The 288,358-nt window shown below is 45.3% G+C and overlaps 3 protein-coding genes across 4 annotated transcripts; 2 read left to right on the top strand and 1 right to left on the bottom strand.

Annotated features, from left to right (window-relative positions):
* The first annotated feature begins 47,265 nt into the window (after nt 1-47,265).
* LOC122920989 lies at nt 47,266-50,688 on the top strand. The gene is made up of 2 exons (XM_044270853.1): nt 47,266-48,263; nt 49,246-50,688. The coding sequence occupies exons 1-2, from the start codon at nt 48,176-48,178 to the stop codon at nt 49,830-49,832; spliced, it is 675 nt and encodes a 224-aa protein (XP_044126788.1). The 5' UTR covers nt 47,266-48,175; the 3' UTR covers nt 49,833-50,688.
* Nucleotides 50,689-76,923: 26,235 nt separating this feature from the next.
* Nucleotides 76,924-143,246, top strand: LOC122920318 (inositol-trisphosphate 3-kinase B-like). Of its 2 annotated transcripts, none has more exons than XM_044269731.1 (8): nt 76,924-76,998; nt 85,805-86,286; nt 119,765-119,849; nt 122,987-123,200; nt 123,595-123,799; nt 127,541-127,642; nt 130,222-130,293; nt 142,316-143,246. In XM_044269731.1, the coding sequence occupies exons 2-8, from the start codon at nt 85,954-85,956 to the stop codon at nt 142,646-142,648; spliced, it is 1,344 nt and encodes a 447-aa protein (XP_044125666.1). In that variant the 5' UTR covers nt 76,924-76,998; nt 85,805-85,953; the 3' UTR covers nt 142,649-143,246. The 2 variants fall into 2 exon arrangements, with proteins under 2 accessions (XP_044125666.1, XP_044125667.1); XM_044269732.1 differs by lacking the exon at nt 76,924-76,998 and adding an exon at nt 84,205-84,233.
* On the bottom strand, nt 143,102-275,617 carry ATG2A (autophagy related 2A). Its single transcript, XM_044269730.1, has 42 exons — nt 275,024-275,617; nt 263,243-263,405; nt 261,204-261,356; nt 260,988-261,090; nt 260,096-260,264; nt 259,146-259,316; nt 257,549-257,645; nt 257,287-257,448; nt 257,021-257,163; nt 253,061-253,145; nt 248,403-248,655; nt 242,694-242,853; nt 239,509-239,592; nt 232,021-232,185; nt 231,444-231,687; nt 231,064-231,166; nt 230,783-230,945; nt 224,453-224,595; nt 224,227-224,369; nt 217,223-217,368; nt 214,361-214,511; nt 213,990-214,183; nt 212,576-212,656; nt 210,084-210,190; nt 206,804-206,896; nt 203,620-203,690; nt 199,960-200,036; nt 196,083-196,253; nt 172,237-172,360; nt 166,551-166,768; nt 166,211-166,440; nt 164,894-165,029; nt 164,440-164,649; nt 163,496-163,597; nt 154,713-154,797; nt 154,501-154,630; nt 153,193-153,265; nt 149,348-149,430; nt 145,585-145,706; nt 144,818-144,972; nt 144,194-144,346; nt 143,102-144,118 (listed from the first exon to the last, which is right to left on the bottom strand). The coding sequence occupies exons 1-42, from the start codon at nt 275,192-275,194 to the stop codon at nt 143,882-143,884; spliced, it is 6,024 nt and encodes a 2,007-aa protein (XP_044125665.1). The 5' UTR covers nt 275,195-275,617; the 3' UTR covers nt 143,102-143,881.
* Between the last annotated feature and the right edge of the window lie 12,741 nt (nt 275,618-288,358).

The raw sequence follows: 288,358 nt of genomic DNA, 5'->3' as shown, positions 1-288,358 counted from the left end.
CGGATCCGGCATTTTTTCCCATAGGAATGTATTAGCGCCGGATCCGGCATTCAGAATACCGGAATGCCGGATCCGTCGTTCCGGCATGCGCATGCGCAGATCGGTAAAAATGCGCGAGACGGATCCGTCGGTCCACATGACAAGCGGAGAGACGGATCCGTCCTTGCAATGCATTTGTGAGATGGATCCGCATCCGGATCCGTCTCACAAATGCTTTCAGGCAGCAGCAGATCGGCGGATCCGGCGGTTAGTTCCGACGACGGAACTGCCCGCCGGATCACACTGCCGCAAGTGTGAAAGTAGCCTTACCATTGCCCACATATGTACGTCTCTCTGTGTGGTCCAGGTGGTGAGTGCTCAGCCTTTATAGCTACTTTTAGGCTACTTTCACACTAGCGTTTTTCTTTTCCGGCGCTGAGTTCCGTCCTAGGGGCTCAAATCCAGAAAAGAACTGATCAGTTTTATCCTAATGCATTGTGAATGGAGAGTCCGTCCTTCAGGATGCATCAGGATGTCTTCAGTTCAGTCTTTTTGACTGATCAGGCTTTTCAGAAAACCGTAGCATGCAGTATTTTTACCTCCGGCCAAAAATCCTGAACACTTTGACTGAACGCCGGATCCGGCCTTTTTCCCATTGACTTGCATTAACGCCGGATCCGGCGCCGTGTGTTCCGTCAAAACGGATCTGGCTTTTGCATGTTAAACCCAAAAAATAGGAAAAAAAGTCCATAAATGGCGGATCCGTTTTTTCCAATGCATTTTTCCATTGTGATCGAAATCCTGATCAGGATTCAAATGTAATCCGTTTTCACACGTTTTTACGGATCCGGCGGGTGGTTCCTGTTTCGGAATTGAACGCCGGATTCAAACAACACTAGTGTGAAAGTAGCCTTACTCTTTTTCCAGGGCCACTTTAAGTTCTCAGTCTACCCCTAATACTGAGGTCTGGGAATCATTCACATTTGGGGATCAGATCTGAGATCTGAATGAGGAGGGGGTTTATTCGTAATGGGGCTATTATCTGAGGTCTGGGGGTCATTCACATTGGGGGTCTGATTTGAGGTCTGGGGGTCATTCACATTGGAATCTGAGCTTAGGTCTTATTTGAGGTGCTATTGGGGTCTTATTAACACTGATTGGGGATCTGAGGTCTAATGAAAAATATATATTTTTCTTATTCTCCTCCTCTAAAAACTAGGTGCATCTTATGGGCAGGTGTGTCTTATAGGACAAAAAATATGGTGGATTATATGCTTTCCTGGCATGTGCAGCTAATCGCAGATCCGCACAACATGAATCCCAGCAGTGTGCATGCGGCCATTTTCTTTTTCACTTCAATAGAAATGTCCTATCCTTGTCCGCAAAATGGACAAGAATAGAACATGTTCTATCTTTTTTGCGGGGCCACTTTTGCAGCCCCATTGAAATGAATAGGTTTGCGTCAGATCCACAAAAAATGCGGATCAGATGCGGAAAAATATATGGTCATGTGCAAAAGCCCTTATTGTATGGGTTATTTAAAAAATACAATCACTTCTTGCTTTTTCTGGGGTTTTTTTTCTGTTTATTGTTTATGCATTATAGCCTGTGAATATATAATATACAGGCATCTAACAGGCATAAGGTGTCCACAGGAGCAAAATCAGCCATATGGCGGTTCACCCGTGTAAATCACCCCTGATGATGATGTTGGGGGGAAAGAAGGCTCAAGCTTGTACCCATGTTTTCAAGGGAGATAAGCCTCCCCCACAGGAGTCCCTGCTCCTCGTTGAGAACACATGCGCGCTCTGCTGCGTCGTGTGTGCATGCGTATGGCGGGTTGGGAGAAATACTGTTGAGTGAACAAGTGTTTCATCAACAGTTATAGACGGCCAAACGCTTGTTCAGATGCCTGCAGAAAAGCAGCGATCTCTGCAGGTGGTAGGACTGAGCTACACAGCATGTGGGTCCACTAGCGCTGCACACATCAGGAAGAACTTTCTGAGGTGGAGTAATAAAACATGAGCGATATCTAGACACAGGAAAAAAAATTCTCAAAATACTTCTAACTGAAGAATTATCTCATGTTCATCTAACCGAGAAATGTCATCTTTAATTATGGGACAATTTGTTTAGATGAGCTTATTCCAGACAATAACTGTCGTGGGCTACTCCACCATAGCATAATACCATGTAAGGATACGGCAGTGTGCATGATTTAGCTCAGAGACGCGCATATATATCACGTTACAACTGTATATAAAGTCTATAGCGACTTCATAGAAGCGCCTTCCATTCATGTGATTTATTACAACACCCAGTGTTACCTCGCCCATTACGGTAGATTTACTTCCTGTCATTTGAGCACATTCTGTACCAGTCAGTAAAAGTATGCAGAGGCTTCCAACATGAAGGCTACACGCATCTGTATATAGACATTTGTCTTCAGACCCTTTCACTTTTTCACATTTTGTTATGTTGCGACCTTGTGCTAAAATAAAAACATTCCAAGTTTTTACCATCAGTCCGCATCAGGGCTGCAACGAGTACTCGATTAAATCGAGTAATTTGACACCAAAAAATGTATTAATGCAAAAAATTTGCATCGAGGATTCGTTTGTGTTACGTGACCACGGAGCGGGAGTTAATCGCTTACTATTACTTCCGCTCCGTGGTCTCCCGCTGGCTCGCAATGCACTCGGAATACTCACCTTTCCAGCAGGGGGCCTCCGGACACTCCCCCGCACGTCCATGGTGACCTCCTGACATACGCACGCCATGACCCGACGCGCTGTGTGACGTCAGGCGCAGAGCAGCGCGGAACAATGGAGTGTTGGTGGCTCCCCTGCTGGAAACGTAAGTTGGTGACACCGAGGTGGTGGGGCGTGACTATGGCCGGGCGCCCGGAGTGTACAGCGTTATAGCAACCAATGTGCTGTGCACTCCGGGTGTCAGGAGGAGGGGCAGGAGGGCACAAGGGGGAGCAGAGACTATGACACAAGGGGGAGAGATGATGGCACAAGGGGGGAGAGATGATGGCACAAGGGGGAGTGGAGCTGATGGCACAAGGGGGAGTGGAGCTGATGGCACAAGGGGGGTGGAGCTGATGGCACTGGGGAGGGGGAAAGCTGAAGGCACTGGGCTGGGGAAGAGCTGATGGCACTGGGGTGGGGGAGAGCTAATGGCACTGGGGTAGGGAGAGTTGATGGCACTGGGGTGGGAAGAGCTGGCTGGTGGAGTGGAGCTGATGGCACTGCGGTGGGGGAGAGATGATGCACTGGGTGAGGAGAGCTGATGGCACTGGGGGAGTGGAGCTGAAGGCACTGAGTGGGGGAGAGCTGATGGCACTGGGTGAGGAGAGCTGAAGGCACTGAGTGGGGGAGAGCTGATGGCACTGGGGGAGTGGAGCTGAAGGCACTGGGGGAGTGGAGCTGAAGGCAATGAGTGGGGGAGAGCTGATGGCACTGGGTGAGGAGAGCTGAAGGCACTGAGTGGGGGAGAGCTGATGGCACTGGGTGAGGAGAGCTGAAGGCACTGAGTGGGGGAGAGCTGATGGCACTGGGTGAGGAGAGCTGAAGGCACTGAGTGGGGGAGAGCTGATGGCACTGGGGGAGTGGAGCTGAAGGCACTGGGGGAGTGGAGCTGAAGGCAATGAGTGGGGGAGAGCTGATGGCACTGGGTGAGGAGAGCTGAAGGCACTGAGTGGGGGAGAGCTGATGGCACTGGGTGAGGAGAGCTGAAGGCACTGAGTGGGGGAGAGCTGATGGCACTGGGTGAGGAGAGCTGAAGGCACTGAGTGGGGGAGAGCTGATGGCACTGGGGGAGTGGAGCTGAAGGCACTGGGGGAGTGGAGCTGAAGGCAATGAGTGGGGGAGAGCTGATGGCACTGGGTGAGGAGAGCTGAAGGCACTGAGTGGGGGAGAGCTGATGGCACTGGGTGAGGAGAGCTGAAGGCACTGAGTGGGGGAGAGCTGATGGCACTGGGTGAGGAGAGCTGAAGGCACTGAGTGGGGGAGAGCTGATGGCACTGGGGGAGTGGAGCTGAAGGCACTGGGGTGGGGGAGAGCTGAATGCACTGGGGGAACGGAGCTGATGGCGCTACATCATATGCAATATTAAATCATGCAGTTGGAAAGTACAACTTGTCCCGCAAAAAACAAGCCCTTATACGGCTATGTGAACAGAAAAATAAAAAAGTTGTAGCTGTGGGAAGGCAGGGAGCGCATAAAAACAAAGCAAAAAAGAAGTAGAAGGGGCTAATTAATTTTTTAAAAAATAAAAGTCGTCCTTGGCTTCACACACTTTATCTGCCTTCTGTGTTGGAAGCTGGTGCTTTATACTCATTCTGAACACCATGTTTCTCAACAACAAACAACCGGTACAAATACTCTGATAAATTGCTTTGCTTCACATATTACAAAGCTGTCTGCCTGCATCTACCACTAGGGGGAGCACAGTGCATAGGAGTTTATGCAGTTTTGGAAACTAATCATCTCTTTGCACTGAGCTCCCCCTAGTGGTGGCTGCATGAAAATGCAGAACTGCACCTGAAAGGGGTTGTGCACCCAGTATATGTTGATATTATTTACAATTGGCCACTCGGACCATCAGTGTCCCTTGGTTTACATGTGTCACTAATTCTAAAAAGTAACTTTTAATATTTACTCTTAAAATATATACTTAGAACTCTATATTTCCTATAATTAAAATTCTCAGTGTAGCCTCCCTGCCTAGTAATGTACTCACAGTATGTTCATTGATTCGCGAATTTGTCCACTAGGTGGCCCTATACAACAACATAGCTTATTTCAAGCAGTCTTTATTAGGCAGACGTCTCTCTGCTTATGTGCTGTACGCTGTTATTTCCACAGCGTCTAACTACCTTGCCACCTTCTTGGACTATTCGCCTATCCTTACATCTCTCTCATATACAGATAAGGCTGGGCTACCGCTGGCTAAAATACTCAATTCACTAGTTAGTGCCATTGGTGGGAACACAATACAGATCTGAACAGAGCCTAAGTGAGTTATCTTTAAGAAAACTCAGATAATTTCAGATAATTCAGTTACTACATATTTATATAAACTGGAAAGTGCAACTTTCTCCCTACAGCTTCAAAATTAAATATGAGGTTCTTAGCGCACAATGTAATTAAATTGTGCGAGCCCATCTGCCCCGTCACGGCGACCTCAAATCAGATGGGTCCCTACCCTAAGACTTTTCTGTTTAACCGGACACCCAGAGATATTGCATATGTGATACATCAACTGATACCAGTACTGCATTAAAGCAATGCCGATTCTTTGGGGTCTGGGGTCCCATAGCAGTTACGCATAACATCCCCTCTGATAAAAGTGTTAGTGTAGGGACCCATCTGAAAAAGGATGCCATAAGGTTTGGCAGATGGGATCACACAACTTTACCTAATGTGTAATATTAGACCTTCCATTTCATTAAAAAGGAGGACCCAGGGGAACACTTCTCCGCTCATTTCTCCTTTGTTGCCAAATACTTTGGAGCAGTCACCTGAACCATCGTTCATCTGACAGCTATCACTCCCCAGTGCCCAAAATATGTCATTTCTATGGCAGTCAGACACTTCAGATGCAGGATATCTTGGGGAACGTACTAAGACCAAACAGGTGGAAACCCAACTTTTTACACCACATTTTCACTAATATAAATCTAATAATTTTATGTCACCTAGATGAAAATAGAAGCTAATTTTACCATCAAACAACAATCTTCACTTACCGGTCTCACACAATGTTTGGGTGTCGCATCCCTATGTCTATGTACCTCTGTGTACATTTCCATTTACATGGATACTGTATCTGTATCTCTGAAAGTCCATACCTTCTCGTTCATCACTTACATGTAGAGGTCTGTCTGGTGTGCCTTCTGGTAGTGTTCCTGGTTCCATGCCTGACTCTTCTCCTCCATGTATCTCCTAAGGTGGCTTGTTCCTGATTCAATGCTTCAGGCCTTCATTTTGATTCTGCTTTTGATGTTCTAATTATAAGTCCTGTCCTCCAATGATCACTATCTGAACTCACTGGCAGGCTTATTTGACCATTATCAATCCCCAGCAAGCTTACATCTCCGTCAGTTTAACCCTAGTGGGTTTGATCAACACCAATAGTTTTTTTTGTCCAGTATTCAACCTCGGTAGGCTTCTCATTCTCATTTACCAGAAAGTTCCATGTCACCTAATTGACCTTTTTAGGTTTCCAAGTCCTATTGTTGACCTAAATGGACTTCTCTCTCCTTGCAACCTGCAAAATAAGTACATGTATCCTATTTACAAGTTTCAGCCTCCTGTACTGGACAGTGGTGCTGAAGTTGTCCTCCATAGTTCTTCTCTGCCTTGTAGTAAAACAACCAGTGAGTGTCAATGTCCTATAGTCAACCCTTGCCTGTTTTTCATGTCACCCTCTCTGTCCTGTAGTTCATCTCTTCTCTGTTCTGTTCTCCACCAAAGGAAAGCACTGCCGTCTTGCAGCCGTCCTCTGCGGGGCTTTTCTGTTATTGATGGATTTCTGAATTGTATGGTCAACTCTGGCAGGCGGCTACATCCTATAGTTTTCACTCAGCAGGTTTTCCCTGTCCTGTAGTCAAACCCTTTTGGTCATGCATGTCCTGAAGTATACTCCCAGCATTCTTCCATACCTTTTAGGTGATCCAATGAGATTCAGTAGTGCAGAGAGGAGAGATGGTGGAGGAGTTTACTGAGAGGGGTCCTTAAAATGGAAGCCATAAATATGAGCTGCTGGTCAAACTTATTTAGTTGACAGTGATCTCCTCTTACTCTAACATGCATGCTTGGATCAGTGAAGCTTGCATATTTATTGCAGTAGGAGGAACAAACATACATAATCCTTCAATCCAATACATGGCTCATATCGTCAACCTGTAAACTTTGTATTTTTTATCCCAGATAGCAAAATAATAGAAATTTAAAGGGTTGCCACATCAGGACTTATGTCCATGTGCCTTATTAGAGCATACAGATGTCATAATGGGGTGTCCCCTGCTTGAGACCCCTGTCTATGAACCAGAATGGTGAGCTGCTGACAAAAAGTGTGCTGGATTCAAGCCGCCATGTATTACTTAGAAGGCTATTCGTCCAAATAGCTGCATTTAAAGGGGTTTTCCAGATTCTGCATATCAATGGCCTATTCTGACGATAGGTTAATCAATAAAAGTTCTGTGGGGGTTTGACTCTCTTCTCCTCCACGAATCGGCAGTTTGAAGCAGCCATGGTGCTCGTGCAAGCACTGCATTCTCTCTATTGTTTATATGAGGCCGCCTATCTGCCCGCCATCTTCTTAGTAGCGGCACTGCAAGACCATTGAGTATTGTCCCATTCAAGTGAACGGGGCGAAGCTGCAATTCCCTTTACACAGCTGATCCGTAAGGATGCCAAAAACCACGCAGACCTCCCCCCCCCCCCCCCTTTCCCTTCACCTATCTTTCCTGAAGGCAGGGGCGGACTGGGAACTTAAAGTGGCCCTGGGAAAATACTAAAAGTGGCCCCATTTTGTACTCAGGTCCAAATTGAAGGGAGGCAGAGCCAACACAATTAGACGGGCCTGTAGTACCATATTGTGGCACATTATACCACCCCAACAGAGCCAAATACCACCGTCCAGCACAAAACACATCCCCCATAAACTTCCACTGGCCGGCCGTGAGGAGTGCATCGGACCACCAGGAAATGTCCCTGTAAGGTCTATGGCCAATCTGCCCTTGCCTGAAGGTAGGCCATCAATATGATGAAACCAGAAAACCCCTTTAATGCTAATTTCCTATGTGCGAATAATTGTTTCCCATGAGACAACCTCTTTAATTAATAAAAAATGTATATTTAACACAAGAAAACAATCCCTACAGCCATGTCAGAGAATTAATGGCGTTCTCCCGGTTGTAAAGGAAGTGCCTGTATTGTATACAGCAGTGGTCCTCACCTCCGGTCCTCACCCCCAGTCCTCACTACCCCCCAACATGTCATGTTTTCAGGATTTCCTTAGTATTGAGCAGGTAATTAGTTATTGTCAGTGCACCAGGACTTACCACAGGTAATCATTCTGTGGGATCTTCTCAGATCATCACCAGTAGGTAGGTGGGCCCTGAAGACTGGAGTTGAGGAACACTAGTGTACAGTATATCATACTGCACATAGTATACATTATTGTACATACAGTATTTGATACATTTTAATAATATTACATAGTATGCTATAATCTTCCACTGTTATGTGCTGTGACAGGGAAGTTGACCATTGGAAAACCTCAGATCCCTCGTTCTTAGGTCCCTTTCACATGACCGTAGGGTAAGCAAATTACAGTGTGGACGCATTGCTTTGAATGGGTCTGCAATCCGCAAGATATGACAAAAAGATAGGACATGTCCTATCTTTTGCGATGACCTGGAAGCCTACGGAAACGCACAGAAGCCCTTTTATTTCTTTAGGGACACCAAATACAAGACGTGTGCCTCCAGTATGATCCTGTGTAAGGCTGTGTTCACACCTGCGTTGGAGACTCTAATCATAGCCTAACATATTCTGTAAAATTTAAAAGGAAAACGGGTGTTGCATACAGTGCGATTATTCCTGTCGAAACAACGGACTGACCTACCTTATTGTAAGGCAATGAGGACTGATAGGTGCTGGTGATCTCTGTCATGTGAGGAGCCAGCTATGCGCTGTAGTCTCTTTATTGCAAGTGTGACATGTCCCACATAATGATAATATATCAGTGGAGGAGGTTTATATAAGATCCTGTCACTTCTTCTATTATTATCTACTATTTAATATTCTAAACAATAATTTTACTTAGATAACAGTAACTTATCTATGATATGACGCAATGATCTGCTCAATGTTCTTGCTGTACCGGGCAGAGCCGGGAGACGTCCATCTTCACTGTGCACTGAGCAATAACTGACTGGACGCAACCAACTTTTTATTTTTCAAATCCAAACAGAGCAATTCTATTGGTGGATGGCTCCAGCTATTAACATACTGATGTCGAGCAAGTCTATTGGTGGATGGCTCCAGCTATTAACATACTGATGTCGAGCAATTCTATTGGTGGATGGCTCCAGCTATTAACATACTGATGTCGAGCAATTCTATTGGTGGATGGCTCCAGCTATTAACATACTGATGTCGAGCAATTCTATTGGTGGATGGCTCCAGCTATTAACATACTGATGTCGAGCAATTCTATTGGTGGATGGCTCCAGCTATTAACATACTGACGCCGAGCAATTCTATTGGTGGATGGCTCCAGCTATTAACATACTGATGTCGAGCAATTCTATTGGTGGATGGCTCCAGCTATTAACATACTGATGTCGAGCAATTCTATTGGTGGATGGCTCCAGCTATTAACATACTGATGCTGAGCAATTCTATTGGTGGATGGCTCCAGCTATTAACATACTGATGTCGAGCAATTCTATTGGTGGATGGCTCCAGCTATTAACATACTGATGCTGAGCAATTCTATTGGTGGATGGCTCCAGCTATTAACATACTGATGTCGAGCAATTCTATTGGTGGATGGCTCCAGCTATTAACATACTGATGTCAAGCAATTCTATTGGTGGATGGCTCCAGCAGTCAACCGCTCAGATGTCGCTATCAATAGTGACCACTGCATCTGAGGCATTAAACAGAGTGTGGGAGCTCCCTGAAATCTTAGGACTCCAGTTGGTTGCTATGGCAGCCTGGGACCTTGTGAAGCCACTCACACCTGCCGTAGTAAGATGCCTGTTAAGCCATGCATGTGGCACAACGTAACAGGAAGCCTGTCAATATATCATAGACTGCAATAGTATTCTACAAGTGATCAGAAAATGACATATTTAGTCCCCTAAGAGCACTAAAGATTACTGTGGAAAAAATGGTTTTAATATTATAAAAAATGCAAAAATATAAAAGATTCAAGATTCGGTTTCACTCTACAAGGAATTGTTTCCATTTTTCAGTACAAGCTAAAGTAAAATAAATGATGCCATTAAAAATACAACTTGTCCCACAAAACTAAATCTATCTATCCATCCATTCATCTATCTTCTCCGAAGCCACTCAGAAGTCCTCTGTTTGATGTAAATCTATGTAAGCCCCAGCTAGCTTTCCAACTCTGCTCTTAGAACAGCCCCTCACACTCAGGACTATTGGCAGCCATGTGTTCTCTATAGCAGGTGGTTATGGGCCTCACGTTTGATGTGTTCATATAGTCTCTTTTGTTCTTTTCATCCCACCATTCACTTTATCAATGACTGAGTGCCCACATTTGTGTAAACTGCCTTTATTTTGTAGTGTTTTTTGTACTCATTAGGACAAATATGTTTCAACGGTATTACAAAATATACAAGAACATGTAAGTGCAACAATCATAATACAAAGTATAGAAGAACATGTAAGTGCAACAATCATAATACAAAGTATACAAAAACATATAAGTGCAACAATCATAATACAAAGTATAGAAGAACATATAAGTGCAACAATCATAATACAAAGTATACAAAAACATATAAGTGCAACAATCATAATACAAAGTATAGAAGAACATGTAAGTGCAACAATCATAATACAAAGTATACAAGAACATGTAAGTGCAACAATCATAACGCCTGTCATCATGTTAGAGCTGTCATTAAGTAGTGCGCTGCCCTCATGTGGCCAAGGAAGGTGAAACTGTAATAAAATGTATTTTTCTTCAGTAAACCAGCTGTACTTTGACCGTCGATTTTTTTTTCCATGTTTTATGACCATTATTCATCTTTTCCATGAAGACTAGCAAGGTGGACGCACCTGTGGCCTACAGAATTGACAGGCAGACTCCACATTTCCTGGCTGTCAAATCATAGGTCATAGACCCGTGCACTCTCTTATTGTATTGCTCTGCCATTTTATCAGTATAGATTTGTATAGCCTCAATGATGCTCCTTTTCTTCTGTAGTAATAATAATAGTAATAATAATAATAATAATAATAATATAATGATGATGATGAGTCCCAAAGTTGGAATGAGTCACATTGTGAATAAAAGCCATAATTGCTCTGTGACTCCTCTATCAGCTGTCTATTTCAGTGGAATCTGTGTTGCATCCGTGGTATAACTGCCATGTCAACCATAAAGGGTTCACTTCGATAAATAGGAGTATATTAGGGATTTGATGATAACAGTTTCTTGGTGCACACATAAAAGTTAACCAAACCTCCTCAAGACACGTACTATATAGTTATCTCCATGTAATATATCTATGTATGTAAGTCTGACTAAATGGCTTATCTAGATGTAGAAAATGAAGGTCAACCTTTTTATTCCAAAAACAGCACGACTCTTGTCTCTGAGTTTTATCTGGTATTGGACTTCAGTCCCGTTCACTTGAATAGGGCTGATCTATAATACCGCACACAGCCCATGAATCATCAGAGCAATGCTGCTTTTGCAAAAAAATAAAATAGCAATACGTAACCTTTATTTTCTACTTCTGGATGACCCAATCATGTCCTCTAATCAGTTTCACAGGATGATGTCATCGGACAGATTAAAAATGCTAGTAAGTATAAAAGAAAACAGCTAAGAGGAAATACAGAACTAATGTGTCACCCCTTAAACATTTATAGAAACGAGGGGTGTCCATGACATGCATCCAGGTTTATTGTGCATTTGGCAAATATTTTAAGATGCAAGCTAGTGTTCAGTGAGCGTTCATAGACACAAGGTACTTGGTAAATATTTGAAGACAACGGCAAACATTTACAAACAATGTGGCACTTGATAAAGTCTTAAAGGGGTTGTCCCGTCAAGTCGTTACTAAGGTGAGATGAGACTAAGCACGACCACCAGGAGGCCAGGAAACAGCAGAGCGGGGCAGTGCACCGCTGTGTCAATAGTCCCATTGCTTAGTCCAGGCATTCTCAAACTGTGGCCCTCCAGCTGTTGCAAAACTACAACTCCCAGCATGCCCTAACAGCCTACAGGTATCAGCTTACAGCAGGGCATTGTGGGAGTTGTAGTTTTACAACAGCTGGAGGGCCGCAGTTTGAGGATGCCTGGCTTAGTCCCATCTCACCTTAGAAACAGGTAGATGGGACAACCCTTTAAAGACAGAAGGTGCACTTGGTAGGAATGTAGTGATCTACGTGAAGCATTTGACCTGAGAGTATGGGTGACATTCATCTCAGCACAATATATCACCTATTCTGTGTATAGCTACCTACATAGCTGTAACTAGGCCACCAATCACTCCAACATGGCTGATGAAGAATAAATCCAGACCAGTCCATTCCCCTGATTATTTTATCTTCTGTGACAACAATCTTTAGCCTGCCATACACATAAGAGACAATTGGTTGTTTAAACACTCATTTTCCTGATATCTACTTGTGTGTTACATTCAGGAGGCCCCAATATATTGATGGTGGTTCCTAGGTAGCCTTAAGACTTTGGATAGTCCACAGCCAAGGGCATGCATGCCATAGACGAAGACCATGTAACTGATATGTGGCACTTGGAGAGAGCTGCAACATCTCTGGTTGGTTCCATTCCCTTTGCTATTGTATGGCAAGAACTTGTGCAGGACTCCCCTCTAAAAATATCAGACCCTTTCATCCTGGGTGACAAAACCTAGCACTTGTCCCATTTTGATTTTTGATATAGGCCTACTCTCTAGTTTGTCTAGACAGTTCCTGTCAAAGAGTGGACAGATTATTGCCATTGATCTTTAATATTTGTTTAATAGAGATGTTGTTATCTACGGAGTGATTTATGAAATATTCTCAAAGGCAGATGAGTGTTAATGTATGATTATGTAATATTACGTATCTTTTTCCCCCAAAAAACTGGATGTCAAGAGTGTTTTCAAAGCTGTAGCCTGCAATGTTTGGGTGTTGTCTACTCAACTGCTTTTCAATAGGTAAAGTCGGTTTGGAAAATGTGTATGGCATTTCACGATGCTTCTTATGCTTTTCTCATTGCACATGGTCTATTTAAAATGTAGATCTTCTGAATGGATGGAAGGTCCTCCGAAGACTTAGAGATGTCCATCACGGATAACAGCATCTCCACCGGAAAACTGTTTCCACATTCCACATGGAGTTGCTGTTACAAGTCATGAGCATCAGTGCATTGTAGAGAGAGACTAGAAGAGTTATGTCGCATTGTCCTGACCTGAAAAGACAAGAACAGCCATGGTTAAAGATCATGTAAGCTTTTTTTTACAATAGATTCAACTTTTTCCACTCAAATAGACATTTTTAGACTTATTCTCGACACAGGATGTTAAACAGGATCATGTATATATGTCTATTGAAATAGGTTGTTGTAGTTAGAGCTTAATCACATATGTTTACCTCCAGAATTTTTGAATAATGTCTATCTCACTTGACTGTAGTTTTGAGTCAAATAGGAGAAGTATGGAGTGTGTGATACTTGGGTCAGAAAATATAGAAGAGTCTTCCTTTTCTTCTGGTTTGAAGTATCCAGAGATGGGTGGCTTGAGATGAGCAACTTAAAAAAAAATCATTTGCATCACTCTATTGTCTCTGCGTATATCTTGACACAAGGAGAACAGTAAGGAAGGACACATTTGTAGCTCCTGTGATGCTTGTGTAGAAGCTTGGTGCAAATAATGCTACAAAACATATTAAAGCGCATCTCCCATGAAAAAATCACAGACCTGTTAAGAAGCTCACTCCAGGGGTGGACTGGGAACTTAAATTGGCCCTGGGAAAAAAAACCTTGTTGTAGACAAGTCCAAATTGACAGACGGTAGGGCAACACAAGTAGGCAGTGCCAACACAAGCCACAAGTAGGCAGGGACCACAGAAGTAGGAGAGGCCAGTAATACTGTAGTGCAGCACAAAATACCTCCCCAGCAGAACCAAATATCACAGTGCAGCCTAAAATACTGCCCTATCTCCATACTGAGGACGGTGATACAGTTGAATTCACTTTGGCACCTGCAGCCGTTGGCCAGGTTCATAAGTACCTGATGCTCCTAGCATTAATTAATGCTGGGAGTATGAAATCATTATGTACCTGGCCAGCAGCCATAAGGACGAGCTCGTGCAGCTCCCTGGGCATCGGCGACTGGGAGATTTCCCTGTACGGCCAGCCCGCCCCTGGCACACTCTATAGATGGTTAAGTCATGGCTACCCTTTTTCTAAAAATCTGCTTCTCTTAATCCCCAATCCCTTCTTCCGTCATACATTGTTGATGTGGTATAAAACGTTGAGTATAGCTCTTTTAGTTTTATATGTCATCTTTTCAGTTATAGTATTTTCATTCTCCTTTGCATGTCCAAACTGTATATGCACAGTACAAAACTTGACTGACACAAACGTATAAATGAAAAAGACATGAAATGATCTGAAAAGTATAAAGAATGATCTGAAGCTCATAGAAGTAGTACTTCAGTCCAGAATCATATTTACATAAATTTACTTCTAGAACCTTTATTTTGTGTTTTTGCCTTTACCATCAATGAAGATGTTTAGTAGTGATGTATTTTTTATTTTTTTTTGCAAGAGGCTGTAGGTTGTGCTTCCTATGTATTATACATCTCTTGTGTTTTTTTCTTTCGGTATTGGGTAAAAATATAAAGGACCAACAGTCTAAAATGGAAATTTAGAGTCTGGCCCTCAGACCAATGTGAAGAGTATCCACTCCTATTTCTAATAGGAAGAAGCACTCACAAAGTCAAGTGCCAGAGTTGAAGACAGTTATGACTGTGCCTTGCTCTGTGACAAGGAGGTACTGTGAGATAAGCACAGTCATCCTGTTACTGAGAGAGTTCTGTGAGCCTCCGCCAAGTCAACAAGTGGCTCATCTTTATTTCTTCCTAATATAGGTTGTGTGTAATAAATTCTTACACGGTTTTCTGCTTTTCCCAATAAGTGAAGTCCTACCCTATTTGCAATCTAGGGAATGAAAGAATCTTACATATAGAATTGCCTATTAATGCTGCTATGTAAAAGCATTGTTACAGATCGGTGGTGGAGGAGCAGAAGAAACACAGCAGCTCCAGTTGCAATGAGACCATGTGGGCGGTGGGAAGGATGTATCATGATTTTACCACATTGATGTAGTTACCCATGCTGAGTACATAAATGAATTCATTTTTAGAGCATCTGTAGATTTTACACAGCATGATGACATCACATGGGGCTTGTGAAGTCATCAGCAGATTTATCAGTACAGGTTCCTCACAGGGGCTTTTCTTTTCCGAGAAGGAGTTGTCGCTGTACTAGTTGATATTACATAGATAAGTAAAGTTGGCCATATGCATTAGATTAAAAGGGTTGTCCAGTCTTGGAGCCAACAAGCCGTAGGGTCCTAACCCATGTCGCTTAACATAAAAAACTCCACTCCCATGTCTGCAGTCCTGCCGCTGCTCTGTTCCCCGCCTCTGAGGCCTGTGATTGGCGGCAGTGTTCATAGGATCGATGCCACTTCCTAGTCCTGCAGGACGAGGACCCATGTTCATAGGACCAATGCCAGGAATGGAGCAGTTGCAGGACTGCAAACAGGTAAGTGTTTTTTTTTTTAATGTTAAGGGGCACAGTTTAGGACCCTAGAACTTGTCAGCTACAAGGCCATTTAGCCCTTTTAATGTTGGCTGAATCTGCCGGTGGGATCAGCAGCCCATCTAGTGTGTATGGGGGAGGGGGTCTCCCAACTGTCCTAAGATGATAGAAGAAGGGGAGAGAAAAATTGGGCAATTGGATGTCAAAGTTACCAATCCTTTTGTTCCCGAGGGGGATAAGCAAGAGGTGTGTGGCAGCAGTCTACTCCGCTTTCCCCTTTAAGAACCGATGCATGCTTGATTGAGCTAGGCGTGCCTGTGTATGGGTGGATCGGGAGGAACATCTGACCACAGGATATGCTTGATTGACAGCTATTGAAGGTATAGACACACCTTTACCACCCTCCTTCTATTCAGAACACATGCATATGTCATGTTGAGGGAAATCTGAAGTGTATGGCCAGCTTAGGAGAACATGATATTTATTTTTGCATGTAATATAATTTGCCCTTATTTCTCATTGGTATTTTTCAGTTATTATTAACATATGACCCATTACTATTAACATATGACCCATGAAAAAAGAATTCTATTATTTTTGGATATTTTCTTATTACTACATGTTAACTGTGTACGATAATCTGCAAGTTGCCCATTATACACTTTGTCCTGTAGTCATATTGACCGCACCCTTCTGCAATATAAAAGGCTAAAGTCCAATGACGTCTCCTCGCAGTATACAGGTTGTATATTCTTTCATCACATTTAGTTGTCGTTTCTGTAAAAGCCGTGATTGTTACTGCTTGTGTAAAAGGCGTGGAAACTATTTGCACACAATGTCTATATCATTGATTTTATTTTCCCCTGTATCTATTTCCGTGTTCACACACTGCAGGTTAGTATCTGGTTCTATCTCACTGCAGTGGATTCGGGTGTTGTGGCCACAATAGGGAGGCTAAAACGTGACACGAGACAAACCTTAGAGTACATTGACCTGTGGCGGCCGGTCCTGTTTGTGCCACTGCAATGTTACACTATAGTGGATGGGATTTTATGAAATCTCATTCAAACAGCGCAATTAAAAACCTGCATAAAAAAAAGTTATGGGTGCATTATCCTATGAGTTGCAAATAAATGATTTTGCTGCCTTTTTTCTGGCGTAACGAATACGTAAACCTTGATAAATGTCCTGCTTTAACCCTTGCCGTAGATCAATGCAATGTGGATTTGGGGAAGCAGCATGGAGGTCCAGTAGATGTTAGATAATTCTAATAAATCAAATACAGTATATGTCATAAATATTCCTACCGGATTTCTGACAGTCATAAACCATAAATGCTAGAAATATTACCAGTATAGTATTCTTGAAAAATACTTAAAGCTTCACACAGTTTTTCTAATGCTTAATATTAATTTTAATATACGTTTTATATATTATTACTATATTCAAACCACAAGGTAACTATACCTTCACCTGACAGGAATACTCGATTATACTACTAAACCAACACATAATACTCTGTTCCTTTAAAATTCACTTTAATTAAACATGATTAAAAAATACTAATTACCATAATTAATGGTAGCGATCAACTAAAAAGAGGTAGTCGGCCAGACCTCACTCCAATCAGATAGACTCGGTGCTTTAAAAGATTTCTGGTACCTTTACACCATCATGTAGTTATGGCTCTGTGACGAAATAAATATGTACTATGGCGCCATATGTTTGAATCCCTACTTTAATTACGAAATGGTAATTAGTATTTTTTAATCATGTTTAATAAAAGTGAGTTTTAAAGGAACAGAGTATTACTCATATGTGTTAGTTTAGTTTTATATATTGTTTAGTAAATGGCACAAGATAGTTTTCTCTATTGTATAGTCCGATATTTAAAGGGATTCTGTCACCTCCTTTTACCGTATAGAGATGCGGACGTGCACTGCTAGATCGCCGCTAGCATGTCCGCAATATACCTGTCCTATAGCGCTGTGTGCTTTTATTGTGTTTAATAAAAAATGATTTTTAGAGATATGTAAACGAGCTTTGTAAAGTGCCCAGGGGGCTGTACTTACCCTCTTGGTGCCCAGCCACGTCCCCCTGTGAAGGAGCCCAGCACCGCCTGCCTCCTCCGAATCTCTTTCTTGCTCCCAGTTAGATTGCTGTAATCTCGCGATGCGCAGTGCCGGTATAGTGTTCCTTCCCTGTGCTGGCATCAGCCTCAGGGAAGGAACTGCGCATGCGCGAGCTCGTGCATAGTGAGATTACGGCAATCTAACTGTGAGCAAGGAGGAGATTCGGAGGACGCAGGCGGTGCTGGGCTCCTTCACAGGGGGACGTGGCTGGGCACCAGATTTACAGATCTATAAAATCTTTTTTTAAACACAATAAAAGGACACCGCTTTATGGGACAGGTATATTGCGGACATGCTAGCGGCGATCTAGCCGTGCATGTCCGCAGCTCTATAGGCTAAAACGAGGTGACAGAATCCCTTTAAAGGGGCTGAGGATCTCATTTATAGTGCATACTATGAAAATGGCTAGTGCAACATTTATCTGGCTATAATTTGATGATTCGATAGTGACCCTGTAAAATTCATGTGAGATCATCACATAGTTCCCTATGGAAAATGTTACTTCTATATGTCACAATACATATTAAAGGGGTTTTCCAATCTGGGACATTAATGGCATGATGCAGATCTACCTCTTGGACCCGGTTCTATCACTAGGTCGGGACCCCTGAAGTGAACACAGAGCAGCCACACTTGCTAGGCCACCTTTCCATCCCGCCATGGGACTTCCAGAGATAGCTGAGGGCGCTCACTCAGCTATTTTCAGAACTTCCATAGCGAGGATTGGAGAGCACGCCATGCATGCACAGTGGGCTCTCCTTCAGTTCAGGGGCTTCATTCTCTGAATAGGAGCGGAGTCCCACAGGTGGTACCCACACCTATCTGACATTGATGACATATCCTAGCAATATGCCGTCAATTTCCCAGATAGGACAATGCCTTTAAGATCAAATTACTTTCTGCTACATTACTTAAAGGGCTTTTCCAGGACCCAGCAGGTCCCACCAACCCACCTTAATTACCGTACTAATATCTGCCCTGTAGAAGTAAGTGGATTGTGGACGGAACGTCACTTCCGCATCCCAGGGGGGGGGGGGGACGACATGCTGTGGACGGGGACAGAAGTATTCATCTCCCTGCCGTATGTGCAAACTCCCAAATCCACCTAATCTGCGCATGTGCCAGGGAAACAAGTAGTTGTGGCCCCGTCCACAGCACCTGCCCCGTTCTGGGCTGCAGAAGTCCAATCCCTTCCAAATCCCAAGCCAGAAACTTGGTAAAAGACATGATATCGATGGATGGATGCAGGAATTTCAGAAGACGGTCATCACGTGACCGGATTCCCCAGTGGCCAATCCATGCAACTTCAAAATGGTAAGTATATAAGAAATGTTCTTCTGCAGGCGAGAGATAACTAATTAGGGTGCATTTGCTGGGCCTGGTGGGTCCCAGAAAACCCCTTTAATAGACATCACTGTTATCAAATTCTATAGTATATTTTCCAAATTTCTATACTGTATGTTGTGTGGTGTTACAATTCTTCATAGTGGAAAATATAACCATGAATAACTATTTGCACCTCCCAAATACAGCATGTTTCCCAAAATGTATATGTGAATTGTACATAGTAGAAGGTACAGTATAGTTATATGTAGACTCACTTGTCCTCAGAGGAAGCAACATTCACTATTAATATAGCTAACGCTGTGTCGTCTTCTCAGTGGTGTCCTGTCAGGGGCGTAGCTATAGGGGGTGCAGAGGTAGCAGTCGCTACCGGGCCCAGGCGCCTGAGGGGCCCCAAAGACCCTTGTGCCAAATAAGACACTGGCATTATAGAAAGTGCATGCTGGTCAATTTACACCTCTGGCTGGAGGGAAGGGGTTAGGTTAAGAATTTGGCATGAGGGGGTGCCCTTTCAATGTTTGCCTCAGGCAGCAGGAAGGATATGTGCCCCCCTGCCCCTTGCCAACAAGCACTGAGGGACGGGGGCCCAAGCTGAACTCTTGCACCAGGGCCCATGAGCTTTTAGCTACGCCCCTGTGTCCTGTCTACCATAATCTAGTTTAGGGAAAATTTGCCGAACTATCAGGATACAGAGGGTGCAGTCACATCCGGGTTCTTGTGTCTATGGGGGCTCAACGGCCTGTAGATTTTGCTTTAGGAGCCAGGAATTTTATGTTACGTCTCTGTGAAGGTGACTGATGAATTCATCATCCATGTTCAATCTTGAAGACGATTTGCTAGTCATCTGAATAGCTTTCCTAATTAGAATTCTAAATGCGAAACCCAGTTGGATGACTAGCGAAACGTCTTCAAGAAAAAGTTGCTCTGACTTATAACTGCTGATAATAATGATCTTTGTAAAACAGCGCCGTATCTTGTGTGTTTTATCAGTGCTCACACAGTGCTTCCTCTGCACCTCTGACTACAAAGTTCAAAAGTGAACTTTTTGCACTGTTCTCGTACATTTATAAGTTACCTTTAGGTTTGCTGAACCTTGGCCCATATCCTTTTACAATATCAGCTAGCATAGCGACCAGCAAAATACTTCTTCAGCTATGGACTCCAAAACCTGGCCTCCTGCCAAATGTCCCCATACTGATGTGTCCGCCGCATTACCTCACTGCCTCGCTGACACTGTACCCAGTACATGTCTCCTGTTACTTTTGCTCGCTTTCACTTTATTTTTATTATTTTTCTAATTTTTTTGTGATCGGCATTCCCATAGCCCTTCCCACATGCTCTGTCGATTACCCATTTCCTTATCTCAGTATTTCCTCTCCTTCTACTTGGTTTTACTTTGAACGCAAGCAAGAGTAATGTTTTAGGAAATCCAATTATTAGACACAAAACCCCTTTTTCAACGACCTTAATAGGAATAATAAGTTACATTTTGTTGGTCTCCAAGTGGATTTTTGGAAACTGCAGCAATGTGAGATCACAATTCCTAAAATTCCTAATATTTGCTTTATCTCTACCAATGCCCCTATCCTTAATTCTGCTTGCGACAAGGTACAAGTTGACTCACCAAAACGTCCATAGCTCGGTGGATTCTGCCAATGCACCATGCTGCCCGGGAGGGAAATGAGAGCCCGTGCAAGAGCCTCCTATCTTTTTGACTGCCTTAGGGAGGGGGTGTGCAGCCCAGCCCTGGAGCGAGGGGTTAACCATTAACCCCGGCTGTAAATGTTTGATAAACCTAAGAGCAGAAGTCACAAACATAGTGACAAGACTGGTGGATGCAGTAAAAGAGAAGGGTGTGGAGGTTAAAAGGTGTGTCTGGCAAGGAGTTGAGGGCTTAGGTTCTTTACACTTTGAACTGTCATACAACTGAAGTATATACTATAGTGTATAATGTCATAATAGAGATACCGAATACATTAGTTACATAGTTACTTCAAAAGTTTGTGAAATAAAGGGAAATATGAATTCCACATAATAAAATACAAGTTTAAGTGAAGCAAACGGATCCGCCCGAACGCTAGTGTGAAAGTAGCCTTAGGTATCCACACAACCATAATAACCTGAAGAATTTAGTTATCAGGTTATTTGGTTACTTCATGAGAAACATGATCCACGTAAAAAAAAAAATGCTTTTTTCTGTATTTCTGCTGCAAATATAATTATATCAATTACATAGTAATTTATATGTGCCTCGAACAACACCAAAAAATTATATATATCTCCCGCATGAAACAAGGCCTCAAACAGCCACAAAAATAAAAATATTATGTCTGCTAAAATGGAGAGAAGAAAAAAAAAAAGCTGATCATTAAGGAATTAACACGATTGTTTTAGTTGACCGATGACAAACAGTCATCGTCTGGAAAGAAGTCATATATCGTATGATACCCAGATGGAAGAGTTTTTGTTCGAAGAGTGATCGTTCTTGGACAAAAGTTCTTTTGTTGAAAGAAAGTTCCCTGAAAGATCTTTCGTCCACCGCCCGATTTCATTGAACATGTATGACCAGTTTGAACAACTGTAATGGCCAATACGGAGTAAAACGTGTATAGTTGTCTGTTGCTCAACCATCTGGTATTCTGTGTGTATGGCTGCCTTAACCTAGCAGCAAATCTGCAATTCCTCTGAAGCACCACCCCAGGTGAAAATAAGCATCGCATGATGTCCATTTAAATCAACGTAGGGAGGATTGTGTAATGGACATGTTGGATCCTCCAGAGAGAGGGATGCTCTTTCTAGCTGTTTCCACTGCAGCTAGAAAGATGATGGAACAAACAGGGCAGTCCACCTCTATACTAAATTATCAGGGACATATGGAGAAAGCAGGATATACCATGTGGAGTCTAAGGGCATGCCATCAATTTTATAGTGAGAACTTCTTAAAGGGGTTCTCCAGGAATTTTGAAAATTAAAATACTTAAATATTACTTTATTATAAATATATTCCCAAATACCTTTCATTAGTTTTAATGGCTCATTTTGTTTAGGGAGAAATTATTAGCAGAAACAAAATGGCCACCATCGTATTAGTGCACACAAAACCTGTCCTAATCACACAGCAGGACAAGTTACTTCACAACATTGAGAGGAGACTGAGACAGCTCTTTCCTACTTGTCAAGGATTATGATATTCAGCTGAATCTCTGTAGGAATGGAGTTCATGAGGAGACATGAAGTTCAGAGAGGACGGACTATAGCTCAGTTTTGTGAAGTAACTTGTCGTCCTGTGTGATTAGGACATGTTTTGTGTGTACTAATAAGATGGCAGCCATTTTATTTCCCCTGTTAATTGCTCTCTAGAAAAAACAAGCCATTATAGCTAATGAAAGGTATTTGGAAATATATTTATAATAAAGTAATATTTAAGTATTTTTATTTTCTTAATTCCTGGAGAACCCCTTTAAGATACAAATTACTCATATTTAATATCTACGTTTTCTGGGATTATGATATTGATGACCTATTGGTGGGGTTCCAGCACCCCAAACAATCATCTGGTTTGGGCGGCTATACGATAAACTATATGATGGGTGATGCTGGGAACAGAAGCCTCTCTCCAATGTGCAGTGGTTGTGTCAAGTGAATGGGAGCTGAGCTGCAGTACGGTGGCGCCAGAAACTACACAGGATTGGCAATACAATAATAAAGCACAAAATACCTCAAACCTGTTCCTCTGTGGTGGCCCTAAATAGCTGCCACATTCTGTCCACTTCCAGTTGTCCGTAATTAAGATATGGAGAAGGCGGCTTAGGAGGTGAGATGTGGGCCACAACACCAAGTTCTGGTCCAGGTTGCCATCCCCTGTGCAACACGCAGGCCTTTTCCAGCCTGCTGCCTGAAACATCTTTGTCTCTGCCCCATTAGCACACTGCCTCATATAATGGCCTGTGGCCATTGAGGTTGAACAGCAGGGCAGGAAGCCATGGGCTCCCATGCGTCATTGCAGTATACAACAGAATCACAGTCCTGATGACACTGATACAGTTGAATTCAGGAGGCACCTGCAGCGATCGGCCAGGTACATAGGTTCTTGATGCTTCCAATGTCAAAGGGGTTATCACACGATTAGTGCAAAAAGAAATCAGAGATCACATAGGACATGACAATCTCCTTCTAATAAAGCTAAGAACCAACCCTGTACACTCTCATGGATCTAGAGGTCCCCTTTTATTGCTCCAGTTTTTCTGCTAGCCTTCTTTCAAGCTGCCATCTCTGGGGAGGCAAACTCTTTCTAGGAGTCCTGTACCTGCCACAGCTTCTAACCGGAAATATGGCTGGTGGCAGTTGAAGGATGTAACTGAGCATGTGTGACCACCTCAGCAAGGTGGACAGAGAAAATAGGAAAAGAACAAACAGCAGGTGGGGCTACACAGATAAATCTTATTGAATAACTCAGTGGCTATACTAAATTTTGAATTACATGCAATTACAAAAGTGTTCAGATCCAGTTGCTGGATTAAAATATGTAATATATTTTTTCATGAGACAACCCCTTTAACGTTCAGAGCATCAAATCATTATTAACCTGACCAATGGCTGTGAGAACGGCTTGGGCGGCCTCATGCATTTTTTCATTTTGAATGCATTAATGCAACTGATTATCCAATCCAAACTGGGTCTTCACTTGTAATGTGTATGGCAATTGTGTTACTTGCATTAAACTAACACAAATATGTATCTTGTAGTTAGCGTTACAGTTAGTGCCAGCCTGTGTATCCCTGCGTGACTTTGCCCCGCGTCTTTCGTTTTATGACAGTAACCTTTGCTTTTGTGGTTATCACTGATACCATATACTTTAATTGCCTTGCTAAGCACAGTGACAGCATCCATAAGAGAACTTCAACCCCTTAGATAACACAAACAGTGTGACTGGGGAGAGGGCTCCAATGGGCGTATAGCATTAATCTTAAAGACATCCCACCCCCTGATATTCATGGTGATGTCTCAAGTACCGGGATTAATATTCTTATCATACCGTTTACAGTATTGTTGTCACGCATCTGTAGCCTTTTATGGCTGAAGAGAAACTCTGTATTTTTGCCCTGCTTATTTACAAGTTCAGTTTTCTGTTGTTACTTGTAGTATTTGCTCTTGCAATTGTACAGAAAATATGTTTTCGCCCTTGTATACCAAGCAGAATAGACATCTTCAATGTGAACTGTAGCTTGTGAAGCTTACTTCTCTGTAAAACAGAATAACCAGGGCTGAACCGGTCATGCATGTTTATGTAAATGGTGGAAGGAGAATTATCTGCAGGTAGACAACTCAGGCTGCAACATATCTCCTGCAGGAACAAAGGATTGGACATGTTAAAAAATATAACATGTCAGATCCTACTTACCCTCAACGGTTTTCCCTGTCAGGCTGGTTCAATACACATCAGATTGTTTTGTGATCCTGTTAAAGTGGTTTTCCAGGAGAACAATCTTGATTTAAAAAAGGGGTGGAATGGGTTACAAATAAAAAGTATCATTACTCACCTCACACCGATTCCCTGTAGCTGCTGTGGCCCATGCTATTCTCCATTTCCAGCTTCTGACTCTAGAACTAGAGTGGGCAGTACAAATAATGTGTATTGAGCCCTGGAGCATGAAGTGGAGATCAGTTGGAATCGGACTAATATCTTAACAGAAGCAATGAGGAATCAGTGAGGTGAGTAGTAATTTTATTTTAGCCCTTTCTGCCTCATTTTTTATAGTAAAATTATTTCCTTGGGGGTCCAACACCTGGGACCCCCATCAATCAGCTGTTTGAGAAGACACCGGTGCTCCTCTAAGTGCCGTTGCCTATTCTATGCTCACCGAGCACAGCGCTGTAGTATAGCGGCTGTGCTTGGTATCACATCTCAGCCCCTTTCACTTCTATGGGACTGAGATGTGCCTAGGCAATGTGACCAATGGACATGTCGTTACTTGGCCTAGGGAAAGAGGAGAGAAGGCCACACGCTACTGCGAGTACTGCTGCATTCTCCAACAACTGTCCGACCCCCATTGATCAGATACTGATGACCTATCTAGAGGATAGATCATGAGTATTTAAGTCTTGTAAAAACCCTCAAAGGGTTTAGCCAACATATATGGTCATCTTTAGTATTTAAACACCAAAAAACAAGGATGCTGTTAACAAAAATGAATACTTTTATTGAATTACATTACACAATGAATGTCACTTGAAGTCAAAAGTGATGGGATATGGAAAAGCGAGCCTCTAAAAAATGGGCTCAACAATGCGGAGAATCGTCAGGTGATGTCTCAAGTACCTCCTGACGTAGCCTACGTGGCGAAACACGTGTCGAGGTTGAGGCATTTGGGGATCAGTTGTCACCGCGAGCAGCAGCAATATGGGTATGTAATGTGAGACTCATTTGATGTCTGGACTGACGGAATTATTCAGTGTTTAGCAGTCACCAAGATTGTAGGTTTTTGCCCATCAGTGATATAATTACATTATGCCGCAGTCTGACATTTAATTTGAGCCTTAGATTGAGGAGGGTGTAAAGACTTTTTGGATAGTCATGCTAGATGTTTGATGTGATATATTATTGCTATTACTACCCATTATCTATTTCATTGTCACCTGACTCTTTATTATTTTGGTAATTGTGGCTGCTCAAGGTGCAATCCTCCTCCAATGCGATTCTCCGCATTGTTAAGCCCATTTTATTTTTTAGAGGCTCGCTTTTCCATATCCCATCACTTTTGACTTCAAGTGACATTCATTGTGTAATGTAATTCAATAAAAGTATTCATTTTTATTAACAGCATCCTGTTTTTTTTTTTTTTTAATGTGTTTCATGTGTTGCAATTGTGGGTTGTTGTAGGTTTAACATCTTTAGTATTTAGACTGTGAAATTTGACCGAATTGCCAAGTTACCTTGTATTCTCCATCCTGTGTGCTTAGTGGTTATTTCTTATCTGTGCTGTTGACTTGTCCTCTTTTTCTACATAATTTGGACCCTGACACATGTCAAGGCACTTAACACTATTTTTACAATTAGTCTTCTGACTATTAATTTGCCTTATTTTCACTTTAATAAAACGTAACTTTTATTGTGCTAAATGTTAAATCCCTGACATGTTTCGCCAGCTGCTCTGACGTCTTCATGGGATCGGGCAGTGATGCCCTATCCCCTGAAGACACCGGAGCAGCTGGCGAAATATGTCGGTGGGGCAGTGTTAGAGGGACTTTTAGCACAGAAGTGACGCCAGCATATTAGGCAGAAAATGATCAGCATCAAGTGGTAGAAAGAATACAAATTGAGATAAGAACCAGGAGCCAAGCGCCCTGCTACCAGATTCTTACCACATTTTTACAGCACTAAGGATCACAGTGCTGGTGTTAAAGGGGATATTAATTATTAATATTTTGATTACTATTAATAATTAATATTCATAAATAGGCGTGAGTTGTCTATTGATGACTCCGCCTATTTATACTATAAATACTCATTTCCTTGTTGCATTTACTTTGAACTAAACTACGTGCGAATTACTACTATGTCGGTGACTACTACAATAAATGACTATACGATGTACTATGAATAATAACGTATTTATTACACAATAACAAGTCTACAGTCTAATTATTGCTATAACTATATATATTTATATCAATTGACATATAAATATATATATATACTTATAGTGGCACACAGTAATATATTAACAACTCTACAATACACCTAACTACACTAAACACAATACAATATCTTACACAATTCCACCCCAAACTCTACATAAAAATTACACACTTACACACACACATGTTATTTAGCAGCCCACCCTCCTGGCTCTATACACTGTCTCTACTGGGTATAGAAAGGGTTAATTACAATACCAACAATGCAAAGTTTAAACAGGATGGCAGGGGTAAGGGGTTGATGCAGTGGAAATGGCACTGCAGGGGAGCAGTGAGGGGGTTAACTGTAATGCAGGGGTATATAGGGTAATTGGCAGGGATACAGGGGTTATATTGGGGGTTCAGGGGTTAATGAACTGTGGGCTATTGCAGGGGTACAGGGGTTAATGATATATACGGTGGTGGTAAAGGGAATAGGCAGGGACACAATGGGCTATAGGCAGAGAAATACACTGGTGGTAAAGGGTAATAAGGGTTAATGCTCGCTGGTCTAGGGGTGTAAAGGGTTACTCGGCCATCCAGGGGGTTCTTCCAGGGGTAAAGCTCTTCTCGTCCTGGGGATGCTTCTATGGGGCTGCTTGGCCTTTCCTTCTTCCTTTCTTTCTTCGCGTCTCCCGTGCTGTCCTTTGATATAACCGAAACTGGACATAATTGTCCAGGTATCGGCATCTCCCTCCTGCAGGCACACTGGGGGGGGGGGGGGGGGACATTATTGGCGGCATTAAAGTATATATAGATATGAATATAAATAACAGGGGCATATATGCATATCTATATATACTGGACTTATATACAGGGGGATATATAATCATATATATATATATACACATATATATAGAAAATTGGGGCATATATATATATATATATATATATATACACATATATAACCTGCGGGACCTGGCACTTCCCTCTACAGGGGGCCTATTATATAAGTATACATATATAGCTATATATATCACTTAGGTATACATGTATATATACACATATATACCCCCACGCATAACCTGGGGCACATATCCCATACAATTTAGCCATTCAGGGCCATTACATATATATGTACATATTATACATATATACATATACAGTATATATATTCAAATCTTCCCCTTCCCTCTTCAGCTGGAGTATATTAATATAAGACTAGAAACAATGCGGCGACACAACTGATCATTTTAAAGGAAATAGTTTAATGGTCAAGGAAGGGATTTAATATTTAGCACAATAAAAGTTACGTTTTATTAAAGTGAAAATAGGCGCATGTTAAAATAAGGCAAATTAATAGTCAGAAGACTAATTGTAAGAATAGTTGACTTGACCTGTCTCCTTTATTGTTCTTGATTAACTTTAGCAGGGGCATTGCTAGGTTAAGACATAATGTTTTGTCCCAGGCCTCGAATGTCCTGCCTGCCTTCTAGATCCTCAGGATGGCATTACAATTGAATCTAATGCACTGGAAATGCTGAATGAGATCACAGGTCATGTGACCAGTAAAACAGGCAGTGGTTGAGAAGGACCTGCGATGATGTCACCATCATGTGACCAGTGCAGGAGAGGACAGCAGTGAAGAGGAGAAGTCCTGGGGGACGAAGCTGTGGTGAGGTCTGCTACATGAGGAGAGGTAAGTGAAGGGAGAGGCAGAGCAATGCTGGGAGTTGTGGTTATTTAACTGGGACTGTATGTGAGGGCTGAAGGGTGGGATGTTATTTACATGGAACTGTGTGTTGGAGGTGGCTGGGGAGGGGGTCATGTTATTTACACGGGAGTGAATGTTGAGGGGGTGATGTTTACATGGGATTGCATGTTGGAGGCGGCTGGGGAGGAGATGATGTTATTTACATGGGACTGTATTTTGGAGAGGGCTGTAGATAGAGAGGGATATTATTTACATGGGACTGTATATTGGAGGGGGCTGGAGAGATAATGTGATGTTATTTACATGGGACTGTATGCTGGAGGGGCTGAAGGCAGGGGAGTGAAGTTATTTACATAAGACTGTATGGTGGAGGGAGGAATATAACTACAGGGGGCACTGCAAATCCAGGGGAAACTATAGGCGTTGTTATTACTACTGTGAGGGCTCTTTAGAAGGGACTTATAGATCCGCCTTATTTCTACTCAGAGCACTATGGGGGCATAATTACTACTGAGGGGGCTGTATATAGCTTTATTACTATTGGGACCTTATTTCTACTGGGGACTCTGTGAGGGTATTATTAATACTGGAGGGCTCTTCTACTAATGGGGGTACTCTTGGGGAGCGTTATCAGGGTTGCGGGCACTGTAGGGGGCAGTATTACTAATGAGGGAATTCTTGGGGAGCATTATCACTGTTGGGGGGCAGTATTACTAATGGCGGCATTCTTAGGGAGCATTATCACTGTTGGGGGCACTGTAGGGGGCATTATTATTAATGAGGGCATTCTAGAAAGGTATTACTATTGGTGGGACTATGAGGAGCACTATTACTATGGGGGGCACTCATTTTTCTTCAGGATAGTATTTGAGGGTATTGGGGAGCAGAGCGAGCAGCAGGATAACACTGTGGGGACTCCAGGCTGGGAGATGATGATAGAAATGTGAGGAAGCTAAGATGTCTGTGTGTCACACTCTGCAGAGACGAGGCATGGCTGAAAAAAGTTGTACGTAAAAAATTGTAGCTGGCCAGCTAAGACCTGTCCTAGGTTGCTAACATAGCTTATATGTTTATACGGCTAGACCTGCCAATAATAATAATAATCTTTATTTATATAACACCAACATATTCCGCAGCGCCTTACAATTCAGGGGTTCATGTACAAACAGTCATAAATAACATAGCAACAGACAAGTCGATTATAACATATAACAACAAGAGAAATGAGCAAGAGCTTACAATCTATGAGGGGATAGGGGTGACACAAAAGGTAGAAGTGTTTGTTATATACGATAGTGCAGCCATCTTGGGAGAATAGGGGAGCAGATATAAAGCCACATGAGCCGGTCAGCAGCCAATATACAAAGTCCTTCTGGGTTCAGTGGTGGCTCCGCTTCAGGGAATGATAAATGGGCTATGGTAGGTTAGATCAAGGGAGGTGATAGGCCACCCTGAAAAGATGTGTTTTTAGCGAAAGCTTAAAACTGTGCATGTTGTGATTAAGCCTGATTTCTTGGGGTAGGGCACTCCAGAGAACCGGTGCAGCTTGGGAGAAATCTTGGAGCCGGGAGAGAGAGGTTTGGATTTTTGTGGAAGTCAGTCGTAAGTTATTGGCTGAGCGAGAGCACGGGTAGGGTGGTAGACAGAGATGAGGGAAGAGATGTAGGGTGGTGCAGCACTGTGGAGAGCTTTGTGGGTGAGGACGAGCAGTTTGAATTGGATTCTATAGTGTAGGGGTAGCCAGTGCAATGACTGGCACAAGGCGGAGGCATCAGAGTAGCGGTTGGACAGATAGGTGACCCTGGGTGCTGCATTAAGAATAGATTGGAGAGGGGAGAGTCTGGTGAGGGGGAGGCCTATTAATAGTGAGTTGCAGTAATCAAGGAGGGAGTGGATCAGGGCAACAATGAGAGTTTTTGTTGTTTCCATAGTGAGAAATGGGCGGATACTTGAGATTTTTTTGAGGTGCAGGCGACATGAGTGGGAGAGATATAGGGGGTGAAAGAAAGATCAGTGTCAAAAGTCACCTCGAGACAGCGGGCGTGCTGCCTAGGAGTGATGACGGTGTTGCACACTGAGAGGCAGACATCAGGTTTAGGTAGGTTAGTAGATGGAGAGAACACAAGAAGTTCCGTTTTTGAAAGATTTAGTTTCAGATAAAGAGAGGATATAATGTTAGAGACGACAGAGAGACAGTCGCTGGTGTTCTGTAATACAGCAGGTGTGATGTCAGGGGATGAAGTGTATAGTTGTGTGTCATCAGCATAGAGATGGTACTGGAAACCAAATCTGCTGATGTTCTGTCCAATTGGTGCTGTGTACAGGGAGAAGAGGAGAGGGTCTAGGACTGAACCCCAACAGCGAGGGGGAGAGGTAAGGAAGTCAGTGAGCCAGCGAATGATACACTGAAAGAGCGATCAGAGAGATAGGAAGAACACCATGAGAGGGCAGTGTCCTTTAGGCCGATGGATTGGAGCATGGCGAGTAGGAGATAGTGGTCTAAAGTGTCAAAAGCTGCAGAGAGGACAAGGAGAATGAGCAGAGAGTAGTTACCATTGCATTTTTCTGTTAGGAGGTCATGTATCACTTTGGTGAAGGCAGTTTCTGTCGAATGCAATAACCTTAATACAGTTATGTTTGTGTGTTAAAGACAAAAGCAGAGTTATTTACAGTGACTTCATGTTTGGATGTCATATCACTGTTATATATTGTGTTCACAGAAGCAAAAAAGATAATATGCCTTTATGATTCATTATATGGATGTAAGGTAAGCTCAATGACACAGCAGAAACAACAGAAAGCATATAGTTAAACTGGTGTTCCTGGGCAGGAGTCTTGATCAATTACAGCCAACCTCACACACAGCAGGAGTTTTGACCAATCACAGACAGCATCACACACAGCATGTGTGGGAAATTCCCCTAGCAGGAGCTGCTAGAATCATTATACCAGAGGAGAGAAGCTGAACAGACATTCACTCCACTAAGAGCTGTGTTTTATGGAAGCAGAGAGGCCAAAATAGGTATTTAAAACAGTTATATAATGTTCCTACTGTTAATATAGTGATTAGAACTGTATACTGAACCAGTTATATGTGTGTTTACTTACAGTTCCACCAATTGCAAACTACAAAGTTCACAATACAAATTCAAATTCCATACTGCAATCCAAATTGCATACAACCATACCAGATCATACTCAACCAATCTGCAAATTGCAACCAAATTCAGCAAGTGAACTATTAGTTATACCTCAGAAATACCTCTCAGAGAGATCATAAAGTGCCTAAATAACTTAAAGTGAGAGTACAGATACTGAAGATAGAAATATATCCACCATTTTATGTTAAATGACAAGGTTGAACAGTTGAACCACCATCTTATGCATACCGCCATTTTGTGATACTTTATTCAACACGTGTTTTGTACATGGACTATCTGCTGCGGAGGTGGCAGTATTATATGAAGAAAAGTTGAAGTTAATAATGAAGTTATTTCAAGCACTTGGTGTGCTCTTTAAACCTACTGTTTCCATAGAACGGCGCTAGAGGAATTACAGAGTAATAGACAGTCTGGTTAGACTAAAAGTCAGAGATATCAAAATTCTTCTAATGCCACAGCGCAAAAGGCACTTCATAGTTCTGCGGCTGCCACACAAATGGAGAAAATGATGACAGGGAAGATCTACATCGGACATGTCATCTGGGAGGCACTGGATGTGACAGGTATGTCCTGCTGTATAGCAAGTACAGCAAAATGCGGTGTGTGGGGGGAGGGGAGGTCGACTTAGAGAACTGGACCATATACATTGGGGCTTTGGCCCTGGATCTTTTGAGACCCTAACAATGCCCTTGCACCTTAGTATGTACTAATACAGGATAGTACTGTATTTTATGTACTGTGAAGGTCAGGAGGCCACCATGTTGTGGGAAGATGGTCTGGTCAGTACTTACCATCAAGCTGCCAATTCCACTATCTCTGCTGCGCTCAGACTGGCTGCGGGCTCTTCCGCTCAGGTCCCGATCGTATGTGTTTTTTAATTTTCCTGTTCAACTGCATTTACTGTAAGTGGAAGAGCCTGCAGCCAGTATGAGCGTAGCAGAGACAGTGGAATTGGTGGCTGGACGGAGCAGTAAATACTACCTAGACTATCTTCCCACATCAGGTCAGAAGGCTGTATGATTTTTTTTAAAGCCCAAAGAACCCTGTAAAGATCCTTTTTTTTTTTTTTACGATTCCTATAAAGATACCCTGTAAAGATCCTTAAACATTTAAATTCGACTCCCCTATTCTGATATCCTAAGTTGACTGATATCCAGCATCCATCGTGTTCACCTTGGCAGTCCTGTTTTCTGGTTTTGATGCTTGTGTAAATATCATGTTCTGCAAACAAAATCAAGAGTTCCAGCACTCACTGAGAAACCATGAAACTCCAAACTTTAATCCAAATATTAAAAAAGAACCCCAAAAAATGTTCATGTCCCACAGCCCATGTCGTTGGTCTATATGTTTCGGAGTTGCATCCTTCCTCATCCTTTGCATCCTTTGAGTGCTTAAAGGAAATCTGTCACCAGGATAATCGCTATTGAAGTAAAGCCATGGCCTAATAGCACTTACTACCTTATTTCTAGATGTACCTTTGTTTCAGCAATAGATATTTTCTATCCTCTGAAAATCCAGTTTATTTGGTATGCAAATGAGCCTGTAAGGTGCCCAGAGGGGCATCACTCTTGCAGGAAGAAGCCCAGGCACGCCTCCTGCTAGTGCCCAAGCCCGCCCTCATGCTGGGAGCAGGGAAAAGGGGGGCAGAGTTATGGCTTGAATGTGATGTAGGAGGGGTGGGTGGAGACATTGTGACAGGAGACGTGCCTGGGCTCCTTCCTGCAAGAATAACGCCCCTCTGGGCACATTACTGGCTCATTTGCATACCATATAAACTGGATTTTCAGAGAAAAACATCTATTGCTGGAACAAAGGCACATCTGGAAATAAGGTACTAAGTGCTATTAGGTTATGGCTTTACTTCAATAGGAATTATCCTTGTGACAGATTTAATTTAACTGCCTCAAAAAAGGTTAAAACAAATAATATTTATTGTGCCACAGCCATTATTTTTGCAAATCAGACATCTGTTATTTTATGTGGTAATAACTTTGGAATGCTTTTACTTATACAATCGATTGTGAGCTTTTTTTTTTTTTTTTGACACGATAGATTTTACCTTTTATTATTTAAAAAAATCCACAATTTACAGAAAATTTTGAAAATATTTATTAATTAACATTTACCATATGTCTACTTTATGTTGGCATAATTTTGTAAATGTCATTTTCTTTTTTTAGGATGTTAGAAGGCTTGGAATTTTAGATACATTTTAGAAATTTTGAAATTTTAAGGACTAATTCAACTTTGTGAAAATGAATTTGAGGGACTTGGATAATAGACATCACCCATAAATGACTCAATTTTTGAAACTACACCCCTCAAATAATTCAAAACAGATTCCGCAGATTTTCCATTTAATAAAAATTTTTCCTGTAACACAGCAAAACAAACCTCATTATTTATTACACTGATTCTGCAGTTTACAGTTTGCATTCCATATGTAGTTATAAACTGCTGCACGGGCACTTAGAAGGGAGGAAGAGCCATATGTTTTTGGAGCGCAGATTTTGATGGAATGGTTTTTGGACATCATGTTACATTTGAACAGACCCTGTAGTACCCCTAAAGGAAAAATACCCAAAAGTGACACCCTTTTGGAAATTGCACCCCACAAGGAATTTTTCAAAGGGTGTAGTGAGCACATTGATCCTACAAGATTTTCATCGAATTTACAAAAATTCGGCTGTAAGAATGAAAAATTATATATTTTTTCAAATAAAATGTCAATTTAGCCCCAAATTTTTCATTTTCTCAAGGGGTAACAGGAAAAAATCACTCTACAATTTGTTACTCATTTTTTCCTGAATATGGAAAAATCACATATGTCATCATAAACTGTTTTATTGGCACACCGCAGGGCTCAGAAGGGAAGGAGAGCTATATGGCTTTTGGAGGGAACATATTTAGCTGCAATGGTTCTCAGGTGTCGTGTCATATTTGTAGAGCTCCTGAGGTACTGGTACAGTGTAAAACCCCAAAAAGTGACCCCATTTTGGAAACTAAACTTTTTAAGGAATTCACCTATGGGTATAGTGAATGGCTTGACCCCACATAGAATTTATGGTTCAATCTTTTTTTTATTAAACAAGTTTCGAAATACATTTGACATAGTGATATGGACATGAAAACATTGTGTCTCAATCAATAAAACTTGACATAATGCAGTATCGTAGGCATATGTAGCTGCTTAATTTGATGGAATACCAAGAGCAGGTATAATAGAGACAGTAATGTAACCTGAGTAGAAACATAAGCATAAGGCACTATTATTTGTTGTATAGTGCAAAAGGTAAGTAATATAGAAGCAATAATGCAAGTTATGTGAAGACAGACAAAAAAACATGGAGGGTATAGACATACTTACGGACTTACAAGGGTGACCGGACAAATACACAAGGTAAGGATGAGTAAGAATGTATACTTTATTAAAGATACTGACCATCTAGATGACCTGTGAAGGAACAACGCCATCGATTGGCTAATCCAAGAAAAACAAGACTTGGGGAACTGAAGCCAAGGACTCAAGCTCGCATAAAGGCAGATACTAGATCATGATCTTCTGCTCTGAGTTCCTCCATACGAATAAGAATATCGAGTGCAGATATTCAACTTAATCTCTGAAGACTCTCAGTTGATCTCCATCTGCGGGGTATTATTTGTCTCATGGCAAAAACAAAGAGTCTAAGTGCTCCTCTCTTAATCTGTTGTAACTGGCCTGGAAAAACAGATAACAAGGCTACTGTAGGTGAGGGTAAAGAGAATTATATAGGGTGAATACATCTTGCCACAAAGGAGCCACCCTCGGGCAATCCCACCAGACGTGTAGCATTGTACCACCGCCACAGAACAACGCCAACAGGTGTCAGGCACAGAAGGATACAACTGGTGGAGCTTCACCGGTGTTATATACCAACGAGTCAGTATCTTGTAGTTAAGTTCCTGCAGTCTACACGACACTGATGATTTATGAGTAGATAATAGAGATTTACTCCATTGCTCCACTGTAAGAGTGGTGCCCATTTCTTCCTCCCAAGCGGTAATGAACCATTAATTGCTCCATCCCCAATCTTCTCAGTGTTTAGTAGATTATAAATAAGTGAGATTGCGTGTCCAGGCGCCAAACCTGCAACACACAGGTTTTTTTTTTCCAATTCTATTTATTGAAGGCAAATCAATATCATAGTATTTACTTAAATAGCATGTGCCCAAGAAAGTATGCAATACAAACTCTGAGCATTTCACAGTACAGAGGACTCATCCTCATTGAAGATTCATAAATGATACAACAACAATACAATGTTTAAATGCCAATAAACATTTTGGGGGTAAGTAAATAAGAGGAAAGGAAAGACATCACATAGGGGTAGGTGAGGTTATACCTGAAGCGCACCCAAGGTGCCTCTAAGAGAGGAGGTGAGATACCAAGAGGTATATTGAAATAGCTTGACCAAATCAGATAGGTCAGCAGGGCTAAAATGAGTGTGGAGGAAAGTTTTCCATTTCCCAAAGAATTTGGAGGCAGAGCTTTCTTTATGCCTTTCTGCCTCAATCCTTTCATATCGCAGTAGTAGTTTCAGCTCTGAGATCACCACGGACATCCCTGGCATGCTACCAGAAAGCCAATTATAAAACTCTTTTGGCCACCAGTAGTATGGAGTGAAGAAAGCGAGGAACCTTTATTTGGCCAACAGATTGGTCCGTGGGCAAGCAAATATAATGGAACAGCAATGATTGGGGTTCCAAGGCAAGATCCACTGACCAATATGATTTAATATATAGTAGTACTGTCTCCCAAAATGTAGAAACCCGAGGACATGTCCATATGCCATGCCAGAAGTCCGTGGCCGGTGTTTTACATTTAGGACAATGGGTGATGCGATTCGGGAATCTGGGAGAAGCTGGGAAGTTGAAACCATAAATGGCATTGTGCATCATTTTGAAATACGTTTCCCGCCATCTTTCATTGATGACACATTGACAAATCTTGGACCAGCCCTCCAAGATTTTCTCCCCGATCTCAGCATCCATTGTGATACTTTCCCATTTCTTAAAAAGTGTAGATGTTAATATATAATCAAAAGAGCTTGAAGTTGCCTCCTTTGACGAGTCCCGCACTATACAGAACAGACCAAAACTTTGGACACACCTTCTCATTCAAAGAGTTTTATTTATAGTCCATGTACAAAACACATGTTATTTTCACACTGAAGGCATCAAAACTATGAATTAACACATGTGGAATTATATACATAACAAAAAAGTGTGAAACAACAGAAAATATGTCATATTCTAGGTTCTTCAAAGTAGCCACCTTTTGCTTTGATTACTGCTTTGCAAGAGGTAGTCACCTGAAATGGTCTTCCAACAGTCTTGAAGGAGTTCCCAGAGATGCTTAGCACCTGTTGGCCTTTTTGCCTTCACTCTGCGGTCCAGCTCACCCCAAACCACCTCGATTGGGTTCAGGTCCGGTGACTGTGGAGGCCAGGTCATCTGGCGCAGCACCCCATCACTCTCCTTCATGGTCAAATAGCCCTTACACAGCCTGGAGGTGTGTTTGGGGTCATTGTTCTGTTGAAAAATAAATGATGGTCCAACTAAACGCAAACCGGATGGAATAGCATGCCGCTGCAAGATGCTGTGGTAGCCATGCTGGTTCAGTATGCTTTCAATTTTGAAAAAAACTCCAACATTGTGTCACCAGCAAAGCACCCCCACACCATCACACCTCCTCCTCCATGCTTCACGGTGGGAACCAGGCATGTAGAGTCCATCCGTTCACCTTTTCTGCGTCGCACAAAGACACGGTGGTTGGAACCAAAGATCTCAAATTTGGACTCATCAGACCAAAGCACAGATTTCCACTGGTCTAATGTCCATTCCTTGTGTTCTTTAGCCCAAACAAGTCTCTTCTGCTTGATGCCTGTCCTTAGCAGTGGTTTCCTAGCAGATATTCTACCATGAAGGCCTGATTCACACAGTCTCCTCTTAACAGTTGTTCTAGAGATGTGTCTGCTGCTAGAACTCTGTGTGGCATTGACCTGGTCTCTAATCTGAGCTGCTGTTAACCTGCGATTTCTGTGGCTGGTGACTCGGATGAACTTATCCTCCGCAGCAGAGGTGACTCTTGGTCTTCCTTTCCTGCGGCGGTCCGCATGTGAGCCAGTTTCTTTGTAGCGCTTGATGGTTTTTGTGACTGCACTTGGGGACACTGTCAAAGTTTTCCCAATTTTTCGGACTGACTGACCTTCATTTCTTAAAGTAATGATGGCCACTCGTTTTTCTTTACTTAGCTGCTTTTTTCTTGCCATAATACAAATTCTAACAGTCTATTCAGTAGGACTATCAGCTGTGTATCCACCTGACTTCTCTACAACGCAACTGATGGTCCCAACCCCATTTATAAGGCAAGAAATCCCACTTATTAAACCTGACAGGGCACACCTGTGAAGTGAAAACCATTTCAGGTGACTACCTCTTGAAGCTCATCAAGCGAATGCCAAGAGTGTGCAAAGCAGTAATCAAAGCAAAAGGTGGCTACTTTGAAGAACCTAGAATATGACATATTTTCAGTTGTTTCACACTTTTTTGTTATGTATATAATTCCACATGTGTTAATTCATAGTTTTGATGCCTTCAGTGTGAATCTACAATTTTCATAGTCATGAAAATAAAGAAAACTCTTTGAATGAGAAGGTGTGTCCAAACTTTTGGTCTGTACTGTATATATATATATATATATATATATACACACACACAACGAGGTCCAGATATATGATGTAACCGGCTGATTTCGTGCGTTTCACACACACATAAATATATTTTTTTCGTGAATATGGCCAGGGACATCTGCATATTTATTTATCATACAGTGCAGGATGTTTTTATTTTTGTTTTTTTCTGTGATTTTTTTGTCTATTATGTAGTATATCCTTGAGGGAGTGGCACCTTCAAGTGTGAATGCGCTCCTATTTTATCTTGGGAGTAGCATTCCTGTGCCCTTCCTATCAAACAGACCGCCTTGATTAGGTGGTACATATAGTTGTGCTTGTTCCTCCTCTCATTCGTTGCTTGATGCACATAGTGGTGACTAGGAGCAGCACACCATATGTGCGGAGTCTGCACTCCTGAAGATAGAAGCCCAACGGCTTGGGTAGGTTTAGCGTAGGACCCACCTGACCTGAGACCACCTTGGTGCTGGGTAGGTGGGCACAGGTATGTTTTGATCAAAATATATTGGCTAAGTGTCTCAGATTTTATTGCATCAGAGTGAGGGCTTGGTCCATATATAATGCTTGCATCTATTTTGTTAGTGCATTATTATCTTTTTATCTTTGATTTTTTTCTACACATAGCTGAGTCAAACTCATCAGGACAGACAAAAGCAGGTAATTGGTAACGGGTAGTATAAGGCCTATGCATAGCCTGGCCAAACTCACCAGGACAGACAGCAGCAGGTAAATGTAATGGGGTAGTATAAGGCCTACACATAGCTCAGCCAAAATTATAAGGACAGATGGCAGCAGGTAAATGGTAACGGTGTAGTATAAGGCCTACACATAGATCGGCCAAACTCATCAGGACAGACAGCAGCATCAGCAGCATGTAAATGCTAAAGGGGTAGTATAAGGCCTACACATAGCTGGGCCAAACTCATCAGGACAGACAGCAGCATCAGCAGCATGTAAATGCGAACGGGGTAGTATAAGGCCTACACATAGCTGGGCCAAACTCAGCCAGAACAGACAGGAACTGGTTCTTTGTTTGTAGCAGAATTATGTTCCCAGGATTGGGCCCCCGCCATACCGGGGCAACACCAAAAATAAACCTATACACCTCTGACAGCAGCAGGGTGTTTGTCTACAGCAGTAATGTGTTTCCATGCATACAAATTGCAATATATTCCTTTGACAATTTTTATTTCAAAGTATTTTTAAGATTGTAAAGCCCACAAGAAATTAGTAAAATATATATATATATATATATATATATATATATGCCACGGCACAGCCTCCAGAAAATGTGCGTTTATTACCCCAAAAGCAAAAGTGAATGGTGCAAAGTAGAAATACAAATACAAACTCAGGTGATTATTTAATGAAAACTTAATAATTGAATTACAATTAAATGTGTTTGATTAGCATTGTGTCTAAAAATAAAAAATATAAAAAGATGTTTGCTGTGTATAGGGTTCCCACCACAGTTACAGATAATAACAGATCACAGCAGTATTTATTATATCCAGATTCATCTTTGACCATGTTATTTTGTCTGTAATTTTACCTTAATTCTTTATCAGATGCAACAGGAAATGTAACCATTCTCCAGGTCCTTTTGTTATAGTTTCACCATAATTTTTCAGTGGTCACTACCAAGATAATTTGTATTCAGCATAACACTTGTGGTAACCATTATGATACTATTAGGACAATTGTATTCAGCATTATGACACTACTAGGACAATTTGTATTCAGCATAACACTTGCGATAATTAGGAGCATAGTCTTTTTTGGTATTCACAGCCTTCTTTTGTGTTATGTCAGTCATTGTATTGTCATGTTTCTTTGTTTGTTGTATGATTGTATTTGTTTCATTGCACTTTCAGTGTCTGATGAAGGCCTGCGTGCCGAAAACGTTAACACACGTACAGCCGAATGATTCCTATGTACTCAGCATTAAAAGCATCTTTGGTTCAAGATAAACTGCTTTGATCTGTTATTATAATATACAAGTTTCCATACTGTGAAGAGATTAATAACTTCAATTAAACTAGGTGAAATCATACTATCTGCTTAATTCATCAAAATTACATTTAAAAAAATATGTCTAAAACCAATTGTGTTATTAAAATATCAGGTGTACCGATTAAAAACATAATGGAGGGGGGCAAAAACTAACCAGCATGGATACGATATAGCATCCCGTTTGGTTAGCTGCGCATGTCGGCGCATTGCTTCCGCATTACATAAAGAAACATGTGATGCAATCACATGATCGCATCGAAGGAGGAACACATGTAGTGTCCCACTAGGTAGGAGTGGGCACTACACAAGGGTCAATTGGGTAGCGTGTACTTCTACTCACAAGGGACAGTGATATTGTATTGATCTATGCATTTAATGTAAATTGCTGTGTGTCACTATGCACCACGTCACCATGCTGAGAACCGTGACGTGGTGCATGATGGGCTCCGATATCTCCATGACTGGAATATATTGGCAAAAGTCTCAGCTTTTAATACCTGCATTTATGTCTTGCCAGCATAGTCAGTGTTATATCTGTTTGGTCAGTGGCGTACACACAATCCATGGGGCCCCGGTGCGAAACTGATCTATGGGGCCCCCTCCCCGTCGCCCCCCCCCCCCAACCTGCCTCCTAGCCCCCCCCCCCACTACCTCCCCTACCAGTGGTGTAACTATAGTGTTATGGGCCACAGTGCAAACATTTTTTCAAAGAACCGGCAGATTTTTTTACTAAGGGCTCTTTCCGTGCAGCTAATCCGCGGCGTGACTGAGTGCCAAGCCCCATTCTAGACAGCAGAGACACGGAGCAGTGACATGATTGACTGTGATCTTTTTACTACAAAATCACGGTGACAACTTTAAGTCTCTGTGATTTTGTAGTAAAGAGATCACAGAGAGGCACGGAGCATAATCAGTCATGTTAATGCTCTGTGTCTCTGCTGTCCGGAACGGGGCTTGGCTCTCATTTACGCAGCGGATTCCTCGCACGGGATCCGCTTGTGTTAAAGAGCCCTAAGCCCAATGCATGGCTACACTCACCTAGTCCTAATAAAATCTGGTCCTACCTCATCCAGGGTGTCGCTGGCGTCGGCGTGATGTCCGCTGGATCCAGAACAAGGTCCCTGTGGTGAGAAAAAAAGAATAATCACATAAGGAAGGGATGGTGACTGCCCCTGTGAAATCACCAGCTGGCCTGTAAGACTGAGCCATGCCAATGTGTAGCAGGGTAATCTAGGACATTTCTCCTAAGTGCAACCACACGGTACTAATGCCCACCTTGTGGCCCCTCACAGTAGTTATGCCCACCTTTGTTCCCGTCACAGTAATTATGCCCAGATATGTGCCCCCTCATAGTAGTTATGCCAAATATGTGTCCCCTTACAGTAGTAATGCCAGATTATGTGCCCCCTCACAGTATTAATGCCAGACTATGTGCCCCTCACCTAGTAACGCCAGATTATATGCCCCTTACAGTAGTAATGCCAGATTATGTGCCCCTCACAGTATTTATGCCCAGTTATGTGCCCCCTCAAAGTAAATATGCCCACATATGTGCCCCCTCAGAGTGGTTATGCCAGATTACGTGTCCTCTCACAGTAATAATGCCAGATTATGTGCCCCTTCACAGTATTTATGCCCGGTTATGTGCCCCCTCAAAGTAAATTTGCCCAGATATGTGTCCCCTCAGAGTGGTTATGCCAGATTATGTGCCCCTCACATTAGATATGCTCACATATGTGCCCCTCACATTGGTTATGCCAGATTAGGCTCATTTCACACTAGCGTTCGTCGGTCCGCTCGTGAGCTCCGTTTGAAGGAGCTCACGAGCGGACCCGAACGCCTCCGTCCAGCCCTGATGCAGTCTGAATGGAGCGGATCCGCTCAGACTGCATCAGTCTGGCGGCGTTCAGCCTCCGCTCCGCTCGCCTCCGCACGGACAGGCGGACAGCTGAACGCTGCTTGCAGCGTTCAGCTGTCCGCCTGGCCGTGCGGAGGCGAGCGGATCCGTTCAGACTTGCAATGTAAGTCAATGGGAACGGATCCGCTTGAAGATGAGCCCATATGGCTCAATCTTCAAGCGGATCCGTCCCCCATTGACTTTACATTGAAAGTCTGAACGGATCCGCTCAGGCTGCTTTCACACTTAGAATTTTTTCTAAGTTATTAATGCAGACGGATCCGTACTGAACGGAGCCTCCATCTGCATTAATATGATCGGATCCGTTCAGAACGGATCCGATCGAACGCTAGTGTGAAAGTAGCCTTACATGCCCCGTCACAGTAGTTATGCCTTCATATGTGCCCCCTCATAGTTATGCCTTTATATGTGCCCCCTCACAGTAGTTATGCCACATTAGGTGCCCCCTCAAATTAGTTATGGCAGATTAGGTGCCCCTCAGTAGAGATGCCAACTTTTGTGCCCCCTCACTCTAGTTGTTCCCATCAATCCCCCCCCCCTCTGCCCCCTGCCCCTTTGCCCCCTGCCCCTTTGCCCCCCTGCCCCCAGTCTGCAGCATTAGAAAAAAAATTCTTACATACTTACCTTCTTCCCTGATGAGAGTAGGCAGCTTGCCGGGTTTTTAGGTCTCCTCCCACAGTGACAGGCAGCAGCGCGATCTGGGGCCAGCAGGGGGAGCTCCTGAGCTCTGAAGATTAGTGAAGCAGGGAGCAGAGAGGTTTCCCTGCTTCACTATAGAAACGGAACTGCCGGCCGTGTGTGTGTGAGTGCGTGCCCCCCCCCCCCCTCCCTCCCTTACTTGACCCTCCGGCCCCCCCCACCCCCCATATTATACATGTAATGGTGGCATGGAGCGCTCTGATGGGGCCCGAAATTGCCACTGTACTTCATGCCGGGCCCCACCAGAGCGCTCCATTACATGTGAGTACAGCGGGAGCCCTGCCAGCTGCCTGGGGGGGGTCCACAGGCGGCCGGGCCCCCTGGAGTGCCGGGCCCGGTCGCAACTGCGACCCCTGCGACCCTGGTATGTACGCCACTGTGTTTGGTGCATTCTCTCTCTGTGTTTTATATGATTAATTGCTACATTCTGTGTAGTTTGCTCTTGTGGTGCATGTGGACCACGCCGATATCCTCCATTGTATGCATATTTTGCTGGGGTTAGTCGATTACTGCGGTCCACATGCGGTCGGGCTGCTCCCCCAATAAAAGACACGCCACAGTGTCAGGGGCTGAGCAGCTCCTCCAGAATTGCCACTATATACTTTTGTTTTTTGGTTTCTGCCTTGTTAGATTTGAGTGCGTTTGCCTTTACCTGGCATTCTAACACTGCTTTGCACCTGGTAACCTCCATCACATGGTCTGGTGTGGGTGTGGCTCGCGGCCTGGCTTCATTCACATAGTACTACCGCAGTATACATGCTGGGCATTTGTGGGAAGCTTGGCTGCGAGCTGAATTATATCACCTTCAGACCGTGTTCACACCATAGGTAGCTTAGTGGTAAGACCCTTGCCATGCTGAGAACCGTGACGTGGTGCATGATGGGCTCCAATATCTCCATGACTGGAATATATTGGCAAAAGTCTCAGCTTTTAATACCTGCATTTATGTCTTGCCAGCATAGTCAGTGTTATATCTGTTTGGTGCATTCTCGCTCTGTGTTTTATACACATAACTGGGCCTAACTCAGCAGTATCAGGACAGACAACAGCAGAAGGTAAATGGTAACGCTTTAGTATAAAACAGACTACAAACTCTGCTCTGCTGGATGACAGTGTAGGTGGTCCCTGGTGCCTGTCAGCTCCTTCCTGGTGAAGTCTGGCGCGGGCTGTGTGACACTACCCCCGTGTGTAGCCAAGCCTCGCAGCTAAAGGCTTATTTAGCAGCCTGACCTGCGATCGATGATCCAGGCTGCACACTGAGAGAGCAACTGCTAAACCCCGCCAGTCCTGCTGCCCTCTGGCTTGGAGGAATCAGCACATGGGGAGGCAGGCTACGTTACCGCAGTGTTCTTCTCCAGACTCTATATGCCCGATATGGAAACTGAGAGCAGACCGGTGTGGGCGGCGTGTGGGGCGCTGTGTGGCGATTTGTATCTGAGAGGTCTATTTTCCAGTATAGTTTGTGTAGAGGGCAGTGTCAAGAGATCACACAGAGGAGTAATTCAACACAAAAAGACAATGTGGTCAAGTTCCCTTGCCATTTAATACAGACTATTCCTACTAATGTCTTTGCACTGCTGTTCTAGTGCCCGTTATTCTAACGGGTTTAATGTGTAATATATATCTATCTATATACAGGTCCTTCTAAAAAAATGAGCATATTGTGATAAAGTTCATTATTTTCTGTAATGTACTGATAAACAATAGACTTTCATATATTTTAGATTCATTATGGTGGCCACCCGACGGCTTAGGGAGGGTGGGCAGGGACTGGTGGGCCCCCCTCCCCCCTGTTCCCCCCCCCTTTAGAACGTCTTCCTCTTATGCCTGGGCATGCAGGGGTTAATGTAGGGTTCCGGTTAGGAGAGTGGGCGGTCAGCCGGGAGGGCATATATGCCACTGTCCCGCCTTCCCTCTTCCTCTTTGAGCGGAAGCGCTTTGTGGTGTAGGTGCTGCGCTCTGTCCGCATGAAGATGGCCGCCTCAGATGCCCCTCTGCGGGATGCTTTGAGGGCGAGATTAGCGGAGGGAGGTGAGGGATGGCTGCGCTCATTTTTGAGCAGCCTCGGCCCCCCTCTATCTTCCTCCTCCCCTGGCTTGGCGTGTCCCCCTGCGGTGGTGGTACCCGGCGATCCCGATACTGCGGTGGGGGGCCGGCGGTCTGCTCGGCACATCCGCCCCCCCGCTAGGTTCGGGTACAGTCCCCCCCCTTCAATTCCACTTACCCTGACTGCCCCGGCCAGCGCTGCTGTCTCTCATGCTGGCCGGCAGGTCCCCTGTGCTGCCGAGTCGGCGGTAGCTCCGCCCCTTCCGGTTTCCTCTCTTCACATGTCCCGTCTGGCTGCCGCTCGTGTAACTGCAGCTTGGAGCAGTGGAATAGTCATGGGGGGTCAGGCCAGCAGCTCCTCCTCTCAGAGTCTCCCTCTCACCCCTCCAGCTTCCCAGTCCTTGCCCCCCCATTTTCCCCAAGGGCAGCAGCAGTTAGATGGGGCTCTGCCACCAGCTGCAGTTGTGGAGGCGGCTGCCCCTCTGTCTAATAGTGGCAATGGGGTGCGGGGGGACCCCCTTTCTGCCCCTGCGGTTCCTGCCTACCCGCTGCCGCCTCCCCTTTCCCTTCCCCGGGGGTCACGCCAGCGCAGGGTGCGATCCAGCTCGTCGTCCTCCTCCCCGGAGAGCAGAAGACGCGTCCAACGAGGTTCCCGCAGGCGTCACTCCCGCCGCAGGTCTGACGGCTCGGCGCGGAGTAGGCGCTCCAGATCCTCCAGATGGCGTTCGCCGTCCTCCTCTGATGGGTCGATGGCTGCGTCGGGGGAGTCTGGTCGAGTGAGTCGTTCGCGTCGCGCTGGGCGGTCGCGTCCTCGGTCATCCAGGGTCCGTGGCCTGGCTTCTACGGCGTCTGTGCAGCCTGAGGTTCCGATGCCTGCTGCTCCGGTGGTTCCTGTCTCTTCTTCCGGTGAGTACCATTCTGTGGGTGAGTTGGGGGCGGGTGCGGGGGAAACGGGCACGGCTGAGCTATTGAAGTTGTTGTTAGATCGGTTGCAGCCGCCTGCCCAGGTTCAGGGAACCCCTCCTCCTAGCGTTAGACAGGCGCCCGTGCTGGCGGGAGTTCACAAGGATTCATGTTATTGCGGGGTTAGCCTCCTTGGTTCCCACCTGGAGGAAGCGGTTAGGGAAAAGGTGTGGGCTAACCAGTATGTGGATGTTTGGTCCCTCATATCGGTTGACCAACACACAGTGGATAAGGAAAGGCGTTTTTCGGATAGGCCTTCTGAGCGTAGACCCCGGGTGGCCAAGACCATGAACAATTGGTTGCAGGCTTTTTCCGTTTTGGGTTGTGTTATGGGGCAACGCCATCCTGAGCGATGTTCCGAGATGTTCGTTTATCAGGATATTATTTATAGTGCTTATAAATCGCACGGGGGCAGCGCCTGGTGGCGGTATGATGAGGAGTTTCGGCGGCGGTTGGCGTTACACCCGGAGATGGGGTGGGGGGTTAAGGCGACGGATGTGTGGTTGAGGTTAATGGTTGCGCAGAGGCCCCCCCCCTTTCCAGCGGCGGCCGCTGGTTCAGGGGGATCACCTTCCCATGGATCGGTGGCCGTCCGCCGCCCCGGGTCCTGCTGGCTATTTAACGAAGGAAGCTGTAGGTTCGCCGGGCTATGTAGATTCAAGCATGAGTGCTCCGCCTGCGGAGGCCCTCATCCCGCTAATAAATGTACCCGCCCCGCAGTCAGGTCAGCTAAGCAGTGTGAGCAAGGGGGTTTTAAGGACCCCGGTGAGCGTGGCAGAGATGGGCCCCTGGTTAGACAGGTACCCCAATAAACAGGCTTCGGCGCAACTCCGTTTTGGTTTTTCCTTCGGGTTTTTTATCCCTTTTGTTCTTAATCGTTCTCCGGTTTTTTCGGATAACTTGAAGTCGGCTCGGGAGCTGCCGGATGTTCTTAGGGACAAGGTCCTTAAGGAGGTTTCATTGGGTAGGATTAAGGGTCCTTTTGATGTGTTGCCATTCCCTAATTTGCGGGTCTCTCCTCTGGGCGTTGTCCCTAAGAAGGAACCGGGTAAGTTCAGGTTGATTCATCATCTTTCTCACCCGAAGGGTTCGTCAGTTAATGATGCCATTAGTCCGGAGGACGCCTCGGTGTCTTATGTCTCTTTTGACCGTGCGGTTGCGTTGGTCAGGGAGGCGGGACCTGGGGCCCTCCTGGCTAAGTCGGATATTGAATCAGCTTTCCGTCTGCTTCCGGTTCACCCTGATTGTTTTCATTTACTTGGTTGCTGTGTAGACGGTAAGTTTTACTATGACACCTGTCTCCCTATGGGTTGTTCCATTTCGTGTCATTATTTCGAGTTGTTTGGTTCCTTTCTGGAATGGGTCATCCGTTATGAGTCGGGCTCTACGTCTGTTTTGCACTATTTGGATGACTTTCTTTTTGTTTCTCCAGGGTCTGGTGATGGTTGCTTGTTATTGCTGAATCTGTTTTTGGAGAGGATGGCGCAGTTTGGGGTTCCGATTTCCGTGGAGAAAACAGAAGGCCCGGTCACGTGTTTATCGTTTCTGGGTATTGAGATTGACACGGTTGATATGGTTTTTCGATTACCGGGTGATAAGCTTCAGAAGCTTTTGGATTTAATTGATGGGTTTTTGGCAGTTAAGAAGGTTACACTCCTGCAGATGCAGTCTCTTTTGGGTCTCTTGTGCTTTGCTTGTAGGGTGATGCCCATGGGCCGTGTTTTTGCCCGCCGTTTATCTTTAGCCACTAGGGGTGTCCAGTCCCCCCGTCATCGCATCCGGATCACTGCGTCACTGAAGGAGGACTTGAGGGTCTGGAAGGCTTTTCTACGTTCTTTCAATGGTCATACCTGTTACATGTCTGTGGTTACCCCTAACTCTGAACTGTCCCTGTTTTCGGATGCTTCCGGGTCCTGCGGCTTTGGTACGATTTTGGGGGTGGAATGGTGTGCCGGTGAGTGGCCTGACGCATGGCGAGTGAATGGTTTGTGCAAGAACCTTACGTTATTGGAGTTGTTCCCGATTGTGGTGGCAGTGGAGTTGTGGAGGGACCGGTTGTCCAATACGCACGTTTCTTTTTGGACGGACAATTTGAGTGTGGTTTATGCTGTCAATACTTTGTCTTCCTCTTCCCTCCCGGTTCTGGCGTTGCTCCGGCATCTCGTACTTCGGTGCCTTGAGTGTAATATCTATTTTAGGGCTCGTCATGTTCCTGGTGTTGACAATAAAATTGCTGATGCTCTTTCCCGTTTTCGTTGGCAGGATTTCAGGTCTTTTCTTCCGGGAGCGGATTTGGAGGGCAGGGAATGCCCGTCGTACCTGTGGGACCTGGTGGACAGGAGCTGATGTCGCTGGTTCGATCGTCTGTTTCCCCGGCTACTTGGCAGGCGCATGGTAAGGCGTGGGCTGAGTGGTGGGGGATGGTGAATGACAGGGACGTGGTCTCCCGGGATGACCTGCGGTTGGAGGTCACAATTGATTGGTTATTGCGCTTGCGGGCTACGCGAGTTTCGGCAGCGGTGGCGCAGCGGCGACTGGCGGGTGTCGCCTTTCATTTCAAGTTGCGCGGGTGGGTAGATGTCACTAAGCAGTTCGTCATCCGTCAGGCCATGAGGGGCTGGAGAAAGGAGTTCGTCTCTCGGGAAAGCCGGAGACCGATCTCTTTTAACTTGCTGGGTAGGCTACTGTCTGGGCTCCCCGAAGTTTGCACGTCGCCTTTTGAGGTGGCATTGTTTTCTTGTAGTTTTAGCATAGCCTTCTTTGCGGCCCTGAGGTTGGGTGAATTAGTAGCCCCATCGGGTGGAAGGCCAGGTGGTCTTTCTTATCAGGACGTAGTGTTAGGTGGTGATTCTGTGAGGATTCGGGTCCGGCGGTCTAAGACGGACCAGTTTGGCAGGGGTGCCTGGATTCCGCTATATCCGGTGTCTGGGATTTCTTGCCCTGTTGGGTTGGTGGGCAGCTATAGTTCAGTTCGCCCGGAGTGCTGTAATTTCTTTGCGCATGCGGACGGTTCTCCCTTGACCAAATTCCAGTTTACCCGAGTTTTGAGGTCTTGTTTGGAGTTGGTTGGGGTGAATCCCAGGGAGTTCGGTACTCATTCATTCCGTATTGGGGCGGCTACGGAAGCCGCTAGGGCTGGTCTACCTGAATCGGAGGTTATGAGAATTGGCAGGTGGAAGTCTGCCTGTTTTGCTAGGTATATTAGACCGGACCTGCTGATATAAAAAAAAAAAAAAAAAAAAGTGACATGATAGGGGGGAGTGTTATATTTTGTTTCTGTGCATTTTACTTGTCTGTGTTGGTTCATTTTATGGTTATTTACAGGTCTTGTGGTTTTTGTGTGGTGTTTGCTTGGTGCTAACTCTTTTTCTTGCAGGTCCTGGGCGTCCGGCCGTTTGGATCGTGGGCCATTCATATGTTTTCTGGGCGGCGCAGAGAGCTGATTGCCGACCTGGGGGGAGGTCCCTCGGCTTCCGGGAGGTGGATGTGGCCTGGAGAGGAATCCGGGGTTTGCGATGGGCTCAGCTCCTGTCTCAAGTGGTCGAGATCGGTTCGCAGGCCAGTGGCCCGGTTGTTTTAGTTCTACATGCTGGGGGGAACGATATGGGTTCTGTTCCCCTGGTGGAATTGTTGGCCCTCATCAGGTCCGATTTGGAGCGTTTTCCATCGTTTTTTCGTGAGGTGGTCCTGGTCTGGTCTGAGGTTGTTCCTCGGGTGGTATGGCAGGGTGGGGAGGCAGTCGAGAGGTGTAGAAGGACGATTAATGCCCGTATTTCCCGCTTCGTCAGGTCCCGGGGTGGTGTGGTTGTCAGACACAGACAGCTCGAGGGCGATAACCGCTCATTAATGAGGCCCGATGGGGTTCACCTGAATGAGATAGGTTTGGATATCTTCCTTTCAGGTATCCAAGATGGGGTGGAGCAGGCCATGTTTTTGTTGGGTGGTGGTCGGAGCCCCGTTTGAGGGCGGTGCTCCTCCTTGGCGGCTAGTTATTGCAGCATAAAGGTGTTGGAGGAGAAATGGGCGAATCCGCCCGCTGGGAGACCAGCGGCTGGCGGAGAGCACGGTTCAAGGTTATAGTTGCCGTTTGAATAAAGCTGTGGCCGATTACCACCCAACAAAATAAAAGGTTAAAAGTTGAACGGTGTCAGTGTCGTTATTGAAGGGGTTAGTTGGGGTGGTATGCGGGGCTAGAGGAAGGTTTGGAGTTCCCCTTCCCATTCCTTATGGTGCCAACAGTCTGGTGGCCACCCGACGGCTTAGGGAGGGTGGGCAGGGACTGGTGGGCCCCCCTCCCCCCTGTTCCCCCCCCCTTTAGAACGTCTTCCTCTTATGCCTGGGCATGCAGGGGTTAATGTAGGGTTCCGGTTAGGAGAGTGGGCGGTCAGCCGGGAGGGCATATATGCCACTGTCCCGCCTTCCCTCTTCCTCTTTGAGCGGAAGCGCTTTGTCCCTCCCTCCCTCCCCTGTGAGTTGATGGTTTGGTTTATGGTTCGGATGGTGTGCTCAGCAGTGATTCTGGGGAACGGCTATTGAGGCGGAGTGCCTCTTTGGAATGTTTAAGTCACAGCTGGCGGCTAGTTATTGCAGCATAAAGGTGTTGGAGGAGAAATGGGCGAATCCGCCCGCTGGGAGACCAGCGGCTGGCGGAGAGCACGGTTCAAGGTTATAGTTGCCGTTTGAATAAAGCTGTGGCCGATTACCACCCAACAAAATAAAAGGTTAAAAGTTGAACGGTGTCAGTGTCGTTATTGAAGGGGTTAGTTGGGGTGGTATGCGGGGCTAGAGGAAGGTTTGGAGTTCCCCTTCCCATTCCTTATGGTGCCAACAGTCCACACCAACTGAAGTAGTTCAAGCCTTTTATTGATTTAAAGAGGACCTTTCATCAATATAATTTTATTTAAATGACCCCCCTACCTAATAGTCCGGCATCCACTGATGTTCCCCCTTTTTTTTTTTTTTCAAATCGACCCCCGAATCTTGAAATAACAGCCTTTTTCTTCTGCTGCAGCGTCTGTCAATCAGACGCTTTTTTGTAGGGGGCGTTGCTCAAGTCTTTTCTTTGCTATTCTCCTTGGCTGAGAGCGCAGCCAATCGCAGCGCTCTCTCTCAGCCAGGGAGAAGGAGCTCAAGTTCTCGCGAGAATCGCGAGAACTTGAGCTTCCTAACATCCGGTTCCAGCGCCATCTTGGATTCCCCTGACGAGGATCGCGGCGGGTGAGGAAGCAGCGCAACGAGCGGCAGGGTAAGTATTAGAATATACCCCTAGACATCGAGCAAAAGGGGTATATTCTAATACTTACCCTGCCGCTCGTTGCGCTGCTTCCTCACCCGCCGCGATCCTCGTCAGGGGAATCCAAGATGGCGCTGGAACCGGATGTTAGGAAGCTCAAGTTCTCGCGATTCTCGCGAGAACTTGAGCTCCTTCTCCCTGGCTGAGAGAGAGCGCTGCGATTGGCTGCGCTCTCACCCAAGGAGAATAGCAAAGAAAAGACTTGAGCAACGCCCCCTACAAAAAAGCGTCTGATTGACAGACGCTGCAGCAGAAGAAAAAGGCTGTTATTTCAAGATTCGGGGGTCGATTTGAAAAAAAAAAAAAAGGGGGAACATCAGTGGATGCCGGACTATTAGGTAGGGGGGTCATTTAAATAAAATTATATTGATGAAAGGTCCTCTTTAATATTGATGATTTTGGCATACAGCTCATGAAAACCCCAAATTCCTATCTAAAAAAGTAGCATATCATGAAAAGGTTCTCTAAACGAGCTATTAACCTAATCATCTGAATCAACTAATTAACTCTAAACACCTGCAAAAGATTCCTGAGGCTTTTAAAAACTCCCAGCCTGGTTCATTACTCAAAACTGCAATCATGGGTAAGACTGCCGACCTGACTGCTGTCCAGAAGGCCATCATTGACACCCTCAAGCAAGAGGGTAAGACACAGAAAGAAATTTCTGAACGAATAGGCTGTTCCCAGAGTGCTGTATCAAGGCACCTCAGTGGGAAGTCTGTGGGAAGGAAAAAGTGTGGCAGAAAATGCTGCACAACAAGAAGAGGTGACCGGACCTTGAGGAAGATTGTGGAGAAGGACCGATTCCAGACCTTGTGGGACCTGCGGAAGCAATGGACTGAGTCTGGAGTAGAAACATCCAGAGCCACCGTGTACAGGCGTGTGCAGGAAATGGGCTACAGGTGCCGCATTCCCCAGGTCAAGCCACTTTTGAACCAGAAACAGCGGCAGAAGCGCCTGACCTGGGCTACAGAGAAGCAGCACTGGACTGTTGCTCAGTGGTCCAAAGTACTTTTTTCGGATGAAAGCAAATTTTGCATTTCATTCGGAAATCAAGGTGGCAGAGTCTGGGGGAAGACTGGGGAGAGGGAAATGCCAAAATGCCTGAAGTCCAGTGTCAAGTACCCACAGTCAGTGATGGTCTGGGGTGCCATGTCAGCTGCTGGTGTTGGTCCACTGTGTTTTATCAAGGGCAGGGTCAATGCAGCTAGCTATCAGGAGATTTTGGAGCACTTCATGCTTCCATCTGCTGAAAAGCTTTATGGAGATGAAGATTTCATTTTTCAGCACGACCTGGCACCTGCTCACAGTGCCAAAACCACTGGTAAATGGTTTACTGACCATGGTATTACTGGGCTCAATTGGCCTGCCAACTCTCCTGACCTGAACCCCATAGAGAATCTGTGGGATATTGGGAAGAGAAAGTTGAGAGACGCAAGACCCAACACTCTGGATGAGCTTAAGGCCGCTATCGAAGCATCCTGGGTCTCCATAACACCTCAGCAGTGCCACAGGCTGATTGCCTCCATGCCACGCCGCATTGAAGCAGTCATTTCTGCAAAAGGATTCCCGACCAAGTATTGAGTGCATAACTGAACATAATTATTTGAAGGTTGACTTTTTTTGTATTAAAAACACTTTTATTTTATTGGTCGGATGAAATATGCTAATTTTTTTAGATAGGAAATTTGGGTTTTCATGAGCTGTATGCCAAAATTATCAATATTAAAACAATAAAAGGCTTGAACTACTTCAGTTGTGTGTAATGAATCTAAAATATATGAAAGTCTAATGTTTATCAGTACATTACAGAAAATAATGAACTTTATCACAATATGCTAATTTTTTTAGAAGGACCTGTATATATATATATATATATATATATATATATATATGGAAAAAGAGAAAATGATGGCGGCACTGGAAAAAAGCAGTATGGGTGCTAAGTCCAGGGATGTAGCTGCTTACCCCAAATAGATAAACGAAAAACGGACAGCACTCCAAGTAAAATCTTGAAAAAGGCTCTTGTATGAGCTGAAACGTTGCCTTCCACATGGGTGAATAAAACACTATTGCTTTTACTTGGAGTGCTGTCCGTTTTTCGTTTATCTCTCTCTCTCTCCCTCTCTCTCTCTCTATATATATATATATGTATATATATATATATATATATAAATTAAAGCTCCTGGGCAGCACCACCAAACCGAGGGGAAGTCAGAGTGCCAGCAGTTAAGGCTTTATTTTTTGCTCTATATAGATATACACTCACCTAAAGAATTATTAGGAACACCTGTTCTATTTCTCATTAATGCGATTATCTAGTCAACCAATCACATGGCAGTTGCTACAATGCATGTAGGGTTGTGGTCCTGGTCAAGACAATCTCCTGAACTCCAAACTGAATGTCAGAATGGGAAAAAAAGGTGATTTAAGCAATTTTGAGCGTGGCATGGTTGTTGGTGCCAGCCGGGCCGGTCTGAGTATTTCACAATCTGCTCCGTTACTGGTATTTTCACGCACAACCATTTCTAGGGTTTACAAAGAATGGTGTGAAAAGGGAAAAACATCCAGTATGCGGCAGTCCTGTGGGCGAAAATGCCTTGTTGATGCTAGAGGTCAGAGGAGAATGGGCCGACTGATTCAAGCTGATAGAAGAGCAACGTTGACTGAAATAACGACTCGTTACAACCGAGGTATGCAGCAAAGCATTTGTGAAGCCACAACACGCACAACTCTAAGGCGGATGGGCTACAACAGCAGAAGACCCCACCGGGTACCACTCATCTCCACTACAAATAGGAAAAAGAGGCTACAATTTGCACAAGCTCACCAAAATTGGACTGTTGAAGACTGGAAAAATGTTGCCTGGTCTGATGAGTCTTGATTTCTGTTGAGACATTCAAATGGTAGAGTCCGAATTTGGCATAAACAGAATGAGAACATGTATCCATCATGCCTTGTTACTACTGTGCAGGCTGGTGGTGGTGGTGTAATGGTGTGGGGGATGTTTTCTGGGCACACTTTAGGCCCCTTAGTGCCAATTGGCCATTGTTTAAATGCCACGGGCTACCTGAGCATTGTTTCTGACCATGTCCATCCCTTCATGACCACCATGTACCCATCATCTGATGGCTACTTCCAGCAGGATAATGCACCATGTCACAAAGCTCGAATCATTTCAAATTGGTTTCTTGAACATGAGAATGAGTTCACTGTACTAAAATGGCCCCCACAGTCACCAGATCTCAACCCAATAGAGCATCTTTGGGATGTGGTGGAACGGGAGCTTCGTGCCCTGGATGTGCATCCCTCAAATCTCCATCAACTGCAAGATGCTATCCTATCAATATGGGCCAACATTTCTAAAGAATGCTATCAGCACCTTGTTGAATCAATGCCACGTAGAATTAAGGCAGTTCTGAAGGCAAAAGGGGGCCCAACACCGTATTAGTATGGTGTTCCTAATAATTCTTTAGGTGAGTGTATATTATATATACAGTCAGGTCCATAAATATTGGGACATTGACACAATTCTAACATTTGTGGCTCTATACACCACCACAATGGATTTGAAATGAAACAAACAAGATGTGCTTTAACTGCAGACTGTCCGCTTTAATTTGAGGGTATTTACATCCAAATCAGGTGAACGGTGTAGCAATTACAACAGTTTGCATATGTGCCTCCCACTTGTTAAGGAACCAAAAGTAATAGGACAGAATAATAATCATAAATCAAACTTTCACTTTTTAATACTTGGTTGCAAATCCTTTGCAGTCAATTACAGCCTGAAGTCTGGAACACATAGACATCACCAGACGCTGGGTTTCATCCCTGGTGATGCTCTGCCAGGCCTCTACTGCAGCTGTCTTCAGTTCCTGCTTGTTCTTGGGGCATTTTCCCTTCAGTTTTGTCTTTAGCAAGTGAAATACATGCTCAATCGGATTTAGCTCAGGTAATTGACTTGGCCATTGCATAACATTCCACTTCTTTTCCTTAAAAAACTCTTTGGTTGCTTTTGCAGTATGCTTTGGGTCATTGTCCATCTGCATTGTGAAGTGCCGTCCAATGAGTTCTGAAGCATTTGGCTGAATATGAGCAGATAATATTGCCCGAAACACTTCAGAATTCATCCTGCTGCTTTTGTCAGCAGTCATATCATCAATAAATACAAGAGAACCAGTTCCATTGGCAGCCATACATGCCCACGCCATGACACTACCACCACCATGCTTCACTGATCAGGTGGTATGCTTGGGATCATGAGCAGTTCCTTTCCTTCTCCATACTCTTCTCTTCCCATCACTCTGGTACAAGTTGATCTTGGTCTCATCTGTCCATAGGATGTTGTTCCAGAACTGTGAAGGCTTTTGTAGATGTCGTTTGGCAAACTCTAATCTGGCCTTCCTGATTTTTAGGCTCACCAATGGTTTACATCTTGTGGTGAACCCTCTGTATTCACTCTGGTGAAGTCTTCTCTTGATTGTTGACTTTGACACACATACACTTACCTACTGGAGAGTGTTCTTGATCTGGCCAACTGTTGTGAAGGGTGTTTTCTTCACCAGGGAAAGAATTCTTCGGTCATCCACCACAGTTGTGTTCCGTGGTCTTTTGGTGTTGCTGAGCTCACCGGTGCGTTCCTTTTTTTTAAAGAATGTTCCAAACAGTTGTTTTGGCCACGCCTAATGTTTTTGCTATCTCTCTGATGGGTTTGTTGTGTTTTTCCAGCCTAATGATGGCTTGCTTCACTGATAGTGGCAACTCTTTGGATCTCATCTTGAGAGATGACAGCAATAGATTCCAAATGCAAATAGCACACTTGAAGTGCACATATGCAAACTGTTGTAATTCTTACACCGTTCACCTGATTTGGATGTAAATACCCTCAAATTAAAGCTGACAGTCTGCAATTAAATCACATCTTGTTCGTTTCATTTCACATCCATTGTGGTGGTGTATAGAGCCAAAAATGTTAGAATTGTGTCAATGTCCCAATATTTATGGACCTGACTGTATATCAATAATAAGTGAATTGAATGAATAAATAAATAAGAGGTTTAATAAATTAAAGATAATTAAACTCATCGATTGATAAAAATAAAAATAAATCATTCGCCAAATAAATACATAAAGGAATTCATCAATAGAGAAATATATAAAGTCATCAATAAATAAATGCATAAATAAATTCATTTATACAGAAATATATAAATAAAATCATCAATAAATAAATATATAAAAAAATAATCCCTAAATAAATAAATAAAATCATCCAGAAATATATACAGAAGTTAAAAAACAACGATGTTTTGGAGGTAGAGCCAAGGAGAGGGATTGACAAGGGACCCTTCAGCGCCCTGAAACGACGGCAGGGGCCAAGAATTTGCCGCCGATCCAGGACTCATTAATTTTGATAAATGTCAGTCTATCCATGGAGTCTGTGGACAGACGGTCCCCACCTGCCGCGCTGAATGTGCGCTCAGAAGGTACGCTGGAGGGGGGGGGGGCAAGACAGTACTTCCATCCGATACTGAGTGAGCTCACGGCAGGTGTCCAGCCTAGCAACCCAGTACTCCATGGGTTCATTGGTGATCATGCTGTCAGAAGCACCGACGGACCCCATGTAGTGGTGACTGCTGCTGCTGCTACTGGATCGCGCAGACTGGTAGAACAGACTCATCTCACTCATAAGATCACCTGCTCTGCTGGAAGTTCTTGGGCCAGCCACCTGCTGGGTGAGATGAGCGGGGAGAACTGGAATGTGAGGCAGAGGCTTGGCCTGCTCCCGCCGGCTAGCTGGGATCAACTTCACCAGTTTCCCCTTGCAGCGAGTGTCTAAAAGGGTGGCCAACCAAAAATCATCCCTCTCCTTAATTTTTCTGATTTGGGGGTCCTTCCAGAGGCAGCACAGCATGTGGGCAGCCATGGGGAAGAGGACAGCCCGCTGTGAATCTTCTTGGCTGCCCGGGACCAGGACGTCTTGGTCCTCCTCCTGCTGCTGCTCCCTCTGGGAGTCGCCCCACCCCTGAACTAACAGCGCCCCCAGCACCAGCTCTCCCTCCTGACCAGGCCCAGACTCCTAGATGTCAACAACCTCCTCAAAAAATTATTCCTCCTCGTCCTGGGCCTGGTCTTGGTGAAGCAGTGTTGCCTCCTCTTGCTCCACCAAGGCACTCTCCCCAGCATCGAGCAGGTGTTCTAGTGTCCTGTCCAGCAGGAACACTATGGGGAGCATGTCATTGAGGCAGACATGCTCCCTGCTGACCATCTTACATGCTCGATGGAGACCAACACGTGGCAGACCTGGTATATCTGCCCCCACTCCGCATTGGTGATGTAGGGGAGTGGGTGTGATGGCCCGGAAGTGCCTTGGTCCAGCAGGTACTCTTTTATCACCCGTCGCTGCTCCCACAACCACTCTAGCATGTGGAGGGAGCAGTTCCACCGTGTCACACTATCCACATTCAGCCTGTGAGGTGGAAGGCTGTTGTCCTGCTGCAGTTTGGACAGGGAAGCGGTGACGGTTGGGGAGCATTGGAAGTGGCAGGCAATCCTCCGTACCCTTTGCACGATGTCACTCAACATTAGGTATGTGCATAGGAACGTCTGTACCACAAGGTTGAGGATATGTGCCATGCAGGGACGTGTGTTAGACTGCTAGCATGGAAGGCGGCGAGGAGGTTTCTGCCATTGTTACAGACAACCATACATTCCTGGAGCCTTCGGTGTGTCAGCCACTTGTGGACCTGAGCCTGGAGGGTGGCCAGAACATCAGGTCCAGTGTGTCTCCGTTCCCATAAGCTCACAAGCTGGAGCACGGCCTGGCAGCAGACGTGCCCCACACTTGTGTAGCTACGGGGATGCTTGCTGGGGGTCTCAGCAGCGGTGGAGACAGTGGCTTGAGGGAGAGCAACAGCTCTCCCCTGGACACCCCGAGGCGGCACCACAAACTGAGATGCCGCCACATCTAATGATCCCTCCTCGGTGCCTCGGAGGGACACCCAATGGGCTGTGAAGCTGATAAAGCATCCCTGCCCATGTCTGCTGGTCCAGGCATCCATTGTCAGATGCAACCTGTCGCTGACAGGGATACATTCTGCACAATGTGCTGGTGTAGGGCAGGGACGCCGATCCTGGCAAAGAAATGGTGGCTGGGGAAACGCCATCTGGGTTGGGCCTTCTCCAACATCTGCCGGAATGGATTGCAGTCCACAATATTGAAGGACAGCAGATGTTGGGCGATAACCCTTGCCATGAGCCCATTGAGTGAACGCACCCGTCGGTCCCTGGGTGCGTAGGCCGTGGTGCGTTCAAATGCCTCAGCGACCGATGACAGGCGACAGAGGACGGTGCAGAGGAGGTAGAGGTCTGGCTGCCGGTACCAGTACCTCTAGGAAAAGGAGTGGGGGAGTGGGAATGCATTGTTGGAAGGGGGTGGGGTGGCTGCAAGACAGTGGCAGGAGCTGCTGTCCCCTGCGCATTGCTGCTGGCGCTGCTGCAACCACCCTGCATGTGGTCCCACTCCTGCCAGTGGAATGGGGGTTATTTTGTTGACCGGTGTTTACCAATGGGGTGTTCTGTGTCTTGTGTGTATTTCGAAAAATTTAGCTCCTTTTTGGAATGGGTGGTGAAGGACGTGTCGGGGTGCACCTCACTTATTCATTATTTGGACGATTTCCTGTGTTTGGGTCCTGCGTATTCCAGGATATGCAGGTTGTTGTTGGCGTCATTGCAGTCGGTGTATGAGTCGTTTGGGGTGCCGGTGGCGGCGGAGAAGACAGTTGGGCCTACTACGGAATTATATTTTTTTGGGCGTTTTCGTTGGCCTTTTTTAGGGAGTTTCGTTTGGGTGAATTAGTGAATAGGAGTGTGGGCGGGCAGTCCAGGGGGATTGGGGGGGAGGATGTAGATTTGCTTGGGGATAGGGTGGTGGTATGACTTTGGGTATCTAAGACTGACAGGGAAGGTAAGGGTTGTAGTGTGTCGTTGTATGCGGTGTCGGGTTGCTTGGTATGCCCGGTCAGTTGCTTGAGGGATTATAGGTCAGGGGCTAGCTGGGTTGGTGTGGGTCCTCTATAATGGCATGAGGACGGGTCATTTTTGTCACGGTTTCAGTTTGTGGCAGTTTTCAAAAAAATTTGGACAGCGTTGGGAATGGACTCTAAAGGATTTACGGGTCATTCCTTCCGGATAGGGGCGGCGACTAAGGCAGCACAATTGGGTTTGGGTGATGAGGTGATCAAGAAGATTGGGAGGTGGGAATCTGATCGTTTTAAGTCATACGTGCGTTTGGGGGGTTTGTAAGGCGGTGTTGTTTATTAATGCTGTGTTTTGTCCCCCTTTTTTTCTCATTTATATTTCAGGTGGTGCGGCTGCTTTAGTATGGATTCTGGGGCACTCATTCATTTTATGGGGGGATCTTCGGGCAGACGTAAGGCCGAATGGGTGACAGTTGGGGATCGGGAGGGATGCGGCGATCATAAGATGGATCAGGCGTAGAGGTATATTGTCGGGGAATGTGATGGGGGAGGTGCACCGTCATGCTCGTCTAGATCGTTCCCCTGACATCCTGGTGCTGCATGTCGGGGGCAATGATCTGGGAGTTCGGTCTTGTAGGGAGTTAATTAAGGACATCAAATTTGACCTTTTGCGGTTGTGGTCATTGTTCCCGGGTTTAATAACTGTGTGGTCGGATATCGTATATCGGAAGTCGTGGCGGGACGCGCGGTCAGTGGAGCATTTGAATAAGGCACGTATTAAAGTGAATAGGGTGGTTGGTAAGTTGGTGGCCAGGAATGGGGCTGTGGTGGTTCGGCATACTGATTTGAAGGCAGGTACCTGGGGTTTTTGGAGGAATGATGGCGTTCATTTGAATGCAGTTGGGATTTGTGGTCCTTGGGCCTGCAGGGAGGTATTGAGAGGGTGCTAGGTGTTTGGATGAACGCGCAGGCTTGAGGTGTGAGAGTCAAGCTATGCGTTGTTGGCGGTGGATGGTCATAGAAGCTGGTGGTATTGGATGGTATGGAAACTGGGAGGGCCTACATGGTGGGGGCTGGACTCTCATAGTTGAGGCATTTGGTTGGTTCTAAGAGGCGTCCATCAGTTGGTGTCTCCGAGCTGGAGTTTTGCGGCTAGAGGCAAGATGGAATTGCCATGTTGGGGTTTTATATATATGATTAAGAATTTGGGGCTTCTATGACCGCCCTCGTCAGGGTGTACTGTCATTTATATATACATGTTATGTATGTATTTATTTTATTAATAAAATGGCTGCTGTGGCCGATTTAATCCAACCCTGGCTGTGAGTGTTCTTTGGGTAAGGGCTGGGTTCAGGATATCTTTCTTAGTGGTGGTGAGAGGCCCTGGGGAATAACCAATAACCCTATCATGTCTTAAGGTCTTTAAAAGGTCGAACATTGGATAGCTGCCTTACATCTGGTGGCAGAGGCAGAGCTTGTTAAGATTTAATTTGCATACCCTCTTCCTAGAATGCCAGAGGAGCATTGCGCAGTCTATATGACTCCTCACACCGTTTAAGGTGCTCTCCATAAGGAGATTTAGTATCCCCCAATTCCAAAACATATACATGAAGACTGCAGGAATGTTGGAATGCTGGCTATGTCCACTGAGAGGACAACACACCTACATACACCTCCCTGTCAGTCCTGTAACAGACCTTTAAAATATTAAAATAGAAACATATAAAAGTCCGAGATCACTCTAGTTAGGCCTGCACACCTAACCTACTAGCAGGAACATCTTTGCTAGCTTCTGTCTTTGGAATGTTTGTTCAATCACAAGAACATTTGTTTAGCTGTCATTCATTGCCGATTCACCTGCAGCTGCCTACTCACATAGATGATCACTTTAGTCTCTTGGAAGAATCATTTTACTCTTGGGCCTCATGCACATGGCCATATCATGACTCCAAAATTGAGTCCATATTCAATTCTATTTTATATACATGTTGCTTTAGTTTCTGTTCCGTATATCCTTTTTTATAACCATATTGCATCCATACGTCATCCATATTTCACACCCACAAAAAAAAACTGAAGAACTAATATTTGTCACTCTGTTGTCCCACCCTCAGGAAACACCCATAGGAAGGTTACGTGATCACTCTGGCATTTTCTAATCCTTTTATAGCATATAGAGCTTTGCAGGATTCCGCAGCTTGGCTAGTTTAGTTTCTGGCAATGGTGAAAATCGCAGCATGCTCTATATTGTGCGATTTTCACATAACGCAGGCCCCATAGAAATGAATGGGGTTGCGTGAAAATCGCAAGCATCCGCAAGCAAGTGCGGATGCGGTGCGATTTTCACGCACGGTTGCTAGGAGACGATCATGATGGAGACCCGATCATTATAGTTTTCTCTTATAACATGGTTATAAGGGCAAATAATAGCATTCTGAATACAGAATGCATAGTACAATAGCGCTGGAGGGGTTAAACATTTTATTATTATTATTTAACTTACCTTAATCCACTTGTTCGCGAAGCCCGGCATCTCCTCCTGTCTCCTTTGCTGAACAGGACCTGTGATGACGTCACTCCAGTCATCACATGTTCCATCACATGATCCATCACCATGGTAAAAGATCATGTGATGGAACATGTGATGACCGGAGTGACGTCACCAAAGGTCCTTTACCTGTAATTAATGCTCACCCCAGGTCCTGTTCAGCAAAGGAGACAGAAGGAGATGCCGGGCTACGCGAATAAGTGGACTAAGGTGAGTTAAATAATTTTTTACTTTTTTGTAACCCCTCCAGTCCTATTGTACTATGCATTCTGTATTCAGAATGCTATTATTTTCCCTTATAACCATGTTATAAGGGAAAATAATACAATCTACAGAACACCGATCCCAAGGCCGAACTTCTGTGAAGAAGTTCGGGTTTGGGTACCAAACATGCATGATTTTTTTCACGCGAGCGGAAAACGCATTACAATGTTTTGCACTCGCGCAGAAAAATCGCGGGTGTTCCCGTAACGCACCCGCACATTTTTCCGCAACGCCCGTGTGAAAGAGGCCTTAGATTGCTAACATGTCCTCAAAACCTCTGGATGTTGCCCTCCTGTCGTGGCTTCTCTCTTGACCATTTGTACAGCATATGCAGATACTGGAAGAAGAACCTAGGAGGAGGGTGCAGGCATAGGATTCAGTTGCTTCTGTTCAGTTCTCTTGATCCGATTGTTAAAATTTAGGCTGGATCGGAGAACGGTGTTGCTGGCTGAATCCAGAGATGGTGCTCTGTACTGGTGTTAGTTACTGACAGCAGTACAGGGCACCATACCAGTCACAGACAACTGTATCGGTCATACAGTTGAAGACTGCGGCAAGTATGAGAGAAAATGGGTCCCGTTCTCACCGTTTACCCCCATAAGGCTTCAGGCCCAATTCAAGCCTGAAGCCTATGAGGCAGTAAAATGGCATGACGCAGGTGGCACATGATGACATGTTATCAAGCGCTGCCTGTGCCAGGATGAAGGCAAAGCAGGTGGAGGCCTGAAGAGGCTTGTGGCGGGAGTCAGGTGAGTATTTGATTTATGCTTTGTGATAGGAGCTTTACAATTCAAGTTAGTAGGCGGGAAATGGTGTGTGCACGGTGATGACAATGCCGGGGACGGGCGGAGGACAGCTGTAGGGCTCACACTGTGTCATTACTAGGTGAGATCATGGCATTGCTGAGGAGTGGGGGCCACTAAGCGCCCAGTGTAGTGGGCGGGGCGCGGGCGGTCCAACATGAGGTAGGCCGGCGGATGCGGTGGAGGGGGCCGGAACGGGGGCGTAGCGGAGGCGGAGCCAGGCTGGCACCAGCGCCGCCCGCAGACCGCAGTGCAGGAAAGGAATGAATTTCCCCGCCCCCTCCACCGCCTGAGTCCGCCTCCTACTAACTAGAGGGACTGGGTGGGAGGACTCAGGAGGCGGACTCAGGCGGTGGAGGGGGCGGGGAAATTCATTTCTTTCCTGCACTGCGGTCTGCGGGCGGCGCTGGTGCCAGCCTGGCCCCGCCTCCGCTACGCCCCCGTTCCGGCCCCCTCCACCGCATCCACCGGCCTACCTCATGTTGGACCGCCCGCGCCCCGCCCACTACACTGGGCGGGCGGTCGGCCCCCTGGCTGCCTGTGAGTGCTCCTGTGAGTGCTGTGATGTATAAAAAAAAAAAATAATGATGCGGTCCGGACGGGCGGGCCCCCAGTGGCGTAGGGCCCCATAGCCACTGCTATGGTTGCTATGGCGATCCCTACGCCACTGGGGGCATTATTACGACCGTGGTTACTGTGGAGTTCATTTGTATTAGGGACAATAAGGAGGGCGTACTACTACTCTAGGGGAGCATTGCCGCTATTAGGAGCACTATAGGGAGCCAGAGAATTATAGCTATTGGTGGGCCTTTTGGGTTTGCTATAACTGTGGGAGGACTATCTGTATGGCACTATTATTTCCACAGTATAGCATTTGGGGGGCATGGGGGAGCACAGCTGGCAGAATATTGGGGGTAGCAGCATGATAGGGACACCAGGAGGATGAGAATGATGGAAAAATGAAGAACCTAAGATGTCTGTGTGTCAAGATGTGCCTGAGAGATGTCTGTGTGACGAGATGTGCCTGAGAGAAATCATCATGGTGGTCTGGTCCGAGTGGAGAAGATGAGGAAAGAGAACATCAGAGGAGACATAACTGGATGTAAGAGGTACATTGTGCTGTATTATCCTGTATGTTTGATAGGACTGAATGTAATGTCCATCCAAACATGTCTCTAGTGCAGGGTTGTTTGGATCAAGAATTTGGCAACGTTCCTGCCTATGTTGATGTCTGGCATCCTGCCTCCATCTAGCACATTAGACAGTCTAATGTACCTGCTTCTCCTCTGCTGTTCCCTCCTGCCATGTTCACCATCTGCACAGTTCCTGTGGGGCTAAATATCTCACCCGCTACAAGGTACAAAATGTGTATAAAATGTAGTTAGTAGAATGGCATTGAGGTTACATTGTACTGTGTGGGCGCACTAAAGGGGAATAACTACTGTGTAGGGGAACCAAGTAACTATAACTACTTCATGGAAGCACTAACGGGGCATTACTACTATGTGGGGCACACGGGGCACTGGGCAGGATTGGTCATGGTAATCAGGTCTAAAGTACCCAGACCTATCCTTTGAGTACAAGACTGAGAAGTGTCATAGGCTGGAGGTATATAATGCGGTAGACAGTGTGGTAGTGGTCCTGGTGTCAATAGACACAGTATGTGCCATGAGCTGGGCACACCACTGATCAATGTCACTGCAAATAATGCTACAAGTAAGATTGCTTTAAATCGAAACATGTCAGCAAGTTTTAATGTAAACCTGCCATGCTGATGGACAATACAGCTTCACTTCACTTCTGAAGTGCTGGATTTTTCATTTCTATTAGGATTGTGACCTACTCTTGCTTTTCTGTACCCTACAGGGGCTACATTAGGGAAGGAGGGTGAGCTGTGCATCAAGGTTTACCACTGCAAATAATGTTGGGATCACTTGGGGGGGGGGGGGGGGGACTTGCATCATGGACATCATTGCACAATGGCTCCAGACATTGCTCCATGGACACCTGTATGAGAAGGCCTTGCCCTGGGACTGCACCCTGTGGTCTTGTCCTGTAGGCTGATACAGATGGGCTTATTGTATAAGTGCTTAAATGAGGTTCTCCAAGATTTTGATAATGATGGCTTTCCCTCAGGATAGGTATTCAATATCACATTGTTGGGGTACGACTCCCGGCACTCCTGCCAATCAGCAGGAGCGCCGCTGCCTTCTCAAACAGCTGATCGGCGGGGGTCCTGGGTGTCGGACCCCCGCCGATCAGAAGCTGATGATCTATTCAGAGGATAGATCATCAGTTAAATGAAAGTGCAGAACCCCTTTAAGTCTATATTTTCCCGAATCTCGGATGCCACGATAATACAAATACAGACAGAACAAATTATGCTCTGATGAGTGAAGCTTAAAAGCAAGTAACTCTTCTAGTGACAAGTTTTCCTTATTGAATGGGTTCACCTGTGGGGGTTTGTTACACTTTATGGTATTTTTTTCTTATTATAGTACTAAATGTAACATTTATTTTTACAATAAACCTCCACGTCATTAATGGTCACAGTCTCTGTTGAGCCCAATAACAGTATACAGTAAAAGCGAGGCCACCGTGGGCTTGATACTCCCTTTGAGTTTATGGTCAGTGTTACTGGCAATGGACACTTGACTCCCACATAGCCACTGTACAGGAACACACTAGAAGTAGTGCAAAATGCAATAGGCTTTTTTTTTTTCCATCCATGAAACACACTCGTTGGCAGATCCCAAATAGGTAGCTGCCTGATTCAAGGTCAAGGTCTAGGTATTCAAAGCAGCCCACACCCAGGATTCTCAAGGTCACTGCCTTATCAGCTCCTTCCCACAGACCTTCTCTGGATCTCAGGTGCAGTGTCAACTTGTGCCAGTACACCACATTATATATTCTGGCTCCATGTTTATGTGTGCTCATGTGCTGTTAACTGTCTTTTATTTGGAGGTGCTTCCTGCCAGGAGGAGGAGGAGTTCTAGCCCGGCTTGAGAGAGAAAGCACACTTTAGAGCTTCTGCTCATGGAATGATATTTGACACTCCATAGAGACCAAGGACTTTTCAGCTTCAAGAAAACACTTGGGAGAAAAGACAAAAGAGTGAACAGCAAAGTATTGCGTTACAGACACTACTGCAAGGTGAGGGACTACAGCTCAGACACCCATCACCCAAACCACCACTAGGCCAGATAAAGTTCAAGTCTGAATCTTAAAGTGGACACCTATACCCACAAGTGTCTGCAATTCCATTGCCAGTCAACCTCCTCAGTTGGTACCAAAAACTGCACTTTGAATTTGCTGCTACTGGATGTACCACAAGTTCTTTTTTGCATTAAGTAAAAACAGTCTGTTATACACTAATTCTTCAAACTACATTTCCACTGCACTGATCCCCTGGGAGGGAGTACATGTGACACATCTCATCAGGGCCACTACCACTCCCATCTTCTGCACTGGCTCTTCAGGGGCTCACTGCATATGTAGTCAGGCTGAGCAGGCTGACATCATATATCCCCAAGGAGGACTATAAGCAGATGCCGAAGCGCTTTGTGGGAAAGAATGACAGCTAGTGAGGCCTCACCCCTCTGAGCAGCTATGCAAGTCATCCTAGTCACATGCTAGGATTGGCCTTTTGCAGTAATTTTAATCATTTCTGGAGAACCCCTTCAAGAAATCTTTCAAAAATATGTTGGAAAGAGAGGAACCCAAATTTGCAGAGGTGTTAACCTGGGAGAGCCCTTCATTTGGTGATACTTATACAGCAGGTGGCAACAAATATGGGAATGGCCTTTTTGAGGGGCATGGCTTACCTCATCAGAACTTGGGACATATAAACGTTGAGTACCCCAAGTAAAAAAGGTATTGGCAATGATATATAAACAGGCTGACTCTCAGGCATGTGTCAAAAAGATGATGTTCGCTGATTAAAAAAAATACAAATAAATATAACAAATAATATGTAAATGTCACACGATTAAAACTTTATATATTGCAAATATTTCAATGCAGTATGATCCAGGGGTCATATGCGTCCTGCGGGCCCTGCAGCAATGCCAATGCTCCCCTGTGTAAATAAACCAGATCACTTATACATAATGCTCTTTGTAATAAGATTACTTTGTGCACTAATTTGCCAAAATAGGTTCAGTGAGTCCAAGAAATGTGTAACAAATGATTAAAATGTTCAAAATATGTCCAAGAACAAAAAAGATGGAGCCCGTCCTATTCTTGTCCGTTTTGAGGATAACATGGACTGCATCCATATTTTGTAGACTGCAAAACGGATACGGTCATGTGCAGGGACCTCAGATGCCAGGTGAATAGACCAGGTGATGAGTAACCAGCAGAGGGCGCCCGGGAGAGTTGGCATGTCTGCTGTCTGCTGTCATTTGTAGATCACTAAATATGTTTTAGTTATAAATGAATATATCAATAACTATAATAAATAAATAAATAAACAAAGATAAATGATTGGTGTGTTTCCCAACATATTTTATTAAGGCTTCCTTCACATTAGCGTTAGGCTTGTCCCCTGCCAGAACAGCCTGCCGGATCTGTACTGACGCTTGCACACGTGTGCTGCCGGAAGTCCGGCCCCATTCACTATTGGGGATGGTCCGGAGATGCGGTCTCAGCATGGCAAACATGCCAGACAAAAACCGCAGAACACTGCGGGACAAGCCTAACGCTAGTGTGAATGAAGCTTAAAGGGAACCTGTCACCAGGATTTTGGGTATAGAGCTGAGGACATGGGTTGCTAGATGGCCGCTAGCACATCTGCAATACCCAGTCCCCATAGCTCTGTGTGCTTTTATTGGGTAAAAAAAAATGATTTGATACATATGCAAATTAACCTGAGATGAGTCCTGTACGTGACTCATCTAAGGGACAGGACTCATCTCAGGTTAATTTGCATATGTATCAAATCGGTTTTTTTACACAATAAAAGCACACAGAGCTATGGGGACTGGGTATTGTGGATGTGCTAGCGGCCATCTAGCAACCCATGGCCTCAGCTCTATACCCAAAATCCTGGTGACAGGTTCCCTTTAAGTGATTTACAAATGACAGGTAGAACTATCCTGATGCCTCAATATCAGGCTACAAAAAAAGCATATTCTACTACCGAATCTGTCCTTTTAACCGTGACAGAGTCACACCTCAAAATAACTTTCCTTATCTTTTCTTCCAGTCAGATACTGCAAAGGGGCATTGTATACCAGCATCCAGGGAGCACCCATAGGAAGTGCTAAGTCATAGGTTAAACAAGACAAAAAGTAATCGATAACCTTTAACCCTTTTGTTGCTCAGACGTTTCTGCACATTTACAGGATTTTGAGATTTATGTTAATATATAGGTATCACACAGGAAACACTGCTGATTTTGAAATATAATAATAAATGCAGTTAACTTCCTCACAAAATAAGAATAAAATCAATAAATATAAGCCTCTAAGTGGTCAATCAAGCTCTCCTGAACAGTGCAATATACCAAGTAGGGTTTTAAAATATCAGGGTTTCAAGTCCCAACACCTGTGTTGCTCCCCTGCCCCTTTCCCCCTAAAGCGAGCAGGTAAACAGTGAGAACACAGCTCTAGTACGAGCGCTGCATTCTCTTCATACAGCCAATCAGCGGGGTGCCGGCAGTCGGGCCTCTGTTTACCGTACCTGATATTATCATCAATATAGGAAAAGTGGAGAACCCCTTTAAGGACAGATACAGCTTCTCTTTTTGAAATTATTTTCCAAAACTGCATCAGTTAACAAAAATATAGATTTTGCAGACAGAAGGTGACACTAATACCATTACAATGAATCCTAAATGTTCCCACTCTATGGCCGCATATACACTTATGCTTGATCCAGGGTAACTGCTTCCCCGCAGGTCTCAGTAATAAGAAAGTAGGCCTCTTTCACACGGGCGTCGCGTGTGAGGGACGGATAGGATGCCAGTGCGTCGCGGGAAAATGCACGATTTTTGTGCGCAAGTGCAAAGCATTTTAATGTGCTTTGCACGCGCGTGAGAAAAATCTGCATGTTTGGTACCCAGACCCGAACCCGGTCTTCTTCACAGAAGTTTGGGTTTGGGATCGGTGTTGTGTAGATTTTATTATTTTCCCTTATAACATAGTTATAAGGGAAAATAATAGCATTCTTGATACAGAATGCTTAGTAAATTAGGGATCGAGGGGGTTAAAAAAAAAAATGAAATAAATTAAACTCACCTCATCCACTTGTTTGCGCAGCCCGGCTTCTCTTCTGTCTTCTTTGATGACCTGGGAGGAAAAGTGCCTTTGGTGACATAACTGTGCTCATCACATGGTCCGTCACATGGTCCATCACCATGGTAATGGATCATGTGATGGACCATGTGATGAGCGCAGTGACGTCACCAAAGGTCCTTTTCCTCCCAGGTCATCGAAGAAGAGTCGAGCTGCGCGAACAAGTGGATGAGGTGAGTTTAATTTATTTTTTATTTTTTTAACCCCCTCGATCCCTAATTTACTTAGCATTCTGTATTAAGAATGCTAATATTTTCCATTACAACCATGTTATAAGGGAAAATAATAAAGATCGGGTCTCCATCCCGATCGTCACCTAGCAACCATGCGTTAAAATCGCACTTCATCCGCACTTGCTTGCAGATGCTTGCGATTTTCACGCAGCCCCATTCACTTCTATGGGGCCTGCGTTGCGTGATAAACGCACAATATAGAGCATGCTGCGATTTTCACGCAACGCACAATTGATGCGTGAAAATCACCGCTCATGTGCACAGCCCGATAGAAATGAATGGGTCCGGATTCAGTGCGGGTGCAATGCGTTCACCTCACGCATTGCACCCGCGCGGAAAACTCGCCCGTGTGAAAGAGGCCGTAGAGACAGTTCTGAATAAAGCCCCATGTACACAGCAGATCTCTGTATAGTAGAGTAAGGCCTCTTTCACACTTGCGTTCTCCGGATCCGGCGTGTACTCCACTTGCCGGAATTACACGCCGGATCCGGAAAAACGCAAGTGTACTGAAAGCATTTGAAGACGGATCCGTCTTCAAAATGCGTTCAGTGTTACTATGGCAGCCGGGACGCTATTAAAGTCCTGGTTGCCATAGTAGTAGTGGGGAGCGGGAGAGCGGTATACTTACAGTCCGTGCGGCTCCCGGGGCGCTCCAGAATGACGTCAGAGCGCTCCATGCGCATGGATGACGTGCCATGCGATCACGTGATCCATGCGCTTGGGGCGCCCTGACGTCACTCTGGAGCGCCCCGGGAGCCGCACGGACGGTAAGTATGCTGCTCCCCCGCTCACCACTACACTTTACCATGGCTGCCAGGACTTTAGCGTCCCGGCAGCCATGGTAACCATTGAGAAAAAGCTAAACGTCGTATCCGGCAATGCGCCGAAACGACGTTTAGCTTAAGGCCGGATCCGGATCAATGAAGACATCCTGATGCATCCTGAACGGGTTTCACTCCATTCAGAATGCATTAGGATAATCCTGATCAGGATTCTTCCGGCATAGAGCCCCGACGACGGAACTCTATGCCGGAAGACAAGAACGCAGGTGTGAAAGAGCCCTAAGGGTGTCTTCACACGTGGCAGATTTTGTGGCAGAAAATTCTGCGACTGAAATTCAGTTCCATTCCCCTTAGGGTGCATTCACACGACCGTAAGTGTTTTGCGGTCCGCAAATTGCAGATCCGCAAAACACAGATACCGGCCGCGTGCATTCCACAATTTGCGGACTGCACATGGCCAGCGCTATATAGAGAATGCCTAAGCTTGTCCGCGGCTCCGGACAAGAATAGGACATGCTCTATCTTTTTTGCGGGGCCACGGAATGGAACAACGGATGCGGACAGCACACGGTCTGCTGTCTGCATCTTTTGCTGCCCTATTGAAATGAATGGGTCCGCACCCGTTCCGCAAGTTTGCGGAACGCATGCGGATCCATTTATACGGTTGTGTGAATACACCCTTAATGGAGCTTGCAGAAATCCATGTGCTTGCTGCCCCATTCAAATGAAGGGAACTGATTTTAAGTTGTGGAATTTTCCAACACAAAATCTGCCGCGTGTCAACACACCCAAAGTGCATACCGGCTCTGCTGTATTTATCTAGCTTCCGTTCCCTCTGCACATACATCATTCAATAATGCGCAGACGCAAATGCAAAATATAAATAAATACCGGATCAGTTTTTCCGGATGACACCAGAGAGACGGATCCGGTGTTTCAATGCATTTGTTAGTTGGAAACGCATCCGGATCAGTCTACAAATGCTATCTGTTTGAACAAGGATTTCCGGATCCGGCAGGCAGTTCCGGCAACGGAACTGCCTTCCGGATCTTCACAACACAAGTGTGAAAGTAGCCTTACTACAAAGGTGGCGGATTTTTGTAAAAAATTGAATCTAGATGAATAATCCCTTTAAACTGCATTTGCGGTACCACTGGCAATGATATGCACTGACAGGCATTCATATGTATATAAACAGACCCACATTCTAGGTGAGATAAATAAATCTCGAATGATTAAATGCCGCTTGTTATCTCATCTGTAAATATGTCTCTAGCAGCACCTAGTGGTTCTATGAGGTATTTAGCAAAGGCAGTATATAAAAATACAATATAAAAGTAATAATACTATATAAAAAGGCAGTAAATACTTGATTCCCCATGGACTTATTTAGTGAATAGACCTTCAGATTGGCTAGAAAATACCAGCAATAGAAACCTCTGCTGGTGGGTGCAGTCATAAATAGCTGGATTACTTTGAAGATCTAGCAGCAGGGGACAGGAAGTCTATTGATCCATTCTCAAAATTTTTGCCCCCTCTGTGTAGTACTCAGGGGATGTTTCCTGGCCTGATCTGATACCCAGCAGTGAAGCAGTGGGTTTGCCTGTCGTTCAGAAAATCCTGGACAGTCTGAGAAATTATGGAACTTTTTTTCCAGTGTCGGTAAAAAATAATAGTTGTGTTTGTGATTTTTTTTAAGGGGCTTGTGCAAGAATGGGGGGAGGCATGTTATGGCAAAACCTCCCCATTCTGCTGGACCTGCAAAGGGAAGATGACTCCCTTCTCCTCACTTCTCCTCCAGACCTGGGGCTCCAGCGATGTTGACATGATATTGCAGCAGCCAATCATAGGCTGCAGCAGTGTCCCGCTCCCCTTGCATCATGACAAATGGTCATGTGAGGCAAGGGGAGCCGCACTTCGCCACCGCCAGTGACTACAGCGATGTCAAACCGGATGTTGATATCGAGTGAGCTCGGTGGAGCATCGCATGCCTGGAGGAGAAGAAGCTGGGGACTGGCATCGGGAAGCAGGTAAGTCTTCTTCCCTCTGCAGGTCCGGCAGAACGGGTAAATTCCTGTATTACTTATTATCCTTATCATCCATTATAGTTTTACAACTCATCCATACAAAATGTTGATTGCCCATGATTTTTGGGTAAGTTGTCCAGAATAAAGAATCCTGGTTGGCAATGCTGAAGTAATCTTTATACTAGGGATCGACCGATTATTGGTTTTACCGATATTATCGGCCAATATTCAGGATTTTCAAAGTTATCGGTATCGACATCTGTTTTGCCGATATGCTGATAACGAATAGGGAACAAGGATCGCGCTGCTGACAGCGCTCTCCGTGTTCCCTCAGCAGCACAGGGGAGAAGGAGCAGGGTCTCCCTCCCCCTGTGCCACTGCTGCCGCTGCCACCAATGAGAGGAGAGGAGGAGGGGAGGGGCTGTGGCCACTGCGCCACCAATGAAGTGAACTCACTCATTAATTCAAATTCAACAGGAGGCGGGTGCTGGCTGCAGAATCATATAGCTGCACCCGACCTCTATGATAAGTAGCTGCCATCCGCAGCAGTTAACCCCTGCCGCACCTGAGAGGTTAACTGCCGCGGATTGCAGCTACCGCTTATAGAGGCCGGGTGCGGCTATATGATTCTGCAGCCAACACCCGCCTCCTGTATATGAATTAATGGGCGAGTTATCTTCATTGGTGGCGCAGTGTGCCCCCCCAAGTCCAGTATTAAAATCATTGGTCGCGCAGCCCCCCCCAAGCCCAGTATTAAAAACATTGGTGGCACAGTGCGCCCCCCCCCCCCCCCCCCCCCAAGCCCAGTATTAAAAATATTGGTGACGCAGTGCAACGGGTCAATATAGTTTGCATAATTTTTCTTTCGACCCGATAATTTTTTTTTATATTTATATAAAGCATTTGCTTTATATACCCGACAGCCCCCCCAAGCCCAGTATTAAAAACATTGGTGGCGCAGCCCCCCCAAGCCCAGTATTAAAAACATTGGTGGCGTGGTGCACCCCCCACCCAAGCCCCCCAGTATTAATCATTGGTGGCAGTGGCCACAGGGTTCCCTCCTCCTCATTGGTGGCAGTGGCAGCTTCTGATCGGAGCCCCAGCAGTGTAATCCTGGGGCTCCGATCGGTTACCATGGCAGCCAGAACAATACTAAAGCCCTGGCTGCCATGGTAATCTCCCTGCTGCTGTGTCCACAAAGCACAGAGCAGCAGGGAGACTGTGAAGTCCTATTCACCCTAATAGAGATCTATCAGGGTGAATAGGACAAGGGTTCTAGCCCCTAAGGGGGATAAAAGTTAGTTAAAAAAAAAAAACACAAACACCTAAATATTAAGTATAAATGAAAAAGATAGATTTAAAAAAAAAGCTGCATGTTAACAATAAACATGTTCATTTTCAGCAGATTTGTGTAGGATTTTAATTTTTTTATTTTTTAATGAAAATGCACAGAATATCAGTATAAATTATCGGCTATCGGCCTGAAAGTTCACAGATTATCGGTAGCGGCTGTAAAAAAATCAATATTGGTCGATCCCTACTTTATACAATGTTCTGCTGATCTGCTGTCACAGCAGGGAGCAGTGAACCTTGAACTCCATCCGTCCCAATGTCCCTACCTACTTGCACGATCTGCCCTAGGCAGCAGCCTACAACTGGACAACCATCCCTTCCTAAATAATTGCCAAGACCTTTACGGGAAGGACTAACAAGAGAGGATAAAAATACTAGTGACAGATGAAAGAAAACAGAGGTAAGGTGGAAACAGACAAGCTGGGTCAGTCCAGGAGAGGCAATACCAAACAAGAGCAGAAGACAGATCCGAGCCTAAACTAGATTCAATTCCAGGAGAAACCGGCTGAGCCAAATCAGAAGTCAACAGCAATTGTCAAGGTCCAAATTGTCAGGCTAAAGAGTCATTGTCCAAATCCAAGGTCAGGAATCCAAGAACCAAGTAATCAGGGCTAGGGTGGCGATCCAGGAAATCAACCCGATCAAAGACAACGTTGCCCAGAAGTTGCCTGTTGAAATAGGCCGTGATTCCTGGTGACATGGCATGTCCGACATCAGGTGACCAATGACTTTACTGCGCCAGACGTACCAGCGCCCTCACCCATAGGCCGCCGCTCCTGCCTACAGAGCCCCAGCCTAATTATAATGGAAATTAGATGCCGGAGTCGCTGCCTATGGAGAAGCATGCTCGCCTGCCCCGGTAACATTGTAACATCTACTTTGCGGAAGTCTTTAGCACTGGTAAAAAAAATCTCTGCTTGGTCAAGAGACATGAACATCTAAAGTTCTAAAGTTCTGAATTCTTGTAATAAGGTTCTGCAATAAAGGGTCCATTTAGTTAAAACCTTTGGAAATTTTATTACACTATTGGAGTCTTCTGTTCATAGGATGCCGAGATTCAAAATAGGAGAAAGTCTCCATTCAGTTTTTATAACTACAGTAGTAGTAAGATTGACTTCAGATGGGTATAATGCAGACATTCATATTTGCGACCTCAAGGCCCCATGTTGTCCAACTGAACCAAGCTTAGATCTCCATAGGTGTTTATGGTGATCTTGCAGGGGCACTTAGGATTATAGTGATAAAAGTACTGCACCACCCCGTAATCATGGTCATACCCACATATCATATCCCCATAGCAAAATGGGGCAAATCTACTATTCATTTGCAGAGGAATTCCCCCGAATACCGCTGCAGTCCGGGACACAATGTATAAGTGATATTGCTTCTGAGGATTCCACTCCACAGCTTCTATTCAGCCCTGGACACAGCCTGAGTTCTGCTGGTGTCATGTTACCCTGCACGCATCACTTCCTGGGCCGGCTGGCTTAGGTCAGGTGACCTCGCTGACCAACCCTGGCTCTCCTGCAGTGGTTCAGCCCTTTTCCCAAATGCCTCAGTGTTAAGGTCCTTGTCTTTTGCTAAAGAGCCTGGCAACCACTGATGCTCCTGACTTGTACTTTGTTTCTGGACTTCGCTTATCGTCTCATCCCTGCCTGTTTGATTCGTCTCTCCTGTTGCTGACCTGGATTGCCTACCCTGTTCCTGTGCTGCCTGCCTGTTCCTGTGCTGCCTGCCCTGTTCCTGTGCTGCCTGCCCTGTTCCTGTGCCGCCTGTCCTGATCCTCTGCCTGTCTGACTTTGTCTCTGCCTTATTAACATTTCCCGTTTTTTGTACACTGTGCAGCATATTAGGAGACCTGCACAACGTGCCGAAAATCTGCACCTAAACCACACTATTTATTGGGGTTTTAATGCGTTTTTTGTGTGTGTTTTTTATGCAGTTATTGTTGGGGATTTTCTGTTTACGTTAACAACCCCATTAAAAACTATAGGTATAAAACTAAAACACTCTACAGAAGGTGCTGCCAGTGTCAGACTGGGCAGGGACATCCCCCCCCCCCCCCCCCCGCCCAACTGGTAACACTCACCTGGACCTTCATTGCAAACTGCTAGTAATTCATTCATAACTTCTAGTAGGAATAATAAAGAATGGCGCAGCATAGAGCCATAAGAATAGATGCTCCAGAATTACTATTACATGGGGGACGTGTCAGGAGAGGGGACAGAGAGGTGACCCGGCCAGATGAAGGGAATTCTAATATCCTGCGCACTCACCACCAGACTATAGGATGTTTTATGATGCTCTGTTGTCTCTGACACGTTCTCGGGATACAAGTCACCATAAAGGCCAGTCAGTATTCTGCTGCCAGATTTGTAGGTCACCGTCTTATTATAGGAATACGCTTTTTGGCAATGAGAGTAGTTTCAATAGCAACAACATTAGTAACAAAGGCATTAAGGGAGCCGCACACTTTATAACAGTATCTCCTGAAAGGCCCTGGAGTGCTTGTGGTGACACGTCTGTAAATGTCTTCATACTATACCTCAGGCTCTCTGTAGAAGGTGTCAGGATATGACGGCAATGTAGCATGCACACACAGGGACAGTGTAACCAAAAACCCCAGACCCACTATCCCTGCCTACTTGCATGGTCATAAAATAACAGCTATTAACTGCGTTGGTCCCATATTCATACCCTAAAAAAAATATGTTTTGAAATATGCAAATGAGCCTCTATGAGCAACGGAGAGCTAGAGGCTCTGCTCTCTCTGCAACTGTCACGCCCCTACACATTGATTGACAGGGCCAGGCATGATCAGATTTACACTGCCTGGTCCTGTCATAGTGCAGAGGGTGTGGCAGTTGCAGAGAGAGCTGAGCCTCTAGGTGTAATGACAACGCCCCCGTTGCACCTACAGGCTCACTTGCATACACTAAAACATCATGTTTCTCAGCAATGCGGGCACATAAGAACATGGGACCAACACAGACGCCTTCAGCTGCCAAGTGCACATGGTACAGGTCAGCCAGTGTCATAGGTACAAAACTGCTGACAGATGCCCTTTAAGCAGTGATAGAGAATTACATAAAATGTATTTCCAAAAGAACATCCAAAATAAAAAGGTATTGAAATCTCAACAAATTTCCAATGATTTTTAGGGCATTATATACCTTTATGGCAATGGTTTTCCAGACAGAATATATTTTTCGTATAAAAGACGCTTCCATGTAAAATCAGAGGTAGGATTTGCATTCTTTTTTTTTTTTTTACAATATGAATTACAGATGCTCTTCTAGTCTATGATATTTTATAGTTAAGTGCGGTAATGTTTTTGGGTGCAGGTTTCCCTTAGCTGACAGCAGGCCGCAGTTGACAGAAGCGGCCAGCAGAGGGCAGCAGCACTCCACTCCCCTGCACAGTCCTGTGCCCGCACTGTAGCGCCTCCCCCTGGCCGTTCTCCTGGTGTCTGCCCCGCCCCTCGGTCTTCACATAAAAATGTCATCTTTGCTCCCCGGGACAGGACGATGAGGAGACTGAGCTGAGCGGTAAGGAGCCCGGTCCTGGCCGGCGGAGGGGCTCGTGCTGATGAGCATTGGGACTGGTGGAAAGTAACTTATTGCTGCACGTTGTGTGTGTAGTGGATGTGTCAGAGCCAGGAGAGCAGATGTGCGCTGGATGGGCAGGACACTGGCATGCTGGCACAGTTGGCATAGCCTGGCAGGATGCTGGGGTGATGGAGGTCTGTAGGACACTTCAGGTCAGACTTGATAACCAGGACTGATCAACTCTGTGGAACTTCACAAGAGCTGAACCCTTTTCATCTCATGGATGATGCCCATGCCACTACCAGGACATACTGGGAAAAGTAATGGTGTGAGCCTATGGCTTGTCTTATGTGCTGCAAGGGTGGAACTGGAGGACATTGCTTGGCTACCTCCATCAGCAGTGCGGATGTGTGACCACTGCTAGGACGGGGGCTTGGAGCCTCTGGTCTAGTGCTTGGTGAGGTTTTGTGGATGGCTGCTTCATGTTCTTCATATATACTTTAAAGAGGCTGTCCACTCTTAATATTGTCCTTCTCAGGAGAGGCCGACATATGTGAATAGTGGGGGTCAAACACTCAGCACCTTCGCTGGTCAGCAGTTCTGGATTAGCTCTGTCCATTGTCCTATGCACCTGGATTGGTCGGACTACTGAGAGTCAGACCAACACGGATCGGATGACTACTGCGGACTCAATAACTGCAAAGTCCAAGCCTCCTGTAGCATTAACATCAGCACAAAAATGGTGCTGTGCCAGGAGTTTCATGGCATGGGCTTTCATGGTGGAGCAGCTCCGTGCAAGCCTTATTTTACCAAGCCCAATGCCAAGTGTCAGGTGGCCCACTGCCGCTGGACTCTGGAAGTGCGAATGTATTCTCTGCAGTGACCAATCAGTCTGATGAAAGAGTTTGGGTTTGGTGAATGCCAGGAGAACATCACCTGCCTGCCTAGTGGCGTTGGTTTTCAGGGGTTGGCCCAGGTCCTTTAGTTCCAGTGAAGGGAAATCTTTTTTTGTTGTAAATTCTTTATTTTCAGGTGTATAAAAGAATATACATTGTCATGCAACCCATGTGCCAGTGTCTAGGACCATGAAATGAAATCATACAAAATGAGAGGCACTGTAGAACTGTAGATACAATACATAGACATATCGACAATGGATGCGTTAGGGGGGGTTTGGAAGGAAATGGAATCAGGGAAAGGGGACCATAATCCCAACATCATTAAAGAGGTTGTCCTGGTTCAGAGCTGAACCCGGACTTAGGGTCCATTCACACGTCCGTAGAATGGGTCCGCATGCGTTCCGCAATTATCCAGAACGGGTGTGGACCCATTCATTCTCTATGGGGCCGGAAGAGATGCGGAGAGCACACCGGAGCGTGCCCCCGATCTTACGGTCCGCAGCTCCGCAAGAAAATAGAGCATGCCCTATTCTTGTCCGCAATTGCACTTAAATTAATGTGTTAATTATATTTATTGGTGGCGCAGTGGCCACAGTTCTTCCCTCTTCCACAGTACTAAACTCCCATTGGTGGCAGCAGCAGCACAGGGGGGAGGGAGGGACTGCCTCCTTCTCCACTGTGCTGCTGAGGAGAACATGGCGCGCGCTGAGAACAGTGCGTGCCATGGGCGCAGCCTAGTATCGTTCAATAGTAAGACCCGGTATCGTATCGATCCAGGTCTAAAAGTATTGATTGGGTATTGAAACTTCGATCACTCTAGAAACTCTACAAGCGACCACCTCAACGAGGTGGACAGAGAAGTAAGGAAAAGAACAGCAGGTGGTGCTATACAATTTTACAGATTAACCTGAATAACTCAATGGCTGTATTACATTTTTAATTATATTTAGTTACAAAAGTATTCAGATCCAGGTGCTGGTTTGAAAAATTTAGAATATTTCTTTAATTCGACAATTCTTGACCACAATGGCAGAATGATCTCCTATGCTCCAGTTGACCACAGCTTGAGATGTTTTTGTACCTTTACTGCTCAGGTTAGCACAGTCTGTTCCCTGTTATCAGACATTTAAGCCTGGCATGAATCTGAGGTTAGGGTTCTGCTGTCATGGTCACTGATGAGATAAATGGTCACTTATGGTCATTTATCTCATGTCTCTCCACAAGGAATATGTGTCAGCAGTGTCTTCTACAGTGTGCGCTCCCAGCGTTAGACGTTTCCTCCAGTTTATTATAACCGTAGGCCCCTTATGCCTCTGAATAGACTCTGTGCCATATAGAGGACTAGTCGCCCATACTAGTACTGTACGTAAAGAAACCTTGGCCACATAAGCCCTGAGTGGACAAAGTTATGAAAAAATCCATGAGTCAGAAAGGACATTTTCAGAAATAAAGAAAAGTGTGCGTTGTCTTCTGCAGAAATAGACCTCAAGGATAATTGGGTAATGTGATTGCAGATCTACAGAATAATGGGCATGGTCTATAAACTGGAGGGTGGTGTTCTCCTTCTGTATTCCTTACTACTGCGGTAATGTATATGTTGTGCTTGCTCTGGGGTTGTCATGGTAAGCAGACTAATTCTTCTGTACTTGTACACCTTGTCATGTGACCTTCACAAGTCACATGACAGAATACAAGTAATTAGAGAGGGCTCACCTATAAGCTCAAGAATGGAGATGGGTGCACCTACCAAAAAGGATTCACCCAATCCTCAAAAACAGTAATAAAATTAGAACAGAGAATGGTAGGGCACACCAATATTCGGTACCACACAGATGATTATACAAATGTTTTATTAGTGATATACACTGTTAAGTAAACTTGCATAAAATATAAAATATAACACTCCTAAAAATATTAGACTAAAATACATTCATTTACTAAAATACTAAAAGACCATTGAATACATTCAAACCCAATAAAATCAAGTAATATTGGATAGTTGCGTAATTTAATTGTATGGTAAAGATAGTGTCCTTCCAGATGGGTGCTTATCACCTAATCAATACCCCAAAGGTGGAATTGGGGCTACACCTGTTTCTAAAGTCCTTTTGATTGAGGGCTTTTTTAATAGTCACTGCAGCTGTAGCGACTCAGTGGTCGTTATATATATTATCGATACACTCTTGCTGCTCAATAGTACAAAAAGAGCCGAAACAGTTATACTCACAATTGTAACGTAGTATTGTCGGCTTTAGTCAATCACAGGTGGCGTCCCACGTGTGGTAAATGCTACTTGTACAAATTGCAGCAAAATAGGAGTGATGCGGTTTTGGGATCCTTGATGTTATTCATATAGCCGTACTGTGTTTGGAGATCAGTCGGTGATGTATAACTTCTATCTTTGGATGCTTTACAAAAGTGGACTCTGCCACGAGGCCGACTCTCCAGACAGACAGATATCCGGCTTGCCTTGAATTTTTCAAGTTGAGAAATCAGCGATCCCTTTTTTTTCTTTGTTTCCTTTTTCTTTTAGCGCTTTTAGGTCCTCCGGTGTAGTACTTTATTCCATGGTAACTTCCCCATGGAATAAAGTACTACACCGGAGGACCTAAAACCGCTAAAAGAAAAAGGAAACAAAGAAAAAAAAGGGATCGCTGATTTCTCAACTTGAAAAATTCAAGGCAAGCCGGATATCTGTCTGTCTGGAGAGTCGGCCTCGTGGCAGAGTCCACTTTTGTAAAGCATCCAAAGATAGAAGTTATACATCACCGACTGATCTCCAAACACAGTACGGCTATATGAATAACATCAAGGATCCCAAAACCGCATCACTCCTATTTTGCTGCAATTTGTACAAGTAGCATTTACCACACGTGGGACGCCACCTGTGATTGACTAAAGCCGACAATACTACGTTACAATTGTGAGTATAACTGTTTCGGCTCTTTTTGTACTATTGAGCAGCAAGAGTGTATCGATAATATATATAACGACCACTGAGTCGCTACAGCTGCAGTGACTATTAAAAAAGCCCTCAATCACATGACAGAATGCTCATGATTGACGCTGTTTCAGGTGCCCCGATAGAGACCCACGAGGCTGCCCTTCGGGAGGGCTTGTTGTATAAGTGCTGTGCTCCATTCTTATGTAGGCACGCCCAATCAAGCACTGTTCTAGTCAGGTTCATTACTTGAGACAAGGTCTATGTATCTTAGGATCTGGCTACTCAATGATCTTGGCCGCACAACCAAAGATTGCTGTGTAGCAGTAGAGCCATTGACCTGAATAGGGTACAGCTCCAACCCCTTTTAGTTTAATGACTGTACGGCCACACAGTGTTCTTTGGTTTCTTGACGGGTGTCACGACCAAGATCTACATCTATCCCCAGCCTTAAAAGGGGCATTCCTTTTGGACAATCCTTTTTTATTAGAAGAGTCCACCTGTATTATTCTCATCATGTAGCGTTCCCTGCTGGAACTCCCAGCCATCAGCTGTAATCACTGGTGGAACCCAGTAGTAAAGGGTAAATTAGGCTGGAGTTATATGGTGACATAGAGATCACAATGAGGAAGGTCACATCCAACAGCCACAAAAAAAAAACCTGTTAGATTTTCTGTCCCTGGTCGTAAGTGACTTTGCACTGCAATACACGTCATGGGCGACTTAGACTTCCCTGTGACTTTCCTGCGATTTGGCAAATCACAGCTCTAACCTAGTCATGCGACAGCAAGTTGCACAAATATTTTTGGTTGCAAGACTTTTCTGGGACTTGGAGTAGCCCCAGGCTAAAGCTCATTGAAATGAATGTGTGGACTTGCTTCGTCCTCCAAAATGAGAGGGTTTGTAGTTACTCCCTTCCTGGCTAAAGGGTTTACAAGTTAAATTTTTTTTTTTATATGCAGAGTCTTAAACCAAAGCCAGCAACTGATCATAAATGGAGGACACATAAAGGAAAGGCTGAGTCTTCTGAATCTATTCATGGCTATGGCTTCAAAAACTGTATCAAAAGGTATAGGCTGAGGCCACACCTAGACTTTTTGTGGCACTTTTAATTTAATATTGACCGTAAAAACGCAGCGCAATCTGCAGGCAGCATGTTATAGAGCAGGAGGAGCCGAGAAGATTTTATGGGAAAAGATTTAGTAAAATGTATAATTTATTCATTCTATGCTTAGGATTAGAGATGAGCGAAATTCCGAAAATTAGTTTCTGTCCGATTCACGCGAATCGGCCAAGAAATTTAATTCAGGTACAAATTGTTTGTACCAAAAATTAGGGGTGCACCGAAATGAAAATTCTGGTCCGAAACCGAAAATTCAGGATGCCCTTGACCGAAAACCGAAACCGAAACTGCCTTTTTGCCCAAATACTTTTAAAATACTTTTTTTTAATGATATTTATAACAGTGCCATCCACAGACCCCCCACCCCATAACAGTGCCATCCACAGACCCCACCACCTCATAACAGTGCCATCCACAGACCCCCACCCACCCCATAACAGTGCCATCCACAGACCCCCACCCCATAACAGTGCCATCCACAGACCCCCACCCACTCCATAACAGTGCCATCCACAGACCCCCCCACCCCCTAACAGTGCCATCCACAGACCCCCCACCTCATAACAGTGCCATCCACAGACCCCCCCACCTCATAACAGTGCCATCCACAGACCCCCACCCACCCCATAACAGTGCCATCCACAGACCCCCCACCCCATAACAGTGCCATCCACAGACCCCCCCACCTTATAACAGTGCCATCCACAGACCCCCACCCACCCCATAACAGTGCCATCCACAGACCCCCACCCACCCCATAACAGTGCCATCCACAGACCCCCCCCCCCCCCATTGCCGCTCCAGTGCAGACTAGTTATAAAATGTGTACAATTAATAAGGATTCTATTCATGAGGCCCCCTCTGCAGTAGAACATTCAGTATAGCCACATCCTACTCACAGGCTGTTATCTTAATGCTGGCCGGCCGGGCAGACGAGCGGCAGCGTCACGACTGACGTCACATGCCTGCGCCGCCTCCTTGATTCAGAAAGTAGGCCGGGCACATGACGTCAGTCGTGACGCTGCCGCTCGTCTGCCCGGCCGGCCAGCATTAAGATAACAGCCCTGTGAGTAGGATGTGGCTATATTGAATGTAATACTGCAGAGGGGGCCTCATGAATAGAATCCTTATTAATTGTACACATTTTATAACTACTGGAGCTGGGGGCCGGAGCACAGTGAACGCATCGGCCCCCAGCTCCTCCTCCCAGTCCCTCCCCGCTATTTTCTGCCGATATGTACCAATATCGGCCGAAATGAATTAGGCCCATTTTCGGCCAATATTTTCGGCCGCCGGAATTTCGGTGCACCCCTACCAAAAATGCTTTAAATGCTTAAAAAATCTCTCTCTCTTTTCCTCTTTTTCTTTCTCCAGAAAAATTCTACCCCAAATGAATCTGAAGAAATTCTAATTGTACCGAATCAATTTGCTCATCTCTACTTAAGAGTCATGTACGCGGTCATATCAGCGATTGGTATCTGTCTCTGCATGCTGACTTATGCAGACTCAGCTGGCAGTCACTGACTAGGTCTGTCCACATGACTCCTAAGTATAGAAAGTGCCGATGTTTAAATGAATAAATTACAAGTTTTACTGAAGTTTTCCCCACAAAACTATGTATCAGTCTGCTCTGCTCCTCCTGCTCCATAACATGTTGCCCGCAGATTGCCCTGCATTTTCATGGTGGGGGGTTCCCTTTAACTATTGAGTGACAGCTTCAGTGCACAAGTCCAGATTGCTTTGGAGCACAGTTGTTAAAATCAGTCTAAAGTGTTACAAAAAGTCGAGGTGTAGGCCCTGCCTCACTAATTAAATCACATTGTTAATAGGGTATTTGAAAATGGGTTTCATAAACCAGATATCCCATGTGAATTCGAATATTCTGCAGTAGCCCGAGATGGATATCTTCTCTTCTACCATCACTCAATGCATTTGTTATGTACTAAAAATATCTCCCTTGTGTCTGTAAATATGGAGGTGTCTAGTCTATCACCTACGGAGTCTGCATCCCTTCCTAAATTATGATGTAGACTTCAGTCTTTTTACCTGGACCCTCCCGGTTTGGCCTGCCCGGCATTATGGCTGAGGACACACACAGTGTTTCTGTGGGAACCTTCTCTTTCCCTATTCCCGCTGGCCCTAAGCCAACCCTCATTGAACAAGATATGTGAGGGGAGAGGGAGGAGGGGAGAGCAGATTGGGAGGGCAGATAGGGATGTGGTACTTACAAATATATAGACATAGCTGACACAGAATTCCATCTGGGAGCATGGTAAGTGCAGACTTGAATCAAGACATCTTGGCTATTTTCGGTATTCTACTTTGTGTTCAACTCTTATCTGTCACACCCTTTCACCTTCAATTACTTTCCTCCACCATGATTTCCATTTTCTGCAGCTCTTTACCCTCTTTGTCTAACCCTCCTGTTTTTCCATCTCTTCTTCCTCTTCGTAACCTCTGCGCTTGCATACTCCCTTCCTACTTTTGGGAGATCCTTTGTTTTCTTGTCCTTACTTTCAGTTATTTTTCTCTCCTGTTTTTGTTATCTCATGTAGATCACCTCAAACACATCCTTTTTTGGCTTTAGTCGTCCTTAGAGGGTTGGAATTTTCATTGCTGTAAGAAAAGATACAATCTTGAATTATCTGTACTTCATGGAATCATGTCATGTCTCGTCGAAGCTTTGGTGTAGAGGTATTTGCAAATCTGGCACCTTAGCAGAAGAATGATGGTGAACATAGTTCTTTAGGGATGTGTACCTGAAAATTTGTCTCATTTCATTCATATTGGTAATTAGACTTAAGTCACCTCACCAAGACATTTTATACTGTTGTGTATCCTAAGAACATGCTCCCGGCTTATTTCAGAGGAACAGCACATGGTCATTGTAGAGCCTTTTCAAAGAACCGTCACAATCTCCATATCTTGACATGGTATTCCATTATACAGTGGTCCCTCAAGTTACAATGGCCTCTCTTGTATTGCTCTCTATCCGTGCCAGGATGTGGTGTTCCTTTTGGACCCACATGTACTTCATACACATGTATTTTTGTGGTACATGTGTGTACTGTAGAGGACCCTGAAGAAGCTCCTGTCCTCAGGATAGAATGTGATTTACAGCTTTCAGCAGTTCTGTTTGACTGTTCAGTGTAAGGACTTGGTTTATCTGTATGTTATCTATTTTTCATCAGTGTTAATTTACTCTTTATTTTGGGATGACATTTGGGGACTTTGAAATGAATTTCCAACGTTCCTTAGAATTATGGTCCCAAGTTACAATGGTTTCAGCTTGTTCACAATTTTCACATGGTGCCTTCTTGTGCTAGGTCTAGTTCATTTGGGCTTTACGGCTGTTAACAAAGGTGCTCTGTGATAAAATACTACAATTTCTATTATAGTAAAGATATGAGGAATACCTTACTCTACCTTAGGCCTCTTGCACACGAACGTTGTGCATCCGTTACGTGCTTTGCGGTCCCCAATGCATGGGCAGCGTCTATGCGGCGGCCGGGACGGATCAAGACCCGTTTAACTTGAATGGGTCCTTGATTCGTCCGCACGCCAAAAAAATAGAACAAGTTCTATTTTTTTGTGGTGCGGAGGCACGGACAGGAACACCACGGAAGCACTTCGTAGTGCTTCCATGGGGTTCCGATCCGTGCTTCTGTTCCGTATCTCCGTGATTGCAGACCCATTGGGTCCGCATCCGTGATGTGGAGTGCACACGGACCGGTGCCCGTGTATTGCGGACCCGCCGTATGTGGGCCGCAATACGGCCACGGGCACACAACGTTTGTGTGCAAGAGGCCTTACTCTAACACTTGTCTTGAACTCTTTCCACAGATATCTCATGGACAAGAAGAGTGAAGGAGACTTTTCTGGTCATGCATATGGTAAAGCAATTAGCCATTTGTGGCTGATCAGTCAAGCAGAAACGGCAAGAATCAATCAATAAAAAGGCTAAGTGAAGTTTAAAGTCTAGATTTGGAGTGATGGAGAAGCAAGAACGCATACCTTTGGAGAAAGAATTACAAAAGTTATCTGTGGTGCCTCATGAGGCAGAAAAGGGCATACAGACTCTTGACAGAGACGTCTTAAGTAAACCAGAAGGCCTCAAACTTGGTGAGAACAGGGAACAAATAGAAGGGCACAGCCCTCCAGATGTGGTGCCAGAGGAAGAGCGGCAGAAGAAGTCCGTAAGGCAATCAGACCGGTCAGTGTCCAGCACATCCACCTGCTCATCAGTAGCATACTCCTCACCAGAAAGTGACCAAGTCTTCAGTGAAGAAGAAGAAATCCAGGCCAAGCGCAAGACTTTGAGAAAGGTTAGTGCTATTAGGGAATCATTGTTGTAAGGTTAAAAATTTTTGGAAAAATGTTTCCTAGTAGCGAAAGGGTTGAGATACAAACAACGTATGCAGAGGAGCTTCGTTTTCTGTGGGCGAAGATGCAAATCACACCTGTTAAGTGGATGAGAAAAGAGAAAAGTAGAGGAGAACACTGGAGGGGGAAGATACAGCCGTGAAAGGCAAATTATAGGTTGGGGACGCATACACAGGCATTGTTTTGACAATGTACTAGTAGTAATTGGGGTTAAATCTATGAAAATGCTTGCCCTGTTGTTTGCAGGAGAGGCTTGTAGTATATGCGTGAGATTGAAGAATTAAAGCTCTATGATTCGAGTTATACATTGAATAGCACGGGACATGTTTTACAGCCCCATTGTTGATCAATCAGAACACTTCAGTTGAATATACAGTATATACTATATATATTTATACTGTATTTATTTACAGGGCCTCAGGTGAACGCAAGTGTTACATGATGTATATGTTGAACAGATATCTCCGACTGATGCCATACAGTGGTATCCATCACCATAGGATTCCATTGTAAAATTATCCATTTGCTGGACTCTGCAGGATGGAAACGCGTAGTGTACTACAGTCTTGCATCCTTTTTTGTTTAGCATATATGTTACACATGGGATAAAAATGTGATGTGAACACAACCTTAGTTTAATCAGATTTACTGGCAGTTGGTTTATGGGTCCAAGTTTTGCCAAACCTTAACATCTCCTGAACATGATACTTAAATTTAGTCATCCTTAAATGGTAGCGCTATTTCCTAACAAAATGTCTTCTGTGCTGACATCATAGCCACCTAGAGAATCAAAGCCCCTCTATTTTTCCTATGCCCTGGCTATCATTACAGGGATTTTCCAGTGCAAAAAAAATGGTAGCAGTGAGCCAAGAGTGTCTTAAAAAAAACCTGGTACTCACCTCACCGATCCCATACCGCTGCCGTTCCACCACTGCCCAGGTTCCTGCTTCCATCTCAAGATACAGGAAATGCCTGCTCAACCAATCACTGGCCAAGGTGATCCATTCCTTTTATAGACATGTCCTATGTGACCAGATGGGCACAGGAAGTAGAGCACTGGGGATTTGGGCAGCATCAGAAAGGCTTTGGCGGATGGTTGGTTTAGTGATTATAGGGTCTTGCAAGTTTGTTGCCATGATTTTTATGTTGGAAAACAACTTTAGTAGTAGAACATTATTGTCTCTGTGCAGTGTCTTCCTTTCTTTCTAATATTAGAATGGCTAAGCCTAGAAAGAGATTCGGGCCTGGGGCCGTGACTTTTAATGTGGAATTTAGATGAATTGTATACCAAGTCTACAGTCTTCTGGGAAGACATTCCACTACAAGTTAGAACATGACTGTGTGGACTCATGTCCAGACGGCCCCAGGAGTCTTAGCCCAGGTCGTGCATTGGGGGGGGGGGGGGGGGGGGTCAAGAAGGACTGGCTGGCATTTGGCAGTCCTGTTCTTCTCTAAGGTGTGTGGTGGGTTGCGGTGGGGGCTTCCACTTCCATCTTAAAGGAACACTCCAGTCAAAGTTCCCTACTTTTACAACGCTCCCTGTTATTTCCTGTTACTTCATATTCTAAGTGGCTCCATGACTCCAAGGGGAGTAACGGAGTCAGCTGTATAGCAATTTCCGCTCCGTATGTACATGTCAGTGGGCGCTGCGCAAAACTATGCCCTTTCCACAGAGTCGAAAATATAAAACTGGAGTTAGAAATAATGCGTGGATTTTGACCAGGACATCTGTGCTGAAATTTCACCGGCGGCTGCATGGTTTCTGCTTTCCATGTCCCTTCTTGGTGCAGCCGCAGCTTTAATCCACCGCTCTCTGATCTTCAGCGGTGCCTCCTAAATGAAATGAATGGGAGCCCGAAACCATGCAGCAGCCAGCAAAATTTTGACACAGGTGTCTGCAGCAAAATTCTGCCAGTAAAACATGTGGGGTGAATGGACCCTTAGGCCCCATTCACATGATCGTATTTTTATTCCACATTTTTTGCGTTTAAGATGCGGACCCATTCACTGTCCGCATCCAGTGTGCTATCCGCATCCGTATGTCCGCTCTGCAGTCCTGCAAAAAAACATTCCCCCAGCATGAGGATGAGATTTGGAAAATGTCATCCAGTTTCTGCAGATTTTACCTGCTGAAGTGTTCTCCTGGCATCCCCCAACCCCGGATTAGGGGTTCAGTCTGCCAGATGATGACGTTTGATTAACCCTTCCACTTTTCACCGCTTCTTGGCATTGCACATGAAGATCTCAGGTTTGTGTGCAGCTGCTCAACCGTGGGAACCGATCCATGAAACTTTGGACTGGCTATTGATAACTTCCAGAAGCAGCTGGAGCTCCGTAGTAGTGTTGTAATCGAGAACAGATGACTTTTTACGTGCTACGTGCTTCACCGCTGAGCTGCTGTAGACATTTTCTCAACACTTAGAATTGACATGGGTAGCTTGGGTCAGGAGATGTTTGATAAACTGATAGGAACGGGCGCGCCTCATTCCCACCCATTCTATTTTGGTCTATGGAGGTTTATGCAGCTGCCGGTGCTGCTATGATAGCGGATTAGTACAGTACATCTGACTCTGCCATTTTCATACCATATGGCAGCATTACCTTTTAATCGTCTTGGTCCTTGCTCAGTAAAGGATTAGAAAAAAAGAGATTTATTGTCCACTAGAGTAGTGCACCAATTGATACCTTCTGGCGCAAAGACACAACCTCAGTAGATAGGTAAAAGGGTATTTTATTGATAGGTGACAACGCGTTTTGGAGTCAATATACTCCTTTTTCAAGTCACAAATTCAGAAGGGGGGTATTTCGGTACAGAAGAGACATAAAATGTATTCACACAGTCATTATATTAATAATAAAAATAAAATGAATTGGAATTAATTGTGAATGTAAACATAAAAAATCAGTGTACATGTACAAGTCAAAAAAGGACGAAAGGCAAAACACTAAAATACGTGGTTGGGAAAGATTAAGATTGTCCACAGTTTCAGAGATATATCACAACTTTAGAGATATACCACAAATGGGGACGGGTAAAGGATTAATAATATAATAAAAAAGTATGTGTATATGAGGGGATATATGAAAAAACACAATCATGTGGCACACGGCCGTTGTTTTGGTCCGCATCCGAGCAACAGTTTTGGCATTCACTTCAATGGGGCCGCAAAAGATGCGGACAGCACTCCGTGTGTTGTCCGCATCCCTTGCTCCGTTCCCTGGTCCGCAAAAAAAATATAACCTGTCCTATTCTTTTCCGCGTTTTGCAAGAATAGGCAGTTATATTAATGGCTGTCCGTGCCGTTCCGCAAATTGCGGAACGCACACAGACGCCATCCTTGTTTTGCGGATCCGTGATTTGCAGACCACAAAACACACAATGGCCGTGTGCATGAGGCCTTAGACTTAGGAATTTCTGGCCATTATATGTCTTGTATCTGGCATTTTAGTAGCTTTCTCCTCTGCAGGCTGAATGTCTAGTTTGCAGTTTTCCCAGATGCGGTGGGTGGACACTAGCTGCCATCCACTGCACACAGAAAGTAGAGGAGAATCTGCTTCCTAATCTTCTTTTACTTAATAAGAAGCAGCCCCATAATTGTGGAGGACATTACAGAGAAGATCTCCATGCTTGAAAACATTTTTTGTGAACCAAAATGCAGACACTTATATGGATGAGTCCTTAGGTAGGGGTATTGATTGAAAGACTTCCCCTATTGGTGCTGGTTGTACACGCTGAGGAGGCCACATGAGGTTTAAACCCTACCCAACCACAGCGGCTAACAGGTGCACGATTTTGAAGGCTATTCATCCATTTGGCGGGTGGTTGAGGAACATGAAACTGTATTCTCAGTAGGCTGCTTTGCCAATTATCAGACTTGTCCTGTATCTGAGGAAGGGGCAGCACCCCGAAATGTGTTATTTGGCCTTTTAAACCACACCTACAGCTCTGTATGTTGTTTCTCTTTTCTTTTTATTTGCTATTTATTTTTAAGAATAAAAAAATGTTTTAAGAGGAAGCGCTGGCACAAGCCATTTTCTTCAACCACTTCATTGTCAGTTATCATGTCACAAGCCCCTTAATATCTAAAGAGTCCTCCTGACTTAGGGATCATCCACTTTCTGAAAATCATGAGGGTCATACCGGTGGCTAAACATTATCGCTAATTGAGTTTATTACAGATAGTTCACATAATCATTTGTGCTGATGTTGATGCCGAAGCCGGTAATATAGGTGTTTCAAGAAAAGAGGGCACATTCAACATCAGTGCCTAGTTCCTTATTAAAGGTAACTCAGTAGGATGTAAAGTCACCTGCAAATCTGTGGGTATGTATGCCCACTGGCGTGTATAGCTTAGACACAACTCCTATGGGCAACTACAGCTCACCAGGGTTAGGAGGTTTATCAACTGATAGTCCTCCTGACTTAGTTGGAGAAATACTATGGGAATCTGTCTCGCTGGCAGTCAAAAAAGCTGGATCTTTTCCGAGGCTGTAGGAATCTCCGGTAAATCCTTAGTCTCACAGCGGAGACACTGGGAAGCCCTCAAGTACATCTTTGAAGCTATGTAGGATCAGTTTTGACGTTCTCCCTCTCCTGTCTCTCGTCTTTTTTTTTTTTTATATTGCTGCCCACTTTATTCTGAAATGTACATTTTATTAATTTTCCATCCCATCTGGATTAACATGTTCCCTCTGTATTAAATGAGTGGCTGAGGTTATACCCTTTGGGCTAGAAATATCTCGTTAGCTGAGAGCTTTACCTTTTATGGGGTTTTTAATTAAATCGGCTTAAGCCGATTTCATAAAGATAGCTCCAAACGATGGAAAATAATTGTACGTATGTCATGAGCAGGATTCCCTCTGGTCATTGTGCGCTAGATGTCTGCCAGTACTTTCCTATATATGTCCTTGTTTTCTTACTTCTGTAATGAGGACGTACAATGACAGTCTTGATAACCGGATGGGTTTGGTTGGTGTACGCTTTAGACATTTTTGGTATCAGGTATGAAATGTCACTCTTTAGCATATGGATAAAACAGCCAGCCTGGGTTAAAAAATTATTAACCCATGTCGACTTATGTAACTCATTGACTTTGGCTCTTCTGCTCTTCTACCGAAAACCGAGAGAGGAAGTTACAACCCGCGTCACACTTTATAGATTGTGGAGAGCCGTCTCTGGTCACCCAGCATACATAAAGGGATAGACAAGTGCTTCCTCTACCTTTCTCCCTTATCTCAATTTTTGATGTGTATCTAGGAGAGAAAGGAAGAGTCCTCCAGACTTAGTTGGAGAAAGACGCAGGTTTTCCGGTGCCTCTGCTAATAGTATGAGAATCTGTCTCTCTGGCAGTCAGAGAAGTTGGATCTTTCCCGAAGCCAGAGGAATCTCCGGTAAATCCTTAGTCTCACACTGGGAGGCCCTCAAGTCCATCTTTGAAGCTATGGATGATCAGGGTTGATCTGTGCAGTTGGTTAATTTCGGACAAATAGGCTCTTCCTCCGGGAACGACCCCAAACAACTTGGTACAGTTCTGGAGTTTCTTATTCTTATGACTCTATGTTGTGCTAGTCCTCTGTTATTCCATCTAGAATTTTAGGAATGAATTGCCAGAAGCCTGCCATAAAGGTCCAGGTGGGTGTTACCAGTTGAGGGTGTGTCCCTGCACAGTCTGACATTGGCCGCACTGATTGGATAGTGTCATACAGTGCAAGGACACCCCCCAACTGGTAACATCCAGGTGGTCTTTTATTGCAAACAGCTGCCAATTCATTCATAAGTTTCTGGAAGGAATAATAGAGGGATGGCACAACATAGATGCAAGCAGTTACCAAAACAGACTTTTCAGAAAAGGTGACAGGTCCTCTTTAAGTGAAATGTATCATTAGACATAGAATTGTCGGCAGCCCCCTGTAGACCTTCCTGCTATATATTCAGTCGGGATTACCTTCTTCTCTGCAGAACTGCTCTCGTTGGCTCTAGAAGACTAACAGTGCTCTGCAATTCTTCATGGTTACCGAAGGTATAATAGTGAATCAATTTTGGTATGGGGACAAGCTTAAAGGGGTTTTCCGAGATTTTGATACTGATGACCTCAGAATATGTCATCAGTATCTGATAGGTGGGGGTCCAACACCCAGGACCCCGACCAATCAGCTGTTTGAGAGAAGATAGCAGCACTCCTGCGAGCAGTGCGGCCTTCTCCCTGCTCACCAAGCACAGTGCCCTACATTGTACAGCGGCTGTTCTTGGTATTGCGCTCAGCCCCATTCAGCCATGGAGCTGACTGTAATACCAAGCACAGCCACTATACAATGTACGGCACTGTACTCACAGGAGCGCCACTGCCTTCTCAAACAGCTGATAGGTGGGGGTCCTGGGAGTCAGACCCCCACCTATCAGATACTGATGAACTTTCCAGAGAATAAGTGTCAAAATCTCAGAAAACCCTTTTAATTACAAAGGACTAATTCGAAGGGTTTGTCTCACTTCAGCAAGTGAGATTTATTGTGTAGAAAAAGTTCATACCAGGCACTTACTAATGTATTGTTATTATCCATATTGCTTCCTTTGCTGGCTGGATACATTTTTCCATCACATTATGCACGGCTCGTATCCAGGTGTTATGACCACCCTGCAGTCCAGTAGTGGTGGTCGTGCATGCACACTGTAGGAAAAAGTGCGATCCTCTCTGGTGGCTGGGACTGTGGGATCGCAGGCACGCATGTGCAGCAGCCTGGCCACCTTCAATCTGCGCTGAACTGGAAACAAGCAGTGTATAATGGGATGGAATAATGAATCCAGCCAGCAAAGGAAGCAATATGGATGATAACAATACATTAGTAAGTGCCTTGTATTTACTTTTTCTACATGATAAATGCCACTTGCTGAAGTGAGACTTCTTTAATTCTTTTCCATTCACTGACAGCAAGTAGATATACCTTTCTATAACATCTCACATGTATCAGAGTGTGTCTATATATCTAAGCTCATTGTATCTGTATAAACCATAGACCACCACTCTGGCGCTGCTCTGTCCTCTGCCGTGAGATTAGGATCTCGGTCGGCTGATAACTTACAGCACATGTTCATGTGATTCAGAGACTTTCCATTAACTTATATTTCCAGCCACTGAATCTCATTCTTTATCCATTCCTGATGGAGACGCCGCCATCTCCTGGGAATCCTGTAAGGTTTCCATGATGAGCTCATCTTGTGGGAAAAGATGGTGGTTTGCAGTATCTTTACTGCAGATGATATGTCGGTGTGATGTAGATCACACCGACAGGAAAGGAGTAACCTCGCGGTCATATTACAGGCCACATATATGGCTCATATATAGTATATAGCTCAGGTGGCCTTAAAGCTGGGGACAAACGTAGTGGCGTCCAGATACAGTGAAACTGCTTGTTCAGTGTCTGCACATTGCTTACTGAGGTGATTGTAATTTGGGACAAGTAACTTTCCCCAGCTGTCCATACACATTAGATAGCTGTCCATACACATTAGATAGCTGTCGGCCGACAGTTATCCCTGCTGTCTCCCTCATACACATGCATGCTCTGCTCGGCCGAGTGTGCATGTGTTTTCAATGCAGCTTATTTCCTACAGGAACAAACAGTGTTGGATTTCAGCCTGCACAATGTGTCTTTCTGCTGTCAAGGCAAAGTCTGGTGACCCCATTCACATTAGGCCTCATGCACACGACAGTTCCGTTTTTTGCGGTCCGCAAATTAGGGATCCGCAAAACATGGAAGCCGCCCGTGTGCCTTCCGCAATTTGCGGAACGGAACAGGCGGCCCATTGTAGAAATGCCTATTCTTGTCCGCAAAACGGACAAGAATAGGACATGTTATATTGCACGGAACGGAGCAATGGATGCGGACAGCACACGGAGTGCTGTCCGCATCTTTTGCGGCCCCTTTGAAGTCAATGGGTCCGCACCCGAGCCGCAAGAACTGCGGCTCGGATGTGGACCAGAACAACGGTCGTGTGCATGAGGCCTTGGATGGTCAGATGATGGACGCCTTTACATCATCCAGCAGAACTTCAAATACAGCTAATATGTTGTATAAGCCTACAGTATATATGCGACCAGGTTAAGTCGGCCATTTTATATAATGCGTATGTAAACAGGCCAGTCAGTGGTAGATGTTGGGGTGGGGGGGGGGGGGGTATATAATGCATTTTTGGATTTTAAAGGGCATTATTGAATGATTAATGTAAAAAATACAAAAAAATTATATTGCATAGTACATGACAGTACCTAGAACCAGTCCTGTACCAGACCTGGATCTAGAGATCTCCCCATTAATTGCTCTAGTTGCTCTGCTAGATTTATTTCAACCTGGCTGCTTAGGGGGCGTGCACTGTCTCGGGGGATGTGTCCTTTCTGCTGCACCTGGTGGCAGTTGAAGGACAGAACTGAGCATGTGCTTCCGTCTCAGTGAGCAGGACAGAGAAATTAGAAAAAAATCAAACAGCAGGTGGCGCTATACAGATGGATTTCCGTGAATAACTCACTGGCTATACTAAATGTTTAATTACATGCAATTACAAAAGTATTCAGATCCAGGTGCTGGTTTGCGAATTGTAGAATATTTTTTGTGGGACAACCCATTTAACATGCTGGCCAGGGGTGCCTTTTGCATTGAATGCTGGGGTGAGAGGAGATGGCTCTTGGGCAAATTAGCTTTTGGCTGACATCTACCTATCTGTAAGTCCAGTTTGACCTCCGGTAGTAGAAAAATGGCCAAAAGGCATGGAGATAACCAAGTGCTCCTGAGCTGCAGATGGGGAATGCTTCCCTGTGGACCATACCCACAGAGTATCTGCCTGATGGGACGCCTCTGAGACCCCCACCTATCAGTGACCCCCTGTCCAGCCATTTGTGGCTGCCCCACTTTCCATATAGGTGGGAGACTCATAGGTGTTCATGACGTATCCATGAATGGTTATGGTGGGCATACACCGCTATCACATTTTTATTATACCGTTGTTTTCTACTTACTATGAACCAGTGACTAGTTTTACGATCGGTTGATTCGCTTAGATTTCTGTTCTCTACTGACGACTTTAATAAAGAAAGAACTGGCAGCCGCCCAATATTCCAAAAGGTTTTCTATGTTTTCTTATCCATTTGTAAAACTATGATGTCATTGCAGCCAGTGGAAAATGAATGATCACGTGGAATGGGCATGTGCGGGAAGGAAATCTGCTGCATATAGTGCTTTTGCTTCACGGTCTGTTGGTTTCATATTTTTTTTCCAATGGAAGCATTTTTAGTTTCCAAAAATATTGCCAATGAGAGTCTGCAGAAAACAAGCAGCGGATTCATCTATATATTTCTATGGCTTCCAACCTTTCCATCCTCAAAAGTGTTCCTCTGCTTCAACAGGCCAACTCTTTTGTAAAAGCCAAGATGCAGTGGCAACCAACTGGTCATCATGGGTGCCGGCTCAATGGACCGTGGATGTGTGGGTCCGCCACCGTGAGAGACACTCTTTTTTAGGAGGTAGAGGTAAAGGTAGAGCTTCACCTTTATGGAAAATGGAGCCTCATGAATAATGTAATCTGTGACAGATGGGAGATACAACAGCACATTACATTTAGAGAGACGTTTTATATAAGGAGGCCCCAATACAAAAATATATGAACTGATCTGCAATGGGAAGACTGTCCCCAACGTAGTGCAGTCATGAATCTATTAACCGAGCCTTCCCCTCAGTCATGTTCCATTGTGTTCGATGAGGATGTGCTCCCCTGTGTGTAGAAGAGTCTCTTGTATTACCATGTCTCTCAGTGGAGTATTTAGGGGGGCGATAATGAAGCATGTATCCCACAGGTGCTGGGTGGTGTATAAGGGAACCATTGAGAAGCTAGCGGAGCTGGACAGTCCTTCAGGTGAAGTAAGAAGTAGTGATGAGCGGCAGGGGCAATATTCAAATTTGCAATATTTCGCAAATATTTTGTAGAATATTTGTCATATATTCGAGAATTCAAGATTATATTCTTGATTGCGAAAATCGGCAACGTATTATTCGCATAATGCGCGCGAAATACCGGCGTGGATCTCTTATGCTACATTTTTCAAGCTGGTATAAGTTTCCTGAGACTGGAGAAAATGGTTGACAAGGCAGAGCATTAGAATAGCTTTATATGCAGATAGAGTGCGAATTTTCGGCAATTAATGATACGCATATTTTTTCGCAACACGTGCAACTTGTATAGTAAGGGGAAGGCAACTTTTCTATTGGTTGCTAGGGATGTTGCTAAGCTGTGACAAAGTCTTCTCGTTGGCCCATAAGCTAGAAGAAGGGAGGGATGATCACCTGTTGTGTACTGTGTAAAAAAATTATATTCGTCATTACAAATATATAGCGCTATATTCTAAATATTTGTGAATTCTCAAAGTGCTGATATTCGCAATAAAAATTATCTTTTCGAATATTTGCTCTCAACGCTAGTAAGAACTAAATCTTTGTCTCTAAAGAAGGAACAAACTGAGAGCAGGTTCTGGGTGAGACGTCCTGCCCCATGACCACCACCAAAAGAGAAGGTCCTGGCTGAGACGTCCTGCTCGATGGCCACCACAAAAAGAGCAGGTCCTGGGTGAAATGTACTTCCCCATGACCACCACCAAAAGAGAAGGTCCTGGGTGAAATGTCCTTCCCCATGACCACCACCAAAAGAGCAGGTCCTGGGTGAATTGTCCTTCCCCATGACCACCACCAAAAGAGCAGGTGCTGGGTGAGACATCCTGTCCCATGACCACCACCAAAAGAGCAGGTGCTGGGTGAGACGTCCTGCTCAATGGCCACCACAAAAAGAGCAGGTCCTGGGTGAAATGTACTTCCCCTTGACCACCACCAAAAGAGAAGGTCCTGGCTGAGATGTCCTGCTCGATGGCCACCACAAAAAGAGCAGGTCCTGGGTGAGATTTTCTTCCCCATGACCGCCACCAAAAGAGCAGGTGCGGGGTGAGACATCCTGCCCCATGGCCACCACCAAAAGACAGGTACTTGGTAAAAAGAGACTGACTTGTGACAGTGAACATTGCTGTGCCTCAACTTCGTCAGTTCCCTATTTTTAAAATGTGGATCTTCAGGGAGAATACACACGCAGAAGATTTGTTACAGAAATGTTTGCAGCTGTCCCATTCATCTGAAGGGGCATGCAGAAATCCACGTGCTTGCCACCAGAAGGGATGAGAGTGACACCCGTGAATCTACCCTTAGGGTATGTTCACACAACACATTTTAAAAATCAGCGCAGAATCTACACTGATTTAAAACTTTTTTTTTTTTTTTAAGGTGGGTTTTTATGTGCAGTTTTGGTGCCTTTTTGATGCTTTTGTAATAGATTTTTGAAGTGTACACATCAATGCACTTCCCATTCTCTTTAATGGGAGATTTGGTGTGGATTCTGTGCCAAGATAGGGCATGCTGCTTCTTTTTTCCTAGCCTTTTTATTTCCACGTGGGAATGAACGGGAGGCGGTTTGGAGACGTTTTTGTCACTGATTCTGTGCGGAAAGTACACCAAAATCAGTGCCATAAAATTCTGTGTGAAGTGGCCCTTAGGGTACAGCCACGTTTGGTGGATACAATGTGGATTTTCTGCCGTGGAATAGTGCGTACACCACATAAAGTAGCAGCAAAGTGGATGAGATTTAAAAAATATTCCGTAACAATATTCGCACATAACTTGACCTGCAGTGAGGATTTTAAATCTGTAGCGTGTTTTCAAATTGTGTAATTGGTGGTAAAACCGTAGCATTGACACTATGAATTCTGCAATAAAATCCACATAATTTGGTGCAGAATTCTGTCAGATATTCTACAGATTTTCTATTGTGGAAAGTCCATAGCGTACCTTTCCCATGTGAAATTACCTTTAGGCCTCATTCACACGACCATGTCTGTGTTGCAGTCCGCAAACCACGGATTGTCAAAATATGGACACCATCCGCATTCACTTTGCAGTTTTCTCACTCCCATCAATAAACATTCGCACAATATGGACAAGAATAGGACATGTTCTATAATTTGCGGAATGAATGTAGCAGACCTATAGAAATCAATGGCTATGTGCAATCCGCAAAATGTATTAATGGGACACGGATCCAAAACATGGTTGTGTGCATGAACCCTTAAAACGGTTGTATCCGCAGCAGTGACCGGATCCCCGTGTGTCATGTGACCATTTGTCATGACGTATGGGAAGTCGGTCACTGCCGCGTTCAGTGATGCATTTGAAGCGTTTGATGCAATTATTTTTTTTTGGTGCCAAATCCAGAAGTGAATGCAAAATGATGGTAAAGTATGAAGGAAAGACTAGGAAGACTGTCCTTTGGATCCACTCTTGTGTTTGTAAAAAAAAAAGTACATGAAAAAATAATTGCTGTCTGAAGATGGATTTAAGAAATTATATTATTAGCAAAATCCTGATATCCTGTTATTATATGAATCCATCCTTTCAGTAGATATGGTGGCCCTCTAATGTTTGGGGAGCACAATGATCCTCTGCTGCCTGAGCAGCAGTTTCCCACCACAGGAGCTTAGGTATCTTTGTGGCTTCCTGTTGAGAAAATAAGGAGTCTCAGGACGTCACTTGATAACTACAATCAAACAGACTTCTAATCTCACCCGCTTTTATTCCATGACCTTCTTACTAAGAGAACAAGGTTTCCCCATAGAGAGAATGAATTTTTGCATCTGCGCAAGACGTGAGGAACTTGTTAATCAAATTTGTGGCATTTGGCAGCAATGAAGAGAAGTCTGCCAGTGTGAGGGATGCGGCATAGTGGTTCAGAGTAGAAGAAATTGCCATTCTTGGTCAGGGATGCCTGTTGTGATATTAACAATCATCCACAGCCGGCACAAATATGGAAAATAGGACAAGAACCGCAGAAGAAAGCAATGGAGACCACACACTGGCTCGTTAATCAGGAGAGGGAGAACACAGAAGTTCAGAATAATATACTTTTTAGTATTTGGTTTCAGCCAGAAGTTGATATTTAACCAGGAATAACCAAAAAACACCTTTTCCAGTATAAACATACAAGTGGGTGAAATAAGTATTGAACACGTCACCAATTTTCTAAGTAAATATATTTCTAAAGGTGCTATTGACATGAAATTCTCACCAGATGTCGGTAACAACCCATCCAATCCACACAGGCAAAGAAATCAAACCATAGATGTCTTAAATTAAGTTACCGTACTTTGCAGCATAGTGGCCGGCGATTTATCAGTGTCAGCCATGTAAAAATTGCACCATTTGCTGTATAAGACGCACTGCCATTCCCCCCCACACTTTTTTTTTGGGGGGGGGGGGGGGGAGTGTGTCTTATAAAGCGAAAAATACGGTATGTGTAATAATGAGAAATGACACAGGGAAACAATATTGAGCACGCTTACTGAAATTTACAGTATTTTTCACCTTATAAGACGCACCTAGGTTTTAAAGGAGAATAAGAAAAAAACATTTTCATTAGACCTCAGATCAGACCACCAATCTGACCCCAATGTTAATCAGACCTCAGCTCAGATCCAAATGTTAATAAGACCCCAATAACACCTCAGATCAGAGCCCCGATGTGAATGACCCCCCAGACCACAGATCAGAGCTGCAATATAAGAACCTCCCTCATTCAGACCTCAGATCAGACCCCCTAATGTGAATGACCCCCAGACCTCAGTACAGACCCCTTACTCAGAGCAAATAAAATAAAAAAATACACTTGCCTCTCCTGCTCCGGATGCCGCCACCACCTCCTCTCCAAGGATCCAGCCCCATCTCTTTCTATGGCGCTCATTAGTATTCACCCCATAAGACACACTGGCATTTTCCTCACAGTTCAGGGGGCGGGGAAAGTGCATCTTATGGGGTGAAAAATATAGTAATACTTCATACAAAGGCCTTTATTGGTGATGACAGCTTGAAGACTCCTCCTGTATGGAGAAACTAGTCACATGCATTGCTCAGGTGTGATTTTGGCCCATTCTTCCACACAAACATTCTTTAAATCTTGAAGGTTCTGTGGGCTCCATCTATGAATTCTGAGCTTTAGTTCCTTTTATAGATTTTCTGTTGGATTCAGGTCAGACTGGGCATAAGTGGATTTTTTTGGCATCGTCCTGGCCGGTATGTGTCGGCATACCCTGTTTTTCACTGTATAGGAAAAGGCTTAGATATTCAGAAGAGTCCATTAAAACTGTACACAACATGACCCCATGTACGGCATATAATATATCTCTGAATGTCTAAACAGTGGCAGAGGTCGGAGCTTTCTCTTAGAGCTATACATCAGGAAATACTTGCCTAACCTGTAGGAAAGCAAAGGTGAAAGTTATCATGCAGCATTTCTTTTCTGGCAACACCAACAGGAACGTCTTGAGTTGTACTCACCTGCAACTTATGTCTCTAAGGGTGGCTGTGCACTTCAGATGGCTGTTGACCAGCTATGCCTTACTAGCCTGGAGGCTGAGCATGCATGTGTCCTCAATAGGGAGCGGGAGTAAGGTGCTGCCAGACACCTCTGGCGTTTAGCTTATCTCCCTTGAGAATAAAGGATCGGGCATGTTGACCTCCATTAGACATCTGCCATCAGTGGAGTGTCGAGACACCACTATGCATATTAGATGGTTCGCTGGTCTCACCTAAATTGGTGGACTGGCCAGCATTCCTATGATGACCACCGTATGACAGTAAGGCCTCATGCACCAAGCCATATTACATATCAGTATTTTATGGATCGTTAATATTGCATCTACAGCCTGCAGTGGGGCAGACTTTACCTTCGTGTGACTCAGAGTATTCTACTGAAAGGGGTATTCCGGGAGGTAGCCGCAGGATCGGTGGGAGTCCTACTGCTGGGACCCCCACCGATCACGAGAACGGGGGACCTGATCTGGTCATTTTAGGAGAGCAGCAAGGGGTCTGCAGGGGGTACACGGCCCCCGTTCTCGTGATCGGTGGGGGACCCAGCGGTAGGACCCCCACCGATCTGATAGGTATCCCCTATCCTGTGTATAGGGGATAACCTGTACCTAAAGGAATACCCCTTTCAGAATTCATACCTTTAATGGTAACTCCCAGGAGTGATCTTTGGATCTCATGTTGATTTTCAAGTTTGTTGTCTCTGCAAACATAGGTGCACATTCTGTTCCTTCTAGACTGATGCACTTGTGAAGGATGAACTGTTTGTACAGCGTGACCAGAAACAAAATTTTGAAGATCAAAGCACAAATTTAACCACAAGGAAACTGATGTCATGCAGGGACCGACAATCAAGTTGCATTGAGGGTCTCTTGTAGCCAGCAGCATTTCATGTTTTGGAATCATTAGGGGACTTTTAAAATGTATATCCTACATTTTCCTATGTATGTACACTGAACAAAAATATAAACGCAATACTTTCGGTTTTGCTCCCATTTTGCATGAGCTGAAACATTTTCTACATGCACAAAAGCCCATTACTCTCAAATATTGTTCACAAATCTGTCTAATTCTGTGCTAGTGAGCACTTCTCCTTTGCCGAGATAATCCATCCCACCTCACAGGTGGGGCATATCAAGGTGCTGATTAGAATGAATGAATATTGCACAGGTGTGCCTTAGACTGCCCACAATAGAAGGCCACTCTGAAATGTGCACAGTTTTGCCTTACTCGGGGGTGGGTCAGAAAACCAGTCAGTATCTGGTGTGGCCGTCATTTGCCTCAAGCAGTGCAACACATCACCGTCGCAGAGAGTTGATCAGGTAGTTATTACCCCCGGTTTTCTAATACATCCGTGTTCCACGGACGTGTAAATTCAGCCTAATTTTAAGTGCGTCTTATAAAGTAAGTACTAATGAGCGCTGGGAGTGAGTGTAGCACTGCTAGAGCTGGCTAGTCTTCTGGGCACCCACTGTATTTTGTCCTGACTCCATACAGCATCAGGGTGTAGTGCATATAGATGTGCAATGTCAGGTCACAGTGCAGCGCAGTGCACCCCCGGCAGAAGACCAGGCAGCGGTGAGTGCAGGAAAAGTGTACCGTCTGAAGCAGGAGCGGTAAGTTGTGTTATTTATTTTAGTGTCTGATCTGAGTTCTGAAGAAGACTAGGGGCCTAATCTGAGGTCTTATAAAGTTTGGGGGTCTGAACTGAAGTCTGATGAAGAGTGGGGATCTGATTTGGAGGTCTGATGGGCGATATTTTTTTTTCTTATTTTCCTCCTCTAAAACCTAGGTGAGTCTTATGATCAGGTGCATCTTATAGAGCAAAAGATTTTGCGGAAAAAGATTCAGTAAAACTTGTATTTTTTACATTTATATATCTATTTCTGACTTAAGGTGTTATCAGTGATTCATGGCATTCTCTGTGTAAGTGTGCACATAAAACTGTATATCAGTCTGCTCAGCTTTTCCTGCTCTATAACATGCTGCCTGCAGATTGCCCTGCATTTCGTGATGACAGGTCCTCTTTAAGACAGCCAGACCCCATGAGTATCCCTAGCAGAACGCAGTTCCCTGTCTTTCTATGTAACGTCAGCTGGACTAGTTTTCTCTTCGAACACCCTCCCCCTATGTTTTTCTGGCGCGCGTGACTATCATTTGCTCACCACTTATATCTTTTAGCCCTTGTGTATATTTTATGTTTGTGCTTTATCTTCAGTTTGTTCCCATTAGTTTGCTTCATTTCCTGTGCATCTTCCTCTGACTTCCACGTCGTGACCCCCACACCTGTCTCCTCTTCTCTCCCCCCTTCTACCCTCTTTTCCTCCCTCTCTCTCTTTGCTGTGTAGAGGGATTTCCCTCCTGCCGGTGACGTCGTTGGTTTGTGGTTTGCAAACAAGAGAAACAGTTCTAAGAATTTGGCCATGACTGGGTGATTACCAAAAAGGGGGGGTGAGTGCGAGAGAAGGGAGGAGCGCGGCAAGAGGGAAAACTGCAGAGAAGGTGAGGAGAGCATAGAAATGGCTGCACTTATTGTGTGCACAGGCCAGAGCACCCAGTATTTCCAGTGCCATGGGGCACCTGCTGGCATCAGTCCTCATTTGTAAAACAAAAATTATTAATAAAAAATGACTTTGTAACTGAAAATGGACCTCAGATGTTCTGGTACATTATTGTTATGTAACCGTTACATACACAATGGTACACATTCTATTCATTTTCAAAATTCGTTAATTTCTCATATTTTCGGATGACACGGCGTTCACACCTTGGTAGTGACAGATGTGGTAAGGGTAGATGACCATCATTAACATGTTCAAGGGCCGGTTTTATATATACTGATTGGCCTTATTAGGCCGGGTTCACAGAGGAACCAGGGACGTGGCAAGGAGAGGGTTACTGCGGCATGTGCCAGGGGGTCACCAACGATTCTCTCTGCCTTGGTCTGGATGTGCAAATACAAGGCTGGGACAACGAACTGGATCTCTGCTCCGTGTAAAGGAAAATGTAGTTGTGAAATGCACCAGCTATGTTATTTCATAGCGAAGAAAAATTAAAAATGTTCTGTTAAAAAAAAAAACATGCAATGCCACGTGTAACTACCTGTGTCGCCATATTTGCCCCATCTAAAGCTGCCCATAGAGCTTCACTTGCAGGCTTTCAATCGCTCATTCAGGTGACAGCTATCTCCCACGACTTCACCATACACATGCCTGCTCAGCGTACTGTATGGGCTCTCAATGGGAGAAAGCTTTTCTCCTGGGAGTACAAAATGAGCGGTTGTTGAAATTCAGGACACCCGGTCCTTCATCTGTTGGAGGGGTCAGGAGCTCCCCCATACACATTAGATTGTCAGCTGGTCCCTCTGAAAACGGTGGAGCCGGCCCACAATAATACGTATGGTGGCCTTAGCACAGTGGGAGTTGGGAAACGCACCATTACAGTGCATCAAAATGGTTGTCCTACAAAAAACTTTTTCAAACCAGCACCTGGATCTGAATATTTTTGTAATTGCGTGTAATTAAAAATGTTGTATAGTCACTGAGTTATTCACTGAAATCTGTCTGTATAGCGCCACCTGCAGTTTGCTCTTTTCCTAATTTCTCTGTCCTGCTCACTGAGATGGATGCACATGCTCAGTTCTGTCCTTCAACTGTTACCTGCTGCAGCAAAAAGGACACCCCCCCTGAGCTGTCATCTTGAAATAAATGTAGCAGAGCAATTGAAGTGATGAATGGGGGATCTGTGGATCCATGTGAGGTACAGGGCTGGTTCTAGCTTTGTTAGAAAGAGGTTGTCATGTACTATATAGTTTCTGATTTTTTACATTAATTACTTTAAGATCCCTTTAAGGGGAGAACATTACTCTCACTTTTCTTTGCTATGTAAAATACAGATGCCGCACATATGGCTGGTGTGAACCCAGGCTTACCCATGCACCACTCTGGTAAACCATGTTCACATCACATGGAGGACTTTTTCTCCCATCTACAATTGCGGATATCGGATGGAACTGACAAAAACCATATGCAAAATGAGCTCAAAATATAGAATATAAAAAATAAATAAAAAATTCTCATCATCTGACGGATCAGAAGAACGGAAAACAAAACCGTGATGTGAGTGTGACCTTAAGGCCCCATGCACACGGCCGTTGTTTTGGTCCGCATCCGAGCCGCAGATTTGGCGGCTCGGATGCGGACCCATTCACTTCAGTGGGGCCGCAAAAGATGCGGACAGCACTCCGTGTTCTGTCCGCATCCGTTGCTCCGTTCCGTGGTCCGCAAAAAAAATATAACATGTCCTATTCTTGTCCGTGCTTTTGCGGACAAGAATAGGCAGTTATATTAAAGGCTGTCCGTGCCATTCCGCAAAACTTCGGACCGCACACGGACGCCATCCGTGTTTTGCGGACCGCAAAACACACAACGGTCGTGTGCATGAGGCCTTAGTGAAATAAATGAAGTTCTTAAGACTGCTGTGTGATGTTGAGTGGAACACCCCCTCCTTGTAAATGTGTAGCTATATATAAAGACAGCAGGACAGGTTAGACCGCTTCTCTCAGCTCTGTGGTCTCCTCTGTATTTTGCAGAGTTTCCTTAACTCAGTTTAGCCCTGGGTCTTTGGAAATAATTCTTATACATATACATACATATACACATCCCATCCTGTGCAGTACTGTCTACGTACATTCAGGCGTATGAAGGTGTGATGTTTGTGAGACCTTTCTTTAGGTGTCTTTTATGCCGAGGATACACTATAATGCTGAAGAGTCATTTTATTTGATTGTCCCATGGGAGTCATTAAATCACAGGTTGGCAAACTGGCGACTCTTTAGCTTTTCCCAACACCTTCGTGACTTTTACAAAAGGTGGGTGGGAGGAGGTTGGCCACGGACAGGAGCTCCATTCAACAACATTTACAACCAAAATCTCCCCCAGGCTTTAGTTAGGGAGCATGGACAGCGCATGACTAATTTCTTACGAGGTGTGCGCCTCTTAATAAATTGTTTGGTTCTCATTCCGGTGTTTTTTATTTTTTTTATTAAGACTGACACGTGAAATACTGGCCTTAGTAAATGACCCCCAATGTGTAGGTTCAGTGTCATTCAACCCACTTGAGTATATTGGGATATGGCAAGACATGCAGTTTTTATGATGTTGTTTTTGAAGCCAAAATCATAAAAGGAGAGAATATCTTAAAGGGGTTATCCGGCCTAGCAACCGACAGCTTCAATGGTCCTAACTTGTGCCCAATTAAAAAACATACCTGTCCGCAGGCCTGCTGCCCACACCACTGCTGGCAGGCGGAGTGGAAGTGGCTTGGCCCTGTGACAGTTGCAATTACGATAATCACCGGCCTCCGCGTTCACAAGTACTAGAAGAACACCACTGCTAGGCAGGTGAAGTAGGATCTATCCTTAAAGGGATTGTCTTATCTAGGAGCCAACAGACCCAGAGGTCTTAACTTGTGCCCCAAAAAAATGTCTCACCTGCCTGCAGTCCTGCCACTCCCCCTGGCTTGGCCCTGTGACTGCTGAGGCCTATGACCGCCCTCAGCAGTCGAATGTGTTAGAACAGCACGTCACTACCAGCTGTGCCGTTCTTGTACGTGTGAACACTGAGGCCAATGATTACAGTAATTGCAACGGTCACAGGGCCAAGCCACTTCCTCTCCGCCCACCAGCAGTGGTGTGAGAACGGCAGAACTTACGGACAGGTAAGTTGTTGTTTTTTTTGGCACAAGTTAAGACTTATAGGTCTGTTGGCTCCTAGATCAGACAATCCCTTTAAGGGTACGTGCTACTTCTATTTTTTTGGGGGGGTTTTGGTTTCAAAAACTGCATCAGAAAACCTGTATGTGTGGATGCACCCTAAGAAACTGTCTGAATAGCAATGACTCCATATTGTTTTATTAGGAAGCATAAGAATAATGTCGGATTTCAGAAAAGTTTGGGACAGATATACGGTACTAATCATGTCCAACAGACAGTAAATCGGAACTACATGGTACGTGCGGAGATGAATATAATGGGTCAGTGTTTACAATGCTCGTCTGAAAGAGCCTGAATTTGGTGCATCTTTATACACTTTTCTCTTTACGCCTTTTCATTCGTGTTTTTGGCCTGTAAAAGACATCATGAAATGGTGTGGGGGGGGGGGGGGGAATCTGATAACATCACTACAAAAAACAGTGGGGCACATTTTTTGAAGGACGTTACTATTTTAGTCAAAAAATAGTCATAAGTCGCAGTTTTTACACCAGTTGGGCTGGGCGAGGGCAGAGCAGGAGCCAGGGGCTGGCGTAGTTTTTTTTGCCAGGTGCAAGGACTGCCATAGATGTGCCTAATTTATGACGAGGTACATGCCTTGTCATAAATTAAACAAATCTTTGGGCAGCGCAAGGGGGGGAAACTAAAAACAGCGTAAAAAGCCGGTCATAGTAAATGTGCCTCAATGTTTTAGTGGGTTTTCAAATTTCTTCTTGGGCAGTATATAACATCTGTCAGTGGAGAGCAGCTAGAAAGAGTGGGGGAGATTTATCAAACTGGTGTAAAGTAGAACTGGCTTAGTTGCCCATAGCAACCAATCAGATTCCACCTTTCATTTTTGACAGCGCCTTTGGAAAATGAAAGATGGAATCTGATTGGTTGCTATGGGCAACTAAGCCAGTTCTACTTTACACCAGTTTGATAAATCTCCCCCAGTGCCCCTCAGTCTGGAGGACCCAACACCTTGGGTGTATAGAACAGAGTCCATTTATTCCATTGAGAGCTGTGTAGTAACGACGTTGTCCTGCAGAGGCGCTGCAGGAGAATCAAACACTTGCTGTCTGAGATATTGTGGTTGGTGCTCTGTAAGTGAAGCTGTACTTTGCCTATGTACACACAGGCAGAGCATTTCTTTTTCCCCTTTAATGGCTGATTATAAGCACCCACCTTCCAGTTTCCATTCCCTTTATCAGTAATAGTGGAGTCTATTCTGTAACCCTGTCCTGGCCGAGGCTGCACTCTGAGTGCGGGGACGTTTTCTCATCTATACTCCAGTATATCTTCATATAAATCCAGAAATTCGTTAGATGTCAGTGAGGCCAGGCGTCTGCCGTGTTGGGCAGCGCCCTTTTGTGTTAAGGTCTTTAGGGCTTAAATATATTATTCTGCTCAGAACTGTGCACTTCATATCAGCATGACTGCCTAGTATGAGGTGAAAATCCCCAAAATATGTATTATAGCAACTATGTCATGAAATACAATGCATTTGGCATGATGGGAATTGTAGTACCCCCCCAATCTTGGATGATTGATATGTACAAAGCCATGACTCCATGTTGCCTGCAGCTCTTTTTGCACGTCCATGCACATTGCCGCCGCGTGGTAAATGGTTAATGTTCGATGCAGCACAATAAAGGGAACTCCCTGAGTATCCGGGGATGTCTCTGCCCTCCCTCCTTGTGTCCTGTCTCTGACAGCTCAGATCTTATATAACAGATCCCTGCTGAAGGCCCTGCTTGGTCTCTGCTGCAGGCGCCTGGTGATGACCTGAGCCCTGTGCATAGTCATAGCAGAGATACGTTTTATTATAAAGGTATTATGGGCCAATATAGAACAGCTGTGCCACCCAAGTTTAAATTTTCCCCCCCTGTTGACATCCGCCATCCACAGTTATGTCCTCCTAGCATGATGGCATTCACCACAGATGGTGAGTCTAGGATCTGCACGTACATATTAGTGCCCACAGCTGTAATGCCATGTATGTTGTGTGTGAGGGTATGCGAGCCTGAAAGCAGAAGTCACGGCTGTACAAACAGATCCAAGGAGACAGGCAGTATGGAAACTATTCTAATTATGTAAACAGCGGAGAGGAGGGAGATCCCTGCCCCAACGGGAGAGCGCCGAGACATCCCTGCACGAGAGAGAGAACACATTTATCATGCATGGGCCTAGGGTGGCGTATAGGCAGCAGCGCTGGATTTCATCCGGTTTCTTTCAGTTTTGTCTTGTAAAGTTACATGCTACATAAAGAAATATTAGACGCCCTTGATATACGGTGCTTGAGTTCCCAGAAATTACATCTATCACGGAAATCATCAGGAATGGACGGGGAAATTGAAGTGGCCCTGGAAAAAAACTAAAAGTGGCCTCATGTCGTAGGTGGGTCCAAATTTATAGAAGGCAGAGCCAACAAAGGTAGGCAAAGCCAGCAATACACTTTTGCGGCACAAAATACCACCCCAGCAGAACCAAATACCACAGTGCATCACAATATACTGCCCCAGCAGAACCAAATACTACAGTGCATCACAATATACTGCCCCAGCAGAACCAAATACTACAGTGCAGCACAATATACTGCCCCAGCAGAACCAAATACCACAGTGCATCACAATATACTGCCCCAGCAGAACCAAATACTACAGTGCATCACAATATACTGCCCCAGCAGAACCAAATACTACAGTGCAGCACAATATACTGCCCCAGCAGAACCAAATACTACAGTGCATCACAATATACTGCCCCAGCAGAACCAAATACCACAGTGCAGCACTATATACCACCCCAGCAGAACCAAATACCACAGTGCAGCACTATATACTACCCAGCAAAACCAAATACCACAGGGCAGCACAATATACTGCCCCAGCAGAACCAAATACTACAGTGCATCACAATATACTGCCCCAGCAGAACCAAATACTACAGTGCAGCACAATATACTGCCCCAGCAGAACCAAATACTACAGTGCATCACAATATACTGCCCCAGCAGAACCAAATACCACAGTGCAGCACAATATACTGCCCCAGCAGAACCAAATACTACAGTGCATCACAATATACTGCCCCAGCAGAACCAAATACCACAGTGCATCACAATATACTGCCCCAGCAGAACCAAATACTACAGTGCATCACAATATACTGCCCCAGCAGAACCAAATACTACAGTGCAGCACAATATACTGCCCCAGCAGAACCAAATACTACAGTGCATCACAATATACTGCCCCAGCAGAACCAAATACCACAGTGCAGCACAATATACTGCCCCAGCAGAACCAAATACTACAGTGCATCACAATATACTGCCCCAGCAGAACCAAATACTACAGTGCAGCACAATATACTGCCCCAGCAGAACCAAATACTACAGTGCAGCACAATATACTGCCCCAGCTGAACCACATACCACAGTGCAGCACAATATACTGCCCCAGCAGAACCAAATACTACAGTGCATCACAATATACTGCCCCAGCAGAACCAAATACTACAGTGCAGCACAATATACTGCCCCAGCAGAACCAAATACTACAGTGCAGCACAATATACTGTCCCAGCAGAACCAAATACTACAGTGCAGCACAATATACACTACTGCCCAGCAGAACCAAGTACCACAGTGCAGCACAATATACTGCCTCAGCAGAACCAATAACCACAGTGCAGCACAATATACTGCCCCAGCAGAACCAAATACCGCAGTGAAGCACAGAATACTGCCTCAGCAGAACCAAATACTACAGTGCAGCACAATATACTGCCCCAGCAGAACCAAATACTACAGTGCAGCACAATATACTGCCCCAGCTGAACCACATACCACAGTGCAGCACAATATACTGCCCCAGCAGAACCAAATACTACAGTGCATCACAATATACTGTCCCAGCAGAACCAAATACTACAGTGCAGCACAATATACTGCCCCAGCAGAACCAAATACTACAGTGCAGCACAATATACTGTCCCAGCAGAACCAAATACTACAGTGCAGCACAATATACACTACTGCCCAGCAGAACCAAGTACCACAGTGCAGCACAATATACTGCCTCAGCAGAACCAAGTACCACAGTGCAGCACAATATACTGCCTCAGCAGAACCAATAACCACAGTGCAGCACAATATACTGCCCCAGCAGAACCAAATACCGCAGTGAAGCACAGAATACTGCCTCAGCAGAACCAAATACTACAGTGCAGCACAATATACTGTCCCAGCAGAACCAAATACCGCAGTGCAGCACAAAATAATGCCCCAGAAGGACAAAATGCTTCCCCTGCAGATACCCCACTGTGGAGGCCAGCATCATGTTCGGTCCTCCTACACCAGTTGCCTCAGGATAGCAATACCAAGAGGGCATCTGCAGCTGCCAGCCAGGTACTTGGTCTGACGCTCCTAGAGCTTGGAGCATCAAATACCTATTACTTACTTGGCTGGCAGTCATGAGGAGGGCTTAGGTGCCCCCCTGGACATCGGCCCACTGGGAAGTTTCTCTGTAGGGACTATGGCCAGTCCATCCTTGGAAATTATTCATCCTCCTGCTAGTCACGCCTGATCTGTAGCTAGTGCCTGCAGAGATACTAGCTACATATTGGCTCCAGACAATATGATCTTGATGACAGGAATGTGTTGCAGGCAGCTCAGAAATAGCGTATCTATCTATGCTTTATATCCAGAAAGCAATAGCACAACATTTGAGTAAAGTCAGATCACCTCATAACCAATAGGTAATGTGCCCCCTTCCCCCCATGTCACTGTTGATTTATACTTTTCCTTTTTGTGCCTCAGTTTTTAGATAGAGGCACACTGTGAAATTTTGAGGCGTGACAAAAAAACTGGTATGAGCCATTGGACACTAGAAGCATGGCTGTTTGGGGGAATACAGTACTTCATGGAAGCCCCAAACAGCAGCACATGGAGAACCTTTGGATCTGTAATACAGATGTGCAGAGTCCATGTGCAGGCGCTCAGGGATCGTGCTGGCGCTTTCACTGTATACTTAAGCCTTAACATTCTGAATTGTTTCACAATTTCCTGTATAGCTCAAGTGCCATATGCTGGTGTGGTGGTGTCTTCTGATTAGAAAGTAATAGAAACTCAGTATTTTGAGTAACTAATAGTGTGAACCCCTCTGTAGCCCAAATTAGAAATAGGGTCTTCTTGCACTCAGCGCCATCTCTCATGATGTAATATGCGACTTGACTCCTTTGTGCATTACCTTTTAATACATCATAATAATTAGCACAATAAATGTGGATTCGTGTGGGTCCATAAGCACGGAGCATACCGGTTCACATGTTTTTCTCATAAATTTGGCAATCTCTACATATATAAGAATAGCGGTAATATTTCCAGAACAACAAGGCATGACTTTCCATGCATTCAACCGGCATTCAATGCTGTTTCACGATACATTGTCCTCCTGTCAGAAATCAGTTCACGTAAAGGCCACCGCTGTTATGACAAGGTTCCATTATGCAGTTCTTTTTAAACAATAGCAGGAACATGGAACCAAATGTGTTAATCAGGCACAAGCCGGGTACACGCAGGGTTAGCATTTTGCAGGCTCCATTAGTGTTCGGAAGTTCCTATTGTGACTATAAAAATATTTCTGCGAGATAAAAATGACTACACCACCTTAGAAACTCAACCTTCCAAAGTCAACCCCAGTGCTCAAGAGCATTAGCCCATAATATCCCCCATAATGGTGCCTTCAAAATTGTCTCACACAGCCTAAACCACAGGGGAAATATGTCCCTTTGAATGTTTAGACACTACCTATGGGTCTTTGAATAGTCTCACTCACTGACTTTACAGATTAGGAGCTTCACTTCTATAGTGAGATTTATCAAAACTAGTGTAAAAATGGTAAAAATGGGGGCAGCCATGACAGATTAGTGACACAGCTGCTGTCCCCTCACACTGATGGTCTCCATGTTCTCCTATGTGATGCGGCTTGAGCCTGTCTTCTCTGTCAGCTCTTATATGCAGGAGACCAGTGAGAAGCTGCATCTCATAAAACAACACTGGAGAGTCAGCACACACAGATGGTACAGACAGGCAGTGTGAGTCTTATGAGTGAGGAGGCTTATATAACTGCAGCTAATCACTGTATACAGTCACCTACTATACATGTGCACTCCTTGTCCTTTACATAGGGAAGAAATTAGGGCAGATTTATCAAAACTTGTGTAACTAAAAATTGGCTTAGTTGCCCATTGCAACCAATCATATCCTACCTTTCATCTTTCAAAGGAGCTATGAAAAATGAAAGGTGGAATCTGGTTGGTTGCTAAAGGCAACAAAGCCAGTTTTCCTTTCCACCAGTTTTGATAAATCTCCACCCTAGGGTCCAAACAAACCATTTTTTTTTTCTTCTACGAGTTCTCCTTCAATTTCAGTCCAGCCTGGAACATCTTGTTGTAGAACCTAGAACAGTATAATTCCCTTGATCCCAGCTTGTATTGGATCTCAGATATATAGATGTTCTTACCTAAATAGTCAAATTTTTCTGATCTTCAAAGGCTTTGGAGGTGGACTATGAAAAGTATGAGGCTGTTGGGTTCCACATTAAACAACCTTAAAGTGCCCATACACGTAGTTTAAAAATAAACTCATTCAATCAGGATGGATGGTGGCAGACTTCTGAGGGCCAAAAATGTGATCCTCCAGGTTGGAACTTTTCTCTACACAAGCCTGGCATGATCAGCTGATCCTCTAACCCTTTGTGCAAGGCGCAGAGAATATATTTTTTTTAACTAAAATCGACTCCCAGATCAGCCAGTTTTTTCTGTTGCTTACGCGATCGTTCATATTAACAAGTCCAGGGACAACTGATCGTCTGCCTTATGGATGATCATTATCTCATGTGTACGGCTGGATTTAGTGTAGTATAAGGGTTATTACTGTATAAACCTGCAAGACGGTATACCACTGCGGTATTGAGTCAATCCACACCTTAGACGTGTATGGCTGAAAAGGTGGACTCAGACGTACTACTTGACTCAGAGCTCAGGTGGACATCATGGTTCTCATGGCCTCCTGAAAATGACCATTTTTTTTCATAAATTGATAAATACTTGTAAATTTAACCCATTAGTGAACTTAGTAGCTGTTTATTTCCACAATCCATTATTTTTATAGACTGGAGCAGTGATGCATCAAGGCTGAGATATGCTAAGCATATGGATGCATATTATGGCTGAACTAGGTACTTGTCCTCTTCACATTCTCCTTAAGTTTGTCTGTCTCTTTAAGTCTGTTGCTTTATGTTCTTTTCTGGTCTTTGTCAAACATGTGGATCCCAATGTAAATTTCCTCCATGTGAATCTATGACACTAGTGATGAAAGATGTGTGAAGGCAGCCAGGCCTGACGGCTCACACTGTGTGCTTTGTATTGTTTGCGTTACGTTTTTACGGCCTTCAATTGAATTAGGTTCAAGACCCCGATCTGCAGGAGCTGAACTTCATGAGATCAATAACTGTAATACATTGGGCTTTGAAAATATCAGCTTATTTCACTCATCCACATTCATGCCGTGCCAGTATATAATCTGTTTTCCGTATTTACTTTCTCTCACAGTGATCTCTATTACAGCATTATACTGGATTAGCAAAAGCATTGCAGTGCTTTGTGTATATCCGAATTATTCCCTGAAAGTTATAATTTGCAGATTTACAGACATTTTTAAATATCTTGCTTGTCAGCCGGACAGCAGATTCGTGTCGGACTGTAGGACTGGAAGCTGTATCAATGTATAACTAGCGTTTAAGAGTCTGTGGGACACCTCGGTGACAACCCTTATGGGAGCTGAAATGGAAGGTATATGGATTATAACAAGATTTACCTTAAAACAGACATCACATTTATGAAGCAGAGGGAAATTATAAAGGTTGTAACAGGTGACACTTCTGCTGCTCCGAATGTTTTCTTGGTGATATTTGTACAATTCAGCGTGGACCACTGATCCCTCGATTGAAGAACAATGAATGTTAGATTTCACACTTCAAAAGATCACATTGTGTGGAAGAGCTTCAGAGCTCAAAGCATTCCTTACTGGCTCAGTTTCTGCACAGTAGCCTTCTGGGATGTGTCATCTTCACACCGGATATCATACAGTAATCTGCATTCTAGGACCTTGCTACAGCTATTCGGGGTGTGTTTGACAACAAGCTTGCCAACTCTTTCCAGTAGCAACCGGCAGAATTGGGAATTCAGCTCTGGAGCTTAAGTCTATCTTCACAAAGGTGCGGGCAGACATGCAGAAATTCTGCACGCTTTCTGTGCATTTCCACAACAAATCCACATCAAGATCTGCATGTTGTACTTGTGGATTTTTGGGCGGATTTGATGCGATTTTGCAGCAGATCTCACCCTTCCATTGAAAGGGGTGAAATCTGCATCACAAATCTCACAATTGACATGTTGCATCAAAATCCGCACGGCAGGTCAGTTTCCACACGGAAGAAAAAAGCAAAGTGTACATGAGATTTGTCTAATCTAATACACTTTCCTGGTACTGTATTAAGCCTCATTCACACGTCAGTATTTTGGTAATTGATTTCCATCAGTGATTGTGAGCCAAAACCAGGATTGGAGCCTCCACAGACATAGGGTATAAGGGAAAGATCTGCGAAATGAATGGAACGTCAGGTCTAGCATGCGTAATGCCACTCCCTTCGTCTATATGAGACCTGCTGGAAATAGCCAAACTCTGTATGACGGTCCCATAGAAAATGAATGGAGCAGCGGTGCGCATATCCGATCTGACGTTCCATTCATTTCGCGGGCTCAGCAAAGTGCTGGTCTCCTGTTGTAGGAATGGGTGGTCCCAGTGTTAGAATCTATCTAAATAATCTAATAGTTACTCCCTATCATGTGGATAGGAGGTAACTCGCCCCGATGCTCCCCCTTGCCTTGTGCTGCATTGCGCAGGGCAAGGGCCTTTTCTTTACTATGGGCTTCACAGGAGTATGCTAGACGGAGACTTCCACCTAGTAGTGATCCTGGTTGCGTCACAAATGGGCAGTCTTATAGCGCTGTCCTAGGCTGTTTTAGAGCTAACCTTGGCACTCCAGCTGTGGTGAAACTACGACTCCCAGCATGCTCCATTTATTTCCATAGAGTTCTGGGAGCAGCCAAGCAAGGGGGGCATCTTGGGAGTTGTAGTTTTATCACAGCTGGAGTGCCAAGGTTAGCCATCACTGGCCTAGGGTAACCCTATTAGACTGCCCCCTTTCGTGCCGGCGACGTCACAGGGATCACTGCTAGGCGGAAGCCTCCTCCTAGAATAACGAGGAAGTAAACAAAACAGACCTTGGCCTGCGCGATGCAACGCAGGGCAAGAAGGAGTATCGGAGCAAGAAACCTGCTATTGTGATATCGTCCAAAACTGCGATAATGTCCTATATTTTATGATTATATCAAACAGTGCTCTGCATGAATATTTCTCATGTTTTTCAGTCCTTTTCAGGTAATGGTAGGTTTATCTGAAAACCCATTGCCAAGTAACACAAAAATATGACTCATTTCCACTCCCCTGATGGTCTGTTTTGATACATCCAGTGTTTAATAGGTGAATAACAAAGAAAAGAAGTGAATAACAGGGAGTAAAAAAAAGTGTAGCTTTCATTAATTTATTTTGGGGGTGAGGTGAGGTGAGGGTGGTAATGCAAAAATTAAAAACTGGCAATTCTGCTATTGTTATTTTTCTGCTGCTGACCGCGTCAAAAAATTGGATATCACATTTGTTCTATGGGTCAGTATGAATGTGGTGATGCCAAATGTGTATAGTAGTTTTAATGTTTTTATTTGCACAATAAAAACATGTTTTAGGGAGCAAAGTCCTTTTTGTGTCGTTGTCATGTATAACGGAACCGTTATGTGTCCCCGTAGACATGTATTAGGCCTCTTTCACACGGGCGTCGCGTGTGAGGGACGGATAGGATGCGGGTGTGCGTCGCAGGAAAATGCATGATTTTTCCGCATGAGTGCAAAACGTTTTAATGCATTTGCACGCGCGTGAGAAAAATCGGCATGTTTGGTACCCAGACTCAAATCCAGACTTCTTCACAGAAGTTTGGGTTTAGGTTTGGGATCGGTGTTGTGTAGATTTTAATATTTTCCCTTATAACATGGTTATAAGGGAAAATAGTAGCATTCTTAATACAGAATGCTAAGTAAATTAGGGATGGAGGGGTTAAAAAAATAAAATAAAAATTAACTCCCCTCATCCACGCTGCCCGGCTCGTCTCCTTTCTTCTTCTTTGACGACCTGGGAGGAAAAGGACCTTTGGTGACGTCACTGCGCTCATCACATGGTCCATCACCATGGTGATGGACCATGTGATGAGCGCCGTGACGTCACCAAAGGTCCTTTTCTTCCCAGGTCATCAAAGAAGAAGAAAGAAGACGAGCCGGGCAGCGCGAACAAGTGGAGGAGACAAGTAAATTTAATTTAATTTATTTTTTTAACCCTTGCTTGCGGATGCTTGCGATTTTCATGCAGCCCCATTCACTTCTATGGGGCTTGCGTTGCGTGAAAAACGCACAATACAGAGCATGCTGCGATTTTCACGCAATGCACAAGTGATGCGTGGAAATCACTGCTCATGTGCACAGCCCCATAGAAATTAATGGGTCCGGATTCAGTGCGGGTGCAATGCGTTCACCTTAACGCATTGCACCCGTGCGGCAAACTCGCCTTTGTGAAAGGGGCCTTAGGACGGAGCAAAATGAAATGCCTCTTAAAGGCTTCCGTTTTGCTTTCCGTTCTAAAATTTCATTACAGTATATTCCGTTATAACGGAATCTATAACGGAATGCCATAACTCCAATGTGAACCCGGCATAAATTGTTGACCAATTTTTAGAATCTTTTGGGGGTTAGGGATTAGGAAGAAAACAGCATATAAACCATTCTTTTTTCCATAATATTATTTTTCTATAATTTTTCATGATACAAGTTTTTTCTTTGGGTGTGGTCCTTTAATGAGTGATCGATTGAACAGAATTTTTCTCTTTAAAGGAGCCTCTTTACTATTTAAAATTTGACCCATTTAAAAGATACAATTCTGGCTGCCTTTCGCAACCACTAGGGGGGACTTTCTGCATACTGTTACAATACATAGTTAACTTAAAGCAGAACTCCAGGGCTTTGCCTATATGGAACAGGATAGGCCATTCATAAAGGATACGATAGAGGCTTGTGTGTATGCCTAGTGTATACCTGTTTTATTTCATGTGTAATTTGGGGGTTGTCTGCCATCTTGATTCCTTCTCTCCTCAGATATGGTTTTCATAATGAATGTTCCCGTCATGCCTGTCTTTGCAGAGACAGAGGGGTGGAGTCCCACCACACTGCAGAACAAGAGGGCAGCCATGACAGATTAGTGACACAGCTGCTGTCCCCTCACACTGATGGTCTCCGTGTTCTCCTATGTGATGCGGCTTGAGCCTGTCTTCTCTGTCAGCTCTTATATGCAGGAGACCAGTGAGAAGCTGCATCTCATAAAACAACACTGGAGAGTCAGCACACACAGATGGTACAGACAGGCAGTGTCAGTCAGGAGGCTTATATAACTGCAGCTAATCACTGTATACAGTTACCTACTATACATGTGCACTCCTTGTCCTTTACATAGGGAAGAAATTAGGGCAGATTTATCAAAACTGGTGTAACTAAAAATTGGCTTAGTTGCCCATAGCAACCAGATTCCACCGTTCACTTTCCAAAAGGACTCCTGAAAAATGAAAGGTGGAATCTGATTGGTTTGCTACGGGCAACTAAACCAGTTTTCCTTTACACCAGTTTTGATAAATCTGCCCCACTATATCTATGACAGAATACAGGGATATACAGAGGAGTGTGGGGAGGGGCCTGAGAGCTGCCAGGAAGGATTTGATTGGTGATGTCATCATCCTGTAGTTCACAGGAAGTCAGTCAGAGAACTAGTTCCTGTTTACATATTAGGACAAGCTCTGGGCTGCTGGTCAAACTTGAGGTCACATGACCAGGTTCCTATAATGAAAAGTAGGGATGAGCGAATCGATTTTGGATGAAACATCCGAAGTCGATTCGCATAAGACTTAGAGCTCCGTACAGTATTACAATGTATTGGCTCCGATGAGCCGAAGTTATTACTTCGCGAAGTATCGCGAGACTTCGCATAAATTCAGAAATTGATTTATACTGTAAAATAACATTTCCCGAACTCGGGTTCGGTTCCAAGGTTCTAAGGCTCGGATGCGGACCCATTCACTTCAGTGGGGCCGCAAAAGATGCGGACAGCACTCCATGTGCTGTCTCCATCCGTTGCTCCGTTCTGTGGTCCGCAAAAAAAATATAACTTGTCCTATTCTTGTCCGCGTTTTGTCGACAAAAATAGGCAGTTATATTAATGGCTGTCCATGCTGTTCCTCAAATTGCGGAACTCACACAGACGCCATCCGTGTTTTGCGGATCCGCGGTTTGCGGACCGCAAAAAAACACAACGGTCGTGTGCATGAGGCCTTATTCACACAATCAGTGTTTGATCAGTGATTTCCATCAGTGATTGTGAGCCAAAACCTGGAGCAGATTTTTCCCTTACACCCTATTTCTATACAGGCACCAATCCTGGTTTTGGTTCACAATCACTGATAAAGCATTAGGTTGTAACAAATGACCCTGCTAAAATACTGGTGGTGAGTGGTGAGAGTAAAATAAAAACCCGGAGTGCTTCTTTAATTATAAACAGTATACAGTTAACTCATAGGCTCCCTCTAGTGGTGGCTGCAGGCAGACAGGATTTTATAATTTTCAAATTAGGATTTTTTAAACCATAACATGAAATTAACTCAGTTTAGGGATGGCCCACCATAGCGTGGAAGCCATGCAAAGGGGACCTATTAACATAAATGTAAAAGGCACAAACACAGACAATAAACTGAAGAAGCGGAATCCAAAATCCGGGAAATAGGCCAGGGACAGAAATAGAGTGACATTAGGCTACAGACATGTAGGGTAATGTGCAAAGTACTTCCTTCACATGTATTTTTGAGGATCACAAAAAAGTTGTATGGTTAGATAGTATAGGGTGTTATTGGTGACATATACGCTATGTAGGTGTGGGAGACTTCTTACTCTAATGCATGTTTTGTGCCTTTTTTTTTAATACTAAATAAATCTAATTCAATAATCATTTAATTTTCTAGACTAAATCATGGAAGACTTTCTTCACTATGGTGCATTGGTCCCTCCGTCGACAGAATTCTTGGGTGCAGCTGGCAGGCCATGAAGGTACAAGATCCTAAATGCAGTCTAGTGTTACTAGGTCCTATAATATACGTTTTAGCATTTTTATGGAAATTCTCTTGGTAATGACTGTGTTGTTTGGTATTTAGTGCAGAGGGATGAGTAACTGGGCTCCTGCATATTGTACATTTTCTGTATATTCCACAAGAAGGTTCACAATGCTTGATGCTCTTTCCATAAAACCTGCAAAATGATTAACGTCCTCTTAAAGGGGTTTCTGGATAATGAATAAAATTGCCTGCTCTCTTCAGAAATTAGCTCCACACCTGTCCACAGGTTGTATGTGGTATTGCAGCTCAACCCAATTTACTTGAATGGAGCTGATCGGCACCCTGCTTGGACAGATGAGGCACTATTTTTGGGAGTAAGCTAAGTGAATGGGATAAACAGTTGTAATTCCACCGCACCGACACGTAGGTAAACATCAGGAGCAAGCGTTGCTCGCACGAGCGCCTCAGCCCCTTCAAACAGCTGATTGGTGGGGATGCTGGGAGTCGGACTCCCGCAGATCTGATATTGAAGACCTATCCTAAGGATAAGTCATCATTATTACACCACTGTGCAACACCTTTAAAGAAATACTGCAGGCAAAATGGATACACTAAGTCAGGGGTACTCTACTTTTTGGAAAGGTTCACGTACCTGGGTCTTCTGTTGGGTGAAGGCCTGAGCCGCAAACAGTAAAATGTAAGCAGGGACAACATTGCACTGCGGGAAGGTGTTTCTTTCTAAAAATAAGCCATGCCTCTAATCCCACCCAGTCCCCTTAACACTTCATAATAGTGATACCCCCTAAGTACCCACCATGCAGTACGATGCTCCTAAGTGGCCTCCTTGCTGTAAGATGTCCCCCTCACAAGAGGTTAATGCCTTAGGTGCCCCCACACATAATGAGGCCCCCTTAAATGGCATTCATATAAAGTGGTGCCCTCTAAGAGTCTGCCATGCAGTATGATGACCCTCTAAGTGGCACTCACACACAGTGATGCACACTTGTGGCCCGCCACACTGTGATGACCATTTAACGCCCCCTCACAGAGTGATGCCCCCACAAAGTATTATGCCCCTTTAAGTGTCTTCCACCCAGTATTATGCCCCTGCTTACAGAGTGATGCCCCTCTCACTGATGGCAGGGGACCAATGCCTTTCTGCTTCACCATCGTATTCAACTGTATCAGCATCCTGAGAACACAAATACAGTTGAGAGCACGGGACAAGCAGGGGTCCGGACAGCTGGTGACTGCTGGGTCCTCCTGCACAAGGTCTGAAGCCATGCATAACGCAGCTTTACCAAGAGTCTATTAGACTGTACTATTCTTTACTCACTGGAGAATTAGATACACTGCTTATGAGTAACATGAGGGATGGTTTACTTATCTTTTTCTGATCCTGAGTTACAATGTCTTCCAGACCAGATTTCTTTTTAGGTTGCATCTACTCTGTGCGTTGTACAGTAACCCCATGTAGAAGACCTATTCCAGAATCCCGCACACCATACCACCTTACATTGTAGCCCCCTATGTGCTGCCCTTCAAGGGGTGGGTCACTTTATATAGATTTTTCACTAATGTGCTGGAAACAATACAGTGAAGCTGGCAGAGATTTAGGCCGGCGGTGGATGCACCTAAGTTATGTAGAGACCGGCGCCTGTACATAACTTAGGTGCATGATGCAAGAGGTATTAAGACCGATTTCTAAAGTGCCGGTCTTAATAAATGACCCCAATAGTCTTTCTGTTGAGTCCATCTTACTTCCTCTCCTGCAGTGAGGGGGAGAGCGCGATACGTGAACACTTCTCTCTCGTCATTCTAGGGATTGGTGGGGTCTCAGCACTCTCGCTGATCAAAACTTTTGATATGTCTCTATGACACATCAAAAGTTGGTTGAATACTCAGGAACCCTTTAAAAACACATTTGTGCTCGTTTTTAGGCATTAATTGCGACATAATTCTAGTGCATTTTCAATAGTAAATCTGCCCCAATATATTAGTAAGTGGCATGTTATACAGTATTGGTTCCAGCACATCTGTCAAAGTAAAAATAAAGTGATTCACCCCTTTAACTATCATAGCATTAGCGGAGCCGAGCATGGACAGGCAGGAGCAGCGATGTGCTATGCTGAGCTCCTGCCTGTTCTCGCTCCGCCAAAGCTTGGCATAGCACACATCGTGTAGGGTACACTGATGTTCTGGGCAGAGGTTTCAGCAGAGCGCAGTGAGGACAGGAAGGAGCTCTGCATAGCACATCGCGGCTCCTGCCTAGCATATCAATGCAGGGTATCCTGCACCAATGTTCCAGGGCACAGGCAGGAGCAGCAAATCTGTACATCCTTAAAGGGTTTGTCTCACTTCAGTAAGTGATATTTATCATGTAGAGAAAGTTAATACAAGCCACTAACTAATGTATTGTGATTGTCCATATTGCTTCCTTTGCTGGCTGGATTCATTTTTTTATCACATTATACACGGCTTGTTTCCATGGTTACAGACCACCCTGCAATCCAGCATCGGTGGCCGTGCTTGTACAATATATTACAATATAGTAAAAAGGACTAGCCTATTTACGCTCTCATGGTCCCGGCCACCAGAGAGGCTGGCGCTTTTTCCTATAGTGTGCAAGCATGACCACCAGTAATGGATTACAGGGTGGTCTGTAACCATGGAAACAAGCAGTGTATAATGTGATGAAAAAATGAATCCAGCCAGCAAAGGAAGCAATATGGATAATAACAATACATTAGTTAGTGTCTTGTATTAACTTTCTCTACATGATAACCCATTTAAAGTTATTAATAAAAGTTTAAAAAATATTAAAGTATATAGAGTTAAAGTTATTAGTAAAGTGAGTAATCAAAATCCGTACATCTGTGAAGTTTCTCATCTTTGTATATAGTAAAATGTAAAATATGATTCAAAGGGCAACTTTCTAGACTGAGATTTTTGGGCTTCACATTAAAACCTTGACGTTTCCATAAATCAATATTCTTTCAAGAGGTGAGCCAAGTGTCAAGTGCACTATGACAAAAGTGGTTGTTGAGCTCACAAGAAATCTTTAGGACCAATCGGTAAACATGAACTAGGTGGAGGTTCATTCCATATTAATTGCTGTATTCACTCTCCAAGGTAACTTCAAAGCAAGCGAGAGAGGCCACATCCTTAAGAAATTTAGTCCTGTAGAAAATGCATGCCTTGTGGCCCTTATGGAAGATGTCCTCCGGCCATATGTTCCTACCTACTATGGACAAGTGGAGAGAGATGAGCAGACTTATATTAAGATGGAAGACTTGCTCATGGGCCTTGAAGGACCCAGCATCATGGACTGCAAAATTGGAATTCGGTAAAACTAATTTTATTCATTTAATTCCTTTTCTTCTTTGTATGCACAGTAGTTCCACAGACAATTAGGTCCTGGAGTAGTCACCATTTTTTTTTATTATTTTTCTTGTAGGCTATATAGTTGTACAACCATACACTACCTAAATAATGCTCCCATACAGTATCCACATAATACTGTCATCTAGAGACAAAAAATATTGGAATGTACAACCCACATAATACCACTTAAATAACACGTTTGTAGAGTGTAGACCACCGTTCAGGTACCCAATTTGTCAGCCACTGTCTGTACAAGTAAAGAACTTTTCCTAATGGTTGTATTGACTAGCATTGTTAGAATTGTTTGAAGCGTGGAGCCAGTCTAATCCTACTGTCTCTCTCTTGTCTTGCTGCAGGACATACCTAGAAGAGGAGTTGGCCAAGGCCCTCCTGAAACCAACACCACGCAAGGACATGTATACCAAAATGGTGGCGCTGGACCCTGAAGCTCCTACACCAGAAGAACACAAGCAGCAAGCGGTTACCAAACCTCGGTACATGCAGTGGAGGGAGAGTCTGAGCTCCACGGCATTGCTGGGATTCCGCATTGAGGGTGTTACGGTGAGTCACACTGAGATCACAATGTATGATCGCTTCTGGGAACCTCCACTTAAGAATATCAAGATTTAAGAGAAAAGACTAAATACCTCAATGGAATTTGACCAACCAGTCACACGGCACTACAGTACTCTCTATATTACTCAGTACCGTAGTAGCAGAAACAATCATGTCATGTCTTGCTCCGTCATTCTTACCTCCAGACACAATAGTACATTCATCAAGCCCTGCACTCCAGAATATAACAGAATGGGGCTTTTCAGCTTTTTGGACTCATTTGTACACAACATTTTGGAACAATTAGCATTATTCCACTACTCACTCTGGTTTTAAAAAAGTGGGTGAAAAAACAGCCTGTCGTGCTGATTTAAAGGTGTTCTCTGGGCTTTTCTAAAAATCCCGCAGCCTTCTGACCAGTGGAAACAAGATGGTTTCCTAAGTACTTACTCCTCCATCACGCTGCCGATTCCGCTGCACTCACGTGACCTCCTGGACTGGCCCCAGGCTCTTCCGTTTCCTCAGTTCCTGATCAGATGTGTTCCCGAGTCTTCCTGTTCAGATGTAGAAGTATGAGGTATCAGAAATGGCAGTCTGATACTGAAGAAACCACCTTGCTTCCATAGGCCAGAAGCCTGCTGCATTATGGAGTGCTTCAGTGGGGCTTCTCCACACCCCATGCACTACTCCACAGTGCATACACTACTTTTTTGTGGTGCAGACCGCCGCATGCGGATCGCGGACCCCATTCAAGTGAATGGGTCCACGATTTTGCATGCGGCAGCCCTACGGTCAGTGCCTGTGACTGCACATTGCGGTCCGCAGCACGGGACCGGCCGGCACACGTTCATGTGCATTAGCCCTAAAAAAAGAAAAAATAAGTTATAAAATGTTTGGAATCTCACTCCAATATGGGGAGGCATAGAAAGTGAAGTAACATTTTAGGGCCCCATGCACACAACCGTATCTGGTTTGCGGTTCACAAATCATGGATCCGCAAAATATGGATGCAGTCCGTTAGTCATCCGCATTTTGCATGAGTAGTCTTTTTGTAGAATGGTCACATGGATGAGGCCTCCTGAACACGACCATATGTATTTTGCAGTCTGCAAATCGCAAAATATGGATACCGTCCATGTTGCATCCGCATTTTTTGCAGACCCCTTGGCTTCAATGGGTCTGCATTTTGCAGACAAGTATAAGACATGTTCTTTTTGCGGAAAGGACATACAGTACAGACCAAAAGTTTGGACACACCTTCTCATTCAAAGTTTTCTTTATTTTCATGACTATGAAAATTGTAGATTCACACTGAAGGCATCAAAACTATGAATTAACACATGTGGAATTATATACATAACAAAAAAGTGTGAAACAACAGAAAATATGTCATATTCTGGGTTCTTCAAAGTAGCCACCTTTTGCTTTGATTACTGCTTTGCACACTCTTGGCATTCTCTTGATGAGCTTCAAGAGGTAGTCACCTGAAATGGTCTTCCAACAGTCTTGAAGGAGTTCCCAGAGATGCTTAGCACTTGTTGGCCCTTTTGCCTTCAGTCTGCGGTCCAGCTCACCCCAAATCATCTCGATTGAGTTCAGGTCCGGTGACTGTGGAGGCCAGGTCATCTGGTGGAGCACCCCATCACTCTCCTTCATGGTCAAATAGCCCTTACACAGCCTGGAGGTGTGTTTGGGGTCATTGTCCTGTTGAAAAATAAATGATGGTCCAACTAAACGCAAACCGGATGGAATAGCATGCCGATGCAAGATTCTGTGGTAGCCATGCTGGTTCAGTATGCCTTCTATTTTGAATAAATCCCCAACAGTGTCACCAGCAAAGCACCCCCACACAATCACACCTCCTCATCCATGCTTCACGGTGGGAACCAGGCATGTAGAGTCCATCCATTCACCTTTTCTGCATCGCACAAAGACACGGCGGTTGGAACCAAAGATCTCAAATTTGGACTCATCAGACCAAAGCACAGATTTCCACTGGTCTAATGTCCATTCCTTGTGTTCTTTAGCCCAAACAAGTCTCTTCTGCTTGTTGCCTGTCCTTAGCAGTGGTTTCCTAGCAGATATTCTACCATGAAGGCCTGATTCACACAGTCTCCTCTTAACAGTTGTTCTAGAGATGTGTCTGCTGCTAGAACTCTGTGTGGCATTGACCTGGTCTCTAATCTGAGCTGCTGTTAACCTGCGATTTCTGAGGCTGGTGACTCGGATGAACTTATCCTCCGCAGCAGAGGTGACTCTTGGTCTTCCTTTCCTGGGGCGGTCCGCATGTGAGCCAGTTTCTTTGTAGCGCTTGATGGTTTTTGTGACTGCACTTGGGGACACTTTCAAAGTTTTCCCAATTTTTCGGACTGTTTGACCTTTGTTTCTTAAAGTAATCATGGCCACTCGTTTTTCTTTACTTAGCTGCTTTTTTCTTGCCATAATACAAATTCTAACAGTCTATTCAGTAGGACTATCAGCTGTGTATCCACCTGACTTCTCCACAACGCAACTGATGGTCCCAACCCCATTTATAAGGCAATAAATCCTACTTATTAAACCTGACAGGGCACACCTGTGAAGTGAAAACCATTTCAGGTGACTACCTCTTGAAGCTCATCAAGAGAATGCCAAGAATGTGCAAAGCAGTAATCAAAGCAAAAGGTGGCTACTTTGAAGAACCTAGAATATTACACATTTTCAGTTGTTTCACACTTTTTTGTTATGTATATAATTCCACATGTGTTAATTCATAGTTTTGATGCCTTCAGTGTGAATCTACAATTTTCATAGTCATGAAAATAAAGAAAACTCTTTGAATGAGAAGGTGTGTCCAAACTTTTGGTCTGTACTGTACATATGCAAAAAAACACACAAACCGTAAAACGGATACAGTCGTGTACATGGGGCCTGATCCGTGTGCCTATGCAAACATATGTCCGTTCTGCAAAGAGATAGAACATGTCATGTACTTGTCCACAAAATGTGGACCACGTACCCACTGAAGTCAATGGGTCCGCAAAAAACTCAGATGCAACACGGACAGTGTCCGTATTTTGAGGATGCACAAAATACAGCACGGTGGCTCTATGGTCAGCACTGGTGCCTTCAGCGCTGGGGTCCTAGGTTCTAATCCGACCAAGGACAACATCTGCATGGAGTTTGTATGTTCTCCCAGTGTTTGCCTGGGTTTCCTCCCACACTCCAAAGACATACTGATAGGGAACTTAGATTGTGAGCCGTATTGGGGACAATTTAATGCTAATGTCTGTAAAGCGCTGTGGAATATAGTAGCGCTATATAAGTGCCTAAAAATAATAATAATACATACAATTGTGTGCAGGAGGCCATAGACAGAATTATAGGACTTAAAGATGTGCAAAATGTATCAAACATTTGATACATTTGGCAGAAATTGCAGCTACAAAGACTCCTGCAAACTGATTTTCAAAATTCCCTTCTTGATAGCTCTGCCCCATTGAACGGTATCTGTACTGCATGTAAAAACCTATTGTGAAATTATTTGCTAGTAAAAGGGTTTTAGTAGAAGAAAAAAAGGGTCTGCTTAACTGGAGAAACAGCGCCACTCATGTGCATAGGCTGTGCCTGGTACTGCAGTTCAGCCACAGTCACTTACGATAGGGCTAAGCTGCAATACCCCACACACAAGAAGAAAGCAGAGATTTTCTTCTAATCTCATACAACCTCTTAAAATGCCATGCTGAAGATGTTTTCTTTTTCTTCTAGGTTGAGGCTGGGCCTGTTAAGAAAAACTTCAAGAAAATGAAGAGCAGAGATAAGATAATGGAAACATTTGTTCTTTTCACCAAGAGTCGGAAGGACATCCTGGTATGAGACATCAGCTTTTCTACTGCTACTTGTCAGATATAGCCTGAGGGACCCCTATGGCCCTGGGTTGTTCCTGTCCTGCATACCTTGCTTGTAGGTAGATGTCTAACCAGTTGTAGATCTGTTAGTGCAGTCTCCATGAGGTTATTACTTCTTCGTAGACCTCTTGCTGCCCCTATTGTTATGTAGCCAACATTCCTGTGTCATTGTACCTGCAGCAATTCATGCTATTCCTCTACTAACCTGACACAGAGTAGGAAGAGAATGCAACCAGACTTGTCTTGTTCTTGAGAGGTGTGCATCAGAATGGAGGAATCACATCTGAAGAGCACAGCAAAAATAGTCCTCTGTTATCTACCATATGGGGTCCGACCACACGGTCAGGTTTTCCGATGCAGCTTTGGAAGCCAAAATCAGGTGTAGATAAAAAAGAGAGAGATACTATAAGGCCTCATGCACACGACCGTATGTATTTTGCGATACGCAATAAATATAGATGAGGTCCGAGTGCAATCCGTATTTTGCAGAACGGAACAGCTGGCCCCTAATAGAAAGTACTATACTTGTCCATAATGCGAACAATAATAGGACACGTTCTATTTTTTTGCGGAACGGAAATACGGTGATGGAATGCACACGGAGTACCTTCCATGTTTTTTGCAGACCCATTGAAATGAATGGTTCCGTACACGGTTCGCAAAAAATACGGAACAGACACGAAAAGCAAATACGTTCGTGTGCATAAGCCCTAAGGCCTCTTTCACACGGGCGAGATTTCCGCGCGGGTGCAATGCGTGAGGTGAACGCATTGCACCCGCACGGAATTAATTTCTATGGGGCTGTGCACATGAGCGGTGATTTTCACGCATCACTTGTGCGTTGCGTGAAAATCGCAGCATGCTCTGTATTGTGCGTTTTTCAGGCCCCATAGAAGTGAATGGGGCTGTGTGAAAAACGCATAGCATCCGCAAGCAAGTGCTGATGCGGTACTATTTTCACGCACGGTTGCTAGGAGACGATCGGGATGGGGACCCGATCTTTATTATTTTCCCTTATAACATGGTTATTAGGGAAAATAATAGCATTCTTAATACAGAATACATAGTATAATAGTGATGGAGGGGTTAAAATGTTTTATTTAACTCACCTTAATCCACTTGTTCACGCAGTCCGGCTTCTCTTCTGTCTTCATCTTTGCTGTGCAGTAGGAAAAGGACCTGTGGTGATGTCACTGCGCTCATCACATGTTCCTTCACATGATCCATCACCATAGTGATGGATCATGTGATGGACCATGTGATAAGCGCAGTGATGTCATCAAAGGTCCTTTACCCAGGTCCTGAAGAAAGAAGCGAAGCCGTGCTGCGCTAACAAGTGGATTAAGGCGAGTTAAATTAATATTATTTTTTAACCCCTCCAGCCTTATTGTACTAAGCATTCTGTATTCAGAATGCTATTATTTTCCCTTATATCCATGTTATAAAGGAAAATAATACAATCTACACAACACCTAATCCAAACCTGAACTTCTGTGAAAAAGTTCGGGTTTAGGTACCAAACATGCCGATTTTTCTCAAAACGCATTAAAATGTTTTGCGCTCGCGCGGATAAATCGCGCATTTTCCCGCGACACACCCGCATCTTATCCGGCCCAAAACCATGACGCCCATGTGAAAGAGGCCTAAAGGAGAGATAAAAGCTCTCCTCTTTTTTAGATTTACTTCTGGTTTTGGCTTCCAACACTGCATGAGGAAACCTGACCGTGTGGCCATACCCTCTAGAGAAGCCTATTCTAGCATGGCATAACGCAGGGATCACCAACCTCCAGCTGCTGTGAAACTACAACTCCCAGCATGCACATTTAGGCCTTTTGCAGACGAGCAAGTGTCTCGTGTGCGGACTCACAGCGAGGCACCCGGCCTGAACTCTCAGCACTGCCAGGGTCACATAGCATTATATTGACTTATGATGCTATGTAACCCTTAGAGGTCTGGAATGTATTGGATAACACTCGCTGGTCTGCAAGGGGCCTTACTCTGGTATTCTTGTAACTCCCATAGAAGTGAAAGGAAGATTCTGGGAGTTGTTGTTTCAGAACAGCTGGAGTGCCAGAGGCTGCTGATCCCTGGGATAACCGATAGCGGAATGTCAAACCCACTAGAGAAACTCAACTTATTCTAGCATGGTATAACACAGGGATCAGCAACCTTCGGCACTACGGCTGCTGTGGAACTACAACTCCCAGCATGCACACTTACTCTGCTATTCTTTAACTCCCTTAGAGGTGAAAGGAGGATTCTTGGAGTTGTAGTTTCCCAGCTGGAGTGTCAGAGGCTGCTGATCCCTGGTATAACAGATAGCAGAACGTACACCGCAACAGCAGTAAAGCGCTTTCAACCATTTCTATAACCAGCAGCCGGCGGAGGATCAGGTTTGGGCTGTTACAGGCAGACAACTTACGAATGTATGCACAGCGAGCATCTTCACATTAGTTGGCAGCCGGGTAGACCTGGTGTCTATGCTCATGCAGCAGTGTCACCTTGTGTTGTAAACCGGCATATTCATGATCTTTTTTTCAGGCTGCTTACCTGGAGCGGTTGGAGAACATGCAGGCTGCACTTAAAACCTCAGACTTCTTCCGCACTCATGAGGTTAGTAATGGCGGAGACCATGAAGCAGATAGACGTATATGAGAGCGAACCAGGAGGACATGGATGACGTAGGCTTCAATGCTATTAGGGCTCATGCACGGCATGTTACAGCTCTACAGCACAGAAAACAAAAATCGGGGCACGATCCCTCGAATGCTGGTTCAAGTACTACGCTGCCAAAAAGAGACATACAGGGGGAGATTTGTCATCTCCCTGCGCTAGAAAAATGCAACTTTTTACATTCCACTTTTTTTTTTTAAAGTCTCAAAGGGCAGTTTTACGCAGCCATTGCTATTGTTCAGAAAGGGGGCACGACAAGGGCGGCTAAGGACTGTTGCCAGCCGCCACAACAAATGTATCTTATCTTTGTCATAAACGTATGACCTTTTCATAAAGTATGGTATCTCATCATCGTTATGTTATCTTATTTTATCCCCGTCATAGATTAGGCGCATGCTCCGGCAGCGCAGGGGATATCTGTGCCGTCTTGATAAATCTCCCCCGCAGAGTGCCATATGCATGTGACCTTAATATAAGACACATGCTGGGGGTAAGGTTTCGAGAGCCATTATGTAATACCCGTCATATAGGCAATATACTTTGCCCACAGTTTGCTGTGGGTCTGCCACATATTTCACCGTATGCATTGCAATTAAAATCCACACCACATATCAATTTCTGAATAGATGTTTTCATGCAGCATGTGCTGCTACTGTAAAATGTGGAAAATCCCATGTGGACATACCCTTCAAGATTTTAAATGGTTCTTCAAGAATCTTGCCAAACCCGGTACACCGAAAGGTATTTTCAAGAATCATTCCAGCAAAAAAAAACAATTTAAGGCTTGTCCCATGATTCAGTGATTATACTTATACGGCATACATATTAGGACATCGTCAGACATCATCCACAACTCCATCCTCCGTCAGGCAAAACTCAATCAGCCCTCAGACATCAGACAAAACTCTGTCCTCCGTCACCCAAAACTCCATCAGACCTCAGACATCACACAAAACTCCGTCCACCATCAGGCAAAACTCCATCAGACCTCAGACATCACACAAAACTCCGTCCTCCGTCAGACAAAACTCCATCAGACCTCAGACATCAGACAAAACTCCGTCCTCCATCAGGCAAAACTCCATCAGACCTCAGACATCAGACAAAACTCCGTCCTCCATCAGGCAAAACTCCATCAGACCTCAGACATCAGACAAAACTCCGTCCTCCGTCAGGCAAAACTCCATCAGACCTCAGACATCAGACAAAACTCCGTCCTCCGTCAGGCAGAACTCCATCAGACCTCAGACATCACACAAAACTCCGTCCACCATCAGGCAAAACTCCATCAGACCTCAGACATCACACAAAACTCCGTCCTCCGTCAGACAAAACTCCATCAGACCTCAGACATCAGACAAAACTCCGTCCTCCATCAGGCAAAACTCCATCAGACCTCAGACATCAGACAAAACTCCGTCCTCCATCAGGCAAAACTCCATCAGACATCAGACATCAGCCAAAACTCCGTCCTCCATCAGGCAAAACTCCATCAGACATCAGACAAAACTCCGTCCTCCGTCAGACAAAACTCCATCAGACCTCAGACATCAGACAAAACTCCGTCCTCCGTCAGGCAAAACTCCATCAGACCTCAGACATCAGCCAAAACTCTGTCCTCCCTCAGACATCAGCCAAAACTCCGTCCTCCCTAACTCAAAATACGCCCTACTACACACACTCTTCACCTGACGGAGCTGCTAGCTGCTGGAGAGGCAAAGGACCTGTGATGACGCCATGACCATGTGACGAGTCACGTGTGTGGGAGGGGTCAGATGTGCACAGCAGCTGGTAGAGTGTACAGAACAGTAGCCATCAAATAGAGCTCTGTACTAGAGATGTGTGTGTAACCTGCATGTAGCAGAGCTGTGTACTGTGCTACAGAGATGTATGTGTAACCTGCATGTAGCAGAGCTGTGTACTGTGTTACAGAGATGTATGTGTAACCTGAATGTAGCAGTGCTGTGTACTGTGCTACAGAGATGTATGTGTAACCTGCAGGTAGCAGAGCTGTGTACTGTGTAGCAGATCTGTATGTATAACCTGCAGGTAGCAGAGCTGTGTACTGTGTAGCAGATCTGTATGTGTAACCTGCAGGTAGCAGAGTTGTGTACTGTGTAGTAGATCTGTATGTGTAACCTGCATGTAGCAGAGCTGTGTACTGTGTTACAGAGATGTATGTGTAACCTGCAGGTAGCAGATCTGTATGTGTAACCTGCAGGTAGCAGAGCTGTGTACTGTGTAGTAGATCTGTATGTGTAACCTGCATGTAGCAGAGCTGTGTACTGTGTTACAGAGATGTATGTGTAACCTGCAGGTAGCAGATCTGTATGTGTAACCTGCATGTAGCAGAGCTGTGTACTGTGCTACAGAGATGTATGTGTAACCTGCAGGTAGCAGAGCTGTGTACTGTGTAGCAGAACTGTATGTATAACCTGCAGGTAGCAGAGCTGTGTACTGTGTAGCAGATCTGTATGTGTAACCTGCAGGTAGCAGAGTTGTGTACTGTGTAGTAGATCTGTATGTGTAACCTGCATGTAGCAGAGCTGTGTACTGTGTTACAGAGATGTATGTGTAACCTGCAGGTAGCAGATCTGTATGTGTAACCTGCAGGTAGCAGAGCTGTGTACTGTGTAGTAGATCTGTATGTGTAACCTGCATGTAGCAGAGCTGTGTACTGTGTTACAGAGATGTATGTGTAACCTGCAGGTAGCAGATCTGTATGTGTAACCTGCAGGTAGCAGAGCTGTGTACTGTGTAGCAGATCTGTATGTGTAACCTGCAGGTAGCAGAGCTGTGTACTGTGTTACAGAGATGTATGTGTAACCTGCATGTAGCAGAGCTGTGTACTGTGTTACAGAGATGTATGTGTAACCTGCAGGTAGCAGAACTGTATGTGTAACCTGCAGGTAGCAGAGCTGTGTACTGTGTTGCAGATCTGTATGTGTAACCTGCAGGTAGCAGAGCTGTGTACTGTGTTACAGAGATGTATGTGTAACCTGCATGTAGCAGAGCTGTGTACTGTGTTACAGAGATGTATGTGTAACCTGCAGGTAGCAGAACTGTATGTGTAACCTGCAGGTAGCAGAGCTGTGTACTGTGTTGCAGATCTGTATGTGTAACCTGCAGGTAGCAGAGCTGTGTACTGTGTTGCAGATCTGTATGTGTAACCTGCAGGTAGCAGAGCTGTGTACTGTGTTACAGAGATGTATGTGTAACCTGCATGTAGCAGAGCTGTGTACTGTGTTACAGAGATGTATGTGTAACCTGCAGGTAGCAGAACTGTATGTGTAACCTGCAGGTAGCAGAGCTGTGTACTGTGTTGCAGATCTGTATGTGTAACCTGCAGGTAGCAGAGCTGTGTACTGTGTTACAGAGATGTATGTGTAACCTGCATGTAGCAGAGCTGTGTACTGTGTTACAGAGATGTATGTGTAACCTGCAGGTAGCAGAACTGTATGTGTAACCTGCAGGTAGCAGAGCTGTGTACTGTGTTGCAGATCTGTATGTGTAACCTGCAGGTAGCAGAGCTGTGTACTGTGTTACAGAGATGTATGTGTAACCTGCATGTAGCAGAGCTGTGTACTGTGTTACAGAGATGTATGTGTAACCTGCAGGTAGCAGAACTGTATGTGTAACCTGCAGGTAGCAGAGCTGTGTACTGTGTTGCAGATCTGTATGTGTAACCTGCAGGTAGCAGAGCTGTGTACTGTGTTACAGAGATGTATGTGTAACCTGCATGTAGCAGAGCTGTGTACTGTGTTACAGAGATGTATGTGTAACCTGCAGGTAGCAGATCTGTATGTGTAACCTGCAGGTAGCAGAGCTGTGTACTGTGTAGCAGATCTGTATGTGTAACCTGCAGGTAGCAGAGCTGTGTACTGTGTTGCAGATCTGTATGTGTAACCTGCATGTAGCAGAGCTGTGTACTTTGTTACAGAGATGTATGTGTAACCTGCAGGTAGCAGATCTGTATGTGTAACCTGCAGGTAGCAGAGCTGTGTACTGTGTAGCAGATCTGTATGTGTAACCTGCAGGTAGCAGAGCTGTGTACTGTGTAGCAGATCTGTATGTGTAACCTGCATGTAGCAGAGCTGTGTACTGTGTAGCAGTGCTGTATGTATAACCTGCATGTAGCAGAGCTGTGTACTGTGTAGCAGTGCTGTATGTGTAACCTGCATGTAGCAGTGCTGTGTACTGTGTAGCAGAGCTGTATGTGTAACCTGCATGTAGCAGTGCTGTGTACTGTGTAGCAGAGCTGTATGTGTAACCTGCATGTAGCAGAGCTGTGTACTGTGTTACAGAGATGTATGTGTAACCTGCAGGTAGCAGAGCTGTGTACTGTGTAGCAGATCTGTATGTGTAACCTGCATGTAGCAGAGCTGTGTACTGTGTAGCAGAGCTGTATGTGTAACCTGTATGTAGCAGAGCTGTGTACTGTGTCGCAGTGCTGTATGTGTAACCTGCATGTAGCAGAGCTGTGTACTGTGTAGCAGAGCTGTATGTGTAACCTGCATGTAGCAGAGCTGTGTACTGTGTAGCAGAGCTGTATGTGTAACCTGCATGTAGCAGAGCTGTGTACTGTGTAGCAGATCTGTATGTGTAACCTGCATGTAGCAGAGCTGTGTACTGTGTCGCAGAGCTGTATGTGTAACCTGCATGTAGCAGAGCTGTGTACTGTGTAGCAGTGCTGTATGTGTAACCTGCATGTAGCAGTGCTGTGTACTGTGTAGCAGAGCTGTATGTGTAACCTGCATGTAGCAGAGCTGTGTACTGTGTTACAGAGATGTATGTGTAACCTGCAGGTAGCAGAGCTGTGTAGCAGATCTGTATGTGTAACCTGCATGTAGCAGAGCTGTGTACTGTGTAGCAGAGCTGTGTGTGTAACCTGCATGTAGCAGAGCTGTGTACTGTGTAGCAGTGCTGTATGTGTAACCTGCATGTAGCAGAGCTGTGTACTGTGTAGCATAGCTGTATGTGTAACCTGCATGTAGCAGAGCTGTGTACTGTGTAGCAGAGCTGTATGTGTAACCTGCATGTAGCAGTGCTGTGTACTGTGTAGCAGTGCTGTATTTGTAACCTGAATGTAGCAGAGCTGTGTACTGTGTAGCAGAGCTGTATGTGTAATCTGCATGTATCAGAGCTGTGTGCTGTGTAGCGGAGCTGTATGTGTAACCTGCATGTAGCAGGCTGTGTACTGTGTTACAGGGATGTATGTGCAACCTGCATGTAGCAGTGCTGTGTACTGTGTTACAGAGATGTGTGTGTAACCGCATGTAGCAGAGCTTTTTACTGTGTAACAGAGATGTGTGTGTAACCTGGGAACTATAAATAAGTGTAAAATAAAACATAAAAATTCAGATCACCCCCCTTTTCCCAAAATGAAAGTAAAAGAACTAAAAAAATACACATCATGGGTGTCGCAATGTGTAAAAACACCCATTGTATAAAAATATATTCCCCATACAGCAAACGGCAAAACAGAAGAAAAAAAAAAGAGTCCAAATGTCCGATTCGCCGTTTTTGGTCGCTTCATTTGCTACAAAAATGTAAATAAAAAGTGATCAAAAAGTCTTAAACACCCCAGAATGGTATCAGTGAAAAGTTCAGATTGCCCCGCAAAAAATGAGCCCCCATCCAGCTCTGTACACATAATTCCCAAAAAGTTATAGAGCTCAAAATATGACGACAAAAAATAAATAAATCTGATTCTGTAAATCTCCTGTCACTCCGAGTTACTCAGAATTGGTAACCCTAATTAATAAATACATGCAGCATGAATGCATATATGCCGCTTCACACAGATCACAAGTGTTAGGCCTCTTGCACATGAACGTTGTTGGTCCATTCCGTGCATTGGGGACAGCAATTTGCAGTCCCCAATGCACGGGCAACGTGCGTGCAGCGGCCGGGACAGATCCAGACCCATTCAACTTGAATGGGTCCGTGAATATGTTCTACTTTTTTGCTGTGCGGAGGGATGGCCAGAAACACCACGGAAGCACTCTGTAGTGCTTCTGTGGGGATCCGATCCGTGTTTCTGTTCCGTTCAAGTGAATGGGTCGACATCACAGATGCGGGATGCACACGGCTGGTGCCCTGTGTATTGCGGAACCGCCGTATGTGGTCCACAATACGACCACAGGCACACAGCGACCATGTGCAAGAGGCCTTACAAAGATGGGATTTATGGTGCACATCCTCTTGTGCTTCCCATATTCCACAGATTTAGATCACACAGCTACTTACAGTTGTGCTGATAAGTTTACATACCCTTGCAGAATTTATGATTTCTTAAAGGGGTATTCTCATCTTCCCTTTTTCATACTTACCTTCCTTGAGCGTGATGTTCACTTCCTGTATTCTTCTCCCGGCCGGGCCGCGCTTGCGCAGAAGACTGAAGATTCTCTCCCGGCCGGGCCGCGCAATGTCCTGAACGCGCACAGCGCCGCGCATGTGCCATGGTGACTTATTCCTGGCCTGTATAGTACAGAGTCGGCGTGCGCATTCGCGGCTCTGTACTATACTGGCCAGGAAGAAGTCATCATGGCGCATGCGCAGCGGCATGCGCATTCAGGACATTGCGCGGCCCAGCCGGGAGAGAATTTTCCGTCTTCTGCGCAAGCGTGGCCCGGCGGGATTCGACAGGAGAGGTGACCGTGACCAGGGGAGACCAAAGACAACATCAGGTAAGAGGGGACTTATTTTCTAAAAAAGGATGGGAATTGGGTAATAAAATGTATTTAGAAAAATGGTCACTGTCAAATCATTAACAGATTTACCAGTGATCATTAAGATGAGAATACCCCTTTAACCATTGTTCAAAGAATATGATTGATACCACAGACACTTCTCTCTCGCTCGTGGTTAGTGGTCGGCTGAAGCCATTTATGTCAAACAACGGTGTTTACTCTTTATAAATCATAATCACAACACAAACTCCCCAAATGACCCTGGTCAGAAGTTTACACGCCCCAGTTATTAATACCATGTATTGCCCCCTTTAGCATCAATGACAGCTTGAAGTCTTTTGTGGCAGTTATGGATGAGGGTCTTTATTTTCTCAGATGGTAAAACTGCCCATTCTTCCTGTTGAAAAAAAAAAGCAATTCCACCACAGTTTTACGTGATTTTTATTTACGACATTCGATGTGCAATAAAACTGACTGGTTACTTTTATTCTACAGGTCAGATCGAATCCGGCAATACCTTATATGTATAGTTTTATTTGCGTTTTAATAGTGATAAAAAAAAAAAAAATATCCGATTTTTTTTGTCGCCATATTTTGAGCCCCATAACTTTTTTGTAATTATGTGTACAGAGCTGGATGGGGGCTCATTTTTTGCGGGGCAATCTAAACTTTTTACTGATACCATTCTGGGGTGTTTAAGACTTTTTGATCACTTTTTATTTACATTTTTGTAGCAAATGAAGTGACCAAAAACGGCGAATCGGACATTTGGACTCTTTTTTTTTTTCTGTTTTGCTGTTTGCCGTATGGGGAATATATTTTTATACAATGGGCGTTTTTACACATTGCGAAACCCATGATGTTTCCTTTTTTTTAATTTTGGGAAAAGGGGGGTGATCTGAATATTTATGGGTTTTTTTACACTTTTTTATAGTTCCCAGGTTACACACACATCTCTGTAACACAGTACACAGCTCTGCTACATGCGGTTAGACAAACTGCTCTATATACACAGTACACAGCTCTGCTACCTGCAGGTTGCACATACATCCCTGTAACACAGTACACAGCTCTGCTACATGCAGGTTACACATACAGCACCGCTACACAGCACACAGCTCTGCTACATGCAGATTACACATACAGCTCTGCTACACAGTACACAGCTCTGCTACATGCTGTTACACACACTGCTCTATATACACAGTACACAGCTCTGCTACATGCAGGTTACACATACATCTCTGTAACACAGTACACAGCACTGCTACCTTCAGGTTGCACATACATCCCTGTAACACAGTACACAGCTCTGCTACATGCAGGCTACACATACATCTGTGTAACACAGTACACAGCTCTGCTACCTGCAGGTTACACACACATCTCTAGTACAGAGCTCTATTTGATGGCTACTGTTCTGTACACTCTACCAGCTGCTGTGCACATCTGACCCCTCCCACACACGTGACTCGTCACATGGTCATGACGTCATCACAGGTCCTTTGCCTCTCCAGCAGCTAGCAGCTCCGTCAGGTGAAGAGTGTGTGTAGTAGGGCGTATTTTGAGTTAGGGAGGACGGAGTTTTGGCTGATGCCTGATGGAGGACGGAGTTTTGGCTGATGTCTGAGGTCTGATGGAGTTTTGCCTGACGGAGGACGGAGTTTTGTCTGATGTCTGAGGTCTGATGGAGTTTTGTCTGACGGAGGACGGAGTTTTGTCTGAGGTCTGATGGAGTTTTGGGTGACGGAGGACGGAGTTTTGTCTGATGTCTGATGGAGTTTTGCCTGACGGAGGACGGAGTTTTGTGTGATGTCTGAGGTCTGATGGAGTTTTGCCTGATGGAGGACGGAGTTTTGTCTGATGTCTGAGGTCTGATGGAGTTTTGTCTGATGGAGGACGGAGTTTTGTCTGATGTCTGAGGTCTGATGGAGTTTTGGGTGACGGAGGACGGAGTTTTGTCTGATGTCTGATGGAGTTTTGCCTGACGGAGGACGGAGTTTTGTCTGATGTCTGAGGTCTGATGGAGTTTTGGGTGATGGAGGACGGAGTTTTGTCTGATGTCTGATGGAGTTTTGGGTGACGGAGGACGGAGTTTTGTCTGATGTCTGATGGAGTTTTGCCTGATGGAGGACGGAGTTTTGTCTGATGTCTGAGGTCTGATGGAGTTTTGTCTGACGGAGGACGGAGTTTTGTCTGAGGTCTGATGGAGTTTTGGGTGACGGAGGACGGAGTTTTGTCTGATGTCTGATGGAGTTTTGCCTGATGGAGGACGGAGTTTTGTCTGATGTCTGAGGTCTGATGGAGTTTTGTCTGATGGAGGACGGAGTTTTGTCTGATGTCTGAGGTCTGATGGAGTTTTGGGTGACGGAGGACGGAGTTTTGTCTGATGTCTGAGGTCTGATGGAGTTTTGCCTGACGGAGGACGGAGTTTTGTCTGATGTCTGATGGAGTTTTGGGTGATGGAGGACGGAGTTTTGTCTGATGTCTGAGGGCTGATGGAGTTTTGTCTGACGGAGGACGGAGTTTTGTCTGATGTCTGATGGAGTTTTGCCTGACGGAGGACGGAGTTTTGTCTGATGTCTGATGGAGTTTTGCCTGACGGAGGATGGAGTTGTGGATGATGTCTGACGATGTCCTAATATGTATGCCGTATACTTACATTTATTTATATAGTAAAGTGCCACCTGGTGGTCACAGTGTATAGCAATGTGCATGTCCACCCAAGGAACAGAGTGCTGGCAGACACATTTACTTATATTATAGTGTGGTTCCTTAGCACTAGCATAGCAGTACAGCTGAGAAGAATTCAGCAGGGGATGTAAGAAGGCATTGTACGGTCAGCTGCTGCCAGAGGGGTAAGGAGACTGATTCTGTCCTGAGATGGTCCAGGGTGGACACATGGATCATAGATCAAGATTTCTATCTATACAGATAATACATTAGCCCCCAATATTGCCACCCTCAGGGAAGGTTTAAAGAACTAAATAATACATTTAATCTGAGCTGTTTCATAAATCTCCCAATCTCTCTCGCCAGCTGGGCCTGCTCCATACACGGAGGTGCCAGCTGTGTAAAGCCTTAGCCCTCATCCACACTTCCGTGTCAGTATAACATACGCAAATTAAACCATCCTTATATAATTTGTGAAGATGTCCGTGAAGGATCCGTGGTTGGTCCATGTGTGGACAAACATAGCCTGAACACCCCTTAGTGACCAAGCACATTTTAAAAAAATTGCATTACAAGAGCTAGAACTTTTTTGTTTTTTCATAAATGTACTTGTATGAGGTCTTATTTTTTGCAGGACAAGTTATAGTTTTTAATGCACAATTTTAAGTACATGTAATGATTGATTAAAGACAGCAGTTTAGCTTAAACCCCCTTTGTTTACGTCAGTATGGGTGGTCACTAATGGGTTAAAATAAATGGATCAGTATGCTGGCCGTAAAAAAAAAGAAAACAGCATGCGTCCGTGAAAAACAGAAATGTGGATAAAGCCTTAGGCCTCATGCACACGGCCGTTGTTTTGGTCCGCATCTGAGCCGCAGTTTTGGCGGCTCGGATGCGGACCCATTTACTTCAATAGGGCCGCAAAAGATGCGGACAGCACTCCGTGTTCTGTCCGCATCCGTTGCTCCATTCCGTGGCCCCGCTAATTTTTTTTTTAACATGTCCTATTCTTGTCCTCGCTTTGCGGACAAGAATAGGCATTTATATTAAAGACTGTCCGTGATTTGTGGACTGCAAAACATACCACGGTCGTGTGCATGAGGCCTTATTCACACGTCAGTGATTTCCATCAGTTATTGTGAACAAAAACCAGGATTGGAGGCTACACAGAAACAATGTATAAGGGAAAGCTCTGCACCTGTTCTGTGTTTAGAGCCGCACCTGGTTTTGGCTCAGATGGAAATCACTGACCGAACACTGACTGTGTGAATAAGGCATAAAACAGAAGACACCCGGCCACTGTGACCGGGACAGGAGATCCTGGTCATTTAAGCCTCTGATACTAGGGGCAATAGTAGATCTAAGCCAGGGATCATACTGCTGTCGAACACAAGGCTCTACTAGAAATTTTTACTTTATCTGCAGTGTGGAGTGGCATTCGATTGGCATCTGTTATCAACAAGCTTCCTTCCTACCCACCCACCCAGAAACGTGGCACCTCGCACATTCATCTGCGGCTGCCAACATCTTCCAACACATAAGCCTACTGACCTATAAAAAGCAGGGATTATCTCTACCAGGACAAACCTCTACTGAGCCACCTAGGGCAACAGTGGTTTAAAGGGGTCCTCTCACTTCAGCAAATAGCATTTATTATGTAGAAAAAGTTAATACAAGGCACCTACTAATGTATTGTGATTGTCCATATTGTTTCCTTCGCTGGCTGAATTAATTTTTCCATCACATTATATATACACTGCTCGTATCCATAGTTACGACCACCCTGCAATCCAGCAGCAGTGAGTGCTTGCAAACTATAGGAAAAAGCACCATCCTATGTGTGCTCCCACGGTTTCAGCCACCAGAGAGACCTGCACTTTTTCCTATAGTGTGCAAGTATGACCTCTGCTGCTTGATTGCAGGGTGGTCATAACCATGAAAAAAAGCAGTGTATAATGTTATGGAAAAATGAATCCAGCCAGCAAAGGAGGCAATATGGACAATCACAATACATTAGTAAGTGCCTTGTATTAACTTTCTCTACATGATAAATGCCACTTGCTGAAGTGAGAGGACCCCTTTTAAGGCTGTTTTAAGAAGGACAATAGCAAAGTCTGTCATGTTCCAGACAGTGAACACGGACGTGTTTTAAAACAGACCACACAAGGGTGGCGTCCGTGTACAGTCCATGTCCCACAGACCCATTCATTTGAACAAATAATTGTTGTGGGAAAAATGGACAAAGATAAAACATGCTGTGATTTCCACGTCCCTGGGTAATGGACAAATGAAGGGGTCCGTTTTTAGTCCAGGTGGTGTTGGACAACACTCGGAGGGAAGGACGGTGCCTTGCTCAAGATCCAACGCTATGAGCCAGATCAGAGAGCCGCTAGAAAGCAGGAGCTTTCACAGACCTGGGCTGCCCTTGTATTACAGCTGTTTGCCAGGGGTTCCCAGAAATTATAATGGATCAGGGCGGCTCATATTAAAAGGGTTGTGTGTGAGGAGCACTTCCTTCCACTTACAGTTCCTGGGGTGGCTCCATGCGTGGATTATTACATTCTACCATTATGATGACTATTGTTCCTTCCCCTCAGGTGATCGGCAGCTCACTACTTTTCGTACATGACAGACGTGGGTTCTCCAATGTATGGATGATAGATTTTGGTAAAACGACTCCAGCACCATCGCATATTAACCTCCGGCATGATGTCCCCTGGGAGCCGGGAACCCATGAAGACGGCTACCTGCTAGGACTAAAGAACCTTATTGCCACTCTCCGAGATACCATGCATATGGTAGAAGAGACTGCAGAAGAGACATCAGAATGTGTAGTCCAGGAGGGCGAGAAGTGCACAGTTGGTGAAACGACTTTACTGAAAAGGGAGATCGAGACAAATACTACAAATGGGGAAAACAGGGAGCTTTGAAGGAGACAGTAGGCACACACCTCTACCGCCTGGTAACTCAGACCTAGGAATTCATGAATGGATTTTCTTCGCTAAAATGACTAGAACAACAGAACTGGTCGCTGTCGTGTGGACTTGGGTTACTGCAATGAACCCATGTGAATGTTGCTCAGAATCTGAGAAGCAGGAGATGATATACTATACACTGATAGAGAATAGGGAATGAGTCGATCTTCTATGAAGATATAAGGCCACTGGAAAACCAGGCACCACATACACTGACCGGCTGCTCTTCGTGTCGACCTATAAGACAGCAAAGAACTGGGTCTCTTGACTGTTACTGTACAGAGGGATGACGGAAGGATCCAGATCGCCCCGTAGCGGGTGGGGCAGGACAATCTTAATACTATATAGTGTTCAGTTTCATTCCATTATATGGCAAAACACTGTTCTTCCATTAATAACACAACATGATTTGTAAAAGCCAGTAAATGTGTTTTATAATATTGTGCAGAGTGAAATGAGACCTGTATTCAGACTATCAACAATATCACAGTGTGAGAGAACTTTTAGTTTCATTCATTTTAAATAAAAGTGTATCCACAGACCAGCCATCATATCATACAGTACAAAAACGCCTTGACGACTGCCTCCGCTTGTGTACAATTCACTGTATTTTTACATATTTTATTTATATATATATATTATTTATACTTATTTGGCCTTGCAATCAGAAGAAAGCATTAAGGGAAGGTGGGAGACGTAAAAAGCAACATTCGGGATGATCAAGGCCGCAGAGTCCCTTCATATGTGACAAGATAGGCCTACATTGTGCGCCATTCATGTCCAGTTAAATGGGTCAGTAAAATCAAATACGATGAACGCAAGCGTCTTTCCTTAGAAGGTTAATGCACAGCTAAGGTCCAGAGAACAAGGGTCTACGTTTCAAGGCCACCATTGCAATTAAAAGTGCTTAAAAGTGTTTTGCCTAATAAAGTCATTCTATGATTTGTAGAATACGGCAAAGGAGGTTTCATGGATGTGCTGATCTAAGGATAATGCAGAAAGGGTTACAGGAAAGAACATACAAATATTCAATAGAAGGCTTATGGGCAATACTCAAGTACTGTAGGGAGTGGCATTCATAGTCCAAGTGTGGTCACTAACAGCTCGATACGCAGACCCTGCAAGCTCCAGACGTCTTCACATATTGCAGCTTTCCTTTGGCACTTCAAGGGCAGAGCGTTTTCCATTTCAGTCCTGCCCTTCATCTGCCTTCCACTTTAGAGAGTCCTCTTTGTGGGCGTCAGGTCTTATTTGATTTCTCATTCCTCCTAGAAGATTTGATGTCGCCTCAGTGGCTACTATAAATGGCTTTACTACAGTGGGTGGAATTTGCCGCAACACTCCGCCAACAGCACCAGTCAGGCCCTTTTGTTCATGCCCACGTGATGCTACTTCACATATAGTTTGCGCTGTGTCAATTACACCCTAGAAAGTAGGGGAAAGCAGTGTTACAGCAGCTCCATGTGGAAAACTTGTAACTGGTGTATGACAAGCACTCACCTCTCGTACGGTGTCGTAGGCCTTCGCCACCCCTTCCCGTAGATCTGCAGGCTGGTGCCCTCTCCTCAGTCTACGTGGCTGTCTAACATCAAGTGAGCCACGTGAAACAGGTGGTGTTGGTGAAAGAATGTCATACACAGTCTCTGCTGTGGCCTAAAATTGAGAAGAGAGGTAGCAATGCAATGCATGTCTTAAAAGTGTTTTCCAAGATTTTTGTACTGAAGACCTATTCTCAGGAAAGGTCATCAGTATCTGATCGGTGGGGGTCTCAGAAGGCATTGGTGCTCCTGTGGGTGCAGCGGCCTTCTCCGTGCTTACCAAGCACAGCGCCATACATTGTATAGTGGCTGTGCTGGTATCGCAGCACTTCACAACGGGGCTGAGCTGCGCCTAGGCCATGAGATGAACGTGACGTCATGGCCCAAAGCTGTGATAAGGCCGCAGCACTACTGTGAGCGCTGATACCTTCTCAAACAGCTGATTGGTGGGGGTCCTGAGTGTTGGACCCGAGCTGATCAGATACTTTTGATCTATCCAGAGGATAGGTCATCAGTTAAAATATCTCGGAAGACCCCTTTAATGCCCATATAACCCTGCCAGAAGTACTCTTCTATGTTTCTTTACCTGTATGGCTTGGACTAGCCGGTTACTGAGCTCTAGTGCTGCAGAAGCTGTGGAAGTGCCAAAAGAAGCTGCCCCTCTCTGTAATCCACGAATAATGCGACCATCCTTCCTGTACTGTTCAATGGGCAGCCAGAAAAGGTCTCGCACACCATGGACTAAAACAACAGGTAGACAGTAACAGTCATCAATATATCTAACAATATGACAGACATATTCAGTACACAACACATGGAATAATAATGAGCTTCATATAAAAACGTTACCTTTATTGCGCTCAGCGCCACTGGAGACAGTGACTTGTGACATCATATATGTATACGGCAATAAACTGTACGAAGTTTTGCACAATAAATCAAATAATTGCTAAATTTGCAACCAATACAGCTTAAAAAGAAATATAAGCAATTTGCCAATTATAAAATTCTCCAAGCATTTTGTGTCTATAACTCCATAGACACAGTGGTGGTAATATACTGACATCTATGGTAAAAAATAAAAATCCACATGGACATGTTCAGCATATGCTCCGGGAGCTCTTGTGTTGCAGACATCAAATGTATTCAAATAAGGAGATGTGAACAGAACCTAAGCGTTTCCCGGGTGTGACAAATCATTCCCAATATAATAGGGTTAAAAATCACAATACTATACAATATCATATAATATACAATACTAGCCATTACAAAAAAGGGCTTCCAAATTGTAAAAAATTTAGATCGATAGATAAGACAGTAAGGACTGATAATCAGCAAGCACGCAGTACTCACACAGCTGTACAACTGAATGCATTGGACCTACTCCTCCCAAAATTCCCGGCAGCTGATTTTTGCGGATGTCTGTCAGCCACTCATTGAGAGCATAAGAGAACACCTTGTCCGCCCCAAGCAACCTGTGGGTATGAGGAGGAAGAATGTATAAATAGTCTCAGGTAATAAGGAACCACAATTCTGTAATATGCTAATGAGGAAAAAATACTAATTGTTTACCCGCCGTCTCAAGTTCACACCAGATCAGTGTGTTTATAGGGGTTTTTGATATTCATGACCAATCCACAGGATAAGTCATCAATACGAGCTTGGTGGCGGACCAGCACCCCACCAATCAGTTTTTACAGGAAGTAAACAGTGCACGGAGCTGGAGTGCCACAGCGCCGTACACTGAATAGTGGCCATTCTTGGGTACTGCAGCTCAGTACCCGAGAATGGCCACTACACAGTGTACGGAGCTGTGGTATTCCGGCTCCATACACAGTTTACTTCCTAGAACAATGGCTGCAGGCAACAGCCAAATCGGTGGAGGTAATGGGTGCCGGTCCCCAATTTGATCTCCTATGGATATCTTTATCCTGGAAACCTCTTTACTTTGAGCATTGTTAATAAGCAGCGGGACAGTGTTACGGCATTTCATATTGCAGCTAGTCACTAATACAACCATTTTCATCCATTTTGCAGAGATTAATTTTACCAGTCTGAAATCTGGAAAAAAATAAAAACGGAACTACTATGAAAACGCTTAGACTTTCCTATGGTATTGTTATATAACAGGCAAGGTCCTAACTAACGTCACAATGTGTATGACCCTGCCCGAACTGCTGCATTACAACCACAGGAAAGAAAACATTTCCTGCATGTCTCCTTGAGATCTAAAAAAAATGATCAGATATGTGGGTTTCCCCCAGTCCAAGGGCAGATCTAAAAGCAGCCTGTTTATATATCCATTTACACTTCTCTGGTTTAAAGCTTTCGGCTTCCTTATACAAAGTAATAACCCTCCTACAAGTCAGCCTCACCATGGGCCGTCCACCATGGAGCCTGTACAGAGGCACACAGAATCCCTATAGTTCTGTACTATGAGACGTACGCACTCTGTAGGTCACGGTTTGATGTCTTCTTATGGAGCTGTGGAAAATAGTACTACAATACGATGTCTATACTTACCGACGCTTTAGTTGGTAAAATCAGGACATATAAGCTCTGCCCAAGTGAATGCCCACTTTTGTGTGGGGTTTATGTTAACTCTGCCCATTTTTTGCCTGGGACAGCAAAAATTTGCTGGGACAGTCTCTGAAAATCAGGGACAGTCCCAGCAATTCGGGGCAGTTGGCAAGTATGGATGGCTACATGAAGACATTGTCCCATGACAAAAGGGGACAACTACACTGCAACTTTTTTTTGTAATGATAGTTAAAGGCTATGGACACCTTCAAAGGGAATTTTTGTTTATAATTGCATTTTACTCACTTTTGGCTAAAAATAATATTTTCAATTGGCCTCCATTAAAAATATTGAGCCGTTCTGTCCCAAAGAGTTAACTATTTTTCTAGCTGTGTGATTGGTACGTCCACTTTCACGCTGTGCCAGTCATCTAATAAACCTTATCTCTAAACTACTAAGAGGTCATAAACAATTATTTAAGAATTGTTACTGAGGCTCACCAGTCGGTCAATATGGATAGAGGTGCTCAATCACCGGTACACCTAAAAACCGCGAGTGTTTATAATGTCAGAGATAAGGAGCCTGTCATCTCCCCAACTAACGGAAAAGACAGAAAATCCACAGGCTGCTACTAGAGCATCTCAGCCCTGTACAGAAAAAAGGGTGCCATAGTTTTAATAAAGACCTACTGAAAAAATTATTATTTTTTAGCTCAAAATAAGTACAATGCAATAATAATAATAAAAAAATTGCCCGCAAAAGTGTACATAGACTTTAATGGTGTTGCACTGTGCCAAACAGTCGCGCAACAAATGTCCTGTAGCCCTAGCCTAATGGAGTATGGCATACTGAAACCTCCACATGTATCTGTATGAAATAGGGGGGATAATATGATCCTGTATGTGTGCTTTACTATTGCACAGTACATCTCGGCGGTTGTACAGATTTGTAATACAGCCATGAGGCTACAGCGCTACATTTGTTGGTTTTTCAGCAGCTTTTCAGTAAGTTCATGCTAAGGGGGTACTGGTCCTCATTAGAGAAACCCAGTGGGTGCATGGCGACATTTTCAGGCAGTGCTCCGTGGTATGAAGATTGGCTCAAGTCCAGCCAAGCTCTTCGTTCCAAAAAGAAGAGCGACCCACCTGCTGCTTCTGAGTTCTAAGGCTTCCGGGGGTGTATACAGAAGTCATATGGCCCCATAGTAACATGTAGAATGCCCAACCAAAAATAAAGTCTGTTATTGGGGCCCAGTTGAACCTGGCATTGGTTTCTTGCTTGTTTTTTTGCAGGCTTTTTTTGTGCCACACCTAGAGCATGCTTCGTTTAGAGGAGAATGCTAGTAACCCCAAAAATGCACCAAAGTGAAGAAAATGCCCTGAAAACACACTGTTTGTAGTGTACTTTATATTTCCCTACTGAATTTATGCCAGCATGTGGGAGCAGCGGTTTTGGAGAAAAACAAAATGATGAAACAAAAACAACTGCAATGACCGATATTGTTTACACTCTATGCGATTTGTAAGAAAAGGTGTGTTCATCTTAAAATGTTATATTTATGTATTCATGCTATAAAACTGCCATAAATACACTGATGAATATCCCCCAGTGAGCTCCCTATCCCACTGTAAATGATAAAGTTCTGACTGCCTGCAGTCACCATTAGGGGGAGCTCAGTACATACTGTATGAATTTATACAGCTACATAGAACTCAGCAAGCGCTGTATAAAGCTATGCAGTGAACGCCCTCTAGAGGGAGCTGCAGGAAATTCAATTAACTAAGTTGGGGGAGAAGTGAAAGCAGTTCCATGGGCAGCACTTGGCTCAGTGGTCAGCCCTGGTGCCTTACAGCGCTGGGGTCTTGGGGTTGAATCCGATCAAGGACAACATCTGAATGGAGTTTGTATCTTCTCCCCGTGTTTGCGTGGGTTTCCTCCATGTACTCTGGTTTCCTCCCACACTCCAAAGACATACTGATAGGGTCCTTAGATTGTGAGTCCCATTGGGGACAGCCTGATGGTACAGCACTGCGGAATATAGTAGCGCTATATGAGTGAGTATAATAATTGCCCCCTTTCATCACGGACCCCACGGCAGTCGCATGGTCTGCCCCCTTTTACTGTACACCAGCCGATACCCTGCTCTGTACTGATTATGAACTACAACACCCAAGCAGCTGTCTACAGATTGGTGTTCCTTAGGGAAGAGGCTCTGGCTTGGCAGACAAGAGCTAATTTGCAAAGTCAGTGCAATAAATCTGGAATATGTACCAGTGCGCAATGATGGCACAATAACGGAGTTTTAGTTTTTTCCCACACCGAGTAAAAAGGAAAGTGGCAGGAAACAATCACACGGTGGGCACTTAGATTCCAGTATTTCCAGGAGTGCAATTTGCTCTGTAACATCACTGCCTGGAGATGCAGATCATTGTAACGGACACGGCATCAAGGGATAAAGTACTACACCTCAATGGGCTGCAAAAATGTATTTGCTGATATGTATATTTTTAAGACTGTATTGGTTCCACGTTTGTGTAACATGGCGGTTCGCTTTCAGGCGGCTGATCATAAGCACAGGGATATTGAAGATATTTACCCATGTCTGCAGTACAGTCTCTTCAGTTTCAATTCAGAGCAGTTTAACTGGGCCAGTCCAATTAATATTCCAGCAAAAGTACCCTGTGATGAGAGAAAGAACTGACTGAGCTAATATCGAACAGAATCGGTACATTCTCTGCAATGTTACTGTATATACAGTGGTGCTGGAAAGCTTGTGAACCCTAAAAACTATGACATAAAACTATGTTTTCACACAAGTCCTAAGAGTACATAAAGATAACCCAATCAAACAAGAGAGTCAAAAATATTAGACTTGGCGAATTATTTATTGAGGAAAATGATCCAATGTCACATGTCTGTGTTTAGCAAAAGTATGTGAACCTTTGCCTTCAGTATCCGGGGTGATCCCTTGCAATAACTGCAACTAGCTGTTTCCGGTAACTGTTGATTAGTCATGCACATCGGCTTGAAGGAATTTTAGCCCATTCCTCTGTACAAAACAGCTTCACCTCTGTTATGTTGGTGGGTTTCCGCTCATGAACTGCTCGCTTCAGGTCCTTCCACAACATTTCCATTGGATCAAGTTCAGGACTTTGGCTTGGTCATTACAACCTATGACTTCTTTAACCATACTTTGGTAGCATGTCTTGTGTGTTTAGAGTCGTTGTCTTGCTACATGACCCACGTTCTGTTGAGATTCAGTTCATGGACAGATGTCCTGTGTCTTTTAGAATTTGCTGGTATATTTCAGAATTCATTGTCCCATCAATGATGGAAAGCCGCCGTGGGCAACAAAACAGGCTCACACCATGATACTACCACCACCACGTTTCACAGATGGGATGAGGTGTTTTTTTGCTGGAATGCAGTGTTTTCATTTTTTCCCCAAACATGATGATTCTCATTTAAAAGTTCTAAATGTTGGTCCCATCTGTCCACATATCATTGTTCCAAAAGCCTTCTGGCTTGTCCAGGTGATTTTTTAGTAAACTGTAGGTGGTCAACAATTTTCTTTTTGAAGAGCAGCAGCTTTCTTCTTCAATCCAGCCGTGCACACCATTTATTCAGCGTCCTCCTGATGTGGACTAACATTAGCTAATGAGAAAGGCCTTTAGTTGTTTAGAGGTTACCTTGGGTTCCTTTGTGACCTTGCGGACTATAACAAGCCTTGCTCTTGTTGTGATCTTACTGGTCAACCACTCCTGGGGAGAGTAATAATGCTCTTGAATTTCCTCCATTTGTGCACAATCTGAGTATGGATTCCAAACATTTTAGAGTTTTGTAATCTTTTCCAGCCTGATGAGCATAAACAACTCTTCTTCTGATGTCCTCAGACATCTCCTTTGTTCTTACCATGATACACTTCCATAAAAATGTGTTGTGAAGATCAGACTTTGATAGATCTCTGTTCTTCAAACAAAAAAGGACACTCACTCACAACTGACTTTCCTCCCATAGACTGAAAACACCCGACACTAATTTCACCTTCAAATTTTCTGCTAATCCTAAAGGTTTACATAGTGTTGCCACATGCGATATTTGGTCATTTTCCTCAATAAATGAATGACCAAAGCCCCATGCACACGACCGTTGTGTGTTTTGCGGTCCGCAAAAAACACGGATAGCGTCCGTGTGCGTTCCGCAATTTGCAGAATGGCACGGACAGCCATTAATATAACTGCCTATTGTCTGCAAAACGCGAACAAGAATAGGACAGGTTATATTTGTTTTTGCGGACCACGGAACGGAACAGCGGATGTGGCCAGCACACGGAGTGCTGTCCGCATCTTTTGCAGCCCCATTGAAGTGAATGGGTCCTGCATCTAAGCCGCCAAAACTGCGGCTCGAATGCGGACCAAAACAACGGCCGTGTTCATGAGGCCCAAGTCTGATATTTTTTACTCGTTTGTTTCATTTAGTCATCTTTCTCTACTTTTAGGACTTGTGTGAAAATCTGATGTAGTTTTAGGTCACACTTATGCAGAAATATAGAAAATTCTGAAGGGTTCACAAACTTCCAAGCACCACTGTAAATACAAACTCAATATGGATGCAGAACTCCACACCAGATTCCAGTAAGGAATAAGTTAAATACATAGTACACACCACCACCACCACCTTAAAGGGAATCTGTCACCAGGATCTTGGACTAATATGTGCAGTAATACATGAGTAGTACTGCGGGTAATGAATCCAGAGTGGTACTTTATATTTCCCTACTGTCCCCTGTTCCACTCTGTCAGAATTTAAAGCTGCAATAAAATACATTGTCAGGACTGGACTATTTCAGCACAGCTTTGAGTGCTGACAGTGGGGGAGCAGTAGGAGGAAAATAAAAATAGGCAGGGGTCGAGTGGAGGGGGAACGCATGGGAACGGCGTTCCTGCACTATTTTCATGGCAGGAACGCCGTTCCCTTTCAGCCTCAAGTCAGGAGAACACGGCTGAATCAGATTCACAGGGGGAGACGGAGCGCACTGTGCAGGGCAGGCTAAGGGAGGAAGGGGCGGCTTCAGTTGAGAGGAAGCTGTCTGTGCCGCTGCCTGCGACTCCTCTCATGGCGCCCCGCCCCCTAATGACATCATCTCCTTCACTACGAGATCATTCATTTAGAATGTCTTTTAGAAAAGTTTGTCCTAGGATTCGAACTCACGACCTCTACACATCAGAGGAAGGCATTTAACCTCACAGCCATGAAAGCTGTCTAGGTAGTTGCTTAAAAAAAAAAAATATAAGACTTCTACTTATACCTAGTGTACTGATACCTAGTGTACAACCATACACATGACAGGCTGCCCACTGTGTATGGATGTAGCAGAGCTGGGTGTGTTGGGGCAGCTGTCATGTGTATGGTTGTACACTAGGTATCAGTACACTAGGCATAAGTAGAAGTCTTATTTTTTTTTTTTTAAACAGCTACCTAGATAGCTTTTATGGCTGTGAGGGTAAATGCCTTGCCTCTGATGTGTAGAGGTCATGAGTTCGAATCCCAAGACAAACTTTTCTAAAAGTGTTTTTTTTTTTATAAGACTTCTACTGATACCTAGTTTACTGATACCTAGTGTACAACCATACACATGACAGCTGCCCACTGTGTATGGATGTAGCAGAGCTGGGTGTGTTGGGGCAGCTGTCATGTGTATGGTTGTACACTAGGTATCAGTACACTAGGTATAAGTAGAAGTCTTAGTTTTTTTTTTTTTTAAGCAACTACCTCAACAGCTTTTATGGCTGTGAGGGTAAATGCCTTGCCTGTAATGTGTAGAGGTCATGAGTTCGAATCCCAGGACAAACTTTTCTAAAAGTGTTTTTTTTTTCTTTTTCTGATACTTCTACTGATACCTAGTGTACTGATACCTAGTGTACAACCATACACATGACAGCTGCCCCAACACACCCAGCTCTGCTACATCCATACACAGTGGGCAAAGTTACCTACAGTAGAAGTCTTATATTTTTTTTTTTTTAAAGTATCAAGCTAGACAGCTTTCATAGCTGTGAGGGTATATGCCTGGCTTCTCCTGTGTAGAGGTCATGAGATCGAATCCCAGGACAAACTTTTCTAAAAGTGTTATTTTTTTTATTTATTTTTTTAGTCCGCAGCGGCACAAATTACAGCATGCTAGATTTTCTGTGCTTTTTTATTTTTTGGAGGGGGGGGGGGGGGTTGCAGTGGATCTTGGGTGAGTTCCCACACTTTTTTTCCCAGGACTTGACCCCTGAAAATAGGTGATCTGGACTATTTATGTATTACTCCAGATAATAGTCCATAACTGCGGTTACAGATTCCCTTTAACCGCAAAGTGCATATAGGGTAGTCCCCGCTATGTCAAGCAGAAAGTAGAGAAGCCAGTTTATGATTTTACAGTAAGTCAGCACTTACCACCTGCTCTGTGGTTACATGTTTGCCTTGATAATCGAGCCAGATAGGCACCTCTGATGTGAAGCGAAATTCTCTGAAGTAAACAGAAATAGACATAAAGTGTTGTACTGTTAAGGCTGTCTGTCTGTGTTACCCGCAGGTTGGGGCTGCATGCTCTTGTTTCTTACAGAATTACACTGCACTCATTGGGGCCATCCTTGCAGCTGCCCTCCACCTCTATATAACCAATCAGGGGAACCAGAAAACCCTTTAATCTCGAGGTTAAAGGTAATGTTCACCTTTACAACCAATTTAAATGGTATTATCCCAATGCATCTAAATGGAAAGGGAGGCAACCCAAGCCATGATTACAAATTCCCTAGAATTTCTCCAGCTACTATGCATCATATGTGCATCTACAGCAGGGATGGCCAACCTGTGGCTCTCCAGCTGTTGTAAAACTACAACTCCCACCATGCCCTGCTGTAGGCTGATGGTTATGACAGCAGAACCAGACTGCACATAGTGTGTCCAACAAATGACTGTTGTGAGAACAATGTTAAAATATACCCAGTGTTAGAAAACATACTTCACAATGTCTCCATAGCCTGCTGTATATGTAGTGCAGCGAAAAACTTTGGGGGCCAATTATTACACTGAAATATGGCTAAATTAGGCACATTTCAGGCGCAAATGGCGCAACAGTTGCGCTGCTATCTGCGACTTCGCCCCGCTCATGCCTGGTCTATGGTAGGGGGACGGGTCAATAGGCTCATCTCATTTACCATTTTCTACGCCTGTTTTAGGAGTGGAAAATGGTCTAAATATAAGGCAGTTTGGAAGCTGTCTTACATTTAGAACTGGCGCTGGATGTGCCGAGGTTATAGAGAGGCCAGCGCCTCTTCATAACTTCATCCTCCACCAACTATACGGCTTTATTAAAACTGGAGTCTAAACCTCCGGTCTTAATAAATGTGCCCCTTTATGTCTAACTTGTGGGTGAGGCTTCCATTCCGTTGAATGGCTTCAGGAAATGTTTTACATCTTCTTTACTTCTGTAAATTTAGGCATGGTTTCCCGCTGTGATATTTGCCCTTTTATTTGGTTTAGTTTTCTTCCTGCTGCCCACATTTAACATCCCTCTGACAATTCTCCACTTCTACTTCCTCAACTGTATCACGGCATGCAGCATTTTGGAGAATGATGAGATTTCTCAACACTTGCATGGCATGAGGCAGGGAAGGTGGATCTACAGACTGCTGGAAGGTGGCATTTTCCCCTAATATGACACATGTTCACATGTACTATTAACACATGCAGTTTCCTCACCTGAAGTAAATTGGCTGATCAGATGCGGAGCTAATCGATGATGTGTCTTCCTCATTTGATTCCAAGGAATTCTCCAGTCCTGCTTCACAGTCTGAGGCACTTTGTTTTCGAAGGCTTTCCATACGAGAAGCTGGGCATGGAAGGCATCTTAGCAAAAGGGAATACAACTCGTAATTTTGTTTTGCATGAAAACTAGTGCAAAGAGTACTTACCTTCTGAACCAATCTCCATAGCAACCACAGGCTGAATACCAGAGGCCAAACTGGTGAAGAAGTCTTTCAGGAAGAAAAGAGCATCCTGCAGAAATAAAGAGTTGAAAAAGGCACTTCTGAAATGTCAGAGTGACAACCCCCAAGAATTACTGAAATGAAGGGGAAGAACTACTCTGCCCCTTTGGCTTGTTTCATGGACATCAGCAGAACTGTATACAGATCCAGAGGAAGTACATGAGCCTTAGCCCACTCTGCTCGTATCTTTAAGGAGAGCCGAAGACAATTACAGTGCATTCGGAACATCTTTTGGCGGTTTTCATTTTTTCACATTTTGGTATTTTTCTCCATCATTCTGCACTCAGTATACCACAATGACTAAGTGAAAACAGAATGTTAGAAACCTGTGTTAATAAGGAAAAACTAAAATTTTGCATTGATATAAGTGGTCAGACCCTTTTCTCAGGACTTAGTTGAAGCACCCTTGGCAGCTATTACAGCCTCCAGTCTTCTTGGGTATGGTGCCACAAGGTAGCACACCTGGATTTGGGAATTTTCAGCCAATAGGAGGCCGTGAAAATGATCGGCCTCAAGGGGGCGGAAAGTATGATCCATACAAGGGGCCCCGGGAATTGGGTGGGATATTTTAGATATCAGATAACCCCTTTAAAAATAGCTCTGTATTTTGCTCCATTTAGCTTTACCTCCAACAGCCATCCTGTCCCAGCCGCTAAAAACACCTCCACAGAATGACGCTGCCACCACCATGCTTCAATGTAGAGATGGTATTGGGCAGGCCAAAAAGTTCAATCATGGTTTCACCAGACCAGAGAATCTTGGTTCTCATATTATGATAGTCCTTTAGGTGCTTTTTGTTGGAAACTAAAGACAGGCTTTCATGTCTCTTTTACTGAGGAGAGGCTTTTTTTCTGGCCATTGTGCCATAAAGCCCAAATTAATTTAATGGTGCAGTGATGGTTGACCTTCTGGAAGTTTCTCCCATCTGGACAAAGAATCTTTGGCCAGAGTGACCATTGGGTTCTTGGTCACCTCTCTTACCAAGGCCCTTCTCCCCTGATTATGTATTTTTCGCCCCATAAGGCGCACTTCCCCCCCCCCCCCAAAAAAATGGGGGGGGAAATGCCCCTGCGTCTTATGGGGCGAATGCTGACATTTTAACATCGCTGGATGCGATGTACGAGCGAGCGGGGGCCGGGGGAGGGACTGGGGGCCGGGAATAGCGGCGGGGCGGTGCAGTCAGTGTACTATAGCCCCGCCCTGCCGGTATAGTAATATTAAATGTCTTAATCAATTAAAATTTATTACATATGCCCCCTCACTCCTAAATTCCTAATAGTACCTTACATCCTACTCCTAATAGGTTCTGTATAATGCCGGCAGGCAGGCCGGGCGGGCGGCAGCGTAACTCCCTGGTGTCACGTGCCTGCGCCGCCTACTTTATGAATGAAGCAGGCGGCGCAGGAAAGTGACGTCAGTGAGTGACGCGCCGGCCGCCCGGCATTGTACAGAACCTATTAGGAATAGGATGTAAGGTACTATTAGGAATTTAGGAGTGAGGGGGCATATGTAATAAATTTTAATTGAATAAGACATTTTATATTTGTATACTGGGGGCGGCGGCGGCGGGGGGGCTGATCCGTGGATGGCACAGTTAAGGGGGGGGGGGGTCGTCTGTGGATGGCACTGTTATGGGCTGGGGGGGTCTGTGGATGGCACTGTTATGGGGTGGGGGGTCTGTGGATGGCACATATATAACAGTGCCAGCCACAGATCCCCCGCTGTAACAGTGCCAGCCACAGATCCCCCCCTGTAACAGTGCCATCCACAGATCCCCCTGTAACAGTGCCATCCACAGATCCCCCCTGTAACAGTGCCAGCCACAGATCCCCCCTGTAACAATGTCCGTCATCCACAGATCCCCCCTGTAACAGTGTCCGTCATCCACAGATCCCCCCTGTAACAGTGTCCGTCATCCACAGATCCCCCCGTAACAGTGTCCGTCATCCACAGATCCCCCCATAACAGTGTCCGTCATCCACAGATCCCCCCATAACAGTGTCCGTCATCCACAGATCCCCCCATAACAGTGTCCGTCATCCACAGATCCCCCCATAACAGTGTCCGTCATCCACAGATCCCCCATAACAGTGTCCGTCATCCACAGATCCCCCCATAACAGTGTCCTTCACAGATCCCCAGTAATAGTGCCATCCACAGACCACCATTAGTTCCAAACCCACCAAAAGCACACCTTTTGGTTAAAAATATTTTTTTACTTATTTTCCTCCCCAAAAACCTAGGTGCGTCTTATGGGCCGGTGCGTCTTATAGCGAGAAAAATACGGTACTTAGTTTGGTGGAGTGGTCAACTCTAGGAAGAATCCTGGTTGTTCCAAAGAATTAGAGGCCACTGTGCTCGTGGGAACTTTCAGTGCAAAATAAAAAAAAATGTATACCCTTCTCCAGATCTGTGCCTCCATACAATCCTCAAGAGAAATAGGAGGCTCCGTGTCATGGCAAACGGTCTAAAAACTTATGTCCATGCAACATTTTAAGTTTTTCCTTTTAAATAATTTTGCAAAAATTTCTAAAATTCTGTTTCCACTTTCTCATTATAGGGTATTGAGTGCAAACTGATGCAGAAAAAGGAGATTTTTGTATAACTTACCAGTTAAATCTCTTTCTCGCTCTTCCTTGGGGGACACAGACCTTGGGTATAGCTCAGCTCCCTAGGAGGCGTGACACTAAGTAAAACTGTTAAGCCCCTCCTCCATCAGCTATACCCTCAGCCTGGAGATAGAGGCTACCAGTTGCGTGTCCAAGTAGTGAAAGGATAACAACCAATAACGGAAACAACCAGCCAGCAACCCAACGGGGCGCCAGACCATAACCCTGTAACCAAACACAGAAGGGTGGGTGCTGTGTCCCCCAAGGAAGAGCGAGAAAGAGATTTAACTGGTAAGTTATACAAAAATCTCCTTTTCTCGCCCATTTTCCTTGGGGGACACAGACCTTGGGACGTTCAAGAGCAGTCCAAGAAGGGAGGGACCACAAACCCAAGGCGGAACACCACCAGAGCATCAGGAAACCGCTGCCTGCAAAACCAGGCGGCCCAAAGCAGCATCCGCTGATGCATGCGTATGCACCCTATAGAACTTTGTGAAAGTGTGCAGAGAGGACCAAGTGGCTGCTTTGCACAACTGTTCAGCCGAGGCCCGATGCCTCTGCGCCCAGGAAGCTCCGACTGCTCTGGTGGAATGAGCAGTGACGCCGAAAGGCGGAGGTCTGCCCTTGGCTCGATAAGCCTCAGACACCGCCAGTTTAATGAAACGGGCAATAGCCACCTTGGAGACCGCCAACCCTTTGCGCGAACCCTCCGGAACCACAAACAGGGAGTCCGTGCGCCGAAAGGACCCGGTGACCTCCAAGTAAATCCTCAACGCCCTGACCACATCCAGACGGTGCAGTTCCCGTTCTCTGGGGTGGGAAGGAGAGGGACAGAGCGACGGAAGGACGATGTCCTCATTGATGTGAAAGGCGGAGACCACCTTTGGCAGGAAAGTCGGGACAGGCCGAAGCACAACCTTATCCTGGTGGAAGATCAGGAAAGGTTCGGAGCAAGAAAGAGCCGCTAACTCAGACACCCGTCGGAGAGACGTGACGGCCACAAGAAAGATGACCTTGCAGGACAGAAGGCGAAGGGAGACCTCCCGTAAAGGCTCGAAGGGGGCTGATTGGAGCGCCGAGAGCACCACATTCAGGTCCCAGGAAGGAACTGGAGGGCGGTACGGCGGAACAGAGTGAGCCACCCCTTGTAAAAAGGTCTTAATTGGCCCTAGAGGGGCCAGGGGACGCTGGAGAAGAATAGACAGCGCCGAAATCTGACCCTTCAGAGAACTGAGGCACAGCCCCAGGTCCAGACCCGACTGGAGGAAGGACAGGATTGTGGGAAGAGAAAACCGGAGAGGTAGGATGCTCCGGGACTCACAGAACCCCAGATAGGACCTCCAAACCCGATAGTAGATCCTAGAGGATACGGGCTTACGAGCCCGGATCATGGTGCGGACTACGTCCGCGGAGAAACCCCGTCGCGTTAAGACGGCGGTCTCAATAGCCACGCCGTCAAACGTAGCGAGCCTAAATGCTCGTGGAAGATCGGTCCCTGAGAGAGAAGGTCTTCCCTGGAGGGCAGTGGCCACGGTGCGTCTGCCAACAGCATCATTAGGTCGGCGTACCAAGACCGGCGGGGCCAATCCGGGGCGATTAGAATCGCGGGGACGCCCTCTGCCGCGATCCTCCGAAGAACCCGTGGCAGGAGGGGAAAAGGAGGAAAGACGTACAGAAGGGAGAATTCGCGCCACGGAAGGACGAGCGCGTCGGCGCCGTATGCCTTCAGGTCCCGTGCCCTGGCCAGGTATAGGGGGACCTTGTGGTTGAATTTGGAGGCCATGAGGTCCACGTCGGGGCGACCCCAGCGAAGACAAAGGGCTTCGAACACCTCTGGGTGCAGGGACCATTCTCCCGGGTCGATGGTGGACCGGCTGAGGAAATCCGCCGCCCAGTTGTCCACCCCCGGGATGTAAATCGCAGATAAGGCCGGCACGTGCGTCTCCGCCCAGAGGAGAATGAGGGTCACCTCTTGCATCGCTGCGAGTGCCTCCCTGATGGTTTATGTATGCCACAGCCGTGGCATTGTCCGATTGGATCCGAACAGGGTGGCCCCTCAGCAGATGGGTCCAGTGTCTGAGGGACAGAAGAATCGCCCTCAGTTCCAGAATATTGATTGGAAGTCTGGACTCCGATAGAGACCAAACGCCCTGGACGGACCGGGGAGGGAAAACCCCCCCCCCCACCCCCGTAAGCTGGCATCTGTGGTAATCACCAGCCAGTTCAGTGGACGGAAGGACTTCCCCCTTAGAGGGATATGCAACCACCAGCCGAGGGAAGCCCGAGCCAGGGGAGGCAGAAGAAAGGTCCTGTCCAGACTCCTCGGTGATTTGTCCCAGGCCGACAGAATTGCCCTCTGAAAGGTGCAGGATCGGAATTGTGCGAACGGCACCGCTTCGAAACAGGCAACCATCTTTCCCAACAACCGCATGCTGGATCTGAGGGAAGGGCGGTGATGACGGAGGAGACTGCGAACCGACCCGCGAAGGGCCAGACGCTTGTCCGACGGAAGGCGGACCTCCGCCAACTCTGTATCCAGGAGCATCCCCAGGAAGATCAGCCGTCTGGAGGGGGTAAGGGAAGATTTGGGGTGGTTGATAATCCAACCGAACCGCGTCAGGGTCTCCAGAGTGAGTTCCACACTGCGGGATGTCTGAGAGAAGGAGGGTGCCTTGACCAGGATGTCGTCCAAGTATGGGAGAAGAAAAACACTTCTTGAACGTAGAAGGGCCAAGACAGGGGCCAGGACCTTGGTGAACACTCGAGGAGCCGTCGCCAGACCAAAGGGAAGGGCGACGAATTGGAAGTGATCGTCCCCCACCGCGAAGCGCAGGAAGCGGTGATGACATGGAGCAACCGGAACGTGGAGGTATGCATCCTGAATGTCAATTGAGGCCATGAAATCCCCTCTTTCCAGGGAGGCCACTGCGGACCTGAGAGACTCCATCCGGAATCTCTGCAGTCGGAGAAAACGGTTCAGGCGTTTTAGGTCCAAGATCGGACGCACTGAGCCTTCCTTCTTGGGAACCACAAAGAGGTTCGAGTAGAACCCCCTGAACCTTTCCGTCGGAGGCACGGGGGCGACGACACCCTTGTCCATTAGAGAGTGAATGGCCGCGAAGAAGGCGGCCACTCGTACGGGATCTCGCGGAGGACGGGATCGGAAGAAACGGTCTGGCGGAATGGACGCAAATTCGATTTTGTATCCGCAAGATACAATCTCGAGCGCCCATGCGTCTGAGATGTGGGCCCGCCATACGTTCCTGAATAGGAGAAGGTGGGGGCGCACCTTCAGGCAGAGGGCTGCTGGCCTGTGGGAGCCCGTGCAGGCTGGGACTTGCGCCAGGTAGGTTGCGTCCGAAAAAACGGCTTCTTGCGTCTATCCTGGGCTGGGCCAGAGGAAGAAGAACTGGCCGCGGGTCTAGACCCGGTGGGCTTGCGAAAGGACCGAAAATGGGACGAACCAGCGCGACCACGGGGGGCGCCCATTGGCCTGGACTGGGGGAGGTGAGTACTCTTCCCACCCGTGGCCTCTGATATAAGTTCGTCCAGACGGGTTCCGAACAGGCGGGAACCCGTGAATGGTAGGCCGGCCAAAGAGCGTTTGGAAGCGGCGTCCGCCACCCAAACCTTCAGCCAGAGTTCCCTCCTGACAGAAACTGCCAGGGCAGAGGAACGGGCAATGAGGGCACCCGCATCAAGGGAGGCCTCACAGACGAATTTTCCGGCCTGAACAATTAGTTGGGCTAAGGAACGGAGGTCCTGAACAGGGACGTCCGACCCTAACTCCCGTTCCAGTTGCAAACCCCATTCAGAGACCGCTTTGCCAACCCAGGCGGAGGCAAAGACCGGTCTAAGGGCCGAACCAGAGGCAGTAAATATGGCCTTGGAGAGGGATTCCGTACGACGGTCCTCAACAGACTGGAGGGAAGATCCGTCCTGTACAGGAATAGTAGTGCTTTTGGACAGGCGAGCCACGGGAGGATCAACCTTAGGCGGGGATGTCCACGTGGTCACAGAATCCGCTGGAAAGGGATAACAAATGTCCAGCTTTTTGGGTGTAATAAAGCGGACGTTAGGCCGAGTCCAAGCCTTGGATACCACAGAAGAAAAATCAGCGTGTATGGGAAAAACCTTGGAGGCCTGTTTGGGGCGGAGAAAGGACACGCCGGCCTGTTCAGAGCTGGGGGGGTCATCGTGTAGCTGAAAGGTATCACGGATGCTAGTGACAAGATGCCCCACCGCGGACGCCAATTTGGACGGAAGCTCTGAGTCCATGTCCACGTCCGAATCCGCCAGTCCTCCCTCAGAAAGCGTATCCCTTTGAGAGGATAGACTTGACTGAGCTCGCACGCATGGCGGAGAGAGCGAAGCATCTGGAGAAGATGTGCGCTCAACCCTTGAACGTTTCTGAGTATGCCGGGCCCTGGAAGATTCGCTGGGAGGCAGGGAACCAGTGGGGGCGGCAGAAACGGTAGTCCCAGCGGGTGCGACAGGGATTGTGGCAGCCTGCGGGAGAGGCGGTCTATCCACGAGACGGCCCACTACGTGTGTAAGGCTTTCCACCGCCTGAGACAGAGACCTAGCCCAGTCAGGGGGTTCAGAGGCACCGGGGGGCGCAGCGGGAAGCGGGCCCTGCACCGGGGCCTGACATGCAAGGCAATGCGGCTCAGATTGCCCCCGCGGAAAAAGTTCCTTACAGGCGGTACAGGCATGGTACCAGGGTTTGGGGGCACCTGTGGGATCTGACATGCTGAAGTGTGGTTGTACTCTAATATAGAGACCACAAAGGGTTATAGCAGCTATGACCAGGAGGGTTAGGAGAGGGTTAACTGTCCTACCAGTGCCTCAGAAGAACGTCAGGAGATGGCCCAGATCAGCAGCAGCAGAGAAGCAGTGAACAGCAGTGAGCAGCAGAGAGCGCCCACAGAAGCCGAGCGATGTACACAGGAGGTTAGAGTCCCCCACCGTGTCCCAGCTTCCTGTCAGGAGTGAGGAAGCGCGGGAAACCTCAGCAGAAAGCGCGGGGAACAAGCTCCGCCCCCTCCAGCGCTTGAAATGTCTCCTGTGAAGGAGAACGTAGCTCCGCCCCCAAAATGACGCGCGCGTAAGCCCCGCCCCCTGCCGGGACCGCTAAGCCCCGCCCCCCGTTCTCGGCGGGAAGGGGGAGAGAGAGAAGAGAAAAATGGAGTCAGCCCCGAATGAGGGGGAGGGGGGGGGGGAGAAAGATAGCAGCGTGGGGGGGAACGGCGTGGGGGTGCTGAGGATGCTGCTGTGCTGCATTGTCCTGCAGATGAGCGCTCAGAATGAGCGACCACGGGTGCCCCCCTTACCCAGAGGGGTAGATGCTGCAGATAGGGACGGGGTATGGGCTGGAATAGCCATCTCACCGTCCGACGTCTTCACCCTCAGTCCTTTCCAGCAGGGTCGCCCCTTCAGCCACTGGCACCGCAGTGGCAGGAAGCTGGAAGAGGGGCTTGGCGTGCGGGCGACCCCCTAGCTGGCGGGATGTAGGGGAGCCATTGCTGCCCAGATCCTCCTATTGCTTCTGTGGGGGAGGCAGCAGTGCAGATAAGTTGGCACTGGCGCAGCTCAACCCCGGGAGAGCAGAGAGGTCAATGCGTCTCTGGTATCCCTAGGAAAAAATAAAATAACAAAATTAGAAGAAAAAGTAAAAATAACAAGGAGAAAACAGCCCTGCAGTAGCAGGGAGTGTCTTGCCTCCTTGGACACTAAGCTAAAACTGGTAGCCTCTATCTCCAGGCTGAGGGTATAGCTGATGGAGGAGGGGCTTAACAGTTTTACTTAGTGTCACGCCTCCTAGGGAGCTGAGCTATACCCAAGGTCTGTGTCCCCCAAGGAAAATGGGCGAGAAATTAATTTTTTTTTTTTTTACATTTTAGCCTAAGGCTGCAGCATAACAAAATGTGAAAGGCTCTAAAGACTTTCTGAATGCATTGTACAGCCAAGGGTGCAAATGTCCCTTTGTTTCATCAATCCAAAATACAATTATTTTTTTTGTTAGTTACCCTTTAACACAAATGAACGAGCCACTTAAACCCTGCAATCTACAAAACTAAACCTGGATATCATACCAACCTGATCAATGTTTAATCGAAGTGGCATTAAGGACATTCGAAGGCAGCATTCTGGTCCTCCTAAACCAGCATCGGGACGCACATGAAGGGCTTTAATAGTAAGCTTCAGGACAAATGACAGAATAGCAGTATTAATTATAGACTAAAGCTTTAAAGTACACTTTCTTTTTGCTAATAAAAAACATTCATTTCTAAGTAGGGCAGCATGGTTTTTGCTCTGATGTACAATGTCAGCTGTAAGACCTTATACAGACAGGCTCAGTGGTTAGCACTGGTGCCTTGTAATTTACTAATAGGCAAATTGGCTTTCTACGAATAGACATGTGCGGTGCAGGTTTAGCCACTAGCTGCAGGGCACTAAGTGATGGCCTAGACTAGAGTGGGCACTGTTTTCTCAACTACCTCTGTGCAGTAATCTGTAGCAGTGGTTATTACCTATGCTGTTAAAGGGGTTGTCCAATCCTTTACAAGTGATGGCATATCTTCAGGATAGGCCATCAAAATCTGATTGGTGGTGGTCTAACACCCCGCTAAAGAGATGATCTGTGGTAGCCTTGGTGCCAGTATTATACATCCCTGTAAGTTGTCCAGCAGACAGAGCTGGTTACTGCAGCGCTTCTCCCATTCACTTTACTGGGAGCAGCACTGCAGTAACCAGCTTGGTCCACTGCGCAACAGATGGAGCTGCACAGTTCCTGGCATGGATCCATTGCAGGACACTGATTGGTGGGGCTGTTGGACACACGTCGATCAGATAGGGATGGCCTATCCTGAGGAAAGGTCATCACATGTAAAGGGTTGGGAAACCCATTTAAGCACCTGTAGAGACCAGAGAACCTGTTATGAATCTTACAGATGAATGTTACTATTTAATTTTAATATTCCTCTGGCCAACCTTGCACATAGACTGTATAACCAGTGCTTTCTTGTTCACCCCTGTCTTACCATATTTGAGTGAGCTCTCCTTGGCATCTTTTCACTAGTATATAAGTACAAAAACTTGTTGATATGAGAAGATGTCAGGCGGTCTCTAATCTCCAGTTCTTGGACTATAAACACTTGACGAGCAAGGGGAACTTCTGCCACATCATCTACTTGGAGCTTTTCTGCCCCAGGCTCAGAAGGTGCTAGATACGACTCATGCTGGAAGCTCACCTATAAAATTATAGTTAAACGTCAGATAGCAACCATGGTTGACTTGGATGTATTTTATAGAAAAAACACTGTAAAAATAAAATGTTTGATTCATGACTGAATGGACCCAGATATCATTTTATAGAAATCATCTTGCGACGACTGCATAGTAAGATTGTCCCAGTGCAGACAGAGTAATGGAATACATTAGAAGTATTCCTTAACAAAAATTCTAAAACCCACAAAATGATAAAACAAGGCTAACTTTGGTCAACTGGATCTCCATTAAAATGTCATGGATCCTGCCGTTCCCCCCCTGGGTTCTCCAAGTGTTCTGAGGACGGTTTGTCACAGAGGATCGAGATGGAGAACCACGGGCACTTGGCATACTCGCTCTTGTTCTGTAAAACCAAGCAAATAACATAACAGTGTTACAGACCAAAAGGAACCATCATGTCCCTAGAAATTCTTACGAACTTTTCAAGCAAAGCAATGGCTGTGTACATTGTAAGAAGAAGCAGACTACAAAGCCTGCAAGACTGAACTTTAATATTTGTCATGTAGTGTGTCTAAACTGCAAACAGCACCCGAAAAAAAAATCTAAGAATTTTATGAAAGAAGAGGTCCACCCTTAGGATATGGGCACACAGGGTGGATTTTCCCATGATTCCGCTATGGATTTATTTGCCACGCATTTTTACCATGTGCATTGCAAAGGCCGAAATTCACAGCGGAAATCCATAGCATCATTTATGCTGCACATTTTTTGGCAACCTGTGGATGAGATTTCTTAAAATCGTCTGCAGTATATCTGTACCATGTCGCTATAACCTTAAACACATGTTTACCATTTCTACAGTAGTTAAATGTTATATAAGTTTTGTAATTTTACAAGCATTTTACTCTACTTATGAGTGTCTGTATTATAGCCAAATCTTGTCCAGAGCTGTATTCACACTTCTGCTGGCTTCATATTTCCCGGTATCCTGCACAGCTTAGGCTACTTTCACACTAGCGTTCGTCGGTCCGCTCGTGAGCTCCGTTTGAAGGGGCTCACGAGCGGACCCGAACGCAGCCGTCCAGCCCTGATGCAGTCTGAATGGAGCGGATCCGCTCAGACTGCATCAGTCTGGCGGCGTTCAGCCTTGCCTCCGCACGGACAGGCGGACAGCTGAACGCTGCTTGCAGCGTTCGGGTGTCCGCCTGGCCGTGCGGAGGCGTGCGGATCCGTCCAGACTTACAATGTAAGTCAATGGGGACGGATCCGTTTGAAGATGCCACAATGTGGCTCAATCTTCAAGCGGATCCGTCCCCCATTGACTTTACATTGAAAGTCTGGACGGATCCGTCCGAGGCTATTTTCACACTTAGCTTTTTTTTGCCATTTTAATGCAGACGGATCCGTTCTGAACGGAGCCTCCGTCTGCATTATTATGAGCGGATCCGTTCAGAACGGATCCGCCCGAACGCTAGTGTGAAAGTAGCCTTAGTGTATTGAGCATGAGTGATTCACATCCTGGAAACTGTAATCTAGACATAGAAGCACCAGTTGTCGACCTGCATACAATGCTATTGTCCTCACCTTGGTGATTGTGCCCTTGCAGAGTTTGGTCTGCTGCTACCAAAATCTTTTCCTCCAAACAAATGCCATACAACAGAGATCTCTCTTAGAACTATACGTGTCTCTGGCACAGGAAATTTAGCAGGAGGCTTCAGTAAGTCGGTACTACCAAGTGGGCGAGAAAAGTGTCCATCCTTCACCAATATTGGACTATCCACTAGTTTTCTCACAACAGGTTCTCCATCTTTTGGCTAAGGGAAATAGAAAAGAGATAAGCATCTGACACATGATACAGTATTTACTTATCCAACAAGCAAAAAATATAGGAATTCCAACTATGTCATTGTAGTTGGATACTCACTGGCACACCAATCCCTGGGGCATCAAGAATACAGAAATCATCTGTGTCTGTCAGTTCACTATCTCCACTGGTATCTGAGCCTCCAAGGCTCTCCTGTGATAAATGGGAATCGGGAGGTGGAGGCGAAGGGTGGACGGTCGCACTTCTATTCACAAAGGAAACTTCTTCAGGAAAAAGGTAAACAGACACGGGGGAATTCTGACGAAGAAATGGCTCTCCTGTATTTAAAGGGAGGACAGAGTAAACGAGTGTTGAAGTGTGTATGTCAGCGTTGGGCAGAAGCAACTAACTCGAAATACAAAGAGAAATCTTAACAAAGTCTAGTCAGTAGTGTTGATCGAGCACCAAAGTGCTCGGGTGCTCGAGTAGAACGCTTTGGGATGCTCAGGTGCTTGGCAATGGGAGAACCTGAGCATTAAACCAGGTACCCCCTGTTCTGAAGAGGGGAGGGTGTCTGGTTCATAGCAAAAGGTCAGAAATTGATGAAAACATGGGGAGGATGTCTGGATGCATCTTGGACTCCCAGGTCGCTGCTGGGAACTATGTTGTCCAAGTAGTACGCCACTTTTACAGACTGACAATAATATGCACCAAACCGAAGATAAAATCTATTTTAGAGGAAAAATTGTTAGGAAACATTCTTTCCTGTATATTTACTGTATATAAAGTGCAAGTGCTGCCAAAAATTACAAGGAAGAGGCACTGCGATACAACCTGTATCAGATAAAGGAGGGCCTCATTCACATTGTGGTACACCTGGTAAGGTATTGGGACTCCTACTCTCATAAAGCCTATGCACTAAGTCAGGCATGCTCAACCTGCGGCCCTCCAGCTGTTGCAAAACTACAACTCCCAGCATGCCTGAACAGCCTACAGCTATCAACCTTCAGCAGGGCATGGTGGGAGTTGTAGTTTTACAACAGCTGGAGGGCCGCAGGTTGAGCATGCCTGACTTAGTGCATAGGCTTTATGAGAGAAGTGAAAGGGCTGCCTAAAATCACAAGGAAACGGCACTCCAATACACCCTTTATTACACATAAAGTAGGGCATCATACACACCCTTGAAAAATTATGACTGATGGCCTGCTGGTGACCCTGGAAAACATTAGGGGTGAGGGTCTGCTGCTGATCTGACCATCTAAAACATTAGGGGTGAGGGTCTGCTTCTTATCTGACCTTCTAAAAAACATTAGTGGCGAGGGTCTGCTGCTGATCTGACCTTCTAAAACATTAGGGGTGAGGGTCTGCTGCTGAGCCGATCATCTAAAACTTGTCTCCCCTCCTCGGTTGCCCAAGGAACTATGTACTTTGCCGCCAGCGTTGTCAGCTGGAAATTTGTGGAGCAATTTTTCCACAAGGACCTTCTGGTATTGCACAATTTTGCTAGTCCTCTCGACCACAGGAATGAGAGATAATAAGTTCTCTTTGTAGAGGGGGTCGAGAAGGGTGAACAACCAGTAATCGGTGTTGGCCAAAATGCGTATAACGCGAGGGTCATGGGAAAGGCAGCATAAAATAAAGTCTGCCATGTGTGCGAGAGTCCCAACAGACAAGACTTTGCTTTCCTCATCAGGAGGATGACCCTCAATCTCCTCATCCTCTTCTTCGGCCCATCCTCGCTGAACAGATGGAATACCCTGCTATGGGTACTACCCTCTGTAGCGGAGGCAACCATCTCCTGCTCCTCCAATTCACGCTGAGAAGACGAACGGAGGGTGGTCTGGCTATCACCCTGTGTACTGTCTTCCACCTTCATTGTGAGCAGCAAGTGTTTCAGTAGACACAGAAGTGGGATGGGTACACTGATAATAGCGGCATCGCCACTCACCATCTGTGTTGATTCCTCAAAGTTGAGTAAAACCTCACAGAGGTCAGACATCCATGCCCGCTCGTCGCTTGTGAAGAGCGGAAGCTGACTGGAAAGGTGACAAACATGTTGCAGCTGGTATTCCACTACTGCCCTCTGCTGCTCACAAAGCCTGGCCAACATGTGAAACGTGGAGTTCCAGCGAGTGCTCTCGTCGCACAACAGTCGGTGAGCTGGCAAATGCAAGCGCTGCTGCAGTGTTGCCAGACCGGCGGCAGCTGTAGATGACTTTCGGAAATAGACACACACGCGGCGCACCTTCACCAGTAGCTCAGGCAAATTGGGGTAGGTTTTGAGAAACCGCTGAACCACTAAGTTGAGCTTGCTCAGCTCCAAAGCCGCTGCCAAGTTACAGCCATTAACAGACACAACCATTCCTGGTTGTAGGTTGAGTGGCGAGAGCCACAGTTCAGTCTGGTCCCTTATACCCTGCCACAGCTCTGCAGCGGTGTGCTGTTTGTCACCTAAGCAAATAAGTTTCAGCACGGCCTGTTGCCGCTTCCCCACTGCAGTGCTACACTGCTTCCAGCTACTGACTGATGTCTGACTGGTGCTGCAAGATGATAATTCAGAGGTGTAAGTGGAGGAGGAGGAGGAGGAGAAGGGGGAGTTGCAGCCACTAATGTAGGTGGTGGCGGAAATCCTGATGGAAGTAGGGCCCGCAATCCTTTGCGTCGGTAGCACCTGTGCCATCCCAGGGTACGACTCGCTCCCGGCCTCCACAGCGTTCACCAAGTGTGCCGTCAGGAAAATATAGCATCCCTGACCACAAGCACTTGTCCATGTGTCAGTCGTTAAGTGGACCTTCCCAAAAACTGCGTTGGTCAACGGGTGATGTTACGGGACAGATGCTGGTGTAGGGCGGGGACGGCACACCAGGAAAAATAGTGGCGGCTGGGGACTGAGTAACGAGGGACGGCCACCGCCATCAGGCTGCGGAAAGCCTCAGTGTCCACAAGCCTAAATGGCAACATTTCCAGTGCCAGCAATTTGGAAAGGTGCGCATTTAGTGCTCTGGCCTGTGGGTGGGTGGCTGGGTATTTACGCTTTGGTTCAAAGGCCTGGGGTATGGACATCTGTACGCTGCGCTGGGACACAGAAGTGGATGTGGTAGATGAAGGTGCTTGCGAAGGTCCAGGTGCAGGGAGGGAGGCATCCGGGCCTGCGTCTTGGACAGGAGATTGGCTAGCACGTAACACAGGGGAAGAGGAGGCAGTGGTGTGACCCGCAGACACTGATTGTGGACCCAGGCGTTTGGACCACCTATTAGGGTGCTTTTATGCCATGTGGCGGATCATGCTGGTGGTGGTGAGGTTGCTAGTGTTCACGCCCCCTGCTCATTTTGGTATAGCACAGGTTGCAAATGACAAATCTTTTATTGTCCGCACTTTCATAAAAAAAAGTGCCAGACTGCGGAACACCTACCCCTTGGCAAGGGAGAATGACGCAAGGGGGTGCTCCGGGGAACAGTTGCGGGCCTGTTTGGTGTGGCCCGCCCTCTCCCTTTTGCCACTGCCTCTTCCAGACTGTTGTGGTGCTGCGGATCCCTCCCCCTCTGTACTGCTGTCCTCGCTCGCTTGCCACCTTCCCAGGTTGGGTCAGTGATCTCTGTTAACCAGACTCTTGGCTACTGAGACTGGACTTTGTGAAAGATGGGGTGGTGCTTAACCGACTGGAAGCATTATCTGCTGCAATCCAACCGACCACCTGGTCGCACTGGTGTGGTGTCGACAGTGGTGTCCTGCGCCACCCTGCAAACTGGGACATGAAGCTAGGTATCGTGGATGAGTGTGCTGCTTGTGCTCTGGCAGCAGGCACAGTTTCACAGGGCCACGGCCTCTGCGTGCACCATCAGAAGCACGGGCACTTCCCGGTCCCTTACTGCTTGCCTTCAGCATATTAAATGGTATATATGCTTGCAAGTATGTCACACGTACAGTAGCGCAGGTTTTGTAAGTGTATGCGCAAATAAATTAGACTGAATGTCACTGATATTTAGGATGGACAAACGTTATACAGGAGATGTAGCACAGTAATTGTGCAATACCAGAAGGTCCTTGTGGAAAAACAATTGCGCTGAATTTCACAGATATAGCAGAGGTTGTGTCACTTGGCAGCGGCCAAACAATTGCACGTAATTTAGTCCAGGATGCGCTAATAATCTATATAGCAGCCAGATAAAACAATAGTCCTTAAAAGAACTTTTGGGTCTCTAACACCTTTCACCAGTAAAACCTGCCTAACAAACAAACAAACCAATTCCTGTCCCTACACTATCTGTCCCTTCTGCTGCAGCTCTCCCTAAGACTGAGCTGAACCACGTGTCACTGGGTGCTATATAGCACCCGATGACGCGTTCCGGCCAACCAATCAATGTAATGCCAGTAGCCAACATGGTTATGGCATTACAGTGAGTGCCAGTACCTCCGCGCACGTTTATTGGCTGATTAGCAGCCAACAAACGTGCGGGGAGGAGGCTCGAGTAAAAAAGTGTTCGGCCGAACATGCTCGCCCAACACTACTAGTTAGCGGATGCATATTGGCTAGGAAATATTTTATTCAGACATTTCTGTAACTGTCCCAAATTCTTGTGCATAATAAAGAGACAATCCCATTAAAATGCATTGAACTGATTTTCAGTTGTAGAAATGTCTACAACAAATCTGCGGCATATTAACATATCTTCACCATTCCTAGCTACATCATTAATATACATATTGAGCTCAACCAAGCATAATGTTATTTTAATGAGGATGGGGCAGGGTTAAACATCTTCCTGACTGCCAGACGCTGCATATCTCCTACTGGATCAAAGGACTGGACTGGTTCCATTCCACCCAATTGTTTCCTTGTTTTGACTATTATCAGATCTACCTACAATACACTAGCATTTTCTACTATAACTGTACAGACTTTGTACAGTGTGGGCCTAAAGGTACACATTAGTTTAAAGTTGACCAAAATGGATGCTTCCAACCAAAACAATTGTTTCTCAGGTGAAATTTAACAAATTATTATTTTAGCCGATCGATGACAGACCAGTATCTTTTGAAAAGTCGTCCAAGTCTGAAATCTTTATTTGATAGTAGGACGAAAGACCCTATTTCAACAACTGGAATGACCAATGTGGACTAAAATATGTATGGCTGTAAAATAATGGTTCAACTATTAACCAACTTCTATCTAATGTGTTTGGCCACCTCGAAAAGTGCTTTCCAACATCACACAGTTTTTTTTTATATCCTCCACCCAGCAGGATTTGTCAAGGGAAGCATACTTACCTGATCCCCGATGCACTCTTTCGGATCTGTGGGTCCACTGCCATCTTCACTGTGCTTTGGTCTCTGTATGTAAACTTCCGGCATGGACGGGGATATGTGCACTGTTGGAGCCAATGACTGGCTGGAGCGGTAACTGCTGCAGCCAGTCATTGAATGCAGTGGGGCACGTGTCCATGCAATGCGGGACTGAAGTGCAGTGGTGGACCCATGGAGCTGGAACAGAGCATCAGGGATCAGGTATGTATACTTTTCTCAACGGGTCCTACTTGATGGTGGTATTTAAAAAACTATATGAAGTTGGACAGCACTTTTAAGGCCTCACTCCGATGTAATGTGGACGCATATTAACATTTGTATTGCAGCTGTGAATCCTGGCCAGATTGCAAGTCTAATGGCCCACACTTATGGCATCATAGATTGCTATGATGCAGTTAGATTGGGTCACAGGACATGCAGTTGGGCTGGGAATGCCACAGATGTAATATGGCCGCTAAACCGCACCCAAATTATGGCTGTCTGAATGCAGCACAATACACACCTGTTTCTGAAAGGTCTTTGCTGCTCCTTCCTGTGTCTATAAGGGCATCAGTCAGGTCTCCCTGGTTAATCTGTGCAGTCTCTGCAGGAAAACATGGAGGTAGTGAAGAGGGCCCCTCTGGAGGCTGAAAGAAGAAAAAGAACATTATTAATAAAGTTTGATTGTTTATGTAATTTGACATATTTTACATTTATCTTTCTTACATTCTCAAGCTGTTCTCCTATATACACTATTAAGGAATATGGATGTCAAACCAGGCGTCTACTTAAATCTAGATGCTGCCTGCACCGAAATGCACAAGATTATGATTATTATGGTAGATATAGAAAATGAAAGGTTTGGTTGAATATATATTAGCATTTCCTTGCTCCTTTGATGTCTAGGAACACACTGCCTATCAACCCCATCAAAGGGGTATTGTGACCATATGAAGTTATCACATCTAGTAAGACTATGAATAAATGGGCTTGTCCAGGTTTAAACATTCATGGACTATCCTTAGGAAAGGGCTGTGGCACTTGTCAAGGGACTTGAATGGAATAAAGCTGCAATGTCAAGCACAGCTGCTATGCAGTACAGACCAATGTAAATAATCGAGGGGCCTGCAAAACATGCACAAGAACTGCACCCCCCTTCATACAGCTGATTGGGAAGGGCGGGGGAGGGTGCTGAAAGTTGGACCTCCACCGGAAAAAAGCTGTAAAGTCATGGCCACTGGGGGTCTCACTTCCACCTAATTTGCAGTCCACTGTCAGACAAGATCTGTCCCTGGTAACGGAGACACAGAAGATGGCAGAGAAGAGGTGAGGGAGTGTCAGAGCTTGCTGAGATCCTGAGCCTGATAAAATAACTGCTTCTTTTGAAGATTATAGGAGCGTCCTGTGCGTCTCTAAGTGTGATCTACCCCTTGTGGGGTTTAGGTCTGGTAGATAGGGTAAGTGGGCGCAGTACAGAGGACAAATACAAGTTCTTAACCCAAAACGTCCGTGTTTATTCACACTTGAGGCAATTGCACAAAACAGCACGTAACACAAGTCACCTTGCTGGTAGTTCTGCCTCCAGTAGTCCACAGCAGGCTTTAGGGGGCCTGTTTCCCCAGCATACAGCTCTCAGCCATCCAGCATGGCACAAAGCCTCAGATCCCAAAAACAGAGACATCTCTGCTGAGCCCAGCTGCCTATATAAGGACAGCCAGGTGCTGCCAAAACCCGGACCGGCACTTAAACTCCGGTCCGGTATTTGACCTCACCTGGCTGGAAACCAGCCCAGCTGCACAAGCTGGGAGAAAAATACCTGCCTTGGCAGACACAACCCCTCACTGTGTCACATCCTCCTTATCTGTTCTGTGGGCTCCAAAGCTGAAAACAAACAGTGAGAAATAAGGGAAAGGACATCACAGCAGTACAGTTCTGGCAGAGAGAAATGCATCTAGCTGTGCAGCTAAAGAGGGGAATAGTTAGGCTGAAAAACACTAAGACCAAAAAAGACCTGTTCCTTCACAGTTATGATTGTACAAAGAAGCACAGCCATTCTGTAAAAAAAAAAAAAAATGCAAAACTCAGGTATGCTTTTAAAAAAATGCAGCAATAAAACCATTTGCTTCAGATGTTTCATAGACAGGAGAAGATAATTATATATGAAGAGTAAAGTGCAGTTGTTCAGCTGGCTAACAGCAGACTACTCCACTCAGACTAGTGGAGGAATTATTACCTCTGCCAAACGGATTTAACATAACAAATTCCTTTGAAAAAGGGAGGAACTGAACATTCAGGAATGCGAAAATAAATACTAAATTCCATTTGCTTTTAGAGAAGGTTTTCTTACACATATGGATTATGCACAATGGATAGACTACATCCTAAGTGCAGCTTTACACCAGGTGCAGTTATCACAAGAACCAGCTCTAACAGGCACACACCACGACAAATACAACATACAGATGGTTTATATAGTTTAAAATTGGTGCAGATGCTAATAAAATGTGACTGGATCACTATGACTATGACAGCAATATTAGGAAAATGATTTAAGAGCATCACAGCTCCCATAGGGCTTGTTAACATGCATACTGTCAAAAAGTGCTAAAAAAACATCCACCCCCATTATCATCTGTATCACTGAAAATGTGCTGTGCTTTAAAATGTAACTTCAGCCAGCATACATAGAAAACTACACAAAGGTGTTCCCCGGACAGAAATATGATCTCCGCAAAAGGGAAAGCACAGTGTAAAGGAATGTAGGAAGCAGAAGCTGGGATTTAGGTGAAGAAATAAAAGGTCAAAGGACACCCACCCTAAGGCCTCTTGCACACCAACGTTTATTTTTTTCTGTTTACTTTCCGTTTTTTGCGTTTCGTATACGGAACCATTCATTTCAATGGACCTGCAATAAAAATGGAAGGCACTCCGTATGCTTTCCGTTTTTCCGTTCAAAGATATAACGTCCTATTATTGTCCGCATAACAGACAAGGATGGTACTGTTCTATCAGGGGGAAGCTGTTCTGTCCTGCAAAAAAAACGGAATGCACATGGACGTCATCCGTATTTTTTTGCGGATCAGTTTTTTGGGGACCACAAAATACTGAAAAAGCCATACGGCCGTGTGCAAGAGGCCTGACAGTATGCCGGGACCTGACACTTAAAAGGGTTGTCTCACCGCATGCCCAGTGACACTTTTGAAGCTGTTGCCCTCAGAAGCTATTTGATCGCACAGGCGCAGGCAGCCGGCGGTACTGCGCCTGCGCAAGATTTCCGCCGGCCGAAAGAAAGAAGCCAGGGGTGTAGCTTGAATGTGTTAGTTGACGTAGCAGAGGGAGCGGCGCCGTTCACCTCGGCTGTGGGACGATATTTTATAATGAGTAGGCGTGCTTGGGCACGAAATTAAGGCGGGCTGGGCACTGCAGGGGGGCGTTACTGGGCTCAAGAGATGAAGAATAACGCCCCTCTAGGCACCTTCGAGGTTCATTTGCATATCACAAAAAGCGCTTTTTTATCAAAATGAAACCATGCAGAGAATAAAGACGACCACTGCAGGAGAGAAGGTAGTTTATTGTACATGCCAAAGGTGACATCTGAATATGCTTAAACCAGGCGACAGATTCCCTTTAACTGCTCATTTGCACATGGATCCATAATGAAGCAATGGATCGCTAAGTGGAAGGTATCATTATATGATGCTGAGCTAGCCCTGCAAGGCATTGTGCCTGGTGTAACAGTGAACTTCCTGCTGACAGACTCCATCTTGCTATCTCTTGATTTTGGTCACAACTGTCACATGACTGGTTATGTTAAAATATCATGCTTGATAAACACACACCACAATGGGCATGATTATATCAATATTAACTTACTCCATAGACCTAGGTCTTGTCATTATACTGAACTGCATTGTTGCCTACTATCTAAGCAGCTAATTGCTCCACCGTCTAAAACCACGAATGTATAGTTGGCTTATGGTGGGCTATCCCTGCTTACTATCAGGCTATGGGGGTCACAGTCACTATTTTGTCTCAAACATGCTTTCATTTTACTGCTCTCTCATCACTTTTTTCCGGGCAAGACTTTACTGAAGAGGCATGGCCTCACGTAGCCCAACAGATTCACTAGACTGCCATAAATGATCGCTCTAATCTATGCCATGTAGTCAGTTTTATGGCAAATGAACTGCCATAAGGTGAGCCAAATTACACTACGGGAAAATGTAAGGAGCACACCTGGGAAGCTTAATGCGATTGACCTGAAGATGACAAAGTATAACCTGCTAGTGGTGCTTGGTCAATGATCACCCAAGGTTCTGCAGCAGGGGATATGTTGAGGGAGGGTGACATTATTACTCGCTGTGATACAGCGAGATCCATCGCCCCATTCAGTCCCAGACATTCTCAATAGGGGAGAGATTTGGTGATCATGGTGGTGAGGAGAGCTACTGGATCCACTTTAGAGCACTTTGTCTAGTGTGGACAGGTGTTAACGTGTTGGAACACCATGTCTCCCGAGTCAAAAAAGGAAGCATGACTGGTTCCACAATATCTAGAACATATCGAGTCAGGAACAGCCATTGTAGCTAATGGCGTCCTATGCCATGACACCAGGTGTTGGTCCTGTGTCTCTCCGCACTATGCTTGATGGTAGTAGATGCTTTCAAGCCCTCCTGCGAACTCTGACACGGACATCATTAGTACCAAGGCAGAACCTGTTTTCATCTCTAAACTCTATTGCCATTTATGGCCACATCAGGGAACAGGGGGACAAAGTCATCTGGATGGCTCCCCATGGCTTCTCCCTTCCCGACTCAAATTGATTGACAGGTCATTCACGATTTGTATATAGGGACAGACCCATCAATTTAGGCAAGCTAGACCTGTCCAGATGATGCTTATCCATGTCTCTGGCTTGCCACAGCCTTTCTTAGTAAAACACAGCTGACTGTAATGTGGGATCCTGCTGGGATTTCATGCTGCCTAAGGTTTCGGCCGCATGGATTTCCTAAAAGGTTTCCTTTAACAAAGTTGACAAATGACTATTGCTTGGAGGCTGTTTCCACCACTGTATTCAATGGAGTCTTGTTAGGCGATATTTGTGTCTATCATGTGATGGATCCAACATGGCCATTATTTTAACTTTTTTGTTCATATGACGGAACAGAAAAATGGAAATACAAACACAGATGTGAACATAGCCTAAAGCTTAATTTCACATCTACGCCACAGCGCCCGGCCCACTGTATGAAGGATACCAAAGCCTCCAGATGGACTGCCTTGACTTACAATGGTGTCTATTGAGGTTAATCCTGCTGTCTATTGTTTTGCATGCAGCACTTTTCTTCCTGACGCAAATATAAGCACAGTCTAATGTACACTACAGATAATGAATAGGAAACACAAAGTACATAAGTGTATGGCAAATTATATAAAGTACGGTACTGAAACTGGAGAATAACTTATGGATAAAGACACAGACAAATAGAATACAGACATTAACAGGATGTATACACAAGTGCCGCTTCCCATGTCTAGGATCTTATTTCATTGCTCATCCTTTTGATGTTTATTTGCATATAGATGTAGCAGAGTTAGGGCTCATGCATGCAAACGTATTTTCTTTCCATGTTCGTTCCGTTTTTTTCCCCCCGAACGTATGCGGAACCATTTCACCACTTCAATGGGTCAGTCAAAAAAACAGAAGTTACTCCGTGTGCATTCCGTTTCCGTATGTCCGCATTTCCGGTCCACAAAAGAATAGAACATGTCCTATTATTGTCCGCATTACGGGCAAGGAAAATACTGTTCTATGAAGGGCCAGCTGCTCTGTTTCGTAAAATCCGGAATGCACAGGGATGTCATCCGTATTTTTTGCGGACTGCAAAATACATACGGTCGTGTGCATTAGCCCTTATAGCTGTCCCATTGAGATAACTTATCCCCTATCCACAGGAAAGGGAATAAATATCTGATCAGCGAGGGCCCGACTGCTGGGACCCCAACCGATCTAAAGAACCTGTTAATGGAGGTGTGGCACATATGTACACTGCCACTCCATTCCGCATGTTTGTGCTGCCGTAGATAGCTGAGCACTTGTACTTCGCAATCTCCGGCAGCTCCATAGAGGTAAAGGGCGCTTTAATGAGGAAGTTTACTGGGATTTCATGCTGCCTCCGTGTCTGCAGCTCCATTCAAACGAGGAGCACAGGCCCCAGTTCTCGAGGCCCCGGGGCCCCTCCCAATCAGACACTTATCCGGTGGATACAGGTTAAAGTGTCTTAATGGGTCAGCCCCTTCAACCATTTAAATGTTCTATCATCTGTGTTTGTGATTTCAAAGAGGAGTAGCGTCTTACACGTTAGTATAAAAGATTTTTACAGATCTGTAAGGGTTCATGCAAATGACCGTTATTTGGGCAGCGCCTCACCGATGTGGACCTATTAACTTGAATGGGTCCGCAATCAGGAAGGTGTGGTGCGGAATGGAGGCATGGAACCCCATAGTAACAGAACTTTTTTCTATATTTACGGTCCCCAATGCATGGAACAGGTGGCATACGTTCGTGTGCATGAGCTCTAAGGATGGGTTTCCACATTCAGGCATTTTGATGTAGCTTTCCAAGCCAAAAGTGAATTCACAAAAGCACAGAATCCTTGTTCTTTTACATCCTTCATTTATGAGCTGTTCCTAGTGGTGGTTTATAAAACTGCATAAAAAAAACTTGAACATGAAAACCTAGTGTTAAAGACTATGCTCTACTCATTTTAGACTAAAATGTATTTTTTTTCAATTGGTTTTTAATAAAACATTTTGAAGTTGGTTCACTTGCAGTGTATCTGCAGACTGCCTTTCTCCACTCTCAGTGACATAGACAGCTGCTCTGTAGCCCTTACCTATAATTTTCTAACAGCTGATAAACACTCATTTAAAAACTTCTTAACAGTTTGATACAATGAGTGCTTATGAGCTGTCAGGATTTCAGAGATAAGGGCTACTGTTGAAAATGTTTAATAAAAACAATTAAGAAAATGAGCAGAATGCAATAATAAAAAATTGCCCCAAAGGTGTCCATAGCCTTTATTGATAGCTCTTCTCCCCCAGTGGACCATGAATTTACCATTTACTGAATCACTTGGCTGAGTTACATAACATTCACGTTTATAATGGCAAGGACGTAATGTTGGCTACTGCAAGGGGTCATGTTCCTTGTGTCAATCTAGGTGATGGGAGGAAAAGATTGCTGCTATTCATCTTTCTCAAGATTTAAAAGGGGTTCAGACAGGAAGAACAACATTTGGCAACGTAGAAGAATGTTAAACGGAGACAGGTGTTCTGAGATTTTATTAGCATGACATAAGTACTAGCCACAAGTCATTCCCAACGGAGATTGTATTCCTATGACATCACCAGCAGCTAGTAATCATTCCCACTGGGGAGTAGATTTCTTTTATCCATCACCACTTGATGTAACTCTTTGTTGAATCAGCCAGCTAATGGAAAGCGCGCCTGCCCACAATGGAGGCCGCAGCTTCATACACTGCACCATAGACATGTTGTCACTATAACTACACATGTTATGAACACAAAATAAATGCACTTTAAATGACCTAGAAAGACCTAAACATTGAAATGTTTGTCGGTCTGCAAGACGTCCTGCATGTTCCTGAAACAGTCTTGTAGCACAGGGATTAATCTCTTGCTAATCTGTTCCATTTCAGCCAGGGAACCGGCAGATTGGGCGCAGGTCAGGGGGTGGGGATTATTGTGTCCCAGATAAGGCACAAGAGGCAGCCAGTTATCTTACAGCCAGACACTGGTGAGGAGGAGGTACATGCACCATTTGAAGGTCACTGAGACAGAAAATGAAAAGTGTTTTCGAAGGACCGACATACTGTTGACCTATCCATAGGACCTCCACGGATCAGCGTCCGCCACATGGAAGTAAACAGTGTATGAATCCAGAATAGCACATCTCTGTGCACTGTGTACTGGCCATTCTTGGGTACTGGAGCTCAGCTCCCATGCACTTGAGCCGCTGGGCTAATGTGGAAGGGCGGCTGCCGCTAACACTTAGGATTAATTTACATGCACATATCTTTATAAAATCACTAGAATTTGAAAGACCAAAAATTTTATTTTAAACTGGAAATTTTAAAAAAAATTACAACCTATAAACTACAGTAATTACACTACTTGAAAAGCAAGTGCACCTCCAAAACCTATTATCCCCTCAAAACTTACATTAAAATTGGAAAAACACTCTAGAAAATGTCACTTTTTTTGTAGATTTTGAATTAGTGTCTAAGTAAATCTAGCTGGTGCACAACTCAGGGGACACAAGTGCATTTTTAACCCATTCGTGACATGACTAATTTTAGCCTTAAAGGGGTTGTCTTATATCGCCATTACTAAAGTGGGATGAGACACAGTCCCGGCCACGAAACAGCACAGCGCTCCGGCGCTCTGTTGTTTTAGTAGCTCTCATTGCCGTGCATGAGAGCTACTGAAACAGCGTAGCAAAACAAGCTATGCTGTCTCCCTAACTCAGGAACTGCATATCTTGTTGTGCTATGCTGTTTCAGTAGCCCTCATACACGGCAGTGAGAGCTACTGAAACAGCAGAGTGCCGAAGTGGCAGGACTGTGTCTCAACTCGCCTTAGTAACGGTGAGATGAGACAACCCCTTTAAAGGAACAGTACATTTCCCCTGGCCCCTCTGTATTCCAGAAGTCATGTTTTTTTTTTTCTTCCTTTACTTAGCTGTGTGAGAGCCTCAATTTTTGCGGGATGAGTTGTACTTATTTTTGGGAACCATTTGGGGGTTTATATAGTGTATTAAATAACTTTTATGATAGAATTTTTAAGATAAAAAAACAGCAATTTTAACATTTTGTGGGATTTATTTTTACGAGGTTCAGTGTGTGGTATGATACCTTTATTCTGTAGGTCAGTACGGTTATAACGTTGCCAAATGTATATATATTTTTCACTACTACCTGCAGCCTGTCAGCTCCCCTACTGCCCCCCCCCCCCCCCCCATCCTTCTCCAGACTGGTTGAGATCACAGCCTGCTGAGTGGAAGGCAGCTTTAACTCTTCATATCTCAGGCTTGGTAACAGCTAGAGATATTGAACTAGTCTTGAAAGCTCACAGTTTAGGCTTTAAAACAAGACCAGAATGGCACTGGACATGACATCTGGAGATATAGCTGTTAGAAATCGGGTCAGGAGTGAAACCAGCTATCACTCCCATTCAATTTCTAACAGCTATATCTCCCGATGTAGAGAAGCTCATGCTGATATTCTGGTATTGTTTTAAAGTCTAGGCTGTCAGTTTTCAAGACCAGTTCTCTAGCTGTGACCAAGCATGAGATATGAGGGGTTAAATACGGCATCACTCCTTCCTCTGCTCGGGCTGAACTGTTAGTGCCTTTTCTCACAATCCAAGCATAACTCGGGCAAAACTGTTGAGGGATTAATTTCTTGAAAGCAGACAACCTGATGATTGCAGTTGCCTTGACGGACTGTTGACAGCAATGTCCTTCATGTAATGTTGTATGTATGTAACCGGAATTATTTTTAAAAATGATCAAAAAATACATCGATATAAACAATCTGCACCTAAAATTCACATCTAAGCAGAGGTTTACACTCAAAACAATGTCAAAATATTGAGGTGTCCAAAGAATATACTGTATACCACAAGTGTATACATCAACAAGAGTTTGCTCTCTTAACCCCTTGTACCCCAGGTCAGTTTTCACCTTCTTGACCAGGCCATGTTTTTGCAACTGTGACGTGTCACTTTATGTGGTGGTAATTTTGGAATGCTTTTTATTATACAAACCATTCTGCAGCAGTAAATTTAAGTCTTTATTAATAAAAAAAAATCCAAAATGTACCAAAAATTTTGAAAAATTCGCAATTTTCAACATTTCTATTTCTTTGCTTTTAAGGCAGATAGTGATACCTCAAAATAGTTATTACTTTACATTTCCAGCATCCAAAATTTCAAAAGCTTGCTTCGTCTTTATTCGGGTTCATAATATAAATACATCCATTGTGCACCTCACCCAACACCGTGGCTGGTCAACATGTTTCAAACTTTTCAGTTCTTAATCATAACCTGGTGTAGTGCTTGTACCCCGGGGTATAAAAGGATCCCACCCTCAATCATGGGGGTGGGTAGGTAAATCTAAACTCCTCCCGGGGGCGAGCCTTCCACAACCAATACACCCATCACCATACGTCACAGACACTACTATTTCCAGCATATAAAACACATGGCAGTATTAAAATATTCATCCGCAAATCCTCAGGATTATTATCTGAACTATTTAAGAGCGGAGGAATAATTAAAAACAAAACCACTCCTGCAGAATTTATAACACGGTTGCTGATTTAAAGTATACAGGTGTAGCCCCACCCACCCCGTTATCACCCTCCCGATGGCTCATTTATCGCCATCAGACCGCAGGTCCAAAGCGGACCGTGTGTTTTCTACCCAGGACAAAACCTCCCAAGATCAGCTGCATATGAAAATTAAAATGCAAGAGCTGGAAAAGCTCCTAACGCAAGAATTGAGACTGTGGTGGGATTTTACTACACTCAACAAATATGTAGAGAAGTCCATGATACCAAGGGGACTTCGAATCAAAAGAATTCCCACAACTGTGTTCTCGGAATCATTTGTTTCCAAATGGAACGGTATACTATCCAAATGTTCACTCCAGCTTATGGCACTCATAATTGAACAGGAGGGGGAGAAACTCTACTCCAAACAACGGTAAATTGAGGCTTGCCGTACCTGTCTGAATAAATATGAGGACATGCAGCAATTCCAAGAAGAAGAGTACCCACAGAGGGTACAAGTGATTCTCAGGACTCCATTGAAGACGCTGATAGAAATAAGGGGGAGCTTATGTCTCTACAAAATAAGCCCTCTTACTATAAAAAAATCTAGACACAAACTAAGACATGGGGGTTCAACTCCAAAAAACGGGCAAGAAGGGCAGGTAGAAAACACAGCAAGAAAACCTCATACAATGTCGACCAGACGTCGAAATACATAGGACCCTGTTCACATTATGTACCTATACAGATGTAATCAATTTATCGCAAAGGGTATTAACGGAGGACCAGCTTGATGTTGTGTCCCTCGGTTTAAACTTTGTACCAGCAACGGACTTTGAACTTTTTTGTACAATATTAGATGTTAATAAATTTGTTCGCAATCTGACTCTGAGGAGACATTTCTCCGATAATTCTACTACATCATGTGATGACGGGGTTGATAATGAGAAACCCCGGGAGTCAGTTTGCAATGTTTTTACTGGTCTTTCCTTTGCGGAACAATGTTCACTTGTTTGCCTGGAGGTATTACAAATAGAAAATCAAATGTTTGATGCTAAAGTTGATAGTCAGGAATTTAAAACTACAAATGCTAGTTTTTATCCCGTGAAATCACGGGTTCCTAGCATGGATACCTTTCACGAAACATCCACACTCTCCAGGTTAATCAGAAACAGAGGTATGAGAATCTCACTAGACGCCAGGGGGAGGCTTTGAAACAGCTAAGGGAATGTGCAGACCTAGTAATCAAGATGGCGGACAAGGGGGGGGGGGGGGCTGGGGGTCTGTGGTAGTCATGGATAAGGATGTTTATTTTGGGCAGATGATGGCCATGCTGTCTGACTCTTCCACATACAGAAGATTAGAGGGAAACCCTACCAACAGATTCAAGAAGTCATGTTTGGCCTTGTTGGATAAAGGCAGAGATAGGGGTTTCATCACTGATAAAGAATATAATTTTCTGTGTGTTGAAACTCCAGTCATTCCCATCATACAAGCCCTTCCTAAGACACACAAAAAAGAGGTACCCCCCCCCCCCCTCCGCCCCATAGTGTCAGGTATTGGGTCGTTATTTCAAAGATTACGGGAGTGGCTAGATGCCATTCTCCAACCCTTAGTCAAGAGACTACCAGGTTTTGTCATGGACACATTGGATGTTCTAAGGGATTTCTATGACAAATCCTGTAGAGAAGAGTATATCTGGCTTACCCTCGATGTGGTCTCCCTTTATCCCTCCATCCTGCACAACTATAGCCCTTTTGGTACTGGAATATCACCTGCACAGATATAGTTGCCACTTGACAGATTTTGTGGACTATATAGTGGAGGTAACTACATTGCTCATGACTTCTAAATTACTTCAACTTTGACAGTTTAGTTTTTTTTACAGATCAGAGGTGTATTTCAATTAATATTCGCCATCCCTTGCCAATCTCACTATGGCTTACTGGAAGGAGCGTTTTATATTTTCAGAGAATAATCCTTTTGCAGTTGCCGTGGTCTGGTATGGCAGATACATCGATGATTTGCTCCTTATTTGGGGGCTGCGGTGTGTCTGCCATACCAGACTTCATGGCCTATGTGAATGATAACCCATACAATTTACAGTTCACTCACCAGTTTGATGCATCCGCAATCTGTTTTCTTGACCTGAAGCTAACTAGAGTACCTGATCTAACTATTATGACAGAGACCTTCCGCAAGGAGGTCTCGGGCAACACCATCCTTAGAGCTGATAGTCACCACCCGGCGCATACCCTCCGGTCTGTATCGGTGGGTGAGTTTATCAGAGCACGTAGGAATTGTAGCATGGAGGCTTCCTTCCAAAAAGAATGTGCGGTAATTCGGGATAGAATGAAAAGGAGGGGATACCCTAATTGGATGCCGACTAAAAAAGAAGCCAACTTTAGTGATAAACCCACACTTGTCCTCAACTTTAGTAGACAATTTGCGGCGATTAAACGGGCTATACAGAGGTGCATTCCAATCTTATACGAGGACCAATTCCTGTCTGCGGGATGGTTGCAGGATTGTTTCAAGAAGTCCTGGCAGCCTGGCCAATAAATTGTCTCCCTACTTGCTTGCTTTTTCCACTGTTAAATCTAAAATCACCTGGCTTAGACATCAGGGTTTTACCAAGTCCTGCAATTATGTACAACCTACTACAGTGTTTGAAAATTCTACACACACGGAACACTCTCCTATTAGAAGTTATATCAACTGCAACAGTGTAGGTGTTAGTTACCTGATTAAGTGCACTAGTTGCGATGTTATGTATGTGGGGAGTACCTGTAGACAATTTAAGGCCAGGCTGCGGGAGCATCTGAACTATATTGCCAACACTATGGCAACAGGTATCTTAAGTGTTGGCAGTCACTTCATCAAAGAACATAATAGAAGTGTGGCCAGTTTGAGTGCTTGTGCCATCGAGAGGGTTATTCCCTCCCCCAGAGGTGGTGACATCAGTAATAAGATCCTATTGCGGGAAGCCTTCTGGATCTTTAGATTAGATACTCGGTATCTGAAGGGCCTAAATATGCGCAGGGAACTTATGTATTGTTACCAATAGAAGGTTGAGAAGTGATATTGCAACATACTTAAGCTATATTATACTTTATTCAGGTTATCAACGGTCTGGTAGACATTGTAACAATCAGATATGTCTGAGTGACAGGAAAATTTTCCAATCTAAGCCATCACACATGCAGAGGAGTGAATTAGCCATTATGACGTTGTGGATTTGGACTGTGTTCACAATGACTATTTCTAAGTTTTTTTTCCTCTTCTCTGCAGGAGTGGTTTTGTTTTTAATTATTCCTCCGCTCTTAAATTGTACAGATAATAATCCTGATATTACAAGGATTTTCAGATTCATATTTTAATACTGCCATGTGTTTTATATGCTGGAAATAGTAAAGTCTGTGACGGATGGTGATGGGTGTATTGGTTGTGGAAGGCTTGCCCCCGGGAAGAGTTTAGATCTACCTACCCACCCCCAGGATTGAGGGAGGGGTCTTTTTATACCCCGGGGTACGAGCACTCCACCAGATTATGATTAAAGGGCTTCTGTCAGCCCACTAAACCCTTTTTTTTCCCCCCCCGTTAATATTAATCCCTACACTGCAAGCTCCCTGTACATATGCTAAATATTAATTTTCGTTCAGTAGATATTGTTAAAAATCAAGTTTTATCATATGTAAATTACCTTGCTACCAGCAAGTAGGGCGGCTACTTGCTGGTAGCAGCCGCATCCTCCTCTCATCATGACGCCCCCTCCGCCGTTTGATTGACAGGGCCAGGGAACGGGTTCGTTCTCTGCTGGCCCTGTTCGAATTCAAAATATCGCGCCTGCGCCGTACCTTTCTTTAATCGGTGCAGGCGCACTGAGAGGCGGCCTCTCTCCCGGCCGCTCCATCCTCAATGCGCCTGCGCCGGGTGTAGATGTGACGTCATCGGCGCAGGCGCATTGAGGATGGAGCGGCCGGGAGAGAGGCCGCCTCTCAGTGCGCCTGCACCGATTAAAGAAAGGTACGGCGCTGGCGCGATATTTTGAATTTCGAACAGGGCCAGCAGAGAACGAACCCGTTCCCTGGCCCTGTCAATCAAACGGCGGAGGGGGCGTCATGATGAGAGGAGGATGCGGCTGCTACCAGCAAGTAGCCGCCCTACTTGCTGGTAGCAAGGTAATTTACATATGATAAAACTTGATTTTTAACAATATCTACTGAACGAAAATTAATATTTAGCATATGTACAGGGAGCTTGCAGTGTAGGGATTAATATTAACGGGGGAAAAAAAAAAAGGGTTTAGTGGGCTGACAGAAGCCCTTTAAGAACTGAAAAGTTCAAAACATGTTGACCAGCCAAGGTGGAGGGTGAGGCGCACACTGGATGTATTCATATTATGAACCCAAATAAAGACGAAGCAACATTTTGACATTTTGGATGCTGGGACTCTTTTCTTCAATATTTATAACCCTTACTTTGCAGTTTACAGAAAACCCCATATGTGGTTGTAAACTTCTGTATGTGCACATAGCAGGATGCAGAAGGGAAGGAGCAATATATGGATTTTGGAGGGCAGATTTCACTGGGAAGATTTTAGGTTGCAATGTCGCATTTGAAGACCCCCCGATACACTCCTACAGTAGAAACTCCCAAAAAATGACCCCATTTTGGAAACTACAGGATAAGGTGACAGTTTTATTGGTACTACTTTGGGTTACATATGATTTTTGATCGCTCAATATTACTCTTTTTGTGAGGCAAGATAACCAAAAAATGGCTTTTCTAGAACATTTTTTATTTTTTGTTTTATACAGAGTTCAGCTGACAGGACAGATCATATGCTATTTTCATAGAGCAGGTTGTTACGGACGGGACAATACCAAATATGTCTAATTTAATTTTTTTGCTTCAGTTTTACATAATAAAAAAAAATCATGTTTTTGTGTCTCCACTGTTTTAAGACATTCTTTTTTTCTGTCGATCGGCTTGGATAGGGGCTTGTTTTTTGTGGGAAGAATTGATGTTTTTATTGGAAGCATTTTTTTGGTTACATATGATTTTTGATCGTTCAGTATTAGAATATTTCCATCAGTGACTGTGAGCCAAAACCAGGTGCGGCTCTAAACACAGAACAGATCTTTCCCTTATACCTTATGTCTGTGGAGACTCCAATCCTGGTTTTGGCTCGAAACAACAGATGGAAATTATGTGTGTATGAGACTTTAGACTGCCATAATTCTGGTTCAGATAAACCACAGGAGGTCCAGGTGTTGCCTCCATAATATGGTAACAAAAAACCTCCTAGCAGTACACTTGCCTGAAAAGTGGTTGAATATTGTTGTTTAAAAAAACTATGGTAACTGAAAATAATTTATTGAGACAGACAGTGAGCAGATATGTCTTTTCTAACTGATGAAAATCTTTTCCTTCTGTCAGACATATATTTGCTATATTCCTCTCTAGTGATAATTGTTATCGCTATAAGGGCAGAACGTAATGGGTATCACTAGAGAAGTGGTCCTCATATTTTACTCCATTGATTGGGTATGGCTGATTGGAAAGGACAGGGACAGTGTAAAACTTAGTAATGCTTGTATGTTTGTGGTGTATTTGGTGAGACTTACTTGACGCCATGATCCAGACGATGGTAAATATCTGGGTCATGAATTTGGTGTAGTAAAAATATCCTAATTAGTATCAGAGGTGCAATTGGATAATCAGGCACTTATCTTCGCATGTGCAAGTATGCTCTCTGATTGATGGGGGGGATTGATAACATACACAGAAGTCCATGTTACCCTCCCCCTTGGGTCATGTATAGTTAAACACGGAGAGAGAGATGAGGACCTAAATCTCTCCTCACTGCAGCCTATCAGTATATCCTCTACGCCCCACCCCATACTCCATGCTGGCTGAAGAGGGGAGGGCTGCTGTAATAGTCTATATCTCAGGCTGTGTGAGCCAAGTCTTGTCTTAAAGCCTTTAGAAATCGGGGGTAGGAGTGAGAGCTACAGATATCTGCAGCTTTCATTGGGACCGGTTTCCAATGTCTGTTTCTCAGGTTATATCATATCTAGGACTGCGATCCCAGTCTTGTTTTAAAGCTTGGATTGTGAGCTAAGATCCAGCCATCATTATCAAGGAAATATCACATACATGCTAGGCCACCCTGCGAGGATGTATGAGGTATGTCCTTAGCTGAAAAACAATTAGACTAGTATACATAATAAGCTCAGCTGCTTTCATATACCACATAGATATATCAGGACACAGCACCCAAGGTCTGAAACACAGAAAGAAAGAAGCACTTTTGCGATAGTCAATGTCCTAAACAAACAGATTTGTTTCAGATTAGTAAGGCACCATGTTGGGGATTTCTGAATAGTACAACTGGGGTATCGGCCGTCTGAAAGAGGCCTAAGGCTACATTCACACAGCAAATGTGACAGACGCTTTTTTAACGGCCATCACACTCCCGTTTTAAGAACAATAGTTGTCTTTGGGGCTATTCACATTGCCACTTTTGATGGTCAGTGAATAACGGACATAATAAATAGGACATGTTATATTCTGTCTGTTTTCACTAACCAACAGCCCCCATAAAATTTAAAGGGACTGTAGAATGACAAAAATGCTGATTTCAAGGTTTACCGTTCCTTTAAGAACATTACTGAAGAAGTAAAGTACTGAAGATATATACTTTATTTGTTATTTAGGCATGTTTTAGGTTTCACCCACTTCGCCTAACATGTAGCATTAGAGGCCTGTTAATGAAATCATGTACAAGATACAGTACAATGCAAACATTGCAGCGCTAGATCCCAATACTGTATATTGGGTAACACAGTTATACTTCCTGAGAATATAAAATGGTCCTCATTTTCAAAATGGCCTTAAATGTCAATGTGTTTACCGCACTTAGATTAATTATATTGCTCGAAAGGAAGTGTTTGGACTACTGAAGCCAGAATCCAGTAGTATGGAATTTGGGAGTGAGCATCCTCCGAATTTGGAGGTCCGTCAAAATGCTGTTTATCAACTAAGGTCACATGAGGGCATGTTATATGCCAAAATAATAGGGGGAAAACTGACTGACGGCAGGAGGTTGTAGACAGGTTATGTCTTTAATTTTTAAAAAAAGCAGGAATGTAATAGAAAGTGATACTACAGTACATCTTTATTATTTATACACTCAGAAACACATTACCTTACATAGCATGTGTTATATGCTTCTGAGCCTTCTGTACAAATAGGCAGATATCACTGCAAACAGCACATGGGGCTCTTATTCCAAATATTCTGTGTGATCATGTAGTGCAGCTCAGATACAAATAGTTTCTGCTCTTTTACCAAGGACATATGTAATAGGTCACAACTTTAAATTCTTGCAAAAACTAGAATATACTGGTTAGTAGTCATGGAAAAATATATGTAATAAATGTTAGTGGTTACCATGAATAGAAAATTTAAAAAAATGTTTAATTAAAAGGGGTTGTCCTGGCTTTTAATATTGATGACCTATGCAGAGGATAGACCAAAAAAAGAGGAGATCTAAAATAAACCAGCACCTCCATAATGCATATAGATAAGGACGCAGGTGCACACTACCTTGGCTAAAATACAGTCATACATAGAACAGACGGGATCTTACTTTGCCCAATTGTAGACCAAAAGCCCAGGAGAGGCATGTATTTGGGCCGGAAGTATCACATAGCTGGAACTTACTTTGCCCAGATAGCAGGCTAAGGCCCAAGAGAGGCATGTGTTAGAGTAGGCATCGTCTGTTTAAAGGGATTCTGTCACCTCCCCTAAGCCAAAAAACGTTTTTAAAACAGCCATGAAGCACAGCTTACCTGGATTAGGCTGTGCTCTTTTATCTTGAAATCCGTCCAGCAGTTACTGCAAAAAACGACTTTGATTGATATGTAAATGTGTCCTAAGGTGCCCAGAGGGGCGTTTTTTTCTTCTTAGAGAGCCCAGTACCGCCCCTCTTTCAGTGCCCAGCCCGCCTTCCTTGCACTGTCTAACCGCCGCCCCCAGCCTGCCACAGCCTCCCCTCCCTCTCCTCCCCCTCCCTCACGCCGAACGAAGTCTCGCACAGGCGCAGTACCCACTGAGGGCTGCGCCTGTGCGATCATCAGGAGACTGAGGGCAGCAGCTTCATCTTCGTCACTGGGCATGCGCCGAGCCCAGTGACGTCCGATGCTCGCTCTTCCCTGCTGACGGACGTCAAATTTTAACAATGGAATTATCCCACACAGTATCTTAACATCCAGTGCAGATTTTAAAGTCTGTACCATGTAAATTTACTTTGTGGATTTCACCCTTTGCAAAGCTGATGGTAAAAGCTGCCACAAACTCACATTATTTACTTACACAACAAAATCAGCAGCAATTGGTGCAGATTTTGCTGCTGCAGAATGCCGGTGATTATGGTGTGGACCCCTCTCACGTGGACATAACTTAAGACTGAAGCTTAAAAGGGTATTCCAGGATTTTGTTATTGATGTTCTATTCTTAGGATCGGCCATCAATAACAAAATTCTGGAATACCCCTTTAAGTGCAGTGATTTATTCTGATTCTTGCAAGGTATGAAGTGCAAGAAAAAGTAGTCATATCTTACATAACACTTCATGCATTATATAAAGATTCTATTTATGTTACGTTCAGCCCCCTGTCTGCAAGGCCATTGAAAACTCACCAGCAAAATAATGTAACTACTTTAAAAGTGTGTCGTTAGAAAAATAGATTTTTGTACTTAACGTAAAATCTTTTTCTCTTCTGTTATTGGGGGACAGCTGCTGCCGCTAAGAGGAAGACACTAAGTATAAAGAGTGAACTTCTCCCACCAGCTATACCCTTCCTAAGGGACTAAACTAAAATAGTTTGTACAAAAGCAGTAGGAGGAGCAAAAGCTTGAAAAATGTGCAAGAACCAAACTGAGACAGAAACAAACAAAAATAACTGGGTGTGAGCTCTGTGCCCCAAATGAACGTAAGAGAAAAAGATTTTATGATAAGTACGAAAAAAATCTACTTTTCTCTTCCGTGTCATTGGTGGACACAGAAAAGGCCATGGGAAGTTCCAAAGAAGTCCTAAAGGTGGGCAAAAGAACCAGAACATGGAAGCGTTCAACAAAACACCACCTGCAAAAGGTGTGTAGGGATGACCAAGTGGCAACCTTATACATCTGAAGAGCTGAAGCAAGGCGACATACAGCTCAGAAGGCACCTACCGCGTGGGTGGAATGGGCAGTAATCCATAAAGAGGACTCTCAGCCTTTAGCACGGTATGCTTCAACAATTGCCAAACAAATCCATCCATGGTAGCTTCTGACACTTCCAGTCCCTTCCTAGGGCCATTCGGAATAACATAGAGTCCACACGTCTGAAAGAAGACGTCAGAGAGAGGTAAATGTGAATTGTCCTAACTAGGTCAAGAGTGTGCATAGAACACTCCTGGGGGTGCAGCGGAGAGGGAAAAAAGCAAGGCAAAACAATATTTTCTTTGAAGTGAAAGGAAAACCCCACCTCTGGTCAAAAAGATGGCATTTGGTAAAGGGCCACCCTTTCTTGATGTCCCACCAGGAAAGGACTGGACAAAAAAGGGAAGCATGTTCTGAAACACTACGAATAGAAGTAATGGCCACTAAAAAGACAACATTGTAAGAGAGAAAATAAAGATAAACTTGCTGAAATGCATCCAAGGATGATTATTGGAGTGCCTCAAGCACCAAATTAAGCTCCCAAATTAAGGGCCAAGGGGTGGTGGAAAGGTGGGACACAATGGGCAACCCCCTACAGGAATGTGCGAACAAAGAACTAGATGCCAGGCTGCACTGAAATAAAATGAAGAGGGCGGAAACTTTCCCTTTAAGGGAACTCATACCAAGGCCCAATTCCAGACTGGATTGGAGAAAAGAAATGCATTGGGAAGAAAGGTCAGTCCTCACACCAACGGAAAAAGGATTTCCACGTCCTATGATAAATTATAGAGGAGGAAGTTTTCCTGGCATAGATCATTGTTTGAATAACTGATTCCAAAACCCCTGAGCTCTTAGAACGTCAGCTTCAACAGTCATGCTGTGAAACGCAGCAAAGGCCAATCTAGGTAGAAGAAAGGGCCTTGCTACAGAAGATCCTCCTGAAGCAGCAGATGCCACGGTTTGTCAGTGAGGAGGATGACTAGAGATGTGTGTCACACCTGACCTGCTCAATCCAGAGCCACAACAATCACAGGGAGGCCTCTGGCCCTGATCTTTCGCAGAAGCCGCAGAAGTGGAAAAGGTGGAAAGACATACAGGAAAGTGAACTGGTTCCATGGGATAACAAGTGCATTGACTGTCAACAACAGAGGGTCCTGTGATCGAGCGATGAAGGGGTCGAGTTTCCGACTGAAGTGGGAGGTCACGAGGTCCCACCTGTCGCAAATTGCCTGAAAAACTTGAGGATGAAGGGCCCACTTGCCCAGATCTATATGTACACTGGGAATGTGCACCGCCAAAACAGTGCCAGGATGTATTGTTTCAAGATGTTGATAGCTGAAAAACTTTCTTCAGGGAACCAAACCCCTTTAACTGACTCTCGACCACTACTCCCCAGCTGTGAAGGCTGGCATCCATCGTAATGATATTCTTTTGCAGGGGAATGAAGAAGCAGCCCAAGGTCAACATTGGAGACATCACTGAGCATCTGAAAGTCTGAGGAGTCAATGAAGGTATGAGAATCAAACAATGCAAGGAAGCCTTGGACTTGTCCCATTTGTTCAGAATGGTTCGCTGGAGGGGTCGGTTGTGGAATTGAATGTGAGGAACTGCTTAGATGGCTGAGACCATCAGACCCAGTACCCCCATGCATTGGTGAATTGCAAGCGGAACCAGTCACAAAAGGGGGAGCACATTCTGTTGAAGTGTCAAAAGCTTTTCTGTCAGGAGAAGAACCCTGGCCTGATGAGGACAGAAGTACATTGCCAGGAATGTGATCTGTTGGAACGGCACAATACATAACTACAGGAGATTGCTGATCCAGCAGAACTGCAGGCTGTACAGATTGGATGACAGAAGAACCCTAGCCTGCCCGTCGAAGTACATCCCCAGGAATGTGATCATTTTAAACAGCACAAGACATGACTTCAGGAAATTGATGATCCAGTAGAACCTGTCCAGCATGTCCTAGATGATCTACAGGTTCTCCAGATTGGATGACAATGGCGGGCCTTGATCAAGATGTCATCCAGGTAAGGGATCGCTACAATCCCCTGGGGATCAAGGAGAGCCATGAGCGAGGTAAACACCTTGGTGAAAACTCTCAGAGCAGTGGCCAGCCCGAAGGGGGAGAGCCACAAACTGGTAATGGAAGGGGCCCTCTGCAAACAGAAGAAAAAGCTGATGGCTGGTACAAATGGGGGAATGGAAGTACATGTCCTTGATATTTATCGAGGACAAAAATTCCCCCGATTCCATGGATGGGACCCTATCTGGAAAGGCTACACATGGATGAAGCGAACGACAGAGTGTAAATCATGCACCAGGCGAACTGTGCTTTCCTTTTTGGAAACTATTAAAAGATGTAAAACCTGTAAAAAAGACTTGGCAGGGGATCAGATAGTCGAAAAAAGGCAAGAGCCCTGGACGGAGTTTGGAGGGAGAGGAATGGAAAAAAAAAAAAAAAAGACGGAGGAGTGGAGGAAAACTCTAGTTTGTATTCCTCTGAAATGACCCTGCAGGCTGTCTGAGGTATGCGCCAGCCAGACCCCTTAAAACAAATGAAGATGACCTCCCACCCACCGGCAATCGGGTGGGGGCCACATGTCATTGCAAGAGGGTTTTGAGTAAGAAGACTTTGAACGGTGGGAAGGTGCTAGGATGAGCATGCTTTGAAGGGGGGTTTCCTTTTTTGGTCTTGGTAGGGTTTCCCGTCCAAGCCTTTTGGATTAGAGAAACACTAAAAGGAATAAAAAAAAAACTACTATTCCTGGTCCTGCTGGGATGAGAGGGGTTTTTCTGATACAAATGAGTGCTTTTTCCACAACAGTTGCAATTAAGCTGTGCATTATGGGGGAGAGTTCAGAGGATTTCTCCTATTCTAGGCCCAGCTCTGTGTCAGAAATTGTGCCATATGAAAGGTCATCTCTGAACAAGACTCTTTGGGAGATGGAGGAGAGGATCATGATCCGAGGGAAACAGAACACCTGGAGGAGTGAAATGTTCTGGCCCTTTTCGTGGACGCCCACCATGGGAGCCTGTTGTAATTACCTCTGAATCGGAAAGGCCCACATCTGACCTTAAGGACATCTGCCCCACCATCTCTACGATGGCCCTTTTGGTTTGAGAGATGTCCTGCACTATGGTGGCCAATGAAAGTGTCCAATCCGGTTCTGCGGACACTGGGGGAGCAGGGACAGATGAACATGGAGTGAGGTGCAAGAGAAAGAGCCCCCCTCCCCCCCCCATTGTTAGGCCTGTTTCACACTTCAGTCGTGGCTTTCCAGTTTTGAGATCCGGCAGAGGATCTCAAAACCGGAATTAAACGGAACCGCGCCATTTAAGACATCTGGATGCTTCAGTTTTGTCCAGATTCAGTTGAATTAACTCTAAACTGAACAAACCGGATCCGGTATGAAAATCATTGTAAGTCAATGGGCAAAACGGATCCGGCACCATTGACTTATATTGATTTTTTTCATGCTGAATCCGGTTTGTTCGGTTTCGCAGACCAGGCACAAAACCGCAGCTTGCAGAGGTTTTGTGTCCGGTCAAAAAAAGCAACAAAACGGAACAGAATTCATCAAATCAGTTTTGTCCCCATTGACAATGAATGGAGACAAAACCGACCCGTTTTGGCCCGGTTTTCAGATCCTCTGCCGGATCTCAAAACCGGAAAGCCACAAAGCAAGTGTGAAACAGGCTTTACCTGTCCAATGTTTTCTGTCTGCCCAAATTTCAGCTGTGTCACGTTTGTTTGCATGCTGCCTCTTGATGAGAAAAGCTACGCCGGAATTAGGATGGACTGAAAGATAATCCGATTGCTGGAGGGCGAGATCTACCGTCCCTCCTTGCCATCCAGAGGTAAGGAAAGAGCATCAGAGTTAGTGGCTCGCTGGTCTCTCTCCTCATGTGTGGGGTAACAGGTGGTAGTGACCGCCTCTAGCTCCCTACAGTAACAGGACCTAAAGTGTCAGGGATGTCCGACTCTTAGACACTAAGCTAAAACGGTATTAGCTTAGTCCCTGTAGGAAAGGGAATAGCTGGTGGCAGGAGCTCACTCTTAATGCTTAGTGTTTGTCCCATGGTCTTTCTTGTGTCCCCCAAGGACATGCATGAGAAAACTCATTTTCAAATACTCTACTAGGGCAGAGTTAAAAGATGGGATACATTTAGTACCCATTTGCCAGGGCCGAGAAGGGCTACAAAGGACCCAGAATGTCCATGGATTACACAGACAGCTTGATGATTTTAATGGGAACCGTGTCATACTTCATTTTTCCTGCCATTGTGCTGCAGAAAAACTGAACACTTGCTATTAGGTTTCCATACAGATTATATTTGGTAACTGGCGGTTCCATTGCTAGGGGGCCCTTCTACGGGTTGTATTTTGGTTGCGTCGCGGCCACAACGTGCTCTATTTATACTAATTAGGACTGCACCGTACAGCCATTAACAATGCAGACCAACTGCGCAGTACTGGACATGACTGCTCTGTGTGTTCATACCCTAAGACTATAATGATCAATAGTTGCGAAGTGTTTTGCTCTAATTGAATCCAATACATTCTTACATTATACTCCCTTTGGTGGTGCATGTTGGCCCTTAGACCTCTATTACAGAGACCAACAGTGAAGTTCAAAGGAAATAAACGCTCCAGTAAATTCTACATAATTACCACTTAAAATATTGGCATCATTAATTAACCTTTTTTAGGCGTAACCATGCAGCCCAACCTTACCCATGCATGCAACATTCAGTTAGATGACAAGTGACATATAACCCATCATTCAGAGGGCCGGTACCTGTAATTTCTGTCCTGCAATCTCAGTGGGCGGCTCAGGTTTTGGAGGGCAGTGCAGATCTCCATTGTTCATCACATACTGGGTGAGGTTGGCAAGCATGGCACAAGAGTCTGCACACGTGTGAATGTGGAGGACGTTGTTAGAACATCGCAGTTCAAAAAGAGGCTGAGTCTGGATGGAGAACAAAAACGTATTGGCAAAATGACAAACAGTAAATCATACACTGGGAACTGATAAAATAAGCACTAAAAACATTTTTGTGAAGGAGGACATCTCAAGAAGAAAATTAAAGTGATAGACCTAAGGCTGACTAGTTTTGAGCCACCCCAATCGATTTTATTACTATTTCGAGGTTGGATTCATGTGTACCGAAGGGAATAAGTGACATCTGTAGTTCTGCCACATTTATATGCTATGGGTGGGAGTCGATCATAAACTCTTTTGTAATATACTAAATTATTGCTCTACAGAAGCATGTAAGGTGAGGCCACAATGTAATTATGGAGAAAGGATATATTTAGGTAGATGTTTGGATTCATGGGTGTGCCTCTGCTATTTACATCAGGTCTCCTCTTTCTCCCTCATGCATAGTCCCCCAAAACGTCGCATGGCAGGGAAGGAGGCCAAGAAGATGTTGGGCTCAGAGTCCCTCGCCTACTGGAATTTACCCATGTAACCAGTGGTTTTGTATGTAACAAAAAGACATGAAGACATTTCATCTATGAGTGTGAGTACGAAATAATGAGGGACATTTATTAAGCCCTTTCCACCACTACTGTTGCATAAAAAAGTCGCACATTATGGCGCACCCCATATGTGCACCATAATTTGAGACTTTATAGGCTTCTCAACACTTTTCCGAAGTGGGGAGAAAAAGGGGCAGGGCTTCACGCCGCCCACCGCATTTTTACTATCACTTTCACCAGAAAGTGGCAGAAGTTATAACTGAAGTCTACGCTGGCCTGTAGCTGGCGCAGTCTTTAGTTTCTGGTCCGCAAATGGGTCCGCATCCGTTCCGCAATATCGGGAACGGGTGCGGACCCATACATTCTCAATGGGGCAGAACGGGATGCGGAGAGCACACTATGTGCTCTCCGCATCTGTATTTCCGGGCCGCGGCTCCGCCAAAAAATAGAACATGTCCTATTCTTGTCCGCAATTCCGGACAAGAATAGGCAGTTCTATGGGAGGTGCCGGCCGGGTGTATTGCGGATCCGCAATACACCACGAACGTGTGAATGGACCCTTATTTATAGGTGTGGCTGTATTCTGGATTATTGTCAGGATGGGTCATCAATATCTGACCGGTGGGGGTCCAACTCCTGGCACCTCACTAATTAGCTGTTGGAAGGGTGCATGGCAGTCAGGCGAGTGATGCAGCCTCTTCCTAGGCCTGTCATATCACATCAATCAGTGATATTGCCGTGCAACACCAAGAACAGCCAGTATACAATGGACAACCAATGCTTGCCAGAGCGCTGCAGACCCTTCAAACAGCTGATCTGTGGGAAAGCTGGAAGTTGGACCCCCTGCTGATTACATATCAATGACCCATCCTGAGAAAAGGTCATCAGTATTTTAAAGGTTTATTAGACACCCCAATCAGCCAGACGGGAAGGAACGCTTCGCCCCCTACCAATCGGCAATCACCTGCTCGCTAGCGGAGGAGACAGCTGCTATTATATTCAGCAATCTCCTCCACAACATGGGGAGGAGCGATCGCTATGCTGTACAGATCGTAATTAGACAGCCCGATCTGCCGCCGGCAAATCCTGATCTTTCAGCATGCTGAAAGATCTGGACTGCCCGATGAACGAGCATCGGGCAATCGGCAGCAGCATTATACTACATGATGATTGCTAACGAGTGTGCATACAAACGCTAGTTAGCGATCATCAGGCTGAATATCTGCCCATGTAATACACCCTTTAACCCTACAGCTAACAATGTAAATAATATATGCTTATATAACTACACTCAGGGAAAAGTACAGGGGTGGGAGGGAGGGTGACTTTCTCCCTGCAGCTCACGCTCAGACAGCACAGTGCTGCTGTCTGAGAGTGAGCTGTTCAAAAAGATATCCCTGTGTCCATCCATAGAATGTGTCGGCAGATAAGAACCATTTGGCCCATCTAGTCTGCCCAATATATCTGAATCCTATGAATAGTCCCTGGCCCTATCTTATATGAAGGATAGCCTTATGCCTATCCCATGCATGCTTAAACTCCTTCACTGTATTAGCAGCTACCACTTCTGCAGGAAGGCTATTCCATGCATCCACTACTCTCTCAGTAAAGTAATACTTCCTTATATTACTTTTAAACCTTTGCCCCTCTAATTTAAAACTGTGTCCTCTTGTGGTAGTTTTTCTTCTTTTAAATATGCTCTCCTCCTTTACCGAGTTGATTCCCTTTATGTATTTAAAAGTTTCTATCATATCCCCTCTGTCTCGTCTTTCTTCCAAGCTATACATGTTAAGGTCCTTTAATCTTTCCTGGTAAGTTTTATCCTGCAATCCATGTACTAGTTTAGTAGCTCTTCTCTGAACTCTCTAGAGTATCTATATCCTTCTGGAGATATGGCCTCCAGTACTGCGCACAATACTCCAAGTGAGGTCTCACCAGTGTTCTGTACAGCGGCATAAGCACTTCACTCTTTCTACTGCTTATACCTCTCCCTATACATCCAAGCATTCTGCTGGCATTTCGTGCTGCTCTATTACATTGTCTTCCCACCTTTAAGTCTTCTGAAATAATGACCCCTAAATCCCTTTCCTCAGATACTGAGGTCAGGACTGTGTCAAATATTCTATATTCTGCCCTTGGGTTTTTACGCCCCAGGTGCATTATCTTGCACTTATCCACATTAAATTTCAGTTGCCAGAGTTCTGACCATTCTTCTAGTTTTCCTAAATCCTTTTCCATTTGGCGTTTCCCTCCAGGAACATCAACCCTGTTACATATCTTTGTGTCATCAGCAAAAAGACAAACGTTACCATCGAGGCCTTTTGCAATATCACTTATGAAGATATTAAACAAAATTGGTCCCAGTACAGATCCCTGTGGAATCCCACTGGTAACATGACCTTGTTTTGAATGTTCTCCATTGACTACAACCCTCTGTTGTCTGTCACTCAGCCACTGCCTAATCCACTCAACAATATGGGAGTCCATGCTCAATGACTGCAGTTTATTGATAAGCCTTCTATGTGGGACAGTGTCAAAAGCCTTACTAAAATCTAGATATGCGATGTCTACTGCACCTCCACCATCTATTATTTTAGTCACCCAGTCAAAAAAATCTATGAGATTTGTTTGACATGATCTCCCTGAAGTAAACCCATGTTGTTTTTCATCTTGCAATCCATGGGATTTTAGATGTTCCACAATCCTATCCTTTAGTAGGGTTTCCATTAATTTGCCTACTATTGATGTCAGACTCACTGGTCTATAGTTGCTCGATTCCTCCCTACTACCTGCACCAGACCGAGAACAGGGAGTCTGAAAGATGGACTGTCCAGCCTAAAACCGAACCTCTAGCCACCCTAGGCTGCTGTGGAGGTCACAATTAAGGGGACGGTCCGCTATGGAGGTCAGTGTTAAGGGGCAGATTGTTGTAGCCTGCGTTTGCCCGTAGAATGAAAGAAAATATTTGCCCAATATTCTCTTCCCTTCAGCAGAAAAATCAGGAACCTTGCAAATTAATTCGCCCCATACATCCTAATGGCAGGCAGGGAACTGATTCCCTAATCAGGTGAATAGAACGCTCACTTAATGAGGCACGATTAGGAATCCCATGTTTGACTTCCATGTGATGTGGTCTTCCTGAGACTGAGCTTAGACCTCATGATCATGGATTAGATTGATCTGATTCATACCAGTTTAGACGATGAGTTTCCTTTCCAAGTGGTGATGACCAGTTCTAAGAGATCGACATCGAGGACACAGATGTAATCTATTGACAAAGAAACAGACACGTCAAGATTGTAAAGCAACCTGCTATTCCCCCACACATTCCACAAAGATGTATGGAGTGCTTTATCTAAAAAATGTACAATAATACAACCGTCTGCATCCGCCATGAACGAATCAGGTTGTATTATCTGTAACATAGCCAAGACGGATCCGTCATGAACTTCATTGAAAGTCAATGGGAGACGGATCTGTTTTCTATTGTGCCAGATTGTGTCAGAGAAAACGGATCCGTCTCTATTGACTTATATTGTGTGTCAGGACGGATCCGTTTGGCTCAGTTTCGTCAAGTGGACAGCAAAACGCTGCAGGTAGTGTTTTGGTGTCCGCCTCCAGAGTGGAATGGAGACGGAACGGAGGCAAACTGATGCATTCTGAGCGGATCCTTTTCCATTCAGAATGCATTAGGGCAAAACTGATCCGTTTTGGACCACTTGTGAGAGCCCTGAACTGATCTCACAAACGGAAAGCCAAGACACCAGTGTGAAAGTAGCCTTAATGTGGACTGAAGTTCTGTTTTAGGTCTCATGCACATAATCATATTTTTGGTCCGCATTCTTACAGATCACACATGGACCCATTCAATTCTATGGGGCTGCAAAAAAATACGGACAGCACATGGATGCCATCTGCGTACTGCCCGCATCCAAGAGGTAGTGCCGCAAATTATAGACATGTCCTATTCTTGTCTGTTTTGCGGACAAGAATATGCATTTCTACAATAGGGGCCAAGAAAACTGCGGGATGCACACAACCGGTATTCATATTTAGCGGATCTGCAGTTTGTGGACTACAAAACAGATAGGGCCATGTGCAGGAGGCCTTACATCGCATCTAAATAATTATACTTAATTACTATAGCAGCGGTCTGTTTCACCCAACCCTCTTATTCCTAGTGCTGCTGCGTGGAGTGGCTAGCTATATGCTGGTAAAAACAACTAATTTTCCCTAATAAAATATAAAAAATAAGCTGTAGCTTGTAGTTACAGTATTTTTTCTATCTTACGATATGCAGGACAGAGATAGCAGTGACAGCCAATAATGCTAAAATACTGTATGAAAAGTTATCATCACCGGGGTCTAATACAGTGGAAACGGCTTCAAGCTTCTGAACAATAAGGGAGTTACTGCCCTCTAGTGGATATATGTCTGAAGGTCGACCTGTCAGCTCTCTTGAAATTACTTTTAGCAAAAAAGTCTATTCCCTATGAAATAATAATAATGCTGGAGCACCTTTTCTTAGGAATCTGCATTGTGCCACTCTTCTGTTATTCCTCCTGGAAAATAATAAATTGATAACTGTGCGTTGCCATTCTCATTTACAATAAGCTGTGCCGTCAGCTCTTGAAGGGACACAAGCTATTGAAAGGGGAATAATAACACCCAGTTGTCATTCTTACATTTTCAGGAAGAATAATAGAGGAATGACACAATGATGAGTTCTAAAACAAAAAGGTGTCAGCATTGTTATTAGGCACAGAAGGAGAGCCCACGGGTCAGCCTTTAAGATTCCTCACTGTCCGATAATTGCCATGTATTCAGACGTCCTATTTTTGGTGTAACGGCGTGTTCACAAAGTGGATTTTTTCACATGCTGCCGTTCTGCCTACGGCTTTAGGCCTCTTGCACACGACCGTATGGCTTTTACAGTATTTTGTGGTCCGCAAAAAACGGATCCACAAAAAATACAGATGATGTCCGTGCGCATTCCGTTTTTTGCAGAACGGAACAGCTGGCCCCTAATAGAACAGTCCTATCCTTGTCCGTTATGCGGACAATAATAGGACATGTTCTATTTTTGAACGCAATGGAAAAATTGAAACAAAAGGCATACGGAGTACCTTCCGGTTTCTTTTTGCGGATCCATTGAAATGAATGGTTCCGTATACGGAACGCAAAAAACGGAACGTAAATGGAAAAAAAAACCTTCATGTGCAAGAGGCCTTAGCCTCATTCAATGGGGTTAATCTGCAGGCAGACACCAGTTACAGTTAACGGCGACTTATGTGCAGAAACCGCTCCAAGATGGAATAGGTCTGAAAATCCTTGTGGAAATAATCTGTGGCTGTATGGACGGCAGCATGGACGCCCACTGACAGCAATGGGAGGTGGTTTCCGCGAACAAAGCCGCTGTGTAAACAAACGCTAATGTTCAAACAAATCTTGCAATTTCTATTTTCTGTTCTCAGACTGCAGTTTATATTCCTTCTGAAGGACCTTTTACATGGACCGATGTGTCAGATGAACGGGAAAAACTCGTTCCCAATAATCTAAAAGTGTAAGGCTACTTCACATTTGCGTTGTTAATTCCAGTACGGAGATCCGGCAGATGATCTCTATACCGGAATTAAACGGATCAGTTTTACTTTTGCACATCAGGATGCATCCGTTCCGTTAGGATGCAGTTGTGTGAAATCAAAGCAGAAAAAAATGGATCAGTCACTAAATACACTGGCTCCTTAAAAAACGGATCTGTCACCATTGACTTACATTGTTTTCAGTGCAGGATCCGTTTTTATAACTGGACACAAAACCGCAGCTTGCAGAGGTTTTGTGTGTCTGGTCACAAAACTGAATACTGACGGAACGGAAGACATCCTGAGAACCCTGAACGGATCGCTCTCCATTCAGAATGCATGAGGACCAAACGGAAACATCTTTTTCCGGTATTGACATCCTCTGCTGGATCTCAATACCTACCGGAAAACAACAATGCAAGCGTGAAAGTAGCCTAAAAGGTAAATCATCATGATTGTGTCGTTTTGCCGGTACAGAAAAATAACCAATGATCTTTTGTGCAGGAACAAAGATTTTCTATGGAGACAAGCGACTGCTGATTCGTTCACTTGTCCCCACACAACATGTAAATGCAGCAGTCACCTCTGCAGATGATCTGACAGTGATCAGGGGCATCTGCTTCATTCCTGATCATTGGGGGTACACACTCTCTCTTCGGCGTGAGAGACTTATAGGCCATACATGCTCCTCTGGAATTCTGGGAAGAAAAGGATGCAAATCAGCTCTTTAAAAGCTCTGCCTCTAATGCTACGGCAGCTCTCCTGTAAGTCAATGTTCGACCCTTTAAATAGGCTTTGAGACATGACTCGGATATTAAATAATCCAGGATCCCATCCACAGACAGCCGTTTCAGAGTGATTGCCCCTCATTAGTGCAGAGCAGACAGTACTGGCTTAACTGGGTGGGAGTACCCCCAAATCCTGACTTCTCACCCAGTTAAGCCAGTACTCTCTGCTCTGCACTGATGAGGGGCAATCACCCAGTCTGTCTGCAGATGGGTTACTGGTTTATTTAATATCCGAATAATGTCTCAAGGCCTATTTAAAGGGTCGGACATTGACTTATAGGAGAGCTGCCTTACATCTGGTAGCATTAGAGGCAGAGCTTGCTAAGAGCTCATTTGCATCCCTAATCCCTGATCATCTGACAGATAATCAGTCCATGTAAAAGGACCTTAAAAGCATATGAAAACTGCCCCCACTTCTTGCCATATACAATATGGATACCATCCATGTAATAATTAGATTACTGGGGAAAGACTTCCATACCTTTCTTTAAATCTGTAACCTCAGCTTCACATTTATCTGACAGATAAAGAGCGGAATCATCTAAAATAAACCTACAAAAAAAAAAAAAAAAAAAAAAGAAGTGAGAACCGAATAACATTGGGACATGGAGAAAAATTAAGGAGAGCGATTTCAGCTGAAGGGGAGAGGATGCTCTGTAAAATAAATGCAAACAGCTCTGCACTGAAAATCTGTAGTGAAATGCAGTGAATGAGGTCTTACAGGTCTCCGCTGACAAACATTGTAAGGCATTCTTCCGATCTATTGACCTATATGTCGTGGATTACTCCCGATGTTTGCCATCAATTTTACCAACGGTGACGCAAAGATTGATATCCACAGAAAATCCATATGTAACACATGCAGATTTTGACAAAGATGTGCAGACATATTGGAGGTAGGAGTTTTCCTCCACGTCTGAACATACTCTTTAAAGGGGTTGTCTGGGTTCAGAGCTGAACCCGGACACAACCCAATCTGCACTCATTCACCATGAATGAGTCAATCACCATGAATGAGTGGAGCATCGGAGCTTTTCACGCTCCAATGCTCCTCCTTGCCCCGCGCTGAATCACGCAGGGCAAGGAAATTTTCTTGAGATCCGCTAACATACTGGGCTATGCATGGGTAAGCTCGGTAGAGGCTTCCGCCTGGCAGTGAGCCCGGTGACGTCACTGGCACTAATGGGCAGCGCTAAAAACCGCCCATTAGAGCCGCTGACGTCACCGGGAATACTGCTAGGTGGAAATGTCCAAATGAAAACAAATAGCCCTTGCCCTGCGCAATTCATGTCAACTGGGCAGCAAAAGATACAGACAGCAACCCGTGTGCATCCAAAAGTCCATACCACTGCTGTACCAAAAAATAGAACAGGTCCTATTCTTGCCCGTTTTACGGACAAGAATAGGAGATTTCTATAGACAGGAAAAAAAGGAGCATGGACACAGCAGGGATTCGTGTTTTGTGGACCACAAAACAATTATGGCCATGTGCCTGAGGCCTAATTGCTTTTGTCTGGTATCTCGCTGCCTCCCCAGCTGTGAAAAAGTTAGATGACTTGAATTTCTCTCCTGCTAGAACGGTAGTAAAAGAAAAAGGACATCCGGAATATAACTATTAATTTTACACTGCCTTTGGCCTCATTCACACTTCAGTGAATAACGGAAAAGTCCTGTCCGTCTTCTCCACGGACAGCATATGTACCCACTCATTTTAAGGTGTTTGTTCACACATCAGTGGTTCCCTACTGTCTGTGGGTCAGTGAAAAAATCATTAAGACTTGACTTTGGTCCGTGATGTGGACCAAACACACCCATTGACGTCTATGGGTCTGTGAAAAACCAGACACAACACGGATGGCATCTGTGTTCTCTCAGGGGTTTTCCACAGACCAAGGAATTTTCAGCTGAGCAGCGTCCGTGGAAAACAGATGGAGGGCAAAAAGACCACCACGGATTCTTCACGGACATCTTCACAGATGGATTTTCCACCGACACGGAAATGTGAACAATGCTTTGGGTTGTGTTCACACACGTCAGCTTGCCCGCCCAGTTGTTTTATGCCTCAGCTGGCTACAACTAGATATTTTTGTGCACTTTCTGCACTGGTAGAGCATTGATAGCAGAGATAACCAGACAGAAAAATGCTGCAAGTCTGGTACAGGGAGATATCCAGCCCTATAACAATAATTGGGACACCAAAAAAGGGGAAAAGGCTAGCACAAATGGAGATAGATAAAAACTTTATTACAGTCTCAACACGAGACCAAAATACAATAAAATACAAGTAAGAGACAGGACTGTGGTGGGTATGGGACACACAGGAGGAAAAACGGCACCACTAGTATATGAACATGTACAAATCAATATCAATGTAGATATCCAGACTAATAGATTCGTATAAATATAACATGGTGTATATGTAACATAGACGGAATGTCCAGAGCTAATAAAACAGGATGGAGATCCAAAAAACAGTACAGAGATATGTAAAGTGCAAAGTGCAGAAACACAAAGTACAAGGATCGCAATTACTGAAACATCCACAATAGGTCTATGACATGAACACCTGAGTGGTGAATCGGATAATCCCAACGCACGTTTCGCGTAAAGCTTCTTCAGGGGGAGGGTGTTTCTGCACTTTGCACTTTACATATCTCTGTACTGTTTTTTGGATCTCCATCCTGTTTTATTAGCTCTGGACATTCCGTCTATGTTACATATACACCATGTTATATTTATACGAATCTATTAGTCTGGATATCTACATTGATATTGATTTGTACATGTTCATATACTAGTGGTGCCGTTTTTCCTCCTGTGTGTCCCATACCCACCACAGTCCTGTCTCTTACTTGTATTTTATTGTATTTGGTCTCGTGTTGAGACTGTAATAAAGTTTATATCTATCTCCATTTGTGCTAGCCTTTTCCCCTTTTTTGGTGTCCCACTTTGCGCGCAGGCTTGGCACGGGTACTCACTTGCGCGAGTCATTTATTGGTGTTTATCTATAACAATAATTGTAACACAGATGCCAGAAACAATCCTACAGAAAACCACAGGATCTTTCCTGGCATCAGTTTTATTTTGGATTTAATAACCCCAGGAGAACAGAAGGCTGGATGTATGGGAGCCCAGCCTAAGTGGACATGCTGTCGAAAATAGAATCAACATAATAATACCTGTGCTAACAGACACAGAATAGGATAACCCATCGGGAGAAGTTATCATAGACCAGAGTTTTACACCAGTCTATGGTATCTCCTGTGCTCCCTGAAGGATGTCCTTAAATTATCATGAAGTGCAGGCCTAGTCATAAATTAGGAGCATCCTCCAGCAGTTGGTTCGCCTAAACTGGTATCTAGGAGCTGACGTAGATCTCAGTCTTCTTTTACCCAAGAAAACTTGCATAATAGTAAGTAAATATTTTGGGCACATTGGCCTCCGCCCTCTTCACGCCACCTTCTTGGGAAAGTGGTGAGGGCAGCGTAGAAACTCCACTTGCTCTGTATTTAAAAAGTCAGAAACATGAGGTTTGCCGCTTTATTACGCCAGAAAACCTGATGGGTGGGAATGATAAATTTGCCCCAAATGTTGGGCTGCTTACGTGTACACATATATAACCCTGAAAAATCCTGTATTCAGATTGAGCTTCACAAAGTTCTCACCTGAGGAGGAAAGTTGAGGTGTCCACCACTATATTGCTAGATAGGGTAAATGTCTCTGCTGTAAGGAGGACTCTGACGGGGAGGTAGAGCGGTCTGACAAGAGAAGGAAGGGGAGATTTAGAAATATTTCTTATAGTCCAGCTTTTTGTTCATCTGGTTACAATGAAGGGTATCCCACACACTTATTCAAGGCTTATTGGTTCCCCACTGTTAAAAATCAAACAAGTTCTCAAATTCCCACCATTCTGCTACAGCGAGCGTCCTCTTCTTTCTGTGCAGTGAGACAGCACATATGCAGTAGTGGTGTCCTCCCTGCACAAGGCAGACGTGATGCCCAAAACTATCACCCACTGAACCACCAACGGTGACGTTTCTCAAATCCCACACAGAATCTTGTCTGCAGCTGGGAGGAGACGGATGGTGCTTCAGGGAACTGGTTCCCAGATAGCATCAGTAGTCACCCGCTATCAACTACAGGACCACCCATCTTGCTGTCAGTGTAAATCAGATGTAAAAGGAGATAAAATGTGACAACAAACAGATGAAAAAGCGCAACACTAGTTATGAGAACAGGTTTTGGCAAAAAAGCCTGATTATGGGATAACTCCTTTAATACCTAAAGCACATGGCTGTATTACAGCGGTTTTATACAGAGCTGTAATATGGCACACACAGAAGTGCATGGGGTGCTACTGTACCTCCAAATGCCCCAGATTTTATACATGCTCCATCATATGCTTTATTGTAAAGAATATGTCCGACATACTGCCCCCAATGACTACAACGGCATATGAAGCCTCTGTCTCGCTGTAGTATAAAGAGCCCTAGGGGACTCCATGTGCCACCGTGAAGGCTCTACCATCTGCATGAGGCCTCATCCCTCCTGGTAATCATCTCATTTCCTTGACTATAGCAGCACCAATTATACACATTTTTCCAGTGTTCACTCATCTGTAAAGCCCCAAATATCCCCAATTGGTACTTGTGTATAACGTGAGCCCTTGTAGGCAGGGTCCTGTCTCCTTATGTACAAGTCTCTCAATTATTAAGCTCATATTTATTGTACTCACTGTCTCATGTTATGTATTTTAAACCATACCACACCAAAACATAAAACACAGCATATAATTGATCTAAGAAAATATTTTATTTATTGCGTATTAGAAAATGACATCATTTCCATGGTGTGGTGTAGAATATTTTCCTCAGATAAAGGATATATAAAAAAAATGAATGGATGCATTGCTATAAAACATAACAAAACGCCAAACACCCACAGGTGGTCTGATAGCTGCACTACCAAAGTCAGGTTGTGAGGTTAGTAACTCCTTTAAATGCCTAAATTCAAGATGCTGCCGTCTATAAACAGGCAATGATCGCTCACTAGTCCCGATTCCACATGTGGTTTAGACCGTGAATGGCCGATATTGGATCACTCAACCCTAAGCCAGGCGGGAACCTCGGACCTAACCTCTCTACTCTGTGGCCCTTAAACGATCCTCTCTAAGCCTCCTCTGACGCATTTCTACAAGTAAAATCAGCTCAACAGGAATCAGCATCAGTATGTCAGGAATCAGTATGTCATTTTCAGAATGGCACTGCCCAAGGAGTAGATAGGGTGTTTTCAACTAGAATATGCCCCCAGTGTCAGATATGTGTGGGTCTCGAGAACGGAGCACCCAAAACGCTTTCATCAATCTCCCTGCCTGCGCTTGGTTCCATGAATGATCTGCCGAATGTGGCTTTAGACTTGGAGAGAAGGCGCTGGCGAGTTATAACTACGGAGTGATCTTTCGCTCTGTACTTAGTCAATGTTTTTGCAATATTGAGGCACAAACGCTAACTTATGGAAGCAACTCTCTTGTCCCACATTTCACAAGAGCCTGATGTATTGTGGTCCGAGGTTCGAACTTTGAAGTATCCATTTGCATATTCGGATAATGTCTATTGCGTATTTGTAATGAATTGTATCTTGGAAGGAACATTACATTTCTGAGGATGTCAATCAGACACTGGAGGATTTTCATGGACTATTGGGACAACTATTGACTTCTAACAACTATCTCTGTCTGCCAGCAGTTTTCCCATTCTCATCTATAGCTACATTCTGCAGACTTCAGAGTTCATATATCTCAACTGCAGCTTTAACCTCTTCCCGACATCCTCTGTATATATGCGACACCCGTGGCTAATGTCTGCGATTAGATGACTCTAAAAAGGCAAAAGTCCGGAAGTCTGCTCTTCCTGGTCAGGAATGCCTCCCCCGGGCTGAGATCGGGGAAGGCGTTCCATAGTAGTAATAGACCAGGGCCTGTATCTGCCGGTTTTAACGGCTCTTCCATCTCCCTCCTCTTGCCTACACTTGTGCACCGGGCGGGATGCTTGCTTTTGATTGACAGTTTGGCTAGCAGATCGTACACGCTCCCGCTGCTGGTAGTGTAGCAGCATGTGGAAAAACAAGAATAGTGTAGCAGGCTTTGGATCGTGACAACCAGCGTTGAAAAGTGTGGCTGTCACGATCTCTCATCCGTCCCTGCAGAGACCGAGAGTGAGTAGTCTCTAAACTAAACGCTGTTATTTCTATATTTACATATACAGATAACAGTAATTTAGAGACAAACTCACTGCGCAATCTTATCTACAGCTACGTGCTCTTTGATCAGTAAAGGATGGTGCGGCAGGCAGATCTATAACTCTTTCTATGGAACAGGTTCAGGGCTTCAGCGCATGCCCTGAAGCCTTCCATAGACATCTATGCAGCTGAGTAGAGATGGCCGGGCAGAAAGCTCTGACGTGCGCGCTCCCAAGGTGACAGCTACAAGAAACTGCGCAATAGCGGCCACCACATATTTGCAGTCTGGGCAGAAATACACATTAACATACCAAACGATGTCTGAGTGCACAACAGCACCTCAGCATTAGTTATATAGGCAAAATATTGGTGGCAGACTCCCTTTAACAAGAAAGCACCGCTCATATGTCCACGGCCACTCCGCCGCTCCATTCACAGCTGCCGCCAGTCCCTGTAGGACCAGGAAGCGGCTTGGTCCCATTACCACTGCCGCCAATCATAGGCCTCAGTGCTCAGATCCTGAAAGATACATCACCGCAGTTAGGCTGATAGGGGTTGTTGGCCCAAGAAGGCCTGAACAACCTCCTCAATATCTGCATTGAGTTTCTTCTGGCGTGTTACATCCTGGGGAGTGTACAGGCTGTGTCTCTGGATCAGTACACGATGAGTATTTACAGATATATATATACATATACAATATATTATTACCTGTAATCCACAGCACAGCTAAAGAGATGGGTGTGCAGTATAGTAATAACAGCTGGGGCACTGTAGCCCAAAATGGGATCATCGACTACATCCAGAAAATCTATGATCTGAGAACAGAGAAAAAGATAATTACAAAAGAAAAAAAAAAAACATTCCGCTATCGATAGTTTTAAAAACAGTCTATCACCTATATTTAGATGGATAGGGGGCACTCGACTACCTGGAACCAATGGATATTCACTACACTTTGTTATTATATTATAGTACATTTAATCAATCAATAGTGGATACAATAAAATATACAATATATAATTCCAACCACATTAAATCACATCAAAAAGGCGCCATGTAGAATTACATATATCCTATATATATACATATAATCACATGGCGCCTTTTTAATGTGATTGATGTGATTTAATCTGGTTGGAATTATATATTGTATATTTTATTGTATCCACTATTGATTGATTAAATTTACTATAATATAATAACAAAGTGTAGTGAATATCCATTGGTTCCAGGTAGTCGAGTGCCCCCTATCCATCTACTTATTCTTTTTTCCACTGCGACCCAAGGGTAGGCCGCAAGGGTTGCGCACCGTATCCAGGTGATACAAGAGGTTTGAGCCACTGTACTATATACTTCTCCTTTATCACCTATATTTAACATATATAACTAACAATAATGTACTGTTGTGCACTATACCATTGTTGAAATCAAATCTTTATTAGGCCTCGTGCACACAACTATATCAGTTTTGCGAACCCGCAGATACTAGCCGTATGCATTCCACAATTTTCTACTAGAACTGAAATATGTCCGTGAAACATGTTTTTTGTGGACCCATAGAAAATGCAGACACCTTACACTGACCCATACTACGGTCACGTGCATGAGGCCTTACTTTCTTCGCCATTTCTGATCCCAGAAAATGAACTTTGTTGGATACACAAATGAGAAAAGCAAGTGCCCAACTGAGCATTCTTTCAAGGAGCCCCAGCCCGCCTCTTCACCTTAGCGCTCTCAAGTCTGTCGTCCCCCCTCCCTGCCTGCAAAGTTACTGATCCTCTTCCCCTTTGCCTGCGACATTAACGCGCCACTGCACCCAAAGCTCACGCACTGAAGATGTCAGTGGCCCATGAGCAGTATACACTGTGATAGAGCAATCTGCGGCTCGGTGACTTTGTAGACAGAGGAGAAGGGTATCACTGATATTGCAGGGAAATGGGAAGGACTAGGAGGCGCAAGGGGGAGGAACTGGGACTGAGAGAAATGGCGGGATTGGGCTCTTTGAAAGAATGAAAATGCCCAGCTGGGCACTTGGTTTTCCTCTCATTTGCATATCCAACGAAGTATCTTTTCCAGGAATTGGAAACCATGATAAAAGTAACAAGGGTAATGTTTTAGCAATGTTTTGGTGCACAACAGTACTTTAGTATTAGTCATGTATGCTAAGTATAGCCAATAGACTCTGTTTGTGTGGATCTGTTGCTGTCCTACGTAAAGTCAGCATATTGTAGTCACAGGTTCATATTAATAATAGCCAAAATAGCACAAATATGTGCCCCCTGAGACAGCAATTTGCCAGCTGCTATGTATATACAGCAACTTATCAGTCGCTGCCGGAAAGGTAGGGGAGCTGTGCTCATGAATACACATTTTTGTGTCATTTTGTCTTCTAGCACACACTAAAAGTTTTCATATATTGCCTTTAAATAAGGCAGGATATTAAGTTGATATATCCCCTTTTAGTAAGATCTTGGAGGTGAGACACCGGCCTACCTCTCCTGTATTGAATAGTACCATTACACCAGGTATATACATTTGGAAAATTACATACAAGAACCATTATCTTAAGGTGGAGAGACGAACAGCAGATTGCCGGGAAGGAAGCATTGCTTCCCAACAGTCGGCTGCTCGTTCAGTGGAGGTGAAGCACTGTATTTACATACAGCAATCACCTCCACAGTATGAGGATGAGTTGTCACTATTGCGATCGCTCGTCCTCATATATCTGCATTGTTTCTGGGCAGCAGATCGCTGTTTAGACAGCACCATCAGCTGCCCAGAAATGATAGTTTATGTGCCTGCACTGACGACACAATCACCCGATGAACGAGCGTTTCGGTGATTGGCTGCTTATTTAGACGAGCAGATTGTCGGGAACAAGTGTTTGCAGGAACTCCTATTCCCGACAATCTGGCCATCTAAATCCACCTTTCTGTGCGCTGGAATACCACTTTAAAAGGAAAAAGTCGCCTAACCACTATCCTCTGACAACACTAAGTGAAATTTGACATGTCATCATTATCTGTGCATCACTGCCAATCTTCACACAGCAAAGCAATGGTTCTAATCTGATAAATGTATTTGTATATATATAGCTGAATTATAAACCACAAAAACAATAAGTGATGATAAAAACCGTTACCCAGTTATCCCTGCCCCAAAAATAAGGGTGTCTCTATACAGAATCAAGAATAACTCACTTGACTGTGCCAGCTTTGATTTGGAAGTGCCATGTGGTGACGTAAAGTAGCGCCATCTAGTCGCAGAGCCACCAGGAATTCCTAGAGAAAAATATGCAGAGTTTATCACAGAACAAGGTAGATGACAAAATCCTTACCGATTGCTTTAAAATAGTTACAAAAGGTCAATTCTTAATTGTGACACAATAAATGTTGTCGTCTAAATCTTTGGTTTTGTCTTTCCTGACAACCTCAGCTGAAAATGCCGGTCTCTCCCTCACTATTGGGAGCATTGTGTACCATTAGGACAGTATTGCAGATTATCTGACAGATTTTGTGACCAATCATTGCTCAGATGGCCTATTACACGCACACTTTGTTATACACACCAACAACTCATTTTCACATTGCTGCTTCTAGAAAATCTGCACAAAAAAAGGATGAGCCCTTAGGCAGCTTTCACACGGTGAGGCCCGATGCACGCAGTCGTATCACGGACCCACAAAATATGACTGCAGTCCGTGTGCTTTTTACTGACTCATTGACTTCAGTGGATCCGTGGTCTGCATATTCTGCATATATTTTTGGGAAATGGAAATACGATTAGGGAAAGCACACATGATCAGTGTTCTTTCTGCATCTGTATGTCCATTCCACAAAGTGATAGAACATGTCATATACTTGTCTGTGGGTCCACAAAAGTGTGGGCGCAGACCAATTAAAGCCAATTGTCCTGCAGAAAATGCGGACGCAACATGGATGAGATCCATATTTTGCGGATCTGCAATTTCAGGTCCGCAAAATAGATATGGTCGTGTGCATGAGATCTTATGGAAAGATTTGCACCTCTTCCATGTTCTGAAACCATTGCCGTTTTTTCAGGTTACAAATACTGATACAAAACATTGACCTAATACTGACAGTATGAAAGTGGCCTACGGTCGGTTTCCACAGTGGTGAGCAGGTTGATAGTGTGTGTTGTGTGGCCATAAATTGCAGTGGTCCTCAGCATGTACAAGTGAGGCAGATGGTTTTTATATGTTCCCCTATACAAGGCAATTTGATGCAAACCATGCAGTTCTACTGAGTGCAACACTACTACACTAGTACTGCCCCGCACCATATGTGGAAACTCAGACTAAGGCCTCATTCACACAGTCGGTGATCGGTCACTGATTTCCTTCAGTAATTTGGAGCCAAAATTAGGTGCGGTTCTAAACACAAAACGGTTGTAGATCTATCCCTTATATCTGGAAGATGTAATCCTGGTTTTGGCTCACAATCACTAATGGAAAACACTGGTGTGTGAATAAGGCATAAATCCTTTTGATATGTCTGAAATAATAAGTCACACTTCTGAACCTTTACTTTTATATTATAAAAAAATCCTTTCTGCTTCTTTATGCTCCCCTTTATTGAACAGCAGGGGTGATACCTTCACATTCTTCACAAGGTTTAGGTCAATGCGGACAGAAAGTGAGAGCATCTTGAGGGTCTTCTCCTTTCGAGCTCCTGACAGCTGTGCAGAGACCCCCTCTTCCGAGATGTATACAGTAGGGTTCAGGTTTGAAGGTGCTACAAAAGTGGGAATTTCTAGAGTGCTTGGTGGTAAATAATCTTCTACAGTGGCTACAAAATAAAAAAATAACAATCAACACAAAAAATGTACCGAGTAATGAAGAAACAGGGTACAAAAAATACATAGGTGACATGCACACAACATAGAAAATATATCTCTAGGAGGCAAAATAGCTATGAAAACAGTAGAAGCCGCATTATGTGTTAACCACGTCATTTTGTATATACCTTTGTGATAGAGGGATACAATGTCAGACTCAATACACAGATAGCTGAGGTTAGCTTTGCCTTTGTACTTTGAGACACTGAAAATACGGCCATTTTCAACATCCAGAACGACCTCGCCGTGGTGGCTCTCCTGCCTCCTGTTTCCTTCATTCTACGGTGTAGATGTGAAAAGGCAATAAGAAAGACACATAACAAGAATATTTAGAAGTATCAAGCATAGACTGTGGTGTAAAAGGTGTAAAAACTAAAGCTGTCCAGACACATAAAAGTCAGGTGAAACGGCATATGTCCAGCCATCAAAAAGGTTATCTGTCAGGTTACAAAAGTTTGACTGTGATAAGCCAATAATTTTCCAATTTTTCCAAATGCATTGAACCACAGTTTTTACATAAGAGTTTGATCTACCAATCAAAGGGGTTGTGCAGCCCTTGCCGTCATCTCAGAAGTCTCGGCAGCACAGCGTCAATACAAGTGCTTGTTCCATTCACCTGAATTACACTGTGCCGCCGCTGCTAGAGACAATGCTCAGCGTCATTACAAGTGCTTGTTCCATTCACCCGAATTACACTGTGCTGCCGCCGCTGCTAGAGACAATGCACAGCGTCATTACAAGCGCTTGTTCCATTCACCTGAATTACACTGTGCCCCTGCTGCTAGAGACAATGCACAGCGTCATTACAAGTACTTAATCCATTCACCTGAATTACACTGTGCCGCCGCCGCTGCTAGACAATGCACAGCGTCATTACAAGCGCTTGTTCCATTCACCTGAATTACACTGTGCCGCCGCTGCTAGAGACAATGCACAGCGTCATTACAAGTGCTTGTTCCATTCACCTGAATTACACTGTGCCGCCGCCGCTGCTAGACAATGCACAGCGTCATTACAAGCGCTTGTTCCATTCACCTGAATTACACTGTGCCCCTGCTGCTAGAGACAATGCACAGCGTCATTACAAGTGCTTGTTCCATTCACCTGAATTACACTGTGCCGCCGCTGCTAGAGACAATGCACAGCGTCATTACAAGTGCTTGTTCCATTCACCTGAATTACACTGTGCCGCCGCTGCTAGAGACAATGCACAGCGTCATTACAAGCCCTTGTTCCATTCACCTGAATTACACTGTGCCGCCGCTGCTAGAGACAATGCACAGCGTCATTACAAGTACTTAATCCATTCACCTGAATTACACTGTGCCGCCGCCGCTGCTAGACAATGCACAGCGTCATTACAAGCGCTTGTTCCATTCACCTGAATTACACTGTGCCCCTGCTGCTAGAGACAATGCACAGCGTCATTACAAGTACTTAATCCATTCACCTGAATTACACTGTGCCGCCGCTGCTAGACAATGCACAGCGTCATTACAAGCGCTTGTTCCATTCACCTGAATTACACTGTGCCGCCGCTGCTAGAGACAATGCACAGCGTCATTACAAGTGCTTGTTCCATTCACCTGAATTACACTGTGCCGCCGCTGCTAGAGACAATGCACAGCGTCATTACAAGTGCTTGTTCCATTCACCTGAATTACACTGTGCCGCCGCTGCTAGAGACAATGCACAGCGTCATTACAAGCGCTTGTTCCATTCACCTGAATTACACTGTGCCGCCGCTGCTAGAGACAATGCACAGCGTCATTACAAGCGCTTGTTCCATTCACCTGAATTACACTGTGCCGCCGCTGCTGCTAGAGACAATGCACAGCGTCATTACAAGTGCTTGTTCCATTAACCTGAATTACACTGTGCCGCCGCTGCTAGAGACGATGCACAGCGTCATTACAAGCGCTTGTTCTATTCACCTGAATTACACTGTGCTGCCGCTGCTAGAGACAATGCACAGTGTCATTACAAGTGCTTGTTCTATTCACCTGAATTACACTGTGCGCCGCTGCTAGAGACAATGCACAGCGTCAGAATTACACTGTGCCGCCGCTGCTAAACAATGCACAGCGTCATTACAAGTGCTTGTTCCATTCACCTGAATTACACTGTGCCGCCGCTGCTAGAGACAATGCACAGCGTCATTACAAGTGCTTGTTCTATTCACCTGAATTACACTGTGCCGCCGCTGCTAGAGACAATGCACAGCGTCATTACAAGTGCTTGTTCCATTCACCTGAATTACACTGTGCCGCCGCTGCTAGAGACAATGCACAGCGTCATTACAAGTGCTTGTTCCATTCACCTGAATTACACTGTGCCGCCGCTGCTAGAGACAATGCACAGCGTCATTACAAGCGCTTGTTCCATTCACCTGAATTACACTGTGCCGCCGCTGCTAGAGACAATGCACAGCGTCATTACAAGTACTTGTTCCATTCACCTGAATTACACTGTGCCGCCGCTGCTAGAGACAATGCACAGCGTCAGAATTACACTGTGCCGCCGCTGCTAGAGACAATGCACAGCGTCATTACAAGTGCTTGTTCCATTCACCTGAATTACACTGTGCTGCCGCTGCTAGAGACAATGCACAGCGTCATTACAAGTGCTTGTTCCATTCACCTGAATTACACTGTGCCGCCGCTGCTAGAGACAATGCACAGTGTAATCTGGAAGAGGAAGCAGCGCCACCCACGATTAGATATTGAGGGCAGGTCATCAATATGTACTGGCTGCACAACACTTTTAAGTCTGTTTAACTGAAGCCAAAAAGCTGTAACAGATCCGCCGTCCAATGGATCATTCTAAATAGTCACCAACAGACCCCATCAAATTCAACGCTTCGGTCATTTTTCATGTCAAGAATTTCGCTATATTCTGCATTATTCTTTCTATCAAAATGTATAACAAAACCTCAACGGAAACCATCAGCAGGAACAACAAACTAGATGTAAGGCAGTGAAGAATATAACCTTGGCTTCAGTCCAAGCTGTAATGCGTCCTTTCAAAATGGTGATAGCAGCAGAAAAGAAGCTTTGACCTTCTTGAGATCCTTTTCTGAACCTGGAAGTGTCATCTACAGAGTAGAAATGGGAATCTTCATCTTCCGAATCCGAGTCTGTGAACATTGTATAATCAGACGAGACGTTGACAAGACAGAAGTATAAAGCTAATCAAATTTAGAAAAATTTGTTAAAAAGAGAAGTTGTCACCTCCCCTGACATGTCTGCTGTAGTAACTACATGTAATAATTCTGGAGCATCTATTCTTATGACTATGTTATGCCATAGACATACTGCTGGGTGTTACCATTAGCGGGTGTGTCCAATCAGTGCTGTTGTGTCAGGCTGTGCAGGGACACACCCCAATTGGTAACACCCATCTGTACCTTTATTGCAAGCTGCTGATCATTCATAACTTCTAGCAGAAATAATAGCACAACACAGAGCCATAAGAAAAGATGCTCCAGAATTATCACATGTGGAATGCAAGTAGTTACTAATACAGACATGTCAGGGGAGGGGGCAGGTACCTATGACTACAGAAAGAAACGTTTATATGCAGGAGTAGGCACAATGATCACTTCTTGGATCTTGTATTGCAGATTCTGCTTCTGCAAAGCATGGTCTGATTCAGTCCATGCTACCATATACTCATGTACAAGTAGATAGAGCACCCTGTTCTGTCTCCTAGTAGGTGAGCTAGCGCTGTAGAAGGTCATTTCATTGTACAGTGCTCGCTCCCGTACTGGGGGTGGGAACCCAGGAATAAATGGATTTTTTGTACTCACCGTAAAATCCTTTTCTCGTAGTAGGCATTGGGGGACACAGCACCATGGGTATATGCCCAGCTGCCACTAGGAGGCTGACACTAGAAACAAAAAAGTGTTGGCTCCACCCAGGTGGGCTATACCCCTCTGCTAGAGCCAGAACAACTCAGTCAGTACCAAAAGCAGTAGGAACGCCACACCTGAACCAAAAAGAAACGGAGTGCCAACAAGTCTTGAACTGGGGAACCCGACAACCACAAGCAAACGCCGGAACCACGAACAAGAACAGATGCTCCAAGGAAAGGGAGGGATCTGTGTCCCCCAATGCCTACTACGAGAAAAGGATTTTACGGTGAGTACAAAAAATCCATTTTTCTCGTGCGTGGCATTGGGGGACACAGCACCATGGGACGTCCCAAAGCAGTCCCTGAGGGAGGGAAGAAGATCGCCAGACGGCAACCTAAAGCACCGCTGCCTGCAGAACCTTACGCCCCAGGCTGGCATCAGCAGAAGCCAGGGAATGAATGTGGTAGAATTTGGCAAAAGTGTGAACTGACGCCCAGGTGGCGGCCCGGCAAAGCTGGGCAGCCGAAGCCTGATGACGCACCGCCCAGGAAGCTCCGACTGCCCTAGTCGAATGAGCGGTCAACCTGGAAGGGGGAGCGCGACCCTTCGCGGCGTAGGCCTCCTTGACAGCCGACCGAACCCAGCGAGAGATGGTGGCCTTGGAGGCAGGCAGACCTTTACGAGGACCCGCCGGAACCAGGAAAAGAGAATCCGAACGACGGAAGGGTTCCGTGAGGCGAAGGTACCAGCGGAGAGCCCGAACAACATCCAGGCAATGGAGAGACTTCTCCCGAGGGTGAGAAGGATTAGGGCAGAAGGAAGGAAGGATAATCTCCTCATTGATGTGAAACGGGGTGACAACCTTAGGGAGAAAAGAAGGAACGGGACGCAAAACGACCTTGTCCCGATGGAACACCAGAAAAGGCGACCGGCAGGAAAGCGCCGCCAGTTCGGAAACCCGACGGATAGAGGTGATAGCCACAAGGAAGGCAACCTTAAATGACACAAACGACAGAGAGATGTCTGCCAAGGGCTCAAAGGGAGAGGACTGAAGAGCATCAAGAACAAGATTCAGGTCCCACGGCTCCACCGGAGGACGAAAAGGAGGGGCTCGGCGAGCGACACCCTGCAGAAAAGTCTTAACCTGAGCCCGCGTGGCCACAGAACGTTGAAAAAGGACCGAAAGGGCAGAAATCTGCCCCCTGAGAGAAGCCAGGCGAAGCCCCTTATCAAAACCAGCCTGAAGAAAGGCCAGAATATTAGGGACCGAAAAAAGGAGAGGACGAGAACGTGCGGACTCGCACCAAGCAAAATACGCCCTCCAGGTCCGATAGTAAATACGGGCCGACTGGGGCTTCCGAGCGCGAAGCATCGTCTGAACGACAGAGTCCGAGAGACCACGGGCCTTCAGGATCGCGGTCTCAACAGCCACGCCGTCAAACGAAGCTGCGGTAAATTCGGGTGGAACAGAGGGCCCTGCGAAAGGAGATCGCGACGCAGGGGAAGACGCCATGGAACGTCGGCGAGCAGGAACACGAGATCTGCGTACCACGCCCTGCGGGGCCAATCTGGGGCCACCAGAATCGCCGGCACCCGGGCCGCCTTGAGACGCTTGAGCACTCGAGGCAGAAGAGGGATGGGCGGAAAGAGATACAGAAGGTCGAACTGGGACCAAGGCAGAACCAGGGCATCGACCGCAAGAGCTTGCGGATCCCTGGACCGCGCAACATAGCGCGGAAGTCTGTGATTCAGGCGAGACGCGAAGAGATCCACGTCCGGAACTCCCCACCGGAGACACAGTTGATGAAACACTTCCGGGTGGAGAGACCATTCGCCCGGGTCGACGAGCTGACGACTGAGAAAGTCTGCCGCCCAATTGTCGACCCCGGGAATGTGGACGGCGGAGAGAACGGGAACGTGTTCCTCCGCCCATCGCAGGATCTGAGAGGCCTCTCGCAGGGCCATCACGCTCCTGGTGCCCCCCTGATGATTCAGATAAGCCACGGCGGTGGAGTTGTCCGTTTGAATCCGGATCGGGAGGCCGCGCAGACGGGAAGTCCAGTGCGACAGTGCTAAGAAAATCGCCCTGAGTTCGAGAACGTTGATCTGCAGGGAAGATTCCTGAACAGACCACAGACCCTGAACCGTAAGGGACTCGAACACCGCTCCCCATCCCGAGAGGCTGGCATCGGTCGTGATCACGCGCCAACTGGGGGGGAGGAAGGACCGGCCCAGGGACACCGTCCGGGGAAGCAACCACCAGGAGAGATCCAGACAAACCTGAGGAGGGAGACGAACGAGGCGCTCGAGACCCTCCGGGGACTTGTCCCACCTGGACAGGATGAACATCTGCAGGTCCCGAGAGTGGAATTGGGAATAAGGAATGGCTTCGAATGAGGCCACCATCCTCCCCAGGACGCGCATACACGTCCTGATGGTCAGAGAGGACGGCCTGCGGAGAAGATGTACCCCCGCATGAAGAGAAGACACCTTCTCCGGGGGAAGGAACACCCGCCCGAGGCGAGTATCGAACAGCATTCCCAGAAAGAGCATCTTCTGGCGTGGGACAAGGGAGGACTTGGAGTGGTTGACAAGCCACCCGAACCGAGCAAGAGCCGAGAGGGTGATGCTCAGGCTGGACAGATTGTCCTCGGGAGACGGGGCCCGAATCAGAAGGTCGTCCAGGTAAGGCACCAGGGCGACCCCCCTGGCACGAAGAAGAGCCACTAGGGGAGCTAACACCTTGGTGAAAACCCTTGGTGCGGAGGCCAGACCGAAGGGAAGGGCTACAAATTGGAAATGAAGCGAACCCACCGCGAAGCGAAGGAACCTTTGATGGGAGAGGGCGATGGGAACGTGGAGATAGGCATCCTGAATGTCGACCGACGACAGGAACTCGCCCAACTCCAGGGAGGCGATCACGGACCGGAGGGACTCCATGCGGAAATGACGGACCCGGACAAACCGATTGAGCGCCTTCAGATCCAGGATAGGACGGAGTGAGCCGTCCTTTTTGGGGACGGTGAACAGGTTCGAGTAGAAGCCCCGAAAACGTTCTGACTCTGGAACCGGAACGATGACCCCCAGAGCGCGCAGGGAATGAATGGCCTGAAAAAAACTGTCTGCCCGGGCGGGAGACATGGGGGGGGACGTCAAGAAGAACCGACTGGGTGGGAGGTCGGTGAATTCGATTTTGTACCCCGAAGAGACCACCTCGAGAACCCAAGCGTCTTCTACGTTTGCCCGCCAAACATCCCGAAAGACGAGCAGGCGCCCTCCCACCATGACGGGGATCGAGTCATGCTGAAGGAGGCTTAGTGGGCTGGGGACGAGCGGGCTTGGGTTTGGCGTGCCAAGAGGGCCTGGACTTGAAGGAAGGCCTGGAAGGCTTCTTGTCAGATCGGGCAGGAGGGGCCCGAAAGGACCGAAAGGACTGCGTCCGGGAGGACGATCCGGGGAAACGACGGCGGCGAGGCTGATTCTGAGGAAGAAGAGAACTCTTACCTCCAGTGGCCTCGGAGATGAGCTCCTCTAAGCGTTTCCCAAAGAGCTTTCCACCAAGAAAGGGAAGAGAGATAAGAGCCTTCTTAGAGGCGGCGTCCGCCGCCCAGGAACGAAGCCAGATGGTGCGGCGGATAGCCACAGAGTTGGCGGCCGCGCGCCCAGAGCGGCGAGCCGATTCCATAGAGGCGTCACAAAGAAACTTGGAGGCCTGATAGATCTGGGAGGCAAGCACTGCCAAGTCCCCCTGCTCAGAGTCAGCAGGTAAAGCACGGAGAAGCTGCTTTGCCCAAACGGCGCATGCCTTGGCGACCCAAGAGGCGGCAAACGCAGGACGGATGGCGGCGCCCGCTGCGATGAAAACGGACTTGGCCAAGGAGTCGACCCGTTTATCAGCGGGATCCGACAAGGAAGCCGCATCAGCCAGGGGAAGCGTAGTAGCCTTCGCCAGACGAGCGACCTGAGGATCCACCAGGGGGGGCATCGTCCAGAGATTGACCGAATCCTCAGAGAAAGGATAAGGAACATCAGAAGCCTTGGTGAGATGAAGGCGCCGATCAGGGTGACGCCATTCCCTGGCAAGGAGAGCGTCCAGATCCTCGTGATTGGGAAAAACCACAGTGGACCGCTTAGAGCGTCGGAAGGACACTGCCTCCATGGAGGAGGACGAGGGGACATCCTGCACGTGGAGTGCGTCCCGCACGGCTCTGATGAGATCCTGCACTGCTGCCGACATCGCCGAACACCGCTCAGATTCAGAATCTGAAGCGGAGGAGTCCCCAGGAGCGGCGGAAGCGGCTGAAGAAGAAATCTCACCGGACTCAGACCTAGCCGGGGAGTGATCCGGGGAAACTGAGGAGGAGTGAGACCCAGCCGAGACCGTACGTGGTCGTTTGCGGGACCGAGAGCCGGAGCGAGGCTGGGAACTGTCGCCAGGCGTATCACCAGCGGTAGAGGCCCTGCCAGAGGCGGCCGCAATCTGGGCAGGGAGACTGTCCAGAGACTGCGCCAGGGATTGGGAGAGGCTAGCAAGGCTACCTATGGCCTGGGACAGGGTAGCAGCCCATTCCGGGAGAACCGACAAGGTGGAGGCCGCAGGAGCGGACTGGGCGGGCCCGGGGGTGAGGCACTGCACACAGAGGGACGTAGGCTGGCCGCATGGGAACTTCCTGCTACACACAGAGCAGGCGTAATGAGTGGAAATGGCGGCAGGGGGAGTGGGGGCCTGACCAGAGGAAGACATGATGGCCTCTCGGTGGTGGAACCTGAAAAGAAGAGGAAGGAGTCAGCCAGAGGCTGCCTACCACGACCAATGGTGCTGTGTCCCAGAAAAAACCGAAGCTGGAGGATCCGGAGCGCACAGAGTGAGGACGCACGCGGCCGCACAGCTCAGGCAGAAGAGAGAGAGAGAGCGTCCGGCAGAAGAACCGCCCCCCTAGCAGCCCGCGCTGGCGCAGGATTGGGCGGAAAGAAGAGAGGCCTCCGGAGGAACGCCCACAAGGGGAGAGGCAGAGAGGAAGCCCGGGAAGCCCAGGAGGCGGAGACGACGCCCGCCCACGTGACCGCGGCCTAGGCCAGGCAAAAGCCGCGGCCTCTAGTATGCCAGGGTGCCGCCGGAGGAGAAAAGCGCCGCCGCCGGCAGGCCCCCGCCCGCCAGCGCAGGAGGCGGAAGCGGCTAACAAACAGCCAGCGCCGAGGGAAGGCAGAGGAGGGGACACAGCCACCGAGGTAGGGAGAGCGAGGGCCGAAACCGGCCGTCTTAAAGGGGCCGACACCATTAAAAAAGGCTCCAGAATGGCGACCCCCCTGAGAGGAGAGCGGGGGAGACCCCAAGAAGGAGAAGTGCCCCCCCCCAAAGGCCCAGCTTACTAAGTGGAGGTGGGGGGGGGGGGGAGGGGGTTGGGGCTGAAGCACATACTCACCCTCCGATTAGTTCAGGCGCAGCATGACCACCCCCTCGGCGGACTCAACACGGAAACCGTGGGTCCGCCGGAATCCACTGCGGAAGCAGGTCACGTTGGGGACTGGGTGGCTGCAAGGTACCGAGTACGCGCCCGCAGGGGGACAACTAAGGTGGAACACGATGGAGCCGCCCCTGCTACCTGTAGAGGAAAAAATTAAAAGAAATAAAAATAAAAATAAAAGATAAAAAATTAGCAGAAAAAGGACCTGCTAGCAGGTCATGTCTGCCTCCTACGGACACTAGAACTAGACTGAGTTGTTCTGGCTCTAGCAGAGGGGTATAGCCCACCTGGGTGGAGCCAACACTTTTTTGTTTCTAGTGTCAGCCTCCTAGTGGCAGCTGGGCATATACCCATGGTGCTGTGTCCCCCAATGCCACGCACGAGAAAAAGACATTTAGAAGCAGAATCTGCAATGCAAGTTATTTAGAGAAATGAATATAGTGCACACTCCTGCATTATAACCATTTCTTTACCTAACCTGAGCGCTGTAACACACGGTCTCTCACATCTGGGAGGGACAAAGAAATGGATAGGTTTGCTCCCCTGAGATGCTGAGTGACAATTTGGATACCTTCAAATATTTTACATATGACACCTTTCTACCTAATAAAGTCGTTCAAGTCTATGGCCAGCTATAATTACGGGTGATCTACATACACCTGTAACACAAACTCACCTAGTCGGAATGCCGACTTGCACATGCGGAAAGTGTCCTGTTGGTAACTCGGCATAGATAGTGTCTCGGAAGGGAACAGAGAGTCAGTCAGGGGTGCATCAAACAAAACCATAGGCTCCCACATCAACAGATCATTACACAACCTGAGGAGCAAAAAAGGTCCATGCATAGTAAAGTATGCAGTAAAGTCATATAATAAATGGGGCAGTATGATCAAATACAATACCTGTTGTACAAGTTTTCATACATTTCCTTACTGGGAAGGAATATGTGAGCTCTGGGCAGAGTGATCTCAAGTCTATACTGAGAGGATCCAAGGGTGACCTGCTGGAAATCTGCCATTTCTTCTGGGTCAGCTGGAATAACCATCTATGAGGAAAAATTACAAAATTGTGAAAAATATTGCAGAGGACTGAAAATCATGTATAGGGACTTCCGGTTCCGGCGCTCGCATGTGAGGCAGCAGGAGAGGAGAGCTCCGTGCCAGTGAACCGACCACAGGACCGCTAGCCTTGACAAAGGGGTGTAATCCCCGTTCACCTGCTGTATACCTCCTCCGGAGTGGATGGAGAAATATCTGACCAGGAGCGGCACAAGTGTGGGAAGCCCGGCACTTCGTAAACACGCAAAGGCCGCAGCGGAGGACGACAAGATGGCGGGCGCTGCAGACCGTTTCATGCGCTCCGCCAGGTCCTCGTCCCAACCCCCTCCCGCCACCTTGATGGTCACCGAGCAAGAGTCTGATCCGGAGACACTCAACCAGGAGCCTGAGGTATTGAGAGGTTTGGGGGTTGGATGTAAAGCCCTGGCAGTCGAGGTCGCTAAACTTTTGGCCCCGGACATCAAAGCGGCGCTGGAGGCTGCGGTGGAGACCACGCTAACACAGCTTTAGGCGGATGTCTCTAAGAATTCGTCCCAGATTTTGGAGATGGCGGACAAAATTAACTCGCTAGAGACTGATTTAAGCCAGGCTCAGATAGAGCTACAGGCGGTGCTCAGATCTACGGCTGGTATGCGGGACAAACTGGAAGATTTAGAAAATCGATCTCGGCGCAGTAATGTGCGGATTATTGGACTACCAGAGTCCGTACCTGCTAGTCAGCTGGTCTCGATCTGCTCGGTGGACATTCCTAAAGCCCTAGGGATCCGCAGCCCTTGCGTAGTGGAGCGGGCGCATCGGGTGGGCCCAGTGCGGCTGGAGCAAAATGGCGACCGCAGTAACGATCAACCTGTGAGGCCCCGTCCTGTTATTGTCAAATACCTGAACTACGCAGAGAAAGCGGATATCTTGGGACATTTCAAGAAAAGAGGAAAGCCGATCGATGTTAGAGGCTATAAAGTTCTGCTGTTTGGTGATTACAGTGCGGAAGTCTCGAGAAGAAGGAGGGCTTTCTCGGTGATATGCTCAAGTCTTGTAAGAAAGAAACGAAAGTTTGCTCTAATATACCCGGCGGTATTGAAAGTTTTTAAAGAAGATGGTTCGTCTGAGACTTTTGAGACACCAGAGGAGGCCGAGAAGTGCATGGACATGTTAACTTTACAAGACAATGCAGAAAGATCCCCTGCACGGATCACATCATCAGGAAGAACCCCGTCGCCACAGAGGGACAGACCCGCCTCACAAAGGCCGCGATCACCGCGCCGGCGAGGGAATGGGAATAGAGGTCATGAGGATCGACGTGCCAGAAGGGACTAAAGTGATAACTATCGGGTCTGAGGGACTTTTTGATTCTACGCGAGATGGTAGCTATGTTCAGTAGCTGTAACATGTGCTGCGGTTGGTCTATTTGAAGTTTAACTAATGGTTTATGTCATATTGGATTTCCGTGACCCTCATGGACGCGTTTTAGTCGGCTTTGGAGTTGACTCGTCTTCGTGGGTGTCTCGGAAATACAAACGGAGTGTATACATAAGGGCTGAGTAGAAGACCTATATTATGTTTGCTCAGCAAAAGGTTCTAAAGGGGGACGGAGGAAGTTATTATATGTTCTGGTGAATAGGAATATAAGAGATAAAGAGATAGCGAAGTCTCTAAATAGGCGAGAAAAAAGTGAAGTCAGAAATTCATAAGTTCGCGGTCACCTTTGGTGATACAGTAGTTATTGGGTTTTCTGTTCAGTTGGGAAAGGAGGGGGTTGGGATCTTATAGCACTACAGATAATCTGAATATCAGTGGCAAGAGTACTAGGGAGGTATCAATATGGTCAATATAGTTACATGGAATGTTAAAGGTCTACGCTCTCCACATAAGAGAATGATGGTTCTGCGGCATCTGAAAAAATTACATGCTGATATTGCCCTGCTGCAAGAGACGCATCTGGAGGCGACAGATTTCCAGAGAATGCGGAAATTATGGGTGGGAGAAGTGGTAGGATCCCCATCGGAGGGAAAGAAGGCAGGAGTACTTATACTGCTGCATAAAAAATTGCAGTATAAAATTCTGGCACAGGAGGCAGATGGTAGTGGACGACTAGTCAACCTGACCGTTGAAACCCCTGCAGGGACACTGTCAATCTATAATGTCTATGCCCCCAATGCACACGCAGGTCCTTTTATTGGGAATTTAGAAAGACAGATCTTGCAAGACCCCAATAGCTTAGTGCTGGTAGGTGGGGACTTGAACATGGTACATTCGGTCCTGGAGGATAGAAAGCGGACAAAGGTTGGCACAAAAGATAAACAGAATGTGCTTTCCATACTGCCAAATATGATGGAAGTCACTAAATTAACGGATATCTGGAGGCACTGCAACCCCTCTGAGCGGGCATATACTCACTTCTCTCACTCTCAATGTGCGTGGTCGAGGATTGATTACTTCTTGGGCTCCAGTCTACTGACTTCCAAGGTATGTGAGGTGAAGATTGAAGAAATGGTGATTTCTGATCACTCGCCGGTATCATTGAGACTGAGAGAGGTTAGTGCAAAGGGGCAGGATATTCTGTGGAGGTTGTCGGGATATTTAGCCATGGATGAAACCTTTAAGGCCAAACTATTAGGGTGGTGGTGGGAATATAAAGACACGAATGGGCAACACCAGGACAATCCCCCCCTTTTTTGGGACACGGCTAAGGCTGTATTACGGGGAAAGATCATTTCCTACACTTTAGCCCAAAAGAGGGATTTGCGTTCTAAATTGTTAGAAGCCACAAACAATTTAAGGTCGCTATATACGGAGTTTCAACTAAATCCTACAGAGACCAATAAAACTAAATGGGTCACGGCCAAACATAATTACGACCATTATGCAGAAAAAGTGGAAAGGGTCCATGCTGACCACTCATCAGCTTATTTTTTTAAATTTGGTAATAAGTCGGGTAGATTACTGGCTAGGCTTGCACAAGGGAGAAGAACACAGATACCGCCTCCCAAATTACGAACAGAAAAGGGGGACATATCTGGTGACCCTAAGGTTACACTGGAGATTTTTAAACAATATTATGAGCAGTTATATGCCCAAGACCCTTGCAATATTCCGGAAGGGCGCGCCTTCCTAGACTCAGTCTCTCTGCCGTCTGTTGAGGAGTCGGATTTGTTGATGTTGAATGGTCTGATTACGGAACAAGAAATTAGCTTAGTGATAAAATCCCTACATAATGGGAAGGCCCCGGGACCCGATGGTTTCCCAGCGGAATTTTATAAATCTATGGGCCCGGAGATAGTCCCCAGCCTGATGAAACTATTTGACTCTATTATTCAAACTCGTACGGTGATGCCCTCAGGAAATTTGGCACATATTAAATTGATACCCAAACCAGATAAGGACCCCACTCTTCCGGGTTCCTATAGACCCATATCTTTGATAAATCAGGATTTGAAAATCCTAGCAAAACTAATGGCGAACAGACTGGCTAACATTTTGCCAAAAATAATTGGACCACATCAAGTAGGGTTTGTTAAAGGTCGGTCAGCCACAATTAACATACGAACTGTTCTGGCAGTGCAGGACGGGCTCCTCAGGAGGCGGCAGACAGGTGAGATGGGAAGAGAAGCTCTCTTGGCTTTAGATGCCGAAAAAGCCTTCGACAATGTGAATTGGCAGTGGCTGGATTTAGTATTGGACAAAATAGGAATTCAGGGGCCTTTCCGGGCCTTTGTTCAGGCGATTTATACCTCACCGCAGGCAAGAATTTGTGTTCCTGGCTGGTTGTCTGCTCAATTCCAGTTGCAGAAGGGCACGAGACAGGGATGCCCGCTTTCCCCACTTTTGTTCAACATTGCTCTGGAACCACTGGCCAGATACTTGTTGAGCTCCGGGGTGTATGCAGGAATAAAAGGTGGGGAATAAGGAGATTAAACTGACATGCTTCGCGGATGATATGCTTTTGTTTTTGCATGATCCCACTACAGACCTGCCTAAGGTCCTAGAGGCCCTTGATAGAGTGCGAACTTTTATGGGGTATAAAATCAATGTGGCTAAGTGTCAGTTGTTGCACATTGGGAGAGGAATAGGAGTGAAGTTTGATGATGGTCTGATTACTATAGCGCGAGACCATATAAAGTATCTGGGTATTAAAATAGGCAAGTCCCCAACCAAAATGTATAAGTTGAATTACGACCCCTTGATAACTAAAATTATTCAAGAATTAAAGAAATGGCAGGAACTCCCACTCACATTGTTAGGGAGAGCGAGCCTTATTAAAATGACGAGTTTTGCCAGGCTCTTATACCCGTTGCAGATGGTGCCGCTTTTATTGAAACACACGGATGTGCACAAACTGCAAGCCGCGTTTGTAACTTTCCTCTGGAAGGGAAAAAGACCCCGTATTGCGTACAGGAAACTTTGCCTTTTAAAATGGGAAGGGGGTTTGCAACTGCCTGATATATGGGGTTATAACTTGGCTGCACTATGGCGGTATGTACGGGATTGGGTGGGGGGAACCTCACATTACGCTGATAGGGCTTTGGAACAGGAGCTGGTGTCGCCACTTGACCTGCGTGCTCTACTACACACAAAACTTCCATTACTACCACAGGAAGTCAAGCAGGCTTTGATAGTGAGGGATACTATAATGGCGTGGAAGCATGTCAGAAAATTATACAAACTACCAATCTATATCTCATCCTACATGCCACTGTGGTCTCTCCCATCTTTTCCGCAGGGAAGCTCTAATAGATTATTCCAGGAATGGCGTAGGAAAAATGTGAGGACCCTGGGCGATCTTTTGACGGCCAATGGACTAAAGTTACTGTCTTGGGAGGAAGTGCGAGCCAAACATTCCATATTACCAAAGCAGTATTTACAATATTTGCAGATACAGACATTTTGCGCAGCCCAGTCGAGAACTCTTGGTACTGAAACCTCTGTTATTAGGTTTGCTAGTTTGATGAACAAAGGGGACACTATGGATAATATCTCCACGCTATATCGGAGATTGATGAATGTCAAGCTCGAAGGGGTTGCGCAGACTGTGTTCAAGGAATGGGAGAAACAGATAGTGGATGGTAAACTTACCTTTAAGATACGGGAGGGGATAGATAAGGTTAGAGGTGCTATTAGTAGCGAGCACTGGAGAGAATCCCAATTCAGGATAATCCATAGGGCTACATATGCCTATAACTTGTCTTATGAGAATGCACCAGCACACTACTTGAGAAACTGCCCCAAATGTGACCTGTACAAAGCTGACCTTCTACACGGGATTTGGGGGTGCTCTAAACTTAGAGCGTATTGGGAGCAAATCTGTGGATATGTCCATGACGTCTGGAAGGTTGAAGTCAAAGATACACCTCAACAATGTGTCTTTCAATTCATTCCCAGGGTCCAAGAGGAAGTGGATTCACCCATAGTGGGCACCAAGGGGCCTCATGTAATATTGCTTGCAGCAAAGAAGTGCATTCTGAGGAAATGGCTTCAACCCCAGGTGCCCACTTTGGAGGAAGTCATAGGCACGGTGAAAGTGCTCCTGTATATGGATAGATTGGATGCGGAGCGCAACAAGGAAGTATCCATCAAATCCTTTGTCCATAAATGGAGGCCGTTTATTGAGAAGTCGCTAACAATGTACGAAAAGAAGGAAGTTATTAAGCCATTTGTGGACACGACCTGGTACATGAAAGCGAGGTTGGCAGGTAGTTTGGGGGATCTGTTGATATGACTCAGGATAGATACCTTAGATTATCGGTAGTGCTATTCTACATTTTGGTTGGTTAATTGAGAGGAAGGGTTATAGTTGTCGAGACCACATAAGTCTGAATCTGATGGGGAAATCTATGTCAACATGTCGCTCGGGTCTCGATTGGTTTTTGTTTTCTTGGAGGGGAGGGGGGGTTGGGAGGGTTGAAAATTGAAAATGAGATCTAGGCCGATCCTTCTTTGGTATGCTGCAATCAATGTGAACCTTACATTTTGTGACATATATATTTGTCATTTCTTTTGTATGATGTACACCTTGGAAGGTATTGTGATTTTCTTCTGTACATTTCTACCAAATGCCAGATCTGAATAAAAAAAATTTATTACAAAAATCATGTATAATACATATATACATGTATATAGTATACCATCATAAGCTTGGCCATAGAATGACACAGAAGTAACTGATATATCATGGCTAACCTCTTCAGTCTCAAACATTGTCCTCTTAGATGAGAAAGGGGAAGGTTCAGGCTGTTTCAATTCACAAGGGCTTTCCACAGATGGAAGATCTGGGTCTTCAATTTTGTCCCGGCACAGGTCCCATGGAAAGGCTTTGTTTTCAGGAAGGAGGGTCACTAAAATACTAAAAATGTGAAAGGAATTTTAAAACAACTGCTCTTTTATGTTTCAGAATACTGATTTGTTTTAAAAAAAAAAAAAACATGTACGGTAATATGCCATTGCTTGCAATGTTCACTAACCTGGGGAAGATGAATTTCTTTCCCCCTGGTTTGGCGAGAGGATCTAGTCCTTTACTGACCTTCAGACATGGAACACGTAACTTGTTCCCATCAGAGAATACACCTGAAGGGATTACATGAACATCACATATGTTACTGGAAAGCTTTACACGCTCCCTGCTGTCTATTCCAAACACCACTGGGGAGATTTATCAAAACTAACCCAAAGAAAGGGAGAACAACTAATCAGATGGCAGCTCTCAGTTCTTAGGGGTCATTTAGAAATAAAAGCAGGATTAGTTGCAATGGAGGAACTCCTTCCCGTTTCTTTGCACTAGTAATGAGAAATCTCACCTTTAGCGTTTTGGAGACTTTCTAACCATCTTGACAATGTATCTCACCATGTAGGTCCCCAAATGTTATCTCTATCTTGCTGGGTTCTTCTACACCAGTTTTCCTTTGTGTACTGATCTCCAAATCTGCCACCTCCATTTCCAGAGATTCCTTCCTTACGGCCTTCTGCGCCCAAGACCGGCGCTCTGCAGGGGGCCTTAAGTCTGGTACTGGGAACTGGAGATGTATGTGTGCTTTGGAAGCCATCACATGAATCTCTATATCCTCTTCAGGGGCAGGAGTCGCATCACTCTGACACAGAGAAAATAACAATGCTGTGGTTTTGGCAAGGCTAACTTTAGCACAGAGATATACAGTCATAAGTCTAAGTCAATAGTTTGTTTGGAGGGCACGAAGAATAAATTAGACTGAAACACAGATATTCACTGTTTTCACCAGCAAAATATTAATCCAAACAAAGCTAGACATTGTTTTACAGAACAGACAGAGATTTATGCAGACTGGCAGTAAAACTACAGCTAAACAAGCACAATGTGAATTATTATATGGAAACCCAGTTTAGCTAACACTTCATCTATAAATAATCCTTCACTAGCTTTTTTTTTTTCTTAATCCTTTTTTTACCAGGTGCAAGTCAAAGGGTCCTTGAGGGCTTGCTGCTTTTGTGGCTCCATCTTGGAAGAGGGACCCCAGCCGGTCAATAAGACCCAGGTCAAACTCAGACTTAAAATCCTCCAACTCCACTCTGATTTCAGCGCTCACTTTCACCGACTGCTTCTTACGGCTACTCTGAGAGGGAGATGACAGGAAGCAAAAGGAGAGAAAAGCCAGAAGTGAGAAACCGGTCGGATATTAAAAAACAGAGCTCAAAAGAGTAAAAACACAAAAATTAAGAAACTAAAAAGGTCAAAACAGAAGCCACTAAAAACGAGATTTTTGTGAACTCACCTGTAAAATCTCTTTCTTGCTTAGTTCATTGGGGGACACAGGACCATTGGTATAGCTGCTTGCTGACACTAGCCTAAAAAGTGTTAGCTCCTCCTCTGCCGGCTATACCCACTCCAGCCTGGAGAGAGCATATCAGTTTGCACTCAAGCAGTTGGAGGAGAAAAAAAAATAAACATATAAAAAGCAATCAGAACACAAGTAATGCCAGAAGGGTCGAACCAAACTGAGGACCCCACTGGCAAACAAACCGCCAGCACCTGCGGTTATAATGAAACACAATGGGGGGGAGCTGTGTCCCCCAATGAACTAAGCGAGAAAGAGATTTTACAGGTGAGTTCACAAAAATCTTGTTTTCTCGCTCGTATCATTGGGGGACACAGAACCATGGGACGTTCCAAAGCAGTCCATGGGGCGGGAAGAACACATCCCCATGGAAACTGCCTTGAGGAAGCTCAAGACACCGCTGCCCGCAAGACCTTGCGGCCCAGCGCAGCGTCCGCCAATGCAAAAGTATGCACCTGGTAAAACTTTGTGAACGTGTGCAAGGATGACCACGTCGCTGCCTTGCACAGCTGTGAAGCTGAAGCTTGATGGAAGCGATCCTAAGACGAGCCCACTGCCATGGTCGAGTGAGCTGTAATACCAAGGGGCAGCACCTTGCCCCGGGAGTGGTATGCCTCGGTAATTGCCAACCGGATCCACCTGGCAATAGTCAACTTCGAAGCCGCCAAACCCTTCCGAGGACATTCCGGAATAATGAACAGAGAGTCCGTACAGCGCAAAGCTCTCGAGACAGACAAGTAAATCCTGAGAGCTCCAACTACGTCCAGTTGATGGAGAGCCTGCTCTCTAGAATGCGGAGGAGAGGGGCAGAATGATGGAAGAACGATGTCTTCGTTGACATGGAAGGCAGATACTACCTTCGGCTGAAAAGAAGGTTATAGGTTGGAGTACTGCCTTATCTTGGTGCAGAAAAAGGAAGGGTTCCTTACAGGAAAGCGTTGCCTGATGGAAGTAATAGGCACCAAGAATGCGACTTTCCAGGAGAGAATACAGAGGGGAACTGTGTCTAAAGGCTCAAATGGAGCCAATTGGAGAGAACCCAGAACCAGGTTTAAGTCCCAAGAAGGCAAGGGAGGACGATAAGGAGGAACGGTATGGGACACCCCTTGCAGGAAGGTCTTAACAAGAGCCTGAAGTGCCAGAGGACGCTGGAAAAAAATTTATAGCGCCGACACCTGTCCCTTCAAGGTACTAAGGGCAAGGCCCAAATCCAGACCCGACTGCAGAAATGAAAGAATGACGGGAAGAGAGAAGTGTAGCGGGGGGAGGCTACGTTCTTCACAGAAATGCAAAAAGGACTTCCAAGTTCTGTAATAAATCCTGGACGACACCTGTTTCCTGGCTTTAATCATGGTGTGGATGACCCTGTACGAGAAACCTCGCTGCTTTAGAATGGCGGTTTCAACAGCCACGCCGTCAAACGTAGCGACTCTAAACGCTGGTGGAAGACAGGACCCTGAGAGAGAAGATCTGGTCTGAATGGAAGGAGCCACGGTGTGTCTCCTAGGAAACGAACGATGTCTGTGTACCACGCGCGAAGAGGCCAATCCGAAGCGATGAGGATCGTTTGGATGTCCTCCATCTTGATTTTGCGTAAGACTCAGGGCAGGAGAGGGAGAGGTGGAAACACGTACATCAAGGAACACCAGTCCCATGGTGTCACCAGCGCGTCTACTGCGCATGCCCTGGGATCTCTTGTTCGAGAGAAGAAGACAGGGAGCTTAAGTCCGGATGCCATCAGGTCTACCTCCGGCTGCAGAGACCACTCCCCCAGGTCCACCGTCATCTGACTGAGGAAATTCGCCGTCCAGTTCTCCACTCCCGGAATGTAGACCACCGAAAGAGCCGGTATATGAGTCTCCACCCACCGTAGGATCTTGGCTGACTCCGTCATCACTGCCTGACTGCGGGTTCCTCCTTGATGGACTGACCCGTATCGGCCGGTCCTTCAGGAGAGGGGCCCAATGTAGAAGGGACAGATGAATGGCCCGGAGTTCCAGTATGTTGATGGGCAGTTTGGACTCCAACTGAGACCATACATCTTGGACCATCCGAGGCGAGAAGGCTCCGCCCCAACCTTGGAGACTGGCGTCGGTGGTGATGACCATCCATGAGATCAGGAGAAAGAACTTCCCCAACTCCAATGTTGGGGCCGAAAGCCACCATCTGAGTTCCGAACGCACCCCTTGGAGCAGGACGATGCGATGGTCCAGGGAATCCGGTGACTTGTCCCACAACGACAAGATTGTCAGTTGAAGTGAACGAGTGTGAAATTGTGCAAACGGAACAGCCTCGAAAGAAGCGACCATTGCACCCAATACCTTCATGCAAAACCGAATTAAAGGGTACTTGCGCCAGAGGAGGAGGCGGATTGACTGACGAAGAGCCAGCCGCTTGTCCAGAGGGAGGCACCAACGCCTCGTCCGTATCAAGGATCATGCCTAGAAAAGTGATCCGTCTGGTAGAAAGCAGAGAAGACTTCTGGAAATTTACCAACCACCCGAACCGTGCTAGGGGATCCAAAGTGATACGCAGGCTGTCCTCGTTCTGACTGAAGGTCGCCACTTTGACCAGAATGTCGTCCAAATAGGGAATCAGGTTGATGCCCCTGGTACAAAGAAGTGCCATGAGAGGAGCGAGAATTTTAGTAAAGACTCGCTGTGCCGTTGCCAGGCCAAAGGGAAGGGTGACGAACTGATAGTGATGGAGCCCCACTGCGAAGCGGAGGAAACGCTGATGCGCTGGGGCAATGGGGAAGTGTAACTACGTGTCCTGAATGTCTATTGACGAGAGAAATTCGCCTCGGTCCAGTGAAGCAATCACGGAGCGAAGGGATTCCATTCTGAAGTGCTGAACCCGGAGGAACCGGTTTATGAAATTGAGGTCCAGAATCGGGCAAACTGATCCTTCTTTCTTGGGGATGACAAACAGATTTGAATAAAACCCTGAGAATTGCTCCGTCCGAGGGACCGGGGATATCACCCCCATGCAGGGAGAGATTGAATTGCCTGGAAAAAAGCTACAGCTCGATCTGGATCCCTGGGTGGCTGGGAGGGAAAGAAACGTTGAGGAGGAGGGGATGCAAACTCGATCTTGTAACCCGAGGTTACGATTTCGAGTGCCCACACATCTGAGATGTGGGCCCGCCACACTTCCTGAAAAAGGAATAGGGTGGGGCGCATCTTCATGCGGAGGACTGCTTGCTGAATGCAGGACGGGCAGGCTGTGCCTTTGGGCACCAGGCTGGTTGAGGTCTGAAGAATGGCTTCCTCCGTAGAGGATCTGGAAGGGGCTGCTGTTGCTGCCGGACGCGTGCCGGAGAATGGACAAAAGGACTGGACTCGGGGACTTGTTTGCTTAGCGCGAAACATGCGCCTGGACTTTCTTTGCGGGAGATGGGTACTTTTACCGCCCATAGCCTCAGAGATGATTTCATCAAGCCGGGTCCAGAACAAACGGGAGACGGCTAACGGAAGGCTGGTAAGGGAACGCTTTGACGAAGAGTCCGCTGCCCAAACCTTAAGCCAGAGTTCGCGCCTCAAGGTTACCGCGAGAACCGATAAACGGGCAACAAGTGCACCCGTATCCAGGGATGCCTCACAGAGGTACTTTCCCACCTGTGAAATTTGCAGAGCCAAGGACTGGAGCTCGGTGAGCATAATGTCCGCCGCCAAGTCCTGGTTTAACCGGAGTGTCCACTCCGAGACCCAAGCGGAGGCGAAAATGGGCCGAAGCGCTGAGCCACTTGCAGCAAAAATGGACTTCGCTCAAGACTCCATGCGGCAATCCACTGGGTCCTGCAGGGCTATGCCATCAGCTACCGGAATGGTGGTGTTTTTGGCTAGGTGTGCTACCAGAGGGTCCACCTTGGGAGGGAAGGACCACTTAGCCACCCAGTCCGCCAAAAAGAGATACAGCAGATCAAGTCGCTTTGGCGTGTTAAAGCAACGTTCTGGATGATTCCATGCCTTAGCAATGACGACCGAAAAGTCGTCATGTAAGGTGAAGGCATTAGGAGTTTGCCTGGCTCGGAGAAAAGCACTCCCTGGTGACTAGTGGAGGGGGAGTCGTCCTGCACCTGGAAGGTGTCACGGACAGCAGAAACTAAGCTGTCCACCATGGAAGCAATCTTGGAAGATTGTTCCGGATCCATATTCGAGTCAAAGACACTAATTTCCCCATCTGGCAGAACTTCTCCTGGGAGGGAGGATGTTACCGAGCGTGACCCATGGTGAAGAGGAGATGCTGAGGCGTCAGAGGAGGAATGACGTCCTGCCCTGAGCCGATTGGAGAGCGTCTTAGGGGCAGACCTTCGCACAGAGGATGGCGCTGACTGCGCAGGTGGAGATTTATCAACCAAACGAGCCATGAGAGTAAGGGTGGATTGAGATATCTTAGAAAGGTCCTCCACTGCTCGGGACAAGGCACAAGCCCAGTCCGGTTCCATCTGGTCAGGGCGGGCATGCGGCTGCGTGGGCTGGGGGGGCAGAACCTGCGTGGGCTCACAGCATGCAGAGCAGACAGAGTCCAGCTGGCCGCGAGGAAAATTAATTTTGCATTTCACACATGCATAATAAGTGGCAGCTGTTGGAATGCGGGGGTCACCAGTGGTTTCGGACATGGCTGCCCACTGATGTACTCAAGGCTGGAGGGGGAAGGAACCGTCCTACCAGTATGCAGGGGACCCAGGCCCTGTGGTCCCTGAAGACGCGTGCTGCCGGCTGAAGTCCGAGTCCACTGGTGTGGCTGCGGTCCTCTGAATCCTCCGAGCTGCGGCGGGAAACTTAGCCCCGCCCCCTTGTGTCACAGTGGGAGGTGCCAAATGCGGCCTACCCTTCCGAGAAGCCGGGGCCAAAATTTGCGGGGCACAGGGGGGTCTCGCTGGATCCAGGTGACCCTTTGGCTGGCGGGAAGCAGGGGAGCTGGGCTGCCCTGGTCCACTTTTGCTTCTTGGGGAGGTTTAGCGGTGAGGGAATCCGACACCGGTCTAGCTCCCAGGGTAGACAGAGGGACTAGGTGCCTCTGTTTCCCCTACCTAAAAGGGAAAGGGATAAAACAAAAAAATATATAAAATATAACAAAAGGAAGCCGCCCTGCAAGCAGGGAGGTCTGCCTCCTATACACTAAGCTAAAAACTGATATGCTCTCTCCAGGCTGGAGGGGGTATAGCCGGCAGGGGAGGAGCTAATACTTTTTAGCCTAGTGTCGCCTCCTAGTGGCAGCAAGCAGCTATACCCATGGTTCTGTGTCCCCGAATGATACAAGCGAGAAAGTGTAACAGTCATTTCAGTTCATTTTTAATAATGTGTAGGGACAGGGATGTTAAAGTATATTATAAAAACGAAATTATTAGGGAAAGATGTTTCTTTGTACTAGAAAACGAGGTAACTGGTCTACTTAGCAGCGCTCTGAGAATTGGAGAGTGTCTTCAGCATTCCACTGAGCGCTGAAGACATCTGTGTGTAACATACCGCTTGCCCCTTGTCACTACCCCAGTCCTTGCCTCCCTATATGCGCCCTCTCTGCTGTGCCCCTTGCTGCCAGTGCTAACCTTTAGCAGCTCTGCAATTTTAGCTTTTTTCCCCCAGCTCTTTTCTCTTAGCAAGTGGGGATCAAGACTGTCTGCGCCTAACAATGAAAGTAAGTGTACAGTAACACGGTGCACTTACCTAGTGTGTCTCCTAGCACTGGGATAATAGGGAGAACAGTGGGGTTGCAGCGTTCTGTGCTACCAGTAAGTGCGCTATGTTACCGGATACTTACTGTTAGCGTTAAGTGTTGACAGGCCCAATCCCAGTTCTCTTCCATGTACTTATTAACTTAGAGACGAGCACAGGGAAGAGAGGTTAGCACTGGAAGCATGTCAGATGCGCAGTGATAGGGCACATGTACATAGTGACAAGAGGCGGCTGGAAGCCTCTGTATGATACAGGAGTCTTCACCAGCCAGCAGAACGCTGAAGATGGACTCTCCTTAGCAATGCTCACTTACAGTGTTTGACACTTTACACCCTGTTCTCTAGTGGAAAATAAATAAATAAAACTGTTCCTTAATAAAGTATATTACAAAAATGTTTAACACCAGTGTTCCTACACTATATTAAAAATAAACTGAAATGACACAGCAGACACTCAGGGCTAATGTCTGCGATCAGCAATAACTTTTGATCGCAGACATTTAATTCCTCAGATGCTGCAGTCAATTGTGACCACGGCATCTGAGGCAGCTTTCCCTGGGAGCACTGCGCTCCTGAGGCCGGATCAGCTCCCCTGTGTGGCACAGGGGAGCCGTTTGTTTTCTATTGTGGCCTCGGCCCCTATAAAGTAGAGAGATCACTGGCCTCTCTGGTTACTGGGATCGTGGGAGCTTTTTCCTACAGTGTGGAAGTGCAGCGACTGCTGCTGAACTGCAGGGCGGTTGTAACCCCAGGATCAGAGCAGTGTATAATGTGATAGAAAAATTTATCTGGACAATCACAATACATTAGTAAGTGCCTTGTATTATGTTTCTCTACAGGATAAATGCCATGTGCTGACGTGAGACAACCAATTTAAAGAGGACTTGCCCCCATGATGAATTGATCTTGGAGCTTCTTATCATATAACTATGTTGTTCTGTTAGTCAGTGCCTCCCACTTGAAGTTTATTAATGAATCTTCAGATGTGTTACCAGTTTGGGGGTGCTCCTGCACAGTCTGACACTGGTTGACTGGAAAGTGTGGGTCTGTGCAGGGACACCCCCAGCTGCTGACCCCCAGCTGCAGATTCATTAATAACCAAGAACTTAGGTACTAAAGAGCATAGTGTGCGAAACAATGTTCCACAAAAGTATTATCGAGAATAAAATGACTTACTAAAACAGACATGTCAGAAGAGGACAGGTGTTGAAACAAAAAGGAATGACCGAGCACTACAGCAAAGGCTCCACAGTGACTTTGGGCAACCTCCATGTTTCCCGTTGGGGGGACCAATTTTGTGAGAAATACAAAAATTCCAACATTGAGGTTGTGCAAGAGTAACCAGTGAGTTCACCGCGCAACCAACAGTCATTGTAGAGCCAACGCCATAAAGACATGGAGAAGATACCTGACATGACACTCACTCTGGATGGCGTCCTGTGAATCCGCTTGTAATGTATTTGAGCACAGGGACGAGACGAGGATGCTGGACTATGAAAAATCATGAGCTAAGTTTAAGAAAAAGAGATAAAAAATATTTAAAATACATGAAAGGCTAAGAAAATGACTCAGTCTTCAGTCAGTCAGGACATCTGGAAGGGTCTTTTCACAACATGCGTCTTGTGTCAGCTTATTGTATGTGCTGGAGACCTCATACATTAAAAGATCCATACTACAGGTGACACTGCACCGCATTTACCCATGTTTAAAAAAAAAAGTATAAATTGCGGTGCATACATTTTTGTACTGGATGCCTCTGTATGGAATAGCGCAGTGTGCAGCACTAGTTAATGCTATTTTTGCCAGATACAGACCAGCACATTTCCAATGGGTCCATTTAACATATATGCCAGGGGTTTTCAGAGAGCAAAAAAAATTAAACAGGCACAAAAAATGAATTGTAAAAAAAGCCTTAGAAAATATCTTTATTCTTTATCAGTTCTAGAAAATCTAGAAATGGCAACACTGTACAATAAAAATGATGCACCTTGACGCAGAGGTACTTGATGCCACTTTATGGTGCCCTCCACTCACATTAAGTGCCTCTTGGTAAAGGCACTAGGCAGACAGCAACCTATACGGATGGTTTTGCATGCAAGTTCAGTCAGTTTTGTCTGTGACTGCTGAGATGCAATCTGTTTTTCACGCAAGCCCCATTCATTTCTATGGAGCCAAGGCTAAGTGACAATTGCACAATATAGAACGTGCTGCGATTTTTCCTGAACACAGAGATGATGTGTGAAAAGTGATGCTCAAGTACACAGACCCATTGAAATGAATGGGTCAGGACTCAGTCTGGATGCAATGCATTCATTACACTCATCGCATCCAGACGGAAAACTTGCTCGTGTGAAAGGGTCCTAAAAGTCTGACTGTCCCGAATACGCTCACCGCTTTTATCCAGTATGAGGGAGCGCAACAGGGTAATAGAAGTATATAAGGGAATTACTTATAAGGCCCTAGAAACAAGAAAAGTTTCAGCTAAGATCAATGTTTGCACAGGAAAAAAATAAATCTAGTAACATATAGCCCTCCATATCTAAGGCTACTTTCACACTAGTGGTAGCCTTCTCCAGCAGGCTGTTGCGGCGGGTGAACAGCCTGCCGCTCTGGCTCTATTGACTATAATGGGGACGGGCCGGAGTTCCAGCGGCAGTACGGCAAACATGGCGAGAGGCGGCCGGAATAAAACTACGAGATGTCACTAAAACTACGTCACCCGCCGGAAGAGCCTGCCGGAGAAGGTTGCCGCTAGTGTGAAAGTAGCCTAAGGCAGAATGTGCAGGTGACACAGAAGCGTTCAGTGACTGCACTTTCCTGCCCAAAATAATCTAAGGCCAACTGGCTTTCCATCACATTGACTCCGTGCGAGGGGGGCCCAAACGGAAACCTCCACTGGTGTTTTGTCAAAGCTGAATGTACATCTTTTACAATATTGTGAGAAGTGTCAGTTCAAATATGTAGTGAAGAATTAAAAGCATTCTCATTACAAAGAATCCATCTATCTATCTCCCTCCCAGATTTCTTAGAAGGCTGTATGGTGTCAGCAAAGTACCGTTTGCTGGGGCTGGTTTATTCAGACTTGGTTTAGGAGCTGGATTGTTTTTGGAATGGTAGGTAGGATTGGTAGAGGGACCTGCCATTCGACCCTGCTCCAGTACAGCTATTCCCTCTAGCCTGAGGTGTTCTCAGGTGTATTCACTTGGATCATTACTGGGGGATAAGTAGCGGCCTCAGACTGTCTGTCTGAGTCAGAGCCTTGAATCTGGTAGACGTTTCTCCTGTGAAAAGCCTTATCTGCATAGGATTTGTACTTCGGTGAGGTAGAAACCACAGTTTAGTTAGTGCTCAGATGGGCCAAGACTTTGATTTAATGTTTGTGTTAGTTTGGTGCCATGGTTATATATATAATTTGATGTAGTATAGCCAGACATGCTGTGCCTACTGTATCTTTCACATTTTGGTTCTTTTCCTTCCTTCTGTTGGCTCGTGTAAATGTAATATTCACTCTATAAACGCTTGCTGAGGAGTTGGGTTTTGTCCAGTCTGATTTATGAGCTGTGTTGTGTGTGCTGAGTAAATCCCATGTCCCCTCCTGGTTACAAATATACTCTTCCTCTCATACTATTTTTCTGAAACACAAGACACTAAAGCTGCATTCCCCCTCCTCCACATCTTCTATTTACTGTTTTACACTAGGCAGTTTTTGGGGGAATAAGGGGGTTTCTGAACAGAGGACCCGAAGGACGGGAAGGGAAGGTGAGGAAGATGCCACATTCCTATAATAAGATATATTACAAGATATCATTGACATTTATTAATCACTCAATGCAAAAACAGATAAATAACAAAATGCATGTCTTAACAGGTGGCCCCAGTGAAGATCAGAAGCCCAAAAGCATCTTTGCAGAGAGGCTTTTGGTAGAGTACAGTTCCTGGTTGATTTTGAAGGCCCCGTTTTGGAGATAGAGTGGGTCCTGACATTTATTACAATCTATGGGGTTGTCGAGATGGGACAACCCCTTTAAACTTCTGGTGGGAAAAGCAGCTTGAATGAGAATTGGAGATACACTTTAAAGGGAACCTGTCATGTGGATATTTGATTATAATCTAACTAATTCTATACAATCATTAACTACTAAAAAGTACCTTAGATGTATTCACTTACTGGTGTGACAGATGGTTACCTCATAATATACACACAAAGATGCCACATGCCGCATGCTAATGAGCTGATTTGAGTCCAGCGTGATGTCATTGAGTCCAGCGTTTATTTAATTCAGAGCTATAGCCACTCCCCTGCCCACCTGCTGCTGATTCATATGGAAAATAACTGTCAATCTGCAGTAGGTAGGCAGGGAGAGTCATCATTATCAGCTGGAGCTTTTCAATACAAGATGTTGGCAGATTAACTGGATCAATTAAAGAAAGTGAGCCGGCATTTTGCTAAGAGAATCAGTCACTTATTTATGTTGCCCTTAGTTAGGACACCATAAAACTGGTGACAGGTTCCCTTTAAGTTAATATTCCTCTATCTAGCACATCTTCCAGAACAGAGTCAGCAGTTCAGTGTCCCACTTAGCTGCCTTTACACATATATTACACATACCTTAGTGTATTCTGGGACTTTATCCTTGCTGGACCTGTGGCCTCCTTGCCAGAGACATTCCAAAATCTCCAGTGTTCCACAACTGAGGTCTATACTGCTTTTCTGTGCTCCTTTACCCGACCTCTGCTCACAGACTACCTGAACTGCAAGAGCTGTGACTCTGTAACAGATGTTAGTTTAATACAGTAAAAAATAAATAAAAATTGGCCAAAAATAAACTTGGTAATATCACATCGCTTTATTACATACAGGCATACACTAGGGTCATTAACATTAGCTCTGGGGCGCCGCAATTATACAAAGTCTACTACTCTCTAACGTAGGAGAAGCCATGTAATTTATACCCGAAAGCACAAGAAGTTACAATCCACAACTTATTAATTCTATCTGTTTCTGGGTGCGCAAATGTCAGCTACTATAACTCAGAGAGGTTGTTCTCCAGGCCAGAACGGTACATTCACAGTTACCGTAAGTAGTGATGTGGACAGGGCAAAGAGAGTGGAGGTCCATGTGCAAAAAAACTAGTGGGGGTCCATTCTACCAGACCCCACAGACGCACATAGGAGTGGTTGTTGTTGTTGACAACTCTTAACCAGAGAAGATGAGAAGATTGTCAGCCAGACGTTCCAGGATCCCTGTTTTACTGAGAGGTGGAGAGTGTGTACACTACTCATATACATAATGACTGCCAGATTATGAAATATAGGGCAGATTTGAAGAACCAACCTAGGTGACAGAGACACCAGAGAACAACCCCCCTACATTGTGAGATGATTCTGAGAACTAGTAGATTTGTGAATGGTAATATAACAGGAAGTGTACCTATTGTCACATCTATATCCGATCAGTGGGGTCCGACAACTCCACCGATCAGAAGTGGCAGACCGCTGCGGCACTGGAAACTGTACTGTGTACAGTGGAACTACACTGTGTAGTTTTGGGCACCAGCATACTGCAGCTCAACGCTCAATTATTTGAATAGAGCGGACTTGCAGTACCCCAAAACGGCCACTACACGGAGTACGGACTTCTGATATGGTGGCTGCCCAAAACAGCTGATCGGTGTGGGTGATGGGTGTCGGACCCCAACAATCTACTTTTAACTGGATTCCAGCAATGATGTTTAATGACATTCTTCCAGGGTGACAAGGTGCCTCGTCTTCGGGTTGTTTACAGGTAGAATGCATACATCCCATACTGTAGTGTTTAGGACTAGAGGAAACAAGTTCATTATGGGGGTTATCCAGGGACTAAGAATGTCTCATTTACTGTAATGTAAATGCATATTTGTATCCTATCTGCCCATGCTCAGTGCAGTCTGGAAGTTCAGTAGTCTGACATTGATTGCTGACGTCATGAGCCCGCATCATGTGACCGCTGACCGAGCTCCCTGCTCCTTAATGTCGGCTCCTCACTCGAAGAGGTTCACAATTACAGCCCAGTGATGGAGCTAAAGGGCATCTGTCAGCAGATTTGCATGTGTGCTTGGCAGCTGAAGACATCTGTGTTGGTCCCATGTACATATGTGCCCGCATTACAAAGAAAAATTGTGTTTTAATATATGCAAATGAGCCTCTAGGAGCAAAGGGGGCGTTATCGTTACACCTAGAGACTCAGCTCTGTCTGCTACTGCTGCACCCTCTGCACTTTCATTGACAGGACTAGGAGTCAATCTTTACACTGCTTGGCCCTGTCAATTAAAGTAAAGAGGGTGCGGCAGTTGCAGAGAGAGCAGAGCCTCTAGGTGTAACTGCAACGCCCCTGTTGCTCATAGACGCTCATTTGCATATAATAAAATATCATTTTTCTCAGCAATACGGACATATGAACATGGGACCAACACAGATGCCTTCAGCTGGCAAGGTCAGCCAGTTTCATAGGTACAGATCTGCTGACAGATGCCCTTTAAATGGAGTGAAGCATGACGGTGGATCTTACATGTGATTGCAGTGCGCTGATATTGGCTTTACATACAAAGCAAAGCCAGACCGCGATCGTATCTTTGTGATCTGTGTGAAGAGCATTATATTATATTAAAGGGGTAACTATCAGATTGGTGGGGGTCCAACCGCTGGGACCCCCACCGATCACAAGAATGGGGGCCCTGTACCCCATGCAGGCCCCCTGCTGCTCCCATGAAATGACCGGAGTGGCCAGTCACACATGTGCACGGCTGCTCCACTTATTTCTATCGGAATTTCGGAGATAGCCGCTATCTCCGGAACTCCCATAGAAATGAATGGGGCGGCTGTGCACATGTGCGACCGGCCACTGTGGTCATTTCAGGGGGCCTCCACGGCATACGGGGCCCCCGTTTTCATGATTGATGGGGGTCCCAGCGGTAGGACCCCCACCAATCTGATAGTTATCCCCTATCCTAATAGGGGATAACTTTTACCCTCCAGGAATACCCCTTAAGTAGCTCTAGAATTACATTGTCAAGTTTATTTCACAGTATTTTGGAACTTTCAAATAAAGCACCCCCGCTACACACATTGTTCAATTCTGATGACATTGCAGCAAGACGTCCTGCGGCGTGCGCATGATAATGACATTGCAGCAGGGCAGCCCAATGGCCGCAATGTGCATTATCGCTGTTTCACACGAGCGCGTGCAGTGCGGGAATCGCGCTCTGTGTGTGAGCGTGATCCTCTGTTCTGGACACTCCAAACGTCTACCACTCACTTTCCTCCACTGCCACTCAGAGATGGTCACACACTGGGCCTCATCTCTATCGACCTCTGTCCCTTATCTAATCTGTCCAGCTCACATCTCTACCAACCACAATCTACCTCCCCCCCCCATACACAAACTAGAACATCCTTACGAGGAACATTCATTACACATCTTGACTTTAGCTCTTTATCGGAGTCCCTTTGGCCCCTCTCTACCATATATTCCCCTCCATGATGCAGATGCAGCTGCCACTTTGTATAACACTGCAATGACTTCAACTGAGTCGCCCCCTCGCACACAACAAAACTTGATGAATCGGCAGGTGCCCCTGGCAAACCAGTCTGACCAAGGAAATGAGACAATCTTCCAGGGTTGCAGAGCGGCCATGGAAGAAATCCCATTCTAAAAAAGTACAAAAACGTCTGCACTACTGCAAAACAAGCCTTCTTTACATCTCTCATATCTTCCCTGTCTCATGATCCGAACAACTACTAAAACACTCAACTCTCTAATCCATCCCCTCATGCCCGTTTCTTTACCTCTCATCTCAGCAGAGGACTTTGCCACATACTTCAAGCAAAAGATTATCAGCCTGAGGTCCTCTGCACAACTAATCAGTATGTTTGCAGGCTGTTATTTTCAGTTTTCTTTGAATCCAGTCATCTGACAGCTCATGTGTAGCTCTTATCTCTGATCTTCTGATATCACAAACACGTATTTAACCCATATTCTTATCAGTTTGATAACAAATGAGCTATATCGAGTGTTTATGAGGTCAGGAGATCAGCAATAAGAGCTACACATGAGCCGTCAGATGACAGTATTCAACGAAAAAGTGACAGCCTGCAAACAGACATTTTTAACCCCTGTATCTCAAATGGATGAACATTTTTTATAAAGATCAATGAAAATGGATATTTTTAGCACAAAAGGAGTACAATTCAATAACAAAAAAAATTGCCTTGAAGGTTTCCATGGACTTTAAATAACAATAAAGAGAACCCAGTTAAAAGGGAACCTGTCACCGGGATTTGGGGTATAAAGCTGAGGACATGGGTTGCTAGATGGCCGCTAGCACATCCGCAATACCCAGTCCCCATAGCTCGGTGTGCTTTTATTGTGTGAAAAAAAAATGATTTGATCCATATGCAAATTAACCTGAGATGAGTCCTGTATGTGAGAAGAGTCAGGGCCAGGACTCATCTCAGGTTAATTTGCATATGTATCAAATCGTTTTTTTTACACAATAAAAGCACACAGAGCTATGGGGACTGGATATTGCGGATGTGCTAGCGGCCATCTAGCAACCCATGTCCTCAGCTCTATACACAAAATCCCAGTGACAGGTTCCCTTTAAGGTTACTTTCACACCAGCGTCTTCAATTCCGCTATTGAGATCAGTCATAGGATCTCAAAAGCGGAGGAAAACGCTTCAGTTTAGTCCCCATTCATTGTCAATGGGGACAAAACTGAACTGAACAAAACAGAATGCATTCTGTTCCGTTTGGCTTCCTCCCCGTTATGTGGTGCGGAGCAAAATGGATCCGTCCTGACACACAATGTAAGTCAATGGGGACGGATCAGTTTTCTCTGACACAATAGAAAACAGATCTGTCCCCCTTTGACTTTCAATAGTGTTCATGACGGATCCGTCTTGGCTATAGAAGACATAATACAACCGGATCCATTCATGGGGGATGCATGCGGTTGTATTATTGTAACGGAAGCATTTTTTGCAGATCCATGACGGATCCGCAAAAAAAGCTAGTGCGAAAGTAGCCTAAGTCAATCTTGGTGTCTGCTTGTATAAAAATGTCTTCAGATTTTAAGATTATTTTACTATATTTTTAGTGTAGTAGGGTATGCTTGCTTTATAGCAGCTTCAATAAATGGGAATTAAAGGGCATCTGTCAGCAGTTTTGTACCTATGCACCGGCTGACCTGTTACATGTGCGCTTGGCAGCTGAAGACATCTGTGTTGGTCCCATGTTCTTATGTGTCCACATTGCTGAGAAAACATATGTTTTATTATATGCAAGTGAGCCTGTAGGACCAACGGGGGCGTTGACATTACACCTAGAGGCTCTGCTCTCTCTGCAACTACTATGCCCTCTGCACTTTGGTTGATAGGTCTAGGGCCAGGCAGTGTAAATGTCATCACTCCTGCTCCTGTCAATCAAGGTGGAGAGGATGCGGCAGTTGCGGAGACAGCAAAGCCTCTAGGTGTAATGTCAACACCCCCGTTGCTCCTAGAGGCTCATTTGCATATAATAAAACATAATATTTCTCAGCAACGCGAGCACATGTAAACAAGCGACCAACACAGATGTCTTCAGCTGCCAAGTGCACATGTAACAGGCCAGCCAGCGTCATAGGTACAAAACTGCTGACAGATGCCCTTTAAAGTGGTTATCCGATGAACGTAAAACTCCTTTTTACTCACTTATCTGGAAGACTTTATCTCTTCTTGGGGCAGGCAGCAGCTCTCAGAATACATTGCACTCCCCTTCCTACCCTGCACACAAAATAGCCCCTTATATAAAGCTTCAGAGATACATATGGTATGTAATCCACCCTCATTTCCTTCTCCACTGTCGAGAGATATATATTATTACATATGTCTAAGAATTTAGACGTAGGGATGAAGGAATAAATGGTGCCTGGGCCTCTTCTCTACGAGATTACTAGGGGAGGGGGAGAGAGCAGGGACGCTACTGAGCATGTTAGTCCACCTCTGAATGCAGGAGAAGGTAGAACAGAAAGACGGACAGCAGAAGAATATTTTTATTGCATGTATATTGCAGTAATTATTTTAAATTGCTATATTCTTTGCATAGTAATACTTTTAGTGGGATAACCCATTTAATGACCAGCGCATACAGAGCCTTACCTTAATGAGCTGCAGAAAAAAACCTGGAAATCTCAGTATGCTCCAGGGACTAGTGTGAACTGCAATATTTCATGGCAATACTTGGTGCCTTCCATGTAAGCAGCAATTCAAAAGTGACATATAACATTCTCCATGCCTCTTACCTGACATTGCTCAGCTGGCAAGCCCTTTGAAAATGCTCCCTTAGGTGGCCAAAGTCCCGCCCACTGAAGGCTCCATCCTTGAAATAACCTAGCTCCTTGAAAAAACGATTTGCTGCCCCCATACAGGCAGGATCCTGTGCATTAGTGGCGTTGGTAGGAATATGTGGCACCATGACAGTAAGACCGCCCACCGTCAGTTTCAGTAGCATCTCAGGCTTGAAAGGTTCCAGAGGGGATGAGGAAAACTGTTTACCTGCCAAAATAGCAGACAATATATGCAACACATTAAAAAGAAGCACTTCCTGCAATTCAGAAAGATGAGACAAGCTACAATTGTCAGACTGTTGTCTTTTAGATAAATACTTAAAAAAAAATTCAAGCTAAAACGTAAAAGTGCCCATAAACTGCATAGAATGAGAATTTGGAGCATCTCCAAAAATTTGGTAAATGGCGTTTTGTGGGATCACAATGTTGATTGCCTATTGGTGGGGGTTCAAATCTCAGCACCATCCTCATCAGCTGTGCCCTCTTTAAAGGCCATGTACACCTTCGCAGGCAATTTTTGTTATTATTGCATTGTACAAAATTTCAGCAAAAAATAATTTTTTCAAATAGTCTCTCTTAAAATTTTTTTAACCATTGTCTTTGTGCAGCCTTCAGTTTCTCTTATAGCAGGATATTAATTTTTTACTTTGTTCCGTCAGGTAGCTCAGCTGACAAGCTCCTTGTCTCTCACCTTATAAACACTCATTATAGCTCAATTCTTATCATACTGATAAAAATGTGGCTTAAAGGGGTTATCCCACTTAGCGTTTTTATACTTACCTGCTGCCACCGCGCGTTCACTTCCTGGATTCTGGCTGGGGGCGGGCTTCATCTTGATTGAAGTCTTCTCCCGGCCGTGCCGCGCGCTGGACTGAACGCGCACGCCGCCGCGCATGCGCAATGGTGACTTGTACGCAGCTCTGTACTATTCTGGCCGGGAAGAAGTCACCGTCGCGCATGCGCGGCAGCGTGCGCGTTCAGGACAGCGAGCGGACCGGTCGGGAGAAAAGAAGGAGTCTTCTGGGCAAGCGCGACCATCGGGATTTTGGAGAAGAGCGAGTCACAACAATAAGGTAAGTGGGGGTGAATTTTATCCTAATCGGTGGGAATTTGTTAATAAAGTATATTTACAAAAATGATCACTGTCAAATCATTAACAGATTTAACAGTGATCATTATGATGGGAATACCCCTTTAAGTGACCTTTTTTGTAGCTTACAGATAAGGTTTATTAGATGACTGTCACAAAGTTTAAAGTAAAAAACAAAACAAAAAAAACACTAACCAATTGTGACAGAACAGCTCAATATTTTTAATAAAGACTAATTTAAAAAAAGATTTTTAGTTCAAAATATGTAAAAAGCAATCATAAAAAAAATTGCCCCTAAAAGGTGTGCATCAGAGATCGCACTACCTTTTCTCCAGAAGAGTAAAAATACTCCTCTTAACAATTTTGAGGAGTATTTTTAGCCAAGGATGCGTACGAATTTTGCAGTAATTCATATATAATGCATAAGCCCACATAACGTTATGAGGCTGATATTTCTGCAGGGAACCATTGCTAGTCTCCCATGCAAATGACGCTGCCATACACAGGGCCCACCTGACGCTGCCATACACAGGGCCCTGTCATCTCCTGAGGATAGGTGAACAATATTAAAAGGCTGTAAAACCCATTTCAACAATTTCTTAATCAACTCTCTCAGCTCCATACAATAGGCAATACAAACCAACTTTCTGACTGTATGATAGTGACACCAAGTGGACAAGTACCGGTAAGGCATTTGCTCAGTGCACCTCTATCACTGGCCATTTACAGCATCATGGTTCACAAACACGTCGCGACATTAAGACCATGGTATGAGTAATCATGTGTGAATTTTTGCATCACTGCCAGTCAGCCAAAGAACTGAGAGGACCATCGGAGTGTGTGAGGTCACCCCGCGCACCAATCAGCTGCTAAATATTGTGTTCAACGAGGGCTGGACAAAGGCAGAACCCCTAACAAACATATATACAGGGATAAAAGAAGATTAGTGCAAAATATATTTATCATTTTATTCTATAATGATTGCTCTGCAATAGGAGGAATTCAACAAAAATGGTTATTTAGAAATGTTGTAGAGACATTTCCAAAGATCACATTGGTGTATTCTGGGAGGCTGAACGGCTGTGTAATGCACAAAGCCCTTTGGCACATCAAAGGCTTAGTTCACAATGGCATCGTAGACTCCTTTCAGGGTCTCCATAGCAGATTCCATCAAGACCAGCAGACAAAAAAAGTCCTGAGTGCAGGACTTTTCACATTTTAGGACTTTTCACATTTTAGGGATTTGGTCAGTGATTTCCATCACTGATTTTGAGCCAAAACCAGATACGGGTCAAACACAGAACAGGTGCAGATCTTTCCCTTATACCTTATGTCTGTGGAGCTTCATTCCTGGTTTAGGCTCACAGTCGGAAATCACTGACATGTGAACTAGGTCTAAAGCCTCATTCAAACTTCAGTGTTTTGGTCAGTGATTTCCATCAGTGACTGTGAGCCAAAACCAAGACTGGAGCCTCCACGGACATAGGGTATAAGGGAAAGATCTGCACCTGTTCTGTGTTTAGAGCTGCACCTGGTTTTGGGTCCAAAATCACTGATGGAAATCACTGACTGAAAACTGATGTGTGACCAAGGCTTAAAGGGTTCCTGTCAGCAGAAAAATGGGTATTAACCTGGCTGACATTAGTACATCACTAATGTCAGCTGAACACAACTATATTAGTGTCATCTCACTGCGTGCCGTCGTTATTGAGAAAAAGTTATTTTTTCTTAATAACGGCGGCAGGCAGTGAGATGGCACTAATATAGTTATGTTCAGCTGACATTAGCACATCGATAATAACCATTTTCCTGCTGACAGAAACCCTTTAACAGAGCAGACACTTGAACAGACCCCATTATAGTCCATGGGTTCGGTGCTGTTCAAATAAGAGATCGATCCGGAACGGAGTAGAACAATGGAAACTGATATCACTGGTGTGAACGCAGTCCAAGAGGCTGCCATTACTAGACCTCCAATTGCAACATATAAATCAACTGCACTTTCCTTAGGGGCTGTTCACATCTCATTTTTGCTTCAAGACCAGCATGAAGGCAGTAACAACGTACTGAAACCTATCTCTTGACATAGACTATAACTTTTTAGGACAGAATACTGTAGCATACGGAACCATGCTATTCTGTCTTGCAAAAAGAAAAATGTATACGTGAAGTTTTGATTAACATTGCAGTCTGTGGGAGATAAATGGAAATGTAAAGCACTGAAATGTATGCGAGACATATCCCTGATATTGCATACGGCCGTGAGCGGTCCATGGAACCGCGGCCTGGATTCCTGCTGAGAGCAGGAGCGCACGGCGTCATTGGTTGCTATGACGCCGTGCGCTCCCTGCTGCCGCCGCAATACAGTGACGAACTGGTATGATCTATACCAGTGTATTACTGTACTGTGGCGGCAGCAGGGAGCGCACGGCGTCATAGCAACCAATGACGCCATGCGCTCCTGCTCTCAGCAGGAATCCAGGCCGCGGTTCCACGAACCGCTCACGGCCGTGTGCATTCGGCCTATGTCTGCATAAGTTTTTTCATGTACATTTAACGTATATACTAAAAGGTACATTGTAAGCAGCCCCTTAAAATGTTACGTCAGGATCCTCGCACCTTTGCTGGAGGGGTTGTGGTCAGAGAGGCACACTATACCATATTGGTCTTGTCCACTGTTACAGGGTATATGGGGCACCACTTTCTCTCTCGCTTCGGACCTACTGGGTAGCCAGCTCTCGCCTTCTCCCTCACTGGCCCTTCTCTACATTGATCTGGATAAAATACCTAGCGATGTTAGGGTGGTGTTGGGGCATCTTTTTCTTTCAACCAAATTGGCCATTACTCAAAACTGGAAATCCCAGATTGTCCCCAGCTTAACGGATATTACCCGCAAGCTTAATTCCACTTATATACATGAAAAAATGTTAGCGAGGGCTGGACACTCATCCGCAGCGTTCCTGGAGTTGCTCCCCGCTTGCATTACAATCCCCTGACTGATCTTGCTATATCTGTCTAATAAATGCCTGATGCACAAAGCAATGTCTATATATGTACCTATCCCATGTATGTACTGAATGTTATTTGTTTTATTTGTCTGTTTTTGACTATTCATTGAGATACATGTAATACGGTTAAGTTGGCGCTGCCAATGTGGCCATGTAAAGCGCTGACTTTGTACCTGTTCATTGAAGATCATTCGTATGTCTAAAAGTCAATTAAAACATATTGATTAAAAATGTTACGTCAGATTTCCAGCAACACAGCCAAGTGTGTTGAGGCTTTCAAGAGAGTCGTACAGCCTTGATCTAAAAACTGGCAGTGGTCCGACTACCAAGGCTCCACAGATTCTCCTGATAAATATCTAGGACACGGCAGAAGATGAATTCTGCCTGGATGACAGTAATTGTTATATACATTTATAAGGTTATTAGTATAGGATGCTCTGAGATGCCATTGTTGCAGGTCAAAAACACAATGTTCATTAATAAAAAACAGTACTTAAAAAAATAAATCCTCTCACCTTGTATTTTGTGGCGGTTTTGCAATGGTGGAAGAGTCGCAGAAAATGGCGAGTTTCCAAAACGTCTAGGGCTGCTGAGCATTAACTGAATGACGTAAAATACAATAATTAAATGTAAACGAAAAACCTTTCCACAGAAAATGTATTAAAATAAATACAATGAATAGCAAATAAAAGTTATTGTTGCTGACGCAAGAGGACCTGTCACCACTCCTAACATGCCTTGTATTAATAGCTTCATGCATTCCCCATGTAATAACAATTCTAGAACATCTGTTCTTATGTCTCTATGATATGCCATTCCTTTATTATTTCTACTAGATGTTATGAATGAATTGCTAGCAGTCTGCAGTAAGGGTACAGAGGGGTGGTAACAAGTTGAGGGGGGTGTACCTGCACAGACTTGCTGTATCAAATCAGTGCTGCCATTGTCAGTGCAGGGACCCTCCCCCAACTGGTTACCACCCCTCTGTACCTTTACAGCAGACTGCTAGTAATTCATTCATAACTTCTAGGAGAAATAATAAAGGAATGGCACCACATAGAGTCATAAGAATAGATGCTCCAGAATGGTCATTACATGAGGAATGCATGAAGCTAGTAAAACAGGCATGTCAGGGGAGGTGAAAGGTCCTCTTTACAGTGAGATAAATATCTCGGCAAAAGACAACTTTTCCCATTTTTTTATACAAAGTTGGCATTTGACCAAGATATTTATCTCACCCAGCATGGGTATATGTAAAATGACACCCCAAAACACATTCCCCAACTTCTCCTGAGTACGGCGATACCACATGTGTGACACTTTTTTGCAGCCTAGGTGGGCAAAGGGGCACACATTCCAAAGAGCACCTTTTGGATTTCACAGGCCATTTTTTACAGATTTTGATTTCAAACTACTTCACACGCATTTAAGCCCCTAAAATGCCAGGGCAGTATAACTACCCCACAAGTGACCCCATTTTGGAAAGAAGACACCCCAAGGTATTTCGTGATGGGCATAGTGAGTTCATGGAAGTTTTTATTTTTTGCCACAAGTTAGTGGAATATGAGACTTTGTAAGGAAAAAAAAATAAAACAATCATCATTTTCCGCTAACTTGTGACAAAAAATAAAATATTCTAGGAACTCGCCATGCCCCTCACGGAATACCTTGGGGTGTCTTCTTTCCAAAATGGGGTCACTTGTGGGGTAGTTATACTGCCCTGGCATTTTAGGGGCTTAAATGCGTGTGAAGTAGTTTGAAATCAAAATCTGTAAAAAATGGCCTGTGAAATCCAAAAGGTGCTCTTTGGAATGTGTGCCCCTTTGCCCACCTAGGCTGCAAAAAAGTGTCACACATGTGGTATCGCCGTACTCAGGAGAAGTTGGGGAATGTGTTTTGGGGTGTCATTTTACATATACCCATGCTGGGTGAGATAAATATCTTGGTCAAATGCCAACTTTGTATAAAAAAAATGGGAAAAGTTGTCTTTTGCCGAGATATTTATCTCACCCAGCATGGGTATATGTAAAATGACACCCCAAAACACATTCCCCAACTTCTCCTGAATACGGCGATACCAGATGTGTGACACTTTTTTGCAGCCTAGGGGCGCAAAGGGGCCCAAATTCCTTTTAGGAGGGCATTTTTAGACATTTGGATCCCAGACTTCTTCTCACGCTTTAGGGCCCCTAAAAAGCCAGGGCAGTATAAATACCCCACATGTGACCCCATTTTGGAAAGAAGACACCCCAAGGTATTCAATGAGGGGCATGCCGAGTTCATAGAAATGTTTTTTTTTGGCACAAGTTAGCAGAAATTGATATTTTTTTTGTTTTTTCTCACAAAGTCTCCCTTTCCGCTAACTTGAGACAAAAATGTCAATCTTTCATGGACTCAATATGCCCCTCAGCAAATACCTTGGGGTGTCTTCTTTCCAAAAGTCAAGAACAGCTCAAAAAATCCCAGGGCTGAACCGATCTGAGCTGTCTCAACCCGAACTCCAGACTGGGCGGTGAAAGGGGGAACTAATGGTGCGGCTGAAGTTGGGGACTGCCAATCAGGGTTTGCCAGCGCCTCAGGGACTCTAGGGGGTCTACGGGCCTGTCTGTGCGGTGGCTGCGACGGGGTAACTATTGCACGTGCCACCGTACCAGCTTCAACTGCCCTTCTGGTGCAACCTCCTCGTCCGAACTTTGAGTCAGACTGCCACTGCTTTCTACAGATTCATATTCTGACCCGCTGGATTCGTCAGATGAGGGTTCCCATTCCTCATCTGACTGGGTCAGAATCCTGTAGGCCTCTTCAGAAGAATACCCCTTGTTTGACATTTGGACTACTAAATTTAGGGGGTATTCCCTGAGACTACCCAAGAAAAAAAGCATGCCTGTCTTACAAATGGGAGGCTAGCGAAGTACCGGAGGCAGCTGCGATTGATAAAAAATATCAAAACTGATTTTTTTTATCGCCGCAGCGTTTGTGAAGTGATTGTGCAGTGATAAAAATAAAATAAAAAATGTTGTCACTGCGGCGGGGCGGGCGTGAGTGAACGCATGTGTCGGCGACCGATCAGGCCTGATCGGACAAACACTGCGTTTTGGGTGGCGGGCGAACTAAGGTGACACTAATACTATTATAGATCTGACTGTGATCAGTTTTGATCACTTACAGATACTATAAAAGTACAAATGCTGATTAGCGATACGCTAATCAGCGAATCAGTGACTGCGGTGCGGTGGGCTGGGCGCTAAACGATTGCTAACTACCTAACCAAGGGGCCTAAACTATCCTAAAACCTATCAGTCAATACCAGTGAAAAAAGAAAGTGACAGTTTACACTGATCACTTTTTTCCCTTTCACTAGGCGATTGACAGGGGCGATCAAGGGGTTAATTGGGGTGATGGAGGGTGATCTGGGGGCTAAGTGAAGTGTTTGGTGTACTCACTGTGAACTATGCTCCTCTGCTGAGACCAACCGACAAAAAGAATCAGCAGAGGAGCACAGCAGCCATATAACAGCTTATATTTATAAATATAAGGTGTTAAATGGCCTGTGATTCGTTTTTTTTTAAATCATCAGCCTGCCAGCGATAATCATTGGCTGGCAGGCTGATGATGCAACCCCCCTCGAACTTTTGCCGGCCCGCGATGCGCATGCGCGGGCCGGCTGTGAGCGTCATCTCGCGTCTCGCGAGATGACGCATATATGCGTGACTCTGCCTGAGACTGCCGCCTCCGGACCGCGATCCTGCATTAGGCGGTCCGGAGGCGGTTAATCTGTGAGGAGACCTGGAAGTAAGTGTTTAAAGGGGTATTCTGGTAAAGTAACTTAATAAAAAATAAAAAAAATGCATTAAGGCTGCAAGCTGTGACCCAACCAGAACCCATATCTATACTTATAACCAGAGCTTCAATTTACCTTGCAATCCATTTGTTTAGCTCCTGTGTGAGTATAATGACGCCTGATCTTCCCTCACAAAACTACAATCCCCACAATCCCTAGCTTTCCTGCTGTAAGTGATGCTGTTTACTGATTGGCTGATATACACTCCAGTCACGCCCCCTCTACTCACCAATCACCAGCACACTGACACTCCCTTTGTTTCACAAGACATTTAGCTAGAGAATTGATAGCAACACACTGAGCATGCTCGACCTAACAAAGGCTCAGAACTACAGGTCAATGCCATGGCAATTTATAAGGAGACACAGAGGGAAGCAGAGGAAGAAAGCTACTTTTATAACTACTGAACAGTAAATATGTGAAATTTACATTATATTAGGCAATTATTGATGATGAATTAGTCTAAAATATAGGTTATATTTATGGTAACCGGAATACCCCTTTAATTTCCCTGCAGTGCCACCACTAGGCAAATTAACCATTACACAGTGCAATAGCATATATGAATATGGGTTCTCTAAATAGATTCCAATCAACTGAATGCAATCAGAAGTACTGTACTTTTCACACTTACTCCAGGAGCAAAGGCTGGTCCCTGGAACTGGGGATTGCTGCAGTCACTGTACATTGAAGAGTCAAGGTCCACTTCTGATAAGTCATTCGTAGATCGGACAGAAGTGACGCTGTTTGTCATGGCCGCCATAGAGAAAAACATATCTGCAATAAAGAATAACAATTACACTGACGACAGTTATGTTATTTTGCTTTCCCTCTACTTCATATATTTTTAGTGAAAGAAAAGAAAGCAAAAGTTCGCAGAAAAACTGTTAAAATCTTCACCTCCATTCTCCAAATTCTGAAAGGAAACAAGTTCCGGATCTGGTACGTATAACGATCCAGGTCCTGAATGAAGCTGCTGATTCAGATCCTGTTCTATCAGTTTCAAATCCTCCATGTCTAGAGGGCGACTCTTTAGCAACTTCTCCCTAACACTGTTTGATTCTGCAAAATAAAAACTAATTTCAGTAACTTTTTAAAGGGTTTCCAGATACGCGATTATTAATCAATTATTGCCATAATAAGTTGGTGTCAGGTTGTTCACCTGAAATACTTAAAGCATCCAACAGTTGCTGCAAGTTAGCGATCTGATGTGGATTCATGAACATGTGAAGCGAGCCGATCTTCCCATCAATCTCCATCTACAAAAAGAAAAATATACAGTTCAGAGCGCCTCACCATCTCTATATTAACCACTTCTGTGTCGTCATGAATGTTCCGGTTTTCTTAGTCTGTATAGTATTTCAGATGTTAGAACAGCAGCTCTTTTTTTTGTAACTGGACTGTCAGCAAGTGTAAAGGGCTGTCCAGCTTTTTGCAAGAAATGTCCTTTCCTGCAAATATACCATCGCTGTCTGATCAGCAGAGGTTCAGCACTCGGCACCTCCGCCGATCAGCTGTTCTGCAGTAACGCTGACGCTTGAACGACACAGCACTGGACAGATCTGGTGACTGCAGCACTGCTCCCATTGAAGTGAACAGCTGAGCAAAGGCCATCACTTTTAAAGGGTTGGACAACCATCTTAAATGCGTTTTCCAGGCTAATGATAATGACGACCTATCCTCAGGATAGGTCATTGATATTGGATCTATAGTAATCCAACACCCTGCGACCAGCTGTTAACTGCACCCGCAGGAACTACCACTGAGAACGGAGCCCAAAGCACACCTCTGTTAAAAGCGTAGCGCACCCGTCGGGTTACTGCAACTCACTTAAATGTCAGACCCCCACTGATCTAATGATGACCTATCCTGAGGAAAGGACGTCAGTATTGTTAACCTGGAAAACTCCTTTAAAGAGAATCTGTCACCAGTTTTATGTTACCCCCATCTGAGAGCACATAAACTGGTGGGAAACAATGCTAAACACTAGGTCACTTTCTCTTAAAAGTTAGTTTCCGAGATTTTGATACTAATGAACTATCCTTAGGATCAGTATCTGATCGTCAGGGTCCAACACCCGAGCCCCCTGCCGATCAGCTATTTGAGAAGGCAGTGGCGCTCCTGTGAGTGCTGCAGCTTTACACCCGGCTATTCCCACCAAGCGCTCTCCCCATAGAAGTGAATAGGAGCGAACCACATACTGTATCACCGGCCACTGCTCCCATTCACTTCTATGGGCCCGATGGAAATAGTTGAGCCAGCGCTCGGCTATTTTCGGCGGCTCCATAGAAATGAATGGAGGGCAGCTGCGCATGCACAGTGCGCCTTCCACCACTTTCAGGGCTCTGTTCTTGATAAAGGTGCGGGTTGATGGGACCCGCACCTATCAGACAATGGGGGCATATCGTAGCAATATGCCCCCATTGTCTGAGATGAGACTACCCCTTTAAAGGCTATGGCAGCTGTATGTAGTCACCTGGTCACTAAGCGCATATACAAGTACAGAAAGCTTTTCTCACCCTCCTTCGATTGTCAACCCCTTGTATCCACTCGCATTAATACAATTAATACAATGACTGAACAGATATCAACTTGACGAATGAAGTCATTAAAGTTACTGGCATTTTAGCCATTATAGAGGAAACGCCCTTTAAAGATATAACAGGAGAGCACTATAAAAAATACCGAGAAGATGTTTAGCCGCACAAATAACTTATTGAGCTGACAGACACAATGGCTATGCATTCTTGTCCTGTCACCTTTGGTCCGGGAAACATGTCATTCTGCTTCAGTTTGATTATCAGTTCTGTACATCCAGAGCAGCTGCCTATTTGGAGGGTAGGGCTAGTAGGAGGTTGTGTTGGTGGATTGGCAGCCCCTGGTGGTTGAGCTGAATCCGTTTCCGTGTGCTTAGTAGGCTCAGGAGGGATCTGCGAACAGAAAAGATGAGGTAAGCAAATTTCCAACCAATATTCTAAAAGACTATATAAACTGATGTGTAACTGGGATTCACTGGCAAAACTGGGAGAATTCTCTAAATAATGTATATTCAGACACTGAGACATGTATCACATAACACGAAGCAGGGGCTGAAGGCATCATTGTATTGTCTGTACTGTTGTCACAACACAAGGACTTTCAATGGTTCTGGTAGACAGAACTTCTCACCATTATGGGACGGGATGTTGCAGCCGTAGTACAGAACTGTAAAACCAGCCTATATTACAAACATAGCCTTGAAGGCTATGGACACTTCGAGGGTCATTTTATTATTATAGCATCCTACTTATTTTGAGCTAAAAAGCATCTTTTTAGTTGGTTTTTATTAAAAATGTTCTACTGTTTATCCTCTGACGACTTCTATCCCCTTCTCACTGAAATCAAGTGAGAGCTGCGCTAATGACTGGATCTGTGGCCCTTATCTCCACTGTCCTGACAGCTCATAAACACTCATTTAGAGCCGTTGTACATAAGCCGATGGAGCGGGCAGTGTTTGTGAATTCTCATTTGCTACTTTTACAGGCGGTAATCACTATTGTATGGGGGATGAACAATCATCCTGAGATAATTCGTCCCCATACAACTCCATTGTTTGTCGGAAGCACAACCCTGTTTGCAAAGGCCCAGGTATTCTATGGGATGGAAGACACAGATTATGCAATTATGGATGGGCAAGTCCTGCTTTGATGAAACCCCTCCAGATAATTACTTCAGGGTCAGGTGTTGGCGAAGATGTGTGCCGCCTGTTCTTGAAATCTTCATAGTGCAGCGAGACACCACTGAGCTGCAAGATCTTCTGGATAAAAGCTGGAGGCTGATGGATGTCCACAGGGAAGGTCTCACCAGAGTCTCTGACAGCCTCATCACAATAATCTAGTCTGGGGAAACATGAGTAATTCCTTGAGTATGACAGTGAGAGATTTAGGGCAATAATGAGAATTAATAATGGGCATAAACAATAAGAACCAGGAATCGTTTAAATCAGGGATACTCAACCTGCGGCCCTCCAGCTGTTGTAAAACTACAACTCCCACGATGCCCTTCTGTAGGATGATAGCTGTAGGCTGTCAAGGAATGATGGGAGTTGTAGTTTTGCAACAGCTGGAGGGCCGCAGGTTGAGCATGCCTGGTTTAAATTAAAGAGATTTCCCGTGACTATAACTTGTCCTCTATCCACAGGATAAGGGTAGGTGTCTGATCTGTGGGAGTCTGACAGCCCCCCACCAATCACTAAAATGGGGGCCCGTGTTCCTCATTTGAATAGAGTGACAGACATCACACATGTCCACCACTCCATTCTACTCTATGGGGCTGCTGGAGAACTGTGGACATGTATCTGCCACAACACTGACCCTTGTTCTAGTGATCGGCGGGGGCTCCAGCAGATCAGATGATTATCCCCTATCCTGTGGATAAGAGATAAGTTGTTGTCGTGGGAAATCCCTTTGAGAGACAGCGTATGCCACAGTAAGAGATGATGACACATTAAAAGGAGACTGATAAAATAAGGAAATGGTATTAAGGGAACACAGAACTGTACCAGTTACAGGAGTGAGGAATCCAGTGAAGAGACCTACAACTGGAAATGACAGAAATCTGACCTTTTAATGTGTATTTCCAGGGCTGTCCCTGTGGCAGAGTCTGCAGGCGTATTCTCAATACGGATGATAGTATCTAGAAAAGTCACCTTAATCCTCCGCAGCACTACAAGAGATGGATAATGATGCACAGTAAGAAGGTATCTATGAATCGGAATCAAGACAAAGTACTTAAAAAAATCAAAAATAAGATTTTCGACAGTTCAGTGATGAAGTTACCTGTCTCTATAGTTTGGGCAAACATTTCCAATCCTTCAATGGGCTGAGGGGGCTCTGAAGGTTCGTCAGCCTGCTCTTTTAGGCACTCCTGGGCTAGCTGCATGCTCGTGGTCATACATGAGGACCAGCTGTGAGTCTCTGCACCACCTGAACCTGGAGGTGTAGGAGAGAAGTAAGGAAGGAATTGAGATCACATCAGAATGGAGAATGAAGAAGGCTGGGGCTACACGTGACATGTCAACAAGTCTTAGAAAAGTCGCCTATTTTAGAGCGAAAAGTCGCACACAACTTGTGGTCTATGATACCACAATACCACAGCTTCAGCATGTAAGGTGTCACACTGCGCCACCACTGACAACTAGATGCAATGCTGTGCGATTTTCATGTTGCTGTTCAGCCCCAGCCTAAGAAGAAACACCCAGAACATGTATTTGTGCCGTCAGTGGTAACATTCACACAATCCTTCCCATCATAACATTTTATGACTATTGCTAGCACAGATCATAAAGCAATGATGGCTGCAAACGAAAGAGAGCTCCTTATGACAAGTGCACATGGCGAACATATCCAGCATATGCCAACAGGGTGTATTGGCATACACTGGGCGGTATGCATGCCATCATACTATCTTTTTTTTACTATATGGGATCCCACAGTCCACCAAACAGACTGACAGCAAGGAACACATTTTTTTCAAACTAGGCGAAACTCCAGAGGTATACATCAAGGAACATACCCGAGATATACCAGCGATGCAATAAAAGATGTGAACCTGATTTCCTCCCAGCTCCTATATATTTCATTGGAGACTTCCCAAGCTTTCCTTTCTAAAGGTCCTAAATTACAGCGATAAAACCCATTTACATTTGTACACGTTGTTACTTCACATTGTATTTTGCCAGAAATCTTGTGACCAGCAATGTACACAGAAGGTAAGGGCATTTTCAGCATGCCTCATTCTCCTTTCCTGCAAAATCTGCCATTGGGGGCAAGTGGTGACACTTCCGTATACATCGTCTCAAACCTCCAGGTTTGGATGACTTTCAGCTAGTGTGTAAGGGACTGTTCAGCCCCAGCATGGCCGGACCTGCAGAGGGAATCCTACTTACCTGATCCCCACTGTTGGGTTCTGCTCCTCTACCACCAGTGCAGATCTCCAGTCTCCCTTTCTCGCTGCTGCTTATCGCTGTCCACAGCGGTGATGTGTCCTAGATGCATCACGTGATTCAATAACATTATGCATGGTGGACACATCACCGCTGTGGCCAGTCATTGGCTGCAGCAGACACGTGACCCACGTCAAACCAGATGTTGATGGTTGGAGACCGGAGATCTGAAGAGGTAGTGAGGGAGTGAAGGAGCCGGACCCCAGCAGCGGAGATTACGTAAGTAGGATTCCCTCTGCAGGGCCAGCCACACTGGGCAGTCTGTCAACAACCCCTCTAAATCAGCATTCACATCTTGAAGCAATGGAACATTCGACCTCTGGGAACCCCCCAGTCCTGAAAATCAAGGGGCAACAGCACTAGTTTAGCGCTGTGTTTAGTCACCCACTGTGCAGTATGGCCTGATTTTATTGAAAGGAGTCTTCTCCATGAAGTCTTGCGCATTCAAGAGGATGGAAGCGATGATGTGCAGGGAAAACTTAGAAGGGCACGCAGCTCTAAAACAGCACAGGGGCCCATTTATTCTCAGGCTGGAGGAGGTCTCAAAAGATCCTAGTGATATGCCATCACATTATAAAATGGGACTATCGCTTTAATGTACACATGCACAATGCACCATGTACATATTTTACTCAGTACCATTTTCTGGCACAGATAAGCTGAAAAATATAGCGTTTGCCCTTGAAGAAGTTTGCAGGGCTTCACTGCCACTCTAAAAGCGACTCATTGATTAATATTTTAACAGACTGCCCAGTGGAGAGACTGGCACGCTGCGAACCCATGTGCCAGTATTAATATATTATCCTCTGTGTGAAAACTCACAGCTCAGGTGGGTACAGTGTACAGTAAAAAGTGGGTATGATTAGCACTTACCAGCCCTATATTTTGGTCGACAAGTAATCTGCAGTTCAGAAACTTCCAGAGTACAATTCTCCGTGACAAGCGCCGACCACGGGATAGTAACTGAAATGCTGCCGATAAAGCCATCAACGATTTCGAGCGGAGCCCCTGCGGAGTCCAGGAGGTCATTCACGGACTGAGTCAGAAGGAAATATGAAAAAGATTAAAATACCAAAAAAAGGCAGGTAAAGTAGTATGCTGGGGTAACAAAAACAGAGCTAATTATTATTAAAAAAAATCTACTATTAAAGGGGTTTTCTGAGTGTTTAAATGGGTTATCCAGGCTGGCAATGGCCCCTATATACCCGGGCCCCTTACACTGATGCCACTTACCTGGCTCCTCGCTCCCTGCACGGCCACAGCTGCTTCTCCCCGTGCACGGATAAAAACATCCGGTGTCGGGGGAAGGCAGCCAATGGCAGGCGGTGAAGGGGACGTCCCCGTCACCACCTGCCATTGACTGTTAACCCCCCCCCCCTGGACACCAGATGTTTTCATCCATGCATGGGGACTAGAAGCAGAGCAAGGAGCGGGGAGCCAGGTAAGGAGAATCAGTATGAGGGGCCAGGGTGTATGGCGGGCCATTTCCAGCCTTTAATACTGATGACCTATCCTCAGGGTAGGTCATTAGTACCTGGTAGAGGTCAGAATACCGTAACCCCTGCTTATTATTTGTTTGAATTGGCCTCTGGTCAGCACTGCGGCCAACTTGTAGTCTGCCAAGCACAGCGCCATTCACTGTATAGTGGATGTGCTTGGTACTGCAGCTCAGCCCCAATGACTTCAACGTGACTAGGCCATGTGACCAATGAACGTGATGTCACTGGCATAGGAAGAGCCACAGTCTCTTCAAAGAGCTAATTGACAAGGATTCTGGGACATGGATCCCCACCTATCAGATACTGAGTATTAAACACTTGGATAACCCCTTTACCAATACAATATCCATAGGTGGAGCTCTCTATTCTTCCATATAGTCACTAGGAAAATATGCATTGGGCCATACCACCTGATAGAAGTGGCACATGGAATTTAGGAAGTGATCAATGCCCATGACAGATGACAGCTCATGCTCACGTAGAAGAAGTGACCTATTTAAACTACCTCTGATCTTACAAACTACCCATCAATTACCTGGGAATGTGTCAAGAACTACAGCAAAGCAAATAAAACACAGGAAGGTTCATAACCAGAAAAAGTTAAACTGGTGGTGACTAAGTCAGCGGGCATTTCCTAGTACAAGCTGGTACGATGGCACAGGCTACAAAAACGTGGGACCATTCTAAAGAAGCAGAGCGAAAAGATCCAAACAGCCGAAAGAAACTCATTACACGTGATCAAGCAACTGTCGCGGCTCAGGTGACTGATGTCAGGAAATCAAGGAGACTGGCTGAGCGTGGAGGAATCTAACAGCCTCCTTGATTTCTCTTGATTCAGTGTTGATAGGGTTAATGACCACTTCCCTTTTCTCAGCTGTTGCTCAGTGGTCATCACTTCTACCCTTTATAGTCTCACCCCACCCTTCTGACTATGCGGTTGATAGCTTCATTTGGGTTTGGCTGAGCTGGTGTGAGGTCGCCTCTGGTGTTCCGGTTCTTCCATCTCTACAGAAGTTAAGTTTTGCATTTGTTTGTATTTGTTATATTCCCTGTTGTTGTATCTGGGCCTGAGACATAGACTTCCATTCATCCATCTGGGAGGGATGAGTTGTCTCTGGTCCTATACTTATTCCAGGGCCTAGGTATCCTGCTTATGAATATTCCTACCTTCAAGGCCTATTCATATTGATAGGTAGTCAGGGTCTGGATTAGGGTTGTCTAGGAGGTGTAAATCACAGAAGAAATGCACCAAACGGATATGCCACTGACTATACTGGCTAGTCATAAATGCAGATATTAAAAGCTGAGACTTTTGCCAATATATTCCTGTCAGGAAGATATCGGAGCCCACATGCACCACGTCACGGCTCACGGATAGTCGTTTGCTGCAGTCCACATGCGGTGGGACTGCTCCCCCAATGAAAAACACGCTACAGTGTTAGGGGTTGAGCAGCTCCCCCAGATTTGCCACTATATTTCTGTGTTTTTGTCTTGTTTTATATGTAGTGTATGTGCCTTTACCTGGCATTTAAACACTCTCCTTTGCACCTGGTAGCCTCCATCACACGGTCTGATATGGGTGTGGCTTACAGTCTGGCTTTGTTCACATTGCACTAGTTGTCCTGCTAGGCGGTTGTGTGGAAGCTTGGCTGTGAGCTGGATTACATCACCTTCAGACCTTGTTCACACCATAGGTAGCGTAGTGGTAGGACCCCTTGCCATGCTGAGAGCCGTGACGTGGTGCATGTGGGCTCCGATATCTTCCTGACAGGAATATATTGGCAAAAGTCTCAGCTTTTAATATCTGCATTTATGACTAGCCAGTATAGTCAGTGGCATATCCGTTTGGTGCATTTCTTCTGTGATTTATGATTATATTTTCATCCGCACAATGCTCCGTTTTGTGTAGGATGCCTTTATGGTGCATGTGGACCGCGCCGACATCCTCCACCGTATGCAAAATATTTTTTGCTGGGGATAGTCGTTTGCTGCGGTCCACATGCGGTGGGACTGCTCCCCCAATGAAAAACACGCTACAGTGTTAGGGGTTGAGCAGCTCCCCCAGATTTGCCACTATATTTCTGTGTTTTTGTCTTGTCTACGAGGTGACCTGTTTCTTCTATTGTTTCCAGGCCCAGTTACTGTTCCCCTTCCCTCCTGTGCTCAGTATGGAGTCGCCCCCCCCCCCCCCCCCCCCAACACTAATCGTGACAGTAACATAGCAATTACAAAGAAAGCGATGCCAGAGAAACACTGAAGGCTAATCACTGGTCTGACTGCTGTGACCACTGATGGTGAGGAATAGGCCATGAGGGAATTTTTCATGATGTGTGAACTTCTGAAATCAGTTCTGAGTTGGAGCTATAAGTGCCAAATTCATCAACCCCCTGCTTGTTAAATTTGGGACATCTTTAAGCATAACCTACTCAACTAGCTAATCACACCACCAACTTTCATACCCACTTTTCAACTATGTGGCAGGCAGGGTAAAAGTCGTAGTGTGAGACTTTGTTTTTCTGACAGAATTTGGGCACATGGGGCTTGATATATTCCTCCCAATGTTCCTACTTCTGTTAGTTCCACTGCCTGCTACAGCACTGACTATAAGGCCAGTTTCACACGGCGGTATCCAGTCTGGAAACACACTCCGTGTGGGAGCTATATTGATAAATGAGCTCACAAATTCATAATAATTTCAATGCTGTGTGTTCCTGCCTGACCGCAGGTCTACTGAACTGTAGTGATGTAAGGCAGTGACTACAGTTCAGTAGATTCACAGTACCATTAATAATAATGATGCTGTGAGTTCACTTCAGAGGAGCGGTGTTATGTCCCACACGGTGTTTCCCGGACTGACTATGCTGGTGGGAAACTGGCCTAATAGTCTGCCAATACGACTTCCAGAAACAGCAGTGTAAAACCATCCAGTGGCATGGCGATTTCCTAATGATCAGGTCAGATACTTACAGATCTTACATGGATGACATATCCTAGCTACATGCTATCAGCGTCCCTGCTCACACAACCCCTGAGTCAGGGTATCTAGGAAAAGCAAGCAACTAGTTGGTATTTAACCCACTGGACCGTCCCTCCACGTCTAAGGAGAGCGCTAACATGGAGGCTACTGAGGTTTAGGCATCATGCACACAAACATTATTTTGGTCTTTATTTGAGCCACATTTTTTTGCGGCTCGGATGTGGACCCATTCACTTCAATAGGGCCGCAAAAGATGCTGACACCACACAGTACTGTCCACATCTGTTGCTCTGTTCCGTGGCCCAGCAAAAAAAATAATAGAATATGTAAAACACAGCACAGTCGTGTGCGTGAGGCCTTATTCTGGTGAATTTTAGATGGCAGGACTCTGTGCACCCACAACCTGCCCCATGTACATGTCTCATGTATATATGGCCTGACACTTTACCACCCCACAGATTTTGTTCTCTCGGGGCAATACAGAAACTGAACAAACGACTGACCCGGGATATGGGACTGCTAGAAACACCGGTTCCCTTCACCCGGGAGATTATGTCCAATAGTCACTAAAAAACTAAAATTATTAAAATGACAGCGCGAGCTCTGACCCTGAATGTGTGTTTGTTCTAGGGCTGAAACGATTATTCGAATAACTCGATTAAATCGAGTCAAAAAATTCATCGATGCAGTTTCCCTGCATCGGGGAATCGTTTAGATCAAGTGATCACGGAGCGGGAGTGAAATTAAGCATCTCACTCATCGCTTCGGTGTCCTATGGAGGCCAGAGAGACAGGACTGAGCCGGCACAGCGGAGAAGGAGGAGGGAGTCTCTCCCTCCCCACTGTGCACGGCTGCCGCTGAAGACCAAGTAGGAGGAGGAGGGGAGGGACTGAGGAGGGGAGGGACTGTGGCCACTGCGCCACCAATGAATGTGCCGGCCATATCCCACAGGGTCCCCCTCCTCCCCCCCATCATTGGTGGCAGTGTCAGTTCCGATCGGAGCCCCAGCAGTGTAATGCTGGGGCTCCGATCGGTTACCATGGCAGCCAGGACGCTACTGAAGTCCTGGCTGCCATGGTATGTTAGTGAGCAGAGAGCAGCGCATTATACTCACGTGCGCTGTGGCCGGCGGTCGCTCCTTCTCATAGGTCTGTGCGGCGCATTGCTAATGCTGTAAGCATTAGCAATCCGCCGCACAGACAGAAGAAGGAGCGACCGGCGGCCACAGCGCACGTGAGTATAATGCGCTGCTCTCTGCTCACTAACATACCATGGCAGCCAGGACTTCAGTAGCGTGACTCCTGGCTGCCATGGTAACCGATCGGAGCCCCAGCATTACACTGCTGGGGCTCCGATCGGAACTGACACTGCCACCAATGATGGGGGGAGGAGGGGGACCCTGTGGCCACTGCCACCAATGATTAATACTGGGGAGGGGGGGGGGGTTGCGTTACCAGAGGGGGCAGGCAGATCAGAGGCTGGGGGGAGGGGGGGGAGGCCGATCAGAGGCTGGGGGGGAGGCCGATCAGAGGCTGGGGGGGAGGCCGATCAGAGGCTGGGGGGGAGGCAGATCAGAGGCTGGGGGGGGAGGCAGATCAGAGGCTGGGGGGGGGAGGCAGATCAGAGGCTGGGGGGGGAGGCAGATCAGAGGCTGGGGGGGGAGGCAGATCAGAGGCTGGGGGGGGGAGGCAGATCAGAGGCTGGGGGGGGGAGGCAGATCAGAGGCTGGGGGGGGGAGGCAGATCAGAGGCTGGGGGGGGGAGGCAGATCAGAGGCTGGGGGGGGAGGCAGATCAGAGGCTGGGGGGGGGAGGCAGATCAGAGGCTGGGGGGGGAGGCAGATCAGAGGCTGGGGGGGGAGGCAGATCAGAGGCTGGGGGGGGGAGGCAGATCAGAGGCTTGGGGGGGGAGGCAGATCAGAGGCTGGGGGGGGAGGCAGATCAGAGGCTGGGGGGGGAGGCAGATCAGAGGCTGGGGGGGAGGCAGATCAGAGGCTGGGGGGGGAGGCAGATCAGAGGCTGGGGGGGGGGAGCCAGATCAGAGGCTGGGGGCAAGCAGATCAGAGGCTGGGGGCAAGCAGATCAGAGGCTGGGGGCAAGCAGATCAGAGGCTGGGGGGAGGCAGATGGAGAGAGAGTGGTTAATGGAGGCTGCAAGCACCACCTTGGCATGTATAAAGTTATTGGTTTAGAGAGGGGTTAATGAAGGCACCTCCAAGGTGCTTTCATTAACCTCTTCAAACCAATAACTTTATACATGCCTAATGCCAAGGTGCTTCCATTAACCCCTCCAAACCCAATGGGCATGTATAAAGTTATTGGTTTGGTGGGGTTAATGGAAGCACCTTGGCATTAGGCATGTATAAAGTTATTAACCCCTTCAAACCAATAACTTTATACATACCTAATTACGTACGTTATTTTAAGTAGCTTTTTCTTATTAGATTACTCGATGAATCGAGAAATATAATCGATAGAATACTCGATTACAAAAATATTCGTTTACTGCAGCCCTAGTTTGTTCAGAACCAATATCAGGCTTCTGAGACGGGAGGGAGTAGGAAAGGAAGGGGGGGGGGAAGAAAAAAGTAAAAATAAATGTCAACGCCATCACATTTTGTGATGGGATTGTGCAGCAAGTGACAGCTGAGGATTTCCTGGACCTCACTCAGAGAACGGACTGAAATGAGATTCCTGGAATCACTCTGGACATTGTGCAAGTTACTGGTGACTGTGCCGGATGTAGTGTCTACAGCTCTCCAAGTATCTCCACCACAGGCTGAACATACACGCAGTGTGCAGAGTATGGAACATGTAAAGAAAGGGTCTCACAAACACAATGAGGGGCATTAATTAAGGGACTTGCATCTATTTTTACGACCAAAATAGCCGCAAGTCCCTTTGTGACTTATGCCGTGTTCCGCAGGAGGATGGGACGGGGCAGGTGCTGGAGTAGTTTTTACACCAGGCGCATGGACTGCCTTAGATTCGCCTAATTCACGACAAGGCGCACGCCTCATCATAAATTAGCCGAATCTTACGGCAGTGTAGGTGGGAATCTAAGACCGGACTTCGTAAATGACCCTCAATGCCTGTCCAATCCATAAGTCCTATTAGCAAAAGAGATCATCAGCTTAGTTCTTTCTCTTAGAGCTAAAGTAGGGGCTTCTAGCAAAAACTGGTGCCCGCTCTGGCAGACTCGCCCATCTAGTAGTAGGTTACAGTAGAAGCAGATACGCTGCGCTGTGTTCAGCAATCCTCAGCTGTCCCATAGAGAATGAATGGAGTGGCAGGGCCAATTCTCAACCTGCTGCTCCATCAGGATGGAGGCTCTCCTATTCTCGGTATCTGTGGGGGTCCCAGCTGTCAGACCCCCACCAACCAGTTATCAGCTGTCCTAGCATAGGTGATAACTTTAAAGGGGTCTGATACTTATCCTCTGAAGTGAATGGGGCTGAGCGCGATACCAAGCACAGCCGCTATATAATGTACAGCGCTGTGCTTGGCAAGCACGGAGAAGGCCATGGTGCCCACAGGAGCGCTGCTGCCTTCTTAAACAGCTGATCGGCAGTGGTCCCGGGTGTCGGACCCCCAACGATCAGATACTGATGACCTATCCAGAGGATAGGTCACCAGTATTAAAAACGAATACCCCTTTAAAACGCTATTCCCATCACAGTATAGGTCATAAACATCTGATAAGAGCAGGTTCCAGAGGTGGCACCAACATCTATCTATAGAATGGGGCCCCTCCAACGACGTCCTGCCTGGATCCAGTAGCCAGAGGTGGTCTGAACTATGGAAACAACTAAGTGGTCTGTACGATGCAGTTTCTTTAGTTCCACTGCATCCAGGCCAGACAAGGTGGGGAAGGGGTGGAGATCACTATGGTGCTCGAAATTTCTGGTTGCCATATAGAACATTCAAAGATTTCAACAACAAAAAACATGCCAATGGTTGGGAGCCAGCAGAAAATTTCTATTCCTACTGTCTACCTTGCATCTTTGATTTTGACGTGTCAAAGGATGGCACGTCTACGAACCATGCGCAGTGCAGTACTACAGAGCCTTGGGCACTCATGGGCTGCTGCATGATGCCTCGGCATGACGCAATGGGGGTCATTTACTAAATGCATCATGCTATTTTTTGGAGAGTAAAAAAAAAAGTTGCAAGACTTGCAAGTGCATTTGATGGGGGCTGGGGCTTCGGCCCCAACAAATCGACCATCTTTTAAAAGAGGAGTGAAACCTATTCCAGTCATTGGCAGGGGTAGTTTTCACTCCCGGCACACTCCTTGCTGTGGGAGACTGGTATAAAAAGCTGGTCTTTGTAAATGACCCCCATTTATCTTCTTAATCCCACATATAATGGAACCTGCTGAAAGGTAATCTACATCCTATGTTTTATTATTTCATTGTACTCATTTAGAGCTAAAAATAATTTTTTTTAATTTGTCTTTTTTTTACAAATATGGAGCCATTTTTTCTGAACAGGGGCGGAGATGCTCTAGTAACAGCTTCTAGATTTTCTCTTTTCCGTCAGCTGGGGAGCTGACAGACTCCTTATCTCTAATCTTTGACCTCATAAACACTCATTATAGCTCAATTCTTATCTTACTGATAAGAATGTGATTTAAAAGGGGTTCTCCGGGCTGTTCATATTGATCACCTATCTTTAGGATAGGTCATCAATATCAGATCGGCGGGGTTCCAACAGCCGGCACAACCGCCAATCAGCTGTTTGAAGAGAGAGCGCGCGCCGTGCCAGCGCTGCCTCCTCTTCATAGTTTACCTGCTTGCCGTCGCATCTGCAGCGGTGAGCAGGTGTAATTACACCCAAGCTTATTTCAATGGGATGGATCGCTCCTATAGAAGTGTATGGGAATGAGCCATCCCATTGAAATGAATGGGACGGCTCTGGTTTAATTACATTTGCTCACCGCTGCAGATGCGACGGCAAGCAGGTAAACTATGAAGAGGAGGCAGCACTGGCACGGCGCGCGCTCTCTCTTCAAACAGCTGATCGGCTGGGGTGTCGGGTATCGGACCTCAGCCAATCAGATATTGATGACCTATCCTGAGGATAGCTCATCAATAAAAAATAACTTGGACAACACCTTTAAATAAGTGTTTATCACCTTACAGTAAATTAGAGATAAGGGTTATTAGATGACCGGAACAAAGTGAAAGTAAAGTAGGATTCACACAGCTAGATGAACAGTTAACCCAATATTTTTAATAAAGACCAATTGAAAAAAAAAAAAGATTTTTAGCCCAAAACGAGTAAAATGCAATCATTAAAAAAAATTGCCCCTAGAGGTGTACATAGCCTTTAAAGGGGTTCTGCATTTTTTTTGTTTTGTTTTTTCTACTGATGATTTATCATCAGCATCTGAATTGCGGGGGTTCAACACCAAGGACCCCTGCCGATCAGCTGTTTGAGAAGGCAGCGAATGGTGCTTTGCGATGCACTACTGCCTTCTCAAACAGCTGATCGGCAGGGGTCCCGGGTTTCGGACGCAGATGCTGATGATCTATCCAGAGGCTAGGTCATCAGTTACAAAAAAAAAACAACTAACAAACAAACTGCAGAACCCCTTTAAGTTATTTCAGTCACATTCATAGGAAAAAAACCATATATAGCTCTTCACACAGGAGTATAATACAGCCCTATAAACTCCTGCAGGTGTTGTACTAACGCTCAATCATAATTTGGAGCTTGCACAGATAAGAAATAGGACTGTGTGCATGAGGTCTAAAGGTATCATCTACAAGAAAATGTGATACACGGTATCACCTCCACAATGATCCTGAGCGACTGCCCATTTCACCCTGGGATAGTGTTGCATACCAAAATCAGCCGGCATTCCTTGCGTGCTGAATGTCCGTACAGATCTAGCTCTGGTGATGGGCAGGGGGTAGTGTAACAGCAGGCAATGTCATCTTCTGTAGAGAAAGCAGACTCTCCCAGAACATAACCAGTGGCTACAGCGGACACCACTCCAGGGAAGTCCTATCCGTGCAAGACTACAAGAGGTTTGGTCCTTCTCACCCCAAACCAATGTAGTCAAATTTTGACTTAAAAGTTACTTTTATTCAACCAGCAAGTAATTTTTTGACGGGAAATGACCTAGGTGTCTCCCAAAAGACAATACGACGATGTACAAGAGGCATTATTGTGGAGGGAAAAAAAACATTTCTCAGCTTTTATTTACATTTGACCAAAAAGTGTCCAGTCCAAAATTATTCATACCCTTCACAAACTGTCACAGTCTGTGAGAAAATCAAAAGTTCTATACGATTCCAAATAGTCCAAGCTGTTCTAAAGCATCCTAATTACCCTGATTCATTGGGAACAGCTGTTTTAATCAACTCAACAGGTGAAAAACAGCAGCTCTCTGCGGTTGGATTGTGGACAGTCATGGCTAAGACACAGGAGCTCAGTGAGGACCTGCGGCTGCTCACAAGTCAGGAAAGGGCTACAAGGCCATTTCTAAATGGTTTCAAGTTCCAGTGGCTACAGTGCAAAGTATTATTAAAAAATACAAGATGTTCCACACTGTGGAAAATCTCAGAGGTCGTGGTCGGAAGCCAAAAGTAACACCTGTGCTGGCCAGGAGGATAGTTAGAGAGGTGAAAAAGAATCCAAGGATCACCACCAAGGCCATCCTGGTGAATCTGGGCTCTGCTGGTGGCAATGTCTCAAGGCAGACAATCCAACAGACACTGCACAATGCAGACCAAGGAGGACGCCACTTCTCCAGATAAGGAACACAAAAGCTCATCTGGACAAAGAAGAAACCTTCTGGTCTTCTGTGTTATGGTCAGATTTGTTTGGTCACAATGATGTTTTCTTCATTTGGCGGAAAAAAGGAGAAGCCTTCAATCCAAAGAACACCATCCCCACTGTCAAACATGGTGGTGGGAACCTAATGCTTTGGGGGTGTTTTTCAGCCAATGGACCAGGGAACCTAATCACAGTAAACGGCACCATGAAAAAAGAGCAATACATGAGGATTCTCAACGACAACATCAGGCAGTCTGCAGAGAAACTTGGCCTTGGGCACCAGTGGACCTTTCAGCATGACAATGACCCAAAACACACAGCAAAAGTGGAGAAGAAATGGTTAGCAGACAACAACATTAACGTTTTGGAGTGGCCCAGCCAGAGTCCAGACTTGAATCCAATTGAGAATCTGTGGAGGGAGCTAAAGATCAGGGTGATGGCAAGAAGACCCTCCAACCTGAAAGATTTGGAGCTCATTGCTAAAGATGAATGGGCAAAAATACCTGTGGAGACCTGCAGAAAGCTGGTCTGCAATTATAGGAAGCGTTTGATTGCCGTAATAGATAAATAAAGGCTTTTCTATTGATTATTGAGAAGGGTATGAATAATTTTGGACTGGACACTTTGCTCAAATGTAAATAAAAGCTGAGAAATGCTTTTTTATCTTTTGGGAGACACCTATGTCATTTCCCGTCAAAAAATTACTTGCTGGTTGAATAAAAGTAACTAAGTCAAAATTTGCCAGGGGTATGAATAATTATGGGCAGCACTGTATGTATAAACTTGTCATTATGTCCGTCAATGTAACCTACAGTCATTACACGCCTGCCCATGATGTCCATGTAACCTACAGTCATTACACGCCTGCCCACGTACACTACAGCCCTTGCACACCTGTCCTTGGTGACCATGTAAACTACGGTCATTACACGCCTGTTCTTGATTTCCAATCCATGTATACTAGTCATTGCACACCTGTCCTTGGTGTCCATGTATACTAGTCATTACACGCCTGTCCTTGGTGTCCATGTATACTAGTCATTACACGCCTGTCCTTGGTGTCCATGTATACTAGTCATTACACGCCTGTCCTTGGTGTCCATGTATACTAGTCATTACACGCCTGTCCTTGGTGTCCATGTATACTAGTCATTACACGCCTGTCCTTGGTGTCCATGTATACTAGTCATTACACGCCTGTCCTTGGTGTCCATGTATACTAGTCATTACACGCCTGTCCTTGGTGTCCATGTATACTAGTCATTACACGCCTGTCCTTGGTGTCCATGTAAACTTAGCTTCATGGTCTACTACGACCTACAATGATAAAACGCGGCATTCCGCTCTCCCCACAGATAATTCACACACTGAAGAGCGCGCTATGAGTGACGTTACCCAGATGTCCAGGTGTATATCCGTCAGACGGCCACTTCCATTGTAGAGGTCCAGACTCAGCTGCTCCAGGCTCAGCCTCTCCTCCAGGTAGTGCCCCAGGTAATGCTGTAGGAGATACCTGCACGCCCGCGTCTTGATGGAGCTGGACCATGGGAATAGCCACCGAGACATGGTGAGGGCCGGGTGGGTGAGATGGGGGCAGGAAAAGGGATCTGACCTCAACTCATCACCCAGGGGTGATGGTCAGCCGCTCTCTGGGGTCACTGGCTCTGAACCCCAAAACTGTCCCTCATACCCCTGTACTATGCCCTATCAGTGACAGCTCCCCCTATAGGCGGCTGCTCAGTGTATACTCATACTGGCACACAGCTCTCATCTCCTTCTACTAGCCCGACGTCGCCTTTTGTCCTGTCACTGAACTCCTGTCACCTCAGCCGCGCCAGCCCCTCCACAACCTCTATGGTCACGTGGCCCTAATAACGCATGCGGTTCTCTCTCCGTCTCTCGGTTGCCCCTGTTTACAGGGTCTATGCTAAGCTAATGAATCTACGACGCCCGGTTCCGGGTCACCCAGTGTTTTGCTTCTCTACGAAGCTCCGCCTCCTTCGAGCTGCGCACTGACGTCAAGAGGGGGAGGAACCAATCACGTGAGGTAAACAACGTGCGTCAGGAAGGTGAAATGGGAACTGCAGAGGCGGCCATATTGGTACACCCAGAAAAGCCTAGGAGAAGGTTAGAAACAGAAGGAAAGAAAACATGTGCCTAGATAGGAGCTCAGCGTGTGTGTATGTGGGGGTTAGAAATTGTGTATCTTTACATGTCCTCCCTAGAAATAAGCAGATAAGGCTAGGTTCACATGTGCCATGCTTCTCAGTTTTACTGTTCCATTATGGGGACAAACTAAAAAAAAAAGTGTCTGGAAGTTTTCCTAGGATACAGAAAAGTAAAGCTATGGACATGGTGGACACATGGGTCGTCCTGGGAGAGACCTGAGGGTGACATACCTCCCAACTTTAAAAAAAAGCCCTAGGAGGGACGTTATCAGTGGTGCGAGCAGTAGCGTGCTGTGGCAGTTTCTTTTTGCACTAAGCCACGTCTTTAACGCCGCCCAATATAATTGTCCAATTTCGCCCAGTCCCCATTGGGACCCTGCGCACAGTAGAATACCCCTTAGTGCCCATCCCACAATAGTGCTGCTCTGTTACCTTACAATAGTGAAGCCCCTGTCCTGTAAAATAAAAAAAAGTAACACTCACCTGGCCCGTACCCCCCCGTGAATGGAGCATCCAGCCCTCCCTAGAGGCGGGCACAATAAAATTACGCTCTCACACCTGCTTGGTGGGGCACGCAGGCTGGGAGTGATTATCATCACCCGGCCTATGCACTCGCCCTGCAAGAGAGATGACTTACTTAATTGCGCCTTCTGCTGGGGAGAGCACCAGGCGGGTGAATGGTGGAGGAAGAAGTTGACGACTCCCTGCTGGGACCGTGTTAGCCAATAGAAAACTAGTTTAGTGCTCTCATTAAGCGAGACAAAATAAGAGTATTGTAGGTTTGATACCTTTTAATGGCTAACAAAAATAGAAGTAATGATGTTACACAGCGAGCTTTCGAGACATCACCAGTCTCTTCATCAGGCGTACTACAAGAATATATGAAGAAACAGCAATATATATACAATAAGAACAGAGGCATGGGGGGAATAAATGGACATTTGAAAAAAACAGAACAACATATTAAAGATCTTGAGAATGAGTCCTTAATTATCTTACAGATAAGGGGTGTAAAAGTTTTATGGTCTCTGAATTTATGTTATCTCAGAGACCTGGTGCCCCCGACTATGTCTATAGAAGACTCTTTAGATCTTGTAGTGTGTCATAAATCCCGGGGACAAATTCAGTCCAGTATTCAAAGTGTCAAGCAGTGTTATAAATCTGTATTCCCAAATTCTTCTAGCTCTTTGGGATTTGAAGTTACCTTTTAATATGAGAACTTTCATGTGTTCTACATTGTGTCCTGGGCAACAGAAATGCTTAGCCACAGGAAAGTGTAGCTTCTTCTCTTTAATTGTGTGGCGGTAGGACCTCATCCTTGCATTGAGTTTCTGTCCTGTTACTCCAACGTAGAGGCCTCCAACAGGACATTTAGTGCAGAGAATCAGATAAACAACATTAGATGTAGAACATGTGAATGTCCCAGGGATCCTATAGTCCTGCTGTGTGTTGGGGATCCGGATCTTATCTGTTGTCATTATATGGGAACAGGTTTTGCATCTTCTTGTATTACAGGGATGGGTTCCTTTTTCTGTGGTACATGGCCTTGAACTTGATCTGATCAGAATGTTCCTTAGATTTGGAGGTTGTCGGTAAGCTATTAAGGGGGGATCTGGGAAGATTGTTTTTAGTTGTTCATCCTTACATAGGACATGATGTAATTTTTTGGCAGTTTTCCTCAGTACCTTTAGTTGTGGGTTGTAGGTCACAACCAGAGGTATGTGCTGGTTCTGTTTCTTTTCATTGTATTGCAGAAGTTGACTTCTGGGGACCTTGGTGGCTCTTGTGATCTGATCTTCAATTGAAGCAGGATGATCGCCCTAGTGTAAAAGTATCCTTTTCAGATATTGTAAATGCTCATCCCTGTCTGATGGGCTGGAGCAGATTTGGTTATATTGGATGGTTTGACTATAGATGATGGACTTTTTAATATGTTTGGGGTGGAAGCTGTCCCATTTGAGGTATGTAGGCCGATCAATAGGTTTCCGATACAGGGATGTCTGTATTGAGCTGTCTTTAAGTTTTATGGTGGTGTCCAGAAAGCTGACTTCTGTGTGGGAATAGTTGAGGGTCAGGTTTATGGTGGGATGGAATTTGTTAAATTGTTCATGACATTTTATCAGTTCATGTTCAGAGTCGGTCCAGATTATTAGGATGTCAATGAAATGAAAGTAGGCCAAGGGTTTTTGAGGCAGGATACCAAAAAGTCATTTTCCAGTTTTGCCATGAAGAGATTTGCATATTGCGGTGCTATTTTACTGCCCATGGCAGTCCCAGTGCCCTGTAAATATATCTCCTTGTCAAAAGAGAAATAGTTATGGGTGAGGATGAATTTGGTCAGTTGTAGTACAGACTCTGAAACGATCCCATTCGCCTCCATGTATACTCAGCAAGTAAATAATCCATCATTGTGCGGGATATTCGAATACAAGGATTCCACATCCATGGTGGCCAAGATTGTGCCTTTAGGGAGGGGACCTATGGTTGACAGTTTGTTCAATAAGTCAGTGGTGTCCTGTAGATAACTTTTTGTGTTCCTCACTAATGATTTGAGGATGCCCTCTATCCAACCTGAGATTTTTTCAGTGAGGGTTCCCATACCTGAAATGATCGGCCTCCCTGGATTCCCTGCTTTGTGTATTTTGGGAAGCATGTAGAATACTCCTATCCTGGGATTCTGAGGTACCAAGTCTAAAAGTTGCATGGATCCTGCAGGAAGACCTTTTTCAACTCTTTTAAATATTTCTGAGTTGGGTCTCCCTCCATTTTGATATAGTATTGTGTGTCTGTGAGTTGTCGGTGTGCTTCTTCTACATAGTCCAAAGTGTTCAAAAGGACTATAGCGCCACGTTTACTTGCAGGTTTTATGGTGATTCCTTTGTTGTTTTTTAAGGTTTGAATCGCCCTCCTTTCCTGTATGTTGATGTTGAATGTTTCTTTTATATGTTTGTCCAGTATTGTAGACTGTGCTACATTTCTAAAGGAGTCAATGTACTGGTCCAAAATGGTATTGCGGCCAATGTAGAACACATGAAAGTTCTCATATTAAAAGGTAATTTCAAATCCTAAAAAGCTAGAAGAATTTGGGAATACAAATGTATAACACTGCTTGACACTTTAAATACTGTATCTGTAAAGAATAAATCAAGGCAACTGGACGTACTGTAGATTTCTTGTACAGTACATTCACTTCTACAGCACGTCCAGTTGCCTTGATTTATTCTTTACAGATATACCATGACCTGGATAAATGAGAACCTTCACAGACACTTTGGACTGAATTTGTCCCGGGGATTTATGACACACTACAAGATCTAAAGAGTCTTCTATAGACATAGTCGGGGCACCAGGTCTCTGAGATAACATCAATTCAGAGACCATAAAACTTTCACACCCCTTATCTGTAAGATAATTAAGGACTCATTCTCAAGATCTTTGATATGATGTTCTGTTTTTTTTTTTTTTCAAATGTCTATTCATTCCCCCATGCCTCTGTTCTTATTGTATATATATTGCTGTTTCTTCATATATTGTTGTAGTACGCCTGATGAAGAGACTGGTGATGTCTCGAAAGCTCGCTATGTAACATCATTACTTCTATTTGGTTAGCCATTAAAAGGTATCAAACCTGCGATACTCGTATTTTGTTTCTCTTAATAAGAGAACTAAACTTGCATCCTGAAGACACACAGACAGTGGAAAGCAGGACATACCTCAGCCACCGAGGGACAGCTGCCAAAATCCATGGCTGTCCTTCCAGATCCAAGACGGCCGGAAGGTATGAAAATGGAAGTGGCCTTTTGGAGGGGTGTAGGTTGCATAATAGGGCATGGCTAATCTACGATGTAAAGGGAAGCTGTCACCACCATTCAGAACTGGATGAATACATGAGCAGTGCTGCAGGTAAGGAGTCCTACTGTCTCTCTTTCCCGCGTTGTCAGCACTCAAAGCTGCAGTGAAATATACAACCCGGACTACTGTGCAGTGCTAATATAATGGAGAGGAGTCCTTTGTGCATGCACAGTAGTCCCTATAGTACATTTCAGTACAGCTTTAAACGCGGATAGGGGCAGTAGGAACATAAAAAGTAGCGATCTGGACGTATTATCTGCAGGACTACTTATGTATAACTTCAGATAATAGTCTAAGATCCTGGTGATGGATTCCCTTTGTTGCAGTAGTAGTATAGATATGGTGCCATACCAAGGTCATTACATAAATACAGAACCAGGCTTGGTACATATATATTGAGCATCAGAACCAAACATGGTAGATATATACAGCACCAGGTCAAAAACAGCTCAATACTAGTACAACCCAGAATCTACATGTCATTAACCGCCTCCGGACCGCCTAACGCAGATGTGCGGTCCGGAGGCGGCAGCGCTGCGCACAACGACGCATATACGCGTCATCTCGCGAGACGCGAGATGACGCGCTATGCGGCCCGCGCATGCGCAGTTCGGGCCGGCATTTCGAAGAGGACCATTTCGTCATCAGCTTGCCAGCCAATGATCGCGGCTGGCAAGCTGATGATTTTCAAAAAATCCAATCACAGAGCCAGATAACAGATCATATTTGTAAATATGATCTGTTATATGGCTGCCTGCTCCTCTGCTGGTTCTTTTCGTCGGTTGGATCCAGCAGAGGAGCAGGCTACACAGTGAGTACACCAAACACTACACTTTAGCCCCAGATCACCCCCCTGAACCCCAATTAACCCTTTGATCACCCCTTTGTCAATCACTAGTGAAAGGAAAAAAGTGATCAGTGCAAACTGACACTTTTTTTTTTCACTGGTATTGACCGTTAGGTTTCAGTATAGTTAAGGCCCCTTGGTTAGGTAGTTTAGCGATCAGTTAGCGCCCAGCCCACCGCACCGCAGTTCGTTATTCGCTGATTAGCGTATCGCTAATCAGCATTTGTACTTTTATAGTATCTGGAAGTGATCAAAACTGATCACGGTCAGATCTATAATTGTATTAGTGTCACTTTAGTTCGCCCTCCACCCAAAACGCAGTGTTTGCCCGATCAGGCCTGATCGGTCGCCCACACGTGCGTTCACCCACGCCCGCCCCACCGCAGTGACAAAAAAAATTTTTTTTTTGATCACTGCACAATCACTTTACACGCACTGCGGCGATAAAAAAATCAGTTTTGATATTTTTTATCAACCGCAGCGGCCTCCGGTACTTCGCTAGCCTCCCCTTTGTAAGACAGGCTTGCTTTTTTTTTCTTGGGTAGTCTCAGGGAATACCCCTAAATTTAGTTGCCCAAAATGTCAAACAGGGGGTATTCCTCTGAAGAGGCCTACAGGCTTCTGACCCAGTCGGATGAGGAGTGGGAACCCTCATCTGATGAATCCAGCGGGTCAGAATACGAACCTGTAGAAAGCAGTGGCTCTCTGACCCAAAGTTCGGACGAGGAGGCTGAGGTCCCTGATACCACCAGGCGTACCCGGCCCCGTGTCGCTAGACCGCAGGTTGCGCAGGATCCGCTTTAAGAGCAGCAGAGTGGGGCTGGTGCTGTCGGATTACGTGGTGAGGCATACACCAGCAGCCCAGCCCTCCCTGGACCTAGTACCAGCACTGCCGTACAACCTGGTGAAGTAGCGAGCACCAGAAGGGCAGTTGAAGCTGGTACGGTGGCACGTGCAGTAGTGACCCCGTCGCAGCCACCGCAAAGACGTGCCCGTAGAGCCCCTAGAATCCCTGAGGTGCTGGCAAACCCTGATTGGCAGCCCCCAACTTCAGCCGCACCTGTAGTTTTCCCTTTCACTGCCCAGTCTGGAGTTCGGGTTGAGACAGCTCAGATCGGTTCGGCCCTGGGATTTTTTGAGCTGTTCTTGACTGCGGAGCTCTTAGACATAGTTGTGGCCGAAACAAACAGGTATGCCACACAATTTATCACCGCTAACCCGGGAAGCTTTTATGCCCAGCCTTTCCGGTGGAAACCAGTCCAAGTTTCCGAAATTAAAACTTTTCTGGGCCTCCTCCTCAACATGGGCCTGACAAAAAAGCATGAATTGCGGTCATATTGGTCCACGAACCCGATTCATCACATGCCCATGTTCTCTGCTGCTATGTCCAGGGCACGTTTTGAGGCCATCCTGCGTTTCCTGCACTTTAGTGACAACACCACCTCCCGTCCCAGAGGCCACCCTGCTTTTGACCGGCTCCACAAAATTCGGCCCCTCATAGACCATTTCAACCTGAAATTTGCAGATTTGTATACCCCAGAGAAAAACATCTGCGTAGACGAGTCCCTGATACATTTTACCGGGCGCCTTGGCTTCAAACAATACATCCCAAGCAAGCGCGCCCGGTATGGGGTCAAATTGTATAAGCTCTGTGAAAGGGCCACAGGCTATACCCACAAATTTCGGATCTATGAGGGAAAAGATCAGACCCTGGAGCCGGTCGGTTGCCCTGACTACCTGGGGAGCAGTGGGAAGACAGTTTGGGACTTGGTGTCACCCTTATTCGGCAAGGGGTACCATCTTTATGTGGACAATTTTTACACAAGTGTGGCCCTCTTTAGGCATTTGTTTCTAGAACGGATTGGCGCCTGTGGTACCGCGCGAACTAGTCGCGCGGGCTTCCCCCTACGGCTCGTTACCACCCGTCTTGCAAGGGGGCAGAGGGCCGCACTGTGTAACGAAGAACTGCTCACGGTGAAATGGAGAGACAAGCGTGACGTTTACATGCTCTCCTCCATTCACGCAGACACGACAATACAAATTGAGCGAGCAACCCGTGTCATTGAAAAGCCCCTCTCAGTCCACGACTATAACCTCCACATGGGAGGGGTGGACTTCAATGACCAGATGTTGGCTCCGTATTTAGTGTCCCGCAGAACCAGACGCTGGTATAAGAAGGTGTCTGTATATTTAATTCAATTGGCTCTGTACAATAGTTTTGTTCTCTACAGTAAGGCTGGGAGAACTGGATCCTTCCTCAAATTTCAGGAAGAGATCATCGAGAACCTCCTGTATCCAGGAGGTTCCGTGGCCCCATCCACCAGTGTAGTTAGCCGTCTACACGAGCGACATTTCCCCAATGTCGTTCCTGGTACCTAAACCCAACCGTCACCCCGAAAAAGATGTCGTGTCTGTAGCAGGAGTGGAATAAGGCGTGACAACCGCTATTTCTGTCCTGACTGCCCTGACCACCCTGCCCTATGCTTTGGAGAGTGTTTCCGGAAGTACCACTCACAGGTACACTATTAGCATAGGGATCACATCTCACCAGGACAGGCACACAGGGCTATTAGGGCCCATTCACTCACAGCTGCTGCAAAGTCTCCTTTCACATGGGACAAAGTGCATAACGCACTTCGCCACATCTTTGGGCGATTTGCACATTGACCCATGGGGAAGGAGAGGTTTGTTCTATAAAGGTAAAAAAAAAAAAAAAACACCAGTAAGCAAAAAGGTTAATGTTCAGTTAAAAAAGTTAAAGTTTATATGTTCTGTTGCAAAGTTAACCACTTCAGCCCCGCTAGCTGAAACCCCCTTCATGACCAGAGCACTTTTTACACTTCGGCACTACACTCCTTTCACCGTTTATCGCTCGGTCATGCAACTTACCACCCAAATGAATTTTACCTCCTTTTCTTCTCACTAATAGAGCTTTCATTTGGTGGTATTTTATTGCTGCTGACATTTTTACTTTTTTTGTTATTAATCAAAATGACATTTTTCACTTTCAGCTGTAAAATTTTGCAAAAAAAACGACATCCATATATAAATTTTTCGCCAAATTTAGAGTTCTACATGTCTTTGTTAAAAAAAAAATGTTTGGGCAAAAAAAAAAAATGGTTTGGGTAAAAGTTATAGCGTTTACACACTATACAGTGTTTACACGCTTTTTGAAGCGCCTGTCATGATTCCTGAGGTTCTACAATGCCCAGACAGTAGAAAAACCCCACAAATGACCCCATTTCGGAAAGTAGACACCCTAAGGTATTCGCTGATGGGCATAGTGAGTTCATAGAACTTTTTATTTTTTGTCACAAGTTAGCGGAAAATGATGATGATTTTTATTTTTTATTTTTTTCTTACAAAGTCTCATATTCCACTAACTTGCGACAAAAAATAAAAAATTCTAGGAACTCGCCATGCCCCTCACAGAATACCTTGGGGTGTCTTCTTTCCAAAATGGGGTCACTTGTGGCGTAGTTATACTGCCCTGGCAATTTAGGGGCCCATATGTGTGAGAAGTACTTTGCAATCAAAATGTGTAAAAAATGACCGGTGAAATCCGAAAGGTGCACTTTGGAATATGTGCCCCTTTGCCCACCTTGGCAGCAAAAAAGTGTCACACATCTGGTATCGCCGTACTCAGGAGAAGTTGGGGAATGTGTTTTGGGGTGTCATTTTACATATACCCATGCTGGGTGAGAGAAATATCTTGGCAAAAGACAACTTTTCCCATTTTTTTTTATACAAAGTTGGCATTTGACCAAGATATTTTTCTCACCCAGCATGGGTATATGTAAAATGACACCCCAAAACACATTCCCCAACTTCTCCTGAGTACGGCGATACCAGATGTGTGACACTTTTTTGCAGCCTAGATGCGCAAAGGGGCCCAAATTCCTTTTAGGAGGGCATTTTTAGACATTTGGATCCCAGACTTCTTCTCACGCTTTAGGGCCCCTAAAAAGCCAGGGCAGTATAAATACCCCACATGTGACCCCACTTTGGAAAGAAGACACCCCAAGGTATCCAATGAGGGGCCTGGCAAGTTCATAGAAATTTTTTTTTTTCGCATAAGCGGAAATTGTTTTTTTTTTTTTTTTTTTCTCACAAAGTCTCACTTTCCGCTAACTTAGGACAAAAATTTTAATCTTTCATGGACTCAATATGCCCCTCAGCAAATACCTTGGGGTGTCTTCTTTCCAAAATGGGGTCAGTTGTGGGGTGTTTGTACTGCCCTGGCATTTGAGGGTCTCCGCAATCAATACATGTATGGCCAGCATTAGGAGTTTCTGCTATTCTCCTTATATTGAGCATACAGGTAATGAGATTTTTTTTTTCGGTTCAGCCTCTGGGCTGAAAGAAAAAAATGAACGGCACAGATTTCTTCATTCGCATCGATCAATGTGGATGAAAAAATCTCTGCCAAAAAAAAAAAATGGAGGGGAAAGGCGTCTGCCAGGACATAGGAGCTCCGCCCTACATCCATACCCACTTAGCTCGTATGCCCTGGCAAACCAGATTTCTCCATTCACATCAATCGATGTGGATGAATAAATCATTGCCGGGATTTATTTTTTTAATATATATACAAAGTGTTTGCCAAAGCATAGGAACGCCGCCTCCTCCTCAGCTCGTATGCCTTGGCAAACGTATCTGTTACTGCAGAGTAGAAATCTCGTCTTGCAGCGCCGCATACACCGATTTACGTGTAATCTGACAGCAGCGCAATGCTTCTGTCAGAATGCACATCGGTGCTGCAGCTAATCGATCGGTTGGTCCACCTGGAAGGTAAAAAAAGAAAAAAAAAAAAAGAAAAAACCAGGCCGCAACGCAATAATTTTATTAAAGGGTTATACCCATTTCAGACATTTGGGGTATACTGCTAGGATATGTCCCCAATGTCTGATAGGTGCGGGTCCCACCTCTAGGACCTGCACCTATTCTCAGAACAGAGCCCACGATGTTCCGGAGGGCGAACCGCACATGCGTGGCCGCCCTCCATTCATTCCATGGGAGCGCCGAAAATAGCTGAGCGGCACTATTTTCTATTTTTAGAGGCCCAACCGCACAAGCGCAGCCACTGCTCTATTCACTTCTAGGGGGCTGGCGGAAATAGACAAGACATCGCTCGGTTATGACGGGATTCTTTAATAATCCCTTTAGGCTAGGTCTACACAACGACATTTGTCGCGCGACAGATAGGGCACAACTACACTGCAACATTTGTCGCGCAACAAGTTGTATAATGGCAGTCTATGGTGTCGCACTGCAACATGCTGCATTCTATATGGATTTTTCTGCGACAGTCGCAGCATGTTGCAGTGCGACACCATAGACTGCCATTATACAAATTGTTGCGCGACAAATGTTGCAGTGTAGTTGTGCCCTATCTGTCGCGCGACAAATGTCGTTGTGTAGACCTAGCCTTAAGGACAGGCCCTCAATTCCGTATTCCTGGAAAACCCTTTTTAATACATACCTGCATGTAGTAATCTCCTAACTTTTCCCTTAGTGGTTACAGCATACAGCAATAATGGGGAGTTTTAAATCTAGGTCTATGCAAAAAACGGAGCTATAACCACTATAAAGATATACTGAGAGCAGAGTTTTTAACTAGTTTAGATATTAAAAAAAAAATCTGTAGACAATTGACATATTCCAAAATCTGCTATGGTCTTGTTAGACCAATAAATCCCTGTAGGGGTCACTAACTGATATTTAAAAAAATATAAACTTATCTTTATTAATGCCAATATAAGACTTACATACACAAAAACTTATTTAAAATTATCAGGGTTCAGTGAGATGATATTAGGCTATTATTTCTATACGCTAATAACTCTTAGCGATATTGGGATATTCCCTTGTGCCTATGGGGTGCATTGTTGAGGCACATGAAAATGCATACTATAGAGGACCTCTTATGTATTATATTTTATGGGGTGATTATGACCGGTCCACATCAACAACCTTTGTATTTTAGGTTGTTGATCTAATACATATGGGATTCAGGAGTGACAAGTTCACTGTGTGTTACAGTATATTCGTGCGTGCGTGCTCCAACTAGAACTATCTCCTATGTTCCCTATTATGGGATAACATTCATGGCAGTCTAAGTACTCTACTCAATTATCTGCTAGGTGCTCCCCTATAATGCGATGTTACTGCTGGATGCTCGATTGCAGCACGGGTTGCTGCTGACTGTTGTCACTGTGCACTCACTAGAACTGCCCTGTGTAATAATTGGATAGACACGGTCAAACTCCCTTGTACTCTCTAAATTGATATCACTGTGCCTTCGTTATTGCTCCCTTGACTTCTCACTGTCCCTGTTTAAAAAGTAGCACGCTACACTGTTACACCCCTCCCGACATGTTTCGCCACTATGTGGCTTCGTCAGGGGAAGTGGGTATAGACGTGCGCGCGCCCACAGGTAACTCCTTTTAAATCTAAATAGGTGCCGCCCATTTCTGCGATCCTTCCAACATTGTATCGTCCTCTCCTATTGACATGAATGACAGCCATTCAGCATGATGCATTCCCTATGATGCGCAACCTGCGCGCCCATGTTCCGCCCCCCCCCTGTACACGATCCACACGCGACACCAACCCTGACGAACATGTGCTGCGCCCCTCCTTCTACTTCACGTCATAGCTGACCGCCACTCATAGAACCATCTGATAGGTACGATATTGTAGGAGCCGACCTTTCAATATGACGTAGCTGATGACTCACAGGTTGCGCATCATAGGGAATGCATCATGCTGAATGGCTGTCATTCATTATGGGCGTCCAACTCTGTTCCGAAAATTGTGGAACGCACACAGGGGCATCCGTGCTTTGCAGATCTGCATGTTGCGGACCGTAATACTCGATGCGGTCGTGTGCATGAGCTGTTAGGTTGAAGGTGTCAATAACAAGCGAATAGGAGCTGAGGTGCAGTACGCCGGCGCGGCCTCTACACAGTGATGGAGGCTTCTGCTTCAGGCTCTGTCCACGGTCTTGCTTTCAGGGACTGCAGAAAGCGGCTGACCGGGTGTCGAATCCACACCCTCCTAATATTGATGGAGGATAGGCCATCAATATCTAAAGAGTGGAAAATGCAATCTATATTGTCAGTAGGAAACATTTAGGGCACGTGTCTGGCAGTGTGGATGCCGTATACCGCAGCGCCAATCATCCATTAAGTGTACAGCAAATTCGTAGCACAAATACTGCTGATGACTTCGCCCTCTGCAAAGCATGAAATCGGTGACAGAAATCGATTTAAAAACCACACCACAGGTCATGTTATGTGTGGATTCCATTGCAGATTTTTTACGTAGCACAGATGCCATATGAGAACATACCCTAAGGGTGTGTGGACATATTCATTTTACTCACTTCTATAGCGCTGACTTATTCCACAGCGCTGTAAAGACATTGTCATCACTCACTTCCCCAATGGAGCTCACAATCTAAGTTCCCGATCAGTATGGAGGACCAGGGGGAAACCCACACAAGCGCAGGGAGAACATCTAGCGTCTAGTGGCGCCAAATCCTGCCATCCCATACAGTTAAAGTACGCAGAGCGCTGCTTCCTGGGAGAAAGCTGTCCTCATTCCGGTAGAATTATATGGTGACTATAGCCATTGACTTCAATGGGTCAGTGTTCACACTGGTTGCTGTAGCAGTCTGACCTTCAATCGTAATCAGAAAAAAGCTCATTTACAGCTGAGCAAAACGTGTACGCGCCTACTGAAGAAATATGAAAACCTCCATCACATTGGCGTTACTGAGGCTACTTTCAAATATGCAGTTTTCTTTCTGGTTTGGAGACCCGGCAGAGAATCTCAAAACCGGAGGAAAATGCTTCAGTT

The sequence above is a fragment of the Bufo gargarizans genome, chromosome 10 (genome assembly GCF_014858855.1).
Source record: "Bufo gargarizans isolate SCDJY-AF-19 chromosome 10, ASM1485885v1, whole genome shotgun sequence".
Taxonomy (NCBI): Eukaryota; Metazoa; Chordata; class Amphibia; order Anura; family Bufonidae; genus Bufo; species Bufo gargarizans.
The sequence above is the reverse complement of the archived record's forward strand: the minus strand, read 5'-3'. Positions and strand labels throughout refer to the sequence as shown.

Excerpts from the sequence above, each read along its gene's own strand:
- LOC122920989 (XM_044270853.1), top strand. The coding sequence starts at position 48,176 with ATGCCCGTCGTACCTGTGGGACCTGGTGGACAGGAGCTGATGTCGCTG. Across the intron at positions 48,264-49,245 it reads GGCTACTTGGCAGGCGCATG|GTCCTGGGCGTCCGGCCGTT; the intron begins GTAAGGCGTGGG and ends TTTTTCTTGCAG.
- LOC122920318 (XM_044269731.1), top strand. The coding sequence starts at position 85,954 with ATGGAGAAGCAAGAACGCATACCTTTGGAGAAAGAATTACAAAAGTTA. Across the intron at positions 86,287-119,764 it reads AGCGCAAGACTTTGAGAAAG|ACTAAATCATGGAAGACTTT; the intron begins GTTAGTGCTATT and ends TTAATTTTCTAG. Across the intron at positions 123,800-127,540 it reads TCCGCATTGAGGGTGTTACG|GTTGAGGCTGGGCCTGTTAA; the intron begins GTGAGTCACACT and ends TTTTTCTTCTAG.
- ATG2A (XM_044269730.1), bottom strand. The coding sequence starts at position 275,194 with ATGTCTCGGTGGCTATTCCCATGGTCCAGCTCCATCAAGACGCGGGCG. Across the intron at positions 253,146-257,020 it reads GACCAGCCTTTGCTCCTGGA|TTAATGCTCAGCAGCCCTAG; the intron begins GTAAGTGTGAAA and ends TACGTCATTCAG. Across the intron at positions 154,631-154,712 it reads TATGGAGATTGGTTCAGAAG|CTTCTCGTATGGAAAGCCTT; the intron begins GTAAGTACTCTT and ends TTCCATGCCCAG.